This window comes from Chamaea fasciata, unplaced genomic scaffold (assembly GCF_029207755.1).
Source record: "Chamaea fasciata isolate MVZ Bird 193981 ecotype frontalis unplaced genomic scaffold, bChaFas1.0.hap1 SCAF_2, whole genome shotgun sequence".
Classification (NCBI taxonomy): domain Eukaryota; kingdom Metazoa; phylum Chordata; class Aves; order Passeriformes; family Sylviidae; genus Chamaea; species Chamaea fasciata.
Window position 1 is genome coordinate 42,657,484 of NW_027094087.1, and position 288,358 is coordinate 42,945,841.

Sequence of the window (288,358 nt, forward strand, 5' to 3'; positions counted from 1 at the left end):
TCCTTAGGAGCTGTGGTGGTAGGACAAGGAGTAATGGGTACAAATTGGAAGAGGTGAAATTTAGGTTAGATACTAGGAAGAATATTTTTTTACTGTGAGAGTGGTGAGGTACTGAAACAGGTTGCTCAGGGTGGTTGTGGATGCCCCAGTCCTGGCAGTGTTCAAGGCCAGGTTGGACAAGGCCTTGAGCCATCTCATCTAGTGGGAAGCGTCCCTGCCCATGGCTGGGAGGATTGAGACTGGACGATCTTTAAAGTCCCTTCCAAACCCTTAATATTCTCTGATTCTATGAAAGAAAACACAATTTTTATTATAGCAAAGCAAGTCAGTGGAAAAAGGCAGAGCAGTGTGCAGCAGGAGCTGGGCTGTGATGCACGCAGCCTCCTTCCCACCCGGCAGCAGGCTGACGTGGGGCTGTGGGAGAATGTTTCCCCACTAGGGAGTTGAGTGGTGCAAGCGGAAATAATGGCCTTAGAGCACAGCAGGAATAATAGGTTGCAGGAGGTTCCTTGTTTTCGCAGAGCTTCTGGCATAATTTGTCTGACCTAAAGAGAAACTTACCTGACTCCTGGTAACCAAACAACAAAAGCAAAGCTGTGAGACAATTGATGAAAACATAAAAAAGCAAACTATGAAGAATTATTATGTGGAGAGTGTGTGTCTCCAACAGGGAAAAGACAATGAATTTTTAATAGTGTATGGGAGGTACTTCTGGGCAAAGTCCAAGCATTTCTAATTTCTTTCTAAAGGTGTGAGAGCCACAGCTGTCCCTGGTGCACTAGGAGAACTTCCCTCCAAGAGTAAATGTTCTGTCCTTCGCATTCTGTTGCATTGAGCATAATAAGGGTGAGTGTTTCACCAGCAGAAGCTGAGTGTATGGAGTTCTCCTGGGGACTCTCCCAGGCAGTGAATTATACATCACTCTCCCTTTCTGACTGGCACCTGCAGGATATGGGAAGCGGTTGCTCACAGTGCTTCTGCATCATGCTGGATCTGCTCCCAGAGCTGGGGCAGAACATGGTAGCATTTTCTTCTGTACATCCATTGCAGTGAAGCTCATCAATGCCCACACTTGCCTTAAAAACAATGCTTCATCTCATTGGTGAGTTGCAGTCTTTTAACTTGTGCAAACTTACAAGATGTCTCTGCTCATTGCAGGAGATTGGACTAGATGACCTTTAAAAGTCCCTTCCAAACCAAAAGTCCCTTCCAAACCAAATAAATACATACATACAGAACATACAGGAAGGCTGTGCACTTTCTTATGGTGTTGCAAAGGAAGTTACGTATTACAGTTCTTACAAATAAAGGGTGACATTCCCTCACGGAATTGGTGACTATCTATAATTGTATCTATCCTGCATGTAAGTCAAGAATGGACTTGTATTTCTAAGTTTCTGTCATTCTTTTTCTTCATTTCTAGAAATTGGATTAATTGGTGCATTTTTCTTCCCATCATTAAAATGTTTATTGGCATATTTTTAGTGCAGGGGGAAACAGGGACAAGATGTTCATTTAATGTATAAGTAATGTATATTCTTTCAGGAAATAAGAAAGAAATTTCTTTTGTTGTGTACAAAGCAATGGAATTGTTTAGAAGAGTGACAAGTACATACAGTAATGGCTTTAGAGGGATGCTGCAAGACTTCACAATGATAATTATTTCAATGGCTTTTATCCAGAATATTTAGAGCCATTTGTATAATAAGAAGTCTTTTACACAGCATCTTTGGTACGCTACATAAGCGTTACAAAATGTGTCTTGGCCCAGGACTAGAAACAGCTCCTATCTGTGGAGTCTTTTACCAGAAATTTATTTTGTGAAAAATAACCACTTTTCCAAATGTCTTTTCATTACTCCACCTCACTTACAATTTATGTATTTTCCATATATGAGTCATGATGGCAAGAAAACACTGCCCATATTCCAGTATTTAGAGTCTTTAGCACCTTATGTGCTTTAATTTCTGCTCTACAAACCTAAGATAAGATAAATGCTTTAAATGGTTTTTAGCTAACAGCTGTTTCAGGAAGATATAGAAGTATTTCCTGTAAATAAGTAGTGTTTTCCGGTTTAAAAAACCTGAAACAGAGGGCCAAAATGGCATATGAGAGGCTGCAGACATGAGACATCATTAGTAATGTTAATTGCCGATGCCACTAAAGAGGATGCTGACACACATACCTTAATTATAGGGCAAATTCTTCAAAAATTGCATTTCACAAATACTGCTGTACTAATGGGTGTTGCTAACTCCACTTATTCTCAGTGGAGAAATTCAAAGTGCAGGGTTCTGGAAAGCCAGAAGGATTGATTCTAAAAGCAGGTCTGTACCTAGGGAATTGAGAGGAATGTGCAGAAGGGTTGGGTAAATCTTGCAGCAATTGGCCTTGAGGCTTGTATCAGCCTTGAGGCTTGAAAGAACTGTAAGGTCTTGTCTGTTCTTGTTGCACTAATTACTGTCTAAATTGTCAGCCGGAGTAGTGAAGGCTGGTTTAATTAACTCCCTGCATTAAGTGAGAATGGCTTCACGACAAGGCAAAGAATAAATATGAAGCATCATTCATTTAAAATGTACTAGATCTGCTTATTGTTTTTGAAATAAATATTTCTAACACTAGGCTAGATGAAAAATACTTGGATAATACTACTTGGAAGGACAAAAGCAGTGCCTCTCCTCTGTTTAACAAGCCCATTGCTTATACCTCTGTTTATTCTAATAGTCATTATTTGTTGATGTGTGATAACACATCAAGCCTCCATGAGTTCCAGGGACATGGAGGCTTACAGTGTATGGTTCCCACTGCCACAGCTCAGCATCTTTGCTGAGCAGTGGGTGTCCTTCAGGATCTTCCACTGGGCCCTCAACTTCCACTTCAAAAGAGCTTTGGACTTTCATTTAGGCATTTCAGTTGTGAAGTGGTATACTTTGAAGATTGCCTGGACATCAACATCCAAATGCTATTTGTGTTTTTGTAGCTGTTTGTGTGCTTCACAGCCTCTTGTGAGGCAAGGAGGGAGCCAAGACCAGGCTAAGCAGGCTGCGGGGCGCAGACCATCTCTGACCACACTGTAAATGCCACAGGCAGCAGATCTGCTCCACAGGGGCAGCCAATCTTCAAGGAACACTGTGTTCCCAAGTCACGTCTTGCAGCCTTTGTGGCTGCAGACTGCTCCTTTTCTCAATCTCTTCAAGCATCTCCTCTTGCTGAGTCTGCCGTTCACCTGCTTCTTTTTTCCTCCCCATTCCTGGAATGTGGGCTGCTCCCTTCCCTACTTTTAGACTCTCTTCTGCCCACACAGCACATTTCCTTACCTTACAAGTACTGCCTGCTGCTGCTGCCTCTTGCTCCAAGACCTTCCCACCCCATACACTGTCGGTATGGACTTCTCAATTCGTTTCCTGTGCAGGATTGTTTCTGCTGAAATAGACTTGTTGATCCCTCAGAATGACATAAGGACACCATAGCAAAATATCATCTGGTTTTTGCCTACCAGAAGAAAGGTAAGAGTGATGTCCCAAAAGCACATTAGCATTGCATAGCAGCAAGGAAAGGTGGTCATGAGAGAGATCTCTGAAATGGTGGCTGCAGTCTAACCCTGGCATTTTATGACAGTGCCCTCTGTGTATTTGACGCTGTTTTAGAAAATGAATCCATGACACCCCTTTGTGGTTTTTTTTTTCCTTATGAACATCTGTCCTTCTTCCTCCCTTATTTTTGGGATTCAGTTAATCACTTCTTTCTTCTGTAATACTCACTGGGACTGCACTTTCTCTGGACTGGAGAGAAGAGAATATTTTGAGTAGGATCCCTCACAGGGCAAGACAGATTTGGGCTTCTAGAGTATTGCTGCAGAGGGCTGCAGCCCGGAGAGGCATATGAAGCAGATTGCTACCTTTACAGATCTGGAATATAAAGCCACTGCTTGGAATGGGAGGGCGAACATGTTTGGTTGAAATTATGCAGGGTTTCTGCTTTATTATAGGTCTCATGTCTTGACTGTCAGAGCCATAGGCTGGCTAGTACTGCATATAACATCTGGTCTCTTGGCAGAAACTAGGCAACCTTCTTTTCCTCCTTAACTAATATGTGCATAAACATAATCACCAGAGGCCAATACCTGGGACACGAGAGAATTATACATTTAATATATTTAGGTCATATGCCAGTGCATACAACCTATTAAGACAGACCTGAGTAAAGGAACAAAGAACCAGGCATGACTAAACAATAAGGAAGAGATGTCATCAGAAGCGAGAAGGCAACCTTTAAAACACTGTAGTCATATCCAAATGAGGAAAATAGAAAAGTTCATAAATCCTGGCTGATAACATTAAAAAAAAAAAAAACCCAAAAAAACGCTGGGAAAAACAACTTGCTGAAGATCTCTAAATGAAGACTAAACCCTTCTTCAGCACACCAAGAAGCTCATCAGAGTCTGTAAGGCTGATCAATGACTGCAATATAAAAAAGCACTATGGAAGACTCAGCATGACTTCTAAAAACAAAACTCCTACTTGACAGTGCTCTTTTTGAAGGATGGCAGCAAATATTTGCACAAAGCCATGTTGATGTAACCTGCTTGTTCTTTTGAAGACATTTCATAGTACCATCATCAACAGCTTCCAAGGAAACTTAGTAGTTATGAGATTAAATTAAAAAGTCATTTTATGGGTCAATAACAGGTTACAACTTGAGAAATAGAGGGTAAAAGGACAGGTTACTTATTATAGTGGAAGGTCAGTGGTAACAACTGATCACAACCACTGGTAACTTCTGATTTTCCCAGAGCTCTGTGCACACCACTGGTAACTTCTGATTTTCCCAGAGCTCTGTGCACACTCTTAGGTGACCTGGAAGAGAAATAAGCAGTGAGGTGAGCAAGTTTGCTGGTATGGTGGGAAAGATATGTGAGATGAAGACATTCAGGGTAATAAGGACAAAGGCATACTGTGAAGGACCACAAAAAGCTTTTGTAAGACAGAATGACTAGGAAATACAGTGGAAAAAACCCCTGGCTTCACATACAAGCAGATTTCACCAGTAAGCAAGGGACTCTGAGCTGACTATTACCATTTGGATTCAAGGTCTTTATGGTATGCGTAACTTGTGAAAACATCAGAAAAGGAACCCAAATACTGGAATTTATAAGAAAAGAAAAAAACTCCATAGTTTCCTTACAGCTTATATATGAATATGGAATTCTGTATGGAACATAGATTATATTACATATTCCCATACCATACGAACATAGATTTCTGCATATAAATTCTGATTATATATTCATATATATTCTCCATATAAATGAGGGAATTAGAATATGGAATTCTATATATTCTGTAATTCTATGTGTTATAGAAATGGTGGAAAGGAATTTGGTGTTTCTTCAAGTACAAGAATGAGGGGCCATCATTCTGGGTTCCAGACCCATGGCTGTAATCAGGAATACATGTTTCACGTGGCTGTGGAGGGCTCCTTGTCTTAGATAAGACATTCCTGAGGATTGTTGTTTGTTGGAGTGGCTGTCCTCAAATAGTTTTTGGATATTTACTACTAGAAGTTGTAACCTTAGGAGCCAACAGATCCCCTGTTGATACCAAACTGTTCTTCATCAGAGTTTTAAAAATTTTGCATTTCACCAGCAGCAGCTAAAAGAGAGGTGTCAGAATTGAAGCAGAGTGGTGTCAAGATATGAGGGCATACAGATGGATAGATGAAGCTGCTTTGTATGATGGGACAACTTTATAGGATTGGGAATTGTCTTGGTTTGATTTGTCTCCTAGCAATTTAGGGGGGAAAATTCTGTAAGTAAAAAAGGAACAAACCTAACCCCCAACAGGTGTAGACCAATTCAAATGACCTGTGCGTTTTTGCATCCAAACTGCTTTCAGGAATCAAATTCAAACTCAAAACTTCTCGAGTTGTATCTTAATTTCTCATCAAGCCATCTTTCATGCTTATGCTAGATTCAGGTTTGTATGAACCAGCACATGAGAAACATAGGCAAGGCATGCAAATATAAGTAAAATCTCGTATGATAGTGAAGACATACTCAAATGTCCCTGTGCTTCCCTCTGCATGTGCTCTTACATAAAAGCTAGCCCAAATCTGACTGCTGCATCTGACCTGGATTTGGTTGGGATAGATAGATAGATAGATAGATAGATAGATAGATAGATAGATAGATAGATAGATAATTTTCTTCTTAGTTGCTGGTATCTTGTTGTGCTTTGGATTTAGTATGATAACACATTGATGTCTTTAGGTTTCTAAGCAGTGTTTCTATCAAGTCAAGGACTTTTCAGCTTTTCAGCTTCTTGTGCTCTGCCAGCAAGAAGGCTGGAGAGGCACAAGAAGTTGGGAGGAGACACAACCAGGGCAGCTGACCCTAAGGACCAAAGGTCTCATGTGTACCACATGACATCATGCTGCATATAAATTAGGGCAAAAGCTGGCCAAGGGCTGCTCTTGGGAAATGGCTGGGCATCACCTGGCAAGTGGTGTATCACTTGTTTTGTATATTCTAATTCCTATTATTAAGGTAATTAACACTTATTATTTACTTCCTGTTCTGCCCCATTAAACTGCTTTTATCTCAACCCACAAGTTTTCTCACTTTTACTCTTCTGATTCTGTGCCTCTGGGAGTCAACTTACTTGCTGGATGGGGTTAAAGCAGGACATCATGACATCTATAGACCCTGGAACTGTTATAGTTCTGTAGGGTGATATATTTGTTTTTTTCCACAAAAAAAGCCCCAAAACCCTAATACAATTTTAGAGCAACCAGCATGGCTTTACCACAGATACCTGGCTGCCTTCAACGATGATGGCTTTGGGGACGAAAGGCAAGCAATTGATACTGGCTATCTTGACTTGAGCAAGACTATCAAGACAATATATGTTTGTATCTTTGTAACCATGTTTGAGAGACATGGACAGGATGGATTGTCTATGAAATGGGTGAAACAAATGATTGGACCATCAGGCTCAAAGAGTTCTAGTTAGTAGCTGAAATTCTAACTGGCAGCCAGTTAGGAGTGGTAGTCTTCTACATTAGATTGTGACCCTGGTGGTATTTAACTTTTTCACTAATGACCTGAATGATGAAATGGAATGCATCCTCATTAGCAGGTGACATTAAATGGTGAGGAAAAGATGGCCTGCTGGAGGGTAGGGCAGTTATCCAGGGAGATCTCAACAGGCTAGAGAAATAGCCTGACAGAAACTTCTTGATGTTCAAAAAGGTAAATTAAAAAAAACCCAACCAAATAAACAATAAAGCCAGTTAAAAAAGGCAAGTGAAGCCTCATCTAAAGCTCTGTGGTACAATGCCACTGTACAATTTGACAGGCTAGAACAGAGTCTTTTGGGAAAGGACCTGGGGGTCATGGTGAACAACCCAAACATGAGCCAGCAATGTGCCCTTGCAGCACCAAAGCCTAACTGCATGCTGGGCTGCATCATTAAGAGTGTAGTCAGCAGGCCATGGAAAGTGACTTCCTTGTGAACTCAAGAGGCTGCATCTGGAATGTTGTGTCCAGTTTTGGACTCCCAAATACAAGAAGCATTAGCATAGGGGGACAAGTCCAGTAGAGGGGCATAAAGCTGACCAAAGGGCTGTAGCCTGTGATACATGAGTAAGGGTGAAGTAAATGGGTTTGTTCAGTCTGAAGAAAAGGTTAAGAAAATTTACTTGTGTACAACTTTTTAGTGGATGGTTACAAATCTCCTTGGAGGTCTAACACAAAAGGACAAGTAATAATGGACATAAATTTCATGAAAAAATTCAAATTCTGCATTATTAAAAAAAAATTAAAAATCCTGGATTTATTTGGGTTGAAAGGGACTTTTAAAGATCATTTAATCCATCTCCTCCAGCCATGGGCAGGGACATTATTATTCACTAAATCAAGTTGCTCAAAACCTTACCTTAGCCTGACCTTGAATACTTCCAATGATGGTTGATCCAACACTAGCTGGTTGTCTAGGAACATTGCAGATGTGTAAAACTGGGGAAGGCACTGAGCATCTACCATCAGAGTTAGCCCTGCTTTGAGAGGGGATGCAACCTGACAAGGTCCTAGAGTCCACCTAGATTACCTTATGCTTCTGTGATTCCAAGTGGTTTATAGCATATATGTCACATTTATCTCCTCAAAACAAAAATTATCAGGGACAGAAAATGCTTCTGGGTACTGACAGCAAGATGTAAATGTAACCCATCATGAGGAAGTTTGTTTCATCGTATATATGAGCTCATCTTTTACTAGATACTAATAAGCAGATGATCAGAGAGAGTCACTACCAGCAACTGTGATTAGTGTCTTTAGAATTTAATGATTTCCAGCGCTGAGTGGGGAAGAAAGGGAATAAATTTTACAAAAATTATTACTTCAATTTTCCTTTAATTAGGAAAATGAAAATAAACAGAATAAAAAAGTCTCAATCTATAATAAAGTTGTATAACAAAATCTTAATGATATTTTTAGTAAAATTGTTTCTGAGCTAAAAGCATATCATACTCTGTTTAAACCCTGAAACAAGTACAATTATTAACGCCCCAGAGAAAACTCTGGCTTTATTTACATGCTCTGTCTTGGAGAACAAGGTACAGCCACTATGATATAGCTAAATCAAAATGCCTCTGTGAATATGCCAGGGGAAATTAATATCAATTTTGGCATGAAAATGCCTTTCATTCCAGCAAAGCAGCAGATTGTCTTGAACTTAATTATATCACAGATAATTCTGTGATCATTTTTAGCACTTAACTCCAAAAGTGCTTTTATTGCAAGAGAATCACAAGAATAAGAATATCACAAGAATAAAATCTTTCCTTTATTGTGCTTGCATAAATATCCCTAACGGTGGAGAGGAAGGAGTAGCCCATTCACATCCTTCTTTTAAATAAGAGTTACTTTTGATGTTGGTCACCTACAAATACAGCAGATCAGAAGAACAAAGAGTATTATTGAGTAAAAACATTTTGCCTTTGCTTTGCATGTAGCAATCAAGTTCCATCTGAAAGATCAGGTAAAATATACATTTGTGCTTCTGTTCCACTGCCTAGCTTATCATCATCTACATACACTGATGATGAGTCTAAATACCTTCATCCGCCAAAGAAAGTAATCATTTTACTAAATGTAAACACTTGTGCTGCAGACAGCTCCCTTTAAATGAATTAGCCTAATTACTTTTATTTTCAATGAAGACCAAATGGTTATAGTGCACAATTTATCTCATTCTAAAGTAGACATTTAAATAGGTCAGGTGAATCATGCCCTAAAAGAGGCTGTTTCTCTCCATTGATTATAAAGGGAGTCTGGCATGACTAGCTCCAAATTGTAAACATCTAAAGTTGGGTGAGAGGAATCTCATCCCACCTGTTTGTGCACTTAATAAAAGAAGAATACCAATACAGTATAAAATTGAACAAACTGTCCCCAGGCTTTGAAACAAGTTGTTTTAATGTTGAAGCAATCTGGCTCTTAGTTTAGGGTTTGATTTAACTCCCACTGAAGTCCATAGCAGTATGTTTTAAGGGGAATTTAATGAGTCTTGTCAATTACTGCTGTTCACTCTCTAATCAAGTATACTTAATTAAATTCAAGGAGAAATGGATACCCAATGCTTAATGAGAAACTATATTCTATAAATACAGGTTGTATTTTGAACAGGATTTTTTTTTTAAGTTAGTTTTTTCCTCTTCCATCTTATAAATTAAATATGTAAGCAGTGTAGAGAAATCCTTAGCGATAACTGTCTTTAATAATTCTAATTCAAGTAACATCAAGAAATACATATGTTTTTCCCTTCCACAGGATTATTAGCTCTTTAATTAATACTTGGAATTTATTAAATAAAGTCCAGCAGGATGTTATTACTCTGTTTAAGTGACACCTCTGAAACTCATTTTGCACTGTCACTTTTGCAGAGCACCTCAGGGCTGGACCCCAGGTAACAATAGGCTTATTGTACTATTTATAACACAGAGTGCAATGAGTTGTGGTTGGAAAACATCTGATAGAAACTTTTGGGCCCTACTATCAGATATGGAAATGAATGGCTATCCAAATGAAACCATTGAAAATTTACTATGTAGCCAGGGTGTGGTTCCAGTCCTGGTCTTAATGTGGGGACCTGAGGAAACAGTGGGTGTGCATTACATGACTGTCACCGTGACATGTAACACAGGGGCCTTTGCTGGGAGACATGAAGCCAGAAGATTTGTGTTCTCTTTTCTCCTTGATGAATTCATGTTAAATATCTAACTGGCTTCACAGTTCATTGATTTGATGTGCAAGGGGTACAGAGGTCTTGAAGAAGGAGAGAGTGGGAACTCTGTGAAAGGAAGGAGCTAGCACCTGAGTAAGATTTACAAACCCTGGAGTTAAACACTACACATCTATTATCTAATTCAGTTCCTATTTCTACCTCTAAATCTGCTTCAGAGTAACACATGTTTGAGAAGATAGAATTACTAGGAGCTGCATGAGGGAGAGGAGGCTGCCTTGCTTTGGCTCTTTGCTGAGAACTGTGTGTTACAAGTTCCCCAGACAACCCTTGTTTGGCAACCCTGATGCAAAGGCAACAGAGGTCAGCTTGGAAGGATTTTAAACATATTAAAAACTGAAGTAGCAACTCTGCATATTAATAACAGGATTAAATTAAAAGAAATGGATCAGTACAGAGGGGCTGAAAGCAAAGGTCTCTCTTCAGTGCACCTGGCTGTAAATGAAGAGGATTTAAGTAGGTGGGGAAATACAAGCAACTTCAATACATTAGAAACAATGATGCAAAATTCAATGCTTTTTCTTTTATTTAGCCTACCCCATTCTTGTGGTATGAGATTTTCTGCTAAACAAGCAGCTCTGCTGTAAGCTAGGCCGCTGTTCCATTCCTAGCTTTCATCCACACAAAATCCTGCCTACCTTTATTGTGGCACCTAATTCAGCCACTTATGAATAGTTGGTCTGTGTAAGCCTGTAAGGGAGAACTGTGTGCTCTGCAGAGCTCTTTAGTGGGGAGCACTGGAGATGAGAGCTTGTAATGTTAGCAGGGTAACTTCAGCCCCTTTGCTACTCTCCTTCTGGGTAAATCTGTGCTTCAATTGTTCTAATTGTGTCAACCTGTACTTAAAAACGTTTGGTGCAGACTAAGTAAAACTCTGGGTCCTGAAGGGATGCAGAATTAAGAAGTTTTTCCTGTTCCAATTGAAGTAACTACATTGGTAGTTTTCTTGCAAATTATCACTTTTTTAATGGACCATACAGACTTTGTATTTCATACTGAAAAGAATGTGAAGTTTCTGTGCATTAAAAAGTTACTGTGCTATGAAATCCATTATTTTTTCATGAGGAATAATGAAAAACTGAGAAATTGTATCAATACTCCACAGGGAAGGCATTAGAGGATACACATACACAAATTATAGTTATTTTCAAATATATAGTCAAGTTATATCCATATAACTGCAGCATTTTCTGGTATTTTTTTGGTACAGTGACCAGTGACATGCTGGAAGATTTATATATGTTCTCATTTTCCTGTAATACCATACATAAATTTTGCCTTATACTGGTCTATTTCATCAGATGAAAGAATCACACACAAGTTTTATAACACTATAAAGATAGGATGAGTCTTACTCCCAAAAATGCTAGTAAAAGTAATTTTGATGGCACAAGAGATGTGAAAGTAACTTAATCAGTTTTAACTTGTTTTATTTACAAGCTTACAAGATCTACACAGAAACTTCTTTCTTAAGAGCAAAGGAAAAATACAGAACCAAGATGGCACAGCCTTAGTAATGGCTTGGGTTTAAAGGCAAAGGGATTTATGAGATGTACATGTTCAGTAAACAATCACATTTATGTACTCATCTGGGGTTGATGGTGGAAGTGTTGCCACAGGGTCGGCTTGGCAACAGACATTACCAAAACACTGGAATTGCACAATAATGATTTTGTGCCATATATAGAATCGAAATGCTATCTGCTCTCATGGGCTAATTTGCAATGACTTGCCCACCCTGCAGGCTCTTGTTTACCAGACCAACTGCAGTACAGAGATCCTTATATAGTGGTGCTAATCTTCTATTGGTTAAGGATTCTCAGTTGTTCTCTTCTCTTGAGCTGTGGGTTTTGGGAGTCAATGGGCCCCAAGTCATGGTCAGTCTCCCATTACCAGAATTTCCTTTCCCCAGCTGAGGCTGATTCAGCAGAGTTGCTGAGTTGGCTTTATTAATTTTTTCCTTATCTTGTCTGTTCTGCCAAATTTCCTTGTGGCCCACAGATTCATGCCCTCTATCAGTGGTACACTCTTCTTCCCATGCTTAATAACCTTCCCTTGGATGTGAGATCACTGAAGCTTGTCAAGCCCTAAACCTTAACAATGCAGTCCTACTGACCACTAATTTGTCCTTCTAACGGCCAGACATTCCTTAGAGCTTGTTAGCTGCTATCTGTTTCATGGATTGAATTTCCTTTCTTGTTGATTAGGCTTAAAATTACACAAAGAGCAAACATCAGAGAGCATACTTTCTTAAGAAAATTTTATATATGCCACATTTTGCAATATTGGGACACCTGACAGCTTGTTTTGGGGATCAGTTGCTGCCCTAGGAAATAGAAAATGGCACTTATAGCATTGACTACTGTATTCTGGCAGAATGGACTACCTAAGTACTGTAGCCCATTGAAAAGTGACATGTTGCATTACCTGGGTGATACACTATTACTCAACAACAGCAGCAGCTGCCAGCAGCTGGAAAAATAATTAATATGGAGGTAATTAGGAGCTGCCTATCACACTTAACTTCTCTCCCCTGTATGGACAGTCTCTGGTAACAGTATCCACATTTTGTGTGATTTTAAATTTCATGATCTTGTTAGGAGCTGGATATGCTGTCCAGGGGATGGGGATGAGAAGATTGGTAAAGTAAAAGCAGACAGTTTCCAAGGAGGAGCTGAGTTCTGCTACCCAGAACAGCAAAACATTTTCCTCTCTCCTTAATTTCCTTGGCACTGTGATGCTTGGTAGAAGATGCTCAAAAACGAGAAAAAAATAATTATTTGCCTTTGCAATTAATTCATCCATGATTAAGTCAGAGTATCAGAAATACATTTTCATTCAAACACCTCCTTATTCAAGGTGAGAGGCAAAACCAGTTCTTCCTCCGTGTCCTGATGGGGATGTGTACCTGTTTTCCATCAGCCCTGACGGCAAAGAACAGGTCTGTATTCATTCAGGACAACAAAAAGACTTTGTCAGTCAAAAGTAGTTTGTGTGCTGTAGTGGCTGACCTTGAGCCTAGACCTAGTCCCTTGCTCACTTCTCCCAAGAAGAATGGGGGAGAGACTTGGAAGTGCAAAAGCTGAAAACATGGATTGAGATAAAGAGTTTAATAGGACAAGAAAAGCTATTTGTGAAAGCAAAGGAGAATAAGAAATTAATTCACTACTTCCCATTGGCAGAAGGTGTCCAGCTATTTCCTGGGATGCAGGACCTCATGACACATAACAGTTACTTGTGATGACAAATGCTTTAACCAAAACCATCTCTCCCATTGATTTCATAGTTGAGCACAATGTTGTATGGCATGGAAAATCCCTTCAGTCGATCTGGGTCATCTATACTGGTTGTGCCCTGTCCCAGCTTCCTGTGTACCCCCAGATTATTTGCTTGAGGGGCAGAACAGAAGCATTAAAAAAAAAAGGAAAGAATAAAAAAAGATAAAAAGGTGTCCCTGGGGCTGTACAAACACTGATCAGCAACATCCAAAACTCTGGTGTGTTACTAACACTGTCTCAGTCCCAAACAGGAAACACAGTAGGCTTGGAAGAAAGTTAACACCATCCCAGCCAGACCCAGTGCAAGGGCTGAGCATGTTCTAGTGCTACAAGAGCTGTTGTTGTGAGAGGAGAGGAGCCCCTGTGCCAGCAAACCTACCTGTGGAGGAGCCTGATATGTCTGGGGGTGGTCTATCACTGTTAACCTACAAACCAGTCCATAACCTGTTGATGTCTGATTGATGCAGCCTGTGTTCTCTCCTTGACTGAAGCAGAATGAGTTATAAATGTATCTCTGTACCTTTTTTGTTTGCATTCAGAATTCAACGCATCAAGCACTAGACCTTGATGGACCCAAGCTGTGTTCCACTGCTGGGAAAATGCATGGAGGAAGCTGCAGGGAAGCACATGGCCAAGGGTGTGTGGAGGAGCCCAGTCCTGGGCATGGCTTCCCAGGCGGGGCTGGCAGAGGTGTTGTGGCCAGGACCAGGAATGGCTCCACAGCAGGGGTGTAGAGAGAGGTGCGGCCCCGGCATGGCTCCAGAGGTGAGGTAGGCAGGAACACACGAGGTCCAGGGTGGGGTGGAAGAGCAGCATGTGTGCTGGCAAAACGCCTAGGTCCTGGCTCCATGCCCAGAAAATGACAAAAGAAGGAACCAGGAAAAGACCTAATAAATGACCTTCTTACCTGGGAAACCTAATTATGGCTCCAGTGTGGGCTGTGGTGATACCTTTCTGGTGCAAGGTGAGGGTGGAAGCTACAGTGAGGGCCAAGGGTGGAATGAAACAGGCTATGAGGAAGGCAAATGTGTGGAGAGATTGAGTAAGAGATTAGGAAGATGCCAACGAAGCGTAGTCCAATGTTAAAGCAAAATTTTAAATTGGAACTTGCAGCATCCAGACCCAATAATCACTGGCATCAGTGACCAGGAGGGAGAGTTGGAGAAACTGATGAACAGGATCAGACAGCTGCAGATGTCACTCACACAGAGAGGCAATGCCTAATGTGACAAAGCCTACTAGCGTGTGGTTGACCCAGCAACATACTTGGAATAACTTTGAACTGGGAAAATACTTTTGACTAGGCCATTGATTTGTGTCATGAAGGTAAAGTATTGACCTAGTTGTGCCAGGCTTCAGCTCCACTCTAGTGGATGCTCAGTGAGAGTGACTCTTAGAATAGGGAGGGGGAATTGATTTGGTTGCATGAGAATCACACAGCGTAGGTGTACGAAAGCAATGAGGAGATTAGAAAGAGCACTGGAGACCTCTAGAACTGTGACCTGAAGGGGAACCCAAAAGAAAGAGCAAGTCTTCGTCACCGCCTAACAGCCCACTTCAGATCTTTTACTGGATTTTAAATTCGTATTACTTAATGACATATAATTCTCTGTTGTTGCTCTCTTAGATTGACATACTTCTCATTTAACAAAAAATAGTAAACATCAAATTGTTTTCATGCCTATATTCCGCTACCAGAATACACCAGTAAAAGCTATACTTGTAATTCAACATGGATCAAAAATTTTGAACTCAAACCTATCTGGAAAAAGAGCTTAGGCTTCTGAATTGGAGGTTACCCTCCTGCTGTTGTGTATTATTATTGTATTTAAAAAACAGGACTTTGGGGAGATGATTTGCATGACCAGGATATGCAGAGATAAAACAGGTGTTTTCCTTCCAGTGAAAATGATCCAACGAAATAATTCTGAATACTCTCTAACTGCCTGAATTAAGGGTTAAAAGCAGTTTATGTATACTGAGGTATTTGCAGACTGGCTGAGTAGCTTGTTAAATAGAGATCTACTTAAGCATGTGTTTACTATCAATAATTTAAATAAAGTTAGTAAGGTTATGAAAGAAGATCTTGTTCTGGTGCAAAGTGACTGTCAATTGTAAGCATTGTTAATAACAATACCACTGTATTATATTCATGTGGTGTTAACCTAAACTAATCTTCAAAGTACAAGGCAATGGAGTCATTGATGATTTTTCTTATCTTTTGTCTAGTCCTCAGTCCCATGAATATTATTGTTTCACCCACTCCTCCTAAACTCTGTTCCTGATAAAGAGATAAACCCTGTATTTCCAGTGCAACTGCATATGTTTAGTGAGTTTCTAGATGATTCCAATCTCTTTATTCAGCGTTCTTTGAGTCAAATGGCTAGTAATTTTTTTTCCATAATTTTCATGTGTATCCGTAGGAAGAGTTTGTTTCTCTGTCACCATTACACATAGAAGCCTTTGCAGAATGCTAATGAATCGAATTTATCTCACTAAATGGGACATCAAGGCAGGTATCCATTTAAACATTTGTGAATGATGGTGCTTCAACAGAAGTAGAGCTTCAATATATCAATCCTAGTAGGTAGCTGTACTATGGATATTATAAGTGGCAAATGAGATAAAAAACTACTGTGGTATCTTGGAAAACACAGCACAACTTTATTGCTCTAATCTGAAGCTCTTGGAATACAAAAATGACAAATCATTAAATAAGTGCATAAATAATCGTAAAATTATTTAGAAACAAACCAGCATATGCCACTGTGTTTGAAGGATACATTATCTAAGACAGAAAATTTTGGTTTTGTTTATTTTGGAACTCAGGAGAAGAGAGGAACGTATATATTACCCCTTCTAATCTCTTTATACATCCCAAAATCAGACCTTGAGTCAGAAGAAAGGTGTGTAAAGGCATGCAGATGTATATGACAAACACAGCTTTTATGTCTTTACTGTGCACTGAAAAACTCCTGTCATAATTTCTTCCGCCTCCTTTCTTTTTTCTTTCTTTTTCTTTTTTTCTTTATACTTTTTAATTTTTTTTCTTTTTTTCTTTCTGTATTTACATTCTGCAGAGGCAAAATGATGTGGCTAAGTGATCAGGATAATAAAACACGAACTTATGTTCAGATAATGGTCTCCTGCTTCTGAAGAAATCATGAAGTAAACCTAAAAAAATTATTTTGAAGTAAATCTGAAAATTATTGGAGCAAAATTTACACCTTGTTAAATTTAATCCTAGACCTCAGAATGTACAAGGAGATCAAGCTTCAAGGTTTCCAGGGTAGCTTCGCTCTCTTTAACAGGAAGAAGTTAACCCAACACAGGAATGTCAGATGAGACTATTGAGATACTTCAAAAGTAATACACTGTGAGTGCTACTTGCATATTTAAGCTGCTAGAGACAACAGAAATGGTCATAAATACACAGTGGAGACCTTTAAAGATCTGCAGCTCATAGTAAACTTAGCTGTTCACAAGAGTTTTAATACTCCAACTACAAGTGCTTCCTGGCAGAAGTACAGAAGAGTCTCTGTGAATCCATGTTCCTCCACACTCCCTTGTAGTGTGATGCCCCGCTGCCAAAAATCAGGGAAATGCATTGAATCCCATCATATTGTCTGCAAGCAGGGTTTGAAACCAGGTACTGCAAGGAATAATTTCCCTGAACTCCTTGGATACATGCTTTGTACAGTAGAAATGTAATTTCATAGTTCACAATGTGGCTAGCCTGTAATTCCTTTTAAAGGTGCAATTTACTATGTTTACAACAGGATTAACTGGGAGGAGCCGCTGACTCCCTCCAAGGCAGAGACCTGGACAAATGAGAGGCTGGGCAATCACCAACCAAATGAAGTTCAAGAAGGGAAAGTGCCAGATTCTGCACCTGGGATGGGGCAGCCCTGGATGTACAGACAGACTGGGGAATGAGATGCAGGAGAGCAGTGCTGCACAAAGGGACCTGGGGATCCTGGTCTGTGGCAAGTTCGACATGAGGCAGCAGTGCCCTGGCAGCCAGGAGAGCCAACCCTGTCCTAGGGGACATCAGGCACAGCATCACCAGTCGGACAAGGGAGGGATTGTCCCCTCTGCTCTGAGCTGGGGTGGCCTCACCTCCAGTGTTGGGGGCAGTTCTGGGTGCCACAATGTAAGAAAGACATTGAACTATCAGAGAGTGTCCAAAGAAGGGCTACAAAGATGGAGAAGCCATATGAGGAGTGGCTGAGGTCACTTGGTGTGTTTGGTTGAAGCCTGAAAGCTGAAGGAGGCTGAGGGAAGATCTCACAACTTCCTCATAAGGGGAAGAGGAGGAGCGGGCACTGATCTCTTCTCTGTGGTGACCTGAGGCAATGGCCTCAAGTTGTGTCAGGGAAGATTTGAGTTGGAAATTAGGAAAAAGTTCTTCACCCAGATGGTGTTTGGGCACTGGAACAGGCTCCTCAAGGCAGTGGTCACAGCACCAGCCTGACAAAGTTCAAGAAGTGTATGGACAGCACCCTGAGACATATGGTGTGACTCTTGGGAATAGTGCTGTGCAGGGCCAGAGCTGGACTTGATGCTTTGGGTCCCTTCCAACTCAGCTCATGCTGTCATTGTGTGATTCTGTGATTTACAAAGGGTTTTCTGGCTGTCTAGAAAAAGCATGTTTTTCAGTGGCTTATTTTTCACTGCATTTTTTCAAAATTTGAATTGATATTCATGTCCTTCATGAATTATAATGTATCTCCAAGGTCTTTGTTTCGCAAAGCACATTTTTCCAATCCATACTGCCTAAGAACTGACACAGAATGTTTTCATGCTGTAGAAGGATCTTGAGGGACCTTATAAAATGCAGTTACCTCCATATTTCAACATATAGCAGTTGCTTTGCCTGCCTCAGAATCTTGAGGACTCAGAACAGCTTTTAAAAATCCACCTATAACACCAAACTGCTTTTCTTGCTGCATTTGTTGCCAATTGAACCCCTCCCTGGAGCGGCAGTAATTGAATTTATTGCAGAAAGGCATCCAGCTACAGGAAGTTTCTCTTTAATATTACTGCAAGGAATGGGGTGGAGTGGTTTGAATGAAGATGCAAAATAGTTGTTATCAAGAGTGAAGATCAAAGAGAAGGTGATGAATGGGCAGTTTCGGTTGTTATTGCTTTTGAGAGGTGACTGAAGGGAAAACAAAGCAAAACAAAGCACACATATAAATTGTTGTCAGTAAGTTAAAGGTATTGGTCTGGATTTTTAGTACACCAAGTTCACTCGCTCTGCAGTTTAAAACAATTCAACATTAAGGAAAATAAACCTTTTTATTCTTTTCTGTAAGAACAGAAATAGTAACTAAAATTCCTCTTCCTTTTTCCTAAATTTGAACTGAAATCCCTCACTGTGTACCCTGCTTTTCTCCTCTGATCTCTGTTTTCTCTTCAAGCATGTCTCTTGATACCTTTGTATCTCATTCAATAGCATAATATGCCATATTATACTGATATATATTATGCCAATTTTTGTGGCCCAACAGGCAGTAAGCACAGATTTACAATGAAACAGAATAATAATAATAAATGGTAGGAAGAAACAGAAGCTTTTTGTCAACCTGTCCATACTATTCCAAGCAGAGAGGCAATGCCAGGCGGAAGAAAACATTCTTGCCAGGATGTGCTTCTATGAACACTCAGTGTGATTCAATGTGCTTGTTACAGTTTTATTTATCCCTAAATGGAGCTACCTTCTTCCCATGTCTGAAGCATTGCAATCAGAATAAAATCTAAGCCTCACGTACATCTACAGCAGAACTCCAAGGAGGACTAAATTTCAAGTTTTCACAGTATTTGCACTGCTGTATTCAAAAGGAAGCAAGTGTTCTGCGGCTTCTTCTCAGAGAGACTAAGCTACTCTGATGTTCTCTGCTTGGTTTACCCTTTCTGTGCAGTGAAAGTGCTACTGTTTTCCTGATGTCACAAGGCTGGATGCTTTGGAAACTCCAAAGTGACTGATAGAGACTGATGTGAATGAATGCGTGTAGTTTTCTTCTGTGTCAGATGAGGAAAGCCAGAGCACGGCATATTCCCTTTGAAATTTACTGGGTGACACAGCAGTATAAATTCTTCACAGACTGTTTACAGTCTGGGGCAGAAAGTTGAGCACTGTTACCATCAAATCTCTACATGCAGCCGTCCAGCTGGACAGCACTCACACACACAACAGAATGGTACACAGCAATAGCACTGGGGCTTTTGTTGCTTTTGCTTTCAGTCACTGCTCTTTGTGCCTCACAGGATAGCTTCTAGCTAGACAGATAAAGAATGCCAAAATAAGAATCTTACTTCTCATAGAAACAGTTTCATCATAACAACCAAATTTTATGAGTAGTAAAAAACCAAATAGGCAGCCATCATTGGTACATATAAAGTTGGAACAGTTTTCCTCATGTATAATTTCACCTTTAGTTACATTGAATTTTAATTGTTGTTTTATTACCTAGCTAGTTATTCTACAGTCTTCACAGAAAATCCTTTGACACAACAGAACATACTGTGGAACAGTGAGCCAGGAGGGCAGAGTGAGAGTGAGGCAGGCGAGGATATTGTCCTCCTCCCTGGCAAGGCACAATTCCACAGCACCTGAAAAAGGCAAGCAGAGCAGGTCCTGTGGTGCTCACCTAGCTGAGGCACATGCCAGTGAACCACCAGACACACAAGTTTGTGGTGATCCAAGGGCCAAGGCCAAGCCATGTCCCCTCTGGAAGCCATGAATCTGAGCTCTGCGGCCGGAAGTTTTTCTGCCAAACCCCATTGAGTGGCAGAGCCTGTTAGCTTAGACTGGGTAGCTGTGACTGTCAAGCTCCTGAATGTGGCAGGAGCCAATCCTCTGTAGACCTGTGCAGAGCTTTTATGGGTTTTGTGTTTGTTTTTATGAGTTGTTGAACCTGTCTAATTTAAGTCTGAAACAGAAATGCTAATTTCATTAAAGAATACTGAATATTTACTGAACTGGATCCAAAAAGTAGCCACTGAAAGATCTGTTAGATTTGTTTAGGCTTTAAGTTTGCATGTGAATCAACCACATTTGCTGAAACAACCTGTTTCCTGAGTGTGATTATTGACGGTGATTTAAAGGATTGCTAAATGAAGTGAAACTGGAACACTAAACTGCTGAGAAGCTCAGTGAAGCTTTTTATGTCCATAACTTCACATGCCTCTTATAGAGTCTTTACATTTGACAAACATTAAACTCTTTTGTGGAGGGAAAGGGGGCAGTCAGTTCAAGCTTGTAGGCACTTTAATGTCCTGTCTACATGTCATGTTCTGGTTATAGTGAGTGGAAATCCAGTCAACACAACTAATGGACTCTGGAAGAGGATTCAGATGTCTCTTTCAAAATAAGTCAAATAGCTCTACAGTTTCCAGTGGGATTGAACATAAGTATTCAATGTTCTAGTGTATAGAAGCACAAGGCTGGCAGATACAACGTGGGGTATATGGGAGATGTGTGCCTTTCTGGAGAAGCAGCTGGAGCTCAGGCAAGAAGCCTTACAGCACCTCAGATAGCAACTAAGCAATTGAACCAACTCCTCCATTTAGATGCCTATACATACATATATCTATGATCTGGAGCCGAATCCCACACCTGAGATTTGATTGATAAGAAATTACAAATCATTATGTTTATTTGCCAAACAAAAGTAGCCAGAAACCCCCATGAAAAATGTTATTTTTCTTAACACAGTTTCTGGTTTTGCTTTTTCCCATGTTCTTACAACCAAAGGAAGTACAGAAATGTTATTGTAAGATTTGGAAATCCAGCTATTCAGGCACACGTTTTTACGCCATCATCATAAACTGGCCTTTGGTAGGGAACTGTAGACAAATTTGTACAACTTCATCACCACACCCTGAAAAAAATCCTTCTACCCTACCCTTGCTTTTGTGATTGTGAAGATGAGGAGATTTAGCACAGCAGCTTTTCTGTCTCCAATTTTTAGAATGCTGTTATCACTCTGGAGTTTGTAGGTCATGTGGCTACTCATGCTGCAGTGACAGTATCCTTTTGACCCAAGTCTTGTCAGCACCTTCTACTTGAGAAATCTGATGCAACTGAAATAATAAAGCATGAAGATAAATTTAATTTTTATGAGACTTTGCAGTAATTTAAGGGATGAACTTGATTTGACCACTTTACAGTTCATGCAGCTGTTGTCCACGCAGGTCCACACAGGACTCCTACAAGTATAGGGACTGTCAGCAGGAATGGTTGAATGGTAGGGACATGGGCATGGGTCCAGTCTCACCTCTGGCAGCATAAATAGGAACTATCAAGGTAGTTTATCTTCAGTTTCCTTTTGCCTTCCCACATTGCCTCTCTGTGACTGACTCCCAGCCTATGTCTCTTTTCTTAAATTTGTCTCGTGACCCGTTACTATGAAATATCAGTCTAATGAGTCTAAACATTTGAAACAAATTTAACTTCTACAGCTAAAAACGTGCAGATAGATAGGACAGGCTGGGTGCTTACACTTCCCAGCCACAAAAAGAGGTGTTATTAAATCATCATAAATAGGAAGGAAATGTACACTTCAGAGTTGAGCAATACACCTGGTGAATAAACTAGAGGCTCAAAATAATAAACTATGACTCTTTCTCCAAATGCAAGAATAACCAAGCACATAAAAACAAGGATAATAAGGCATAAGTGTCTGTTGCATAAAGGTACTGTGCCTTTTTTACATATCTGACAAAGCAAATATACTATGCTAATGATCTGGGAAAAAACAATACATTAATTGTCTTCTGAAATTATTCTGAAATACAAAAAGGCCAAGAACTGTGCCAAATGAAAATGCTTTTTTTTTTTCCTACAGAGTGCCTTTATAATTAAAGGACAGCATTTAAGCAAGTCATTTTTATATTAAGCTTCAGTAGCACTACAGTGTGTACTATTCTGTTTGGGGAATGGCATTCTTCCAAAATGTGTGATCATCTGAAAGGTTAACTCATCTTTTGTAATTTAATTTGTCACGTCTGTATCTCAGCCAGGAAATCAGTTCAGTTGTGAAAGAACTGTCAAGTGTGTTCAAGATTAAATGCATATTTATGGAGTTCCTGCATTGGAATAACTGCCAGTGCCCTGGCACTGTACAGAGATCCCAGCCGGCATGAAAAGGCAGGCTTGACTATTGAGTGGTCCTTCTCAGGGTGGTGTGCTTGTCGTGATCCCAATTTATTACTCATTTTTATTTCTCCAGGTCTTTCACGGCCCCTAGTGGCTCAGGGACACCCAGACACCACCGTGGGCCGGGCACCAACAGCCCGGAGAAGGGTGAAGTGCTGCAGGGCAAACTGTGGGAAGGGGTGAAGTGATGGGGCCTGGGATACCTGGGCGTGTTTGACAGCTCTGTGAGCCAAAACAAGTTCCAGCAAATCCCATCATATATTTCTTGCAAGATTGGTCATGCTTATAATTTTCAATAAAAACATTTTTGTTGACTTAAAGGAAAAATGTTTTGATTTTGTATTTGTTTTAACATTCATCTTTTGTGTCTTTCTTAAAAGAAGTCTATGTATCATAACATCTTGAAGAGGCAGATGATTTAATGTAAAGACTGAAAGTATAACACAGTAAGCAATTAATTTTTAAAATTACTTTCTGTTTTATAGGTTGTCTTGTCTGACAATCTGAGTGAAAGCTTTTCTTCTTGTCCATGGAATTGTTCTTGTTGGTCAAAGTTTACATCACAGCTTTCCCAATGTTCAGGTGGGCTTTCATTGGCTTAAAGCTCATTCTATGGGCCCTGCAGACTAAATCATGAATATTAGCAGTCGTCTAGAAAACAAAAAGTCCTTTGGCATTCCAGGACAAATATGTTTATGCCACTCTAGTAGTGGCATCTTTAGCTTAGTTGTCTACCCTTAGGTGTCTACCTAAACCCAAATTCCTATAATTTATATGCTTGGTAAAAGCATTTTTGTTTTATCAGTTTCCCAAGAAGAAATGCATCTGCAAATTTATATTTGTTTCATTGCTGGGAAACAGCTGTTCATTACTAAGAGGAAAATACAAGCTCCCAATTACACCACACAATATTCTTCGTAACAACTGACTGTTTATCTATCACAACCAACCCATTTGCTCAGACCAGGAATTATTGAAACAGTGATTCAACTGTGCTTTCGAAAATCCAGCGTAACTCTCAACTTCGAAAATATAATTTCTTGGTGGCCTTTTATTATAGGGCTACCCAGTGCAGGAAAAAACAATTCTATGGGTTTTCTTAAGTTTTTTTTCCTCAACTCTGTTTCTTTTATTCCTTGCTCTCCATCCCAAACAGCTACTGTGACTCCTTTTTAGAGTTGCTTACCCTGGGTCTGCAGGAGAGTATTGAAATTTTTGTTTTAAACTGAGAGCATTGCTTTTTTTCTCAGCCTGCAGTACTCAGACTAATACCACTTGGCTAAGCTGAAATGGAGTCCTGAGACCATGGGCAGGAGTTGAGAGAGACCCTGGGGGAGGCTTAGCAGGGACAATAAGGTCCAATAGTGCTCTCAGGGCCCTCACATCTACTCTAACACCCATTTCTTCTCTGAACAATTCTGTCCATTACTCCTAATAATGCTCATTCTAAAATCATTTTAGAGTGATTTTTCTTTTTCCAAGAGAGATTACCATTTTTCTGTGTCTTATTGTACATCCTTTGGATGGATAAAATTTCACAATAATGTCTGATAGGAACATTACCCCTGTTAAAAATAACTTACAAATCTGACTGCCATTTCCATACTTTTTCCAAACTCTTCTGAAGCTACATTGTAGCAGTGCAAATATTACATTGAAGATCCATCCTTTCACTGTAGGTGTCTCATTCAGAGGCAGTCAGGCAGAATATTCTCACATGCTTTCCTCTCAAATCTCCCGAAGCACAGCAAGTAAGCATTGGAAGAGTTTTGAGAGCCTCTTGGTTGAAGAAATTCTCCTAGCATGTGGCGGTTCCATTGAGAAGGACTTTAGTGGTATTTCACTGACAAATGGTCCTTCTGGGGTCACTTCCTCTGTTTGCTGACTACTTCTTTAGGTGCATGATAAAAATTATATTGAAAAATGGAAAGTAAGCAGGTTAGTATAAAACAATCAAGAATTTAATACGAATGCCAAAGTTTAACTTAAACACATCCAGTGATAATTAAAAAAAAATATCATCAAATAAAATCAACATTTACTTATCCTAAATTCCTGCAGAGATTTGCAGAGAAAATGTTTAGCTGAGGTATGTGGTATGTGAATGAGAGTATGTGGCTGCATGAGGCATCAGGAGAAATGGTACAGCAGGAGTGCAGGGAGTGATGCACTTGCAACAAGTCAACAGATTACGACCCAGCACGAAATGCAGGAAAGAATATAGAAAAGAATAGGAAATTGGCAAGATTTGGGTGTTGGGCCAACTGTTCTAAATCCTTGGCATGAAGAAAACCCCATGAAACACAGAGCTACATCAGTGTGGTACAGCTCAGGTTGGCCATGAAGTTTTCTCAGGGGAGAATATGAAGGATACCAGAGATTGTGAACCATTGTCACCATTCAGGGTGAACCCAGACGAAGTGACAAGGGCTTGCTTGTTAGGGCACGGCAAGGACTGACTGCTCCGTAAGAGGCAGGATCTCAGCCTGGTAACACAGCCCCTGAGTGAGGGAGCAGGGCATGCTCACAGGTGGCAGCTGTGGTCACCAGGAGTCCAACTCATCAAACACGTCTGAGGCAGGTTCACGGTCAAGCTGGAAAAATCAATTGCCTGGTCAGGGACAGAATGAGGATGAGAATCAGAATCAGGATGAGGTCTGGTGGCCATAATCAGGGTCAGACACAGTCACTGATGACTGGGCATGTTGACCGTGACAAAGCAGGACTGAGGTCAAGCCAGGAAGTCATTCTGCAGCTCTGGGTCCCCGTCAGTGGGGTCTACGGCCACAGGAATGGCTGTGGCTCGGGACCAACATGACATATGACATAACTCAGACAGGGCCCGAAGCTGCAGGGTGGAGCTGTGCCAGGGTGTAGGAGGAGGACTGAGCTGAGGCTGGTCAGGGCCATTAAGGTCTATGAGTGCCCTGAGGGCTCTGACCTTGATACTTAGCGCCCCATGTCCTCCTCACCATAAATAACTCTTTTGAAACACACAGATGTTTGTGCTTATGAGTAGGAAAGATTGAGCATGCATGAAAGTGAAATCTATGGAGAATGAGTGTTCCTGAAATAGGTCTTGTTTAAAGTGAAAAATTGCTGCCTTCTTCTCTGTAGTCATGCATTGGGCCTTGTTGCTTTTATTATTACAGCTATATTCCCTTCATTTCTTCAAATTGCAAGAAAACAACTCTACTTGGATCATTTATTTGAATCATTTATCATCTCTCTCAATCTCAGAGGGACCTCTGGTTTTGTCACAGTTTTAGGATAGTACTCTTACAAGACAACTGAAAATTTAAATGTCTTGTTACAAATTTCACAAGGTAGAATTTGTTCCTGTTTAAAGGGAAACTTCTACAAACCCCTGCCTTTTTCTCAGGCAAGCCCCTCAGGGTGAGAGGACACCCGAGAAATTAGAAGGGCAGTTCCAGAGCCCTTGGAGGCTCCCAGACCTCCAGCCTGGAGCTCCATCCAGCATTTTACCTTGTACTGTGGGACACAGGACAAGGCCCTTTTGACTTTCTGTTTTCCTTTCCTGGTATATGGACCTCTTGGCTAATGAGCAAATTAATTATTAAAAAGCATCAGCATACTTTCATGCTTCTCAGATACTTTTCAAAGCATTCATGACAGCAGCATAAAGAGTTGTTTAGAAGCAGGACAGCAAGATACTATTTTCCTTTTTGGTTTTTTTTTTCATTGAGGATTTATGTCTGTCATGACTCACAGACCACTGCTGCTGTTCTGTTATGAAAGAGGTGAGCCCTGCAGGCAAAACACAGACCAGGTGAGCAAAGACAGCATGTCCAAACACAACACTTTTACTGTACATTTACTTAGGAAAAGAGTAAACTTAGTCCAGTGCTGCAACAGCTGGAACTCTACACAGGAGGGTTTTTTGCTCGTTTGTTTTTCTATTATGGGCAGACATAAAATGCTTAAACTGGCAGCTGAGACGTGTGACAGTCTGACTATGCTAGACTGGGACTTTGTTTTGTATGTCAAGGTAATGTGCTGTAACTGTGGGAAATATGAGCCATCCCCCAAAGCACATCCTTTGGGGTGGTTCAGCATCTCCTGCAAGCAGCTTTTTATCATGTAGTTTCGGACAAAACCATTTTTGTTTCAAGAATAAAACCTTCAGTATACTTACTTATTCATCTGCACAGCAATAAACCCCTAGAAAAAACCCATTGCATTCAAAGCTATACCTGGGAGGAGAGATCTCTCACGGGCATATTTAAAGGAGATTTTTCCATTCCCTCCTGAAATTAGTAACTTCTTGGATTTTAAAGGGAAACCAAACATTTCTATGATTATAGGTTTCCCTGATCTCAAGGAGGAGGAAAAACATCTTTCAGTGATACACTCAACATATGTATGGCAAAAGTGGAGCTAATTAAGAGACACTCCCTTTTCCCTTGGCTTTCTGGAATTCCAAACCCTCATCAGAGACAGCAATTATTTTAGGAGTCTTTCATTGTTCCCCTCATCAACGTGTTTACTTCCGTCTCATGCCATTGCATAAATATGTTAGTAATTTTCTCTTCCTGATGTGGCACAATAATTCCACAGCCTGGTTTTGTTTTTAATTCTATGTGCTGATGAAGTACTAAAACTGACTCAGCAAATTGTTTCTGACTGCTGAACAACTGCAGAGAAATGCAGACCTTCCCACTGGGAGGGGTTAAAAAGGGGTGAATGTAAAGATAGCGTAATATAAATCTGCAGGTTGGCTAAATCTAGTTTGTTGAGAGATATGTGACTCTTATGGACACCAGCCTTACACCATGCAGCGTAAAACAACTCTGCAGTTTTCCCTGTGACTTTCTGCTAACCCTTTGCATAGTTCAAGGCTCTGAGCCAAGGCCACTAAGACTGACTACCGCTGTATTATGAAGGGTCAAAGCACATGCCAGAGCTTAAACCCAGCACCTTAAACATGAGCCTCTATGTCTTTCAACTGAGTTTTGGTTTTTCTAAATTTGTCATTTTTTCCCTGTAACAAATGAGCACATAAAGCATTAACATCCTTGCCACAGAACTCTTCCTCCTGATTCCAGCTTCAGAGGACTCACTCCAGCTCTGGGGTCCTCAATACAAGAAAGACATGGACCTGTTGGAACAAGTCCAGAGGAGGCCATGATCAGAGTGATAGAGCACCTCTCCTATGAAGAGAGGCTGAGAGAGCTGTTTAGCCTGGAGAAGGCTCCAGGGAGACCTTATAACAGCCTTCCAGTATCTAAAAGGGTCTTATGACATCAAGCTGAGCAGTGTGGCTGACACACTTCAGGGATGGGATGCCATCCAGAGGGACCTGGACAAGCTTGACAACTGGGCCTGTGGGACTTTCATGAGGTTTAAGTGCACCAAGTGCAAGATGCTCCACATAGGTCTGGGCAACTCCCAGGATGAACACAGGCTGGAAACAGATGGAGAGCAGCCCTGCTGAGAAGGACTTGGGGGTGCTGGTGGGAGAGAGGCTGGACATGAGCTGTCAGTGTGCACTCACAGCCCAGAAAGCCAAACGTGTCCTGGGCTGCATCCAGAGCAGCGTGGGCAGCAGGGCCAGGGAGGGGATTCTGCCCCTCTGCTCTGCTCTGCTGAGACCCCACCTGCAGTGCAGCATCAGCTCTGGGCTCCCAGCACAGGGAGGACAGGGACCTGCTGGAGCGGGTCCAGAGAAGGGACACCAGGATGATTAGAGGGATGGAGAATCTCTCCTGTGGGGAAACGCTGAGAGAATTGGGATTGTTCAGTCTGGAAAAGAGGCAGCTTTGGGGTGAAGACCTAATTGCCGCTTTCAACTACCTGGAGGGGGGGGGCTGCAAGAAAGCTGGAGAGGGACTTTTCTCAAGAGCAGGTAGTGATAAAACAACGGGGAATTGATTCAAACTAAAAGAGGGCAGGTTTAAATTAGACATTTGGAAGAAATTCTTCACTGTCAGGGTGGTGACGCACTGGCACGTATTTCCCAGCGAAGCCGTGGATGCTGCATCCCTGGAAGCCTCCAAGGCCAGGTTGGATGGGGCTTTGAACAACCTGGTCTAGTGAACGCTGCCCCTGCGCAGGGCAGAGGGGCTGGAACTGGGTAATCCTTAAGGCCCTTTCCAACCAAATCCATTTTATGATTCTGTGATCCCCCCACACCACCACATTGCTGAGGACATAACTGACACCAGCACTAAGCAATACCCCTTTTCTATTATGGCTTTATTTTTTTTTTTCCTTTCCGTTTTACAACCTCTATCCCAGCGTATTTTCCTTGCTGCGGCACGAACTCATTTTGTTGGGCGCTACCCCACAAACCGCGACTTTCCCGCAGCACTCCCGCCGGGGCGGGGCGTGCCGGCGGCGCGGCCGGAGTGACGCGCTCCGCCTGCGCCCGCCCCGCCCCGGCCCGGCCCTGCCGAGCGCGACCCACGCGGGGCGGCGGGCAGCATGGGCCGGCCGGGCGGCGGCGCGGCCACGGCGGCCACCATGGACCCCGTGCGCAGCTTCGAGCGGTGGAAGAAGAAATACACCCGGCGGACGAAGAGGCTGCGGCTGCAGCGCAAGGAGAGGAAGCGGCCCGAGTGGCAGGTGGAGCGGGAGAACATCGGCCGCCTGATGCAGCGCTACCCCGAGGTACGGCCGCGCCGGGGAGCGAGGGGCTGTGCGGGGCGGGCGGGCACGGCGGTCTGGGAACAAGCAGCTCCTCTCCTCGTGCGGCGTGTGTGTGGATAGAACTGGGAGGAGGTGGGATGGTGTCCGTGTGTGGGTCCTGGGCAGGGCTGTCGGTGGTGCCTGTAGGCAGGAGTTTTTTTGGGTGACGGTGTCCTATGGTGGGCAGAGGGCTTTTCCTGTTCGAGGTAGAGATGTCCTGTTCGTTTTCCCCAGGCAGAGGAGGCGAGGGGGCCAGTAGCCGCAGTTCCAGTGGTTCTGGTGGAGGTGACTGGACGGGCTGTGGAGCGGGGGGCAGTGGGACCCTCGGGCGGGGGAGTTTGTGGTTAGGAGGGCAGCGAGGAGGAGGAGGAGGCTGAAGCAGGTGGTTGTAACCAGGGGCACATGGCCCCTTTCACCAAGTAGTGTGGATATCTCCGGGTTGGAGATAAGACACATTTGTCTCCATAGAAGACGCACGACAGGCAAACCATCAGTATGAATGAATGTGTTGTTTAGCCTCAAGCCAGGAAATAGGTGTTTGAATGCGACACCTGAAGTGAGTGATGTTGATTTTGTCACCCAGATCCCCTTGAATTCCTTTGGGAGACAGTCGGCTTTGGAATCGCGCTGAAAGCACTGTAATTGTGAATAACGGGTTAGATGTGTGCTGCCTGTGATGCTGCTCTGCCTCCTGCCAACTTTTGCTGAGTTTGCAGGGCAGTTGTACTTGGTTATGCGGCACTTGGCACAGCTGGTGGTATTGACTTTTTGGTGGTTGTAATTTGATTGAGCAGAAAGTAATGACAAGAGGTATAGAGGGAGCATCTGTTACCGTAAAGAGGTCATGTTAGCTCCATTAGTTAAGATTCGGCAAGTTAGTATTCTTGAGCTTCACTGGATCATTTGCACTGCTGTTTGAAAGCAAATGGCATGTTCCTCTACTCTACTCCTTGGCTATGTCAATGTCTATAGATGTTTCCATGTCACTAATGTGACTGCACATGGGTCTGGTTCTGGCCATGGGTTCTGTGTCACTGGGCAGCTTGGGGCAGCAGAGGTAGGGATTGGATAGTGTGGAAGGTTGTGTTTGTGTGTGGTTTTAGATGTTGAAGGAAAGAAGCTTGTAACATTCAGGCATGCTTTCGTCAGAGTTAAGAAAGAGTAAACATATACTTGTATTAGGATAGTTCTGAGGGTTCATGGTCTCATTTCTGCTGGAGTTTTGCTGTCCTTTTGCTCTGGGATTCTTTTGCCTGTGAGCGTATGGTTGAATGCCCGCCTAATTTTCTCTCTTCAGTCCTTCAGATACTCTTTTCTGGTCCCTGATAAGGTTTTCCACTGGGTGTCCAGTGTTTCTTCTGTATTACCCTGGATCTGGTTAAAGTGGGAGTAGGAAGTGTGAAGTGCCATGTGCTTGGATCTTCAGGGGTCTCCAGTGAGTTCTGCAAGACGCAGATCCCTTAGGGACAAGGGAAGTAGAAAGTTCTTGGGTAAGCTCCTCTCTGTGAAGAGCAGTGGCTGGGGGCTCTGGCACACAGGGTGTGCGTGGGTTAGGTTTACACGTGCATGGGATAGTGGTGGAATGGCTGATGGATGCAAGATGATCCAGCTTGGCCTCCTGTCCATAATTTCCTGTGTGAGAATGACTGCAGTGAATGAACAAGACAAAATTAATAATGAAGACTCAACCACTATGCTTTGTTACTGGATTTTTTTTTTTTTATTTGTTGACATGTGATGGCAAGTGTGTGGCAGCATAGATGAAAAATGTGAAATTTAGTTTCAGTGTTTCCATATCCTGGGAGCATTTTCTGTGTCATATGTTCATAGATAAACTGTTTGCTGTTGATTCAGTGACTTTGTTGCCTGACTACCTGGCCATTGATAGAGATGGTCTTTTCCAAACGGTTGTGCTCATGAAAAGCATTAGCAACCTAACTGATGGGCTGGGGAGCTGTTTGTGAAAAATCCTTTCTAGTCTGCTCAGTGTGAAATTAGTTGAGTTAGATAAGAATAGCATTTGAAGTATTTGAAATGAGCTGGCTGCTCTCATATGGAGGTGGTTAGAGAGAGCTCACGGTTACAGGTTCCCAGCAGATGAGCAGAGGTAGTAACTTTGGACAGGGAAACAAAGTAGAAGTTGGTGATGTTTTCAACTGATGCATGTAGATGTGGGATAAGACTATCAGAAGATCTGCCTCAGACATCAGTCCTTCTTATGCCTTCCATTTGGACATGACTTAAAAATATACCAGCACCTTCGGAGTTTAAGGGTACTACAACATAACATTATTCAGCTCCTGAAAGTATGTAAGGCAGAGAAATAATATAGGAAACTTCTTGACGTGGCCTTTCCCAACATTCCTTGCTCTTTTAATACTGTTCTCACTTTTTTTCCTTGGACATCTTTGAAAGACCTAGGCTTATGCATGTAATGATTTTTAAATTGATTTAGAGAAGTTTAAGGTAGAATGGAAAAATATTTTCCTTTTTGATTAATACATCTGTTCTCACTGAGTCAGCTAGAGTGAAAAAGAAGTTGACTACTGAAATACTTTAATTATTTAGAACTATTTCAGATTGCTGCAATAACGCATTTGATGTAGCACAAACCTTTTAAAATCTATCCCTTTAGTTGCACATAATCGATTGCATGAATTCTCTTTTGATGTTAGTAAAATACATTTCCCTCCTGTAGGCCTACTGTTTTTCTATGCAGTGTCTCTTGGCTGAAATTAACCAGAAACTGTATACATCACTGAGTTGTAAATATTTATAAGACTGGCAATTACCAACTGAATTTGGAAGTACTTGTCAAGAATTGCAATTTATGAAAGTCAAAAAAAGATCTTTTTTATGGTGATTCTGGTTAGTTTTTTTTCCTTCCTCAAACTAATGCTTGGCAAGAGTTTAATTGCTCTATTAGGACACAGTGAAAGTTTGAAATCTACCTTGCAAGAGCTTTGCCTTGAAATGTGTCAAAACCAGGTTTTAATAAGAGCGTTATTACCTTTTACCTGTTTTTACCTCTTAGTTATAGAGATTAAATTCATGTAGTAAGTTACTTGTCTTGGTTTTACTGGAGAGAGCTAGGCTGTTGTGATTTAGATGCTTTAAACAGCTATAACCTCTCAGTTTTCTATAACAGGCAGAGGCTGTAAAAGGCTTGGTACTTCAAGGAGGTACAAGGCTGATCTGACAGCTCAGTAGCTCTTTATCTGAAGCCTTCTCTGGAATTGTTAACACAAGATGTCAGGAGGGTCTGAAGACTATTCTGCTTGGTCCCTGATTTGGGAGATTTCTGTTCAGCAGTTGGTTAGAGATAAACAATACCTATTAGAAATGCATGAGTTGTAAGCTCCAAGTTTGACATTTCGAAATCTCAGTTTATGGATTTTAGTCAGCATGCATTCAAAGCTGTATAGTCTACCTTCTTTTTCAGGCTTTATAAATACAGTAGTTTCTAATTTTTTTCTTGAGTTTTGTGGGTTTTTTTGTCCTGCTACAATTAATTGTGAACTTTGCCAGTGAAAGCTCTTCACATCTGGAACAGCCTGGAAAATACTACATTTTTTCCAAGAGCTCTACTTGTCACCTCATCTTTGTTGAGCAAACTCATAGTCTCATACACATTTTATTTGGGACTTTGTGTCTGTGTATAATTAACAGCTCTCAAATATGGGTGCATACAGAGAACTAAGTTAGTAGCTTTCAGGACCATTAACAACTACTTCAGTATTTTTATTTTTAACACTGTAGGACAGCTCTAAAAATTTAAATACACCAAGTGCTAGAGGTTGGTGAGTCTGGTGAGCTTCAGGACATAGGTGAACTCTTTTCCCAGTCTGGTAGATGTAATATTGCTGCAGCTCTGGATGCCCAAATACACCCTGCAGCAAGGATGAGCATATATTCCCAGTAGATCTCTGTTGGAATCTGAAAACCCAGGTCTGAAAAGGACATCTGGGCTCTAGTAAGGTGGAGACCAGGGGCCTCCTGAGGTTCTCTTCTGTCTAAATTGCTCTGTGATTTCATGATGGTCTGCACTATTCAAGTATATTATTACTTACTGAATAGTAAGTAATAATATACTTGAATATTCAGTAATAGTACTGAATATGGTAAATCAGTGGTTTAGATTAGGTCAAACTAGGATAGATTGCCTGACTAGCTAACTTGAATCAGGTCATACTGAGCTACTACATATTTATGTTAACACCAACTTGTGGAATGCTCTTCAGTTCCTCTCTTATGGTTGGATTGTAAGCATTGATTAACTTATTTTGTTTCAGATAAATGCAAGTGAAATCCAAAGATTTTCAGATTTTCCATTGTCAAAGAAAACCCTTAAAGGTGAGTATAGAACTTATCTTTGGAAAATAATGGAGGTAAAAGGGAATACATTGTTTATCTGCATCTGAATTTTTTTTTTCTTTAAACTAAATTTTAGGTAAGTATTGCCATATACAGCATTTTCTAAACAGAGAAATGCAGTTGTGGGCCAGACAAAATTAAATAGTTTTTTTTTCTTTCTTCTTTTTTTTTTCCTCTTGCCTTCCCACTCTCTCTCTTCTCTTTCCACCCCCTGCCAATACTAGGACTGCAGGAAGCTCAGTATCGTTTGGTAACAGAGATACAGAGGCAAACCATAGGTTTGGCTTTACAAGGTAAAGATGTACTTGGAGCTGCCAAGACTGGATCAGGAAAAACGTTGGCTTTTATTGTTCCAGTAAGTAGTTTGCATCCGTCTATTTTTACTCAAACCAAGTTACCCGTGAAATATTGATGTCAGTCAGCTTACGTTAGTAGATCCTGAGAGAAAAGTTAAAATTCAACTGATCTGAGTGTTTCAGGAAAGCCAAGATACTTAGGAATTGAATAAAGCTGCTTGAGCTTCTGAAAGAAGTGTATTTTTTGTGCTAGGAATATTCCATGATTTGAAAGTTTCATTTTCATCCTTACATTAGTAGACCCTGTGTGATTTAGGAAGTGCTTTGTTTTTCTTTCAGTAATGTTTTTCTGGCGCAGCTCTAGTTGTCCAATTTTTCTGGCATTTGAAAACTAGGTGTATGAAACAGAACAGTGGATTTTCAGTTCCTTAGATTTTTTTTAGATGACTGGTTTTCACTCCTTTAAAATGTTACAATTTGGATCTTATATAACAAAGTTAACCTTAGTGCTTGTGGACTTCTGTCAGCTCCTTAGAAATCACTTCTAAGTGCAAGCAGAATAGGTGGGATGAAAAACCCCATCATGGATGTGCATATCTGACAGTTTTACTCAAAGCATCATGATCTGCATTTCATTTCTTCAGTTTGAAAGTATAATTGGGACAGGTGCCTAAAGTGCATACATAAGTGGATACAAACACCAAAGGGGATAAATATTTTTATGGGGTCTCTCTGTGTTAAACATTACTCACGTTTTTGTAAACATAAATTTCTTTGGAGCCTATTACGTCAGCAACTGTGAGAACAGTAGTAGGTGCTTTGAATACCCTCTCTAGTAAAGAAGACTTATGCTTTATGCTGCTTTAAAAAAAAAAAAAAGTCTTATTAGTAGAGAATAAAAAAAGATGTGGGTGGCTTCAAAAGTCTTGTGAATTTGAGAAACAAGTGAGGTGATTATTATTTAAGACTAGAAGTACTTTGTTTTACAAACCTTATTTTAAAACAGTTTTAGAGAAGAGGGCTAAGAGAGGAGCTGAAGAGCTGAGGAGTAGAAAAAAATTAATTGTGCAAGTATGCTTACCCGCTCTCAGTATTTCGGAAGGCTTCAGATATTCATACCTGCAAAGTCCTTGTGTTAGGATTAGCTGACTAATACAGCGTTTCTGCAGTATGAGTTCATAAGAGGAGGAATAATCCTGGTGTGAGCTATATGGCAACTTTAGTTGGAATGCTCTGTATGTAATGTGTGGATAATACTGCTTCAAGTCTATGAGCCAGAATTAAAGTTTCAATAATTAACGTTCTTCTAGGTGCTCTTTCTGTTCCTGGTTCCCACAAAACCTTGTGAGCAGGGAAATTTCTCCTATTTTTCTACACTGGTTCCTATTATCACAAAAATGGCCTAATTTCAAGAATTTAGTAGAATAGGATTAATTGTGCAGTGAAATGTTTATGATTTTTCCACCCAGTACTATCTGTCATAGGTAGGTACTGGAGAATTTTGCTCCAGCAAGTATCATTACCATTAGTTGCAATTTATATTTCATCAAACTGTGTGAAATGTGCGCTGCTTCTTCGCGTCATTATTTTAATTAATGTGTCTTCATCTTTTTTTTTTTTTTTAATGACATTTTTTGTTTCCAATTTGTTGTTGCACATTTTCCTTCTGAGATTTTTGCGGTGATAAAGTGTTGATTTCTTTCAGGCTTTGGAGCTCCTGTATCGGCAGCAGTGGACTTCAGCTGATGGCCTGGGGGTTTTGATAATATCGCCTACCCGGGAGCTGGCATATCAAACCTTCAAGGTCCTGCGTAAAGTGGGGAAGAATCATGAGTTCTCAGCTGGCCTTATCATTGGAGGAAAGGTGTGTGTCCTCTCCTGGAGTTTGCTGTGGGGAAGCATAGCTGAGTGCTGTATCAAGTGCTAGTTTAGTAAGGAAACCGTGTGTTTGAAAAGTCAAGGAGGAGAGTAGTTAATGGGAACCTGTCAGTAACCCACTAATTTTCTGGTGTGTATACTGTGTCTTTTGAAGCATATTTAAAATCTTTTGAGTGTTCATGACTGGATGGACCTTCCTGCCAAGTCTTCCAGGACTATCCTGTTAATACAGATTGCTCTGAAATACTTCTTCCTCAAGCCACACGTGTGAGCATGCTGAAGAAGTGGTGGCATGTCTGTGGGAAGAGGAAAGGCTGCTCCTTGACTATTCTTTCTAAAAGCTGTTAATGGGTTAAACTGGTCTGATTGTCTCTGGTACTGGAGTTCTAGTCTGAGCAACTAGAGCTAAGCTGGGTTAACTCCATTTCAGGATCTGAAAGAAGAATCTGAAAGAATCCACCACATAAATATGCTGATTTGCACTCCAGGACGGCTTTTACAACACATGGATGAAACTTCATATTTCTATGCATCTGATCTGCAAATGTTGAGTAAGTTTTTTTAAGTACTTGAAAGTACTCAGGAATATATTGTAGCAGCTCATAATTGTGTGCAGCACTTCCTTGCATGAAGAGTTTATTCTTGTCATGGGATGTAGATGAAATGGCATTTAAACTTGCACATGTTTAAATTAAAATAGAAAACAGCAAAAAAAACCCCAAACCCTTTCTTCTGTGTACTTTCTCTGAAGCAGTTGCTGAGCATGCCTTCCTTAGGATGATAGAACAAGCAGGGGATTTAGTAAGGAACCCACACCCCAGTGTAGTGCCCCTTATAATCTGTTACATCTGTCTTTACTAATGCTAAACTTACCTTTCTGGCTATGGCTCTTGTATCTTTCCTGACGTGATAATAAACTAGCAATATAGGATATCCACTGCAGTGTGTGTATTTTGGACCAGTTCTAGAAAACATTTTCCTTTGTGTTTAAAGACAGATTTCTGCTTCTTTTATTTTTTTGTTTGCATTGTTACCATTGTTTGTTTTCATCCTTCCAGCTTGAACAAAAAATTTCAGTGTAATGAAAAGGTTTGCCTGCTACTAAGAACTGCATAATCTTTAGCATAGCTTGAGGAACTTAGAAGCAATTAAGAGGCTAATGAAGCTGATAAAATGTGAAATTATGCTTGCTACACTTAGTACAATTCATGGCAGTTAGACAAGAATTGCATTAAATCTAGGCTCTTTTAAATCTTTGTCTCTGTGCTACTTGTTTCATATCCTATATTTCAGTGGTAAATTCAACTTAGGTACAGGAGAGTGTTTTGCTCTGTCACAAATACTACAACAGTGTTTTACATTCTGTGCTTTTATTTCAGTAATAGGGCATGGAGTCTGTTTGCAAATTTCCAAACTTTTTACTTGTGATGCTGATCTTTTTGCTTCTTCATGTGAAACTAAGGGCTGTAGTGCATACATTATGGGAAATGCTGTGATTTCTGTTGCAGGTATTTTTAAAAGCATGTTTTATGAAGTACAGGGATAGCTAAAGAGATTCCTGTCATGTACAGTAGTTAATTTAATCTCTGCATTTTAAGTATGGATAGAATTTTGTGCCATATGGATTTAATGTAGAGTTTTTTAAAAACTAAATCTAAAACGAGTTTTTTCTCAAATTTTTCTTTCACTCCAGTTCTTGATGAAGCTGACAGAATTCTGGACATGGGGTTTGCTGATACAATGAATGCAATCATAGAAAATCTACCTAAGAAACGCCAGACCTTGCTTTTTTCTGCAACACAAACAAAATCCGTGAAGGATCTTGCACGGCTGAGTCTGAAAGATCCGGAATATGTTTGGGTTCATGAAAAAGCCAAATTCAGGTACGTTGGGATTTTTTTTTTTTTTTCTGGGGAGTGTTAGATAGTGATCCTATTTAGCTGCTTCTCTGACAGTTCCCTGAATCAGAGATTGTGTTGTGCATCCATCTCTGGAAGAGTGTCTGATCCTGCTGTGTGCCTTCCTGAAAGCAAGGAATTCTCAAGTAATGGGGGACTAGTTCTCACTGAATCACTACCAGGGAGGCTGAACCTGTGCTTGTCTTGATTCCTCAGGCAGCTTCTCAGACTGGAATTTTTTTTCCTCAGGAGGATGCTGCAGAGTGGATTATAGCCAGTGTCCTGGATCTAGCAGCACTCAGTTCTGGATAACTCCTTTTTTGTTGTTTGGCTTCCTTGCCTCCCATATGTGTGTGCTTACTGTGCAAAACCACCACAAATACACTTTGTCTGTGTGCCGTTTAAAAATCTGGCTTTCCAAGGACGTGCTTTCCTCTTGGGAATGTGCAGTGTGACAGTCTTGCTTGTGCATTCAGTATTAGGTGCCCAAAAGAAAGGATGTGGTGTTAGTAACTCCTGTGGTTTTCTGATGTGCTGTGTTTTCTGTGCATGTTTAGGGCTCTGGCCCTGTGTGCACAAAATAAATTTGTCCTGCCCTACAGTTTGGAGCAGGGTGGGAGACCTTTGCTGGAAGGGACGTATGTGATGGGCCATGTTCAAAAAATTTCATGTATCACTAAATGAATGTTGCTTTTTGGCACATAGTTTTCTTTTGAAATCCAAATGGAGAATGTTATTTTGCATTTCTGTGGGTTTGATCATCTGAGTGTCAAATTACTTATGAGCATGGATGATTCTTTTTCTGCTCTTCTATGGAATATGCATATATTTCTATCGGTAAGTTGCAGGAGGAAGGTAAAGCACAGAGATAAAAATGGCTTTCCTGGGAGCAAACAAGGAATCATCAGGAAAATGCATGGCAGAACAACATTGAATCTTGAAGAAGTTTTTACTATTTGATTTGATTATCTTGATATTGTACTGCAAATACCTTTTTTAATCAGTAATACTATCAAAGGCATCTTAAATAAACATGATTGCCAGAAAGGAAAGTGTGGTTAATACCCTCTTAGCAGCAGAGAATGTACAAGCCTTGTTTGTAGTCTTCATTTTGGCGACTGTCTACTTCACAGATCTCCCATGTTCGGTGAAGTCTATTTTAAAGCACGTTTAATTTTTTTAAATATTTGGGAGAATGCAATTAGATAACAAACCAATTAAAAAAAGAGAAAGGATTAGTTTGTTTTAGAATTTAATGCCTTAGGTTATTACCTTATAAAAGCAATTTCCTCTGAAAGACTTAGAAAGCAAAAAGTGCTGTGGAGTAATTCAAATTAAATAACAGAATAAAAACTGGAGGAGTCTCTTGTAATTTTATCCTCCCTAGTGACCACCTTTAGAAAGGTAATTTTGCATACCTACTGTCTGTTTAGGGTGAAGTAGAGGGTCTGTAAGAGGATGAGCATTTAGATGTGTTTCAAGGACAAACATCCCAAAGAACTTTTTTTGTTGTTTTATTTCTGCTTTTAAGAACAGAAATGTGAGTTCAGATGACAATTCAGGGCTTTAGAAAGTCACTTTGCATCTCAGTGTAATCAGCAGAAGTACATCAATGCTCTCTTTTTGTGCGTGAATAGACTCTGCTTTGCTTTGACATTGCCTTAAGCACAAATGATGCTTTAATAGGACTAATAGACAAAATTGCATTTTAAGTCAAGGCAGTTTGAATGTCGCTGCTTAGACATGGAAAGAGTTTGCCTTGCTGGAAGTAAATGAATTTAGAAGTAATGTCAAAAGTCATCTGTCCCTCCCCACTGGCTTTTAATAAGGGAATTGATGTAGCTTTCAAATGAAGCTGCTAAGACTTGTTTCTTAAAGTGGGAGAGCTTTCCAGCCTGATTCCTTTTCTTTTCTCCTTTTTCTGAGTATGTGTAAGACACTCGTGGTTAAAAAAAGGGTGAGACATTTCTGTGATTTATCTAAATTTACTTTTTTGGTGTGGGTTTGTTTGTTTGTTTGTTTGTTTCTTCTTTAGTACCCCAGCAACTTTGGATCAGAACTATGTTCTCTGTGAGCTTCAGCAAAAAGTAAACATGTTATACTCTTTCCTGAGAACGCATTTGAAAAAGAAGAGCATTGTGTTTTTTGCTAGCTGTAAAGAGGTATGGTTTTTTTTCTCCCTCCTTCTGCCCCAGAATTTTAAAACTAATAAAATGAAGATATTCAAATAGATGTCAGTGCATCAGAGAGGTGAGATTGTGGACTAATTTGCAAGAGGAAATTGGAGGAACAAAACATCACCTATCGCTGCATGTCATTCAGGGCCTGGCATCTAGGCAGTTCAGTGACCCAGGCTCAGTGCAGAAAGGTTCTGGAGACCTTAGTGTTCTCAGCCATTTTTGTGGTCTGCTGTTAAAAATGAGTGCTAAAAGTTAATGTCAGTAAGGCCCAGCTATTTCAGTTCTGTCTTTTGACATGTTTCATAGTTAGCTTACAAAGTATTTCAGTAATTGTACTTGTTTTCCTTACAAGCTTTTAAATCTAATCTGCCTGTTTGAGAAGGTATGATTGTGAAATAGTACAGGCAAAGGTTTTTCTTTACATAGCAAGTAATCCTTCAAATACCTGCTTGTGTAAGTGCCCTGGGACCATTCTGTTGAAGTTATTTGCACATGTTTGTTTGGCACAGGTATTTGTACCTATAACGACTGCATGTATCAAGTGATTTACAGTGCAGGTGTTGCTTGCTAGTATAATACAAGGCTAGTATTTTACAATAATTGACCATTTTACAATGGCCTAGTAAATATTCATTGCAATTCTTTCACCTGTGCAAGAGGTTGCAATATTTTTGTTGTTCTGCAGTTGACTGGTGAAGTGTTTGGCTTGATTGTACAGAAATTCTTGGAGCTGCAGCTGTTCCTGCAATATACACTGTTTTTGTTATTACTTCCTTAAAAAGATGCTACGTAGCAGCCTGCTGTAAAATAATGCTGCGTCATGGGTACTGTGGCTGAGAGTAAACAGGCTGATTTTATAAGAGAACCTGTTGAAATAGTAAAGTGGGACTGTAGGCTGATTGGAGTTGCAAGCATAAAACAAAACATCCCTCCAATACTGTCAAAAAGAAGTGCTTCTGATGGACTTTCCATACTTTGGTCCTTTGCATACAGTCTAAGTACTCACGTCCCAAGTTATTCTTGCTGTTACCTACTCAAGTTTTCTTTAGGAAATGCCATTGACAGCCATGGCAATTTTTTGCCACAGTTGCTTTTGTCTTTTAGTACCTGGTTGTGTAACAAGGTCTCAGCGTCTTTTTTCTCTGATGTGGAGAAAAGTTTATTTAATTTGATGTACCGTGTCAGTTGCTATATACACTGAATGTGAACTTAAAATGTTTAACAGTGCATGGTAATTCTTTTCCCCCCTGATTTGTTGGGTAGGTTCAGTATCTGTTCAGAGTGTTCTGTAAGCTTCAGCCTGGTCTTCCTGTCCTGGCACTCCATGGCAAGCAGCAGCAGATGAAGAGAATGGAAGTCTACACTTGTTTTGTTCGGAAAAAAGCAGCAGTGCTTTTTGCTACAGATATCGCGGCTCGTGGCCTGGGTAGGTTCCCACAGAAGCAACAGCTAAACCTTTTGAGGCTTCATCAGACATTATACTCTGAAGACTGACCCAGTTTTTGAAAAATGAAGCTGTAGTTTGCTTAGGAGCTCAAAATAGAGATGCTTCTTAGAGTTCTGCTGTTTCTTTACTGAAGAGGCCCACTTCATCTGTTCTTACTTTTTCTTTTTATCCCAGAGAAATGAGTGGTATGGAAAGGGTGATGTATTTGTTTACTACATGCTGTAAGGCAAGATTCCAGCAGTTTTAAGTATTTCTGATGTACCTGTATCATGTGGGTTATTCCAAAGGAATAAATGAAAAATTGCTGATGAAACGAATAAATGAAATCAATGAAAAAGGAGTGAAAATTTGCTAACCTACTGGTTGGTATGTGGAAATGGAAACCTGAAATTTTAATGTTTGATATATGAGTGGCATTGTAGGACTGTATTGATAAGGAGACGGAAAAACTAATGAGAGTAAAAAGAGTATTTTTCTTTGAGTTCTTAGAGGCATTTAGGTGCCTCCAAGACAACACAAAAGTCCGGTCATTCTATGAGGTAGCAAACTCTGTTGTTCAAAATGTGAGGTTTTGTCACTGTGTTACAAAAAGAAAGAAGGTGCTTTAAAAACTGAAGTCAGGGATGAAAACCAGTTCTCATACCTTCCATACTGCTGAAATCTCACCAGTAACTGTCTAATTTGGGTATGGTTAGTTTGGTTTAGAGTGTGGATTTAACTCTGGAATACAGCATAGCTGCAGATTTGGTTTGGAAGTAACACTTCAGTGCAAAGGATGCTGCTGCTGAGTGAAGTGCGGCAGTTAGAAAATGCCTATTATTAATACTATGCACAGTCAAGGCTGACTTTTGTCAGGCTTGGTCACCCCCTCCCATCTTTGAGAGGGGCTGCGGTGCTTCTGTATGTGACAGCTGAAGTGATGCAGTCTCACCACAGCTAACTTCAGACCCCAGTGGGGCAGGGTATTAACAGTGAGGGTGAAAAGTGGGTCAGGTATTGTTACATAATTGTTAACCATAGGGCGTTTTATCATCTCTGTGATACAAAGCATGTCTGTTCTTGTCAAGTGTGAAATCATGTTCCATTCATTGCACTGTCATAATTTAAGAAATGAACACACAATTAATTTAACTTTCTTTGATGAAGAGAATGATTGTTTATGTATGCTAATACATGCAACTTATTTTTTTTTAATTTCGGAAGTTGCACCTATTGTCTGTAAATGGGTCCAAATGATGGTTCTTTCAGGAGTTAATGCTCTTGAATAGGAGGGTTTGAGTCCAGTGAGCTTATTTGGTGTATGTTTTTCTTTACACAGATTTTCCAGCAGTGAATTGGGTCATTCAGTTTGATTGTCCAGAAGATGCAAACACGTACATCCACAGAGTGGGAAGAACGGCCAGGTTTGTTTTCACTTTTCATTAGTATTTTAATGTTTAAAATGAGATCACTGTAGGGACAGATCATTAGCTGAAGACTCTCTTGAAAAAAATGAAGATATAAATTAGAAAGAAAAAGGCTGTTATCACTAAAAGAACCTTTAGATTAGTTAAGAGCAATGATTTAAGTTAATAATTTCTTAGTGAGCTTCAGAGACTTGTTACAGCAGATATAATATCCCTGAGTGTTCCTTCTGATTAGGAAAGATTAATAGTGAAGAAATAGAAAACCTTTTTCTCTTGGTAGGATTGCCTCAAAGGATGAGTTAAGTGTGTTTGTGGGTGGAAAAGCCTGTTTTGCCGCTGTCATTTTTAGATAAATAAGGTTTTAGGCTTCAATTTCTTTGTGTCATTGAAGACTCTTCAAAAGAATGGAAATACTTCTTCCTCTTTTTAATTTGGGAGGAAGGAATCAAATGTTAATTACAGGTTAAATTTTTAATTTTCTAAGTCTTTTGTGGACTTATATTCTTAAACATAGCTTTAGTTAAAGTATTTGTGGCTAAGCCTTTATGATGGAAGGGAGTTACCCAGATACGCTGTTGAACACCAGGTCCTTCATCTCTGAAGTAGATTTTTGTGTGAAACAGAAGCTGTTACTGCATATAATTCAGGAGATCAAAAGCCTCATGCAATTATCTGAAGGATGAAATGCAAGACCTAGCATTATATCTTGTCTCTAATTTAATTTGTTTGTAGTAGAGCTGTAGTAGAGCAACTGCAATATAGGCAGTTGTCAAACCTAATGACAGAGCAGGTGCTTAAAATAGGATTTCAACACTACAAGATTTTGAGATCTGTGTTCTTGGATGAAAAGGCTGTAAATTTTGGTGACTGCACCATGAGTGCACTTCCAGCACTCTTTCAAAACGTAGATGTTTTAGCCGTATTTTCATTGTGACTGGTAACATTTCTGCCCCATTCTGTGTCTCTGCTCTCCATTTTCTGATCCTATAGAGTAGAAGGGAATGATAAATTATTAAATGACTTTGAAAAAAACCTGTCAATGAACAAAGTCAGTGAGTGTTGTATATAATTAGATAAAATATGTAGCTATTTTGCTAATTTAAAATTTAGATGTAATCTTATGCATACCAATTGAGAGAAAAACATAAAGGCTTGGTTAGAATTCCGTACTATTTTCTTTTTTGACTTTTATTTCTAGTCCTGTGTGCCTTCCACAGAAAGCTTTTAATTTTGTCTTTATGGCATACTGTCATCATGGAAGGAAAATAATGTATTTGGCAGTGTTTAATTGACAGTGTTTAGGATACTGGTTGAGCTTTTTCTGAGCCCTGTCACTCAGTTAAAGCACCTCCCTGGAGCTGTAATCCTCAGGCCTTTTCCCAATTCTCATTAGGAGCTGAGAATAACAATTTTAAGTAAGTTTAGCATGGGGAAACAGCTCTGCAAAGGTGTAAAGACAAACAACTCCCCTTTGTCATAATGCTTTTATTCAAATGTCACTCTGAGAGGACTTTAGTCTGGCAACCTTAAGGGTCTGTCTTCAGTGGCCTCTTAAGTACAGCTTTCTGTGATTGCTCAAGGGACAGATTTAGACAGAATATTGGTGCAGCGATTCTGTCTCAGGGGCTGTAAGCTGTGCTGGATGCCTACTGGGGTGTAGATTACTTTTCATTCTGTGTGAATTTTTCAGTAGGGAGACCTTACGGAAATTTGGAGTACATCTGAGCAAGTTGGGTGAGCTGGAGGGTGTTGGCTGACAGTGAAAGCAAATTCATTCTGTAGGAAAAGCTTCATGGTATTTTCTGTTTCCTAATCTGTTACAAAGATCAGCAGTTCTGCCTATACTTGGCGTTCATTTTTAGGAAACATACAGGCTGTATCCATCCTTAAGGTAAAAGAGTCTTGGAAGGAAATTTGTTTAGGAAATTTAATAGCATGAAATAAATCTTTGAAAATAAAATAAGGGAGATGTCTAATAATTTGAAGTAAATACCGTGCAATAAGTAAATATGCTAATGCAGTATTTGATGTGGGTAATTGAGAATGTACTTCTCACTGAAATCTGAGTGTTGACTAGGAAGCATCACTCGTTTTCAATAGCTACAGTTCGCATGAGAAGCTCGTGTTTCTTCTAGAAACTTAATGAAAATGAACTGAACTGCAATTTAGTAGTCCTCATTAATGAGGTTAGAGATAATTACAAATTTTCATGCATTATGACAATATAATTGCATAGAATGAAAGCTAAATTAAATATCTCATCTAATTAAGGGGCTGTGTTAAACTGTAATTAAAACTGGGATGCCAAATACTGTTTACTTTTGAAGTCAAATTATTTTGTGATATGAAAGTAAATATGAAAGGAAAGAAATTATGTTGGGGAAGGGGCTGGAAAATCTTTGGCTAACAATCATGGATCTGTTCCCACATGTCTTACAATTTTGCAAAGCTTGATCTAAGACTAGAGGTAACAGTTTAATTTTAAGTGGATAAGGCCACTGTGTTCCCTAAGAAACATTTCATTTGCATTTTACCCTGCTGAAGAACATAAATTGCAACTCCTGCATTTTTGATTTATGGTAGAGTAAGATCAAGCAAATCTGGGTGTAGTCCAGTAATGCTTTTACTCTATAGTAGAATTGACATATATTGAGTGGGGTTTTTTTTTAATAAACTTGAAAGGTATGCTACAATTGGAGTGACTGAAAGCTGTTTCTTCCAGTTGCTTTCCAAGTCTTCAACAGTTCACTGACAGAATTTCTAAAATACTGACAATATCATGGACAGTCTGGTAAATAATTTTAGTGTTGTTTTTGCCACACAATTTCTTAGAAAAGTCAGTGGTTTAAAGCACTAGATTACTGTGTTTCCTGTGGAATTTAGTTTCAAAAACTCTAAATAAAAGCTGCTTGTAGCAATTGCCTGCAAAACTAATTTCTTCTGGGTTTTAATTTCTATTGATGTCTTCTGTTCTGTAAAATATGAAGCCTATGGTTGAAAGTATTCTTTGATGAATTTTGTGAAACAAGTTACAGTGCCACTAGGGGACAGCAGAAGATAATAATTTTTGAAGCACCCTGATGCTCATTTTTTTTCCCCAACTGTTTTTCCAAACATAATGTCGAAGTTGTATGGCATGAAAAAAGTGTATAGGGACGTTTTTCTTCCAATCATGATTGCATTGGTGAGACAAGACACCAAAAAGTTTATTTTATGTTTTTAGTCATGCATAGATACCTTCAATTTTGGATGTACCTATATCCTGGCAAGTCTCAGTAATTAATTTCTTTCTTTCCTGGCATTACATTCATCCCTCCACTTAATGTTTAATTTTTTTTTTTCTTCAGAAGTGACTATTAAAAACTGCTGCTTGGGTTTAGTGATTTTTCTGTCATGAGTCTTTTTTTAAAGACACTGACATGTTAAACAGAATAAATATTTTTGTTCTGCAGTTTTTATCTGTGATATGTTCAGGGCTATATAAGATTTAGGTCTGACCGGCTCAGACTTCTGATGGTATTTAATCCAGCCTAGCTGATTAGATTTCTTCCATGCTTACACTGACTTAGGAAAGTAATTGTAATTTTGTTGTTGTCATTAAAGGGTGTGCATACAGGTATGCTTCTTTTCTTTTAGTAAATTATGTTTCTGAAAACAAATGGAATAATAAAAACTCCATCTTCCCAAAGCAGAATACTCTGTTACCTGCCGTTTTTATGGTGGCTGGTATGATGATTAGACTGAAAGAGGTATGACTAAAGACTTTTAAGAGGAATGTGTTTTTTGATGCTTTATGAGTACTGGAGAACACACACACCTGTCAAATTATGGACAGGTGAAAAGGCCAGGTCACAGATGATCTTATTCTGTCATGTAGTATAATCTTTCAAGCTCATTAATGCTCATTGGGGCTCTACTTAAGTAATTGCACTTTATATGTGTGAAAGTGAGACTAATAAGCCTTAAGGGTAATGTGGCAGTAAAGCATTTAAACGTGCGAGTGACTTAATAGTATCTTTTTCAATGGTGGAAGCTTGATTTTTATTTCTTTTTTTTTAATTGGGAAAAATATTTCAAGGATATGTGTCTTGGGTCCTGAAGAATCAGAACAGCCAAGACGACAATTCCTTGTTTTGATTTTTTTTCTATTTTTATTTTAAGACCAACTGAAACACTTTTAATGTTGTTTAAAAATAAATGCCATATTAAGACCATCTCATTATATTGCAGTCAAGTCATCATCCTAACTCAAGTTAAGTAAAAATAGCTGCCAGTGGAGGTCACAAGACATTGTTGACAGTACATTTAACTTGGAATTCACTTTATTAAATTTCTAAAATTAAACACTGTATCCTAGCTACATTCTGATAGTGGCCTCTGATGCTGCAGTTGTACTGACTGGCACAGTGTTATGCACTGGAATTCTCTTCCTAATGGAATGGTGAGAATGTTCCTGTGTACTGGCACTGAATGATTAAGTGGCCAAGGTTATTACCTGCTGGCGTGAAGCTACGCTGTGAGCTGGAATAAAAAAATAAATAAGCACACGTATTTTAATTCAGCAGAGTGGACACAGCTGCTTAGGGGAATGGATTGCTTCCAGTGTAGGCTAGAGGAGTCAACAACCTCCTAAGGCCTTTTGAAATCGGTTTATTCTAGGACTAACTTGGTAAGATTGGTGAGCCACAAGAACCAATAATGGTTCTTGTCCATTATTTCTTGTGACTGGCAAGCAGGGACACTCATCTAGCATGACTGAATGAAGGGGATTGTGGTTCTGTGGTAAGAGTAGAACCCAGATGGTTCTCTGAACTCATCAATATATATAAGTGGGCTACTTTCTCAGGATACTTAAAGGATATTAAATGGTGAGTGGAAAAGAAAAAATAAACTCAATCAATCTCTGATTTCATATCAAAGTTTACTGATAATTTTTTGGGCATACTGAACTATGGTCTATACAATGGAGAAGTAGAAGTGAACAAAGCATTAGAAGTGATCTAAAGTAAAACTATGAAATGAAGCCAGTTCACATTTTGTTGTTTAAATGCTTTGTGTGGGATGTCAGACTGTTCAGAACTCATGGGAAGAAGCTCTTTTTCTTGGGTGAATCGAGGACTCAGCAGTGAACCTTGGCTGTCTGCTGCATTGTTGAGCTGTGAATAGTCAAGACACTTTCTGGTCTCTTGTAATTTTTATTGGGCTGCTTTGGTAGGATGTGCTTTAGATGGTGCAGCTCGGTTTCAGATTGCAGTGCACACAGACCTCTTGTTAAAGATTCGTTGTTGTAAACAGAAATGTTACAACGAGAGGCCATTGATCATGTAGATGAGATAGAAATTCCAATACGCATTTATTTTCTGTGCTCATTTGTCATTTAAACAAAACAGAGGAGCAGATCACTGTGTTATGAAAGAAACCCAGCAGTGTAGAAGTTATGATAAATGGTAGATAAAAGTCTTCCTATTCCTGCCTGGAAAAATAATGTTTTCTTGGTTTGAAGCTTAGATTTTGCCAGTTCGCATTATGTCACAAGGCCCAGAAGGTAGTATGATTGGAACTAATGTTTTGCCTGAATTGAGCCTGATATCAGACCTACACCTGATACTTTGTTTAAGATACATATTTAGAAATAGTAGCTTATACAGTCAAATTTAATGGTTGAATTTTTAAACAAAATATGAATTATTGTACTTCTATGGAAGCCCTTAGGGGTAGATACGGATATTAGTTTCTCTTTGTTAAAGGATAGTGTGTGGGTGGACAGATTTATTTGTTATGTGTATCAGATCGAAACAGATCTGCTCAGAATAAAATTATCCATTCTGATATGTTTTGGATATATTTTTATAGACGTCTTATATTGTTCCATTACACAAAAAAGTGCAACACAGACAAATACCTGCATCAATTGAATGCTTTTTCCTTCACTACTGTAGTTGTTTTATAAAAAAATTTGAAAACAGTTTAAAAATTAAATGTAAAGTATATGATAGAAATAGTAGAACTTGACTCAATCTAACTTTTTTCCCAATCCATCTTATATTAAACATGATTGTTAGGTTATTAGCTAATAATTCACTACCATTTCTTTCAGTCATTGCAGGGGCGAGTCTTTGCTCTCGAAACAGGAGTCTGTGTTGCTCTTTGTATTTCACTCACCAGTTTTTCCACCTGATGAAATTATCTTGTTCTTGATCCTTTATGGAAACCAAAATTATGTGCAAAAATTTAAAGAACATTATTTTTGCAAAGTCAAGTGGTCCAGATTATTTCTGTTCTGTAAAGAGTGTGAATGGTGTGTAGTGAATAAATGATTGCCTTACATAGTGAATAACTTGGCTTCACTTCAGTGGAAATAATTATTCAATATTTTTGTATTTATAGTTTTGTAAGTATGTATGATAAACAAACAGTCCATTAGAAGAAGAGTGAAAATACGTAACTAGAGTGTATCATCATGCACATGCAAAAACAGGCACATTTACTGGGATTGGTTTTAATGCTATTCTCAATGCTTAACTTGTTGACCTTAATGTTTTGAGGAGGGCAGTCTCTTTCTTGCTTCGGGTAAATCTCTAGCAGATTTGACCTGGGTGAAAAAGAGGCTGTTGTGCAGTTGGTCTGGCTTCCCTGGTCCCTGATTGCCTTTCTCTGAAAGGATTTACTTTGGAGAGTTTTTGCAACACTAAACTATCTGAAGGTGGCTTGTTGGCTTGGAATGCAGTACCTTTGAGAATAGGATTAGATTTAAGCTCACAAGTTTTGCAGTGTTACCTTACTTCCTTCTGTGTCTTTTGACAGATGAGATGATAGCATGTGTTGATGCTATCCATTCTGGCCCAGTTAGGCTAAAATTAGATGTTTAATCAAGCCAACCTGGTAAAGTCCCATTCAAGTTACAGATTAAAAAAAACCCCAGAAAACACTTTTTTTTGAGTATGGTGGCAAATGTGTGATGTCCAAAATATATTAAAAAAAATTATAATTACGGTTCCTGCATGTTCATGTGTGGTAAATTCCTTCAAAAACATTATCACTTCCTGTATATTGCATTTTCTGTAATGGGAAATATTCCAATTCAAGAAACTCTTACGCAATTATCTTTATATCTGCAACCCTCCTCCCCCAAAATTCATGATTATCTCATCGTCTCAGTTTTCTCCTTTGCCAGTTTTTAAAATAGATTATTTTCTCTTGCCAAACAAAGCAGAAATACTGCCTTTAACTCTGGAAATTTGGCATCAACTTATGTCTTCTGAAATACAAATGTTAGGGAAACATGTTGTAATACATCTGTTCAAGACAACCTGTATAACATTTCCTATAAGGTCTGCATATCCATGCATCTTATCCTTACAGTTCCCTTTCCATAACTTTTTTTCTACTGGGTATTTGCTTTTACAGCAGAACGCTGGTGCCTGATGACCGTCATGAGATGGTTCCCATTCCTATTTTATTCTCTTATATATCAACCACAACTCGTATGTCACTGACAATTAAAATATGATCCATTTGACTGAATCATACATGACAATGGTCATGGCAAGGATGTAGAAGTATTCTGGATGTAGTTAGAACAAGCTCAATTCTAGCTGCATGGCCGGGTGGAATTGATTAACAACCACACCATGCTTTCATTTATTGCCTTTGTGAGAAAGGTAATGTTGTTTGCTTTAATAGTATTGCCTAGGGATATATGCAGTTGTTGACTGGATCTGATCAAGGATGGGTTAAGATAGGTTAAAATTAGGCAACAACTGAGTGTCTATTTGGCCTGCATGAAAACCATTTTTTCCTCATCTTCACTGGACTATTGCCATTCTGTTTGTTCATGTGTGATACCAGCTGTTGGCTCAGGGTGATTTTTAGCAGAAGTTAAAGATAGATTTCTGTCATGTCATGTAACTATCCTCTTAATTTTAGTGGGTTTTTTTTTTGTTTGTTTGCTTTGTTTTTTTTTTTTTTTTGTTTTTTTTTGTTTTTTTTGTTTGTTTTGTTTTGTTTTGTTTTGTTTTTTAATCAAGTGAAGTTATTTGGCAACACTTCGTGTTTCTTTGCTAAGGAAATGGTGTTCTGAACATTTTAAAACCATTCTTCTCTATTCGTAATTAGCTACTACCACATTGTCCTAAGTAATTTATCCCACTTCGTTTTTGTCTGCCTTTGGCACTTGTTCTTGATTGTAGGCATCTTTCTTTTTCTTATCTGCAGTCACTGTAAATATAACTCTTTGCTTCATAGCACTAACGGTGATTTTCACAGCTTCCTGCTTGTAAGTCATAGTGGAGTTGCAGAGAAGTTGTTTGCCTTTTTCAAAAGTATGGAAGTCAGTAGACTCTAGCAAATAAGGCAGATACAAACTAGAAGACTTTCCCCCAAAGGCTTCCTGCAAATAGGATGCAATTTTCCATGGACTTGGAATAAATTGTATCTTGTACCCTTAAAGACTGTTAAGATCACAGTGCAAAGATGAGTCGCCTCTCTGGTTTCTTGATCACCTTGAGGAGATGACAGGATACGATCAGTTACTACACAATCCAAGAAAGTTTGATTGCTTTCAGGTTTTTAATTTACTTTTCTTCAGCAGAGTCAAAGTGCATACTTATTGGATAATAAATCACCAGTGTAAATTAACATTTTTGGACAGATGTTTGGTTTTGGTGATGATGGACAACTCGAAGGCTGCAGTCAGCAAGAATAGGGAGAACTTCTAATATTGTCTCATCTGCAGAAGTAGTCCTTCTGCTGAAAAATTACAGTAACCAAGGTTGTTTCTTCACTGTCATCTGTAAAAGTTTAAAGGCTTTATCTGTGTGCTGAAAATAATTACAGAGATGTTTCTTCTTTTGCTTTAGTAGAGAACTTTATTCCTGTAGGATAATAAGGGGCATTTTTTACTCCTATGTTTTAGGCATTGTAAATGGAAACAAATTTTGTGCAGCTCTGTTCTTGTTACTGTTTATGCCAGGTTTTAGTAGCTTGTTCTTTCATAAGTTTGCCAGTATGGAAGCTTTTAGTATTAAATATGCAGAGGGAACACCTTGAAGAACTTAAGTTTTCCACTGAAGCCTCTCAAGATTATCTGTAACCCCTTATTTTTCTGATTAGCACATTATGAGGTTTTTTTTTTTTTGGTGTTTTTTTTTTTTTTTTTTTTGAGAAATAGGATAATACCCTGCCCAACTAAATCTCCTTTTTTTTTAGGCTGCATTTTGCTTTCTTTAAGTAAACACCCACTAAACAGATACAAACTTTCCTAGATGGTATTTAAGATCATTTGGTTCTTAGCTTTATCCAGTCTGTGATGTTTTCGTTTTTGTATTTACCTCTGAAGAACATTGTTGTTGTTATTAAACTGTTTGTTTTAATTATTAAGTTATGATTATGGTATAAAAGGGGCAGACTGTTTCTCCTTAACTTGAATTTTTTTAAACTACTGGCATTTAAAAGAATGTTTCCAAAACATGTAAGGAAAAGGATTGCACTGTATCAATAGTTACCAAATGACTTTCAGTCCTTTAGAATTTTTGAAAGCATAGCTCTGAGAAATATTTCTATGTTGCTTTTTCATTTTCTTAGTAAGTGGCAAAAGATGAGGAAATATAGGTGCTTGAAAACCTCTCTTTTCTTTATCTATATTTTCATGTGACTGTTTCTTTACTTAGCCGTAGTACTACGTAAAGGCTTTGCGAGACTTAATGCAAACATTGAAATAGTTGATGTCCATAGATACCAGATATAATCCTTGGCTTTTTTGGTGAATTACCTATGGAATGTGCCTTTAGGATTTGTACTTTCTGAAGAAATTACTGACTCAGCATACAATGAGTTTAGCCCTAATAACACCAAATCAACTTTTAAGGGTCAGAGTCAGGGTTTATCTGATTCTGCATCCTGTTTCAGAGTGGCCTCGTGGATACTGCTGGAGAGCTATGAAAACAAAAGAAACGTAGAATGATTTTTCCTGTACTGTGTCATTGCAGATTTTGGTTTTGTGGCTTGTAGAGAGGATATCTGCACTCTCTGGCCTTTGATGAGTATTTCTTCAGTGATTTCTATGACACTGGCCTTTCACAGTGTTTTTCACACTGAATAAAAGAGATATGATAAAGAAACAATTTATAATGCCAAGTCAGGCACTCTGGAATAAGAAATACCACAAGCAACAAAACTACACAAATCCATGCCTTTAGCTAACTTTAAGGAATCTGAAAACATCATTTGTATGGGTTTATTTAGTACAATCAAGACTTTTCTTGACAAATGACAAAGATTGTTAAGAAATTTAAGAGACATCTTTTGCAGATACCAGATCATTCATGTAGCTCTTGTTGGAGCCTTTCCTTTTATGTCTTTTGCTTTGGAGAGGAAAGCAGAACTGTGTTATTCTGTACTCTAAATTGGTGAGACTGGTATTGGCAGCAATATTCTCTCTGTCTTCCTGTCTGGTACATAAAAGACGGTGTTTTCATCCTTCTTTCCAACAGTGCTCTGACAGCTCAGGTTCTTTTGATGAATAATTGGCTGTATTGATAGTATGATCATCAATTTTTACAATAAAATGCAAAGTCCTCTTAAGGTTCAGTGGCTTTCCAGGATTTCATTGCTTGTTCAGGGTGGTGCCGGTGTCTGACAGGCACCCACCTTGTGGATGTATCATTTTTAATTTGGTTGGGTTGATATATATAGAACTTTTGTGAAAGGTGCACTTGGTCTATGTAAGCAAATTGTTCCCAACCTTAATTATTGTATAAAGGGTGCAAACATTCATGGGATGTTTGGTCAGCAGTGACAACATGCTTGGTAAAGATAATAAATTGCCTTAAACTAAACATATGTATTGCATTAGAACTCTTTCTAGAAAAGATTGTACAAGCTGATATTTTTGTATTAAGAACATTTTAGGTCTGCTAATGAAATGGATTTAAATGAGTATAGTTTTTGTACAGTACCAAAGTACTCTTATCAGTCCATGTATAATCCATGTTAATTTACATGATGTTGGCATGTAACAGAGATTCTTCTCATGTCAATTTTATTTTCATGTAAAATTCCAAAATCTAGAATGGAAAGCTTAAAATTTCATGATGAAAACATTTACTAGACACGTGTAGATTATCTTTAGAAGTTGGTATCCAAACCCATCATATATAGCATTGGGGAAAAAAAAATTCCGGGCATCCAAGAGCATTTTGTTGTGATTTTTCAAATTCATCAAATGAAAGCAGAAAGCTGTAATAAAAGCTGTCAGACTGTTTTAACTGCAGATTTTGTTGCTACTTGCATTGCTTACTGTGCTGTGACAGATAGTGTTTATAGTTTTCAAACAATTCTGCAGTACTGTTTTTGCCAAGTGATAACTGTTTATCCTTGGAGAAATGTGGACTCCCTGTATTCCACCAGAAATTATTTTTGTCAGTTAATGGTATGATTCTTGTTTGGTGTGCTTGAGAGCATCCTTCTGCTGTCCCTGGCCTCCCTAAAGAAGCGATTTCAAAGCTGCTCTACAGAGCAACTTAACCAGTCTTGTTTTGCTTTGTCCTACACATTCCTCGTATCAGTTGGTTATGAGTTGAATTCTGTCCAATTTTGGCATATTTCTGAAACTCAGTTGGAATTTTTTTTTTTTTTTTGTAATGAAGGACTGTGCAGTATTTGCTCATCAATCTGTACTCTTAAGAAGTATTTGTAAATATAGACAAGGAAACAGTGCACATACTACAGTAGGTACAGACTTGGTGCATACAAGCTCATCAGCACCCACTTCTTCAGTAGAACTTAAACCCATTGTGTTGTTTGTTTATTAATGCTTTTGGGTACTTTTTCCTACATGAAGGTCCTGAAGCAAAAAGGTGCCAAAAGCAGGATCTGATGTTTTCTTGCACAAGAATAAAATGATCAAGAAGATGCTTTAAGCATAAATTAGCTGATTTTTTTAATGTCTTTGCTAGCCATGTATCTTGAGTAATTACCAGCTCATCTACATTTGATAGAGCTGTTAATGCTCTGAAGAGTGAATGCTAGATACCTTCTTATGGGATCAGTCTGATTGTATCTTTTCTTTTGCACCTGGAAACTGCTGCTGTAAATGAAAGAGCTCCTGTTTCTATGCATTTCTTTCAGTGATGTCTCTGTGACCTGTTAGCCTTTACTGAATATGTTTGGAGTTGTAATTTGAGACCGAGGCACTTACCCTTTCATAGCCCTTCCCTCTTTGCATTGCAGGATATACAAAGAGAATCAGTTTTTACCCAGTGTTCAACCTTGCCTATTGGCAAAGGGTGAATTCAAGTAGATGGATTTTCTAGTACTGTAATTGAAGTACACTTCGATCCAGTGCCATTTGTTTACCACTAATACTTCAAATCAAGGAAAGAAAAGATTCACTGATCGGAGTCCATGTCTTAGCCCCAGATGTTTAGAACTCTAGGCATAGTTTTAAAATCAGCTCAAGTAGGGGTATTGGCAAGTCACTTAATTGGTTTGCCTCTTCTTTTCCATTTGTTATGTGGGAGGTTTTGTCTGTTCTTTGGACTGCTTATAAAGAATCAAATGTAAATTCTCATTGGCTATTGAAATCATCAGCAAAACCTGTAATTTTTTCATGTTTGTTTGAGGCTTTTTTTTTCTTTCCCTCTTCTGATCAGGTACAAAGAAGGTGGTGAAGCTTTGTTAGTATTACTTCCTTCAGAAGAAAAAGGCATGGTGGAACAGCTGGCACAGAGGAAAGTACCTATCAGTGAAATCAAGTATGTAGCTAATGGCCTGTCTGTTATTCAGCCTTCTTTCTGCAAGAGTAATGTGTGATGAGTCTATGACAATCTTGATAAAGTGCTTTAATTGCCTGGAGCTGGACAAATCAGAGAAATGAATTACTTTTGGTAGTGTTGTAGAAGGAAAAGACCTTGAGAGGTTACCTATTTTATTGCTGTTCCCAAAGGCAGGATGCTGCACAAATCATTCTTATCATATGCCAATTAAAATGTTCACAATTTCCCAAAGAGACCTCATCCGTACTCAGCAGTTACTACCATTAACATTTTTTTCTTCAAGTGTCTGATAAGACTTGTACATAATTTAAATGGAGTATTTCTTTTGTCTTGTGCCAAGAATATATGGAAAGTGATGTATTCTCTCTCTGCAGCTACTTTTTATGTAATTGAACATGATAATGCTCTGTTTCTTTTTTGCAGATTAAACAATTACAATTTCTTTAATCTGTCCCTGTATGTGTTTATTGCTGTTATCATTTTTGTTTCTTTTATCTGTCTTTTTTTTAGTTCTGGACTATCTCTCCAATTTGTCATGACCTTTCTGAATCAGTTAGTTGAAGGATAGGAAGTAAAAGATGGTCATTGTACATACTTAAAAAGGGGGTTCCAAGAGAAACCTCTAAGGCGCTATGCTATCTGTACCAATAGAATTGACTTTGAAGGAGTTGCAGAATATAACAACACCAGGTAAAAATAAAAAAGCATGTTTCCATTTTCTGTGAAATGCAGAGTAATGGATATGTAGGAAACACAAAAACCCTAACTGTAAAAATATTAGGAAAAGAAAAAAGACTACCACTGAAAGAATTGATGGTAGTTTCTTATTTTGCAGCTATAGATAGGAAGGAGTTTACTGGGTTTTGAGCCTGTCAGTCTGATGTTGAATTAGAAGAGAAAAGAGAATGTGAAGGAAATATGGAAGAAGAATTGAAAACAAGCCAGAAAATGTGACTTGAGCCTGACTCAATTTTTAACACTTAGAAAGTTCAGGTCACACCATGCCAAAAATAGTACAGCAGAGGTAGAAGAAATCTGAGAAGAATGACAAGGTAGAAAATATAAGTTTCTGTATGAGTGGGTATGAGCAAAGCTAGGAACTGTTTTATTTTGAAAAGCTGTGGCTTGCATGTGAAGATACAGATACCTAAGCAAAGAAGAGAATTAACTGCACTGAAGTTCTCTGTAGAACAATGGTTTTTGAGAAGAAATCAAATTAGGATGAAACTTTAGGTGATTATTTACACTTCATTGCTTAATCTTCAGGTTTGCTCAACATTTACAGGTTGACATTTCTTCAGAGAATAGAAACAGTGCATATAGCACTTGCTGGATTTAAGGTTTCATTTTTATTTTTTAAAGTATTTTTGTTATATAGGATATGCCATTTCAAAGGCTCTTCTGAACTGTACTTGTAATTGCTATTTCTGTGTAACAAATTGAGTACACAGCAGGTGGTGAAATAAATCCACCTTTCCTGGTTAAACACATGTATCAAATCCATACAGGATGTGCCTGAACTTCAAACATGAACAATTTTTGCTAAAACAGTGAAATATGTACTAGCATGCAGTCCAACAAGTACTTAATGAGAAACTCGAACAAAACCTCACCAAATGAATGTGGATAATATCAGTAAAGAAACTGAAGTCTGATATTTCTCTTCCCTTAAGCATCACAGTGCTTTAAAAGGATCTATTGTATAACCACTGCAGTAAATCCTCTCTTTCCAAACTTCATCATTTTCCTTCTTAAAATGGTAGTTACTCAAGTAGTTTATCTTACTTTTATATTCAGTAAATAAATGTCTGATCTCATGCACATAATAAATATTTCCCCTTTCTTTGTCGGCTAAGCTTTTAACTTCGTAAGTAATGGTGTTAATTGTTTGAACAACTTATCAAAGGAAGCAGTAAAAAACCTCTTTAGGCTGTATTTATCCATGTAAATAGAAATCCATGGTTTTGTACAGGGATATTAATCCAATTTTAATAGGGCAAATATTTCACCACCAATAAATGCATATTATATTTATAATCCAAGTTAGATGGGTCTCTGGAGAGACATTCATGGCTGCATTTCTTAACGTATTGTTGTTAATTTGATGTTACTTTAATGGAAAATTCTGAGGTTTTTTTGTTGTGGTTGTGGGGTTTTTTTTGCTGGTTTGTTTTTTGGTTTTTTTTAACAGTACCCCAAAAATTCATTCTTGTACCAAGCCACTAGGACATACGTATTATAAATACATTTAAGTCATATTCTTAATTGGAATGATTATTTAAAAAGTCAAGAGTTTTGATTGATAACATATCTTAACAGCCTGCCGTAAGATCCAGTTTTTCACTCTTCAAAACAAACTTTAATAGAATTTATAACATCATAATGAAGGGGAGTGCTTTCACTTAGAATGGTCTACCTAGTGTCTTAAGATTTAAAAGACTTACATTGTCCTTGTAAGAGGCTAACTAAAATCCTTAAAAAGTTATTACTTGTGGATTGCAAACCAATTTGATTCCAGAAGGTTTTAACTACAGATTTTTTCATGCTGTTTACTTCTAGCCAGTTTCCCAATTAATACAACCCCAGTGTGTTTTGTCAGTTTATAAATTGTTTAAGAAGTTGCATGAACCCTTTGGATCATGTTCCAGGTCTTGTGGTGAAGTCTTCTCCTGTTGTTTGTGCTTATTCACCTAATTATAGATTCTTAAGAATTCTAACTTGGGAATTAGAAGATAATGAGCATTGCTTACTGCCAGCAGAGTTTAACTCTTGAGGTTTCTGAAACTCTCTCTGAAAGCTTTTTATCAAAAGCTTACTTCTAAACACTGTTGTCTATTCAAGTGTTTGTTTTGCTGTTCTTATTAATCTGTTGTCTGATATAGTGGTCATAAGAACTCTGTTATTTTTCTTATTTTGTAGTTTTTGGTTTGCAAATTATTTTTAATGTTCTTTTATTATATATGGACAGATCTTTTAAAACAGCTTCATAACTTTAAATTAGAGAAAAGAAGAACTTTTCTTTTTCCTTGATACCTGTTTGAAAGACTAGGCAAAAGAGCCTAAATTTAATTTTCTTAATTTTCAATTTTAGATCTAAGTTGCCTGTAAAGGTTTTCAGTAAACAAGTCCTTTCTAATCAGCACAAGCTGCCAATTTATAGGTAGTGCTTTTAACAGTACATAACTTCTTAATTGTTCGAACAGAGCAAGAGAAAGTGCAAAATATGAAGTAGTAAATATATCTTAGAGGATTCAAATATGGCAAAAAGGTACTCTGAAAGTATTAAGTGGTATGTACATTTTTTAAAGGAGTCTGTAATCTCAAAGTTTTCCATGCAAGCTGTAAACTTCAATTATTTTTGATAGCATTTTGAGGTTACTTTGTTGCATCCAACTTTGTAGGGTAAAAAGATAAGAGCTGCTTCCTCAGGTGTTAGATTTTGTGTCTAGAAAATTTTACCAAAAGAAGTGCAGTTATGAAGATACCCATGATGTAATACGGCTTTCTTTAATATTATGGCAAAAAAAAAGTTGTTTTTTGAGGAAAAGAGCGGTAACGGCAACAAGCCACCTCTTTTTTCCTTCTTTTTTCTTTCTCCCAGTGGGTAATACTTGGATGTGTATTCCACGCGTTGGCAGTATTAATATAGGGGATCTGTTAAACCTTGCTGCCTCCCAGTTGCCATAGTTACTGTAAGACAACACATTGATGTCACTAATCAGCGTGGTTATACACCTGTGTGTGATCTGCCGGGGTGAGCCTGCCTTAGGTGCAGCCCTTCCCCCTCCCTCCAGCCTTCCGGTTGTCCAGTGTAACCACAGCCACCTTCAGGACTGAGAGCATAGGGCAAAACCTGCTGCTTGGAAGCTGGGTGAACAAGGAAGACTGTTTTGCTACCTCGGGGCAACAGGGTCTTTTAGGTGGTTGTTGATCTTTCTTGCTTAAATTCTGTTTTGGAGGAGAGTGGGGAAAAGACAATGGCTAGTTAAAACGGTGCTTGTATCCTAGTATTAAAACCAGGGAAAATGAGAGGAAATCAAACTGTATCAACCAGGAAATTTGGAGATTGCTGTCTGGTCAGTTCATAAGGCCGAGCAAGCTAGGTTCATGTTTACATCATGGCACAGTCAAGTGTGGCCATATATGCAGCTGGTAGGCAAAACTGTAGCTTCAGAAAGCTGTGCTGCTCCTTAAAGGTAAGATATGTGATCACAAAGTAAGAAATAACCAGCCTACTTGAAATGGCAGACAATGTTATAGAATCCCCTTCTGGCCCTTGCATAGTTGGTTTCAGCTCACTGGTTCTTAGCCGTTGAGGCAAGCTTATAAATTATGATAATTCATTTCAGTGTTCTCCTAATAGTCACATGTGTACAATTTATTGTAAAGAGTTTTATTTGGTCATAAAGAAATATCATACTCATTAAAGCCAAAATCCAATTTAACAGTTGCCAGCTTTCTCATTTTTTTGAATCTCAGCATGAGAGGAAGATGATAGTGGGTGACTGTCATGATACAGTTGGAGAAAAGAGAATTCAGTACTATTTCTGTTTTTTTGATAGTCAGTGCTGTACATTTGCTTATTCATTAACAAACACATAAGCTCAAAATGTGCCTGGGGTACATGTTCTTAGTTGACATTGCTTAGATTTATACCACATTATCTAGCCATCTTTTAAATGTGAAGTGTCTTGTGGGTTTTTGTCTTTTTCGAACCCTTTTCTTGCAAATTTCAAATTACTGAAAATTTATATGCAGTCTACTAAACTGCTGTTGCTGTGTTTTGTCTAGAATTGTTGACTGTTTTGCTTGGAGCATCAATGACATATAGTCTCTTATAAATAGTGGATCATATTCCTCCAATAATCAGGTCATAGAAATAATGAGTAATAGCATGTCCAGGTGAAAATTGGAACTTTATAAGCATTTTGAGTTTGACAGTGGCAGCAGGGAGTAGTTGGCAGTCTCAGCTACTCTTTAACTAGTGCTCCAAGGCCATTTTTGCATTACTTAAAGATTTCACATAGACCATGCTTCCCTATTTTATGACAATGTACAAGTGCCAGATGCTTTCCTGACACCAACTACACCATCTGCTGTTTCTTTCCCGTTCTTGAAACCTGCTAATGCTGCTGTGGAGGATAATCAAACTGATGAATTATATTTTGCTTCTGACTAAGCTATGTTAGCTGGTAGTGCGTTTGCTTATTTTCTTAGGTCCTTACAGATTGGGTTTTTTTGGTATCAAGAAGAAGTTAATTGTTTAACTTTAACTTGCCCCTTTTGAATATGAGCACCATATTTACATGCCCTGTTTGATAGGATTTTTTTGCCTTCATCTCAGATGAGTTCTTATGATTAGATACAACTGTAACTCCAAGGTTTTTACTTTCTCTAGTTGCTGTGGAGCAAATTTCTTCTGACCCAGCTGATTTATCAGAGTACTTGGTCTCCCATGATTTGTGATTCTGGTGTGAGCTTGCACTCTGCTGTAGCTGTTGTTAGCTGACTGATTGCAGCTGCCACTTTGAGTGAAGATGCAGAAAAAAGGCACTGGCTAATATAAGGGCTTTGAGGTCATCTCTTAATAGCTTTCCCATAACTTAGCAGCAATCCAACGCTTTCCTGGACTGTCTTACTACTGGTGTTCATATTAATTTTTTTATAACTCATGCTGTCCCTTCCTTGCTTTTTGTATCATTATATTTCAAAGGTTTGTTGGTCAATTTGTTGCTCACTCAATTTTTCATGCTGCTTTTTTTCTGTCTTATGCCTTTACATTTTTAGAGCAAATTATGTGCTGTCTGAAAACCAGAACTCATGTTTTTTGATCACTAAAACTGTAGCTAATAGTGCTTGTGTACACTGTAGTTTTCCCCGGCTGTATCTGAACAGAATGAAGAAATTGAAATTGTAAGGGAATGAAGTTTGGTATTTGTTTTCATATTCAGTAAGAATAACCTCCCACAAGATTTGCTAGGTTGTATGAAACACTGGGGTGGCAGTAAGCAGCTCAAAAGTAGATGAGATCTGGGCAAATAAGTTTGCAATAATGTAGGTATCACTGGAATAAGTTTAAAAATTCAGAATCTGAGAGAGGACCTGTATGTCTTTTTAGTAGGTTCAATGCCAATTTCTATGGTGCAGTCAATATTCTTTATTTACTTGAGAAGCTCTTAAATCTGTTTAATCCCAATGTCCTTTATTATTGCTCACCTGGCTATTCTTTCTATGGAGTACTTAAATTTCAGTATTCCTGGCACAATGAATCCTGTTTAAACTTTTAAAAATGCTGACAATTTCCTTATGAAGACTTTTATTTCAGTATAAAGTGATACTATAATTCATTATGCTGTTTCTGTATTTTTGCAGTATTTCTATAAAATCTAAAAGTTCTTTTCTGCTGGTTTCTGCTTTGCTTTGGAAGAAATTTCACCACTTTCCATGAAAACTGTCTGAATAAAACAGCTGCTACTTGTCTTTTCTGCATTATTTGTGTGAGGAGGATAATCTTCATCTTTAATATGTTTCCATTCTGTGTTATTTCAGTGGTAATAGCTCTGTGCATATTAAAGCAATGCAATAGATGTGGAGGTACTCCTGAGAACCTAATAGGTGCTTATTTTGGCATGTTCTAATAATTAAAGCTTTTTTTGTTTGTTTGTTTTAAATTAGAATTAATCCTGAAAAACTTACAGACATCCAAAAGAGGATGCAAGCGTTCTTAGCTCAAGATCAGGAGTTAAAAGAGAAAGCTCAAAGGGTAAGTAAGTCATCTGCTGCTACACTGTAATTCTTGGGGCATGTTAGTTGAATAGTACTGCTGTTCAAATACCTGACCAGCTCAGATATGCCCTGGAAGCAGTGTTTGGAACTGAAGAACCACCAGAGATAATTGAGCACTTGGAGAATTTCCTATATTAGGAGAGAAACATAAATAAGAGAGAACCAGAGACTTCTGAGGGATGCCCAGTGACAGGAGAGGAGGCAACAGGCACACATTTCTGTATAAAAGGGTCTATTTAAACCCAGACAAAGCCTTTCTTGTGAGAGCGGTTGTACACCAGAAGGGCAAGGCTGTGCAGTCTCTAAATGCTGGTTATTAAAAACTGGGTTCCTTCCTGAGCAGCCTGCCCTAGCTGATCTTGGTTTGAGGAGACGCTTGGACTAGGTGGTCTCTGAAGTTTCTCCTCGACTTCAGCTAATCTGCGTTTCTTGGAAAGCTGATACAGAAAATTTCTAAATAAGGCTACTAATAAAAAAAAGTTACTTAAAAATAGCAGATCACATAGACTTGAAAAATTAGAAATATGAAACCATGCAGGCCTCAACATGCCCACCTTGATCAATATTGTCATATATCTTGAATAAATGTGACAATTTGTCCTTTCGCAGGGTAAAATCCAATGCATTGAATAAAGCATTTTAACTTTTGTTTAGATTTAACTTCAAATAGCTAAGTAGGTTCCTGGATGAGAATGAGCTTGGTTGTAAAAGATACTTTCTGTGAAAGGTAGCCTGTGAAACATTTCTGGAAACTGCACTGCCTCCTGCCATCACTAAACGTGTTTCCTGACCTTTTGCTGGTTTTATAATATTTTTAGGCCATGAATTCTTTGGAATAGAGCTTACTACTTGTTTTATTGAAGCACTGCAACATGTTGGTTTTCTGAGGCTGGTTGGTTTGTTGGGGTTTTGTTTTGGTTTTGTTTTTGAACTGTGTTTATCATTAGCCCGTGGATTCTGTAGTTGTTTAAAGTCTCTTCAAAACTATACAAAATCAAAAGCTCAAACTGAGATGCAGGGAAACATAGTTGGAAGGAGAATAGGCAAATCTTTCATGTTATTTTTTTCTTATATATGTAGGTCAAATCAGAAGAGCACAACCAAAGGCCACATGGTGAGAAATCCAGAAATGCCAAAGCCTGAGAAATATATGATTGCAGAGATTCTGCATTATTGTTAATGACTTTTTATTTGTGTGAGCTAGTGTGGTCAATAATGACACTTCAAGGTATTCTGGTAAACCTGAGTGGTCGAGTAAAATGAAAAGAGGATTGTGAAAGCTTAGAGAAACCAAGAGTTTAAAACTTTCTTTTGAACTGGGATGTGAAATGAGTCAAGTTGAAATGTTTAAAACTCTTGAGATTCATCTCACCTGGCTGTAGATGTCCTCTGTGAGTTAGTCTGCCTGAACTTTCATTTATAGCTGATGGGGTGGAATAAGCACTTCTACAATGCCTCCTGGCACAGATACCTTAAAACCCCTTTGGGATGGATGGATGAATGGTGGTTTCTTTGTGCTGCAGAGGTAAGCTATGTGATGTGACCTATCTTGGAGGGCTGCAGTATGGACACTTAGTGAGTCAGAGGAATGCTATTCTTACTTTCCTACACAAGGAGATTTAAATCAAAGTGCCTGAGGAGCTCAGTGGGAGCTTTGTGAATAAAATGTCTAAGGCAGTGTTCCAAGGGAATGCTTTTAAAAACTATTTTTGGCGTTTAGGTATTCCAGGTTTTTGTAGTGCAGAAAGCATTACTTGAAGCAGTGTGGAATGTCAGTGTCAGCTTCATCCTGGCTCTGCACAAACCAGAGGCATTGGTGATTTGTCACATTCACCTCCAGCTGCCATGGGAAGTTGCAGTTACACCAATTTATGTCAGAAGTGACAGAGCAACTGGCTGGGGGAGGACGAGAGTTAGAGGAATCCAGCATGATCTTACTTGTAATGAAAACACCAACAAACCTCTGTTTCTGCCTTTGGCTTTTTAAGATCTCTTAAAAATGGAGAGAAGGATCATTCTGAATTGAGCAGAAGAAAATAATGATAAAGTTTCAAAGGAGCCCAAGAATAAAATCAAACCTGGGCTGTCTGTCAGTATGGCAAATACAAACTTAAATTAGTTTTGAAAAAAATTAATTGCCATGTAATTACCCTTTTAGGCCATTTCTTTTGCAGTTTTTAATTATGGATAGCAGAGAAGTGTCATTCTTTCAGACAAACTGTAAACACGCTCTGTTTTTGAAAAACTTGAAGTATGGACAAGTGGTTTATTGTAGTAGTGTCCTCCTTAATAAGGATTAACTATGAATGTTCAGACGTACAATGCAAAAGTGCCCAAGTAGTCTTCCATCAATGTGATGTGAAGTCAATATGAATAAAACAATAAAATTAATGCAAATGAAATCCTGACCTTGGATCCTTATCTGAAATACTGGAATTCTCAGGGGCATGGGTGTTATGTTGTCTAGTCTGTCTGTTGCTAGCTGCCAAGTTCTTGATATTTGTAGTGTAAGAAATAAATTCCCAACTTGAATAGATGAGGTAGCAGTGAAACAGCACAGCTATGGACAGAAATTCAGTTAGGATGGCAGTCTACCATCATGTGTTGAGGGCGTGAGGCCTAAGTTACTGTGTCCTCTAAGCTTGTTGATTTACTTCAAGGTGCTTTCGCTTTGTTTGAAAATAGAAAGTTCTTGATTACTATTTGCTTCAACAAACTTCATGGTTCATGTGGTAGGACGTGGCTCCCCTGCTATTGCTTGGAAAGACAGTTTGAATCAGATTTGGGCTCCTTTGAAACCTTTGCAGTTCTTCTCATGGACTGATGCTGCCTTTTGGCATTTCTTGTAATTTTAATATTTAATATGTCAGTTCAGCCAGTTCTGGAAAACATTTTAAAAAAAAAATCTGTTTTTCTTGCTAGTTCGAATGTTTCTGTGGCACTGAAGTGATCTCTGTCCATTAATTTCTTCATCACACCCAGAGGGATGTGCAGGGTGTTACAGCCTGAGATTCCAGCCACACCCTGTTACTTTTGAATTACTGTCAAAACAGCACATCAATTGAATTGTGTACATTTTAATATTTAAAATAGTTATCCAGGAAATAGGTCAATAAATCAAAATTTAGAGGTAGTAAATTCATAGGGCATGGTACTTTTTCCTTATGTGTTTCCAGTACTTGTACAATAATCTCCAGTGCTTTTGGAGACCTGTAGCTACTATTGTAGAAGAACTGTAATATGCTAATGATGCCCAACCATAACATTTTCCATAGAAGATAATGCATATAATATTTTTGAAATGGTCAGTTACTTAAAAAAAGCCTTGAAAGTGATACCAAACAGCTGATATGGCAGGGGACAGCAGCAGTTGTAAAATAGCAGGGAAAAAGTTCAGACTGACTTAAATTTGTTCTCCCTGGGCTCCAGTGTGTGTGCCCAGGCTGAGGAAGTCTTAGAATAACTGAAAAAAATCCAATTGAGATGACGGAGTTTTAGAGAGAGGTTGAAGTGAACACACTGAAATCAAATTGAAAAATGAAAGTAAATAGCTTGGTTTCTCTTCTTGTAGAGCAGAACAATTCTTCTGTGTGTTTGTTTGGTTTCATTCTTAGTTATTGTAGGACTTGATAAGCCTGCAAAAGGTGTGTTCTTTCTGGCCTTTATAGTTTATTAATTTCTAGACCATGTGTACCAAATATATACTATTAAGGTAAGCAGATGGCTTTATCAGTTATCCAACCGACATAATGAGATTTCAGCCCTATAGCAAGTAGTGATTCATGTAGATATTCAGATCTGCAAATCTTAGATTCACAGGAAGGATGCTTCTTTCGTAACCTACTTTTTTTTACATCTGTCACTGCAGAGAAAAAAGAGGCTTTCATGGATTTTTGTCACTTGCTAGACAACAATAGATTAATGAGATCTGTCAAATTTGAAGCCTTTTCCTAAACTTTCTAATTACCTTGGTAAAATGATTATTAATTCAGTGTGAGCAAGGAAGTGTTTTATTCTACATCTCAATCTTGGTAGCAGCTGAATGAATTAAGCTCACACTTTCCACAGCTAAAATTAATTGAAGGACATAATCAGGAAGAAAACTTTACCCCAGATCCCTCAGCATTAGGGAAAACAAGCAAATGGAAATTTACTTTTATAGTGAACTGATGGGCAGCTTGCAAAGTATGTCTCTTAGCTCTACATACCTTACAATCAATAGTTTTTATTTCAGTTTACTCAGGAGAAAAGAATGAGCTTATAACATTGCTTATAATGTCTTATCTTTCATTTCACCTTTGGAAGTGTTTTTTTTCTTATAAGCATTTAAAGAATCCCCATAAGACATCAATGCTCCTGACTGTTGGGTGTTTGCTTCTCTATCTGAGGTTAACAAGAAATAGATTTTTTTTTTAAATTCCACATGAATTATTAATACAGTAGTTTTCTCCAATAGATGCCTGTACATAAAAGAACAAGGGTGTGATTATAGGATGCTTGAATATAACTCTGTGAACATAACTTGCTGTTGTTATTAGTGTTTGATGGTTTAAGCCTCATGGTAGGAGTTCTGGCATGTGTTAGAAATAAGGTTATGAACAGCAGAAATCCAAGGATCTTTTCTGATACTTGAAATATTCCAGTATTTATGTTGCTGCTGCTAGGTAGAACTAGACTATGTAAAGGAAGCATGAGAAGAATAAAAATCTTTCCTTTTGGGAAGGATGGCAGGAAAATACAATACAAGATTATGTTATTTGCTTATGCAGTGCTTCCAGTTGTTTTGGAGAAAGTCTGTGATTAATTGGTACTTCAACTTTGGACTGGTCTTGGTCGATGTTGTATAGTGAATTTGTCTTGGTCAGCTGAGTTACATTCATTGACTGTGTGCACGTGATGAGCTGATGGCAAATGCAAGGTAATATAAATCATTTTAGACCACAGCGAAAGGCAGTTATATTGAGTTGAATAACTTCCTGCTCATGGCTAAAATTAAGTCAGGACACCTCAGACAGAGAGCAACAAAGTCTGTTCTAAGTGCCACATAATTTAGATATTGGAATAGCATAACAACATTCAGAAAAGCTAGGAGAAAAAAAAACAAATTGAAACAATGATGTTTCCTTCTGATTAATCTGTCGTATTTCCTTTCTAGGAAAATATAACATTACATACTGTTGGGAAATTCAGTCAATTCAGCCAATGTGAATGAAATTAAATATTTGACTACTTGAAGTTGCATCACTCCTGTAGTAGCAATAAATTTTATCTGTTGAGTATTTTAAAAGGAATTTCAGTCTGAAATCGATGTTAGACCACTTAATAGTGAAATTCTATTTTGTGTTTGGAACAACAATATAATGTCTGTTTCTTGTGTTGGTAATTGAATGGTGTTTTTTTGTTGAATGCTTTTATTTTTCTTTCAGTGTTTTGTATCCTACTTGCGTTCAGTTTACTTAATGAAGAACAAGGAAGTATTTGATGTTTTCAAATTGCCCCTAGCAGAATATGCCCTGTAAGTATGGTCAACTTAAAATATGAAAACTGTATCGTGAGAAGTTTTGCAGTCTTTAAATAGCTGTTTTGATTATGTTAACACACAGAATTGGACTTCTAGTCTTCTCATGTATTTAGTTTCATATTCATGTTGAGCTTTTGCATATTTTCAAAAGCATTTTAAATGGAAATTATATGTAAAAGCAATATATTGCTGTACAGAGGAATAACTTAGAGCAGAAGGTACATTTGCTATATACACTAGAAGGCCTAACTTCTGAAGTAAAGGGATAGAGAATAATGTTTTGGTGTTATTCCCTCCCCCTGATTTGCTCTTCAGCCTCATAGCTAAATACCAACCTGTAAAGTGTATTATTTGAAAAGATATTGGAGTATCTAAAGATGATATATTGCAGCTTCATTTTGGGTGTGATTCGGACATTTCTCCATGGCCATCAGTTACTTTCCAGAAGATTCAGTGCATTTGGTAAAGATGAAGCATCTAGACTAGACTGAATGGCATCTATTTTGCTACATCTATTTTTGTACATGTATGTGAATCATTCCATATTTTGTATGGGAGGGAAATTAATTTTGACAGGTTGACTTTACAGATAACAGCCCCCTGAAATTGTTTTAAGATGTGAAGTTTTTGAAATCTCATGGGATATAGGGTAGTTGTAAGGGAGCCGGAAGGTGTTCTAAGGTTCATGGCAAATTAATTTGATATGTGCGGAATTTCATACAGAGAAGGCAAACTTGCCAGCAAGTGGCATAATGATCTAAAATGTGACAAATTACTAGACTGGAACACCTGGTCTTTCTGTCCCGTGCTGCCATTAACATTATTATGGTTTTTAAGATACATAAGCCTATTATAAAAGATGTTTTTAACTTCATGGACTGAGACATTTTGAAAAAGGAGAACTAGCAAAAGCTCAAAAAATTTTGCTATATGCAATGCCTGCCCCTTCTCTTGTGTGGTTTGTCAGCATCTTTAAAATCTGTCATAGGTCTTACTGTGCTATGAACGTAAAGAATAGCAGCTGAAGATTAGGGCTTAGGGGGATAAGCACACCATAATTCAACCAGTGTAAGAAACAGACTAGCAGATGGTGGTAATGCTGAATTTTCAGAATCCCAGTGCCTCTTTCTGGATTTCAGCATGGTGTGCCATCTAGTATCTGTAGATGGAGAAGTCTACAGTTCTGTTCTTCTCAGGTCTGTGTGCCAGCATTCGGACCTTCATCAAAATTCCGAGTCCTAGCTTTGGAAAGCTACCAATGTCATTCCTGTAATAAAATGCAAGAAACCAGTGAGTTGTTTGGTGAGAGTAGGAGAGATTCAGTCAAGGCCGTGAAATATGTGGTGCCATAATCAAAAAGTCAGAAGATAATAAATCTGGGAGATAATTTGGAGATTCTCTTCTAGTTTGTTGGTGCTCTTCTTCCCTGCTCTCTAGACTGCTAGTCTCCCTATATACACCCTGCAGTTCCCTAGCTTTCAGTTCAGTGCACAGCCACTGATACATGGATCAGTCATCTTCATTTATATTAATGTCCCTCAAAATCTGGTATGTTTCAGTTTTGCATCCAAAAGCAACCTTGGTTTCTGTTCTGCACATAAACTTACGGCAAAATCTGAAATGAAAATCCTTTCTTCCCTTTACCTTCTGTGTGCGTTTTCTGAAAAGTACTTCAGCCTTTCCATGGAGATTTACTGCTAGCTTGATAGATGTTACTCCACTAAAAATCCTGCAGAGAAAATAGGCTGCTTAATGCCCCTGTCAGGTTTGCATTCAGGCTGTTCCCACATTCGCTGTTGCTCTCCTGCTTGACATGTCTGTGCACTGAGATTCTCTTTAGCTCTGTGTGATTGAGTCTGCAAAAAAGCAAGTCTTTTCATTTTTATATGTTATATAAGATCATATATATATATATATATATATATATATATATATATATATATATAAAAAAAGTATATATAAAACAAAAAATATAAAAAATGTGTACACACACTCACACACACACGTACGTATCTATTCTAACAATCGATCACCTTTAAGCTGTGGTGCATTACTATTCTCTCCAGTATTCTCTCATTAATACATCGCTATCAAGAATAATTTGCTGGAGGAAAACTTGTGAAAGCCTTGTGTTAACATAGGCAGGCTTTAAGTCTGATGAAGGGGAAGCTCAATGCTTGCATTAAAAAGAGAAATTTGTCTTTTCATTGCGAAGGACAGCTTTGAAAACATAAGAAAATGTAAACAAACAACAGGGTGAAAAGGAATAATTACTTAGTCTGGTCTCCTGGAGAGGAGGCAGTGTTTTGAAGTATTTTCTTTCTCAGGCACTTTATGTTGCTAACTGCTAACACACGCACACACGCGCGCACACACACACACACACACACACACACGTGTATATATATATATATATATATACTATTCTCTAGAGGCAGATCTTCACAGGTGAATGTGCTGGATGGACAGGTTAGTCACAGTTCTAAGTGGCTGCCAGGGAAGGTAGTTTACTTTGTAACTGTCATCATGTCTTTCAGGAGAAATGCAGCATATTTTCCTGTTTCTCCCTGTATTGGTACATAGAGAATAAATAAAACAAGTTGGAGCCAAATTATTGGGTAAATGTTGGTTACACACTCCTTAGTATCGAGATGGTTTTGCAAGTGTTGCTTGCAGGTCAGTATTAAAAAGCAGTAGGTAGCTGCAGGTGCTGTCAGGACTGAAATGGGTTATAGCAGAGTACATGATCCATCTGTCCACATCTGTTTGTCCTTTCCCCAACAAGGGAAAACACCCACTGCACTCTCATCCCCACCCCTGGCCTGATCCTTACTGCATGATCAGGGCAGAAGGTTTTGTTGGTTACCTTGCTCAGGGCTGTCTGTCTCATCCTCAGGCAGTGCCCATTGCAGGCTTTGCGTGTCATCCCTTTGTTGGTTCTTGGCTCTCCTTCTGGCTTTATACTCTTCTACATGCTAATCTCCTAACTAAAAAGATGGCTCCTAATTTTTTTTCCCCTGTTGTTTCCAGTCTTCACGCATCTGTAAGCTGACTTACTGTTTCTCATGCTGTTACCTGGTTAATGTCAACCTTGTGTGTTATTGCTCATAGAGACCCCAGCGTTCCCTCCAGTCATTTGCAGAGTTTGGGTGTTCCTCATTGAGCTCTCCCTCAGCCACCTGAGATCCAGCTGTCCCTTCCGGAGCTTCTGTAACTTCTTCTGTAAACTTTTGCCATACAGCTTTCTGAAGAAGTTGCAGTCTCCCCTTTCAAAGTCCAGGGTCATTGTTCTCTTAGTCATCATCCTCATTTCTTCTAGGATCTTGAGCTATCTTTTCTCATTCTGCAGCCAAGCCAGCTGTTGACCTTCACTCACCTGAGAAGTGAATGTACTTGCATATGCATGAGTAGCAATTCCAGTAGAGTGTCTATCAGAGTTGGCTAAGCCAGCTAACTTGGAGAAAGGGTTTTTAATGCACTCTAAAAAACCTTGTTGCTTGTGCTCCACTGTGTTGCCCTCTGAGCAGGTGTCAGGGTGGCTCAGGTGCCAAGGAGCCTCCAGGGTTTGGAACTGCAATGTGGAGGTTCCTTTTCCTTTTGGAAGACTGCATTGGTCTTCTGAATTATTAGATTGCAGCCATGACATCCTCTTCGTTCTCCTTCTCCTTGGTTCTGACCCGTGAAGTCTTGAATAGCTTGGTCCTCCTTATTATTAATAGAATGCCAGGCATTTGAACTCCTAAATGGAGAGGAATAAAGCTGGCTGGTAAAGTAAATAGCACAGCAAATGCAATTTCTCTGTTCATTTTGGTTATTAATCAGATCACCTGGAAAGCCTATTAGTTCAGATTTGAATCTTTCCAGTTGATGTGATTTCTCCTGGTTTCAAATGGTAGCTCAGCCTGTCTTCTGAAAACATTTTAAATGTTAAAGGTGGATATATCATATATTGCTAGGCAAGTAATACGTATTTCTTTTCTTGAAATGGCTTCTGGGAGTATTTAACCTTTTTCAACCTATTTTAAGTCTTTGTCTGAGCCTGTTCTACAGTAAAAGTAATCTCTGTGCTGTGTTTTTATATGTTCAAATAATTCTGAAGTAGTTCGCTAATGGAATATGTCTATATTTAGTAAATGTATTAAGTTAATATCAGATTGAATCAGTAACTTGTGTGAAATTGTTGTGCAGCAGTTCAGCAGATGTGACCTCAGATTCTTTACAGATGGCTCATGTTTTAAAAAGGACTAGCAATCTTATAGGAGCAAATTAGGAGTATTTCTCACACTTTTACTTAAAAATGTAAAGATTTTAGTGGTCTTACATTTGTTTTTTGCAAGGATAGATTTTGCTTTGAGTGTCTAAGATTCGCTCTTTCTAAAGAGTTGAGAGATGTCCTGTTTTTCTCTCATCCCAGTAGAGGCAAAGTAAGGTTTGCCTCTACTGGCATGAGAGAAATGTTAATATAAACTCATGTTAATATAAACACACTCCAGGTCTTTGTATAAGCACAGTTAACAAGCCGTAGAAGAGGCAGTATTTTAAGTCTGTTATACCATTCATTTAAATTAATTTAAAATGTTAATTAATGTTTGGTCTTCATTATTCACTAGAAACAAAAGGGGTATTCCCCTTGAAGCCAAACAGTGTTATTTCTTTGCAGTTTTACTCTTTTAATTTATTTCCTGAAAGTCCTTGTGAACTTGCTACTAAATTAATGAAGGTACTTGAGCATTATAGGTCATTTGTTTAGTTACTTCTATGCATTCCTTAATCAGTGTTAGGGAATGCTGATGTCTGTTTCAGTTGAGGAATAGAACTGTCAGCTGTACTTTGATAAAACACTCCCTTGGTTTCAGTATTGCCTTTAGAAGCTGATTTCAAATGTCTTTCTAGACGAGCTTGCTCTTAAGAAGTCATTGGATTTCACACCAAAATATGAAACAGGATTGTTTGGTTTGTCAGCTGAATTGTTGTTGCCATTTAAAGGCTTCCATAGTCTGATGTCTACATTGTGGTGTTAGTGTGTTTTTAGTGTTGTCTGTTAGGATTTATGAAATCTTACTAAATAACTTACCTGCTTTTTTTCTGTCTTTATCAGAAAACCTTGCACATTTCTTATTCCAGATGAGTGTGTGAAATGGTAGCACTAGAGTAAAAAAAAAATCTGCAACTGCAGTCATAGTAGGATTGTGGTCTGAGTGGCATCTTATGAATTCCTGAGAATTAATAATGCCCTTCCTAGTTTATGAGAAGAAAGGCTGGTTCATACATTTGTTTCAGTATGACTGTAGTTCAGTATGAACTGTAGATTCAGTGAATAATTAAGAAATAGTTTGTAAAGGAGCGATCAAATCTTAAAATATGGAGAGGCTTTTAGCAGTCGTAGAATGTCCAGACCTTGTGTCCCAGATTTTTCTCCATTTGGAATATACTGTGAAAAAGAGGCATTAATGAGCCAAAAGACTGACATTTCTTTGAGAAGTTATGTAATTAAAAGTATTCGGGGATTGTTTCATACACTTTCTCTAAGTTTATCTACTATCGTTGTCTTACCAAATAAATTTGACCTTCTTTCTTCCTTCTGCCTGAGGTCTGTATTCTTTTGGAAGTAATTTGAATTCTGATAGCACTGGTCTTTTTTGGTAGGCTTGCTAAGCAGTGTAGAAAAATTTGCCAAGACTAACTGACAATTAATTTTATTCAATTATTAAAGTAAGACATCAGTGCAGTACAGCAGTCTGGCAAGTGGAATTTCATACTTGAATGAAAAAAGAAATTGTGGTGTGAAGTCTTGTCCACATCATGGGATGCTCTTTCTGTTTTGTAACTTTTGCTCAACAGAGAATAGTTTTTCCACCTTGCCAAACATTCCTGTGTGTGTTTATTCCTGATCGTTGATGCTAGCTCTGGATGTGTAAAAGAAAAGCTCTGATAAAATCAGAAATTTCAACCCTGTGTGCCATGTGCCTGTCTGCTTGAGAAAGAGAACACTGATTGTGTAGTTGCCATGCAGTATTGCTGCTTGCATGGCTTTGTCAACACTTGACAGCAATACTTTATGTAGAATAATGTGAAATCTGGAAAAGCAAAAAAGCATTTCTCTTGCAAAGGATTTGATTTTTGCTACTTCGATCCTCTTGCTGAAGAGATTGAGTGCAGCAATCTCTTGATGTATGTTTCACTGTGCCTGGTGTTAAGGCCCAATTCCAGGTTTGAATGGCTTCCAGCTGCTGCAGTGAAGCATTACATCTGCTGTTTGGTTGTTTCCATTACAGTTAGTCAATAGGCCAAACTTTAACACATCATTTCATGGCAAAGGTAATTAGTGTTTGCTGTCAAACAGTAAAACACATTTAAGATCGCTAGTTGCTCCAATTTCAGTTCCCAACGGCGTTGAGTTATCCTCTGCACTGTCAGTAAATGTGCACAATACACTGGATAAAAACTTCCTTTGATCCTTTTTCATAAAATTCTAGTTGCTTTGTTATTGCTGTTAATTGCATGTAGAACAGTGCTGAATTATCAGAAACACTAAACCAAAATTTTTACATTAAAAATAAACTTTATTAGTTGGAAGATTTTTTCTTTATCCTAACAGTGTGGATTACTGTTTGGGTTTGTGTCTACTTGTAACCTGTGGCTGGTACCAAAAGTGCCCTGTTTAACTATGAGTGTGGTTATAATTGGTTTTTGTTTGTTTGTTTGTTTAAGCAGGGCACTCCTTTTGACTACCCTTTCCCATAGACTACCATTAAAAGTTCAAGGCTCTCCAAGGCCTACAGTGCATTCTTGCTGCTCTGCAGTATCTTTTGGGTGCTTCATTGTCTGTTTATAATATTTCTGCTGGGTAGTATGGATTAGATATTTCTCCTGTGCCATAACTTGGGTTCCTTTCAGAGGCTGTGTAGTGAAAAGAAGAAATTATGCTATCTACTTGAACAGCATTGAGAGGAGAGGTGGTGTATAACTGTGCATGTTTTAAATTAAAAGAGGCTGGTCTTTTACAGGTGTGGGTGCCTGTGTATATTTGTAGCCACTGTAGTTGGTTAAATCCTTTGTTCCTTTGTTAAATGTATGTACAAGCACCAGGTACTACTTTCAGTTCTGTATCATGGGTTCTCTGCGTTCCTTGCATCAGGACCAGTGTCCCCTCACATTTTTTATTCAATGAGAAGGCTCAGGAACTCTGAAAGAGTTACCTTTTTTTTTAAAAAAAAAAAATTTGGATTTGACAAGGTCAGGTCTAATAACAGTAGACAGTTATCAAAGTTTACTGAATTCAAATGGGCTGTTGAAGTCAGAGTGTCTGTTCTCATGCAATGCTCTCCAGTATTGTTGCTAGACAGGATTTTTGCTTTTTCTGCAATTTTTGCAATTTTTTGCAATTTTTCATGTAATGCTTATTAGTATAACTTTGAATTGTCATGAATAGCTAGGTAAAATAATAGTTTTGCTGGCACTGTTAGTTACATATGCCATGGAGGTAGAGAGGTGGAAGCAGTTGAAATTGCCTTTAAGGGAGAACTGTCTCTCCCCTAGCTTATTCTGCAGTTAGTCATTCATCCATACCATCTTTGTTCTCTGACTCTCTCAGTCACTCTGAGGTCGGGGGGATAATGTTCTGAGTGTACTTCCACTCGTGAAGGACACTTGACAGATCAGTGTTATCTTAGTCCTTGACATGAAATCAGTGTGTTTTCAATGTCAAATTACATGTTTTACTACGAATCAGAGACACTTAATTGGCTCTTATCTACAACTTACCATCTTCTTTTTTGCTTTCCTCCCTGGGAGGCTTGTAATTGTTATCAAGAGTTCTCAGTTATTTTATCTCGCTTCCTCTTCCAATGTTCACTTGTATTTTTCATGTTAGATTTTTCTAAATGTTTTGATCAAAATGTATTAATATGAATGACCATAATTGAAATTGAATCACTTGAGCCATCAACAAGGGCTTGTAATTTAGTCAAATTTTGTGTATCTGCCTATTAAATTTATTTGGTTAATTCCATGTTTTAGATCACTTGGCCTTGCAATGGCACCTCGTGTGAGATTCCTTCAAAGAGTTCGGAAGCAGCTGTGTGCGAATGAGGCAGCCGGCGGGAGAGACCGCTTGGAGGAGACAGAGCAAAATGAGAATACCCTCACCTTGGTAAACCAGGAAACAGTGGAGAAATGTGGAACTAATTTCGGTGGAAAAACATCTGCTAACAAAACAAAGGTAAAGCAGAGAAGAAAAGAAACTGAGGAATGTTCTGCTTCCAGTGGAAGTGCTGAGGAGAGTGGTGAGTCTGAGGATGAATTGAAAAAGCTGTCTGAGGAGGAGGAAAAAGAAGTTCATGTACCTAACAGGGTACCAAACTCAGACTCCATGCAGTTCTTTGAAGATGATGACAACGATGATGATGACGAGGACGATACTGAAGGTCTTGATTTGCTGACAGTGAAGCAACGGGATGTGTTTGGTGTAGAAGCTAAAGATAATCCAGCACCGGTAAGTGGGCTTTATAGTAAGGCTCATGAATCTTAATCTTTTTTTATTGGACTCCCTCCAAGGAAGGAGGAGAGGAAAAGAGGAAATTCTCTTAGCAGAATACTCGTTTGAAGTCGGACGTGTTGTGCATATGTAGCAGAGGTCATAAATACTCCCAAAAGATAAGTGGTGTGACTTAGCTTTTATCATTTTATGCAGTTAGCTTAGTTTTACTTGCATAACGAATATCCTTGTACTTGCTTTAATTTATGAATAATGTGACTCGAAAACCTGGGAATTTTTGACAGTTTGAATTCTTATCCCTTCCTAATTTGCTTGTACCTCTCTAAATAGCTGCCACTTTCAGTCATAATTTTGATGCTGAACCACAGTTTATAGCGCTGGGAACCGAATTGCAATACACGATGAGCCACTTCCCGACAGAAATCATAGCAGAATGATCTTTACAAGAATGTAACCTTCAAACAGTGACTTTTACTTTCAACAGCACCATTGCTATTAAGAATTGAGCCAGAATCAGAGAGAGAAGTGCACACATTTCTTGTAAAGCATGGTTATAAAGGTTCATTGAAAGTATTCATGTAGATCTTTCATTTTCTTGGCAAGTAGCTTTATAATTTTAATTTTTTTGTCCTTGGTGTTCTGAGAAATATTTCTTTCTTTTAATCTTTAAATACAGTGTTACAGTAAGGGGAGTTTTGGTGTTTTTTTATTTTTTTGTGATTTCTGTAAAGCAAATTTGGTATATGCATATTGGGATTTTTTTTTTTTTTTTTTGTGTGTGTGTGTGTGTGTATCCTTTGCAATCTAACAACTGTATTTCTGTAGTAAAAAGATATAAACCAAATAACCATCTGGTTTGGCAAGGTGTTCTTCTGAACTTAGATGTGTTCAAGGAGAGCCTCCTGTTAAGCAAAGTAATTATTTTTTCCAATTGGTATTTTAAATCTTTCTTTTTCTGGGCTGTTACTTAACAGCATGGGGCACTTACCATGACCTTGAAGCTAATCAGCCTACTAGCTGCATTAATAAGCAGCATCTTTCCTTTGGTATGTAGTGAAGTATGAACTAGTTTTATCAGCTGTCATTGTTAGAGATGAGCAGTTGCACAGTAATCTGCTGCCTGCACTCTCCTCTCTGAGGAGGCTCACTACAGGTTGCAGTCTCATCTGTGAACTGTGGAAACAGAGTTAACTTTCTGTCCCTGTTACTCTAAGCCTGAGTGGTTCTGTCCAGGCATGGCCACTGCCCGGCAGTAGCTTATATTTATTAATAAATTTCAGTTCTGTGTAGGAAAGAACTTTGTGTTTTAAAAGCAAAGTGGAGTAAAACATCTGTGCCTTATTTAAAGAATGATCAGCTCACAGCATTCTTATTGCTTCTACAATTTTACATGCTGAAATACACAGATGATTTCATGCTGTTTTTAATATATTGGAAGGTTTTATTCAGGAAATGGTAAAAGGTGAAAGTTTGAAGTAAAAGAACAAACAGAAGAAATTTTATGAAAAGTACAAGTGATTTAGAAAGTAATTTTTAACCACACTGGGTAACCTTTTAAGAGTTTTCCAGCATTAAATATTTATAGATTAGTTTATGTTCCAGCAACTCAGACATTATATTCTCTGATACAAAGTGGAATAACTACTCTGAGGGTTAATAGTTCATATTTGGTGTATAAGTGCAGAAGACCTTGTATCACCTAAAAGCTCCTGTACATGGGGGCATGATAACAAAACATTAAGTTTCTCTTTTAAGCAGCTGAGAACAAAAACCCGAAAAGTTTTAAGATCTGTATCATTAAGAACTTAAATTATATTTAAATAAACTCCTTCAGAAATGTCTCTGGTAGTGAAATATGTGGTTTTTAGAAAATCAAAATGCAGAGCATGCTCTGCTTAACTTGATCAATGCATACAGTAATGTGGGGTTTATTACCATATTGTGAAGATTATTGATAAATTGTGGAATACTTTAAATGTAAGGATTCTATTTTTAGTAAGAGTAAGAGAATAAAGGTTTCTGTCACTAACCATATTAACTTTTAAGGTTGTTTTAGAAATGCGACATAGTAGAAATTACATAAAAAGACTTGGGCATTGTATATTTTTTATTTGATGTAACTCAGCACCTCATTTTCTGGATGTTAAGACAAAATTGATAACATGCAACAGTTTTAATATATATTTTTTCCATTTCTTTATTTTCTGTATAGATGTTCTGAAGTAATTATTATTGCATTAAGATGGATCAGTTCATATTTAATCATTAGTGTTCTGGGGTGTGAGAAGCACTGAGCAGTGTGAATGCATTTTTTCCTGGTGCTGTGTGTTGCAGTGTCCTTCTGGGAAGGACTCAGGAGTCAGTTTGCTGCATTTCTAGGATGAGGCAGTGCGTTAATTAATAGTAGGAAAGGCTGCAGAGAGTCCAGGAGTATGAGCATAGGATGTATTCTCAGCTGCATCAGTTAGGAGGGTTTTTTAGAAAATCTCTTCTGTGTGCTAAATAAGATAGGAGTCCTTTGCAAACACTGGTATGTGGTCATCTGATTGGGGGTTTATGAATATGCCCACAAAGATTGAATTCAGTTTGCATTTATGCTTTTAATGGGTGTAATTGATTGTGCAATTTCACTATTCTTACTTTAGGCTTCTCATTGACAGCAAAGCAGTCCTGCTGTGATTATGGAACTCCAGGACATTTTTTGTAAATGGAAACATTAGGTTTAGTTTCAGTTTTTGAATTGCTGTTGTTAGAGACGCCATTGCTTCTTCATCCTTGTCTCTGTCCTAGTCCCTCCAGTGGAAGAGGGGACAAGGGGAAATGTTGATTCTGAGTATCTGTGCCCTGACCTTTGGTTACAGGTGAGGTTGGCTCATCCATCTTTGTACCAAGGGAAAGGAACTGGTCTAAAAGAGCAGGGGTTATTTAAACTGATGTTGGACTAGAAGGGAATTTGTGGGATTTTTGTAGAAGGGTTTGTTTTTGATGAATGTGTGTGGTACCCAGCCTAACTGTAGATGAGGTTATGCTGTGAAGTGTGACGCATCCAGTGTTAATCCTTCTAACAGTGTGACTTGTGGCTCAGTTTCACTCTTTCCCTTTCTTGCTGTGTGTCCCTTGGCTTCACGTGTACTTTGTCATTTTGTGACAGCACATATGAAAGAAAAATCTGTTTTCTGTGTTGCTGTATAAAAGCAGAAACCTTGGATAAAGTGAAAGACCTTGGCAGATATTACAATTTTGTTGTGAGCTTCCTAGCTCATTTTTTTAAGAGATAGTCACTGGTTGCTCTGTTTATGAATTTTGCTTTGATATGTCAGGATTTTTAGCTGGTGGTCTAACTCATGGGATTTATTTAGATAAGTACAGTGTTCTTATGCATAAAAAGAAGGTCAGCTATATGCATACAGCCATTAGCAGATAGGCAGTAGTTAGCTGTTGTGTTAACATTATGGAAATTATTCTTTTAAAGTGCATTTAACAGTATTAGCAGTATTGATGTTTCAAAGACTATAAGTACTCCCTGGTTACAAACTTGGTTTCTAATGCTAATTTTATGAAATGGCTTTTTGCATTTGGCAATTCAAAGGCTATACTTGTTCAACTTATAACATTATTTATTTTGAGAACTAAGATGAAACCTATAATATTTTCGTGGTTTTGTTTATACCTTTATTTTGGTCAGCTTGTCAAACATGCTGCATTCTGTCAGACTTCTCTTCTGCTCTTGAATTTTCTGTTTTAGTGTGGAAAATACTACATTACTGTGTTCTTATGATTGCTCTGGCTTCCTCCCTGCTCCCCCATCCCTTTTTTTATGGACTCTTAAAACTTCTCAAATGTATTCAACAATCACTGCTTAGAATACTGTAACAAGCAAAAGCATATGAGGGGGCTGGCTTGAATAGTACTTGCAGGTTCCTTGGAGTTAGTCTAGCTCTTGAACAGCATGCTGTTTGAATATTGTGGCTGTGGAAGGAAATTATTTTGTATGCTGTGATTCTGTCTGAGCTGTCTGGCTTGCCTTGTAATCCATTATTATTACATACAGTGAAATTTTCTTAACTTCTCAAACACATGAAACAAACACTGTAAACTGACATATTATGACCAGGATATGTACATAATCATAAAAGCAGGAAAGAAGAGACAAAGGTAGATCTCCCTAACTAGTGATGATGAGTCCATACCAAGAACCAGAAAGTGGTAGTTCCTTGTAATGTGGACTTTGCACGTTACATAAGTCAAGGAAACGTCACTTAATATGCACCAAAATGAGGACATAGTCCTCTGGAATTTTCTTATGTGATGTTGAGAAGAAAACCTGTTACACTCCACAGAAATGGAAATTAATTTTCAGAGATGTGATTTATCTAGATTGCTTCTCTTATATTGTCTTTTCTCTCTGAATGGGATTTCCTTCCTCGTGTTACGAGAGAACTTTTCACCACTCTTATGTTTATACTGCTTTTTTTGGCATGTAACATCTTCCTGTTCTTCTCCCAACCTCTTATTAGCTATTATTCCTATACTTTCATATTAATATATTTTAAACAGTTGACTTTGTCTCCTTGAAGCTTTTCAAGGGACAGCAAGATTAAAAATACCCGAAGAATGGAAGAAGCAAGGGAGCAGCTGGCTGGCTCTGGTAGTGGCATTTCCCTTAGGGGTAGCCTGCTTTGCTCCTGCTGTAGCGGTGTGTTGTGTCCAAGGGAAGAAAGCTGCTCCAGGCAGCCTGCTGGCTCTAAAGAGAGCATTATTCCTTGGAGACATGTTGCAAAGCGAGGAGTTTGGCAGAGAAAACAGAGAAGTTACTTATTTGTAAGTTAAATAAAAGTCAATACTATGATGCATTACATACCATAAAATCTCCTTCCTAGGGAATGTAAGTGCTTTCGGTTCTCAGCCCAGTAATAGAGTGCTTCTGTATTTCTAGTTGAATTATACCAAGTAATAATTTATATGAAGAACAAAATATTTGCATATAAGTTAACTAGGCCTACATTTAGATATTAGCCGAAGTGCTTCAAGATTCCAGTGTTAGAAAAAATTATCAGCGATGAATGGAAGTGAAACCTGCTGACGGTACCTCCAGCCCCTGTATGCAGAGCAGCCATCACAGAACACATTCTGTGAAGTGAATAGAACATTTTAAAGGAATCACATTTTCTTTCAAAGCAATTTCAGTAACTTCAATGCAACTAAAACTTGTTTTTTTAAGTATGTTTACAATGTCCAACTGTAAACTGTATGTTTACAGTTCTATGTAGTTTTTAAAAGTCCTGTTATTCAGGACTGCTTTGTGAGCTACAAAAGGGACAGACCAAACCCATTTACTTGTCGTCTTGGATAAGTTTTATTTTTTAGATTAGCAGAAAAGTTTATTCTCCTGGCTCTACTATTTTTGAGTAGAACACTCATGACTTGCTTGCTAGATTAAGCTGTGCAACAGAGGCTTTTCAGGCAGAACCTTGTAAAAACCCATCACCTACATTAAACTCCAGATATGCAGATCAGTCATTGGTTTAGACTTTCTTCATTGCTTTCTCAGGTTAGCTGCTTTAGCACCATTCTGTTGGCTCCACATACATCTTCAAATTTCCCTCTAATGATTTTTTTCAGTTGGATTTTACCAGCTCACTAAGAACTTCTGTAGTTTATGAAAAAATCACTGTGAGTTTTTAGGTTTCTCGTACCTATGAGACATCACTCCAGGTATTTGTGCTAATATCTGTGATGCTTAGGTTAATTAAAGAAATCTACAATTAGAAGTCTCTTGAGTTACTGTTAAACTGTGTATTTGAAATAAATGTCTGCTGTATATCCCTTAAAGGATATCTGTTCAAGACTGTCTTCCTAAATATTTTAATCATGTTGAAAACATGAATAAAAACATGGCGGTTTTATGAATATTTATGAATTTTGTTTCATATATCTGCCCTTGTCACAGATATTATCTTCCTGGATCCATAGGCTATGGAGTACATAATTCTGATGTGCTGGGCTTTGCTTCTGTGGAAAATTTGATGTGTTGGGGTGCTTTTGAACCACTGTGAATGATGGTGCTTTTGATGCCCACAATCCATCTTCTTGGCGTTTGTTACTTTTGTAAATAGGAATTGGGTTTAGAAAGATGGCACACGAGAAGAAAACCTGCTTTGAACATTTATATTAAAGATACTTGAAAGGAGCCTGATTTGAGCCAGAAAAGGCTTCCCCAGCTCTGGTGAGAGTTCTTCACAAGTCAGTGGCACTTCCAGCTGGCTGAAATGCACTGCTTGCCTTCTAGAGCAAGGCATGTTGACAAGTTAATAGCCACTGTAGCACACTTCTGAATAGGCTGTGCCACCTTTTTGGTTCAGCTGCTGAAGCCATGAGTTAAACTCCTTAATTCCACGTGCCACCTGAAGCAGCCTCACAAGTTGCCTTCAGTCTGTGGGACCTGCTGAAGTACGACATCATTTACTGCCCTAGGAAGGGGGGGCTGTTTGGCATCGTGTTTCTTTGACTTATCTGAAGTGGCCAACTTCACTGAAGTACTTTTGAAACTTGTGTGTAACAATCTGAATTTTGAACCTGGGCTGGAAAGTATACTAAGCAAGTTCCCAGAGGGTACAAAACTGGGAGGAGCCGCTGCCTCCCTCCAAGGCAGAGAGGCCATGCAGAGAGACTTCAGCAAATGAGAGGACTGGGCAATCCAGTCCAGCTATATGAAGTTCCACAAGGGAAATTGCTGGGTTCTTCACCTGGGATGGGGCAACCCTGGATGTATGGACAGACTAGGAAATGAGATGCTGCAGAGCAGTGCTGCACAAAGGGACCTGGGGATCCTGGTCTGTGGCAAATTGAACATGAAGCAGCAGTGCCTTGGCGGCCAGGAGGGCCAACCCTGTCCTGGGGGGCATCAGACACAGCATGTGCAAGGGAGGGATTTGTCCCCTCTGCTCTGAGCTAGGGCAGCCTCACCTCCAGTGCTGGGGCAGTTCTGGGGCAGTTCTGGGTGCCACAATGTAAGAAAGACATTGAACTATCAGAGAGTGTCCAAAGGAGGGCAACAAAGGTGGAGGGCCTTGAGAAGAAGTCGTATGAGGAGTGGCTGAAATCACTTGGTACGTTCAGCCTGAAGGGGACTGAGAGGAGATGCCATTGGGATCTGCAACTTTCTAATGAGGGGAAGAGGAGGAGGAGGAGGCACTGATCTTTTCTCTGCGGTGACCAGTGAATGGCCTGAATCTGTCTCAGGGGCAGTTTAGGTTGGTTACTGGGGAAAAGGCTTTTCATCCAGACGGTGTTTGGGCACTGGAACAGGCTCCCCAGGGCAGTGGACAGCACCAGCCTGTCAGAGTTCCAGAAGTGTTTGGACAACGCTCTCCAGCACTCGGTGTGATTCTTGGCTATGGTCCTGTGCAGGGCCAGGAGTTGGACTCTGGTCCTTGAGGGTCCCTTCCAACTCAGGACATTCTGTGGTTCTGTAATCTTTCCAGATTATTGGTGATCTGTGCTGTATAGAGTGCTTTGAGCAGGCTGGGCTATTACTTACATGCTCAGGTTTCAGCATCTGGAGCAAATTTAGGCTGAAATGAGGTGTGTGCTTTATCTCTCAATTGACTAGACCCAAAATGACTGAGAGAGATGCATGGACTTCTATGTCAAGAAATATTAGAGTACAACTTGTATGACTTGAAATAATTCACTAAAATCTTATTAATTTAATGCTTCTAGTAGGTTACTCAAGCCTGCAGTAATACCCTCAGTTTTAATTGTTCTTTATTGCTGATTTATGGCCCTGTTTAATATATTTCAGCAGTTTCATAGATAAGGGTGAATGAGCAAAAAACTCTGCATTAAATCTGCCTAGTTTTAATCAATATTTTCTGAGTCTATAAGATTTATAAATTATTAAAATGTCACAGTTTGCTTTAAAATCATTAGTCCCTGAATGGTTGCTGAGAGATGACATTGGAAATATTTATAACTGTGGCATAATTTTGGATAAGTGTTCTAGAAGTTGAATGCTGAAATTGTGAAATACTACTAGAAATTATGCAACATGAATTTTTAAAGGAAATGCTGCTTTCTGAAATGGTAATAATGCAGACCAACTAGCAAGTATGTATCTGGAGTCTTCCAACTATTTGTCACCAAAGTTAAAATTTTGAGAATTATTCTTTATTGTATAGTGGCTTCTCTGATACAGACATCTGCTACTGTAAACATTGCTTAATAAACTACCCATGCAAATTTTAAACAATATTTTGAGGCACATTTCTAAATTTGTGTCTGAGCTGTGTAATTTTCAGATGTAATAGTTTGATAATTTGAAAATAAAATTTGTGGGTGATGACTCATCAGCTATTAACCAAAGTGAGTCCTGGGGTAATTCATTACAGTATCACTAACATTCTGCAGATTGTAATTTAATGGCTATTTTAAAAAGGAAAAATGTGTATGCTGTTTTGCAATAGCAACCTGCTGACTGACCAGGAGCTAGGAAATCTGCTTGGTTGCATGGAGCAGATACTCCATGTTTCCAAATGTCTGGTTTGTCCCAGCTGTGAGGAGTTGTACTGCTGGCCTCCCAGCTGGGATGGAGTCTCTCACTTTCTGCAGTCTGGTCTCTCTGCTCCCCATCTTGGATAAAGCAACAGCTGTATCCTCCGGGGATAAAATTCTCTGAAAGGAGCATTACTTTGAATGAGTGAAAGGAAATTAAACCAATTAAGACTGCAGCCTCTAGCTTTATTTCAATAAAAAACAAAATTAAGTGTAAATGTCTTAGAGCTAGCCTGATGGGGAAGTCTTAAAGGTCTTCTCATTCTTCATTACCATTCATTCCTGAGCTAGTTTTCTATGTATTTCAGTGCAAGGTGGTTTCTCTCCTTTCCCTGAGCTATGTGTGTGTTTGTTTCACTTGCTAGAAATCTTCATCTAGATGATGCTCACTGGATCAAGATAAACTGCTTTGCCTGCTCCTTATGGCCCATATGTTCTGTATGGACCTCTGTGAAGTAATAGGGTTGTGCTTGAAAAGAGAGATGTCTGGAAAACATGCCTGAAGAAAATGAAGTGCATTTTTCCCTCAGAAAAGCATACAAATGGGTGCCCTTGAGTGGAAAAACAAAATGACACAGGTAGCTTTTTGAGGAGCTAAATGGCAGTATAATTTCACTCAGATTTGTCCCCTATGTGACCAAGATCACAAAGCATTTTTTTAAACTGCCTTTCAGGGTATTTTTCTGTGGGAATATTGACTATGCTTCTTGCAGAGAGGCTGTGCTTGTGGGCCACTGGAGAAGAAAAGCCAATATCAAGCCATGAAATCACTGGTATTGTGGTTTTTGAAATTAGTTTTACCTGCTAGCAAAGTAGGAGTGTGTTTGAGGTACTTGTGCAATGCAGATCTTGCTGTAAGTCCTCTGGGAAGATATACCTGTTTCAAATAGTAGCTATTTTAAACTCCAGTTCATTTTAAACTGGAGTTGCTGAAAGTGCCTTTCTTGTTTCCATAGTCTCCACATTGAGCAAAATTGATATTAGTCATGTTTTATTTTTGTTGACTCTTACCTGAGTCAGAGGGAGGGACAGAGACCACACCTTGCAGAGCATAAAATGACAGTATGTGTTTCTTTCTTCATAGATCTGTATGCATATACATGTAATGCATATACTTCTTACTGTTTTTGCAGTCACTATACCTCCCCTGTAAATATATACAGTTCTCGTCTGAGTTTTGTGTCTATACTTCTGGGTGATATTCTTGCATTTGGCTACTTCAGATTGTATTAATGCAAAGCAGGGGTCCTTCTGGTGAGGTCACAAACCCCAGTGTTAGTCCCAAGTTTTTGTTGGTGTTGGGTTTTTTTTTGTTTGGTTTGGTTTGGTTTTTTTTTTAATGGAAGGGAAGAGAAGAACAAGCTGATAACACTAAAATGTATATTAGCAGCTGCATCTGAGGCTTGTTTGCATTGAGATGCACTAAATACCAGAATGTACTTCAGCCACAGTTTCTTACATGCTTGGAAAGCAATAAGCACATGTTCTGCTGGATTCTGTTATATTCCAGCCACAGGAACTCACTGATGTGGGCTTGCAGAAATGGGTAATTCCTCATTTTCTGTATTTGGAAAATAGCCTGCTGACCTAGAATCACATAATTTCTGCTGAAGAACTCTGTGTGAACTGTTCCTGTCATTCCCTGTGATGTCTGCTTGGTGTGAGATTGAGCGTGGGAAGAGAGCTACTTCCAGGGAGTTCCATGAAAGTTCACGTGTACTGTCTCACAGATGAGTACTGTATTTGCAACACAGGTCTTCACTGTGTTTTCTCATGTCCTGTTTCTTGAGGTTTCTGCTTCAGGTTCAAATTTTAGACTCACTTGGCGCATAGATGGGAAGCATAATTGCAGAATAAAGTTAAAATTTTGTGGCATTGTTTTCATGGTGTTTTAATTGGCATTTGTGGAAGAAAGTTATAGTCTCAGATAAAATACTAGGGGGCTTGTTATTTAACAGCTATGAGCTAAAATAATTTGTTACTTTCTCTAGCTGTTATGCCAATAGTTTCCTCAACAACGTTGTCTGAAAAGTACAGATAGGTTCTTGTTCATCTATTCATTTTTATGTTGGTCACAAAAAGATGAAACTTTTTAAAAATAAGTATACCACTGGGAATACATTGGGATGTGTCCTGTGTGCTGGAATGATGTGGTAACAGGAAAAGAAAGACCACTAGCAGGAATCAGAAGGTGCTATCAATGATAAGCAGTAGTATGTTAGTGAGTGTTGATGCAAAGTGTATTTTGATCAGTGGATTGGAAAGAAATACCCATCTCCAGCTTTGGGACACAAATTTTGAGTGGGAGTTTCTAGCACATGTAGCTCTTACACCAGTTTAAAAACAGTTTTTGAAGAGGCACATGGCGAAGGCAAACTTTGTAAGTAGCTGTCACAGAAGCTATTGGAATTAACGTCAAGCGGGGATTGAAGGGAGGAAGGAGAATAAGGTGAGAAACCTTATTCTCAGCTGAAAGGCAGTAGTTTTGTATGGGTGTGACAAATCCATGAGGCGTCTTTATAACCTGACCCTTGGGGAGCCCATGGGATACTGCCTGCAAGTTCCTGTCTCTCTTGACATCATGTTTCATGAAAACTTATACCACCCCTTTTGCAGAGATATTTGAATATATGTTAGTGTGTTGCTCACTACCACAGTTTTGAATATTGACTATTCTACTAATAAGTGGTTTATTTTTCTACAGCTTTTTAGTGGTGTGGTAGTTGCATTTTATAGATGTAAAAGGAAGTGGTCATCTGGTCTGACTTCCCTGGATATTATAACCGTGTTGTGTTACTCAGTCACTCTTGTATTGAATTAAATTTTGCATAAGTGTACGTTTCTAAAGGCATCCTTTTTTAGATATGGAGAGATGAAGAGATTAAAAATCTGCCACAACTAATTACTTTTTCCAGTGGTTTAACTCATTTGTTCATGTTGCATTGAAGAGGTGGGTATGGGATTGAACAATAAAGACGACAGGGAACATAATGAGAGGACAGCAGTGGAGAGTAAAGATATTCTAGCAAATATTCCTTTGGCCTGCAAGAGAGACTTTATTTTAGTACAGAGAAGAATGTGAGCAGAAAATGTGATAATGTTATGGAGGAGGTGAATGACATGATATAAATTGAAAATGCAGTGTGCAAATGCAAATTAAGGCAGCTTCTAGCCTATGGACAATTTGTTACTGAATGTTAGCGAAAGTAGTTTGGAAGGCCTCCAATGGTTCCTCAGGTGTGGAAAGGACAGTGTGGGAGTTGAAGGTTCTGTGTTTCAACTGAGTGAACTTGAGTCAAATTTCTGCTCCTTGTTGGTTCAAGTATTATAATTATCTCAGCAAGGCAAGCCTTAAAAGAAAGAGAAAAAATTTATGTACCACATCTGCAGGTAATTTTTCTCTCTTTGGTTGCAAGATCAGCATTTACTGTAAGCCAAGGAAATGTTATGTTTTCATTAACTAGTTTTGTTCTTGTGGCTCTACTTTCACAATCTCTTTTTAACATGGGAAATTCAAAACATAAATTACTTTGACTTCTCTACATTTTCAAAAAGTTTTTTATTATTTTTAGTAGAGATTAATTTTTCAGTGGGTCATTGAAGATAATCAATCTTGAAATTTCTCTGTTACTGCTAATCTTTAACGCTTGGAAAAATAACATCCATATTTTATTTTTATTTTGAACACTTTTGAAGCATTTATGAGCAATAATACTCTTCTAAAACATTTAATGATGTAGTATAGAATACCTGCTAGTGATTAAAATCAAGATGGTGACAATGGAATATTTACTGGGTAAATCGAAAATAGACTAAGCAGTAAATAGTGATATGAGATACATTAAATTCTTCTAGTGGAAAAACATCAGAGAATTGGAATGTAGTTTTAGCTTGAGTCTTTTATCAAGCCCAAGCATCTCATTGAAATGTGTTGGCATGTTGTTTTCAGTTTTTTCTTTAGTTAGTGAAATAATAGTTAAAATGTGTTTCAAATTACGCTGTTGTTACACATTCTACTTAATGTAGCATGGGTGCTGTGGTCCCCAAAATGGATAGATCTGTCTTGGCATACACACTGTGCTGGTGTTGGGACGGGAGGTAATTGATGTAGTTGAAAACTGGTTGCACTTGTGCTGCTTCTGTGGGTCTTCAGCTAAATTAATTCCTTGCTTGTGTGTCAGTTCAGGAATCTCTGATTTCCTTTGCCTCGCACTGTATTCTCTGGTATTGGTACTTCTGGACTGTAATATCTACAGAGCAGTTCCTCAGATATTTTCTTGAAGAAAGGATGTGAAGGACATCGGAAGAGATTTTATTTTATGTTATGATTTTCTGCATGTCTGGACCTTAGGAGGGAATCTAGAAAAGGGCTCTTTTCCTGCTCGTGCAAGATGCTGGCTATCAAGCTGATGCAGCAAGTGGTGGGAGGCAGGAGGGGGATGGGCTGCAGGAGCTGTGCTGTCCTGGCTGCAGGCTCCTGCTGCTGTGAGAGGCTCCAGTGGGCAGGGCTGGGGCTTGGGGTCGACCTACCCTGACAGGAGACATCTCTGCTTCCTCCTGTCTCATCTGTTCTTTTAGCTTTTTTTCAGGAACAAAATGCTGCAGCATTCCTTCCCTCCTGAAGAGGTGACTGTTACCTAATTCCTGATGGGTTAAATGGTAACTCTGAAGGTAGGCACCCAGTGAGATAAAGGGGCATTAATGGCAAGGAATTAAGCATTTAAAGTAGAAGACTAGTACTTGTACTGCTGCTTCCTCTCTCTCAAGTCTGAAGGTAGTAAGGAAACCAGATGAAATAAAAAAAAAAATTAGCAAATCCAATTTTTCTGCACATATAACTGTGTCTGAAGATTCTGCAACTAAAGAATCCTTAGCTCTTCTTTTCAGTTAATCATCTGAGCAATGCAGTGCTTCTAAATGACATACTCCCAACTAAATTTGTTCTCATTTTTGCAGCAGAAAGGCTCAAATCTACATTAAAGTATTTTTAGCGAGATTAAATATATGTTCATATGGATGTTCAGTACATAATTTGGGAGGTTGTATTAATGCTTGTATTAACTATTCTAACTTTTAAAACTGAGATACTGATTTTGTGGTTTAACCCCAGCTGGCAACTAAACTCCTCATAGCCATTTGCTTACTCCACCTCAGTGGAATAGGGGAGAGAATCAAAAGAGTAAAAGTGAAAAAACTTCCTCTGTTGAGATAGAAGATAGTTTAACAGGTGAAGCAAAAGCTGTTCTTGCAAGTAGAGCAGACCAGGGAATTCATTTACTACTCCCCTCAGGCAGGCAGGTGTTCAGCCATCTCCAGGAGAGCAGGGCTCCATAATGCATACCAGTGACTTGGGAAGACAAAGACTGTCACTGCAAATGGTCCCCTCTTCCTTCTTGGTCCCTCACCTTTATATGCTGCGCATGATGCCTTCTGGTTTGGAACATGTCTTTGGTCACTTGGGGTCAGCTGTCCTGGCTGTTTCCCCTCCCAGATCCTTCTGCACTCCCAACCCAGTCACTGGTGGAGTGGGGTGAGAGGCAGGAAAGGCCTTAACTCTGCAAACTGTGCTCAGCAGCAACTAAAACATCCCTGTGTTACCAACACAGTTTCTAGTACAGATCCAAAAAATAACCCCATACTACCTACTGTGGAAAAAATTAATTCTACTTCAGTCAAAAGCAGCAAACTAGGCTAAAAATGTTGCCACAAAATCAGTGAAATAGTGAGTATTTAATTTCTGAAAGCCACAACTACTAAATCTGTTTCAGGAGTGAACCCAAAATTCATATTCTTAATTCTCTATCAATTCCCTTAGAATTTCATCCTCCTTGAAATGTGGTGGGCAGGCATTTGTGATTCACACAAAAAGTGCCATATGTTGCTGAAAGCCGTAAATACATTTGGAAAGAGGTGCGAAGCTCTCAGAGCTCAATACTGCCTTTATAGATTTCACTGGCCAGGGTTTACCTTGAGAATGTTTAATGAGGTGGCTCAACATAAGAACAAACCAGCTGTTAAGATAGGGGTGACTTGAAGTTTTTCACAAGTATAGCTCTGTGTTTGAGCATGGTGATATTCATGGATGGTGACTCAAGTTCTTCAGTCATGAGAGCTTATATAGTGGTTAAGGACATTTAGGGTGATGGGAGAAACCAGGTTATTTGTAACTATAAAGCTGTAACTTGTTTGTTTTCCTCTGTTTGGTTTGTTTACTCTGAGCAAATTCCATGAGCTCAACTTCTGTGCTGTGTAAAAGTAATTTTTTTTTGTTTACACATAGGTTACTTAAAATTCATTGAGAAGTTCTGTGTACTTTGATGTCTGGTATTTGTGAGCTGGATCTTTGCATTTATAAAATGACAGAAAACTGTTGAAGGTGAAAGCTTAGGTCTCATGGTAACCTATAATGTGAGTTTGAACAGTGCATTCAGGCTTTTTAAACTTACCATTTTATTTACTACTTTTGTATGTAACAAGAGCTTTAGCTTTTGTCTTTGGAGTTCTCTGAAATACTTATGTCCTGCGTAAATCAATGATTTATGACTGAGATTCACGGTCCTGACACAAACTTCTGCTGTTCTCGTATGTTCAGACAAGGGGCTGATAGATAGCTCTGAATTGCTCTTGTTGATGGTTATAGAATAAACTTACTTTTGTACATGAGCTGTGCCTCAATTCGTGTTCCCTTCTCTCATACTTCCTTTATGTTATTTTTCTTAGTGCTGACTCTGTCACGAGTGCAGGAATTAGCTGACATAGGAGAGAGAATTTCTCACCAGTCAGTCTTTGTGCAGAAGGATAAATATGTGGATTTTGCCAGTCTTGTATTTCGTTCATTGTCAGCTTTTCAGGAAAGAGAGTGAGTTGATTACATATTGAGCTTATTTTTATACATAAGCAAGGCTGAATGCCAAGGTTTCCTATTCATTCCGAACAGTGGTAGGAGTCCCTGAACCACTCCGCAGAAATTAGTGTAACATAAGCAATCCACCTTACCTTCAGGTGTGCATTTAGAAGTGGAGGATATGGCTGTATGTATTAGTGAGTAGCTAGACTTGAAGAAATCCAAGTCATCCCTTTTGGGTTATTCAACCAACGGGATTTCTGTCAGTGTATGTGGTAATCGTTAGCAGCTGGAACTTCTGCAGATGCCCACTGGGCACTAGGAGCAGCAGAAGTCACTTAACTGTTGCTAAACGTTAGCTCTAATTACTGACAGGGAGGGAAGGGATTAGAGTTTTCGGTTTGGTTTTGTTCTAGGCAAATTCCAGAGAAAGTATTGCTCAACCCAGAGGCATATACAGTAATGGTATAAGAAGTAGTATGTAGGGATAATAGACTTCAAGAGAGAAGGCAAAACCACACTGATACTTAAACAGAAATAGGAGATTACCAGTGGTAATTAGAACTCTTTAGTTCTTCGGGAATATGAGCTAATTTAAAATGTGTGAATTGTTAATACTTCACCTTTTTACTGTATTCTTTACTTTGTGTTGGAAATGCTAATGGAAGTTAACCCAGTGAAAACCTACTTTCTGTTCTATCAGAAAACTGCTGCAGTTGTTAGACGTTACTTTATGAACATCTGTCACTTTTAATATTGAGTTGGCAACCCCCCAAATTGTTAATGAATAAATGAATTCTAAGATGTGAATGGGTTGTGTTTGTATTGGAAAGCTTTGGTGGCTAGCTGCATGCACAACAGGCATCACTTCTAAATACTGGGTCTAGACTAATTAGGTTATTCTAATTGATGGGTTGTTGATGAAAGCACTTAAAACTTTAGTTGAAAGAATCTTCAAACAAACAACCAACAACAACAACAAAACCCTCTCCAAGAACTCCCTCTTGAGCTTCAAATCAAGAAGTGTTGCTAATCCCAGCTGTGTAGTCAGAGTAATGTGCCAGCTGTCCCAGACCTGGATTTGACAGCTGACTACTGTAGGCAGTGACAAGTTGTAGACAACTGTAGAGATAATTTTTGATAATGTCTGGGGTGGGGGGGGAAGGTGCATAAAATACATATATTTTTAAATGGTTATTCAGCACAGAATGAGGAAACACTGAGACAACAACAGCATCCCTTACTCTCCACTCAGGCATTGGCAAACTGAGTGCATCCAAGTGCTGCACTGAGTAAGTGTCATTTTTTGGGAGATGAATTGTTCAGCTCTTGAAGCTACAAAAAGGGTTATTTTTTCCAGTGTTTTTAAGGACACTGTGATATACAGGTTAAGATGTATGAAATTTTTTGGGTACACACAGAGGTGAAAAAGGTAGAGGAGAGAAAATTTTCTCTCTCCTGCTTGAGAAGGAGAGAAAATTTCCTTTAAGGAGTGTTAGAGGCCTTTCTGCGTGGCCTAGAGCAGGTCAGCAAATCCTTCTGGTCCTTTAGCAAAGTATTTAATGTATGTGCTAATGCTTGGATGGTTATTTCTCTGAGTGCATTCACAGATGATTAGAGGGGTGAAGTACCTTTCCTGTGAGGAAAGGCTGAGAGACCTGGGTTTACTCAACTTGGAGAAGAGAAGGAATGGGGTGCCCTAGCTGTGGCCTTCTGGTACGTAAAGGGGGCCTACAGGAAAGCTGGAGAGAGACTATTTACAAGAGCATGTAGTGACAGGACAAGGGGGAATGGATTCAAACTGAAAGAAGGTAGGTTTAGATTAGATATTGGGATACAAATCTTACCATCAGGGTGGTGAGACAGTGGAACACATTTTCCAGAGAAGTTGTGGCTGCCTCATCCCTGGATAGGTTCAAGGCTGAGTGGGGCTCTGAGCAGCCTGGTGTAGTGAAAGGTGTCCTGCCCATGGACAAGAGGAAATGGCCTCAAATTGCACCAGTGGAGGATTAGATTAGATATTAGGAAGAAATTCTTCCTGGAAAGGATTGTTAAGCATTGGAACAGGCTGCTCAAAGAAATGGTGGAGTTACCATCCCTGGAGGTATTTAAAACATAGCACAGTGTGGCACTTGGGGACATGGTTTAGTGGTGGACCTGGCAGTATTGGGTTAAAGGTTGTACTCGATGTTCAAGGTCTTTTCCAACCTAAATGATTCTGTGGTTCTATAAATCAGGTTCATAAATCAGCTCCGTGACAAAGGCTGCAGTACTGCAACTTATATAGCAAATAAAAAATAACACCTTGGTCTTGGCAACTGGAATACTCATAAATTGGAAACTCAGTCTGATCTTACATGCTTAAATGGTGAGGCTGACAGACTGCTGCATGTGCACAGACTTTTGCTAGAATCTTTAGCACTCAAACAAAGTATGCTCGTTTGTGAGCAGCTTGAAATTTGAAAGCTCCTCTCTCTCTCTCTAAAGTGTCAACTGCCCAAACAGGACTCAGGACTTTCTCAGAAGGTGTTTATTCTTGGTGCATGAACTTGCGTCTTAGCCTTGTTCAGCTCATTTGACCTGTGCCCCGTGATTTTGAAACAGAATTGGTACTTGCATTTGAAACAGGAAAGTTTAAAGGTGATATCTAAATATAATGATACCAAAAGTGTGATTATTCTCACTTAGAAGTGCTTCTCAATGGCTATGGTAGCAGCCAGCGTGAAGCAGCTATGGGTGCATTTCCTTGCATTCGCTTGAATGTGAAGATGTACTTTAAATAACCCGAAAGTTTAAAAGCACTTTGCTTGTTCAGATTTGTAGGAAATAATTCAGTTTGTAATTTTGTAGTTTATGAAGACTCCATGAGTATACTTGTCTTGGCAGTGTGTCCCAAGAGATCCTTTATTATTTCTTGAATGACAATCTAAGTGCAGCGCTCAGCCACCCCTAATGAGTGGGCTGAGTGTGTGACTGGGGAACAAAGCTGTTACTGACAACCTGTTCCCTTTAGGTTTGTCTAGGGCAGTAAATAAAAGGTACATAATTTGCATAAGCCTATTAAGTGGTATTCTCAAGGGGAATAGCAATAATTTCTAATGCTGTTTTCAGTGCTGACAGTTGATCCATTTAAAAATTAGATCTTGAGAAGGATTCCAGTGAAAGGAAAAGGTGGAATGATTTGTGGCTGTGCCACAGCAGGGTCAGGAAGATGCAGGAAATGTGAGTCCTTCTGTGAGCAGTGAGTGCCCAGTCTTACATGTTGTCTGGAGTGAGTGGAAAAAACAAGCTGTACCAGTACAGTTGTTTGAAGGATAAGGTAATTTCAGAGATTTAAATGCAGGCGGAAAGAGATTAATGAGCGCAGTATAAATTCCATGTGGCTATCTGTTTTAAGCTAAAAGTATACAGATGCTTGTTTTTCTGCATGAAAGAGCCAGAATGAATCACAATGAAATTGAACATACGTTATTTGCTTATTTGCGCTGGCTTGTTTAGATCTGTTTCAACAACAAACATTTATTGGAGCCACTCAGACTTGTGTGGGGGAAAAAATGCTTTTGTGATGTCTATGATGTTTCTTGGAGTGGCAGATTGATAAAGTTCACTGCAGCACGCTTGTAAAATAGAAAGCTTCTGTATGCTGTCTATTTAAAAAAGAGCTTGTAGAGTAACTTGATTTGGTAAAAGTGTATGAAAAGATAAAAGTAAACTTTTAAAAAAATCTTTATAGCATTGTTTATGGTTTCTCATTTAGGTTTTCCCTATACAAGTCCTCATATTGTGTTACCTTACCATTCAAGAGGGTAACACAGTGGTATGGTTGGCCAAAGTTTCAGTGTGATTCTGTCTCCCAAAAGTAAAAATTGTTTGTTGATAAGCCTAGTTAGGGAATAAGTATATCAAACTCCTCCCTCTTTGTTCTGAGATGAAAACATGGAAAATAAGTGTATCCTGGATAATGGGAATGCCAATATGTGCTCCAAATACAAATGTTTAATGTTTGTCTAGGACATTTCAGGAATAAATGTTCAATTTTTGTTGTCTTACACAAATGGGTAAAAGTGTTTTTGGTACAAATAGTTTTTAAAAATGTTGACTGGTGTAGAAAAGTGAGTTCTAAAGAAGAAAAGAGAGAAGATTTGTACTGTATTAAGCCGCTTCATTATTCTAAAAAAATATTTGTCATAGCTTAAAAAGCAGATTTTAATTTGCAGAATAGTCAGTGTTATTCAAAGTCAACACTGGATTGTGTTCCTAGGGTTTGAGACTATTATTTTATTAATGCTGTGTAATTAAAATGGCAAATGGAAAATTAGAACTCAGCATTTGGGGGTAGTTTTGTTGATATATTCCATTATATATTTTATGTGCTTATCCAGCCTGCAAGTGTGCATAACTACTTAGACTTTTGACTATTTCTTGAAACTTAAATTAGTGAAAGCTTTCTTGAAAGATATTTTGGAACAGTATTAGTAGGTATTGACTTTGTGATAATGGTTCAAACTATAGTTATCTTTGGTCTTTTCACACATTGTGAAATATTTGCATAAGGGTCACAGAAATCTTTAGCAAGTACAATGTATATTTGTTGAGTACTTTCTGGTTTTAAAATGTGGTGCTTTCATGCCCAGAATTAACACATCAGGTTATTGTTATAGCAGGTTTTCAGTTCCATGCCAGTAAAGCTGGCAGCTTTGATTAGATGTTGCAATGCAGTCAGTAGGATTTTAGTTTGTCATTTGAGACTGCTCTGGTTTCAGCATGGAAATTCTTGCAGCAGGAGGAGCTCTAGACTCTGCCAGAGTGCCAGCCTAGCTAAGGTTTGCGTGCTGTCTTAAGTGAAAGCATTGTTAGGATAAAGGCTGTCATTCTTTTAAGCACTTGCTTGAACTCTGCTGAAGTTCTCAGGGCTGTACAGTATCACTTTTTTTTTTTTTAGAAGAGTATTTTGAGAACAATCAATTCGGTGGTCAAGCAGTCCCTGGAACAATGTCCCCCACTGCTGGATATTTTCAAAATGTGACTGGACAGTGTGGTAGATCTCAGGTTGGCTCCTTTCCCCATGAGAGGTTGGACTAGATGATCTTTTGAAGTCCTTCCTGATTGTCTTTTGATGTGGTTATATAGCAGATTGGTAATGCTCCTGATGGACAGGAATGTACACTGAGGAGCATCAGGAGTATCCAGAAATGTAGTGAGGGCACCCAGGCATCTGCTGTTCAGTGCAATGACTTCAGGTTGCAGCACAGCCATCACTGCTGGATGCCTCACATGCTCGACAGTCAGCTTCTGAGTTCTGGTCTGGCACCAGGATAAAGCAGTACGCTTTGATAAGCCCAAACCCATATGCTTACACTTTGCAAAAATTCTCAAGCTGATGATAGAAGTGCTGTGTATGTTACTGTGGCATGAACATGGCAGGCAGCACAGCCAACCTCAAAGTGTTCTGTAGCTGAGACACCACTGTCCCCAGTCATTAGGGGTCTGATAAGAAAGAGTGAGCAAGCCTGACACACAGGCTTGCTCTGGAGTTGTTCAATCCTTCATCTCCTCTGTTGCAGTGGTGCAGGCAAAAAGCAAATATCTGCTGTTTTTAGAAGGGTTCTGGGGTGGGTTTTAGGATTACAGAGTTGCTCTTTTTTTCTTGACTTAGTGTCCAGTTTCTAGTAGAAATTCAAACTGGTGCAGACAACTCTGCATACTGGTTTAGATGTAGATGCAAATGCTGAAGTTGAAATTGTAGAGTTAAAAGTTAGGGACCAGAGTTTTGATTATTCAGGTTGTCATTTTTCCCATGGCTTAATACTGTACTGTCTTCAGGGGACTGGGGGGAGGTGGGGACTATATTTAAAAAAAAAAGAAGTCTCCCCAAAGCCTTCAGAATTATTGGGCTGCCCCTAAAATAGAGTAGAAAATGCTGTATTTTTTAATAAAAACACCAAAAGAAATTACTCCTGCTCTTTCAAGGAGGTTAAGGAAGGATATGAGTAGTTAAATTTCAAAGTTGTTTTGAAGCTGGTTAATTAAAAGGACCTGTAAGGTTAACGTTGACTCTTTTTTAAAAGAGTCTTCATACCTCTGCATACTTTATTCTTTTTTAATGCAGTACTTTGAAATATTTTTGTGCAAATGAAGTTTTTTAAAAAGAAGGGATTTTCTTAGGATTTCCTGAGATTGCATGGATTTCAGCACCAAGCTGGAATGATTTGCTTATTCTGTACAGTGACACACATGACAGTAAAAGGGTGGTTGGAAAAACCTGAAGTACTCATGATCAAATCTGTGAGGTTAATTTTGCTTACTGATTTACTTGAAGGAGTGGTATACCATTAAAACATGGGGCTGAAGATATTTTTCATTCTGCTTATGGTGAGTCTTCCCTTTGTTGGTCTTAAACAGTGTAACTTAGTCTGCTTCGATTTCCTTTACTCCATGGAACAATTAGAACAAAGCCTTTTGCTGGGTCAGTGGTGTGTTGATCCTGTAGAACACTTACCTGTCCCTGTGTTGAGTCAACAAACTTAAGAGCCAAGTCAAGAGCCTTATACTGTACTTAACTTTGAAGGTAAATTGTGCTTTCTAAGTGCTGCTGTGTTTGTTCTGAGGAGTTTTTCAAGTGGTACTTCAATGTTTCAGAGAGATACTTTGAGCTACTGTAGAATCACACAGGTTTGATTATATTTTCAGAGCACCTAGTGAAATCTCTGTTCCTGTAAATAAATGATGCCTGTATTTTAATAGAAATTAAATGGTAGAGCCAGGGTGGGTCCTTAGAGAAATTCCCAGACCCTCAAGTTCATGTCAGACCAAGAACTACTGTGTTAAAATGGCATTCTCATTTTTAAACCTTCTCCTCTACTCAGTAATGAACCTACAGACACGAATGGGAACAGTTTATTTAAATTGCCTTTAGCTGTATCTATTTAAGATGTAGCAGAAAAACCTTTTGCCTAAATGAAAGCAAATACTAGTTTGCATCCCCTGAACCTGTGTCATTGTAAACAAGTTGGTGCCTGAGTAGTGAAATATGTGTTTAATTTGGGACCTTTTCTACTCATAAATATTGAAAACATAGCTGATATTAAATTAAATGCTTGGAAGTTTAACTGTACAAAATTAAACTTAAAACTAGTTGTTATGTTTTCTTAATTAGATGAAAATGTGCTTTCATTACCAGGAAATAGTTTTGAATAGAAGTTATTGGTACTTAAAAAGACTATAAGCTGAAAGAAAAACTGTGGACCTTCTGATATACATTCTTGATTCTCTTCAGTCTAGAGCTTTTAATGAATTTAAAAGAAAAGTGAGTTCGTTACCTTCTTCTTGCTGTTTATTTTGTCAAGAGTAGATGATTAGTACTGAAATACATACATGTGTGTGAGTGTATATATATATATATACATGTATATATATATATATATATATATATATATATATATATGTTATGAAAGCTAAGGGATCTTTCTGAGATATTGATTGCATAAATAGATTCTGGAGGCCAGTGCTTTCCTGGCTGTTCTCCATCTCCATTACAGGATGCTCATGTGTAATCTGATTAAGCTTCAAAACACTTAATTTTTTTTTCTGACTATGTGACATGTTTAATATAGGCAAAATATAAATGGAAGAGTAGGAGTCTGACAAAGCACACTGTGCCTGTAAAAAACACACCACGAATTTTAATAACCTGAAATGCTCTTCTCACTTTGTATTAGGAAAAATGTCATCTTTAAACATCCAGCCCGTAAGAGCGTTTCTGAGCCTTCATGCTTGGTCTCTACTTATTTCAGGATTGCTTTATTTTCTTGGAAATTATCTACTGTGTCAGGAACCTGCTTAATTGAGATTGAAATCTAATAAGGTCATGTCCTAACATAGTCCGGTTAATTCTACATATATCACTATCAACCTTTCTGGCAGGGCACTCCAGTAACACCATTGTGTTTCATTCATCACGGAATTGTTAGGGCTGGAAGAGACCTCTGGAGATCATCTAGTTCATTTCCTGTGCCAAGGCAGGGTCGTCTAGAGCAGGTAACACAGGAAAACATCCAGGTGGGTTTGGAATGTCTTCTGTCTCTTGAGAGGGACACTCCATGACCTCCCTGGGCAGCCTATTGACGTGTGAATAAATTCCATCTCTAGTGTATTGTCTTTGGTTTTCCAAAATCCTCTTTTATTTTGTATCCAATATTGGATACTCCAGGAGTCCTGATTTGTGTGCATGGGTTGGATTTTGTGATGAGCCAAGTGATTATGGATTGTTTTAATGGGAACTAGTGTTACAGTAGGAAAAATAAACTTTGTCAGCAGGTTGCAAGGCTTTTTTTGGTGTATGCGTGAATTTATCTAACAAATACTGTATGATGCTTTCTGTGGTCTCCAGCCCTTAAATGATTGTTTCCACTAAAATATAGATCACTATGTTAACACTTTCTCCCATATGTGACAGCATGTAGGCAGGCTGTGTTCTGCCAAAGACTGTATACCAAGCTGGCACTGTGAGGGGTCAACTGGGGACATATGAACTGGCAAGACATTAAAAATCTGTGAAATCTGTTGTCTTATTTCTTCCTGATAGAGTGGAAGAACAGAATAATCTGTGTCTGTGGCTGCAGAGGCAAGCAGTGTAATTTAGTGAGAGTGGATCTGCAGAGTGAGCCCCATGTTTACACCACACTCACGTGGGGTTTAACACTGGGGCTGATCCAGTCTATTCCATGGGCAGGCAGAGCATGTAAGGTGCACTCCTAAGGGCGTCTGAAGGTCTTGTTTCATCCTAATTAAACCCATTTCATGTGCTCTGTGACTGTTTTAGTGTGCCCACCAAAACTTAAGAGATAGGAATGATCAGACATACTCTGCAATGCTGATGGTCTATTTTTTGGTGTACTTTAGATGATTATGAGTAGCGTATGTGTATATGGATGCCCACAAGTATGTATGCACATACTTAGAGTGAACAGTTTGTATGTCAATAGTCTGATACACTTATGGGCTGTGACCTGTAGAGTCCTGGCATTGATTAGGAAGGTATACAGGATGGAGGGGTGTCCCAGTATCAGTGATTGACAGTGCACAGTTGATAATCTCTTTCTTGCACTGACACCAATTCTGAATGTTGTCCCCTTCAGCTCTGTGTTGTAACTGTGTTCCCCAGGACCAGGTTGTCTTCCTTTCCATGCAAACAAAGGAATGCACTGTACTTAGGCTTTAGGGGAATTTCTTCATTAGTCCTTGCCTTATGAGATTATTTCAAGCAGTGGAATATACTGTCTTTTAAGCATACTCTTTTCTCTCTTACAAGGTCAGTGTCTTTGCACTGCACGTTTATGCAGTTAGTAGTGCAGTTCTCATTTTCGATATTGAGATGCTACTAAAATGTGACTTGTACTTTGAAGGAGACAAGGATTTATAGTTGTTCACTCTAATTTGCTTATAAGTCTTCAAATGTATAATTTGAATACCCAAAGCTCCTATTAGATATTCAGTTGAAGTTCTGTTCTTCAAGGCTCTTAAAACAAAACCTGGGATCACGAATGAAAAATGATTTCACAGCATGCCCAGCAACAATCAGTGCATCCAGAAGTGGGGCTCACAATATAGAGTCAGCTTTGAACAATCCACACCAGTGTATTTAATGGAATTTAAGCATCCACAGCAATATGAAATGATGATACTTCTCCAGCTGTGTGTGTGACTTACCAAGAGTGAAGCTGACACTGTCTGGTGGTATCAGTCAAATGGCAATCATCTGCAAGGTTGGCCAGTAATGGAATTCTGAGAGCTAAGCAGTTGGTTTTCAGTATCTTACTTGAGGATTTGTTAGGATCAAATAAAACTATCAGGTCAGGTCAAGCATTTGATCTTCTACGCAGGACTATTTGTCATTGCTGGTAATTGGGAAAAAACCAGGATGAGTTTCTGCAGCCAGTAACTCCAGGCAGCACAACAGTTACAGTAATAAGAATCTGGAGAACTCCTTAAGGTCTTCTTTAGCACTAAATTCTGCTACAGTATTTCCAGGGAAGATAGAGTAGATGATGTCACTTTTCTCCTTCTTGAAATATAAGTACATCACCGAAGGGAAGAGAGAAATCAAATGTCTTGTTCCAGACAGCAACACAACATTTTAAATGTTACTAGCTATCTGATGCAGTTTTGAAAATAGCATTATTTGAATTTAATAGCTCTACAAATTAAATTTACTGTACAAAAAAGGTATATTTCTGGAATACAGCTAGAAGGCAGGAAGATTCTAGTGTCAGATCCGTGTTGAAACAATACTGGGCCTGTCAAGTCTTCATATCCTTATCTCTCTTCCTGAATGTAACTGTTATTTCTACTCTGCAAGGTCACACTGAATTCTCTGTCACCTTATTCGTCAAACAGTCCTTCAAACTTTTTTTCTTCATGTCACTTCTTCTTTTAACTTCTTCCTGTGCTTTGTTTCAAGTGAAGTTCATGTATTTACAGCAAGTTTGTTTTGGGCTGTTGCAATCTAAAATAGTTTTATCATCTTGGAAATTTATTTTAGGAATACAGTCTTGGAATGGACTCAGCTTTCAGGATTCAGGTTTCTATGTTTCCATATGGAAGCTACATCATCTCTTTTTTTCTGCTTTACAACATAATTTATAAAATTTTATGTGTAAATTATATCTACCTGTTCCTGTGCAGGCTTTATTTTCAAATCTAAGTAACTTAAATTTCTTACTTACTCTTTGAAGTTTGGGGGCGTATTGTTTGATTCTATGTTGTGTGAGGGTTTTTTAGAGGATTTAATAATCTTACCCTGATCCCTGTGGTCTGTTTAATATGTAGGGTTTGTTTATGATTGCTCTGTACTTAAGTTGCTCCGTACTTCTGATTATCTGTGTTGCCTTATTCTGTATCTCTTGCAAAGTGTCCATGTCTGAGGCAAGATGATCGGAGCAGATATAGCTACCAGAATGCAGTGTATCATGAATAAAGATATTGAATAGTTTTTGTAGTGGTTTGAAAGCAAAACAAATGAGAGGCTCCAAGTCAGAGATACAATTTAATAGGAAAAAAAAAAAAGGAAAGAAAGTAAAATAAAATAGATGCAATAATACAAAAGACCACTGACAGGGTCAGAATACAACCTGAGCAGAGTGATGGAAGCAGTCCAGATGAGGTGGTCTTCCTGAAGCAGTGATCCTGTAGAAAGGTTTGGTAGCTCGGGTCCTCTGGGAATTCAGTGGGTAAGCGCCCCTCTGGTGTTCAGAGTCTCAGTTTATATCCAGGCTGGAATGCTTGGTTCCTCCCTCTGGGCGGAGCATCTCACAATGGGATGGTGAGTCATGTGATAAGGCCTGATGGGCCCATTAACAGGAGATAGTCCAGGAGGGGGTTATCTGTGAGTCATGTGGCAAAGGTGCTGATGGGCCCATTAACAGAAGATAATCCAGAGTGGAGGAGGCAGGGAGCACTGCCTCACCTGGTTTCAACAGTTCATGAAGATAGTGATAGAATATACTTCAACCCAGGACAGTTTTCTGTTTTGTTCTTGATTTATTTTCCTTTTTGATTGCACATAAGTGGTTAGCTCATGTTGGAAAAATTATGCACAGTAATTTGAGATCTTTAAGCGGTGATACAGGTAGTGTGAAGTTCATTTGTGCTATATAGCCATTTTTCTACATTAATTTGTGTTTCCTGTTATTTAGTACATCATTCTGTTTTCAAGTTCAGTGGCACTGTGACTCTTCTATGTAAGTTTGTTATTCACAGATTTTTCTAACCCAGTTATTCACCCTTGCTTCAAAATTTCTTGGGAATGTGTAGAACATTTATAAATCTTAGCTGAAATTCTTGGCAGTTCCTGTTAACAACCCTCCCACTTCGTGAAAAGTGTCTTTCACTCTTATATAAATTAACACTTTATCAGGTTATAAGGGGGTCTGCCCTCTTATACTGCAGTTTTTCATCCTATAATGGTTTTTCCCGGTCTTTCCAGCTGCTGCTGCCTCTCTGATCTTGTTCCTCATCAAATACAGTTATATCACAGTCTTTGTGCAGAAGCAAGTGATTTGAATTTTAAAGAGTAGTGCCAAGACTAATATTTCAGTTGCTGGAGTGATGGATGTGGGTAGTGGGCAGTTGAGTGTGAGCCAGTGGCATGCAGATGCTGACTCCTCCTAGGGAAGCAGCTGCAAGAGGATGCTTGGCTGTGCCAGGAAAAGCCAGGCTGTGCAGAGCCTCTTGGCAGGAGTTCACTGAGCAAGACTGGAGGCAAGTAATCCTACCTGGAGGCAGGTAGTCGCCAGGTGAAGGCCTGAAGATGGGCATCAACCTACCAGGCAGGTTCAGCTCCTCACCTTGTAAAATTGTCCACTTTTTTGTGCGTTTCTACTACAAACAAGCCGGTAGGACTTCATTTTATCAGCAGTTCATTGCTCCCTCCAGCTTTTCAGGTTTCCATACCTTTCCACAGATGATTTTTGACTTTTTCTTTTTTCTCTTACATTATGTTTAGGGAGTCTCAAATCACACAGTGGCAGCTGCTGGTGTTGTTTCAGGAGGTTCAGTCGTAGACTACTTATGCTGTCATTTGCTTGTGCCGCCTACAGGCCTTTGTAGGCTGTGCTTAAGGGATGTGTAACCTCCTCTACAGTACTGCTCTTAAGCTTGCAGTAACACCTCTGTGTTAACTTCAGTACAGCTAGATGACTTGTGGCTAAATTGCACCAGTGTCTCTTCAATTTAAGTAGTGATTTTCCATGTGGTGTTGTATCAAAAGCTTTATTGAACAAAAGTATTTTATGCATTTCTGTTCCTAAAACAAATTCTTTGATAGCTGAAGAGTTGTCCTGTTTTGTATTTTTATGTCTTTTGTTTCTGTTTCACCAAATGTTGTTTCAGATCCTTTCCATCCCACTAAATCAGCTGGTGATAATTGCTCTGTTTTTCCTGGGCTCTGGTTGTGACTATGCTGTATTGTTCTGAAGGCTCATTCTGATATTCTGTAATCTTATATTCTTCCTGCATAACAACTCTACTATTATTGTTTTTGCTATATGCACAGTCATAAAAATCAGTTTGATTTCAGTCCTATCAGTATGATGTTGTATGATGTTATTGTGTGGTGTTCTTTGCTATAGTAAAAAACTTTTAAAATATTATGGGAAGCTGGACTGGAGCGAACACACGTTCGTTCGTTCATTCGAGCCAATATGATTCTCATATGTTCTCTGTTTATTCTGCCTCAAATGGCAGCTTATATAGACTTAGAAAGAGTTTACAGTTACAAGTATTTCTCATTGGTACACAGAATAGGAAAAAATGCAAACAAACACTATTTATCTTATTCTTAAGGTGGCTAAAAGATTCACACTGCAAACTGCACTTATTAATACCTAAAAACCCTTTGTCCCTTGTGAACACCTTAATGAGGAATTTCTAACTGCGCCACAGGCTTCAAAGGCCTTGAATGTGAGGCCCAGTCTGGAATAGCTCAAATCTCACTCATCTCACTCTAAAAAACTCTGCAACAATTTTCTCACTTGGATCCCTGTTTCTGCCACTTGCAGGGTTCCCAGTAAGTTGTCTTGTTTATTCAGGAAACTCTTACAGTCCTACAGGCTTGGTTTTGCTTAAATTTATATTTTTAAGAATTTCATACTTACTGGTTAACCGTCTTTTCTAATGAAGCTGATCTGTCCTCCAGCTGGTCTTCAGTTGCTTAATTTCTCAGCAGGCCCTTTTAGGGCTTGAGTTTTTCATGCTCAGAGTATTCAAACCAGGAGGTGCTGGAGTTTGTGACTGTGTAGGTAGGAAAGTGTAGGTAGGAAAGTGTAGGTAGGAAAGTGTAGGTAGATCCAGAGAGGCTTGTTCTTGAAGAGAAAGGAATGCCATCTCCCGGGACTTCAGGCCATATTTAACTCTGTGGGTAGTATTTGCAATTCCCAAAAATCTGCTTTCCTTTAGTGCAAACTTACAGATTTTAATTATGTTTTTATTTGGGTCTTATGTCTTAGTATGTTTCAACAGGAGTATGCCTTGTTTTTCCTTTGAGCTTTCTGTAGCACCTGGGGAACAGAAAATGAGATTTTTTCAGGGCTGTTTAATATCAGACAATATTAATTGTCAATATATTATTGACCATTAATGGCCAAGGATGGCAATAAAAGCCCCCAAATAACCAGAGAAGCACATTCAGTAGGAAAATTATAATCTCTTAGTTGTTGTGATAAATAAATAAATCAATCTTTATTTCACATAACCATGAAATAGCATAATAGACTTAATCCCAAACTCTGTAGGAGTTTTGGGCTGGTTTTGTTTATTATTTACTCATTAAAAAGTTTATTTGATCTCATAGACCTATTTTCTGTCCTTGAATTTTACTTCGCTCTCCTGAAAATTGTTCCTTTTAGTAGTTTACTAATGGGAAACCAAGTTTTGTTAAAAAATTGTGTAGACAATAATTTTGTTTACTTTAGTGTTCCTTCTTTTGTTCAGAGTTTGTTTTTTTGATTAATCTGAATGACTATGACAGTTATATTAAAATGGTCCTGGAAGCATTTCTCAGACTATGCATATAAAACCATGGGAAATTACCATTGTAGCTGCCAAAAACAAGCAAGCATCTTTATCATTGGTGGTACACACAGAAGCAAACATTCAAATCTTCTTTTAACGGATTATAAATCTCTGTGTTGCAAATGACTGAAGAAATGTTTAACTTTCTGTTTATCTCCTCTGGTGTGTCTCCTTATATTCTGTATTTCTGTCTCAAGTGATGTGTCTTTAACCTTTTGGGTGCCTCTCACATTTGTTTGCCCATTTGTCTACCTCCAGCCTAGCTTTTTTTTTAATAACCTTCCTGTATATAAAACTGGAAAGTCTTTCAGTAAAGACTGCATTACAGTTTAGCTCTGTACTACTGGGTTGCTTTTGAAAAACCAGGATTTTCTCTTTTTTCTCTTCTTGCCACATTTCCTGCCTTTGGAAGTTGGTTTGATATCTTCTGCGCTGCTCGACTGCTCTATGGTGCTACATCTTAATTTTGTTCCCTTTCTGATTCGACTTTATTCAATTGATTTTATTTCCTTTTATTTTTCATCTCTCCTATCACTTTGTATCTTTTCCCTGTTTCACTGGGGTAAACTGCTTAAAAGAATTTTAGCAGTCATGATTCTGAGAAATAATAACTATAAGTAGTATATATAGAAGTAGCAAACAAGCAAATGCATGAAATGTTTTAGGGTAAATTGATTTTTAGAGAATTAAAAGGAGTTTTAGAAGATGCTTGTTTAGATTAATGCTTTTTAATTGGGGTTTTGTTTTTTTCAGATGGCTTTTATTCTCAGAAGTTGCTATTTCTCTGCTGTGCTTTTTATTGACTGTGTTATGTAACCTCCATTTGCTGAAATTTGCATTTCTGCCTTCATGGATATATTATTTTTCAGAAACATTTTGGGTCAATGAAAAACATTATTAAAATTTCTATTTATTTAGGAAATACATTGCTGGAGGCTCCAGAAGAAACAATATCCTAGAATTTTTAAGCTTCGGTATTTCTGAAGTATTTATTGCTTTAACAGAAATTTACAGAGAAGGAGAATAATAGGTTATTAAATTTGCAGTCAGAATAAACATAGCTTTGCAGATATAATTTGAAAGAAATCTAAGGTATTAGAGTAAATAACCCCACTATCTCAACTTTGATTAAATGATGTACAGCCAAAGACAGTAATGAATTTTTAAGCATTGACTTTGCCTCAGTCGGGGGTTAGCAGTTTGCATTTGAAAAAAAGAGTTTGATATAAAGGCTTAACGCTTGCAGTTTCCTTTTTAACTGCTTATTAAAAGAACTGATCAAATGCTTTCCATGAGATTTATTGCTTGCTTTCATCTGTTTTAGCCATGCATTTCACTGATGTAGAGTGGTATTTTAGCAGAGTGATTTGGTAATGGCTCAGCAATAAGGCAGTGTCTGATCTGGACATAAAGGTTCGGCATTTGATGTTATGTTTCCTTATATATACACAGCATCCAGGACACAACTAATGAGGGCTTGTAAACAGTAAAGAAGGTTGGGACACAAAGGAGATGTGCTGCGCTACAGAGGTGCTCACCCAGTGGCACAGAAAATGAGCATTTTCTCTGCAGACTGCAACTACTGCCGAGTAACAGTGGAGAAACTGTGGGCGAATTGCACTTACTCTAATTGCAACACTGACAACCAGGAAGCAGCAGGATAAAAATAAACCCCTTTTACTTTGCTGGGCCTTCCATTACTGTAGCATTGGAGATTTTTCTATCTTATGAGCTAAGGGAATCTTCTGTCCACACATACTTAGGGCTGAGTACAGCAGAATCTAGTCAAACATTTCAGCTCCAAAATACATTCAAGTTACTGGTTCCTGAGTTCTGTTTGTGAACCAGCACTAATCCCTGATGTTTATGGAATGAGGCAAGCTGAACACTAAGTGGTGTTGAAGGAAGTGAAGAGGCAAGATAATGAAAACAATAGTCTATCTTGAATTCTTTAGATTAGTAGTTCCTCTTCTCCAATGTAAAAGACTTGCATTTGAAGGCAAGGGAGCACTAAATACCTATTTCCTTTACTAACTAATTAAAAAAACCCACATGATTTGTGGATGTTAATAATGTACATTTTAAATGCTCTATGCACAGTCCTGATTAAATGTGATCTATATTTTGTTTAGCACAGATTATAAAATCTCTTATTAAAGGCTGGGACTTTGTTGCACTAGACGCTTATACTACATATGGACTGTAGCAGAGCTGCTGGTTTAAGGTGAGAAAACAGGTGGGCACAAAAGACAGATGCGGAAACACAACGTGATGGAGACAATTACAGGAGTTGTAATAAGCTGCTGTTGCCGTTTACCATCTGCCCAGCTACAGAGAGAAATTTTGTAATACCATTTTTTTGTTGAAGTGCACTATTTTTTCATTTTGCCTGAACGATGTTAGCAGTGCAGTTCCATATATAGTTATATACCTGATCAGTATTGGTTGGTAAACATTATTATTATTATTATTATTGTTATTGTTATTATTACTATTATGGTGACAGAGAATTGTTCCTCAGCTTTCATCTGCATTCAGCGCCCTGGTTTGTGGATGCTTGAGATCTTACTGGAATTACAGTAGGTAAGGGGATATCAGTGAATGTTGATCTCTAGTAATAATCAAGTACTATTTTTTCCAATCTTGCAATGGAGTATTAGGGACATAAACAAGAGCACTTTTCTCTTATATGTGGTGTTCCCAAATTTTGCCCAAATTGGAGTATTCGTGTGAATTTATTTTAAATCTATCCAGTGTTTAGTTTTTCTTGCCTAAATCATACTTTAAGCCCTGATAAGCTAACTTGTCTCGATTCACCTGAGGAATACTTGATTTTCAATCTGAAAGGTACAAAAGTATTAAGGAATCAAGACAGTTGTGTGGAAAGACTGCTGCAGGTAAGTTCTGCTGTTTGAAATACAACTGGTCTTGCAGTCCAGCATCACACCACCTTGTTGTGGTGAGGATACACCAGCAGAAGGCATGTAAAGTGTATGAAGGTTTCTAGGGAAGAGGGTGTTTAACAAGGAGCTGGTGTATTTTGAGGGAGTCAAAATTGATAGAGCACATCTTGAAGGGTGGGTAAGTCTGACCATAAGGATAATTACAATTTTCTCTTATGTAGGCCAGTCATCCAGGGTTACTCCTGTAGTGGAGAACGAAGATAATGGTTTAGGTTAAATACAAAGAAGAACATTTTTACGATGAATGTGGTGAAAGACTCAAATAGGTTGCCTGGAGCCTCATTCCTGTAAACTTTCAAGGTCAGGCTGGCTGGGGTTCTGAGCATCCTGATGTAGTGGAAAGTTCCTGCTTATTTCAGGGAGATTGGACTAGATGACCTTTAAAGGTCCTTCCAACTCAAACTGTTTTGTGATTCAAGGATTCAGTGATTTCAGGAGTTGATTCAAAGGTGCTGGTGTTTTACCTCCTGCTTAAAATCACCCCCTTGGTTTGCAGAGGTAGTAAGAAGAAAATAGTTTTTGTTTTTTTCCCTTTGTGCTTCTGTGCTCTTCCTGTTTGCTTTGTTTGAGAGTCTCTCTTATTCTGCACTTAGTTAAGAAAAGCACTGAAGTCTGTAAAGTAGAGCTCCGCTCTCTGCAGAATTCCTGCTCCTTGCTCCATAGAATGTTTGGAGGAAGAAGGAGATCTATGTAATATGTTTGCCGTGTTGATATTTGTACTGCATTACAAATTGTACCAGTACCTTCTAAGTAAAAACAGCTCCTTAGCAGCTGAAAACTAACATGGAACAGTGACTGTCTGCTGGATTATGTGGAGTGAATGGGCCAACCCACTAATGAAGCAGTTTGCTGTATAGCTGTTAAACTTAAGCTACAGAAAACATTGAGCCAAAAGGATTGGTGAATCAGTGTCTCCTTAGATGTGGAAGGGACGTGATTGCAGTTTTTTGCAAAATCTCATCTGAAATCTCTTGGCAATGTTTTGGACTAAACTGACCTCATAATAAATAATCTAGATGGCAGAATTCATAACTATCATGTAGGGACCTGCTGGTCAGGTCACTGCTCACCCCTGTGGTTTTGTCTTGGATTATGTCAGTAAGAGTTGTTAATAGCTGGAGGTACAGTGTGACCTGAAGCTGGAATGTAGTAATAATGAAAATCATTTTGTGTTGCAGATGTTAAAATTCAAAGTAGGATTTTTTTTGCAAGTTGACCTTTGGAAGAAAAATTAATAATTTTATTTCATTCTATTTCCTATTTTTTTAGAAATGTGGTTGTTTTCCAGATAAGATTTTCAAAAGGTTTGAAAGTCTCATGGTCTGATTCCTGTAGGAGAAGACGATACAGGTGACCTCACCCCTGATAAGTAGTAACAGCTTTGTTAATTAACTAATACAGCCTTGCCCCTGATGAGTATCAGCTACATCCAATAAGGATGAGAGAGATAAAAGAGGAGGTGAGCTGGTAAGGGGAGGATCATCATGGAGGAGGAACTTTGAGGTGTATGAAGGAGACAATCATGAAGCAGAGTCCTGGGGTGAGAATCACTGTTGTGAGGTAAGTCTGGGTCTGTAGTTGCAGCCTGTTGTTGGAACCTGCAGTCATAGTCTAGCTAGGTAAAAGCCTGCAGGCAGAGTCTGCAAACTAGTATATACAGTCCTAGTTTAGCAGGAAATGGCCTGCAGTCAGAGGTTGTAAGGGAAACCTGCAGGAGGAGGTTGCTGCAGCCAGAGTCAGTGAATAGTGGAGTTAAGGTGACTAAGCTGTGAAAAGAAATAAACCAGGACCCTTTTTATGCTGTGTTTAACAAGAAATCTGTGCCTTGGCTCAGTTTTACTCTCTAATAAGAGGGCTCCTGCAACAGATTCCTATGAAAATTGAGTTTATTTCTCAAACCACCCAAACAGTTGAAGAGTATACTATCCTTACAGAATTTTAATATCCTTGTGATGATTTTTGTAAATCACATACCAGAAAGCAAACTCATCATGGCTCCTTTGAAAAAACTTGAGTGCTACAATTTTGCAAGTGAAGGACTTAATAGCCCCAAATTTCAAAAAGATAAAAAAATGAGATCTGTCTGGACCAGAGTCCTTGCAAATGAGCAATCCATGAAAATATGAAGAAGTATAGCCTGGCTAAGCAAATGTTCATGGAAAAGGAGTTTATCTGTGCTCTGGGAAGTGTGCTTGCATTTTTAGTTGGAATATTCCAAGTCAAGATGTTTTTAATGGGAAATAACTCCTGCCATTTTTTTCTCAGGAGGAAATGTTCCCCCTCCCCCTTTTTTTTTTTTTTAAAGCAGCTTACTGAGTTGTTTTTTTTTTTTAATGAAAGTATGACTTTTTGTTGCATGTGTTCTATTTTAAGCAGTGAGAGTGGAAATTATCAGAAGACAAATTTTATTAAAGCAGTGTAAATAAATAAGCAGATGGCTTCAACTATTAATTTGTTTTGCATGTATTAAATGTAGGTATAAAATTTATTGAGAAGAAATACTTGCTGTTGGACAGGCTCTGTGTAATAGGTAGTTTTGATTACTAAACATTCCAGTTTTATCTTAGCTAAGATATTGATCTCTTTGCACTGATGGCCCATAGCTGACTCATTATTTTTCCCATAGCTCTACTAAATACTGAAACCTACTGATGTTCTAAACAATAAAGTAGACAAATGAGATAATAAATTATGGCAGTTATCTTCTGCAAACTGCTAAACTGATAGAAAGTGTATTATGGTTATGTCCTTGGAAGAAACTGCCTGTTTCAATGTAGCATGAACTTCTTACCAGGCTTCTAGTCTTCTCCTGGTTATTGGCCACTGAATAACCCTCAGCAGCTTTTTTTCACTTATTAGCAAATCAGTCAAATACCCTTAGTGTAAGGGAACCTCCATGTTAGATAAAGCATAAGAGAGAGTTCCATGCTAGACTGAAACAGAAGACATTTTATCCATATGGTCTCTCATATTCTACCTGTGTTAGCCTAAACTTGGATATGCTTTTTTATGTTTCCTCCTCAGAGCAGTTGAAAATGGTAGATAAAAAGAATCTTACCCACATTTCTGTAAATGGCTACAGGAATAAAATCTATTGAACGCATGATAAAAAAGTTACTGCAACATAAAAAGCTGTATTGTTCAGGCATGGAAGCACTATAAAAAGTGCTTGCAGAGGCATTTCAGAAGTTTTTCCCCTACCAGTGTTATGAGTTAATCATATCCTCTCAGTATCTTGTCTCTGTTGAGAAAAATCAAAGCAATCAAATGCAGCAATACAAAGGGATAGCCTCTGTTTCTGTAGATTTAGTAGGAAAATTACTTCCATATATATCTATATATACGTGAACTTTTATCATCTTGGAAATCAATCTATGCATGAAATGCATATGAAAAGTAGCATAATCTGAAAGTAATGTGTTTTGTAGTTTTAAATTGAGTAGCTTGTGCAGAAGGTACATTTGTGAATTCTCACAAACTGGTCTGTTGGCAACAATCATATTCCATTACATTATCACTGTTGCAGAGTTTGAGAAAATACTTGCTTTGGAGAAAAGGGATCAAAATTGCTCTGTCCTGTCTTTATTTGGTTCCATTTTGGATTACTGTTTTGAATACAAAAAGATCACTAGCAATGTGAAGTACATGGTTATCTTCCCATTCTATAGTCTTTCTTAGGTAGAATCTTTTTTCTGCTGAAAGGTTTGAAGAGGATGTTTTTGTTTAATCTAGAATAAGATGTGTCAGTGTGAATGCACATTTAAAATCCAGTTTCCACACTGGCAGTCAATCTGCTCTTCTTCATTTTCCTGCTTTGCTTAACTTTTGTTATGCTGTTAAAATTCTCTCCAGCTGCTTTGACATTCTGGGTAAGTGAAGAGGTGTTTGGGTTTCTTCCAGCTGTGGTCACTGGGTGGCTCTTGGCACAAGGTGAAAACACTTGCAATTAAAATGGGAAATATTTCTCACCATTCTAGAAATCTTTTAGACAGATTATTCTTAACTGAACGAATGTCATCTGCCACACATGACCCATGCATTCTGTGAAACTCCTTCAGAAACTGTTGTTTTTTGAAAAAGATGAGTGTTTCCCTTATTTCTTAAGCTAGCTATCTTAATTTATTTTTAATGGAGACCTGTCAGCAGCTACCCCATATTTTTTTAAGTAGCGATGACAGATTCATAGTCATAAACATACTGTTTTCTTCCTTTTCTTGTGTCCATTTCAATTTACTTTTTCAAACTCGTGGGTTTTTTTGCTACACCAGTTGGCTTGGAGTAGTGTGTGTGAAGTTGTTCCAGATGAGCTTTTCCATCTTGCTGGAGTGAGAATGAGCATAGGGCCGGCTGGGGTGGGGTTCATGACTTCTTTGCAGTGGCCCAGTTGTGCTAACATAAGCTGCTGTGTCCCCACTCTATTGCTGGCTTCAGGCTGTTTCCTTTGGTGTGCCTGGTGGCTCCAGCTTACTTCTTCACTTAAGGCAATGTAGAAATTTGTGTGTGCGCCTAGGAGCTTAGCTAAGGCTCAAATGGGATAATTCTTTGGTGGTACAGAAGTGATGTCCAGCCAAGAGATAATCTTTCAACAGAGATTTCTTAATTTAGAGAAATTCCTCAGGAGACCATGTTCTGTGAATTGCAAGGATGGGAATTAAGCCTGAAAATTAGCAACTCTCAGCTTATTTGTCAGTGGTCATAAAAACGCTTCAGGAATGGGAATGTGTTGTTTAGTTTGTGTTACTTAAATTGGATAGGCCCAGCTCTTGACCTTGGTACACAGTGTGTCCTGCAACAGACTTCACAACAGTTCACTGCACTCTCAGTGGGAAGACTAAAGACATCTCTTTGGATGGCAGAAATATCTTCCATCTCCAGCTGTTGAACCTTTTCATGTGAATGTTCTGGTGCTTAGCGCTCCAGTCATAATGCCATTCATGTTCTCTTTGCTTTTGCTTTCCTGCAGTGCTGGCCTTGGTATTACAATGAAGAAGAGATAGGGATGACTGATCAGTGCCATGTGTTTTTCTTCGGTGGGTTCAGAGCATTTTTTGCTAAAATCAGTCATGCATTTCCATTGACTCTGGTTTGTGAAACTTCATTGTTAAATTTTTATGGATTTTCAGTAAGCACAAGAAGTGTCTAGGTCTAAGCTATGTATTGTGGTGAATAGCTAAGAAGGCATTTGTTCATGTGTTATCCCTGTAGACTTCTTTTTCTGTCTGTGCAGAATATAAAATCCACATTTATTCACAACTAGTGCAGTTAAATTTAAGGGAGAGGAGCAGTGTATGTTATGTTATAGGAAGTTAATTTATGATGATGAAATAACTATAACAAGTAGATTGTTAATTTCCTAACATCTCAAAAGTCCAGTGTGTTTCTCTATAAATATATAGTAATTTGATTTCAAGCTTGACTTTCTTCCAAGGATCTTTAAAATATGAATATTATGGCTCAGATAAGATAACCACAACATAAGTTTTCCTAAAAGATGGTGGCAAAGTTTTCATGCAACTCAGGAGGAGAGATTCAGTGTTAGCGTGCAATTAATTAACTGCCATAAACTTTTAAGACATTGTGTATTATTAATGACAGATGTCTGTTCCGCTTTCAGAACAGCTGTCATGAACTAATTGATCTTGACTTGGCCTGAGAATCTAGGGGTGCACACAGAGCAGCAAATGTGGGCCTGATCGAGAAGAATCAGTAGCACCCTGGTAATTTGTCTTTCAACACAGGTCATTGTAGTCACTGTAGTTGTTCTAATCCTTGACCTCTCTTAACTCTCCTTGACCTTTTTTTAAACTTTAGCTCTTACTTTTTAGCATGTATTCTGTTAAATGTTCCACAGAAAGTTAAATTAGTTACTCCTGTTATATTGCCTTTGTCCGAAGAGCCAAGAAACTTTATTTTTTATTTTTTTGCAAATGTGCCTTTGGCATTCTTGTGCTGTAAGGTATTTCTTATTCCAATTTCCATTTCATTTTTGTAATCCATCATTCCTCTATAACTTGCTTCTCTGCTTTGCATCCTTTTGAATGCAGTCTGAGGGCCTGTCATGGTCTGGAGTAGCCTGATTTCCTTGCCCTTCACTGTTTCTTGCAAGTATTGCTGTTTCCACTTCTAAATCATCTGTTATTTCCAGGAAGAAAGATTAATTAAAAAAAAAATCACACAACTGACAGAAGATTCTGTGTTAATGGGGATTACCTGATCATTTAATGCCTGAATTGGGAGGAAAATTGCTTACCTTTTTCTTCCAAATGAGCTTTGCTGGAAGCTCAGTTGCCTGTGCCCTTCTAGTCTTAGTGCCAGCTTTCTGCCAGTTCTAAATCCTTGGAGCAGCACCATTTCTCTTTGGGCAGGGACCAGTGCTAGTGAAGAGCAGCCGTGGAGTCGTGTAAAAGAACTGCAGGACCACTTCTGGCAGCTTTTAAAGTCTGTATTGAATACCTGGAAAAAAGAAGTCAAAATAATCAACCTTTTTTAAAGAAGAGAAATAATAGATGTGAAATATCTTTCCTGGTTATTATTGTGGTTTCTGCGTCAGCCTTTAGTTGTGAAGAACTTCTATCTTTTCAGGTTATCCTTGATTGACATTTGGTTGGAAAAAACAGCTCCCTTCTTCTGAGGTCTGTTGGCAGCAGTGGGCAACTGCTCCAGTTGATCTCCTTCTTCAAGGTCCCTGGAGGCACCTTGTTTGGGAGCAAAATTCAACCAAGCCTCCTCTCAAAGATAAACTCTCAGACCACCAACCAGTTGGCTCTTCTTGCTCTCTGTAGTAGTGCCATGTCTGGGTGGAGGCAGGGGAACGGCTTCATTGTGTCTGCTCCTGCGCACAGAGAGGAGCATCACCTTCAGAGGCCTCTGAAGGGGAAGGAGAGGAGAATGTGCCATCTGGGTCAATCAGAAGAGGAAATAAAGTTCTCCTAAAGATGGTAGTTATCACACTAATTACTGCTGAAAAGTACACAGAGGTCAAATGAACAAAACTCAAGGTTGTTTTTCAAAACATCTGCAGTCTTCGCGATTTGCGGTCACAGCCTGTGGAAAATATTTTTGTGGGTGGCAATTAAATGGGCATAGGTTGTGGTTTTAGCTTGTGCAAAAGGAAAGAGAGAGAGAGGGAGTTGAGATAATATATTTCTCTTTGCGAAGTAATGTTTTTGCTACTTTCTGATGATAGATCCAGAGAATGTAGCTAACAAAATGTTTTGAGAAGTTTCAGCCTTGGCTGGCACTGTGTTCCTGGGGCCAGGCCTGTGGCTTTTCAGGGAGAAGGGAAGGTCACACTCACACACAATAAAATATATTTAGGCTGAAAGAAAAACAGCAGGAAAATTTGGTCTTCTTGTCCCACCTTTTGATCTAAGTTTCTTCTGCAGAGTATTTTTAAGCCATAATTTTAACTATGTTTTGACATTTATTTAAGCCTTGGCTGCCTTAATGATTATGCAGAAAAGTTTTTTTTTCCTCTTTTTCCTTAGAATAGCTGTCCCAACTCCTTGAAAAGAGTCATATTAAACGCAACGATCTTTATTTAACTAAAAAAGCCCCAAATTAATCAGTTCATTAAATGTCAGCTTAGCATTGCCTTCTGGCTCTATCACCCAGTGATTACGTTTCTCAGAAAATTTCAATTTCACTGTCTTGCAGTAAGCTATTAAGTGCAACTTTTGAGAGAAGGAGCAATTTTCAGCAGAACTGAAAGTTCATGAGGTCCAGAATATAGTGTGTACTCAGCACACCTCAGGACTTAAGGATTCTTCTCCTCTTTAAGGGAAGAGCAGCCTTCCCTTTCCCTTCCTACTTGTCTCCCCTCACTCCCATTTTGAGTGTGGGCCTTTCATGTGGAATATTAATGGGGGATGAATAAGCAGAATCTTTCACCTGCTGAAAACTGAGAAAATATCTCAACATCATCATTGTTGGAGATCATAATAAAGCAAAAGTTGCAAAGAAGGTGCAGATTTTTTTAGCTCCTCAACTCCACTTTTATGCGGTATGGGGTTTGGGTTGAGTGTAGTTTTGTTTGATTTAGGGCTTGTTTTAGAAGTTACAGACAACAGTTGCCTAGGTTTGAAGTAATTTGTAATTTGGGCCAATATCAAATACATGATCATGCTTTTCTAGTTTGCCAGGTTAGGCAGGAAATAGCATCCTCATGATAGCCTTTTCTTGCTTGCAAAAATGGAAGTTCTGGAACAGGGAGGATAAATAGCAGTCAACAAAACAATAGGATTTGCTTGTTAATTGATGTTGCATCTACTTCTCTTGGCTGTAGAGGTCCTGGAGAATTTGTTGGTTCTGTGTTTCTGTTGGATTTTTTCAAAAGAAGATTTTGTTGTAAGGGTGCACACCTTGTAATGGCAAAGAGGAATGGAATGAAGGCATTTTGTGCCTTGATTTGGCGCTGCAGTTGCTAGTGGGATTAATCTTTGTTGTATACTTCCTTGATATTTACAGTCTGAGGCAGTCTGAGTTATTAGAATATCTTGACTTGTACATGTTTCTTTGGAAATGCATTTTTCTATCAACCCAGATGCTGAAAATTAAGAAAAGCTGTGTTAATGTGTTTGGTTTTGAATTACAACATTCTGGAAGGTCATGCATACTTGATTATAACTTAATTAAGTTTTTGCCTAGAAATATGGGAATAGTTCTGTGTTCTCTATTACACCTCACTTAAATAAGCTGCATGAGATGTGATGGCCTTGTGTTGCTAAAGGCCTACTGCTTAAGAAAGGGATGTTGTTGCAGGTTATGCTCCCAGATAATGGAGGCTTTCAGCCTAATGTGGTAGCTTTTCTGAAAAATTCTGTGTTCTGGTGCATTAAATAGAGATATCTTTCAGAGTGAGATACTATCTAAGTATTTTAACTCACAAATGTCTCAAGTAGCAGATATTTTCATGTTAGATCATAGAATCATAAATGTCGGGGAGTTTTTTTATCCTGTATTTCTTGTATAATAGTCTTATACTTAAAGATTTGGAAAATTAACTCCAGTGGTTTTGCAGATGAATGACAAAAACTGTTTGTTGGTGTATACAGATAGAATTGTGTTTACAATTACATAATTTATAGTCTGTGAATCAAATGTTTGTTTTGTGGGCTGGGGGGAGCTTGGCTCTTCACCAAAGCATTTCCTATTCTGTCGAGGAATTGGAAATAAGTAATACAAAAATGAAAAGAAAAAAGCAGAGGGGGAGTGTAAGATAGGGAAGAAAAAAAGCATCAAAAATTGATTGTGCAATGCTGCTTATTCATGGTTCCTTCTGATATTCTGGAATTTTATATCAGGGTGAAACATTAACACTCTATTATTCCGTATAGAACATGAAAGCATGAAAGTTTTCTCATGAATGTAGGGATGAAAATGCACTTTAAAATACATTTTCAGGATTTGGTTTAAATTTTGCAGCTGTTAATGCTGCTATGAGGATGCAGGAATTGTATTTTAGGATTAGGAACTGTACCCAGGCATTTCTAAAGTACCTGTAAAGAAATAAGAGGAAATTATTAAAGCCAAATTAAACTTTTTAAAATGCATTCAGAGGTATGGGGGTGTGTGGATTAAAAAAAATCCTTTGTCTCATTCAAATTCATTGTTGGAAGTGCAGAGCTACTGATGGAATCCCCAATATCCTGAAAGAATAGTTTTTTGTTGAAAATGTGTCTCTACCATTGTTTAAATAGTTACGATTTTGAGTTGTAATTGAAAAAAAATTAGTAAATTACAGTACATGTTGCAATGTCAACATATTTTTCTTAATATTTGGTCTTTTTACCTACTTGTTAGAGAAACATCATCCTCCATCTCTGTTTATCCTTTGCCAAAACTCCCATTTTCAAGTCTTGATACCAGCTGTTGAAATGAACAGTCCTGAATCACATGGAATATGCATTCATTCCTAGGAAATGTGTGACAATGGGGAAATTATTTTAGTTGTTTTCAGTATTTTAGAAGTATTCAAGAGAAATGCTGCTATGTGGTGTCAGAAATGGGAGTAAGATTTATCGCTGAAGAACTGTTTAATAAAGATTTCTGCACTTAAGCTTGGCTCTTGTCTGTGGTTAGAGATAAATACTGGACAGGGACTCATTTACTGCTGCCTATTTCTCCTTTTCTGTTGTCAAGTCTATATACAAGTAAAAGCAATCTCCTAAATAAATACCTTTTTAAAATAGAAGGAATTGTAGCAAATCCCTCTGTAAACACAGTGCCAAGCTCATAATGTAAATACATTGCAGAATATTCCAGTTGTTTTAGCAAATGACAGGGTTTTCTGATCCTACATCCTGCATTTTATGTTGAACACTGAAATTTTAAATTTAGTTATTTTCAACTTTCCTGCCTTTATTTAATCTGTTTTTTACTATTATAATATAGTCTGTAATAAGAAATCTATTCTCATTAACTCTTGCACCCAAACACAAAACTGTAATGAAACTTGGATTCAGATCTCTTGTGCTAACAGTAATCAAAACCATTGTATAAGAGTGAGGTTGCCATAGTACAGGTCTGTCTTTGCTGTGGTTTATTTCTCTGTCTCTTTCTTTGGTCTGAAAGGCAGTTGTAACTGCAACACAGCAGTGTGGTTAGCTGCTGCCCTTGTGGACTTTGTCCCTAATGTGATGTGTGGGTTTTGGCTGGGTTTGACTTAATTTTCTTCATAATATTGAGTATGGGGACTGTGTTTTGGATTTACGCTGGAAACTGTTGACAACACAGGGATGTTTTCCTTACTGCTGAGCAGCGCTTACACGAAGCCAAGGCTTTTCTGCTCCTCACCCCACCTAACCAGTGAGGAGGCTGAGGGTGCACAAGGGATTGGAAGGGGACACAGCCAGAACGGCTGGCCCCAGGTGATCCTGGGTGACATTCCAGACCATCTGACACCATGCTCAGCATATAAAGCTAGAGGAAGAAGAAGGAAGGGAGTTGGTTGGGGTGTTTGGAGTGATGGTGTTTCATCTTCCCAAGTCACCATTGTGTGTGGTGGAGCCCTGCTTTCCTGGAGATGGCTGAACACTTGCCTGCCCATGGAAAGTGGTGAATGAATTCTTCTGTTTGCTTTGCTTGCATGCACAACTTTTGCGTTAGCTATTAAATTGTCTTTATCTCAACCCAGGAGCTTTTTTTGCACTTCTTGATTTTCTCCCCCATCTTGATGCGAGGGGAGTGAGTGAAGCTGCATTATAGTTTGTTGCTGGCTGAGGTTAAGTCATGACATGCAGTTTGCAATTTTGAATGGTGGTTATTAGAATGTTTTGTTATTCACGCTACTTTTGTTTCTCCTGTTGCTATGATTTTGAAATTATTCGTGTCTGTGCTATTCTTTACGCTAGAAGTGCTGTTTTTGAATACTGACCTGATCTTTCCTTTGTAGCTGTTACTGTAAAAGCGATATGCAGTTCTTGTAAGTTTTTCTCTCCCATAAATTGGTCTCTTTTTAAAATCAGCATCATTTCTGTAGGTTTAGAAAGGAAATAATAAATAGATGTAGTAAGTAATTTAGTTGTTTAGGATTTCCCTGATCAAACTGTGATATTATGTAAAAAATTACCAACAAATAACTTCATCTTCTTGCTTTTTCAGTATCTTGCTTGAAATATTGCATACTAGTTGAAAAAAACCAAAATAACACACACACTAACACCCTGAAGTAAAAACACCCCTAACCAAAAAGACCCCCATCAATCCAGCCTTTTAATTTGAGCCACTGCTTGAAAAATTGAAGATCATGTTGAGCTTCATGCTTGTTTAATGTGCTGTAAGAGTTTGTAGAGAAGCAAATAGAAAACATATAAGGAGTGTTGTTTATTTGAGTATGTCTAGCTATTTCCAGATTTCCACAACTGCTGTGGTAAAAGCTGTCCTCAGTGACATATACCAATGCTATGCAAGTTGTTTGGATAGTGTCTGTGATTTTAAGCTTCCTGATTTTTAACATTCAATTAAAAAGTAAAAACCTAGAATACTTCACCAAAGCAAAATTAGCTGCACTTGTATTACATAAAAAGTAGAACAACAACACAGGCTAACTAAAGAAGCTTGTTTTCCTAGGCAAGATTGAGAGAGTTCTTTTGTGGAAGCAGCTTTGCCCTGATGCTTCTCAGTGGCTTTGACTTTGGCTTGTTCTGATGTTCTTAACAAAGCAAAGTGGGCCATGATTCATGAACAGTCAGCAGAAATGAGGAAGGACAGAAATAGCTGTCATTTAGAAAAGTGGACTGGAAATTAGAATAAAGACTACTTAGCTACCACAGATCATGAAGAAAAACAGCATCCTTGCATCCCTTTGTGGTCATGCCCCATCCCAGGATTTTTGCCTCTTTGGTCCTCTATACTCAATAGGAATCAAATTGTATTATCAAGATGAAGCTTTTTGGTGTTTAGTATTTTGTAGCTGCTTGAGGTAAAATGGACAGGACTTCAGAGTCTGACTATTTTGCTTCTCTTGATGTTTCCTGTCTTATCTTTAGTAATTATGTGTGAGGAGTGAAATTTGTTACTCACTGCTGCTTCTGTGATATTTTAGATATCTTTCAGGAGAAGTGGAAACTCCTCTCTCTTCATCGTAGGTAATCAAAGCCTTGTAGTCTGAATTTGGGAAGTTTATGGGGTTGGGAGGTAATGCGTTAGGCTGCTTTAGATTAGTGACTGGAGGATAGTTAGTATTTTCAAAGTTCTGTGGTGACTGCTGGATGAAAACCATCTCTGCTTTCCATGGTTTGAAGAGGAACACAGTCCTCTATTTTGTCTAAGGCTTGGTAGTTTCAGTCTGCAAGCCTTCTGTGGGGAGTGACATCCAAGTCGGAACATGATGGTTTGACAGAGGGAGCAATGTTTTTGGTGATACTGGAAATGTGATAATACTTGCGCCTCTTGTGGGCAGTTTCTTGAAGAAATACAAAACAAGTCTGTGAAATTGATTTTTGTTTCTCAGAGGGAGTTGCTGTTAAATTCTTGATAAAGTAATGCAGTGATGTTGGGAGAGACTGGAAAATATTTCCAGGTACAGCACCATTCTTCCTAGGAATTGTATGATACAAGCAGGAGAGAGAAGAAAAGCCCACAAACCCTCTAGAAATGCAGCAATGCTTGTTTGAGCTTATGGGACTGGAGAATTGATTCTAACTTTTTTTTTCCGACTGATATTTTATCCTGCCACGATAATGTAGGCCTGTCTTTAGACAACTTTTGTAGCGAGTGTTCTGTGCTTGCTTTCAAAGGTGTGTTGAGTTGAAATTGAAAAGAAAATTATAGGTAGAAACAAAGTAACTTGAAGTTGATGATGAGTAATACTCCAAAGGTCAAAGCACATGTGTTTTGTCTTGGTTATGGTAAGATACTGCTGTTTGATCCTGAGTTACTGATGCTCAAGTCTATCTATTGACTTTAAAATTGTATTAATAGGAAAAAAATATTACGTATTACAATAGCAAAATTTACTGACAGCTGTGTTTCTGTGCTGTCTCTTCAGAAAAATATTATAATTGGAAAAATAGTAACTCTTATTTCTTAAACTTGTCAATCTTCATTTAGAAAAGATTTTGTCATTGATTCAGCTTAAGAATATCAGATGTTTTAAGCCAGAAATCAAAAGCCCACTCCTTCTTGAGAAAAATAGAAAAGGAGTTGTGCATTAGCTGTATTATTACTGACTATATCAAAATGTTCACATTTTCTGTGTCTAAGAGCTAGTTTTTATTGTTACTCATTAAATAATCCAGCAAGCCATCTGGCATGTACAAAAGCAAAAAGAAATTTCAACTTTAGAATAGTAACAGTAGAAAATCCCCCAACTCTGCAGCTAATCTTACATTTTATGCATTTTTTAGAAATTTGAGAGACTCTTAACTTATGTTTAAGTGTTATATATAATTTTAAAGAGGCTAATTATTGCTCTAGTCTTGTTTGATCAGTTTAACCGTTGCCACATCTTTATTGAAGAAAAGATGAGATTTGAAGGCCTGTTGTGTTAAGCATAGGCAAAATGTACCTGCTGACGAGCAGCAGGTAGTCACTTCTCATTGACAGAGAGGGGTGTGTGCACCAGCTGGTTTTTAAACTGCTGTTAGCAACTTGAGTTCAAATACAGAATTCCTTTGGTATCTTAACAGCAACATGAAAACCTGTGCCCAGATCACCCATGCTGTTTTGTTTGGATCAATGGCTTGTCTGATGGAATAATTCGGCTTTAGAAAGGGATTTACTGAGGTAAATAGTAGTTGAGCAGGACCTGCAATAAGCTGATCAGTGTGGACAGCAGCTGTGCCCTCTGCTCACTGTAGAATGCCCAGGCTCATGGCTTGCTCTGGCTCTGGGAACAGGGTCCAGTTGTCAGCAGAAGCCCTCCATTCACTTGTATCTGCTGGTGTGATCGTACTTCTGCCTGTAAAGCCTGTTATCCTGGATTCCAGCTGTTTAGTGGGCAGAGAGGAGTCATAACTCCTGCTGCCTTTGTATTCTCTACACAGCTTAAGGTTAACAGATGGCAGATATCTTCTGGCAACCTCCAGCAGCTGGTGTTGCTTGCTGTTGTGGTGAACTCTTTGTGAAGAAAAGAGATGAAACCGTAGAGAATGTCAGCCTGCTGCTTGTCCATGCTCAGGTGTTTCCTAGTAGAAAGATCAAAATGGGAAATGAGTAAGCAGAATGACTTGAAAACACAGGGGGCCAAGGGTGAGTACTTTAGGTGAAGGAAGCCTGAGGTCTCATATCCATGATGTTTCACTTTTAAAATGGATGAATCAGACTCCTGCTAGATGGGAAATGGATATTTCAACGTAGCTGTTCAATTGTGAGGTCAAAGCAAAAACAGGCAGTGGCATTAGAAATCTGGGTGAGGGGGTCACAGGGTGTCATGGATCATGGAGGAGGCCATGAGCTGAGATGGATTAAACAACCCATCCTGAATGAAGACTTAAGCCACTTGGAGAAACATCTGGCACAGGTATGTTCAATATAAAGCAGCAATCACTGAGGCAGGAAGTAGGGCAAGAGGCTCTTGGAATGTGGGGAATAGATCCTCTGAAAGATGCTACTGGAGATACATGAAGGGAGAGGATTAAGTGACAGAAGAAAGACACTTCAGGATTATGTAGGAACTCTAGAAAAATGTGAGAGAGATCTCCAGAAGCAGCATCTATGGGACCCCATGGTAGCCCCAGGACTCTACACTCCATGGCTGATGTGCCTGACTCTTAGCCTGGACTATGTAGCCTCCCCTTTGGAACAGGGAATTGTGTCAGAAACCACTGCCCTAGCACACCAAAGATTCCTTCTTCTACTGCTGAATACTGAAGTCATGTAGTTTGGAAAATTGTGCCTACATCTGTGATGAGAATGTTTTGATATCTGAGCCCGTCTGGTCTTAAACTATGAGTCAGTCAGGGCACTGTCTCTGAATCTGAAGGAGCCTTGATAGCCATCAACTTTGAAGTGTGCTCAGAAAGCGAAACTAGCAGTGTAGTGGGTTGCCCCTGACTGGATGCCTGGCACCCACCAAAGCCTCTCTGTCACGCCCTTCTACAGCTGGACAGGGGAGAGAAAATATAACAAAGGGTTCATGGGTTGAGATAAGGACCAGGAGAGATCACTCAACAAATATCATCACAGGCAAAACAGACTTAAGATAAAAATTAAATTGAAGTTATTGTTAACAAAATCAGAGCAGGATAATGAATAGTAAAACCAGACCTTTTAACAGCTTCCCTGCGCCGCTCCTTCTCAGCTCTACCTCCTCCTCGCCAGTGGCACAGGGAGATGGGGAATGGGGATTGTGATCAGTTCATCACATGTTGTTCCTGCCACTGGTTAAGGAAAGGAGTCCTTCCCTTGCTGTAGTATGGGGTCCCTCCCATGGGAGACAGTTCTCCGTGAACTTGTCTGATGTGGGTCCATCCCATGGGCAACTGTTCTCTGTGAACTGCTGCTATGTGGATCAGTCCTTCAAGGACAGGCTGCTCCCGCATGGGTCACAGGTCCTACCAGGAAACCTGCTCCAGTTTGGGCTTCTCTCTCCATGGCTCTGCAGGTCTCTGCCAGGAGCCTGTTCCAGCACAGGCCTCCCATTGGTTCACAGCCCTCTGTCAGGCTTCCACCTGCTCTAGTGTGGATCTCCTCCATGGGCTCCAGGTGGATTTCTGCATCCCCATGGTCCTCCAAGGGCTGCAGGGGCACAGCTGCCTCACCATGGTCTGCACCAGGGGCTGCAGGGGAATCTCAGCTCTGGCACCTGGAGCACCTCCTGCCCTTCTTTCTGCACTCACCTTGGTGTCTGCAGGGCTGTTCCTCTCACATGTTCTCACTGCACTCTTCTCTGGCTGCAGTTAAATTTGTGCCATAATTTTTTTTTCCCTTCTTCCTAAATATGTTATCACAGAGGCTTTACCATCACTTCTGATGGCCCCAACCTTGGCCAGCAACATGTTCATCTTGGAGCCAGCTGGCATTGACCCTGCTGGACATGAGGAAAGCTTCTGGCAGCTTCTCACAGAAGCCACCCTTGTAGCTCCCCTCATACCAAAAGCTGGCCATGCAAACCCAATGCAGTGTCCTAATAAAAACCACAGTTTAATTATCTAGAGAGCGTGTTGTGTTTTATACTCAAGCTTTTTTTATGCAGGTTTTTTAAAATTTTGATCCCTATGTGTAATGCTACGCAAGCAATATTATAAATCTGCCAGATTTATTAAAATGATCTTACACTATATTTTTTGAGTCTATAGTGAGAGAGTTTAGCTTCCTGTTTTTTTCTTCTCCTCCTCTTGTTCCTTCTATTTGTTTGGAAATTTTGTACTATCCCATTTTTTCCCATGCAACTCGGTACTATCAAACTCAGAGGAAGGACGGGGAACAAGGTACAAGTGGAAATGTTGCCTTTGTGTGCATGTAAAGACAGCTCATTGGATATTTGTGCTCCTTAGCTGGGAAAAGCCTTTTTAAACCAAGAAATGTAAACAGCTGAAATTCACAGTTAAATACAATTTTGCAAAATAACTGGTGTACCAATTTCAATCTTACAGTAATATTTTTTTTAATAGTAGCATATTATGCTGGTACAAATAATATTGGCAGTGCAGAAATAAAGGACTGTTCAATAAAGAAAACCGAAAGCAGCTGCTGAAATAGTGAATAGTGAAATAGTGGTAGTGAATAATATTGTCCCACCACCTTGAAGTATATCTCTGTTTAGATGCTTCCTCTGGACAGCTCCCATTGTTCTACTATGTAGCCTGTATTTTGAGGTAAGGGTTTAATGCTAATGCGGGTTCTGAAACAATTTGTGTTTGTAGGATAAGCAGCAGTCATGAGGGAGTAGCGCAGCTTTCTGAGCTGTTACAGATGTACCTAACCAGTGGTAGCTGCACAGTGCAGCAAAAAAATGTTTGACAATACTGAGGACAAAAGTGCTGCTACAGGTACTATTTTCTATAATAGATATGGTCATTACTTGATATCACAGTGTAGTAGCTGTCACAAGCCATTTTTCCTGTTAGGAGGACTGTAATTTTTCTCTTTTATAGTTCATATTTCAGTGCATTAGTGTGCTGACCATAGTGACAGTGACTTTGAGTTAATGTTTTTTTGCTTCCTTTTATAGTGGATTTTGTATAGAACATGAAAACTGATTAAAATGACCAAAATAAAAAATGAAAGTGGAAAAAAGTTCAGTTTTTCCTTTTTCTTTCTGGTTGCTTTGACTGCTTTCTGTTATTTATTGGAAGTTTAGACAGTTTAGTGACTGTTTTTCAGGCACTTTTTCCGGAGGAGTGGAGAGATTGCGGTCTTTACAGGATGATGAATGAGTCATGGGCCTTCTCTTATGGAGTCTCCATGTATTCCTTCAGAGTATCTTTTGCTATAAAATAGTTTTTGCAATGTCAGTTACTGTTTAAATAGTCCTCTCTGTATTGTGCCCTGGTTGATCTTGGAACACATTCAGCCTTTGTCCTTGGAAGAAGAGTTGGGGGTGGTGAATCTCCACATTCTTTAGTTATGTGATGTTACCACCAGATGAGTGCCTTGGTAAACTTATAAAGGCCATCTGTAGATTTCACAGTTTCTGTGGGTTCATTCATTAGTTGCCCTGGTATCTTCACCACTTTTTTCCACTACTTTCTTTTATGATGGTAGTAACTTTTGTGATATTCAAATGATACTTAATTCCAAGTTTGGTAAACACCTTCTGGATATTCTGCAAGAGACAAAAGTTACAAAGTAGGAATATTCTTGCATGGCCACTTGTGGCATTTATTGACGCACAGATAGCTCAAACGGGTTTACGGCGGTGCCTGGGGACAGTGTGATGACAAGTGAGATGAAATTGGTAATTGATCAGTTGTCGTTAATGTCTTCAACTCAGTTACACTGTATTTATTATCTCATGGGACTTGCTAGCAGCATAAGCTGGTGAATCTAGTGTCCTTGTCCCTGAAAGGTTAGTGAAATTTGTATGAGCCAGGTGTTCTGGCGCTGGAAGGATGTAAATTTTGCTAAATTTTTATCAGAGTGAATGAATTTCTGATGATACGGCCTGCTTAAAATGCTTCTATGAAAAGGTTTTCTGGGTGATTTTTACTGGAAATTAGTCTTACTCATGTTTTAGGAATTAAATTTTAATACATCTAATTACTTTTAAGGAAATTTGAAGTCTACACTCTATGACTAGTAAAAACCTCATAAGAAAACTTGCTTTCTTTTATGCAGACCACATCAAAATCAAAGATGAAGAAAAAAATAACTAAGACCCAAGAAGCCAAAAAAATCTTGAAGAAGAAATTTAAAGTTAACACAAAAGTAGTTTTTACTGAAGATGGAGAGGTAAGATCACTTAAAAGTAATTGTATTTTGATGGGAATTGAAGTTGTTGTTTCTATAAAGTCAAAAATGTACTTTATAGCTGCATAAATAGTCACGCTTCTAAAAATGTGTGATATTTGTAATTGGCTTACATTTTGCAAAAGTGTTCAGCTTCCATTTAGAATTCAGTTCCGTTGGGGAAAAGAGAAATGTTGAGCACTGACCTCTTTTCATCCTTGTATGTGTAATATACTTGTATGAGAGCTGTAAGTGGATATACAGAACTGTATCTCTTTTCTGCCTATGATCTTCAATTTCAGGTGGAATCAAGAGCATGTTTTTTTTTTTCTTACAGAAATGTAAATCAATTTTCCTGCAGCTGTTTGCCAAAGCTCCCCTAAGTCTTGAGTTAATGTACTGGAATTAAAAGAAGACCCTGGTTTTCTTCCTGGCATTCACTATTTCTAGATTAAAAGTTTTGTTAGAAAAGCTAAGGAAGTACCAAATTTTGGCCTAGTGGTGCTGATGTAGCAGTGCATGGACATTTGCCTGTTATTTGATTTGTTCTTTTAATAGAACAATGGAAAAATTTATTGGCTTTACACTGAAAGGAACTATTGTGAATGTTAAGCACTGTAGGGTTTCCCTGTGGAAATAACCTCACTAGCAAGTGTCCACATTCCATAAACTTTTCTGTCATTTGATTTCAGAGCTTCAGATGCTGTGTATATTGTTTTTCCATTTCCAGCACCAAGATAAAAAGTAGGGTGGTTTTTTTTTCCTCCTTATAATAATTTCAGTAAGGCATAAACTGAAAGAGGGGTCACCTTTACAAGTATATAATTACCTTTTTTTCAGACTAAATAAAATAAAGCATTTTATAATGCAAGTGGAGGGAGTGTAGCCATATACATAATTACTAACATTAGACAGAATGTAAAAGGTTTTAGAGGTTGCCCCATTGACCAAAAACTTCAATGTCAGATATTTTTAGATACTCAGAAGCTGTTGTCTCAACTTAAAATTCACATGCTAATGTTTTAGGTATCTGTGCAATGAAGCAAAAAGCAGCAAGGATGGGAAGAAAAATAATCACAAAGATTGTAGTTTGAAAAGCAATACAATAGAAAAGGGGTGACATCTAAGGAAACACAAAATTTGCATCTATGGATGTTGCTCTTGCTTTTTTTTCCCCCCCCCGAGCTATGTAAAATTGTGCTTGGAAATTTTACTGTTTTATTCCATATGCTTCTCTTTGATAAAGTGCTCTAAAAAATTATCTTTCTCGAAAATACAACTACACAAACTCAATTTTATAAAAGGATGTGGAAACAATGGGTTGGATTTATCTGTACCCATTAAATAAACACCCTGTGTACATTAAAGAGTCCTAAATATGTTTGGTTTTGCATTTGTACTGAAAGGCATTCTTTATTTTCTGCCATCTGCTTTCCTTTCAAGAGTTAGTAGTGTACCAGTCTGTGAGCAAGAGTGATTTTGCAAAAGACTTTCCCTTGAAGGTGTGTGCTCATACCATGAGGTATAAGCTACTAGGTCACAAGATAGATGGGGATATTTTTTGGTGAATGTGTAGTCTTTGTCTTCAATTTAGAGTGTCAGATATTTCAGGAAGCTGTATGTGTTCAGTGTGTCATCCACCAAACATTTAATCAGCATGAATCATCAAACATTTCCAATACAGTCTTAGTACAATAATCAAAAAACCCTTCCATGTCTGTTATCCTTGCTTCCCTCAAAACATGAACCTGCAGTCATGCTTTTTTTTTTGTGTACTCTGGAATAAAGGCTTGTCTAATTTTTGTCTTGGTTAATGTGTTGCAGTGTTGACGGTTTACATGAAAGGTATTGCTTAGATCTATTCACATTTTTTTTCTGAGAGTCATTTTTTGAGAGCAAGTAGTGTTTTTCTCCCCAGATGACTAGCAGGTTTAGAAATTACTTGTTCTAATCAGGAAAGAGGACAAAATAAGGATAGAGATTCAAGTGAATTCACCAAACAGTAATGTGATATAATGGAGACAGTACTTTAAAATAGTAATTTTTAACTGAATATGGGGTTAAATAAGGTTTGTTAATTTGGTTCCTTTGCAGATGACCTTTTTATTTAGTCTGGAAAAAAATGTATTGGAATATTTAAGGCACCAATAGTGTGATGTGGAAAAAATTATTCTAACCATTATTTTTCTTGCTGGCATCTCTAATTCAGTTAGTGCAGCAGTGGCCACCTGTGCAAAAATCCAGTTTGGCGCAAGCAGATGAGGAAGATGATGCCAGTGGTATCAACCTAGATAAAGCGAAAGAAATACTGCGTGAAGAAGACAAATTTGACAAAGAAGAATACAGGAAGAAAGTAAAGGAAAAACATAGGGTAAGTTGATTTCTACCTCAATTACTGAAGTACAGAAATGCTGTGCTGTGGATTGCTCAGTGAGGAAAAATACTTAAATGCCTTGTGAAATAAGTGTAGTACAAGGTCATTTAAATTCTTCGGTTTTCTTCAGGGCAACACTGTTGACAGGAAAACTGTTTTAATTAAGTAGCTAGATAGCACAAAGCTGTATTCAGCATTAAATGTTGGTAACAGTGGAGTTCTATTTACAACTTTAAAATTCAGTGAATTCAGTAGGAGTATGGGGGTTTTTTTTAAGCAGTGTTCAGTGGAAGGGTTTGTTTTACCAGAAGAAAGTACTATTAGGCACATGTGCTCTAAAACCTGCTGGCAGTGAAAGAGTATCTCTGAAATGTCTTCAGACTACCATTTGCTCAACATTTAGTATTGCATTTCAGCTAGGCTAAAGTGTTACCTTTTTGTATCAGTGTTGTTAGGGCTCTCAGAATTTACTTAATGAATTACTCAAACTACATGGTATGATTTTGGCTGTGACTTGAAAAGATCAGTATCTGCAGTCTGACTTCTCTGGTTTAAAAACCTTTAAGTTGCAGACCACAAGTTTTCCAACTACTTTTCTAGTGTTTGTTATGGACCAAAGCAGGGTTTTCCAACCTTGCTGTGTACCTGTCACTTAGAACACAGCTATATGTCTATGACTTCAGGGGTCATTCTGTTAGTGATTGTGAGATGGAAATGGCATTCTCCAGATAATGAAGATCCCAGGACTATGTGTTGTTAAAGGCCTGATTTATACTTAAAGCTTAAAATTTCCGGAGCGTTGGAAAGCACTGTTTTATTGTCCTGCTCTGTAAATGCTGACTTAATTCAGTTTAACTGAATTAACACTGATCGTTAGTAGATAGTGCAAGATCTTCCAGTGTTTGTGAGGGTTTGAATTTGAACAAAATAATTTGGAAGGAATTTGTAAAAGCTTCAAGTTATGTTTCAGCTATGAAGTATCCTAGCTAATGCCAAAGCATACTTCACACTTTTAATTTGAAAATCTACTCCTCTAATCCTGTTGTAGTCATTTGACAAATACAAAAAAATCTCACCTCATCTTTAGCAAAGGGTTGCAATTGATAGGAGGTGAAAAGAAGTCATGTTTGCTATGCTTTAATTGAAATAATAGTCAAGTTTGCAGAAAACAGTGCAATCAGATTTCAAGACTGCACTTAATGAACAAGGAAGGAGAGACTGATTCTATCACTTCATGATCTGTTATTCACTAGCAGATTCATATACTTTGGGTAACACCATTGTGGGTTTGACATTAGATTTCAATGGAAAAGTACTTCATCTCTTGGTCTGATAATGCAGGTTCATTGTTATAGTGCTGAGGAGAACAAGTGATGTTGACCAAATATTTACCTGCATTGAAGAAAAAATATTTCAGCTGCGGAGATACTATGAAAAGAGAACGCCTCTTTTCAAAACTGAGTCAGACAAAATTATCAGACTGGCCAAATCCATGTCATGAGGGTTTTTTTTTTGTAATTATGGAAACTGTCATATGTGAAGCTTCTTGGAGATTAGTGCATGAGTGTTTTTCACATTCCACCTATTATCCTTTATGAAATGAAATTTAAAAAAAAGATAGTATATAAAGGAAAAGGAAATAGATTTTAAAAAACACCTCTGTTTGACATCCTGTAAAATGACTGTCTAGTATTAAGGGCTGTCATTCAGTCACTGCATTACTGACTCACATCTGACATTGTTCAGATTTGTTATTTGAAACTTAACAGTTTGAGGTGAAAAATACTTCTTATGTAAATTCTCTGTACATAAGGAAGTATTCAGTTACCTGATTGTCATTTAATTATTGAAATAGTCTTGTAACAGTTTAGAATCCTAACATCCTATTTTAAATGAGATGAAACTTGCAAAGAAAGAAGGGGCAGGAAGGCAACAGGTTTTACTCTGGTGGAACCTCATTTGCCTTCCTGTTGTCTCACTAACCTTGTGGTTAAGGATGAACCTCTCTTCTCACTACAAAAGGCATTCAGGATACCAATTCATTTCATGTATTAATTAATACAGGCTATAATAAGGTAAGGCTGACATACAGATTGATTCTCCTGCTCTTCCTTATTACTAAGTCATCCCTTTATGTTTGGGATTCTTGGCAGTCAGCTATTGCTGCTTAGGAAACAGCTGTAGTAGTAATTATAGGGAAAATACGCTGAGCCCTGCTCTTTTGTCTCATCCAAGGAGAGACAGGCATGCCTCCTTTCTCTTGGGTCATCTTAAGCTGATCCAGTGATCAGAAAATGCCTTCTTCCAGTGATTCATGAAGAAGCTACATGGTTACTAGGTGGAGAAGATACTACTCAATTTTTTTGTTACCAGAAAATGTGTAATTTTTAAAATTCACACTATGGGGCAAAGTTCTATGGCATAATTCAGAAATCATAAAGTGTCATAGCTAAACATCATTTCAGCCATTGTTTTTTCACTTTTAATGTTTTTGGAATTTATTGCGTTGTTGATGGGACAAGTCATCTGTCCTTCATTAACTAAAGAATGCCAGGGGAAAATTTGAACTGCCTCATAGTAAAAGGAAGCTAGATGGCCATTTTCACATTGACTTCCCAATGGTATTTAAAAATTCTCCCACCTCATAAGGTTTCCCTTCCCAAAAGATAATTGCTCGGCAGCAGATACTAGTTGAGTTTGAATATTTGGCTTACACCTCAGTGATATAAAAGAAGAACTATGCCAGTCATGACTGTGTTGCAGAAGCCTGAACAGGTGCTTGATGATTGTTGAAATTTGCTGTTACAAGTTTGGTTGTTTATGTAAGCCTGACAGGCAAGTGGTGTAAGTTTTCTTACCCTCATTTGGAGGGTGTGGGTGAAACCTAAAAAATGAATATTCAAGTGTGTTACCAGTAAAAGATATGAGAACAGTAAGAACACTAGCAGACTTCATTTTCATGACTTTGGATTTTGTGTAACTGTGGATGTCTTAGTGCCCTTTCTTGTGTCATTGAAAGAAGAGCTTTTTAAAGTCACATACTTTAATCCCATCTTATATATCCCTTTGCTGGCATTCAGCAGAACCCTTTATACAAAGTCTTAAATCTGTCACTTGTGACTATCACTGCTTCTTTTTAAATCCTCTGTGCCTCACTGTGAGCCAAAATACATCATGTTGTAACATGAACTCTGTTATCTGACCTATCCTTTCTGCAGTAATGCTAATGATTTAATTCCCATCTTTGTTTACGTTTCCTTCCTGCAAGCCGACTGATGAAGATCCTTGTCCATTTGACATGATCCAGTGTCAGATGTGACAACTCTGTTTCTTGGTTTTCTTCCTCTGCTGAATTCTTGTACAACTCTTTTTCCCAGCTTTTCGAAAAAGCCATGGCTGAATCTTTTCTTTCTGCTTTTGCTTCATTTTTCATCTTTGCTTAACGTTTTAATCAACTTAACTTTCTTCTGTTCCTTCACTTACATCAAGTTTCAAATATGTCTTGATTTGTATTTCTTCTTCCTAATTCCTTCTCTTCCCTACTGCAGCTGATACCTGGTGTAGTTTCCTGGCATGTGTCGCAGTCGTTTGGGTTTTTTTTCCCCTTTAAATCATTTTTGAAACATGTTAAATCTATTAAAGTGAAGATTAGCGGACCACTAGAGACAAAGGCATTTTCATTCTGTATAAATCAAATGTAGCAGTCTGATACGTGATTATGTATGTGTAATCATAAAGTCCCTCAAACTGAATGTGTGTTAATACCTGAAGCCTCTATATTGGCTTTGAAATGGTGACTTAAAATAACGAAAAAATTTACAGATGGCTATAAATGCAGATGTTATTTAATCCACTTTTTTTTTTTTTAGCTGGCAAGTGGGTTTCAGGTTTTGATTTAGATAATGAGTAGATATAGAAAAAACAGTGTTTTCATAAGGCTTGTACTTTTATAGGTCATCTGCAATTGAGAATCCCTTTCTTACGGTTTCCATAGTATAATCGTGAAGATTAGTGGTGTGTGGGAAAAAGAAAGTGAACTTCGTAAAATCAAAACATCCCCAAAATAGATTTTTTTTTTTTAGGGGATCATGGCACGTAAGCTTCTTATGAACTTTCCTTGCAAAGCTGTTTCTGATAAAGAACAAAACTATTCAGAAAGTATCCACAGGCCATTGCTTGTCAAACCATTTGTAAATGTAATTTAAATGAGCACAGTTTCCTGTAGGATCAGAAAAATGTTTTGATGCATTCATGAGATGCTTGGATTAGAAGAGTTGTATGTTGCAGCGCCTTAAGGCTTGTGGCAACTTGCAAAGCATCCACACTATAATTGAGTTTCCTTCATGAGTCTCACATTTTTTTATCCTCTCCTTCCTCTGCAAATATGGAAGAATTGAAAATCAGATGGATAAAAGTAAATAAACTCTGAGGTATAATTGTAGTGTAAGTAATGCTTACTGAGGTTTTGGAAACAGTAAATTTTAGTGATTGAGCATGATGGAAGGACAGTAACACTGATCGAGATGATGTGAAAAGAATTCTGCATAAATGGCTATTTGATGAAAACCATTTGAAATGTGTAAAATGTTATAAACAACAATAATGGGAAAGTGAATAAACTATTCAGAACATGTTTTGGCACATCAGTTTTCAAGTTTTCAGCTGAAAATACAGTGTTGTTAGGAGGAAAATAGTGGCAGAGAGGGATTAATCTCACTTCTTAATAACCTCTCTTTCCCTATGCTAACTCAAGCTCAGAAAAATGCCCATTGGTGCTGAAGGAAAAATGAATAGGAGCCTTATTTCTTACCTCTCTTTCCCACGAGTAAGATATGCTGTGAATTTTGAATGATCAATGTGAGAAGAAGGCTAGAAATAATTTTTTAAATATAATTTTATTTAGGCAGTAATAGTAGAAATGTAGCTGAGACTGTCTTTAGGGGTCTGATTCTGCAAGGTGCGGTAGTTCTGTACCTCCCTGGAAGACCTTAAACAAATATATTTATAGAGAGATGACTCAGTTAGACTGCAGGTGACAGGCAGCTTTCGGAAGGTACTGCGCTGTACCACAAGTCTGTATTTTAAATGTAATGTATACTTTGTATTTTTGAACTCCTTGCACAATCTTCCAGGGATACTGATGTTGCTTGGAGGAATCTGGTGATACTGTTCTGTGGCCCTTGTGCCACTGAAGTGATTTTGGTTTGTACCACTTGATGTTTTGGGCTGTATGTTCTCAAAGTTTTGCTTATGCTGTTCTTAATTCCATAGAAAATGCAGAATTATTTTAAAAACTGTACTGAAACAGAATACCTCTCTTTGGTTTGTCTCCTGCACCCTAAATGCATTTGTTAGTGGCATAGTGCATAATTTTAATGAGGAGGAAACACTGATGTTTCACTCTTTGTGTGTTTGGTTTCCCAAATATTATTACTCTATTAACTGTTTCCAAGGCTAAAAGAGAAAATTCTTTGTACCAGACTTTGTGTAAGAACTATCACAAAATAAATAGCTTTCAGTTTCACTGAGAGAACATTGAATTCTGATTAAAATTAACTTTTGAAAATGGGAGATTGCAGACTGGTAAGGGAAGCCAAATCCCTTGGGTTTGAACTCAGGCAGTTTCATCTGCAGGCATTTTTGATGAAGCCTGCTGCTGTTTCAGGCTGCAGAATGAGCCCCCTGGACGTGAATTTCACAGAGAGGCACACACAGGACACACTCTGTGGATGTCCACAGGGACAGGAGAGGCTGCACTCACATAAACATGCACAGACAGGCAGCACAAGCTTATTTCTTCTTGCTGGCTGATAAGAGCTGATGTTTACCAGCAGGACTAAGAAGATCTCACTCCTTTGATTGATAAGCACACTCGCCAGTACATTAAGCAGTAGAGTGGACCCTAAATATGTCTAATTTCGTACCTACATCATAGGACCCTTTTGTTGTCACTGGCGTTGGGTTTTTCCATGTGCTGGTCTTTCTGCTCAGTCTCATAGTGCCTTTCAAATATTCCATTTTCAGTTTGCTCTTTCCTGTGAGACTGATAAACATAGATAACCTGTTCTTTTTCTTACCAGCTACAAAGTTTTGTGTGAACCTTCCCAAGGTTGTGCTTGTGTGGTTCCTTTAGTGTTCATCTGTTAGTGACTTACAAGTTCACATCTTTTGCTACTGTCTGCCTTACTGCTCATTAGGGTTAGTGTATTTCATATTCATTTTATTAATTTATTACTTTTTCACCTTCTTGTCTTTGTCTCAGTCATTACAGGTATTGTTACAAAGCACATTTTTACCTTCAGAGTATCCTTACCTCCTATGTATCTCACGCTGCATTGCATTCCTTGGGGTTTGCTTCCTGGTGTAATGCTGTAGCCTTTCTCTCTCTCTGACCTCTGGCCCCTGCCAAGATCCTCGCCCCATGCCTTGGCTGAGCCATGGCCCAGGTGGGAAAGCTCTCAGGGGAGGGCCCCCTCGGACTTAGTCCTTCATTTGGCAGCCCCATTCCAAATGGAACTCTAGGCTGCACCTCCCTGCTTTTGAAATCTGATTTTTGTTGATGACAGAGTAGTTATGATTTAAACATGTTTTGTTTATAGTTTTATAAAATAATTCTAAAAGTTGTAGTGTGTTGTAGTGAATATTGAATACCATATATCATGCTCAAGAAATGGAAAAGACTCGCTAGGGATTTTCTTTATTTTATGAAATAGATGTTACATAATACAAGCCATTCAATATGGTTGAAGATAAATGCTCCCATGAAAAACAGTATTTTTAGTTTGAAATCAGTCATTGGATTAATTCTGAGGAAAGGCTGCATCATATTTCCAAGGAAGTAATCTGAAGGGATAAAAAATTGCAAGTGCAAGATTAATTAAAGCACCTGAATAGTCCTGCACTTCGAGGTGGAATTTGTCAGATTACTATGTGTACAGTTGGTTTAATGGGTGCTGGGTGAGAATGATAAAATTCTCTCACATGTAAAGAGTATGCTGGCGTAGGAGCAAAATATTAAGGGAAGGAGGTTACTGCTGAGAGGAGTGCTCAGCTGAACAGCAAAAGTGTTGATGAAGAGATGTGTAAAATAACTCAGGGAGTATTACTTTGTTAGAGAGCCTATCTGAGCCCTTCCATAGCTTTTGTGTGCAGGCAGTGCTGCTGTTATACTCCAGATGCAGAGCTATTAAGATAAGGGGGATGGACGCTGAGAAATGGGTTGACAAGCATCCTGTTTGAGCCTTAGCAACAGCATCCATCTGGTCTCCCTGTGCTGCCAGTGGAGGCAAGGGCTTGCTTGTTTATATTTCACTTCAACAGCTGAATGGGCTACACTTAGAGCTTTCTAAGAGTCTTGTGGCAAAATCAGAGTTCCTGACCTCATCTTATTGATGTGAAAAACAAGAAAATGAGATGATAGATGACATAGTGTTCTGTGTTGAAAGGGACCCACAAGGACTATTGAATGCAGCTCTGAAGTGAATGGCCCATATGGCAATTGAACCCAACACCTTGGTTTGAACCACACCAGGCTCGAAGCAACTGGTTTGTTGTACACACTGTTCAGATAAATGCCAGGAAGACACAGCTGTGGGTGGAGGCTGAAGTAGTTCGGGCATAACCTTAAAGTAGGCCTTTATCAGTCCTAATGCATAATGGAGCTTCCATGCCAGGCTGCTTGTCCTACTGTACTGGAACAACTGCCCAAAATGCTGACCTCTGTCTGTCAGGCTCTGTGAGGCAGCCATGCAGCTTCTGACAGGAGCTGCACCCTTTGCTTGCTGAAGATACGGGTACTGCTGGGTGTCTGCATGAGCAGGCAGAGATTCCTGTAGGGTTTTTCTGCCTTCTCTCAGACCTGGTGTTTGAGCTGTGTGTTTCTTTATGGGTGGTTGCATTAAGACAGCTCAAGAGTCTGTGACCTCTATAGATTGTGAATTTTCCACTTTTAAATGGCATCATCCCTTCAAAACCTAAAGCAGCCACAAAATAAAATGAAGGGCATCATTGTCCATTTTCCTCTACTTTTCTCTAGAAGAAATTAGCATGGTTTGCAGTAGAACTTCCTTTGATTTGTTAAGATTTTAGTTTGCAGCTTTAAACATTACTTTTAAATATTGTTGACTGACTTCATTCATCATATAATTCTGTTGAAACTGTGTTTTGAATTAGTGTTACTTTTATCTCTTACTGTATGTGTATGTGTAAGTTCAGTTTCACCGTGGTCACAGTGAAGAATTTCTTTGTAATATTTAATCTAAACCTAGTCTCTTTCGATTTAAAACCTTTACCCCTTGTCCCACCCAATACATGCCATCATGAAAAGTTCCTTTCCAGCAGACTTACTGGAAAGCCACAATTAGATCTCCCCACAGCTTTCTCTTCTCCAGGCTGAACAATTTGAACTCTCTCAGCCTGTCTTCATAGGAGAGGTGTTCCAGCCCTCAAATCATCTTCACTGCCCTCCTCTGTCCACACCTTTGCTGTTCTGAAGACTAGAGAGCTGGATGCAGCACTGCAGGTGGGGTCTCAGCAGAGCAGAGGGGCAGAATCCCCTCCCTGGCCCTGCTGCCCACGCTGCTTTGGATGCAGCCCAGGACACGTTTGGCTTTCTGGGCTGTGAGTGCACACTGACAGCTCATGTCCAGCCTCTCATCCGTATACATGTTTAAACCAACTCACGCAAAAGCTTTAGAGGAACTTTTCTATCCTTAAAACATACTCGGTGTGTTCAGGTCTTAGTGGGAAAGGAATTGTTTTGATCTTTGTCCACTGGTTTCCTGTGTTGGTTTTGTTCCAAGAACGTCCTTTTAAGGGTAAGTTTCTGCTAGCTTCTGTTTTTCTTCTTTTTAATGAGAATGCCTTTTTTTCACTGCCTCTAAGACTTTTTCATGTTTCATGTTTAAGATTGTCCCTGTGCTGTTTTTCACATGCCTTTGATGCCTACTGTGTGTTGCTGTAAATTGGTGATTACTAGGTGTTTCAGTTTCCCTGCCTTTAAAGTAAATGTCAGCTTTACAGATGAGGCTTACATCATTGTGTTTATATAGTTCGTTGCTCAAAGAGATTATTTAATAGATTTCTAAAACCAAACATTGAGATTCAAAAAAACTCACAACAAAACAAACACAAGACAATAAAGAAGCTTTTGCTTTTTTTTCTGAGGGTATTAAGATTTGTTTATTTAATAGTAACCAATTTTATACTTACTTTCCAGATTTTTTAAAAAAATAATATTCAAAGAAATACTAATAAGTTGATTCAGTTTTATCTTTGAGTTAGGAATGTTAGTTTGTTGTGGTGGTTTGAGAAATGCTTGCATGTAGATGGTCTTCTAGTCTCTGTAAGGAGAAATATTAACCTGTGTTGCTTAATTTATAAATAAATAATATAAATGTAGCAATGGCCATAGCATGTAAACCATTCAAACTTGGTGTGAAATCTTGGAAAAGAAAAATGTGCAAGACGTGTTTATTAAGTCAGTTTTCAGAGCATATTTCTGCTTCAGAATTTTGTTGGAAGCCAGGTCTTGGCTACGGCAGTGCCACTATATGAGAGCTGCTCTGAACTTTTGAACAACTGTGTGTTTTCTGCAGCACAACTGATTGAATTCACCTGTGTTCCACTAAAATAACAAGAGATAGTTGGATACCAAGACATGGTATCAGGTTCCAGTATTGACCAACATGTTTTGCAAATGACAGCCAGATTTTTCCAGGCAATGGGGTGATTTGTTCCAGAACTTGGTCACCTGTAAAGATCTGTTGTGTAGTAGACCATTACCTCAGCTGTTAAATAGAATGGGTTGGTAGCTCCAAATGATGGCATCAGTACATAAAGGAATAGTTACTAAAAATCTTGTGTTAAAATGATGGATCAAAACCTGAGGGAATTCTTGAGTATTTCAATAAAAAGACTTCAGAGGACTCAGATGAGCATGAAATTTTTACAGGAAATAGATTTGCCACAGGCTCTTTTTAATGCTCTCAGAGCTAAATATGCCATAATACGCATTAGTTGTGTAGAGTGAAACTTTTATTTGCCTTCAGGTAAGGTAATATAAGAGGTCAGTGAAATTTTAGGGAAGAAAAACTGCAGCTTATCGCCAGCTAAAGGAATTTATTGAATGTAAATCTGACCGATGCATAAATTCTTTAAAAGAAAGAAACAAGACTTTTGTTGTACAGATCTTTTACACATTAAAAAAGCTGAAAGAAAAATTAATGTATGAAACAAAACTTCATAATAGAAATAACCGAAATGAATGCCTTTTTTTTTAGTATTGCACTAAACCCTCTGTACAATGTAAAATGAACTCTTAAATGTAGAAAGAAGAGAGTCCACAGAAGAGGGGATTTTCTTTGGGAGGGAAGAACTCTCAAAATTGCTGGACTTAATTTTCTTATAAGTAAACTTGGGGTTTAAGCTCTCTATTTACGTGTCTTTCACATATTCCTGACTTCACCAGCTAGAGAGAGCTGCCATGCTACTATTCATTATTTTTTGTCTCCAGTTGAGAACATGGAATGTAAATGTTAGAATATTTATTTGTGTTGGGGTTAAATGGAGTATGAGTTTTTGTTTTAAAACCCAAGAGTAGAAGGAGGGGGAAATTAAAGGTGTAAAGAAGCCAGTGGCAGACTTCTTAACTTCACACTTAAGAACAGCGAGTAGTTCTTCCATATATTAGACATGGCTTTATCTGTGGTTTGGGATCCTTTTAAGCGGAGCTGTTTCTTTTGTCAGTTCTAGTGCAGAAAAGGTAGAAGGTTTGCAGCTCTTCTTTAAGCCAAGAGATCTGGCCATCTTACATGATGATGACGAAAAATTTTCATCCCTTTGATTCCTGAGGTTGTAGCCCTCCGTTTTAAGTAGCTTTATGAGTGTGAAGAAAGAAAGATTATTTGGAGTATATTTTAAAGGCTGACTAGGAGGGTCTCAGAGCTATATAATACTATTAATGAAAAATTAAATGAAAATAATATAATACTAGCTGGTTTGGGTTTGTGGAAAACAGATGCATAGTGAGTTGTATGTATTTATTTTTATCAGAGCAGAACCTGGTTTGTAAATATGTCTGTGGAATACACTGAAATTTCTAGATGGCTTTTCACTTGAGTGTTCCAATTGGTAAATTACCATGTCGCAGATTAAATGGACCAAAACCTCTGACAATGTCTTTAAGTTAGAACAAGATGGATTGTTAAAACAGCATGGATTTAGGGGGAATTTTTCTGTGTGAGACCAATCAGGTTGTGGCACAGGCTGACCAGAGATGATGTGCAGTCTCCAGCCTTGGGATTTTGAAATGGCTGGATGAGGCCCTATGCAGACTGACCTCACCTCAGAGCTCTCTCTTCTCCTGTAAGCAGGAGGTTGGACCAGAGACCTCCTGATGCTCTCTTTCCAGTTGGAATGATCCTGTGTCCCTGTGAATGCCCGGTGTTGTTTAGAGTGTGTTAGTGTGAAGCAGCAGAAACTGGCCTGATTTTAGGACATTGGATTCTGAAATGCACTCCCTAACTGCAGCTCAGTGCCAACATACATGCACTCTGCAAAATCTGCTTTTGTTTTTTGTTGACAAAGATCCAAACTCTCTCTCTCCCCTGCTTGAGAAAAAAAAAAAAAGCAGGTCTTGACAGCATCTCCTGGTGATTGCTTCTCTGTCTTGTTTTTCTCTTGTGCTCCGTATTTCAGTCTCTGGACCTATTAACATTAGAAATTTTTGTGTCTTCACCATTCTTTAGAGACTAAAGTACATAATGCTGTCTGTGTACTCTCCTACTGTGTCCTTATGTCAATCTTCTGCTTTCATAGCTGTCTTCTCAGTGCTCTGTTATAAATCCCTTGAGCAGGAACTTTGCTGCCAAATTTGCTGTAGCTGTAGTTAAAACACTGACATTTCATACACCATAGAATTTTTCTATCCAAAATTTTCTAGACTGTCTAAGTCAAAAGCTGCTTTGTAACATGATGTATTACTTTCTTGCTCTGTTCTCTCTGGTTTTGAGGGGTAAAGATTGAATATTACCACAGTTTTAGCAGAAAAATTAGAGAACCCCAATGGTTACCCCAAAGAGTGGAGAATGTGCCGCTCAACCATTTAAAGTGGAGGAAATGGAGAACTTAAGTAAATAATTAGAAAAGCATAAGTAAAAGTGATCAGAAACTTACATAAAGTTGACTTTGGAGAGAAGGAATTGTAACACAGATGATCATGTTATGACCATGATGCATAGGTCAACTTTGCTGGAGGAACTGCATGTAGACCAGACAGTACTTGGTCCTGGTGGCTTTTGTTGTCCCACATGATGCACTTGTGGCCATAAATGTAATTTTTTCCCCTTTTTTCTTTTTCATACTTTAACATATCTGAAATAATAAGACAGCTGTATTGTATCTGTCTACAGTGGTGTGGTTGTTGTTGTGGTTTTTATGTTTTTTTCCACAGCATTCCTTAAAGTCCCTGGCATGTAACTGTGAGTGTATTGAGTTGTTTGAGTCAGACAGCTTTGCACAAAGCATTGGGGAATTGTTTCATTTTGATTTGGAGAGAAGAGGTTGACTTACGCAGAAAGGGGCTTTGAAAATAAGCTAACACTTCGGTAATTTGGGCAATTGGGAGAATAGAAAATGGCATGTACCAGATAAATGTCTCAAAAGCCCCCAAATTTAGACACCAGCTTTGAAAATCTTGGTGGCTGTGTTCTCCTTTTCCCATGTCTGCAGTCAAATGGTGCTTTTCCAAACAACTTTGTGTGATACCTACGAACGTATTTTGGCAGCATCATTGTGGTGAAATGACACCAGGGCTGCTGAAGCTGTAGCTTTTTCCTTACTCCCATGAGTGAGCTGATGTGTAACTGCTCTTCAGCCTCCTCTGTGTTGATGTGCTGACCCTGGACTGATGTTAATGTCTCCTTTTATGAGGATGTGACTCTAAATGTGCTGATGCCAGAATGGCTTATATTGCTCAGAGAAACTGAGTTGTATTTCAGAAACATTTTTATGCTAGCATAAAAGAGTTTCAATACCAATGTCATCAGCATCACTAAGACAAGAAGAGGGAGCTCTGTGCTTTCCCAGAGGTTGTGCTTTCACCTGGATTTCTGTCCTTTCCTCATGAAATAAAGAATTTAAAGGGTGTTCGATTGCAAGGACCTGACAGTATAAATTAGAGATAATACATCACTTGGTGTAAGAATAAACAAAACAAGTAGCAATAAATGTCATTTTATTTAAATATATTGGGCACTTCTTTATGCTGACAGATCTAGCAGGCAGCTTTGGATGGGTTTTATCATGCATTTACGTAATTTTCTTGTGGCGGAATCTTTTTGGTTTAGAGACCTTTGTTATGATTTCTGAATCAGTGCAATTACTAAGCAAATGCTTATGTAAAGTATTTCCTGGTAATGGAGATATGAAAGGGAAAAGATGCTTTAGCTTTCACTCCCCAGTTACTTTAGCATTTCTGAAGTTAGGAAAATTTTCATTTTAGTTTGTTAAGTGGATTTGATTTCATTTTAAGTCACTGAGAAATAAGAAAAAATTGATCTCTTAATACCATTTTAACTACCTTATTTTAAAGACAAATCCTAACTCTGTTAAATTACTCCTTATTCCTTTAAGAGTAATAAGTCTAGATAAAAGATGAGCTTCAATCATTCTTGTAGTTTTATGATTTCCTTTAAGAGCAAGAAGAATGAGTAGTATCTCATTCAGATCTTTCATTTATTGTTTTCAATAACATGTAGGGTGAATACCACCAGTCTAACATGTATGCATTAAAAATATATAGAGGGCTCAACATTAATCTTAAAATATTAAAAAAGAAAAAAATGCAGGAGTTTGCTTTAAAACTGTACATCTTGTTTTTTTCAGGAGAAGAGGCTAAAAGAAAAAGCAGCAAGGAGAGAAGCCAGGAATAAGAATGCACAGGTAAGGGGTTTTGTTGTTTTGATCAAGCCACTGGTTGAAGTTTGAAATGGTTTTTAGATTGTTTCTTTCCTTTCTTTAATGAGCAGTGTTGTGATTAATGGCTCTTTAAAGGCCTTTTCTGTGCACTGGTCTTTTCTTACGCCCTTGCTCTGATGTGATTGTAATGACTTGATGTAGAAGGATTCTGAGAAAGCATGAATATGTATGTTTGTGTGCGTATAAATACATAAAATGTATGGAAGCCATTTGGAATTTCAGCCTCTTCATTATGTATATCAAGTGAGTTGCAATTTCAGCTGAAGTACTGACATCATATTTTTCTCTGAATACTTGAGTCATGTTTATAATTTGCAGGCAGTGAGATTTTTTTTTTTTGTGTGTGTGTGCCAAGTCTTGCTCCAACCTTTTTTGGCTGAACTTTTTTTTGAAATAGCAAGTATTTACGTTGAAGTTCATTCCCGCCCCTCATCACCCCAAACAAAACCTTTGTTATCCTTTTCTTCATTTGTATGCCTCTAACTTTGTAGAGCTGTTCTAGTTTTTCATGTTGCTTGGTTTTCAATAAACTGAGGCTTCATTCAGCTGCAGTGATTTTCTGGAATATGGACATAGCGATGTGTGTCCTTTCTCACGCTGTATCTACTTTTGCTACACATAAATAGTTACAGTTTCTTCTTGGCAGTGGGCAAATATCTTAACTCTCTTGAGAAAATCGATAATGCTCTTTGTCCGATTTTTGCGAGCTGGCTGTGCTGTGGGAGGCTTAAGTATAGAAAGATGCTTCATTGTGTACCTCTGAAGTGGAAAGTAATTACAGTTTCAGATGAAAAGCCTAGTTACACTAAGTTTTAAGTATGATTCTGCCTTCAAAGATGGCAAGCTATGAGAGCTGTTGGCATCATGACTCCCCAATCAAGCAATAGAAATTTTCTGCCTGTAATTGAATGTATAAAGATGCATACTTTTTAAAGTATTTAGCAAGCATTTTAGGAAAATTATGGAATGAATAATTAACAAACATCTTAATAAAGAGAGAAAACATTGATCAAATCAGGCTGTATCACATTTTTGAATGCTGCTTGTTAATTTTGCCTCTTTAAGGAATAAAATGTTATTCAGCAGCTGTGGAAATAAATCTATTTTTTTCTAAATGATCTGCTTGCTGATGTACATCTCCTATCCTGTTCTTGGCCAAACAGATGAACCTGTCAATGCTATTGGAAAATGAATGAAGTTGATTCCAGTTGGTGAATTATTTGTGTGGTGGAGGGTTGTATGTCTGTGGGCATGGTATGGGTTAAATATGGATCCTTAGCCCCAAGCCTACAATTTTATGCACCTCTGCCAGTCTTCTGTGCAGCAATTACACTTGGAAAGCTGATTTACTAGTGCTGGTCTGGTGTGAGATTGGCACATGCTCTCGTTGAGGGTACCAGCTGTGCAAACCTGCTATTGCGTTGACTTCGTTTTATTCCTGAAGCACTTAGCTCACTCTCTGCAAGAAGGTGCAAGCCTCAGGAGCTGACATGTCTCCTTGATGAAAATTGTTGGGCTTTTTCTGTTGTTTAGAGGCTATTCTTACTAGAACTGTGTGCAGCCGAGTCCTGTCATTTTCAGTGTGGCTCATTTCAGGGAAAATGCTTCCACTGGGAAAGGCTGCCAGCTTGGACCTGGACTGTTCACGCCTGGAAGGGAGCAGTAGACAGTAGATAAAGGTGCCAGTTTCTGTCTGCTGAGTGTCTGAGGAATTAATTAAGAGCACTGTCTGCTTCACAGGATCTTAGACATGAAGCTGTAGTAGTTGAAGCTCTCCATAGTCTGTGTGGGATATGACTCAAGCAGCTCCTACAAGATACCCAGGGGAATAAAGAAGGAAGGAACAGTAAAACACAGAAACTATTGGAACATAAACCAGTTTAGAAAATATATGCTCCCTAAATCAAGAGTTCAAAAAACGTTAACATTTTCTCTAGTGTTTTCATAATGTGGCTTGTGACCCGCTTACTTGGCCATACACTACTCCTTTGGTAATTAATAGTGTTTTCTTGAAAGGGAAAGAAATAAGGAGAGCCAAAAAAGTAGAAAAGGTATTTTTAGCCATGTTAATGCAGTTTAGGAGCTGGAGAAAGGGACTAGATCAACAATAACGAGTAGCCAGTCACTTCATAGCTGCTGTGGTCATAATTTGTTTTCCACATCTATCTATCTGCTTTATCCCCTTATTTGTGTTATTACCTGTCTCCCTCAGGTAAAAACTCCTTGGGTTACAAAGTATTATTTTGTTGTCTTTCACTAGTACACAGCCCACCCACTCTGACATGACCAAAACAGAAATTTGCTTTTGCATTCTTATTATTAAATAATAATTCTTTGTGAATTTAGGGAAAAAAAAGAAAAATCATAGGAGAGAAGGACATCTTCCCTTTTCTTCTGGTGCTGCAGGAGCGATTGCAGGGAAGATTTTGCTCAGCCTTTGTCCTGCTGGGACAGACCAGTCTTGCTGCAACTGGAATTGACTAACCAAATTCTGGCACGCTCTGCTGAGTGTGCCTGAGCAGGAGATTAGATGAGTGGATAGCTGCAGTGTTATTGACTCCACCTTGGATAAATCTCCATGCAATAAATAAACTGAGTAGGAAGTGAAGACTCTTAAAGGATGCTTTGGAGAAAGTATTTCTAGGTATTTATGACCATTAATTAAACTTTCATGCAAAAGGCTGTGAAAGCAGATAAAAGAAGTCTTCTCATATATTCTTATTAAAGAAAAGCTGGAAATTTAGGGGTTTGGTATCTTTTTTATCATAAGATGTTTAATTGTCGTGCATTTTATGAAAATCTGATGCGATATGCACAAATGCCGTGTTTTAAGATGAAAGAAGCACATACTTGGTCCTCACTCAGTACTGATTAAATTATAGTCCTCAAGCAAATTTTGATACTCTTTACTTGAACATAGTCTGGGGAAAATTAGGCAAGAAGTAGTCTTTTGAGCAAGAAGTAAAGCACTGAGCAGCAGCAGCCCTGACAGCTGCCCTGGGACAGGAGCTGGGTGTTACTTGGTGAAGCCAGCCCCTGACCCCAAGCAGGACATCCCTGTGCTCATGGCTTTCTTTTTTTTTTCTTCTAGAATCTACACACACTGCTTTCTTAATCTGCATAAAGGACTTTCAGGTTTCAACCAGTATTTAAAGGTCCTTGCCCTCCTACCAACTGCTAGCTGCAGTGAAGCTAAACAGGACTGTATTTGTCCTTTAGTGATTTTAATCTTTTGCTACCCTGATGCCTTAGAGCACTACTGATGTGTTGAGAATTATGAAGTGAGAAAGATTTTGATTTCTTTTAAAAAAAAGTGTTTTTGTAGGAAAGGAATTTTCTGGCAGCAGCTAATCAGGTCTGTGCTTCAAGGTTGGAGAGCAGAGCAGGAGTCAGGAGAAGGTGCTGTTCCCTGCCCAGCATGGATGTGCTAGGTGATCCTCAACTATCAGCTCCCAGCATTGTGCAAGAAGTGATAACTAGTCCCTAAAAGAAGGCATTGATTACTATCTGCTAGAAATAGTTTGGACATCATCTGTAAGCAGTGTCTGGAGGTAAAACTTGCTCAGTCGTGACAGTTTGGTGCAGTTCGATTCAGGTTTTGGCAGTCCTATAGCAGTTTATACCATGCTGGTGTCCAAAGCAAAACAAAACCTGAAAAAGCTCTGACTAGCAGAGCAAAAGCTATTTATCCAAGGCCCATAAGAAAAATGTAGCGTGCTGAAAACTTAGAGAAATCCATCTTGAACACATACTCCTTACTGAGATGTTTTTTCCTATTTTCACTGGACAAAATTGTGGATGGGAGGTTCTTATCCAGCTGGAAGACTGACTTGTGGAAGAAATCCAAGAGCTTGGTTGTCAGGGGTGCTTTTTGTCGGGAATGAATGCTTACTGAATAATTGTAGAACATTAAAAGATCAGCAGCAACAGCAGGATAATAAATATGCTTTAGCTTCTCCCTTTCTCTCCTGTTCTCTCCCTAATATATTTTGCTATTCCCACAGGAATTAGTGCTTGGCATGAGATTTTACAAAATACATACTATATATATAATTTAAGATTTTTCAGAGTCACAATGAATCTTTCCCCTGTTATGAAAGGATTTATGTGAACACATCTACAAAATACGTGTGGGTGAGCAGGGGGCACATACTTTTAGATAGAGCAGATTCAGGCATTGATACCTGCCTATATCACATCACTGCAAGCTCTAATGCTCAATATAGCATTCTCTTTTCTGTACCTTCTACCATACTCTGTTGAGGTTTTAACCAGCAAAAATTCTTAAACCACCATTTTGTTTTAATTTCCAGCACCCCATGGAATTTGAGGTACACTTGCCAAATATAGCTCAAGAAATCTTTGCACCATGTGGGAAAACTTAAACATGAAAGGGGAAGTCAAATCCCTTGGGTAGGTGTGGCTGATAATCCACTCAGAAATGTACACTTCAGAATATTGTGAAAATTCTTCATCCATTGTCGATAATTCCTGTAGTTGCTGGGTTTATATTACCTCTGCTTCAGCTTTGAATTTCCTTTTTCTTGGGATCTAGCCCATGGCTTGTGCTTAGGCTAGAGACAGTGGATTCACTGTGAATGTGAGCAGTAATTTCAGTGTGGAAAAGTGGTTTACAGGAGTGAAGGAGGAACTTGGTCTGTGTCTCCTGTGAATCCAGATTCCCAAATCCCCTTGATCACTGGGGTCACTGAGTATTCTTGTGTAAGTCTCATGGGATGCCTGGTAACTGGTGGTTAGTGGTGATGATGCACTGTTCTGGATCACTTCACATGACCTGCTCATAGATGGTGTTGAGGAGACATTGCTTTAGCTCCCTGGGATTTCTGGAGCTGGAGCAGGGTTTCAGGGCCAGATCATTCTGATGGTCTGGAGAACGTTGAGACTGTGGAGTTTGTTGTTCTTAAGGAGGGGAAAGTTGTCTTGTGCTGGTGTAGCTTCAGGACAGGCGATGTCTTGTCACTGCTATTAGACAATCACTGCAAAGGACTTCAAATTATTCTTCATCAATAATTATTTTTGATTCTGAAAACCACAAAGAACAGCAAAAAAAGGAGGTAATGTTCATCTACAAAAACTTCCAGTATGTTTAGTGTGTGGAGCGGAGCTAATAACTGAAATTACCATGTCAATTTGATGCCTTTTAAGAAATCAAACTTCTTTCTTAAAACAATCTCATTAACCTTAGTTTAGAAGTAGTTCTGGTCTGTTAACTCTTGCGTTCTGTGTGCATATCCAAAAGCTGCAAGTAGCTTTATTTATTCAATACAAGGTTTGAGTGTTTTGAAGTTCCTTGAGAAGCTCTGTGAATAAACAGAGTAATTTGGGAAATCAACATCTTAACCTACTAATTTAGTAATTTCATTTCAAAGTCAAGTAGTGAAATGGAAAATGCATTCCTGATTCTGAACTACTTGTATGCTGAAACATTTTTTAAAATCAAAATATTCTACAATATTTTAAATTAATATTTGAAAATGAGTATAATGTGCCTGTATGGAAATGTTACCTGTATTTTGCTTTTTGAAAATAACATTTATTCCGATTAATATAACAATTGAATTGCTTTAAGTAAAGCTGTAATAAGTCCTGTCTTTTCTGCAATTAAGAATTTATATAATTAAACCAATATTTCAGTGTTGTGACCCTGAACAAGTTTCTAGTAAGGATTCTGATGGATTGATTTGCCAATTACCCATGCTTCTGTAAACCTTTTCATTGCAGTCAACAGCACACTCAGGATTTCAAACATATTTATCAGATTGACCGTTTAAACTAATTGACCATGGCTATAGCAATTGGATTTTCTGAGTATTATGTTCACAACTGTTATTTTTAATCGTACGTGGTATGTGATGAGAGTTTGCTGCTCTACATGCCAAAAGCTGATGGTGATTTCTTCATAGGTCTGGAACAGACGCATAGTAGTGGGACTGTGGACTTTGCAAATACTCTTATTCCCTGAAGATCTGCTGGGATGAGGTGGATGCACAGTGGATCAACCTAGGTGCATCTTCATTACCATGTCTAATATACCTATTCCTTATTCTTTGGTTTGTCTTCGCTTGCACCATTATGGTGAAGAGAGGAAGCTTTTTTCTTCAATCTTTTGGTTTTTTTTTTTAATACTGGTGGGTTGCAGTTCTAGGGGAGCTTTTAATGAAAGATGTAATAGGGATTTTCAAGAACAGAACAACGGGATTTCTGGCATTTTGGGGAGCACAAAGGTTATTGTCTTGATTGTGATTGTTTAAAATTTCTAGGGCAATACCAATGAAATTTCCCCAGCAGACTCCATGAATATTGTACTGTTTAATTAGTTGTTCTTCTGAAAAACCTTTGACTTCTGCTGAGCTTCAGAGCTTTCAATGTGTTAAAGACTGCACAATTTTATTTATTTCAGAGTCAACAATATTTAGGCATTTTAAGGGGAAAAGAAACACTCAAGTTTTCTTACTGGAAGTTTAGGCTATGAAAATTGCAAAGTGAATAAGTATGCATTTCCCTTTTCCTCATGACTTATGTGGGTTTGTAATCATTTGTTTGTATCACACAGTTACTAATAACTCTTGGTAGTTGTAGAATTGACAAATACTTTGGCACCGTTCCACCCAGGCTCTTGGATGGGGCTCAGCAAAGAGCTCAGCGTTTACTTGAATCGCTGCTTCAAATCCATCCCTCTTTAGAACACAGGAGGTATATGTTACTCTGCTTCATTTTTACTCTTTGCCTGTCTCTGTGAATATTAGCAGCAGGATTCCACCATCAGGTTCCTGCCTGCATATGGCAGTGTGGTGAAGCACAGGGAAAGCAATTCAAGAGCTCTGCTAGTCTTGCACAGTGTCATCATTTCTTCCTCGCATCCAAAATTTCTTGTTCAGTTTCTTCACTGATTTTAAACCCTCCTCAATAGTCTCTGAGCGGAACATGGAAGATTGCTGTGCCCCTCTCTGACTCTGGCCAAGGAATAAGAGGCAATAGACAGTGCTGGAGCAGCAGACCCACCACTATGAAAAGAAGAAAAAAAAATAAAGCTGCTTCAAAATGTTATAAACCTTTCTTTAAGCATTTTCATCTTGGTAAATAGACCACTGTATGAAATTAATTTTAATGATACTTCATTTGTTTATCTGTTCTATGTTACTCATTAATAGTGTTGACTAATCCTGAAGAAGTAGGAAACTCCAGTCAAGGCAGACATAATGACCTTAGGCTTACAGCAGCTTTCACACAAAGCTTTTATTTAGGAAGTGGGTATTCTCTCTGGATTGAGAGGTCTTTTCCTGTTCTATTGGGAAAAGCCAGGTGTATTCACATTCCTCAATTCTGTCTGTATAAATACTGTGGAGATGATTGCATTTCCCAAGTAAGCTGTACCAGATTGTTCAAACTTGTGTATTTTGCATCTTGGTTTGTTCTGGTAGTACTCTGGGCTGCTTTGCAGCTTTCCTTGTGTGTTTGAAACTTCCTTAGATTATGGACTTCAGATTCAGGAGTTCTCCTTTGCTCCATATCTCAGATGTGAACTTAAGAATTAGTTAATTGGCTGATGAGCAGGGGTAATCTTTTAGATGTGTTTTGATAGCATCCTCATGCAGCAAGCAGTGGTATTTAGTTTTAAATGAAGCAGTTCTGTTTTCTCAGCATATTCCCCTGTTTATATTCTTGAAATGTGTTGCTTGCAGTATTGTACATAGTCTGCTGTAGCAGTTGTAATTGCTACTAGTGATGAAAATTGATTTGTGCAATCAGAAAACCATTATCTGCATTCCAATTGATAATGTTGCAGTTACCAACATCTTAAAATTCTTCTGATGGCTGTTTTTCCAGAATGCTCTGGGGTCATGCAGTCACCAGAATTCCAGTTACTTTATGTTGAATCTTATGTGAGTTTTAAAAGAGAAAGAAAAAGCTCTTGGCTCTCTTGGCTGTTCTCTCAAATACATTTTTTCCAAAATTTTTAAAGATTTAGTGTTTTGTCAGTCCTCCCTTGCCTAATACACTAGATCAAGAGTAGTGCAATATCCCTTGTTTTACCACAATGTGCAGAGATTTTAAGAGGCTTTCTCTTCTTTCACACTATTAGCTGCATTGATAAACCAAGCAGTTTGTTAATAAGAGATGCCAAGCTAGTAACTAACATGTGGTTATTTAACACATCATGGGAAATCTGGTAAGCCCATACTTCCCTCAAATGAGGCTGCATCTTGTATATGGAGCCCACTAGTACCTGGATCTTTCTTTATTGGTTCCTTCAATGTTTCTTTTCTTTAAGGTCTAATGTTTCCTTTTACTCTTTTGTTTTGTTTTGTTTTCCCTCTGGTCTTTCATGATTTTTTTTTTTTGTGGACTTACAGGGTTTTTATCACTTGCTGTTTCCTTATCCTGTTTTCTGTTTCTTTTGAAGGAGCTAAATTCAAGCTGCTGTTGCTTCTATTTGGTTACTTTCTGCTGTGGGGACACCAAGAGCAGAAGCAAAGGGAAATAACAGGAAGAAAGATAATAGCATCATCTAGCAGCAAAGCCTTAGGAGACGTGCCCAGTATTTTTAGAGAAGTTTAGGGGGAGGGGTTTTTTTGTTTGTTTTATTTTCTCCATTCTGTAGGGTCTCATATTTTTCTGACATTCCTTCAAATGAATATATAGTGGTAATATTTTGCTGGGCTCTTGCTAGGATTCAAGTTCTAAAAGACGCCTCTGTCCACATGAAGGTGCAAATGAGACCATATTCCAAAGTCAAGAGTGCAGATTTTATTTAACAGTAAATGTGAGGTACAGGGAGGAGTGCAGGGTGAAGAGAAAGAGAGAGAGATAAGTAGGAGAGGCACCACCATATGAGTCCTGCAGCATCCTGCTGGCCCTTTTTCTTCTGGTCTTCTCTGTGGGCGGGTCCTGGAGTGTTGTTGTGGAGGCACCACTTTTATAGTGTCCTGGTCCCAGGTTTGCACAGAGTGTTGATGTGTTCCTACAGCTGGAGCTGCGTGGGTATGAGGAATTGCTTCCTTTCTAACAGTTTGCCATGGTGGGAATTTTGGTAGATTGACAACTGATCCTTCCTCATACTTCAAGGAAAATACTGACAAATAAGTAGAATTTTATTATAAGCAGTTTCGCAAAGCAAACAGTTATGACTGATACTAAGGTAAGTTGATCATGTGTCAGTAAGGCAGTCAGCAGCATGTAGTAGGATTAGACCTGGTTTATACAAGTATATTACTCTCTTTTCTTCATTTGTTTTGAACAATCTGCCAAGGCTTTGAAATTTTCAGCAAGAAAAATTCTGGGTGGACAAGGGAAGGTGACTGATTACAGTCACAGTAAGTGTACATTTACATGACGTACATGAGCGGCTATTTAAGGTGAAGGCTCATAAAGATCATGAAGTTTCATAATAAATGGCAGCCTCAGTCCATTTTCTTCGCTAATTCATATGCTGTTAAAAATGCCAAGTTATTAGCATTTTTAATTTCCCATCACCTAATATTCTAGCAGACTATGTATCTACAAAAATAGTATTAAGGGTCATTATAACTATTCACGGTATTTACTAACTTAAGAAATGCATAGAATTTACGAAATTCATCCTTCATAGGTAGCTGTGCAGCATAACTGTATGACTAAAATCAAAGCTATTTGTTTATGAATTAATTTAATTTCTAGCCAACCAAATCAGAGTAGGATCAGTAGAAAATTAAAACATCTGTGTAAACACCTTCTCCCCACCCTTCCCAACTTCCTGGCCTTAACTGCAATCCCGAGTTCTCTACCCCAAGCAGGACAAGTGGGCTGTTAATGTCGCTGTGGTCAGTCATCACACGTTGACTCTGCTGCTCCTTCCTCCTTGGCAGAATGACTCCTCACACTCTTCCCCTGCCTCCAGCATGGGTTTCCTACCAGGGGAAACAATCCTCCATGGACTTCTCCAGCGTGGGTGTCTCCCCCAAGCTGCAGTTCTTCACAAAGTGCTCCAATGTGGGTCCCTTCCACGGGGTGCAATCCTTCAGGAACAGGATGCTGCAGCGTGGATCCCCCACAGAGTCTGAAGTCCTGCCAGCAAAACTGCTCCAGTGTGGGCTCCTCTCTCCATGAGGCCAGATGTCCTGTTGTCATGGGTGACAGGGGGAGCTTCAGACAAAGTTCATTAAAGAAGCCATCCCACTGAGTCACGAGCTGCTGAGAGGAACCCCGTCTTTTCTGAGCTCCTTTGTAGACAGAAGCCTCAGTGAAGCTGGATCTGGTCTTAGCTCCATATCTCAGATGTGAACTTAAGAATGAGTTAATTGACTGATGAGCAGGGATAGTCTGTCAATGCTTTAAGTAACTTTGTCCTACAGGATTAAAGATGGCAAAGATATATTTATATAAAATGAATTATTTATTATGAAAAATTGCTACATAAAAGATTTTAATCAGAAATATTTACTACACAGTATAAAAGCTAAAACTACTAGTACCATTTAGTGTAGTATGTGCTCCATGTCAAAGCAATTTATATTAAAGCTAGCAAAAAGAAACAGTTGTTAGAGATTGATTTAACTCACCATACCAACAGTTGTGGACAGATTTCTTTCACTCAGCCTTGAGGAGTATCTTTGAAGGGACATTCCCACCTCAAAGAAGGGAAGTTCATACAGACAAGAAGGAATATGTTAAAAGAACCAAATGTATGAAAGTGGATTGGACTATTACAGTGTAAAGTGATTGACTGCCAGTATATGTCTTCCAATTTTAGGGGCTTATCTGCCAAGTCTTTGGCTCACTATCGGGGTTTAAGTTCGGGAGTGATGAAGACAGACTAGTTTTAGCATAATTCAATACCAAACCCAGCACATGATGCCCCCTCTCAGCCCTCCACTGATAGCTTGCAAAACAGGGCATTGTTTGAGTTGCTTGACCACATTCCAGGGGCGAAGAGCCCTGCTACATCTGCCAGGAGCCTACTGGAGTGTGGGCTTCCCATAGGGTTTACAGCCTCCTTCAGGCATCCATCTGCTGTCACCTGATGTTCTCTACAGGCTACAGGTGGGTCTCTGCTCCCCCACGGGGCTCCATGGGCTGCAGATGGACTTGCCACGGTCTGCATCATGGAGGAATGGAGGAAAATCTCTGTTCCGGCATCAGGGCACTTCCTCCCCATCCTTCAGTGCTCACTGTCTGCAGGGCTGTTTCTCTCACGTTTTCTCGCTCCTCTTCAGCTGCAGCTGTGCAGTTTTTCTTCCTTCCTTTAACTATGTTTTACCAGAGGCACTCCCACCATTGCTGAGGGGCTTGATTTTTTCCAGTGATGGATCTGTCTTGGAGCTGGCTGGCATGGGCTCTGTTGAATGGGGGGGAGCTTCTGCTGGCTTCTCTCAGAAGCCCCCTCTGTAGCTCCCCCCGCTACCAAAACCTTGTAATGCAGTCCCAAGACAGGGCTCCAGATGACAGATGTAAAGCAAAGAAGGAGCTAAAATTAGAAGAGGTAAAAATAGAGGTTGGGAAACTGTCTGATTGATCTTACAAGCAACACATTTATGCTGAATTCTGACAGTTAGGTTTGCTATATTTGTTAGGTCAGACAGTAGCTCAGACAGAGTTCACAGAAAAGCAAAAGGTGTCATGCTGAAAAACATTAATTTAGAATTTGTTTTGAAGTCTATAAAAAATTGACACATCTTTAAAACTGGTTGATGTGGCCAGGCTGTTTGGATTTGTCCTGTGACGGAAGGACCAGATCACTGTTTCAGTCTCAAGAAAAAATATTTATTAACTTTGAAGGTAGTTTACTTAGAAGCTTATCAGAAATATTCAACTGTATGATGCAGTTGGTGAAAGGACTTTTGATGTCATAGTATCGCATCACAAAAAGGAATTTTCTACTGATTGTATTTGTGGGGGAATTCCAGTTCCCTCTGTTGCCAATAAATGCAGAGTTTACCTGTGCCATGGCAGAAAGACAGGTCCTGTATTTGATTTCCCTTTTTCAGAGTTGCCATGTGGACATAGGTGAGGAGTAAGCTTGGGGCTGTACTTTGCGGGGTGCTGGCTTCACTGTATGAAGTGTTTATTCATTAAAAGCTAGGCAGCCATTGCTCCTCTGAGACTGGGTTGGCTCTGACTGCCATGGGTTGAAAGCACTTTCTGGGTAGTAGTGAGGGATCATTGCGAGTTCCTGCTCTAGTTCATCCTGAACTGTTTTTTAATGTCTACGTTCTCATAGTTAATAATGCCAATGATACTGAAAAAATTCAGAAAACACCTAAATGCAGACAAAGAGCAAGACATTAGTGCAGGTATCTGATTCACCAACTAAAATATGAATTCTGTTAATCTGCTCTGCTTAAAATGAGTTGACATATTTAATTCATTACTACAAATTGATGAGATTAGTTTTTCAGGTGCTACAGAAAATCTGTATTGTTTGTTCTGAAAGGCATTTGAAAGACAATTCCCTGTGTAATTCATTAGGCATTGCATTTCAAACCCAGTCTTCAGCTGAAATTGTTTTCAGATTTTTACAGATTGTGTAATTTTACAAATTGCTAACTGCATTTGTGTGTCAGACATTGAGTGAATTAAACTCGTAGAAGTCTTCTTGGTAGGAACATAAAAAAAATTAATACAGCCTGCATATATAGAAGTGCTTGGGGTTTTTTTTTCTGTCACTAAGAGCATTCACAGTAGCATCAAAGTATTCTAGACTTCTGGAAAGATATCCCTTTGTAAAACTGCCTAAAAGATGTATAAATATCACTGCACCTGTTAAAAGATGGTTAAAAGAATATTAGATACATAAATTACTATATAATCCAAGGCTCTGATCTGTTTCAATAAGCAGATATTAACTTAATGTAAGGATCATTTTGTGGCCATCTGAGACCTGTATTATTCTAGAGGCTTTACATGTTAAAATCTATGAATATAAAGATGGAATTCTGTGTTAAAGGATTCTGTTTCTGATTTTTAGCTTTTTATCATAGCAAGAGGAGTCAGAAAAATCTTGTTCAGTTCTGGTTCTCAATAGCCAGAACAAGGATAATGGCTGACTCAGTAGCCCTTTGTTCATGGATAGTATCTAGTGAAGCCATTTCCAGACTGTGAATGGTATGCCAGTTTTGGAGCAGGTCTGTAAGTCCCTCTGGAGAAATGAGGTTGACCAAAGTGACTTCACAAGTGTGCAGAGAGTGCCCCTGGCTGGGGTAGAAGATAAGCGTCTTTGGTCTGAATGGATCTGATGAAGCATTTCAAATTGACAAGTAGAAACTAGGAGAGTGATTCATTTAATCCTTGTTGATACTCTCTTTTAGTAACTTTCAGAGAAAAGCAAGGTACAGTGTAAGCTTTCTAGCCATCTTGAGTTGTTGTATAGTGAGTTTTAGTTCCTTCTCTAATCTGGTACAGTGACTCCTACTGATCATGCTGTTGTTTGCTGTCTCATTTTAAGCCTGAAGTTAAAATATTAATAATAGTATTAATAAAATATCAATTCTCATAAACATTGCACTTTTGCTGGGTGTGAGAAATGCTGCCATAGTCTTTTGGTTTCATGAATTCTGTGCGTCTTCTGGCTACAGCCTGAGCAGCAGGGTCCCAGGTGGAAGAGCAAGCTATTTCTTCAGTAGGTAGTGGCAGTAAGACTTTCCCTGGTTGCTCAAGTCGTGGAATGAATGAATGGTTTGGGTTGGAAGGGACCTTAGAAATCATCTGGTCCTAACTCTACTGCCATGGGCACAGACACCTGCCACTAGACCAGGTTTCTCAGAGCCCCATCCAACCTTGCCTTGAACACTTCCAGCCAGGGGGAATGTACAACTTCTCTATAAAACCTCTTCTAGTAAGTCTGGAAGTATCCCAAAAAAGGAGAGTATTTTTTAATTACGTGTGCTATTGGAGAACGATGATTTGGCCATAGTGAAAAATCTATGTTGTACATAAATTGTTCTGCAGTTCTATAATTTTTTTAGTGTATGTCGTGTAGACCTCCAAGCAAACTGCAGCTATTTTCAATATTATCTCCAGCCTGCAGCTATTTTCAATATTATCTCCAGAATATGCACAGGAGAAAACCTCCAAACAGACAGTGAGAAATAGAAATTTTCAAGTTTGGCTTTGTTTGTTTGTTTATTCTGCTTTGTGGTGATGTTGAGTAGGACTTGTGCTTTGTCCCTCTGCATACAAATGTCTAAAATTACATTTGGCAGCAAGATGCTAGCATGTTTGAAGTTGTCTTAAAATAGTACTATCCTCAGAAAGACACTTCTAGCTCAAGCATTTTTCAGATATTTGAATCACAAGCTCAATACTAGAATGAAATAATGTCATAACCAGTATTGAAAAGAATGAGCTACTTGCCCTGATATTTTTGCTCTGATGTGTTTCACTATAAAAGAAAATCACACAGCATCTTTCCAGAACCTTTTACTCTCTTCCTGGCTCTTAATTGGTAGCTTGAAACATCAGGTAGATCGATATCTGCTAGAGCTATTCATCTGTTACTCTCACCATTCAGTGGAAATATTTTCCATCTGGTTTTACTTTTAGGCAGCTATAAAATGCTGAAGATGTCAGCACTGAAGTCTCTTTGGCCATCAACCACTACAGATGTAATTTTACTGTAATTAAAATACATACACTTTATGTATGGTATTTGTAGGCAAAGATAACAAGTTGCCTGTTGGAAAATTGTGTCAAAGGCTGGTGATGAACTACTTCAGTACTGCAATACCAACAACCATCTAACTTAGTGAAGGAGCAGGAAATGTCCTCTGTAATTCTAGCCATATTTTCCAAGCTGGCCTTAGAACAGCTTTCGTACTGCAAGGAGATTCTAAACCGAATGAGTCTTCCATAAGTCTAAATGAAAGTATTTCTAGGACACTCATTGCTGGTGATTGCAAGTGTTCTTTAAAATAGTGCTATGTAAGTCTTTGTGGACTGCATTTTTAAATTGCCATTTAGCTTTGAGTTCTGAAAAGCTTCTCCTTGCATGCTACCTTGATAAGTTAATAAACTGTTATCCAGCATGTTAGACTGTCTAAATTTTGCTGACCTTGCAACTAGTGCTAACTGCCTTGTGATCTTTCAGTGTGTTTTTCATTACAGGAGTCTGTAATCAGGATTTACTTCTGTTCACATGTGCAGGCAAGAGCAGTGGGATATGCTGAGTGAATTCTTTAGACTTTTTTTTTTTGACTTGGGGCTGGAGCAGAGATTTGAGCAGGTTTTCCCACCTTCCATGCTAGTTGCTTGCTTGCTTGGCAGTCCTTCCTCTCTCTTATCTGAAGGGCTTTTAAACAGAGAAACAATAGAAAGATGGAGTTAAAAAGAAATTGCAATGTATACATGATGTGATGATGGTACAAGCTTTCCGTCCAGTAACTGTAGGCTAGTCAGGTTTCCACTGCTCTCTGTATTCCTTGCTGGTAATATCATCTTCTTGTTGAGAGCTATTTTCAAAGGTGTTTTCCAGGCCATGCTGTTACACAGAGGGCATCTGAATTTCAACAGTATTGTCAATTATTTGGTAATGACCCATACAGACTGTCAGATGTGTGCAGATTACAACTAAAAGCGTAGATATGGATTATGGTGGCTCCTTGAAAACAAGAAGTGTTGTTGTAAATGTGTTAATCTTTTCCAGTTAGAATACTGTATAGCCTTCTTAGCTTTTCATTAATTGACTGCCAGTGTTTTTATGACATTAGTCCCTGAATTAAGGCAGTAATGTTTGCCCATCACAGTGTCAGTCCAGCAAAACAGAAAAAACACGGTACTCAAGCTCAGTAATAGATTTTACTCTCATTTGGAGCGTCAAATTGCAAAGGTATAGAAAATGCTCCTGCAATGCTTGAAAAAATCTCAAGGCTCTGGGTACACAAGGCTGTCTCCTGCAGTACATATGAAGGAGAGGATAGAGGCTGTAACTTTCATTTTAACATTTCGCCTGAGATGTTCTGAACTCTTCCTTTGGAAGAGGATTCTTTGAAACTGTTCAGGGAAATCAGACCACTTGAAATTTTGGTGCTTTCTCGTTGTTTGTGAAGCATCCTCATGAGTCATCTTTTCTGAGAATCGTTTTTAAAAGGCAGTGGGATAGATTACATAGGAGTATTCTTTATAGTCATCAGGCAATATCTAGTAGTTTGAGGAACAACTTAATTTTTTTTTTTAATTTTTGACCATTGCATATCTATTTTGTAAGTTTATTCATCTGTCCTGTCTTGTAACTTTGAAAGCTATTTAAAATGAAAACTTCTGTCCTAATGCACTATTGGAGCTAAGGCCTTGACTTTATGGTAGCTCTTTTAAAATGCATTTTTGAAAGGAGAACTTGAATATAGTTTTACATTTTTTTATATCTGATGATAAGCTTTAATTTTACAGAAAGAAGTAAAAAGTATTAATTTGGACAGTAGCAAGGCTGGGTTTTTTCCAAATCAAAATCTTCTTGTGCAAAGAATATTTTAAAGTAGCTTAATACAGTTGCAATACAGCTGTCTCTGAACAAAAATACTGACTTAATAGCTGAAAATGGTCTTAAAAAGTAATTGAAATGATTCATACCAATGGCATGTGTTTCCATGGTCAAGTGGTTAGAGAGGCTATCAAAAACTGTATCAGTAAACTGCATTTAAAAGAATCAGGATGAGATACATTGGTTTGACTTCTGTGATCAGGTCATAAAGTTAGAACTAAAGTTAAAAGCAGGTTATTTGTTTATCTTTCACATTAATATAGTGGTGATACATTGCAGTGTTAGATTTTGCTTGTGACTTTCTGCTTCCTCTGGAAACTGAAGTTGAGATATATTGCAGAGGAGAACTTAAAGTCTTTTAGACACCCCTCAGGGATACATTTTGCTCTTGAGTTCAGGATTCAACCTGTCACCAGATAGTTTATATATCTGTTTCTTTCCATCTGAATCATGAGGATTGGAGGTTTCTTTTTGTTTTGCTCTGTAATTAGAGGAACAGCATCCTCTGAAAATGTCCCTTTACAAATTCCTAGCTGTCATGAGAACTTCGAAGTATTTCATAGTTGTGTTTTTTTGGTACTTGTGCAGGATCTGAGGTTTCCCTTGTGAAGTTTTGTGAAGTGTTTCAGTGTGGCAGCGAGGTTGTTATGGAGTGCCTGCCTGCACCTTCCAGTCCTGTGTTAGTTGAATTTTGATGCTATCTAGATTTTGTTTCAAGCAATTGAATTGTTTCTACCTAGTAAAAGATAAAGATGGTGTTTATGTAAATGGCACTTCTGACGTGGTACTGTTTATAAATATTCTTGCTCTGGATGTGATACTCACTGTTTCAGTGATATCAGAGTTTAACTAAATTTATGACCAATTGTGTCAGATATTCTGTACTTTAATCTCAATTACCTGAAATCATGCTTGGAGTAGGTGTTATAATTTCTCACTTTTCCCATTATGTTTATATATATGTATGTTTTTATGTGTATATATATATATGAAAGTTTTTTAAATATATACACATATAACTTATATATATATACACACACCCATTATAGTATATGTATATGTATAATCAGACAAGAAAAAAGCTGAAATGGTTAATCCTGATATTATTTTTGTGTACTGGGAGGTGATTTCTTGTTGATGTGAAAAGCCCTAGCACTCTGAAATGGTTTATTTCTTCTGTGGTTGTGACCTTGCCTATTTAAATTCAGCTCCAGTTGAAAAAAAAATGCACAGCCATCAGTCTACAGGGCAGCACTTCGTAGAAATAAAGAGAAAACGTAGTTGTCAAGCAAGTGGCTTGATGCAAATGCATTTAGGTGAAGGTGTTGCTCTGGCCTTCAGTCATCCAAATGTTGTCCTGAATAATTTTTTAACAAATTATACTGGCTTTTGCATATGCCCTAGTGGCAGCTTCATTAATTATAACTGCTCTAAAATAATTGTATGCTGGTAACGGTTTTTAATTTATTTTTCACATATGAGGTTTTCATAAAAAACCTGCTGTCTAGTATATTTCTTGGAGTGTTGCAACATTATAAATTAAATAATAGTTAAGCTGATTCTTTTAGCTACCTCTTTAGTGAGACACAGTCGACTTTCTAGCAGAGATGCTTGAACCTGACTAGGTCATGTGGTGGCTGACTAAGGATTAAGATTTCTTAAGATAAAGTAAAATATCCTTATATTTTAAATATATTTTTTGAGTCTTAAATCGCAGACAATTTAATAGGAGTGATTTAATTTAAATTTAATTTTAATTAGTGTGCAGTCAGAAATATTTAAACAATGAAAGAGCACAGGTCTCCCCTGTCCAAGGTACTTTCAAAGAAAGAATGGTTGGAAGCACAGCCTGTCTTAGATATTTCAGATGGGTTTTGTAATTTGAATTTATAGGTTTCTTCCCATCTCTCAGGAAGGAGATTAAATGAAGAAAAAGAAGCCTTGTGGTGTTTTTTTTATTTGTTGTTGGTTTTTGGTTTTGTTTGTCTGGTTTTTTGTTTGTTGTTGTTGGGTTTGTTTGTTTTTTTTTTAAATTCGGCGCATTTGTAGTAGCCCGTCATATTTGTCAGATTGCACATTGATTTCTAGGACTATAGCTGACTGTTTTCTTTCAACAAATCTGTGTAAATATTGTTTCCATTGAAGTGGCACCTTTTATTTTATGGAACTAGCCTATCTGATTAGAAAAAATATGCTAAACTTAGAACAGCTTGTGACAAAGCCATGAGAAATTTATTTGATGCTGAAGATGCCTACAACTGTTCAAGTGAATAAGTGCACACTCTATGAATTAACATTTTGAATTAGGATTTATTGTAAAAGCCAATTATTATTCAGGTAAGAACAATTGAGCCTAGTCTTCTTTGAGCATCATCTAAGCAAGGATTAAAGGTAGGGCTCTACAGACAAGAATTTTTTTGAATTTTACACACAAAATAACACTGCCTGAATAATCATGGAGCAAAAAGAAGTACATTCTAGGCTTCTTTGTGACCAATAACCTGGTCAGTTTGATATATCCACAAATATGAGTACTTTGTCTTAACTTGGTTTTAGAAGTTTCTTTGATTGGTAATTTGATCCGCTGTGTATAGTATGTGATAGGTTATATGCCCATTTTAGCACTTAAAACCAGCAGATTAAAGCAAATATGCCTGTTTCCCCTGAACCAATCCTAACTGGAAATTGGCTGCTTTCTGGTCATGACTTACATTGTGAATGTTGATTACTGATGGAGAAATGTCAGTTCATTTAATTAAGAATGAGTTGGTAGATATTGAGCTATTATTCTGACTTAAGAGATGCTGCTGACCATCTCCATACTGGGCCTTGCTGTAGTGTCAAGAAAGCTCACCTGTTTCTGAAGGTGACTTAAGCAGTTGCATATTCTGCACTGGTCCATAGGGGATCCCTTTCTACTGTGGTTCTGGGCAGCCTCAGAAAAGATAAAACTCTCTATGGAAAGGTATTTTGTTTGTTGAAAATTATGCTGATCTCTGATTGAAAGTACTCTTGGAGAAGTAGGCATGCTGATTCAAATTGGAATGGATAATAAACCTAGTTTTGTTTCTTTGTGAGTTAATTGATATAATCAGTGTAGTGTACTGGATTTTCTTTTGTATACTTTCATTAAATACAACTACCTGACTGCAGGAAAACATCTAATTGGTGTAGCTATGCAGATGTTCTTTAAATACCTCAAATAGGGTGTAGTAAATCACTGCTCTTATTAAACAGATTAAACAGAAAGTAGTTGAGTTTATTACTGTTGAATGGGCAAGCAAATTAGCAATGGTAATTTGGAAGAAGTCAGTGAAATTTCTGTTAAAGCCGCAAAAGCCTGAAAGGGGTCAGTTTATATGCAGCTCACTCTTTTTTAGCCAGTTATTTTTCTTTAACATTGTAGTGGTTTGAAAGCAAAACAAATGAGAGGCTCCAAGTCAGAGATACAATTTAATAGAAAAAAAAAAGGAAAGAAAGTAAAATAAAATAGATGCAATAATACAAAAGACCACTGACAGGGTCAGAATACAACCTGAGTGGAGTGATGGAAGCAGTCCAGATGAGGTGGTCTTCCTGAAGCAGTGATCCTGGAGAAAGATCTGGTAGCTCGGGTCCTCTGGGAATCCAGTGGGTAAGCGCCCCCCTGGTGTTCAGAGTCTCAGCTTATATCCAGGCTGGAATGCTTGGTTCCTCCCTCTGGGCGGAGCATCTCACAATGGGATGGTGAGTCATGTGATAAGGCCTGATGGGCCCATTAACAGGAGATAGTCCAGGAGGGGGTTATCTGTGAGTCATGTGGCAAAGGTGCTGATGGGCCCATTAACAGAAGATAATCCAGAGTGGAGGAGGCAGGGAGCACTGCCTCACCTGGTTTCAACAGTTCATGAAGATGGTGATAGAATACACTTCAACCCAGGACAAACATCAGAAAAATTCTTCAGGTCAGTGTGCAGAGGGAAGGTCAGGCTTCCGTATGGCGTCTATGAGGAACTAGTCTGCTGTTCATAGGCTGTCATTTTTGGAATAGTGTGAACCTCTCTTGAGCCTTTCTCTAATGTCTGGTGCAATTCTAGCAATCCCAGCTTGTGCATGCATACCTGCATTGGGCAATTCCATTTAATTCTCTGGTTTTGAAAATGAGAAAAACAATGAGCATTAAGTCTCTTTCACAAATATGAATGACCTACTGAAAAAGTATATTGTAGAATGGCTTAAATAGGTTGAGCCCTTCAAGATCATCCAGTTCCAGCCCCACCTTGCCATGAGCAAGCAGGACACCATTCAATAGACAGGTTGCTCAAAGCCCCACCCAGCCTGGCCTTGAACACTTCCAGAGGTGAGGCATCCACAACTTCTCTGGGAAATCTGTTCCGGTGCATCACCAGTCTCACAGTTAGGAATTTTTTCCTAATGTGTGCTCTAAATCTGCCCTCTTTCAGTTTGAAGCCATTCTTCCCTGTCCTGCATGCTCTTGTCAAAAATTCCTCTTCAGCTTTTGTAGACCCCCTTCAGGTGCTGAAAGGCTGCAAAGGTTTCCCAAATCCTTCTCTTTTCCAGGCTGAACAGTCCCAATTCTCTCAGCCTTTCATCACAGGAGCGGAGGTCCGTCCCTCTAAACATCCTGGTGTCGCTCCTCTGGACTTGTTCCAGCAGGTCCCTGTCCTCCCTGTGCTGGGAGCCCAGAGCTGATGCAGCACTGCAGGTGGGGTCTCAGCAGAGCAGAGCAGAGGGGCAGAATCCCCTCCCTGGCCCTGCTGCCCACGCTGCTTTGGATGCAGCCCAGGACACCTTTGGCTTTCTGAGCTGTGAGTGCACAATGTGATGGAATGCAAATTCATATATAATATTCTTCTCTGAAATATGAATATGTATATGTATACACACACACACATATATATATGAGTCACAATATGAATAGTGTACAAGGAATTGAACATATACACAGGACAGCACTATTCCTGTGCTCAAATCACCAGAAAAGGTCAGCATCCTCTCAGTGTTGGAAAGGTTCCAGAATTAACTGCTGTCAACTACATTTTGTACAAATGTGCCATGATGACTCTTATTTTTTCCTCTAAAATGGCAGTATTACCCATCTGTGTAATTATTCTCTTTAAGCTATTAATTTAACTCTTCTACACCTTTTGGAGAAAGCAGGGCATTAAGACTGAGACCTCTTCAGACTTATTACAGCATATGCAATACATCGATTCTTGCCATTCTACCTATTTTGGAAAGAAAGTAAGAGTCATAAATAAGGTACCTTCAAGTGAAACACTTTGGGAAACTTCCATTTCAGGTTTGTCTTTATTCTGCCTCATCTTAATGAGCCACATTTGTTCAAATTCAGAGGTGTCAGTGGAGCAACAGCAAGAATGTTTTGGTGCAGCAGTTCTTGTACATTGTGTAAGCAGACCGTATTTACCATGCAGGAGGTGTATTGTTTTTCACTGCTCATTCTTTCCAAAAGCTATGGTATATAATTTGGTGCATCTTCATTTCCAAATAAGTGTTCTTTAACACAGGGAAAGTGACTGCAGCCATGCATTCTGCAATCCATATCAAAAGCATTGAGCAGATGGAAAAGATGAGGGGGAATAGGAAAATAACAATTTTGATGAACTGCTTGTCCAAAATTCTTCCCAGGAAAATTCTATATTAAAATTCTAAGTATTTCACATTTCCAAACTAAAATTAATTGATCTTGAAAATACTGTAAATCCCATGTCTGTGATAAAATGGATTTAACACTTTAGCAATGAAACAGAAACAGCAAAGCTAAAACTAAAATAGCTTTCCAATATTTGCATTTATTCTTATGTTAATCATTTTGTGGTAGTTCTCAATTTAACAGAATGCATCTTTAAAGCATTTTACTTGCTTTGTGCTGTTTATGTATATCCAGCATTTTGTCAGCATGGGCTCACAGTCTGTTACAGTCAATATATAATCAAAAAATACTATGAGAAGTTTGACTTATCCTTCAGATTATTTTATGCACAAAATCTTGGCTTCTTGAGAGGTTTTAATAAGTGCTGTGTATTTGTCTGTGACTGTCATCTGTTCAAGATGTTCGTTTACCCAACTTGAAATACACAAAAAAATTTGGAATTTCTTTGTACCAATACATGAATATGCCCAGCAAACTGGTCTGAAAAGCAAGAGATGTTTACTTGTGTTGAAAAGCACAATCAAATATAGAATTTCCTGCTAGTACAGGTTACTTCAGAATTATTAAAAAAACCACAGTTTAAAAGCACCATTTGTGCAGAATTAGTACCAAAACTTTCACACATATTTGAATTTCAGGAAATGCAGCAAAATTGTTCACATAAATCTGAAGTTCTTAGTTTCTTCCCTTGAATAACTAAGTAGGTTTCTCTCCAGCAGGAAAACAGCTTTCTGCTCTTCCAATAAAACTGTTTTTCCAAGAGACAGTTACTTTCAGCTTTTACTTAATACATTAGCCAGTAAATCTGTGCTTGTGCGTTTGATTGATATCAAAGGAGTAATGTAGAATTTGTAAATACAAATGTGCTCATTCCAAGGACTTTCTTGAAAAGGTATTTATTCAGGTCAAAATGCCAATGCTGTAGTACAGGGCTCTGTTAATAAGAACTACTTCCTGGAAATGTAAAAGGAGGACCCTTTGAAGAGAAGTATTACAATGGTAAAAAAAACAGAACAAACCAACCAAAACCCCGCCCCTCTTTTGTGTCACAGTGTCAGTAGATCATTCTCATAGGTTTCCTGAAACACAAAATACTGAATTCTTTGAGCTGTCCTTCCCTTGTTAGAGAAGTATTTGGTTTTGGTAATGTGTCGTCCAAGCTAATTCTGTTTTTATTTCTTGCTTGAGACTAATTTGAAGCTGTTCATAATATGAGTGGAATATTTAGAGGGACAATACTGGATAAATTTGCTGCAAACCCCAGTGGTTTTTTTGTTGGATGAGTGGTTAGTCTGGTGTATCAGATGTCCAAGAATGTTTTTGGGTTCAGTTTTTGATAATTGATTTCCTGTGGAAAAAAATTTACAAATAATCAGTGCCCTCTCTTACCCATTGATCTCGTTTATCAGCTTGTTGTCACTGGAAGTAGTATTTGGGGTGCTAAAATGGATTGCCAGCAAGGTGCTGAAGCTCTCAAAGAAACTGATCACCTTCAGCATTGGTACCTCTTTGTCACAGCTGTGAAAAGAAGTTAGGGAAGAGTGACTTGAATTATGCCTTTAAGAAAAGGCATCTACAAATTACTTTTTAATCTTTTTTTTTTTTTTTTACTGATACATGATGTATAAGGCAGAATTCTGTACTTATTTAATAAAAATAGACTTAATACAAAAGCAAGTTTAATTAAAACTTACAACTGGAAGATGTCAGAATGCTGATCATAGGTCTGAATATACTTTTTTTCTAAATTTAGTTACATATTCTGAATTTCATGATGGATATTATGTACTCAGTGCTTTGGGAAGTCATGCATAATGTAACAAGGATATTCAGTTAACAGTACCTCTAGCAAATGTTCTCTGTGCTAATGTATGCCAAGTACAATGTGATATAACAAATTATTTATTTCTTTTCAAAAGATCATTAAATTTTATCCTCAAAATTTTGTGAATTTGCAAGAACTTCAAAAGGAAGCCATTTAAGATACATATGTGAAGAGATACGTTTGTGAATGCAATCAAATCATAATTGGATTTTGTAATCAGGTTGCTCTTCTGAAGCAGAAATAATTTTAGTGACTCCATTATGCTGAAATCCTACACTTGTCTGTGGCAAAGACTTACAGTCCTGAAGAATGCAAAAATCCTTCTTTAAAAATAAAATGTTCCCCTTGCAAAGATGTGTGACTGTGCAAAGAGAACCAGACACTTAGAGCCCACCATTTCTCAGTGTAGAAATACTGAATGTCTTTGAAATCAGTTTAAAAGTCATAGTTCGTTTGTTTGACTGTCTTTATTTAACATAACAGATGCAAAAGGTTTCTAAGAAAAAAAACCTGCTGGTTTTCATATTAGGTCAAGAATTGAAGAATTATGCAAATCTAAATCATCCAGCACAGGTAGTGGAGAAAGTAACATTTGAATACATTTTCTATGTTTGGGGTGTGTTATGGTTGCTCCCTTCAGATTTTTGTCAAAATTGAAATACGAAGGACCAGTGACTGCTAATTGATCCTTGAGGACGGGTCTCAAGGAAGAATTAATGTGGCCACAGGAAACCCTGTCTGACCCCTCAGCAGTTGAGGAAATACTAAGCATAACAAGTTTAAGCGTTTGTTTCTGGCAGAGGTGAAACACCCCAGCAGGGCAATTTGTGGCAGGGTGTCTGTCTATACTCAAGCCAGTGGCTGCTATTGCAGTTGGCTGTTCCTATCCCTAGTGTCACATTTGACTCTGCTGTTCCTGTCCCCAGTACTTACTGATGGGTGGCAAATGGTAATTGCAAGCAGATTGTGTAACACCAGAAAGTCAGTAGGGCAACTGAGCTGTTTGCAATGCAGTTCAGAATGAGCAGTAAAGTTAGGCTAAAATTACTTCTCCTGACAGCTTTCTAAGCATGTTATGATCTATTTTCAAATCAGAGAGATTAATATTTATCCTTCTTGTCTCCCTTTCCTTCACATACTCTATATATGTTGCAAGTATTTGGGGGAATGGGGAAAAACCATCTTATATTTAGTAATAACATGATAGATAAAAATTTTCAGCTCAATAACAATAAAAAAAAGGGTTACTAAAATGCATATTTTAATTTGTTAGATACATTCTTTTACTTTTGGGAACTTAAAATTGTGGCTAAAATGAAGGTATTAAGGAATGACCTATGAAAAAATTTACTAGAAAAATCTAAAAAATTCAAGAAATAAAATTGCTGATTAAGTTTCAGATAGAGGTGTGATTTAGAGAACAGCCATTAACAGGGAAAATTAACTGCTTTTTCATAACAACATGTATCCTTTCCTGTTCTGAAATACTTTATTTATTTGATATATTTGATAAGTTTAATTCAAGGTGCCGTTAAAAGTTGAAAAACGTATTAGGATTTGAGGAACCGGTTATCTTTGTTTATTCTAACCATCCTCTTTCAGCCGGTGAATGTAAATTAGGTTTGAGTCTTTTAGCCATACCACAATCACATAAGATATGATGCTTAGAAGTAGCAAATTTTGCTAGCAGCAGAGAATGTATACATAAATGTTAAACTTACCATACAGCAGGTGCTTGGATCAACTTAATTTTGCCTGCATGTATTTGCTGTATTTCAGATGGTCCTATTTAACTTTTAAATAATGTGCATGTAATATATGTATTTTAGTAAATAATTAAAATTCTGGTTGAAATCGGTTTCAGTTTCAGATGGAATAGGAGTCAGCTTGACACTAACCGTGATTAAAAAATGAGTAATAATCACGTGGCAAAAAAGTGATGGCTCTTTTTATCATTTGCTATTGCAAAAGGAAAATCTAGGACTTTAAATAATAAGCCTAAAATAGCGTGTACACATTTTTTGTTAAGCCCAGTGTAAACCAACTGTGCTCCTGAATACTGGCATAAAAAAAAAAAAAAAGGTAGCAGTGATTACATGAGTAACATACTGTGGGAATTAAAAGTTTCCTGATTTAATGGGAATTTATAATTAGTGATTCAAATCACTGATTTAAATTGATCCCTCCGATGTTGCTCTCTCTGATTCCTTGAGAAAGAGTTGTAAATTAGCATTGCTTTAGTACAGTATGAAGGGTGAAAGTTTGTACCTGCCTGTGCCATGTTAATAACACTATGTCTAACCATACCTAAGTTTGATCATTCAGACAGATTTACCATAATGTAATTTTCAGGGAGTTGGATAGAGCCATGTTTCACAAAAGCTGTCCTCACAGGAGCTAAATGCCAAAGTAATCAATCATACAGTGTACTGCCTCCTGTTGTTATGGAAATAATACATTATTTATGCAGTATAAAGATTTTTTTAGACATTGTTGAAATGAACAGGCAAGCACATGAGAACTCTAGATCGTAATAAGTTACATGAGCTGCAAATTGCCAATTGCTAGGTTAAAATTTGTATAGATGCCTTCAATGCTTGCCGCAAGTTAGAAACTGGTTAGGTGCAAGTGTGGACTTCGGAGGAGCTGCAAGAATTCCGTTAGAAGTCTGTAGTACGTTAATTACATCTACAGATGAGTTTTTGTATACCACTTGTATTTCTTACTAAATCCAAGAGGTAAAATACCCAGAATAGGGTAAAACTTTTTGGCAGCAGTACAAAACCCAAGGACTGTTTAGGATAGCACATTTTAGGTTCTTCAGTGAGCCATTGCATAGGATGTAATTAGGCACAGGCTTTTGATGGATAATTGTCTCAGCTTTCAGTTTTCCCCTCACTGCATTGTTCCAAACATTTTGGTTTTGCTGAGAATCGGATAGTCATCTTCACCAGATTTGTTTAATTAGCTGTTGTATTTATATGAGAAGCGGTAAAAGACATAGGAAACAGAACAGCGGTGGGAAAAATAATGGCTTCCATGGAATGAGGGTGACCTGCTTCCCTTCTCCCTGTCAGATCTTTTGGCTGGTTTGAAGGGAAATTTGCAATCATACCTTTAGAGTGGTTTTCAAATTATGATCATTACTCCTCTGTGGCTGAAGAGTTCTGAAGTGGAGAGATTGAAATAACCCTGAGATCCAGGTTATTGTCACTGTGCTGCTGTTTCTTATCATGCCTTGATATATTTTATTACTTTTACCTACATACATTTTCAGCCCATGTTAACTCCTCTATACTTTGGCAAAACATTAATGGCTTTGGCAAAGAGAAGAGGTGCCTTTGTGTATTCCACCATGCATTCTCTAGTTCTGTTGCTGTTGATTTCATTCTTCGATACCTGGGACTATTCTTCCTCTTGGATGTTTTTCTACATCCTTTGTAGTCAGCTCTTGTGCCATTCTCATGCTTTCTTACTCTCCCAGTTTCCTACTCTCTTCCATTTTTAAAACAGGTTTAGGCAGCTCTTCTCTCCTCATTGGCTCCATTTGTCTTCACTGTGATCTCCATCAGATCTTGTCTTGGTAGTCCTCCTTTCTTAAGCCATCTCACTTTTTCCTTACAATTCTTCCCTGTTTGTCTTTGATTTTTCACTTCCACACTGGTCTTTTGTACTTTTTGAGGTGCCACATTTCTTCATGCCTTTCTGTTCATTTGCAATGTAGACGTATTTCAGTTCTACTCAATAAACATTAATCAGCCTTCCTCTCACTTGTTGCTCATTTACTTGGCCTTTCCATATCCACTCCAGTTTTAGGAGGTTTGCAAATGTGACCACACTCTGTTTTCATGTCTCTCTTCTCTACTAACTCCTCTATATTTTCTGAAATCTTAGAATCTTCAGTCTCCTTCTGTGATGTTTTGCACAGCCTTTTGCTTTTTTCCCTTCTCTTATTCATGGAGAAAAATACAAATTCTTGTCTGTACTGAGAAGTCTTATTTCAGTCTCTCTACTCCAGCTGTACCTTTCTGCCTGAATTAAAATCTCAGCTGATGGATTTCATGGAATCATACTCAAGAAAAAAGTTCGAGCTTCTTTGCTACCTTCTTTTACAGTCACTCTGTGTATCACCACTTTCTCTCACTTCAGCCTATGCCTTAGCATTGCCATGGTCACTTTCTGATGCTTATCTAAATTCTTCCTAATTCTCCATTTGGCCTTTCATTCACCACGGATGACAAATGTGTTCTCTCCTTCCTGAAGGTTTGCCTGTAAGTTCTCCCTGTACTAGCACTCCCCAAGACGGCTGCACATTACATTTTACTCAGTTCCTCAAGTAACACTAACTCAGCAATTATTCTTAATTTGAGTTGGACTTTTTGCTTTGAAGTTGCTTTACATTATTTTAGACCTGAAAAATTTGTTTCATTCAATTAGTTGGCCTAAAAGATCTTGCCTCACATAAATCTTTCGTGTTCTTCATACTTGTCATTTCTTATACATGCTCTTCATAGTCTTTCATGTAGATAAAATTGTTATCAGGATATTATAATTTTCTGTCTCCTGGTGGATGGCTCCCAGTCTACCTCAGAATCTTTTTCAGTTTCCTCATTCAGGTTCCCCTTTGCAGCAATGCTTGCTGGAAATACCAGAGGGCAGGTCTCTCTGCTGTGTCATGCCCATTGCTGAGACCTTCACCAGGCAGCTTGCTTCCTTGTCATTCATCAGTCTGGATTCATCTGTTCTCTTGTGGCTTCTACTTAGCCTTTATGTTTTTTGTGCCAGCAGTTGTCTTTTGCAAAATTTTGTAGAAAGAGATTCATGGTTTAAGAAGGTGAATTCAACAAAACCAAAACCAATTAATAATGAATGACCCTGCAATTCTGCAGCATCAGCCAGTGCCTTCTGATTTACTGGTTTTTTGTTTTGAAATTTGAACCAATATGAAACTGTTGCAGCTGCTACATAGGTCTGGAACAAAGGCACACAAGGTTCTTGCAGCAAGCAATTGAGTCAGTGCCATGAGCAGCGATGTCTTTTCTATGTTTCTTTTCCTCTCAGTTCATGTTGAACCACCAGAAGGAGTTAAAATAACTTTCACTGCCTGGAATTAATTAGATTCTTTTTTTTTCTCCCTGTAAGTATGCTGTTTTATGTGTATTTTGTACAAGCATTTAGAATACGTGACTTAAGCAGTACAGCGAAAACATAAAAATCGTGTCGTTGGACAAGCACTTAACGCCAGTGTAGCTCTTTGTTGTGTACTGAATACAAATCAGTCATTCCAAGAAAAGAGCAGAACTAACCAGTTTACAGAATTACGTGACTTAAAAGGCTTCCCTTCTGATTATTTCTTGTCAGTGCTGCTGTTGATCTGTTCCTTTTTGAAAAATACCCATCACTAAGCAGAGAGTGGTCTCTGCTGTGAGTAGTGGTGGCGATGGGACACCGCTGTGTCACGGCAGGGATGAAGCTCCCTCAGGCTTGTGCAAAAGTGCTGGAAAGTGATATAGAGGAGATTCTCTCATGTAGGTACCTTCTCTGTGGATATATGCCGAGGTTCCCTGGAGAAGACGGATGTGTTGAAATGTTTGAACATGGACACTACTTTGGGGAATTACTTTCTGTATTTGAGTTGACAGCCATGACTGCTGTGAACCTGAAAGTGGAGAGAAAGGAGGAGCGTGTGAAGACAGTCCAAGAGTTATGTGTTCAGAATACAAGTTCAAAAACATTGTTCTGCACTGTAGTTTTCTAGTTGGGTTTTTGCTGTATTTTTTGCTACCTACCTAGTAACTTAGTTTCTTTTCTGTTGTCTTTTCATGTCTGTAACATGAATTACATTTAAGGTAGCAGCGTAGTTGTTTTATCCAGATACTAGTCTTCCCTATTGCAAAAATCACCTTGATAATTGTGGCTAATAGCAACTTGAAGAAACTTGTCTTTTCAATAAGTATTCTACATGGGTCGTAGAAGAACAAATTAGAAAAGGAGAAGTGTAAGGTCTATTTTTGGGGCATATCCATTATAATTGAAATTCACATAAATAAAACAAAAGATCTTTGAGCAGACTTAATACTTCTCACCAGTTTCTATAAGTTTTGTGTTTTCAGTGTTTCTGAACTGTGCTTGCGGCAGGAGCCATTTCCAGCACAAATTGCTTTGCTATAGTTACACAGAAATTTGAATGTCAGTATATATGCTTCAATGTCCGCTAGTTTGGAACACAGGCTTACCCATTCACTGACCATAAAATTTGGGGCACTTAGGAAAGCCAAGAAAGAAAATTAAGTATTCTCATGTGCTTTATGTGAGAGTGGTGGTAAAAGTAAGGTTCTGCTGGGTAAACGAGGCATACTGTATTGTTTGAGATCTCGTATGGCTTAAAAGAAATAAAAAATGACTGCATGAAATTGAACCTTGATGTGACTGCTAGTGATTGGAAATAGTGAATGATTAAAGATGAAGTTAAGAGTTTTCTGTCCCTTCTAGCGAAAACCAAGAATTAAATTCTCTGAAGTGGTTTAAAAACCAGGAGCTATGACTGACTCCTTCCAGAGCCCAAAGATCAGTGCGCTCATCTTAGTGTAAGGACCATGTCTGCCTGACTAACTTGGAACCCTGGTTTCCCCAGTTTTTGGCTACTGGCCTTTCTGGCCAGAGCCACAGAACTCTGATGCACCTTAGATGGTATTAGAGGGGAGCTGTGAGTTTTGGCACAGCTTGGACAGCTCTGTGTGTGTCAGACCATGCGTAGTTTGCTCCACTGGGTCCCAATCAGTTTTCAGTTTAGGCAAAGGCTTTTGTCTTGATCCTTAAAGCAACTGTTGGATCGAACACCCTAGCAGCACCAAAGTCTGTATTTCATTTTCGAACTGTCAGAATAGCTGTGTTCCTCTGGGACAATGTAATGATGAAATATCAGAGCAATCGTTCATCAGCTGGGGACAGTGTGTTGGGTTGGGGTACAGGCTATGAACGAAACCCAAACCTGCGAGGTGACCAGGTGAATCCAGAGTAAGACGTTTTAAAGGAATTGCTGTAAAACCTCTCTGTATAAATAAATGGCTTCCATCATAAACATAATGCAAAAGCAACTTTTGTTTTCATCTAAAAAATTATTGTCAAAAAGAAGAAAATTAAGAAAATTTGTAATACTGTGAGGTCTTACAAGGTGTTTTATTTTTAAATATCCTCTTTTATGAGCCATAATATGCTAAACTTTTAAAAGTTTTGTACCCGTTTTGGGTAACTTCTTAGCACTGTTCAGAACTTACCTCTTCTTGGCGTTGAAATCACAGGCACCACTTATTGGGAGAGGCCGTGGTATCAAAATCTAAAGGGTGGCATAGCTCAAAAAGGATTGAGTATTGTGTGATGGACTCAAATTAAGTGTGATCAAATTCTAAACAAACGTTAAGAGGTTTTTTTCCAGCTAATTGGAAATATTCTCCCACTGTGATTTGTAAAGTACTATGGACACAACTGATAGTGCTTAAGCAATTATTTCTCCCCTCTTAACCTGGCTGCTAGAAACTAATAAATTAGTTGAAAGGATTGGACATCAAAAGTGCAACGTTAGACAATTTAATTGGAGAGAAAATAACCTTACTAAATTTGTTATAAATTAAATACCATAATAAATAGATATTTTAGAAATGAAATCTTGGTGAATGTGATATTTTTCTATATAGAGGTTTTCATGGGGGTTTTTCAGTTCTCATTTTTTTTTTCCTTATGATGATAGTCAGATTATTGCCACCTGAGTGCCTATTGCCTGATAGAAATGAGGCATCATTCTGGTTTTTTTCAATATTCGAGTCTCTTGGGTATCTGAGGTACATCAGTTTCTTCATTTTAAGTTTCTCTTAGCCTCCCTCTAACTCATTTACCTGAGCTCCATCAGCCATTCAGGCCTCTTTAGGAGGAGAAGAAGTCATTATGTCTTGTAACAAAGAAGTTGAATTGGAGGTATTCTGTTGATAAACATGGCGAAAGCTCTAGAGGAGCCTGTCCTGTCTTTGTCAGGGTGTATATGTTTTCAAAGTCATTGCAGTAAGGTCAAATGTGATTGTTGACTTGGTACAATGTGGAATGTTGAAGGCCACAAGGTTTCCGAAACTTCCAGCACAGAAATTTTTTGATTTTTTCTAAAAAGTTGAATTTGCATAAGAAGAACCTCTTCCTCAGAGGGAGACTGTGCAAATGCAAAAATGTTTGCATGCATCTGTGTCATATTCAAACTGTAAGTCTTTGTGCAGGTTTTAGTCAAACTAGAATTAAAAAAATACATGGGCTGGTGTGGTACAAAGAGAGAGCTTGTCATCCCTGAGCAGAGTGAGAAGATGATTGCGACCACATTCACTTCTCCTGGCCAGCCTGATTTGATGTCTTTGATGTCAAGCATGGCAGGTTCCCTTCCACAGTTGAGCTTCACAATAAATACACACTCCAAAGTGTGTGTTAGATTGTAGCCAGCCTTACACATAATGTACAGGCCATCAAAATCTCTTCTTCGAATCTCTTTTGATGGCAATTGCCTTAGGGCAGGTCTAGTCCTGAGTCTGTAAATTGCATCCTAGTTGTGTCTGAAGAACTTTTACATGTGTCATTTTGAACTATGATTTTACTTCTTTTCTCCAGCTCTTGCGGTGGGTAATGTGAAGTCACAAGATTTCTTCTTCCTGACTGGCTGATATAAATTTGAAGGGAGAGGGGAAAAATAATGAGTTTCTGTTGTTCAGCTGTGGATGATGAATGTTCCTGCTCAGGTTCTTAACATTTTCAGGGTCTTAGAAATATTCTAATGAATATGTAAGTAGTGATAAGAAATACAACCTCATGATTCCTGATGAGTGAAAGTGGCATCTTTGCCAATCATTTCTTATGCTGTAGCAAACATTATGTTTAACACTTCTGCGCATATTTTCTCCTGGACAAAATTAACATGAATGTGTAATTAAAGAGAGGGTTTGGTCGGTGTGTCATAATGGATAGTGTGAGTGAACAGCCCAAGTTTTGAAAGGTGATTGCCAATAAATGTTAGTGTCAGAGAACTCTGTTGTACGGTGTCACACATACATATTAAAAAATACATTGTTCCATACAATAGCTTTAGATGCTACTTCTCTTTTTCTTTTCTTTTTCAATATGAGATTGGTATGCACCAGCTGTATTGAAAGAATAGGTGCAATTGGAAGGACAAGTAAAGAGCAAATATTTAATGTTGTAAGAAATTAAAATAAGCTATAATTTAATGCAGAACGATTTTCAAATAAGAAAATTCATTAGCAAAAAGGTGACCTTCAAAATAGTTTTCTGTGGAGTTAGTAATGCTCTGTAATATTGTACTAAGAGATGAGCTCAAAGACTTTTTTTTGTAAGCAAAAACACTGCAAAACCAAAACCAGCTTTCTTGTGAAGTGGTACATGAAGTTCCTGAGAATCAGCATGCTTTTCTGTTAGTGGTTGTTCCCTTAGGAAGCTTACAGTGCTGAAGATTCTGATAATGCTTTTAGTCATTTTATATACGCCCAGCTATATAATTACTTCTACTGATATTTTAAGTAGTAAAGAACAAAATGTGCGTTCAGTATGTTTTTCCTCTGCCTTCTGATTGCAAATCTGGCTTTTGTCCCTTTCTTCTACTTGCTTTCAGTACACTGCAGAAGTGTCACTGGTCAAGCAAGAATGGACTCTTGCAGTGGTGACTAATCTTCGCCTTCACCATCTCATTGCCTTTCACTCACTGTATATGCAGATATAAAAGAGACCATTGGTATGGTTTCTGTTTGGCTTTTAAATTTATTTTTATTGCAGGAAGCTCTGTGCACATAAAGACTGTTCTTTAAAAACTTGCTGATAGAAATGGTAAAAAAATCAAAACAAAAATTAACTTTAAATATATAATGATGTGAAGTTATTCATAGAATGAAAGATCATTTAAATGAGTACTGTTTTAGAAACTCAGCTGTGTGCATGTTGATTAGATGTATAAACAAAAGGTAGCAATGCCTTTAATTTTAATTTCTTGGAATTTGTTTTTGTTCTCCATCATAAATATGCATGGATCTAGGGTTCCCATTGCTTAGAAATGCCTTTAAGCTTTCTGTCTGCATTTCTGCATGCATATACAATTGCATGTGCCCTCCAGTCTATCTGGTTTCTTTGTGGCTACTAGCAAAAATATACAGAAGTGGTGCCATCAGTTCAGGATTAAGTGGAGCAGAACCTGTATCTGCAAAATTATTCAGTTTTTTTATAGTATCCAGTATTTTTATGGAGCATCATCTTTTCTCTTTGTTAAGGAATTAGTGAGGCACTTCAGCACCCTGGGGAAACTTGCCAATGCAATCAGCCCATCCTGAGATGTGCTGTGGGGGCAGAGGGGAGCTGAGTCCCAGAGAAGGAGGCATGAGGGGATCTGAGAAGATGCTTGAAGAACATGTGTGTCTTGCAGAGAACGGTTGAAACTCCCTTAGAGCAGTTAATTCAGCTTAAGCAGCTTTTTGGTTTTTAACTGCAAGGACACCCAGATGAGTTTTAAATTAGACTATTGCATTAAATTCACCTAACAACAATGATTTATGTGCCCACATGTGAGTATCTCTTTGCCAGTGTGTTCCTGAGGGACAGTAAACCTGCATATTACTTAGACACTTACTCTCAGATGGCTGTTGATTAGTTGCTGCCCAAATCTCTCCTAGATTTTGTAGATGTAAGATTACAATGTTGGAAAGTAGAATTTGAACATAAATCCTTGTGCTTCCTTATCTAATAATGTTTCTTCAACCTTTAACAAACAGCCTTGGATGAGAGTACTGGTGATGACAGACGTGATTCTCTTTTCCTGGCTTATAATACTGGTGGTGTTTGACTACATTTGGGGGCACTGGTTTTTGTTACAGCCTTCGTATTAATGGGGTTGTGACAAGTAACATGGACTTGTTTGCTTGTCTTGTAACTCTCCATTTGTCACCTCACAGGCTGAAGAGGAAACAGTGGCCTTTCTTGCTCACAGTGGAAGTGAAGATGAGTTTGATCCAAGCACTCTCCCAGATCCTGATAAATACAAAGATTCTGATGCAGAGCAGGATTCAGAAAGTGAAGAGAGCTATAGGTATGCACCATCTCCATGTTCATTTTAAAATGATGGGTTTTTTTATAAACTGCTTTGTTTACATGTTAGGAGTTCATCTTACAGTCCTCCTCTTTCTTATGGGACCTAGTATTTGACTTTTAAAAGTTTGTGTGTAAGGTGCTAGAAAGAAATCTGAACTAAAGGCTGTTATTTTCTTTCGGGAAGTTGTATAAGAATGATTTTTGAGTCAGTATTGAAGGGATCTCGGTGAGACTGTTTCACATGCAAAAATCTTGACTAATTGACCTGGAGGTTTCATGTGTTTCTGTGGTGGGTTTACCCTCTCTGGATGCCCACTGCCCACCAAAGCCACTCTATCACTGAGCTTCTCAGCTGGGCAGGGGAGAGAAAATGTAATGAACAGCTCAGGGGTTGAGATAACACCAGGAGAGATTCCTCACCAGATACTGTCACGGGTGAAGCAGACTTGACTTGTGAAAAAATGAATTTATTTATTACCAATCACATGACAGGGTAATGAGAAATAAACCCAAATCTTCAAACACCTTCTCCCAACATCTCTTTTCTTCCCAGGATTAACTTACAATTTTTTCTACATCATCCTCATCCTCAGCAGCACAGACGGATGGGAAATGGAGATTGCAGTGTCAGTTCATCACGTGTTGTTTCTGCCTCTCCTTTCTTCTCAGGGGAGGATTCTTTTCCCTGCAGCCATGTAGGCTCTCTCCCGCAGGGGACTTCTTCCGCAATCTTCTTCAGCTTTCCTGTGGGCTGCAATTCTTCATTAACTATTCCAGTGTGGGTGCCTTCCATGGCACACAGGAGGCTGCTCCAGCATGGGCTTCCCAAGGGATCACAGCCTTCTGGGGCTTCAGGGGCTGCAGGGGCACAGCTTCCTCACCATGGGCTGTGGGGGAATCTCTGCTCTGGCACCTGGAGCACCTCAGGATTTGATGATCCCTTTGCACCTGTGCTGTATTAAATAAATTTGTGCATGGTAAACTTGAGAAGTTCCATGATTCGGTGTTGCTCAGACTCTTCAAGACTCATGTGAAGTGGACTCTTGAGTAGAAGTAAATATATAATAATAAATTAAATTAATTCAACACAGTGTTTAAAATTGTATGAACCAGAAGCCTTTTTTTCATGCAGTTTAATAGAAAAGCACAGGGTGGGAATGAGGATCTGTAGTTGGTGCCAACATACTGGGAAAATGAAGGGATATTGCATGAAGTCCTGTGTGGTTCACTGCAACAAGAAGGCCACTTGTGTTTCTGACAAGCAATGTATCCTGTAACATTTGGAGAAGGATGATCTTGACACTTAAATGGTAGCATAGATGTCTAAGTTCATAAAGGTCTTGCTTTTTATATCTTAATCAAGTGAATCCTAGGGGCTAAATTGTCCCTAACCCTGTGTCACTGTGTGTGGTGGAGTCAGTATGCAGGACTGGGTGTGGGACATGGATTTAAGGACTAGATAGCCCTAAGTTAACAGGCTGGTGGCTGTGTCCCCTGGAGCCTGTTCACCAGTGAATGTCAACAGAACTGACAAAGATGGGGAAAAGCATTGCTTTTTCTGAGCAGCAGTAAATCGCTCCTTCGTTGTGCAAGGGCGAGTATGTATTCATACATCACGTTTTGTATTGATCCTTTCCTCAGAATGTCAGCCAGACTCAAGATTAGCTGCACTTTAGGAATAAAAGTTGACCGAGGTGGGCAGATTTTTGGCCGTGATAGTAAGTCCAGACTTGTTGGATCAGTGGTTGATCTGGCCCCCCTAGAGTGAGGTCACACGCTCTTAAGGAGAGCAAGGACTCAAAGAAAGTCAAGGTCCTTGGTCATTTTCCCCTTCCTGTGGAGCAGATTAAGAGAGAAAGAACATACATCAAAAGAAACTGGGGAGGTTTCCTTTAGTGTATCTCTAGGCATACCTACACTGAGCATTAAAGCTGCCTTTGGAGCTGGAGAACAGACCACTACACATGTTGAAGAAATGTAGTTTGATCAACACTGCTAACTGGAAACAGTCCTTGGCCTGTCCTACTGCAGCAAAGTACTGAGACATTGCCCAGAGGAGCTTTAGTTGGCACTATCCGAAGTCGCAGCAGTTGTGGACAATCACACGCCAATACTTGTGCCCTCACTGTGGCCAAATCCATTTAGCCTGTTACAACATGACTGATATTCCCTGGGAAAGCCATGGCCAGCACAGGATTATCCATCACATGCTGCACTGTCACCAGAGTCATCAATGGTGCTGCCTCCCTACACACCCCACTCAGGCACCCCTAGAAATATAAAGGCTGTTTGCAGCTGCTCCAAAGTCAGCTTTGATGCTCAGTGTAGGTATGTCTGGTGAGGTTCTCTGAGGACTCTGTTGAAGGCTTTTGAGAAAGAGCAAGATACAGTGAAGGAAATAATTTGAGGCTGTTAAATCAACACTCATGCCTCATGCAACTCTCTTAGAATTGCTATTGAATTGTATGATGACTTGCTTTTGGGGCTGGGAAATAACGACCTAATGATTTTAACAAAAACAAATTAGCTGAGTAGCAGACAGTAAAATTGGGCTTTGAGATTAGGAAACACAACTCTATTCTGTTTTATATTTCCAAAATCCAGGGATTTTGCTCAAAGAGTTGGATTAAAATAGAAATATGTTTGGCTACATTAGCTGCTCCTTGCTTTAAGGGGGAAAAAGTGATTCTAAAAGGAATAATTGATAGTAAGTATGAGACCTAGGGTGTCTTCCTTCAAGAGTCTTTAAAAATAGACCATCTGTCCATAGGTTCAGAAGCCAAAACTACTATTAATCTTCTCTCTATCCTCCCACAGATTTTTTTTTTTAAGTGGGGGAGCTGTACAAATCATGAGTTAAATTTGCCTTTGCATAAAAATTCCCTTCCAGCCATACCTCTACAAGCAGAGTAATTAATGACTTCAAGCATGTAATATGAGATTAATTTTTGTATATCTAGTAACATTCATCATATTTGGTTTAAGGCTATCAAATGTAAATTGTTAATGAGGTGAAAAATCTAAGAATATAGAACAGGGTGAAAGAAAAGCAGCTGGATTTCTTAAATATTCATTTTGCAGTCAGATTGAGTTTTTGGTATTTCTAATTCCTCAACCTCTTTAAATAAAAATGTTGAGGACGAACAAAGTTCTGATTGACCTCATTATTATCTTCTTTAAATCTTTAATGGGCATGACTGATCACATTAACTCCTAGATAAGCATGGAGAAGATCTTGGACATGAGGGGAAATATCTTAGTTCTGGTGCTGTTTTGTTTGTGACTTAATGGACAGTCACCAGGTGACAAGTGTGCAACTTAGTAGTCAGTGCTACTTTATTGTGTGCTTTCCTTTATTTATGAAAACTGTGGGGAAATTGCAGTTTCTTACAGAATTATGGTGATATTGACCTGCTAAGTTTTAGGTCATTCTTGATGAGGTTGACATTGCATTGTCTTTTGTGATTATTTATCCGCAAATCATGGTGCTCCTTCTGAAATGAATTATTCAGGTCATATCTGTGACTGTGAAGGCCAGAACTTAATGTTGTGATGGCCAGAAAAGTATCATAGGAGAGACATTTTAAAAGGTCTCAGTTTAAAAGCCTTGGTCATTCTGATTAGCTGCGAAATTGGACATTGAGAGATTGAATTGCTCCTGATAGAGGCTTATATATTCAGTTTTAGAGGTGTTTTGATTTATATCAGTGGAATGGCCAGTAAGGGAATCATAGTATCATTTAGAGTGAAAAGGACCTTTAAGATCAAACCATTAACCCAGCTTTGCCAAGTCCCACTAAACCATGTCCTTGAGTGCCATATCTACAAATCTTTTAAATACCTCCAGGGATGGTGACTTCACCACCTCCCTGGGCAGCCTGTTCCAGGGCTTGACAGTAACCTTTTTGGTGAAGAAATATTTCCTGTTATCCAACATAAACCTCTACTGGTGCAACTTGAGGCCACTTCGTCTTGTCCCTATCACTTGTGACTTGGGAGAAGAGGCCGACCCCCACCTGGCTACAGCCTCCTTTCAGGCACTTACAGAGAGTAATGAGGTCTCCCCTGAGCCTCCTTTTCTCCAGGATAAACACCCCCAGCTCCCTCAGCTGCTCCTCACAGCACTTGTGCTCCAGACCCTTCCCCAGCTCCGCTGCCCTTCTCTGGACACGTTCCAGCCCCTCAGTGTCTTTCCTGCAGTGAGGGGCCCAGAACTGACCACAGGATTTGAGGTGTGGCCTCAGCAGTGCCCAGTACAGGGGGACGGTCACTGCCCTGCTCCTGATGGCCACACCATGGCTGATCCAGGCCAGAATGCCATCGGCCTTCTTTGCCGCACGTTGGATCATGCTTAGCCACTGTTGACCAGCACTCTCAGGCCCTTTTCTGCTGGGCAGCTTCCCAGCCACTGCCCCCAGCCTGTAGCACTGACTGGGGTTGCTGTGACTCAAGTGCAGGACCTGACCTTGGCCTTGTTGGACATCCTAGAGGTGGCCTCAGCCCATTGATCCAGCCTGTCCAGATCTAGAAAGTAACAAAACACAATATATTTTAATTACCATTTTTATGTGCTGTAGCATTCTGACAGCAAGTAAGGAAGAAGCTGCACTGGGCTTTATGGAAGGGACTGCAGTAATTAATCTTCATTAGGATTGCTGCCATGGCCTTGTGAATTAAAATTTATTACATGGAAGAAGTTTTGGGCACAGCATGTTTGATTAGCAAAATGCCAATATTTATGGGATAAATTATTCCTAACTTTTCTGAACTGTATTTTACTAGCAGATTCATTCACTATTCCTGGACATTTCTTTGGGAAAGAGCTTGTGTGCTTTATTGCAGCCTGGAAACTTGACTCATGGCCTGTAGTTCAGTGGCAAGGGCGGTTTGTTTCCAGAGGAATGCCGGTAAACCTATGCTCCAAAGCATTCTCTGATAAATGTTAAGTGAAGCAGAGCCTGTCTAGAGATCTTGCCAGGACCACGTTTAAACAACAGCAACTTGGCTGTGTGACAGCACATTTCAAATGGCTGATTCTCAAGCATTTAAAATCTAAACCTTGCAGCTTGATATGACATTGTTTAAAGCCCAGAAGTGAGTTAAATCCTAACAATTAATGCTTTCTATTTTTCCCTGGTATTACCTGAAAACATGCTTGTGAGTTTATTTTGTAGTAGTTTAAAATTAGAGTTTCTTGGTGTATAGCTATTAGGATCATAGCTTGATCCCTTTTCCCAGATGCCATTCAGATATGCTGGCATTTGTTTTAGGGACAGGATTCGTAAACTCTACTTTAATATTTGAGTTATAAATATATTCTACCAAATGATAGCGTCATACTTAGGTATTACAGGTGTGCAAATGGTGGCCACAGAAATTACTGTGCCTGTTGATAAATTGGCTGTTGGTAGCTCCTCACCTGTGTAAACACAAAGTAAATCCTTTCATCAGGCAGCCTCAGACTGCATGGATTGTTCAGGCAGCTGAACAGCTAAACTTCAGATGGTACAAGGAAGGAATTGTAAACCAGATGCACATGCCACTTTTGAAATGAGGAGGAATTCATTCGACAGTAAGTGTAGAAGTTATTCCCATATAACTGCTTTTGCACACTCAGTCCTTTCGCAAGTGGAGCTTAGAGTTATGCCTGTTAAAACTTCTCCAAAGAGCTTTCTGTCCATATAGCTGAGGAAAAGCACCCTGAAGGAGCACAGGATGTATCTCTTGAACATCATGGTGCCACGCATTTTTCATCTCCCTTTTAAAATTTCCACTATCACCTTTTGTAAAAGGTACAACTCCGACTGCTCCTTCAAAATAGTACAGCCCCTTTCCACACCACCCAAACCAGTGCTGGTAAAAATCCATCCTGGAAGAGCAGGGATGGGTGTTGGACTTGCTGTTCTTCGAAGGTCCCGTTCAACCCAAATCATTCTGTGGACAGTCAGTCTGTCTTTCCTCTGCATCTCAAACTTAGGGACATATTATTTGCATGTTTCACGTGATTTTTCTGTTTACCTTCCGAAGCTGTCGTTACCAAATGCTACTTTGCATCTACTTTTTGTGCATCACAAAAACTCAGCTCTTTGGCTCTCTTCATTTCTTGTTGGTTTTGCTGCTGCTTCCTGTGTTATACCTTCCTCTTTCTTCACCTCTCCAGTTCACAGCCCAGCTGAGGTCAAATTAATATAAAAATACACTTGCCTATGTGTACATGCATCTTCTGTTTTCACTGCTAATCAACACGTACAGTCCCTCAGTAATAGTAAGAAGTAGCTTGACTCAACAGAATCATCCCACAAAACTTATGATGAAGATTAATCATAGTTGTGTTGATGTGCTTTTGTGTGTGAAAAAAATTGAGGAATCTCACAGTTCCTTCTGGATGTGTTTTATATTTAAATGTTTTACCTTATAGATATCTAGGCCTAAGGGTCTCTGAAACTCCAGAAGTGATTATCATTTTTGGTGTTTAAAGTCTGCTGTTTCATAGCTTGTAGGTACAGATGCATAGCTTGTGAGGTTTCTGCAGTGTTTTAATTGCTAAGATGTTTTTAACTAATGTCCTAGATGAAGCATTAGTCAATTATGAATGCAAACTGGGCTTCAGAGTCCGTTCAAAGACTGGAAATAATTGGCTCTTTTGCAAACAAGCTAAAATACTTCTACTTAATGAGGCCTTTCTTGAGCATTTAATGTGAACCCCTACAGTCTGTCCTGATCAAAGTGAACACCATGAAACTCCAGCCCAGATCCACACTGTCCCCTTGGAAAAGTGAGAATTCTTTAATGCTTCAGTATATTTTCATATACTGTCACTATAGCTTCAGCGATTATGGAATAATATCTTAACCACTACAGAGAGAAATATTGGAGTCCTTTCCCCGTAAAAGGAATAAAATGTTGGTACCAAGCCATGAAAAGCCATCCCCGTGCAAATGACAACTCAAAGCCAGCAAAGTTGCTGTATCCTGTGAATTATAGGAAGAGTGAGTATTTGGAGCAGTCATCATCTATTCATGGAATCACTGAATGTTTTCAGTTGGAAGGGACCTTCTGGATCATCTAGGTCCGACATGGCCATGGGCAGGGACACCTTTCCCTAGACCACGTTTCTTTACACTGTTTCTCTTGGGTAGGCAGGGAAGAACATATAAAGGCAGGGTATTTCATTTGCCTTAATTGTGAAAATGCAAGGTGTTTCTTAGAGGATTTTCCTTCTCCTTCTGGGCCGTAATGAGTAGGCAGGAGGTGGCACCGTTCTTCTGTGGAAGGTGGGATGGACAAGGGAGGGAGGCGGGTCATCCTTGTGCAGCTCACCACCACAAGGCTGTCAGATCTCCTGTAATAATTCCTTCATCTCTGTGGAGGGGCAGCCAGAAAACACAGTGTACAAGCTGTATTGTGCTGCTGGTCCCTCTCATAGAGTATTTGGGAACTTGCTGAAAACTGCCATGTTAGGCGTTAATGTTTGGGTTAGGCTGGCTTCCAGTGAGTGGTGAAACAAGCGTTTCACAGGCTCTTAATTAGTCCTATTAATGGAAAAAAATAAGGTGAGCAGCTGAAGGTGGGTTGAACTGGGCATTGGGTTCCTTTGCTGTGTTGATTCTAAGGACAGTGTTCCCCAATTAGAGCTGTTTATTGTAACTGCTCTTTCTATCTGTTAAGTGTCTAAACAGTAATTCTGAATGGAACATTTCACAAGCATTACATTTACACTCAAACTATTGTAAAAATACGGACATGAAAAAATTCGTGTTGAAACTTTTTTTGGAAGTAAACTGAATTTTCTGAGTAGAAATTTGATGAATTTTAATTGAAAATCTGGATTTAACCAACTTTTTTAGAAAAGCCTTTAACTCTGTTTTTGAAGTACCATTTCTATTTTTGTTATATTTTAAAAATACAAACATGAAAAGCTGAGAAGGCTGTTTTGTTCCAGTTAGCTGATTTGGATTGGAACAGTTTGGGGTGTGGGGGTTTGCATTTTACTGGTTTTGGGGTATGAATTCTACCCTACAGCATACAACAACCAGCTCTTCGTGATCTGGTTCACAGATATATCTTAGAATAAATTTAATTAGATTGTTTTAAACTTAGATGAGAAGATTTATAGCATTTTTTCAATGTTCTGGACAAAAAACACATGAAGATACATGAAAGCTGTGCCTTTCCTCCCATTGTTGTTACGTGGCTATGTGGGAGAAGCCAGGGTGATAAAGGAGATTGGCAGCTTTTTCATCCAGATCGAGGGCTGCAAAAAGCAATTATTTCAAGTCTTAAGGAAAACGGCAAAATAAATAGGAATTCACCAGGAAAAATTACTAGGTTTGGACTTTTCCTCTTCCTCTCATGGCGAAGAGGTGTTCAGTAGCTTCCAAGGGAAATGTCTGAAAGACGGGGGAAAGAATGATTGAATGAGATAGTCCCAGATCAAAACTGTATCAAGTGTAGGGTTTGCCAGTGAAAGGGCAGTTCTTTTATTTTTATTTTTGGTGCATATTTTGTTGTAGGCAAGATCTTGAATGCCTGTCAAGGTCCACTGACACATCACTAAATCAATTTTGTCAAGTTGTCTGTTGCTGTATTAGGCAGCAAATATTAGATAAGACTTATAGCAATATCCTGATACACCGTAATCAATTAAGACAGCAGAACATCCACCACCACCTCGGTCTGAGAGCAGCTCTAATTTAGACATTCAGAGTTCATCAGCTTCCATTGCTTCACCCTTCTGAATTGTAATTTTGTTTGCCCTTATCTTGACACAAATTTGCCGTGTTGAAAAGGAATTGTTAGATTACATGATGATATTGATTACCACAGTTGTTAAAAAGACTAATTGATTTTTTTCTGCAGTGAACTTGAGGAGGAGACTGGAAGAAAGAAGAGAAGCTATAGCAACACTGCCACAGCAGAAGAAAAGCCACTGAAAAGAAAGAAGATGCAATTCAGCCAAGAGGAAGACTCCTATTTACCATTAGATACTGGGCTTTCTCTGGCAGAGGATGAAGAACTTGTACTGCGTCTGCTCAACAGTCACAACTAATTATTTTTCTGCAGGTTTTCTTCTCTGGGACATTTCCACAATTTTGTCAGTTTACACAAAATGAATTTAGCATCTGGGCAGCTGGGTACCAGCAAATGTAGATAAATGAGTTCTACGTGCAGTGGGATTGCCTTAGATTGGCTCATAGGTTATAGACAATATTTAGTTTGATTTATAAGGCTTTCTAAATGAACTTTTCAACCTAAATCCCCAGGTGTCATTTTGCAGTAGCGTGTTCACAAGTTTAAATCTCCAAGTTTTGAAATAATTACCTTCCTCTATTTTCATCTTGCTTTAAATGGAAACAGGATGTTGCTTTCTTGACTAAGCCAGGTTTGTTATTTTGGAAGATACATGCGTACTAAAATTTTTAAGGAAGAAATACTGTTGGCAGCTCAGACCATATTAATGAAAAATAAAGTATGTACTTTCTTCTGTGTATAGGGCACATCTTTTAAGAATATTTTAATAAAATTTCTAGAGCCTTGATGTAAACTTAATGGTGTCTTTCAGCTTTGTTATGAAAGCGTATTTTTATCCTTCAGGGATCATTTCTGTTATGATTCTGTCACTGGTGTTAGGCAATTCAGAAAGCAACTTTTAGATGCTAAAACTGAGTCTTGTATTTAAATCCCATATGAATGGAACACATTGTCTCTTAGTTGTATCTGTTTGGTCTTTCCATATGAACATACTAAATACTCCTTTTTTGTCTGTATCACATTTTTTTTGTCACAGGAATCTATCATCACTTATTCAGTACAACCCTTTCCTCTTTTCCCTATACTCTGTGCTATCTTTTTAGCTCAGTTACCCAAAACTGAAAATATACTGCAAATTCTTGCCTCCAAATGTTTCTTCCACTGTTCTGCCAGCAGGCAGGGTATCATAAAAACAATATTATAGGCAAAGCACATCTGCCATCTGCTCCTTCCTGACAATGTGGAATGAGAAGAAATGACTGAGTTTCACAAACAGCTAAACATGAAAGATGGGACCTGCTTGGCAGCTGATGTACAGTGTTTGTTTAGTCTACAGTGCCACAGTGGGACTGGAAAATGTTGTGATCTGGGACCAGCATCACTGATGAATCTGTTAATGAAGAAGGATCTGCTGTGGTGCTGCTGTGACTGGTGCACATGTCCCATGTGCCATCGTGCGAATGGCTGCAGTGAATGTAATGAGCAGCCTCAGCAAATCTTTATCTGTGCTGGGTTAGCAGAGCTCCTGCTCCTGTAGCTGTGGATGGAGGCAGAAAACTGCAGTGCAGAGAGCTCCACCAGCAGAAAGCTGCTCAAAGATGATTTGGATGACAATACATACAGTAGTGTGTGCTTCTTAGAGACATTCACAGATCCATAGTGTACTTGGTGGTGGTCAGTTGTCTTGTACATCACTGATGTCTCTCAAATCAAAGCTTTGCTCTAAGAAGCATGAACAGGTGTTGCGGCAAGCAAGTAAAAACCAAAAGACTTACTGTTTCTGACTAGAATATTCTTATTTGTGTGCTGAAGTGGGAGAGGAATATTCTTATCTACTGAACATTAAGACTACAAATTAAACTATACACATGGGAAGAACTGTGGTGCAGTTTTTATCTTGTGATGATTTTTAAAGTGTCTGCATCAAAATTTTTCAAGTGCTTTTACTTTTGTATTTTTGAATAATGAAACTTCTAATGTATTTGTGTTGTTTGATATAGAGCCAGTGTTTCTTGAATCCTTGTGAAGTTTGCCCATCTGCTTCAAGTGTGTCCATCCTTGAGGGTATGGTGTGTATATAAAGAATGAAGCCATGTGAAAAAGAAGAGGGAAGGGCTTAAGGCAAATGCTCCATGCCATGCGTGTATGTAAGAACAGGTAACTGCTGCATTTGCTAGAAATAGTAAGACAAAAAGTCCAGCATTCAGCATTTTTGGGAAGCAGCTGTGGTTTTGCGTTATCATTCCTGTCAGATGTAGATCTTTAACTGCTTTAAGGGGCTCCTCACCAGCCGTGCTTTTAGCAGTGTTTTTCTGGTCTAAGAAAAGAAGCACAAATAGACAAAGCAAATAGCAGTCCCAGGACTGACTTGACTGAAGGGTGTTTTCCAGGGAGCTTGTTTCAATTCACACCAGGGGACCGCTCAATCTGATCCCAAAAGACTTGGCATGTGTGTCCAGGGCTAATGGGGAGGTGGAGCAGGGCCAGCTGGTCATGCCACCCATCATCTGTCTCCTTTTCTCCTGGTCCCAGGCATGCCACTGTAGCATCTGAATAAATTCCAAGCTTCTGCAGGGTTGTACTTCATAAGCATTTCAGCCCCAGCTTTACACAGGAGAAATGGAAGCGGGGAAATCATAGCCAAAGACTTCCTTGATGACTTTATGTAGCTGATCTGCAATTCCTAAATCACTTGTGGTTTACCAAGAGCAGCCTCCCACTTGGCATCTGAACTGCTTTCTGTGCAGAATCTTAACCTTCAGGTGTTGCACTGTCTGCTGGAATGGTTTTCAGGCCTCTTCACCCCTGTAAGTTGCAGCATATGGAAAATCCACTTTGGAGACTCCTTCAGGAGGGCTGGAAAAGTCTGAGTAAGGTGCTGAGTATTTTCCAAGGCCGTTGGCCAAGAGACATTCCTAAACTGCCAAGCAGGAAGTCTGGTTTTAAATAATGCATTTTCAGATCAGTTTGCCTTTGTATATTAAATTAATAGTGGTTGATTTCCTTCTGCTGCTAGAATGGTTCTAGTGTGTTGATTTATAGGTGGGTATAGCATTGAGATCTATTGCATGTAGCTAATTCTCAAGATACACATTAGGCATTTATGTAATTGCATAGTTTAGTGGGCTTTTATTCAGAATCAATTTTTCTCTGTTGTGTACAAAATAACGAAGACATTTGTTTGCCAGATAATTTATTACAATTTGTTTGAAGCCTCTTTGGATGAAAACTGGAAGTCAGGTGTAAGTCAGGAGAGTGGGTTTTTTAGATCAATTAAATATGCTGACACTAGATGTGCTAGCTACTGAAGATACCCAGCTTGCAGTATTTTCATGAGGCTCATAAAATGTATCATAGCAGAGGTAGTGTTAATCTCAGCATCACAGAACTTTCTGTTCAGTGTTCACTTTGTAAAGACCTTATTGATGCTGCACATTTAATTGTGTGAAGGGTATAAGAAATTTAGGCTCTAACATAAGGGATTGCAAATTATTATTAAACATTTAAATGGGTATTTTTCCTTAAATATTATATGAATAGAAATGAAAAATGATTCCTCCTGCAACTGACTGAGTTCAGCTGGAGCATTGATTGGTGTGTCCTGCCGTCTGGCCATACTCATAAAGAGAGAGAAATGCCTGAAGCAAAACATTAAAAAACAGAGAACTGTGGTAGAGAACATTCAACTCAGACTATAAAACATAGTATAAGATCTGAAGATACTGAAGTGACCCTGTGAGTTCCTGTAATCCTGGATATATATGACTAAACTGATACCAAATACAAGAAGAAAATGTCTCTTAGTAAAGGCTGCTAATGGGTATTTTTCTTTATCGTGCTGCTCCCTAGTTTGACCTGATTGATGCTTATATCCTGTGAGAAATGGAGTGTGCCTTGCAGCAGGGATGCTGAGCTGTGGTAGGCTGCAGCTGCTGCAGAAATGGCCACTGTGGCTCAGGGAGTTACTGCTTATATGCTGCTGGTCACTGCCCCAGCTGTAACCTTCCTGTGGCAAATAACCTGAGGTTTAAAATCAGGTTGGTTCTGTCCTGGAAGAGATGACTCCTTATGCTGCCCATTTTGGGAATTGGGCAGAAGGCTGGTGACAGGCAGCTGAAGGACAGTAACACTTGTGCAGCAGCCGCTTCTGTTGTTAATTTGATAGAGAACCCGTGCAGAGCGGAGCCAAACCTTGCACCCAGCATGCTTCAAGCTACAAGATCAGAACGCAGCAAAGGTAACTCCAAGAGACATACAACTTGCAACAAACAGTTCTAGTGAGAAAAGACTATTACCTTCACCTTTGGACCACATTTCATTAGATTTGTTAGTTATATTGCTCTCTTCTCTGGTGTTTGTGGCTCCTCTGAATTTAGTCTTATCCTTCCAAATTGATGGTTTATTCTCAGAAGGATCTGCAAATTTTATCTTTAAAGGTGGAACTAGGTGCCAGAAAAATGCATTGCCATCATCTTTGTAAGTCATGAAAATTGTTATCAAGGCATTAGTTTATACCATGCGGACATTTTATAATAAAGTAGTGCACATTTTATAATGAAATGCTCCCCGAACTTCAAAGGCAAATCAGTCAGTCAAAACCATCAAGGAATTAGAAAGCCTAATGCAGAAGAACATTCTTTTCAGGTCTGTTAGGAGGTATATGCTATGATTAAATCAGTAGAGAGAAGTTGATCTGTTCCAAGAATGCCTTGTTCATTGCCTATTTTTGTCCGTGTCTGGCCAGAAGCCATTTTTCACAAAGAAAACTATTCATCTGATTCAGTCATGTAAAAATGATTGCTTAAATTACACTGGGCTATCAGCTAGCAGCTTTACCCAGGAGTGGAATCTCTTGGGTCAATGCTATCTGTAAGTTTTGCACATTATCTGAGATGTGCTTTGTCTATAAAATGTGGATAAGTTTAATTAAACTAAATTAGTTTTGTTGAGCAGTTCTTGAAATCCTTTCGAGCTGAGAAGTAGCTGTGCTGAGATTTCAGCTGCATTAAGAGGAAACTGATGAGCATTGTTCTCCTAATCACGTATGGGGTCCTGGAGGAAGATGATATTCCTGGCTGTGGCCTCTCTGGGACTGCAGGAGTCCTGTGTGTCATGCACAGCTTGTCCCTCTGATGCTAAACCTAAGCTTCTATTAAAAATGCAATGTGTAAGTACAGGCTGTAAATTGAACTTGCTGTAAATTGAACTTGCTGTTAAGTGTGTTGATGTTGATGTGCTTGAGCTTATCACACTTAAGGTGAAATGGAATATAGCTCAGTTTTTTGCAAGTCCATCATATATACATTGTGCTGTACTTCCTAAGAAGTGAAACAGTTCCTCTGGTCTGGATGGTTTATGGCCATACTCATGTGATCCTTCCCACCAAATGCATTTGATTGTACTGAAATGCAACTTGTTTTTAATCCCATCAGCTCAGTGAAAGCTAATGAGTATGGCTTAGGAACTAATCTGAGCCTGCTAGTCATCACAAATGTCTTAACAAATCACACTTAAGCAGGTGACAGAATTTTTATGCCATTACCCTGAGTACAGTTCTTACCTGTTTGAAGAGGCTACCAGTCCTTTGTGGAATTTGGTTTTGAGAGGACTTTTGCACTTTTAAAAATAAATACTAATGTGAATTCTTTCCCCTAGCAATGAGGAGAGTCTACTCCAGTACACTGTCAGTTGCACTCAGAATCTTGCCAGTGGTCTTGAAACTGGTGCCTTGGCTTGCCAATAAAAGCTCCTTTTGGGTGGGAAGAGGCTGCCATGAGGACCCTTGCAATGGAGACACTTGTTGCTGCCAGAAACCAGATAATCATCCAGTTGGGAGATGTGATTCTCCATGTGAGTGTTACCCTGTGCCCATTTCCCAAAAATTTAGGGGTCATTTTCTTGAAGCAAAGACCTAGAGTGTCTGTGCAAACCTAACCTGATTTATTTGACTGAAATGCTCTTCAGGGTGTGCAGAGAAAGCAGAGAGATGCTTGAATTAAGTAAATGATTTGTTGTGTCCCACTCAGTATCACACACTCAAATGATGGCAGATGGACTCTTATTTCCAAAGGGAAACCAGATGTCATGCTCTCAAATCCCAGGTCATGGTAAATGGCACAGTCTCTGCATAGATGCTGCTAAGCTTGTCCTCGGTAGTCCTGACCTGTGGGAATGGTTGGTTGGTGAAGACCTGGGACACGGTTGAGAATCAGAGTATTGAATTAGCAGTGAGGTTACAGGGAGCAGCAATCATCCTGTTTCATTCTAGCACTGTCTGGAATGCACAAGACAGTGCACACGAGCCCTTTTTTGTCCTCTGAGTGATAAAGAATTTTATTTATCTGACTATTTTTGAACTTTCCCTTTGTAAATTTCTCCATTCTTCATCAGGAAAATAAGAACATTCAGAAAAACACTGTAGGGAGCTACCAAGCTTGACTTTGGCATTCTCTTGCCAAAACTTTTCCTTGCCTATCACAGGGGAGAAGCATCGCAGGCAGAAGCACAGCTCTGGCTGATGTCCCTTGGCAAACCTGTGTGCTGCTGCGTAAGGCAGTGATGAGGTGACATGAAGATGTCAGCTGTCAGGGGTTGGCCCAGGAGCTTTTTTTCCAAGCCTCTCACTGACAGCTTTTTTTTTTTTTTTTACCTCTATAAATTTGTTTTCCTATTGCAATGTCTAGCAGAGAGAGAGTGGAGTGGATTGCAAGGGACTGGCATGCAGGGGAAACTTGGTGTGCAGGGCCAAGTTCCACTGCTGCCTTCCTCAGGCTAAGCTTATGTCCAGCATCTGCTCAGTGGCTGTGCCTGCTAGGAGAGATGGTCCTTGACCCACACAGCTGTTCAAAGTCCTCTTTATAAAGATGAGTTATCCAGCACAGGGAGTAAAGTGCACTGGGTAGGATTAAGAGTTTGTATTTCTTAAATGTATGTAAGAACACGCTAATCCAGTTCCTTGTCTAATGACTAATTAAGCCCATTTACTCTTTCTGTTGTTTCCTGTCGATGCTGATACATTTTTTTGCAAACTGATTTGCTTCTTCAGCACCCAATTTCAGCATAAACCATGCCAATCTGTTAGTGATGCAGAATTCCCTTGGCTAAAAGAACAGCTCTCCTCCATAAACTTGCTAAATAGAATCAAGGGAGGGTAAAATTCTGCATTCAGCTCTCTTTTTCCTGCCAAGCATCTGAGGTTGTAGTTTCTATGCTCTGATGTGGAAGCAAAGGAGTGCAGGAGTGACTTAAATACAGTCATTTAGTCTTTTCCAAAATTCAATCAAATCCTCTCTGGTTTTGGTTGTTTTTTGGTTTGTGTTTGTTTTTGGTTTTTTTTTTTTTTTTTTTTTTTTTTTTTTGGTGGTTTTTTTTTTTTAAATGAGTGTGATTGGCCAGCTATGCCATTTTATCAAGATTGTACTTATTTAAAGCTCTTTCATTGCATTAGCTATTCAGAATTATTTTGAATTTTCAAAATACAACTCCCTCTGTGGTAACAGAAGATTTTGTACATTTAACAACAGTTCCACTCACATTTCTGTTGGATAATATTCAATATCTCACCTAAATAGTCTCCTCTGTATTGTAAATATTCATCATTTCCCCCATCTATTCCTGTCTGCCTGCACAGACACTGAAATTTCCTTTCTGTCAGTCAAGTCATAAAGCATTAAGAGGGGCAGTTTTTCTCCACTAAGTGAAAATATGAGCTTGTCTATTTAGCTCTGCAGAGATGTTAGCATTCATTCTGTGTGCAGTTAATGTATGTGGCTGCAGCAGCCACAGATTCTGCAGGAGCAAGCAGTACCACAAAATCACATGCTGAGTGTTTTATTAGAGAAATGCAAAGCCCAGTGTTTGAGCCCCTATGTTAAGTCATCTAAAATACCCCCTCCCCTCTTCTCAACCCCCTACCTCCCCATTTTCCAATCTGCTATGTGACATTGAGCATTACTGCACGTTTGACAGGAAATAGCTGCTCAGTGACAGCCCAAAAAATTGCCTATGATCCTCCCTGGTGAGGGGCTGGTGTCTGTCTGTCCACCCTCTCCAGCATGTTTGCCGCTGCCCTGACTCCTCTTGGCTGTCCGGATTTGTTCCCTGAGCAAGGGCTGTGTCCCTGTACAAGTGCAAATCAAAGCCAGGCTGAGGGGTCCCTCTGAGGATGACTGGAGCTATGCAGGGCAGAGGACGATGCTGCAAACCTCTGCAGTGCTCCTGTATATGTGTGCCTGTGCAAGGATGGCCTTTTCTGAAATGTGGGGGTGCTGCCTCCCAGGTCAGGGTTGTGAATTCTCCTTTCACCAGAGGCAAACCTTCCCCCACCTTAGTCCTTGCATGCTTCAGTGACAGGATCAGTCTCTGGGCAGCTCATGGTCTGTCTACAAAGGGTTAATTGGCTATCTGTGGAGAGTGGCTTTGGTCATCTGTGTGTTCAACTTATAACTGCATAAAACTTCGCAGGCTTATCTATCATGGTTCATGTGTGCTTGAAGTGAGAAACATGTCACCTCTTCACTGCCAGCTCTCACTGCTGCCCATCATATGTCATCTGAAAAGTGTGTAAGATTCAGTGAAGCAGCAGCTAATGAGCAGAGGAGCAGATGTGCTCCCTAACACGCATGTGTCCCCTCCAGCAGGACCACTGTCCTTGGGTGATCTCTGGTCCACTGTGAAAACTGTTAAAAGAACATCCTGGTTTTATTTTGCAACTCCACAGTGTACCCCTGGTGCAACAGGTGCTCTCAAACAAGTGGTGCCCTACATGGATGCTGAGACTCCTGGACAAGCCTCAAGAAAATGACTGCCTTCTTAAGAGGCTGATGTCATGCACCGTGTAAGAAAGATTACAGAGAATGGAAATTAGCAGAAACTCACTTGAAGAAAGAAGAGAGAGTTTTCACTTTTTGAAATATATTTGAGTTGCCACATCATTAAGAAAACCATGATCATGATCAGATTAATGGACGATTGCCCTAAGAAGAGCAACTTTAGTATGAACACTAATGAATATCTGTCTGTCATGACTCATTTCAATTAAAAATAGGTTTTTCAGCTGCTATTTGCCAATCTGGGATTCAGCTGTGGCTAATGAAAGTGCAGTCTCTGCTGAGGGTTTTAAGGATCATATGAGCAGGGCTGTTGTCCCCGAGTGAATGCTGAGCTAGCGACAGAGCTGGGAAGAGAACACCAGTCTTTTAGGTGCATCCTGCAGGTGCCTCTGGCTTTTGTTCCAAAAGAAGACATCACGTTTGGTGCCTTGAGAGAGTCTGCTGGTAATTTCCTCTTGGGCACATCGGTGCCTGGAGAAGTGCTGGCATCAGCCTACTACCGTTGTTTGAAACTGCAGGATGAAGGAGGAACTCTCTGTGTATTTAAATAGTGCTTTAACTACTGCTTGGAGCATCTGAAAGGGACTGAGTTGTCTCTGAAATGTTCGGTACTTTCTGTGCCTCAAGGTCGGTGATAAAATTCCTGCTGATTTTTAAGAGCAGAGGTGGCCTCAGGGCTGATGTTACTGAAAAAAACGCCTCACTTTTGACCCCAGCTCCGTAGAACCTGAGCTCTGATGTGAAAAACCCATCCTAATCCCCATTCTGCTGCTGGTCTTAATTTTTATCTATTAAACACAAGAGAGGCTCTGCCAAACAGAAGACATGCATCCGGTCAGGCTGTTTCTGGGCTCATTCTCCACCCAGATAAAAGTTGCAGGGCAGGTGGCACTGGTGGCCATGTCCCCAGGGGGTTATTTAGAACCTCTGTGGAATGGGGTACAAATAAGGGCTTTTGAAAAGATTGACAAGGGAATAAACACTGTTTGCCCAGGCCAAGAAACTTCTGTGTTGTTTCTTCTTCATCCAGAGGTGTCGCTGGTGTTTACCATCATCACACCAAATGGAGCTGTGTCACTTTAGGCCAGACATGGGTTTTTCTGCTCAATATATTAATGTGAAATATGAGGAGAACCTGGACTTTTCCATGCAGGAGATGAAGGGACTGAAATCAAAACAGATTGGCAGGAGAACAGATGACCAGGGAGCAAGGAGAGATGGGGAAAGGGATGCCCTGTAGTGGATGCTGGGATTTGCACACTCTAAAGCACTCTGATTCCTGTGATCTGTGATGTTACTGCCCTGCCTGTGCACTTGCTGCTGTTTCTCAGCATGTATTCAAACACTTCACACTAATGATCCTTCATTGCTAGCAGTAATGCAAATGTGTTCTTACCAGAAATATGAGAAATCTGCTGTTGTCTCAGCTTTTCTTTTGGTTTGACAAGTACTTCATAGCAGGTGATAACAGGCCCTGACACAGCCAACTCACTGCTGTAGTGTTTTGAGTCAGTTTAGCTGAGCTGACTCGTGATCCATTTTTGGGGCTGATGAAAGGTTTTTCCAGGATTTTCCTTTAGTGGTAGAAACATTTCTGTGAGATATTTTTATGGGGCAACAACCTCTTGGCTGATCCCTTATTGTGTGTCCTGGACACTGTCACTCTGAGAGCAAGGCTCTTCTGTGCTGGAACTCACACCTACTCTGACAGGAACAGACCCAAGTGAGCTTCAAAATGAAGTGCAAATGCTGCAAACCTGGCTTCAAGGAGTTTCAGATGCTGCTCAGATGGCAACAAAATACATGGAATTCTAAACAAGTGAACTTTTATAGCCACTCTCTTATCCAAAGTATGATTCCTTCTGAAGGGAAGTGGGACAGATGCAAAGGGATTGTGGGCAGATGCAAACTTTTGTCATTTTCTTTTTTTTCCCCTTGTATTACATACAGGTCTCTTTGGCACCAAAGTAGCCCTGGAAGAGAGGTTCTCAGAAAAATAGAGAGATTTGCTATTTACTGCATAGATTGAAGCTCAGGACAGTGATTATCTACATAATTGCTTTTGCTGCTGCTAAGACAATTGTAATTTTTCTTCAATAATAAGTACCAGAAAGAAAAATACTGCTTGAATGTACACAACTGATGTTGTTCAGTTTTGGGACTTCTTCAGGACTGATAATATTTATTTGATGACTGGTCCCATTAAAATTGCCATATTGATTCATTTGCCATGAAAATAAATTGGTAGATATTTCATATAATACTGTTGTATTGATCTTCTAGAAGCTGGTGAGACAGAGGCTTTCATCACTGGACAGCACATTATACTTTAATTGATATATTCTGAAAGCTAATTAGAGGCCAGCTGGATTCCTTGGGGGAATAATTTTTTTTTTTTGATGTTGACAAAGTGCTCCAAAGCACAAGTCATATGGTGTGATTTAACAGTGATTAAAACTTGGCTACAGACAAAGACAACTTGAGGGAACTGCCAAGAAGCTGAGACCAGAAAGAGTGAAGACCTAGATGTGTGTACTCACTTTGTGCTCTGTCACATACACACACCTCTCTGTCTATCTATCAGCCAGTGAAGTGTCTGAAGAGAGGTTGCAGCACTTTAATTATTCAGTGTCAATCACCCTCTAAGCAGCACAGACACGTGTGTGTGCATGTGCCATGTGCAGCCTTGTCTGGAAACTCTGCAGAAGGGGTTATTAAAGTCCCACAAATAAGTACAAGTAAATCGGGAAACCTAAACTCTTCTACTCATGATATCTTAGAGTGCAGCTTCTCTGAGATGATCATGTTTCTCACCTTATAAAATACATCATCTATTTTTTTCCTGTAACTCGTATATGTAATCTCCTCTATGCATATGCTTTGCACTACTCACAGGGAAGGGAAAGAAGGAATGACACGAAGAACCTGTTGCCATGAAAACTCACCAGTGAACACACAGAGCACCTGGGATGATTAGCTCAGGTGTAGACATCTGCATCTCATCACATAGATCCAAACACTAATTTTGTGCTGTCTGATCTTTTATATATCTGCCTCCCAATTTGTCTTATGAAGACTTATCTTTCCAAATTTCCTCCAGTGCTTTGGATGACTCTGGCAAAGCATTCCCTGTGTTTTCAGTTTATTATGTTGCAGCTTTTATTTGATTTCTCTAGAAGGGAAGTGTTCTTGATGACAAGGTTAGAGGATTTCATGGAAAATTGCAGGTGAGCTTTACCCACAGCATGTCCGTTCTCCTGCAAGGAGCAAAGCCAAGCAGCCCTGCCTTATCCTTGTGTGCTTCTGCAAGGTCTGCTCTCAGCCTCTCATCCAGAGACCAAACCATTTTCTTTTTATTACTATTGAAGGCTGTGACTGTTTTTCAATTTTCTTTCATTTGTGGCAGGTATGAGCTCTATCTGTTTTTCTGTAATTGATTCCTGTTCTCATTTCTCTCCACCTGCCTTTCGGAGGAGCTTTGTGCTCTGCAGAGCTCTGTCAATGTCTGCAGTCGCTGGAGCTGTGCCTGTGCAGCAGCTGCCTCTGCCCAGCTGCCAGGGGCTGCCTGCAGCATCCTGGCCACTGCCCGAGCCCCCTCTGCTCCCAGGGACGCTCTGCTGCTGTAAGCCACACCAGCTCTGCTGGCATTCCTTCATTCCATCCTGTGCTGTCCTGCCTTTCTCCTGCGCTGTGGGCAAACACACTGGAGTGCCTGCAAGTGTCTCTGTCACAGGATGAGCGTCTGAGTTTCCAGTCAGCTCACCTGCAGCAGGTAATTCCAGGCTCCCAAGGTGATCTTTTGCACCTCTTACTGCTCTAATAGGGTCACACCCTGGTGCTCAGCAGGCACCAAAGGAAGTGTTCGCTGCCTCCTGCAAGCTTGGTTACCTTCCTAGGAGCTGAGCTTATCTTCATTTCAGGGTTGCTTCTGTTGTAGCCCTCTTGATTTGGATAGACTCCAGTTGTGCTTCCAGGAGTTACTGTTGGAGAGAGAGTATGAAAGAGCAGAACTGTCTTGCATGGGACATCACCAGCCACTGGCATCAGTCCTATACTCTGACAGGTAGCTGCAGCATCCTCAGATATTCCTCCTTCGTTGCTAATATTTAACCTCTTCTCCCTCTCACATGTAATCTCATCACCCTGACAATTGAGCAGCTGCAAGAGGAGAGAGAATCTCCTCAATATTTACAGAAAGATTTTCTGCTTCTGCCCAACAGTAAAAAGCCATTAAGAAAAGATTTTGGTCCTGTTAGTTTGGGCAAGGAATTTGTTTGTGAAACTAAATTTATGTTTTTTCCTGGCAATGCTCTCTTTTGCTAAATCTTCATGCAGCCAACATTATCATTCCTTTCCCAGTGGCTTCCCATGTTACCATGAGCATAGACTCAGAGCCATCCAGCTTTGACAAATTCCTGGTGTGAGTAACCTATGGGTTTTCCTCCTTTTCAGCCTGGAGCTGAAAAGCTTTTCAGCTTCTCAGCCTCAGCATGGGGGTGACAGCTCTCAGTGCCTTTCCAAGTCCTCTGAGACCTGGGGCTCCTCTTACACTTGTAGTTCCTGAGCTGGAACAATTTCCCAGCGGCACTCCTAAATGGCTCCATCCTCCTTGGCTGATGGGACTCACAGGAAACCTCTGCCAGAGGAGAGCCTGGAGGTGAGCAGGGTCCCCCAGCCAGTCCCCGTGAGGTGTCTTGGGTGCTGTGGGGCTCTGTCTCTGGGATGGGGGCGGGTGTGACTAAATCATGCCTCCATCTTCCTTGCTGGAAATGTCTTGAGGGATTTCTGTCCCTCCAGCGCTGTCAGGCACCAACTAGCACTGTTCCCTGGCACAGCCTGAAGAGTGAAGCTTCGCAGATCAGAGGCCTATGTTTTGGAATGGGCCACGGATACACTGAGCCTGCTTAAGGCAGTCACGTCTGTGAAAGCCACTTGCAGTGGGTAGTGGGGCAGGCAGGCCACACTGTAATCAATCCTGGGGCAGGTCTGCTGGTGTGACTGAAAGTCTGCAGAGGGTGCTTGCCAGGGAGCAGCTTCAGGCTCACCAGGCTGGCTTCTTGCACTGGGTAATGAGATCCCATGAAGATGAAATGACTGCTAGAAACCCCAGGGAAGAGCCAGACTTAAATTCTTCACCTCGCAACAGGTAAAACACGTAGGACAGCAGCTGTGCTTGGTAAAGCTGTAATATGCAAGCTGCCTTCTTTTGTGCATGTGGAAGAAGCTTCCCTGTGCTGCTCTCCACCTCACCTGGGCCGTGGTTTAAGGACAAATGTGCTACGATATGGGTGACATAGAAAACATGAGCCTTGCTGGGCCATGGGAGCCTGCATTTACCTACAGGTTGTTGTTTCTGGTGAGAGGTAGGAGCTAAAAACCTTTCTGGATCTGGGCCTGTCTCCTTAGCCAGGAAGGATGTATTTCTCCTATCTGATAAAGGCCTGGTATATGATTAAAGTGATAGCATATCACCTATGATAATTCCAGTTACCAGCTGTGTTAAAGGCATGGGAATGATGGACAGAATCACAAGCTCCTCCAGTTTGGTCTCTGCAGTGCTGTAAATTGGAGGGAGGTGAGAGGGTCTGGCACGTGCAGGTACAAACTTCAATGGGGAATGACTTTTTTTCCCTTTGAAATGGCATGTTCAGCTCGTACCTGTTTTCTGTTAGGAGAGGGAGGGAAGTATGTTTACTCTTTTTTTTCTCTCCTCCTTGAAGTTTTCCAGGAGAAATGGTGCTGGGGCAGGTTTGTAGGCAGGAGTGCCAACACACGTAGGAGTCCTGTGATGCAGAACACAGTTGTTTTGATGCAACATCACAGTTGTTTTTTTTTCTCCCTCCCACTGGTTATTTTCAGACATGTGTATGAGAGTTTGAAAGTAGCTTTTTTTGGGAGTTACTGCCATGAAAGAACCCAGAGTCAGCGACCATGGTGTTGGTATTCATTACCAGTTGCCAGTGCTCTTTAAATAACAGACACTATAGCTACTTTGGCATATCCTCAATTAAAACAGCGGATTAATAAAAACATTAGAAACCCCATCACATCATGGATATGTTTGGGTTTTTCAGAGAAACAGAACAGTTAAGGCAATTCAATACTAATTTGGCTTTAAAAATACTTTGCACATTTTTATGTTCTGTTTGAATAAGAACAATAAATATGTATTTCCATGAAAATCCATTTTCTTACCCAGGGTATAAATGTCCAGTATGAAATCCCAGAGAGAGCAATATGGTTTCCCTTGGACAGAGTGTCTCAGTTTAAGTGTTGTATAACTCACACTCTGCTCCTGGTATGGTGGCATAGAAACTGTTCCTTGTATATAGCTTTATATAACTGCTGTATATAACCTGCTATAGCTAAACTGCAGCAATTTAAAAGCAATGACAATTTATTCCCAAGTGTGGTCCCTGATCAAAGTTGGAGTCCCCATTTTAGGTGTTAAATATTTATTCAAAGTGCAGATCACACATTTCTGGTACTGTGCAGGGAATTTATGATAAAGCACCATTTCAGGCTGAACAGCAAAATATCTTCTACTCCAGCGTTTTTTTTTTTTTTAAGAGCAAAGTAATTGAACATAAAATAGAATTAGACCAGTCCTTTTGCTAGCAAAGCTTTAGCTAGCTCTCATTTCTACAGCATTAGTGTGCAGGTCCAGAAGCTGTGGGATGCTGGGTGTTTGCCTCCTCACCTCGCTGGGTCTGCTGTCCTGGCGCCTCTCCTGGTGCCTCTCCTGCTGTTGGCTGACAGAGCTGACAGTGCTGTGGGTCTGGTCACTGCTCATGGTCATGATACTGCTGTGCACCTGCTCTGACCAGCCAAGGAAAAACACCCCTTTGTGTGCCAGACAGAAACTGGAAAAGAAGTGATCAGCACAGGGGGCTGCAAACATGATGGGCAAGGTGAGCACACACCTTCTGTACCCAGTGCAGAAATAAGGAGGGTGAAGGGTGAGAGGTAGGCACCATCAATGGGAAACTTCAGCCAAACTGAGGGAGGAATCTGAAGGTGCTTCACTCTCCTTTTCATACAGGTAGAGCCTGGACAAGCAGGTGACTAAATATAGATATCTGAAGTTAGCCGAGGTAAATCAATCTGAGTACAAGGACACACAGGATAGCTCTGCAAAGGTGGAAACAATAATGCAGGACTCCTAGCATTCCATCATTTGTAGCTCAGCATTCACCTGGAGGGAGATTGCCCTTTACTGATTGACCCATGGTACTTTCCACAGTGCTGACCCAGTGTTCTGGCTCAGGTGAAATTTCGCCTTTTGGCAAAACTGGGAACAGTGTCTACTGCTGCAGGTAATGTGTCCAAGAAAATTATTGGGTTTGGCAGATGAAATCCGTTTTCATAGTCCATTGTTTTCTTTCTTCTATGAGCCTGATTGTTTCTAATTTCAGTAATACTGATATGTATTGTTTGCTTTATGTACTGTGCAGTGTGTCTTCCCTGAAAAAACTCTTTGATTTACCTTTTTGTTCTGACACCCATGACATTGAGTCAGGGAAAGAAAACTACCTGACTTTGAGGCCAATAAATGACCAGTTAGCTGAGTGTTGACGAATTAAAAAACTGGTAACTCTTGTTCCACATGCTTGTGAACAAATCACAGAATAATTTAAAAGGGGCCTCTGGAGATCATCCAGTCCTAGCCCTTTCTTCAAGTGGCTTCAGTTAGGTTAGGTTGCTTAGTCCACTTGAGTTTCAGACATCTCCAGGGATGGAGATGGCCCAGCCTCACTGTTCAAGGAATGGCAGCAGGCAAAAGCATACACAAAGAGAGGGGGAAAACACCTCACAGCAACAGTGAGGTCACAGCAGTGACCTCAGCTCTCCAGGGTAACAGTCACCATAAATATTTCACTTACGTAGTTCCGAGTGACACAAGCCACTCCCTTTAACCCAGGAGCATTTCCATATGCTATTGAACTAACAGGAAGGCATGGCAATTTTTAAGCTTTAGGCAGCCTTATTTAGAAGTGAATTTCAAATATCTAATCACTGCATTGTCTCTACTAAATAGAGGTCTCATGTTTGCACAACAAAGGGTGAGGGTCATGCTCTGTATCTGTGGAAATTAATGACAGCTCTGACTCAAAGGATCAAACCCTGAATGACTCTGTATGAACAATTTATCACCACAGGACTGAAGCATCATCTTCTTTCTTATGTAGAAGAGGTTAGGACAGAAACACATTGACCTTCTCCAGGAGGAGAACTGGGACACATTGAGATTCTGATCACTGTCATGTTGTTGGAAATTGAGAGAAAATCCTTTGAAATGACATTGGAGCAGAGCAGCAATGAGCAGCTTGAGAATGAAGCCCATAATCTCTTTGTCCCTATGATGTACATGTTCTTCTCATAGCCTAGTTTAAGAACAAAATCCTAATTTGTTTGAGAAAACCAAATGCCACGACAGTGGCTGCTGTAGTTAATTTATCTGGGGACACACTGGTGCTGATGAGCTGAAGGAGGATGTTATCTCTGTCCTTTTACAAGGAGACAGATAACACCATGATGTATGCAAGAGCCAAGGTGTGGCACACAGGTTAAGAACGAGATAGCTCTTTTGATTCCTGCAAAGCACAGAGCAGGGCAGCTCTTTGAGGATTACTGAGGCATGGGGAGCAACAGGAAATGGAGGTTATGTTTACTTTAATCCTCTTGCTCCCACTGCATCTGCCTGTGACAGTAATGACCACTCTGCATCTTCAGAGCAGAGCTGCCAGGAGCAGACCCCCTCCTGATTATTATAGATGGTCAACAGGGTGGCTGTAGTTCACTTAACCATTTCATCCTATAGTTGACTTTATGCACAAGGAAGTAACAGGTTTCTTTCCCCACTTTTTGGACACAGCAGTGCCCAGTTTTTAGAGCATGACTGCAAAGGTGTAAGGGTGACCTGTTCTGGTGAGCCAGACTGCCTGTGTAATGGCACAAAGGGGATGGATGAGGAAGAGTTTGCTTGGTTTCTCCTACAGAAGCAGGGAAAAGGACTCCAGGGATATTCAGGTTGTGTCTTGTCAGCTTCTGTTTGCCCTGCTTGGATCCTTTTGTTTTGTGTTGGTGCTCTGTCCTGATATCTTTTGGGCATTAAAAGAGTAGAAGGGTGCAAGGCCATAAGCATATTGCACTGAAAAAATGCATTAGGCAATGGGGCTTAATACAGCTCTTTACTGTGCTGGTAGGTAAACAGGAGTAATCAGGTATTTAAGAAAAATAGTGCCAAAGACTCTTTCAGAGGAGGTATTGTCTGAGAAGTGTTGTCCCCAGGTGAGAGGAGCCCTGCTCCAGTAAGCCAAGGGAAGGTCAGCAAGAACCTGAGCTGTCTGAGCATCACTTCTGGTTTTGCTGCAGACCTCCACACTCTGGGTTACCACCAACCCTTGAGGCCCCAGGCAGGGTTAGAATGCTCTCTCCTCTGTGCTAAATAGCATCTGAGCTGGACTTCTCTGTGGTACTTGTGGTGCTGTGCACCTGAGCCTGGTCTTCTCTGGTCAAAACCTGGGGGCCAGTGGTAGGGTGAAGTAGAGGAAGGCTACAATGTCAGTGTGGCACCTCAGGTTACGTAAGTGTCTGGGTAAAAATGTTCAAAGTGTCTCAGTGCCCTGGGAAAACAGCTGTCTGCCACAAATATCTCCAAAATCCCCTTTATAAATGGGTCTTGGGAACCTTAGATCAAGGAACATGTTTGAAAATTATATCCTTCATGTATAATGAGCGAGAAATCAATATGACAGGACCAATCAGAGAGTTTGATGGAAGTATAACAAAACAGAGAGTATTTGCCATCCCCTTTCTGGTCCCAGTCTACCTTCTGTTCCCTGTCCAGGCTGTCTAAGCTGTGCATACTTGAAGACTGGAGTTTATTTATTTGTTTGGTGAGGACCTCGCTCAGAGGCACATGCACTTTGGCTGAGGTTTCCAGGTACTAGCGAAGTAAAGATCTGCCTTCAGCTTTTGGTTACCAACTCTTATTTTGGTGCATAAGGACCAGAAGAGATGGCAGTGGTTACATTTATTCTCTGGTTTACACAGAGAGAAAACCCGTTGCCTGTTCATTGAACTGGATTTACTATAGCCCAAAGACTGTGCATGTGGAAGAAGTGACAATTGTTTGACAAAAGGCCCTGCAATTAAATTCCCCACTTTGCACTCTCTGCTCCAGATAAAATGACGTTAGCCTGACAGGAAGCATAAAACAGCCAACTGCATAACTACACAGTTAATTATAGCTAATGACCAGAGAAATGGGTAACCCTTCGTAGCATGGAATCAACCAATGGCTTCCTTGTCTATTTTACTGCTGATGGAAAAAGAAAAAGTAGGAAAAATGACCTCTGACCTGCGGTCCAGTGTTTGCTCTCAGTCCATTGGAAAGCATATTGTGTCATATCAAAAGAGCAGTGGGTTGTGACTGGATGTGACACACTCTGGGTTTCAATAGAAAATAGTCCTGCAAGGCTCCCTTTGTTCTTGCCTTGCTACCTATCAGAAGAAAAGAAAATTTCCACAAAATTTCTGTTTTCCCCTTCCCAATTATTTTAAAACACCTCAACACTAGACCAAGTCTGGAGCACATGGGAAAAGGAATTGCCCCAGAAGATACCCTCCTTAAAATCAAAAATTCCAGCAGAAGAGGGTGGCAAGTTCTCCATGTGATAAAAAATATGTTGGAGAGTGGAGCTGCAGAAATATGTAAAGTCTATTGTACTGTAATATCTCCTTATCTATTAATGCACCTCAAATGTATCCTGTCAGCTTGCTTTAGCTCTGAAGTGAATCTTTTTTGTCATTCTGAAATCTGTAAATAATGGAGGCCATCTATTAGGAAATTATCAAAGGCCTTTTTTAACCCACTTCATAAAAGAGTCCTGCGGGCTATGATTTGGAAGGGTCTGGGCTGCTGTAACTTGTTTGAGCCCTAATGTGATAAAATAGGAGTTATGAGATGTGAAACTTAAGTTCAATCTCAATGTTGGCACAAATCAGACAATGAAAGTATCTGTCTGATTAGGCAATTAAACAAGGAGAGATGACTCAAAATATCCTTTCCATTTCAGTAACTCCTGTGAGATTAGGGGCCCTTTGAAAATCGGGTCAAACTCCCTTTTTCTTTAATACACCTGCATTTAATTGAAAGGCTATGAAAGAGGATGAAGGCAGTTGTAACCTGAGGAGCCTTGGGTGAGTTCCAGTGTCACACCAAGACTTTAAAATGAGGAATTAGGAGTGACAGACTAGTCCCCTGAGCAATTGGTTTTTATACCCCATCTTTCTGCTTTCCAGGTCCCGGTGTGTTTCTCCTGTCTGGTGCAACGTGTTACGTGGATTGGCAAATCCTCTGGATAAATCAGAAGTGCTGATCAGACAGAGTAGGGAAGTGAAGCTCAGGGTCTTATCCTGAAGTTCTGGGCAGGGGATGCAAGATAAACTCAACTCAGATTTCTCCTACTCCACCCTTTTAGTGCAATCAGATGTGCTGCTGTGATTGCCTTAATCAGATCCCTCAGTCTTCAGGGGAGGATACAGGCAAGCCTTCTCCTGCCTCCCACAGGCATTCCTGCTGTGGCTACAGGAAGCATGCTCTCTGCCCCACTGTGCCCTGTGCCTCCAGGGCTGCAGGGTGAGTGCCAGGTATGTGAAGTGGGAATGCAAAGGGGGATGATGGTCCCCAGCTCTCTGTTAGTGACGGTGCTCCACGCACACAGGTGGCAGGACAAGCCTGGCTGCCCCTCAGGAAGGGTGACAGGCTGGTAGCAGGCAGAGTAAACACAGACGGGGCTTTGCAAAGGAGATTCCCAGGCTACTTATAAATGTGTCTCTCCTTATTCCTCCATGTTACAGTGAATTATTTGTCCCGGTTTAGATATGGAATAAATTGCTCTTGTTCTCCTGCCTTATACACTGTGTCCTGAACATCTTGTTCTGAGAGCTTTAGGCCGCCTATAGTTTCTGGCAGGCTGAACAAATAAAATGGGTAAAAAATGCCATAAAAATACCAAACAAATTTTTCAACTAGCTCCATTATGTCGTTTGTACTTGGCTGGGTTATGTTACTGTGTTGGGTTATATTGTTGTGCAAGTATATTGTGCTCTTTGGATGAGGTTGAGTCAGTGCCACTCCATGGCAGAGCTTTGCACAGGATTGACAGAGGCTCCTGTGCCAGGGCAGAGTCAATTCTATTGTCCAGTTTGAGTCCTGCTTTACTGAATTTCCTGGCCATGCAGCCAGCGTATCCCAGGAAGATCTAGAGAACATCTGCAGCTCTTGAGAGAGGTCTCCAGTAGGCTCAGCTGTAGACACTCAGCTGCAGCTGAATGAAATAGAGTAGATCAGGCAGGATGAAGAGAAAATAGAGATTCACTGAATGCAAGTGAATAAATACATGATGGAACCTCTCAGAGACAAAGGTCCTTAGTGGATGGACAGCAAAATAAACTTAGAGCAGCTGGGGGATTCACAGTCAATGAAAGAGTGCATTTTGTCCCAGTTAGATCCTAAATAAACAAGTATTGGAATAATGCTATGTAAAATGAATTTAAAATCTGTCTAATGAGTTTTGTGCCCAGTGAAGTTCTCTCTTTAATCCACAAGCCTCCCATAGGAGACTATCTGCTGATTTTTTTCCCTTCAGACCTTTAGGAATTCCCACAAGGTACATAATGTATTCACATTGTATTTTTGTATTGAATATTGATCAAAGCTTTGTTTCTATAAATGCAAATGTTCATGATTTTGGTATAAAACCTAGCATTTCAGTGAGAGCAGTTTTTTGTACTGCCTTAAAAATAACCAGTTGGCATGTTTTCAGTGTGCTTGATTATTGCAGAATGTCCAAGGATAGAAATAAAGAGGATGCTAGAGTAATCTACAGACAATAATAATTAAGGATTTGTTACCACAAATTGATTGAATAAATTTGAATGAATACCTCCACAAACTCAGCTTAAATTCATTAGTCAAACTAGTATTTTCACTACTGTTTTGATCCAGATACTGTAATGCTTACTCTGTAGACTGTCTTTGTAAAGTCATCTGGAGTTTCATCAAAGTTAGGACATATGAGGTGAAGTTTATCGTCTGTCATTTATTTATAAAGAAACAAAAATGTGCTAGTCCCTTCAGAGTGCAAACAAGCAAGCAAACAAACAATAGCTCTTCCCTGTCCTAGAGACCTTATACTCCAATCTAGACGTGTGAAGAGGGGTGAGAACATTACACACTACGTAAAAAAAAGACAAAGAAAGACAAGTTTTATAATGAGAAGTAGGTAAGGCTCTGTGGTTCTGTTACGTGTACACTTTTATAGACTCAAGATCTTGAGGTGATGCAGAAGGCAGTGAGTTTTGAAAAGAATTGTGACTAAGGAGAGGTTATTAAGACTCTTCCTCTTTTGATTCTTCCAATGTCACTTCCTGGTATTGTGACTGGAATACTGATCTGTTTGTAGAAGAGGCCTTGACTGAAGAATCAGTGCCACACTTTGTAGAAGCTAAAGCCCAAGGGGAAGAATCACAAAGTGTAGGCTGATGCTCTGAAGTGTGGTGTGTGTGATCCTTAAGGCAAGAATCACTGTCCAAAAAAGGACTTGTGTGCCATGATGTGGAACGGTTTGTGCTTTTCCTCGCTGTGTCTTGGCAGTTCATTCCAGAGCCCTAGGTCACAGTCCTGTCTCTCTGCAAGGCACAGGGGAAGACTGAAGCATGGATGGGCAGGAGCAGGAGGCAGCACGCTGAACAGGCAGTAGCTTTACCACTGTTCCTTCACATGGGGATGTGTTTTAAATTGTTACCTTCTCTGGGGCTTAGATCTTTTCTCACAGCTAAGGGAAGCACATTTATCAGTCTGGATTTACAGTTGATAGCTTTTCCTGAAGGCTAGTACTGCAAAAATAAAAGGAGAAACGATTAATTTTAAACTTTATTTTGCAACCCTGTACGTGGGATGAGAGAAGATGCTCTTTCTGTTCGGCAGAGGACCAAGGTCAAACTTATCCTTGCCTGATGAAATTCAGCCTATTTATCTTCATCATCAATGAGGGATTTTTGTCACGTGCATGAAAAACTCACAGGAGGAGAGAGCACACGAGTGAATGCCAGTGACACTCGTGTTTTCACTTGAAAGATTCGGGTTCCCGTGTTGGCTATTGTAGTGGTTTGAAAGCAAAACAAATGAGAGGCTCCAAGTCAGAGATACAATTTAATAGGAAAAAAAGGAAAGAAAGTAAAATAAAATAGATGCAATAATACAAAAGACCACTGACAGAGTCAGAATACAACCTGAGCGTAGTGATGGAAGCAGTCCAGATGAGGTGGTCTTCCTGAAGCAGTGATCCTGGAGAAAGGTCTGGTAGCTCGGGTCCTCTGGGAAACCAGTGGGTAAGTGCCCCTCTGGTGTTCAGAGTCTCAGCTTATATCCAGGCTGGAATGCTTGGTTCCTCCCTCTGGGCGGAGCATCCCACAATGGGATGGTGAGTCATGTGATAAGGCCTGATGGGCCCATTAACAGGAGGTAGTCCAGGAGGGGGTTATCTGTGAGTCGTGTGGCAAAGGTGCTGATGGGCCCATTAACAGAAGATAAGCCAGAGTGGAGGAGGCAGGGAGCACTGCCTCACCTGGTTTCAACAGTTCATGAAGATGATAGAATATACTTCAACCCAGGACAGCTATATGTAAGGTTTATACATTAATGCAATGTCTGCTTGACATGAACCACCGTGAGATGCCCCTCTCAAGCCTGGCAGCTGGGGCCTTGTAGATAAGGCTTCTCCACTGGGAGATGGGGAATAGATTTGAATTAGGCTTAATTAAATTTTACTTCCCCTTCTTTGGAATAGCTTCACAGATAGAAAAAGGATAGTGATGTTTTCTGTTTAAAATACCCTTATGCAATTAAATATGTTTCTGTATTATGGCACTTATACAGTGTATCATTAGGGCACATGCATTCATGCAGGGCAGCAAGGACAGTGGGGGCAGCCCACCAGAATGTGGCAGTTAATGTGTTATAGCAGCCATTGAACGGGCAGCTGGCATGGATTTCAATAATTTCATTTTTTTTGGTGTAGCATGCTTTTTAATTTCTCTTCTAGCATAGGTAGATTCATCATGGAAGGTACAATTGCAATATATTTTGTTTTACAACCACCTAAATAGATGGCTACTTCCTTCAGTGAAGTTTTAGGTATAACAGTTTCAACATTTTTATTTTTGTTTACTCACCCTTAAAACAATGTGTCTTTTAAGTCCTTTGAAACCATCTCTTTAGTTAGATTCTAAAAAATAAATGTTTCTGCTTAGCAGAATTGTACAATGCATCAAGCACAATTAAAGTGTTCAAGTCTAAAGAGAAGCAGTTTCCTGATAACTTAAAAAAATAAGTTGAGAACTTAGTCAATTGTTCTTTCTTTTATTTTTGTTTTTATTTCAGTTTTGATCTCAAATCTCTTTTACTTACTGATGACCGGTGACTTGACTTTGCTGTCACTTTGTGAAGTCTTACTTTTACATTTTATTCACTCTTTACTATTACCCTTATTTCCCTTCAGAGTGAAAAGACACCTAATCTCTCCTTTGTCCCTCTCCTTTGACTGCAGGAAGGTATTTCTAGTAGTAGAAATACCTTCTTACAGGGGCCTTCAGTAGGGGCCCAAACTGAATCCTTTCTTCTTCCATCTGGCATTGCTGCTGGTGATGGTCCATGGTCAAGGGTCAGGATATTGGGTTTTTATTCCTAAACTCTGGATTTCACACACATTTTTCCCACTGCAGAGTGCTTGGATTTTGGGCTACAGCCATTTTTTCATCTGTTCTCCCTTCATCCTGGAGACTCTTCCACTTTCCCAGCCCCAGAGCAGCTGTCAGTGCTGTGTCTTGAATGTTGAAACCACAATTTGGTCCAACCTATGCAATCAGGTCTCTGGGTTATTTTCTGAACCTGGTCCCTGCTGCTCTTAAGCCCTTGCTTGCCCCTGGCAGGAGCACTTTCCCCTCTCCTCTTTACCTTGCTCTGAAATTGATGTTGCACTGTATGGCTGACCTTGACATACTGTTGTTAAATTTTAGAAAAACAGCAATGGTCCCAGCTCCTGTTTTAAGGGTGCACCAAATGCCTAAACTAGTATCTTCTACAGGCACAGATGCTGAGGAAAAATATTTTCTGCTTGTCTGTATTTATTGTCTCAAATGCAAGGAAAGAGTACTGCAGTCCTTCACTATATTGCCAGCAATATGAGTTTTGCAGTAAGCTCCTCAATTTTCTCATAAACTACCCCTCATAAGTCTTCTTCATCGCCAGTTTTTTAAAGGGCTCATTAAGTTTCTCCTAGATAGACTCTTCTGACGTTGTAGGATGGGACCCTTCTGCTTTATTGCACTGCTTCATGATGTATGGGCAGACATACTGCTTACCAAATAGGAGGTGAAGTGAAGCACTGAAGTGAAGCACCGTGCTGTCATATGTTGTAGAATACACTGAACACTCCTTAACACTGTTTTAATGCAGGGGAAAAAAAAAAAAACCCAAACCAAAAACAACCCAAATGTATTTTGGTGGTTTGAAATCAGTCCAAACAGAGGGAAAAATCAGAGCTGTGATGAAGCCCACCAAATGCCAAGCACTCCAGGTCCTGGGACTGTCCCTACAGGGGCCAAGCAGCCGCTTCCACCATCTGAACCCCATGGTTCCTGTGGACAATGGTAGGCATTGCTCATTAGCCGATGCATATTTCACCTGAAGGGGAAAAAACCAGAAAGAAAGCACGCTCTGAATTTGAAGATCAGAGCCACTATTGGAGAGGTTTTTACATTTTTGTCTCAAGGGCCTCAGATTGGGGTCCTGATAGGAGTTATGTGTGAGATGCATTGAGCTGTTCTGATATTCAGGTGCAATTGTTTAGACAAGTCTAGAAATATGTGGGTGAGGAAAGTTAATGAAACAAAATCTCCCTCAATGAGATTAAGAAACTTATTAACTCAGCAGCTTTGGGAAAATGCTTTCAATCTAGATGGACATCTGACAAGAGCCCTATTGAATTTTCATAGATACAATTAATTCCTTCCATTTAGAAGCACTCAATTAGAAGCTTCCAATTAGGTTGCACCGTACATCATTAAAGTGCTATTAACCCTCCAAACCACTGCTACTGACACTAAAGATCTGAGAAGGAATGATTAAACAGCTTGATCTGAAATGAAAGTAGCTTACCTAAGGCAAGACCCATGCTGATGTGAACATTTTTCTTTTTTCTTTCCAAAGTAGATCATTTGCACAGTGGCACAGGAAAGTGCTTTGCATTGCAAGCAGGACCACCCATGCACAGGCCCGGGCTGCTGAGCTGTTTGGGAGTCCCACAAATGCCTGGCTGGTGGGACGCCTGTTTCAGACCTGGTCTGGGCTTCCTTGCACAGTGCCACATCCCGCAGCACCGTGTTGCCCTTCCGGCCTTGCCAGCACTGTCCTTCCCAAGCCTCCCATCTTTTTACAAATGCTTGAAGCCTCAGACACTTCCTATGAGCCCACTTTTAAAAATACATAAGTGACTCCTCTGATTTAATGCCACTCCTTTGGGCAGAGATTTTCCTCACTGTTGGCTTGAGCTTCACCTGGTACATATTTGGTTTTTAATGGATTCCTGCACTTTTCTTTGCTTATAAGCTAGGTAAAAACAAAGACCTCAGCGAAAGACCAGCTGAAAGGTGTGTCTTATAGAAGTTGGTGGAAGTGGTCTTTACTAAAGCAGAGAAAGTCTGTGCTTATGGAACTGAAAATGCACTATTAACAAATGGCTTGAATGCTTATTATTAAACAGCTGCAGTGAAATGAGGGGAAGGAGAAGGGAGTAAGAGTCCAGGTAAGTGGTGGCTAGAGCAAGAGACCCCCTTGGGATGTATTCTGCTGTTTCACATCTAGGAGGCACTGACCATGTTTAAATCACTGATTATCCACCTGAGTGTGTCTTGTCAAACCTGCTGGTTTTGACTGGAGTAGAGTTACTCTCCTTCACAGTGGCTGGTATGGGGCTGTGTTTTGCATTTGTGCTGAGCACAGTGCTGATAATACAGAGAGGTTTTTGCTATTGCTGAGCTGTTAGGGCTTACACAGAGCTGAGGCCTTTTCTGCTTTTGTACTGCCACTCTGGGGAGGGGGCTGGGGGTGCACCAGAGGTTGGGAGGGAACAGAGCCAGGACAGGTGACCCCAACTGACCAAAGGGATATTCCAGACCATCTGACATCATGCTCTGTGTATAAAGTGGGGGGAAGAAGGAGGAAGGGGAGGACATTTGGAGTGATGATGTTTGTCTTCTCAGGTAACCATTGTGTGTGATGGGTCCCTGCTCTCCTGAGGATGGCTGAACACCTGCCTGCCCACACGGAATGGTGAATTAATCCCTTGTTTTGTTTTTCTGGCATGCATGGCTTCTGCTTTTCCTTTTAAACTGTCTTTATTTCAACCCATGAGGTTTTTTTTGCTTTTACTCTCCTGATCTTCTCCCTGATCCTGCTGGTGGGGGAACAAGTGAGTGGCTGCTTGGGGCTTGGTTCCTGGCTGGGGTTACACCCCAGTATCAAGTTACAAAGAAAGATTGGGGGTCACAGGAAGCTTCTGGTGCAGCCGAAGTTTGGCACATGAATGTACCTGAGCTGACTTGTGAAGTCTGGATTTTTTTGCCTGCCTCTGTGGGATCCATCCTAGTGCCAACAGGATGACTTTGCCAAATGTCCTTGGAGGCAGCTCCACACTTGATATGTGGTGTCATTAGTAGCTTAGAAATTGATGGAAGCTCTTCAGTTAATGCCAATGTAGAAATTTGGTATTCCGAATGTCAAAACTTATAGTGAAACTTTGAAAAAGTTGCTGAATGTGCCTCCTAGTAGATATTTCAGGGTAACAGATCAAGTGTTTTCAATTAACTGTATTTCCATACACCTAGAGATAGCATTCTCCGTTCTGAATTAATGACCTATGAAATCCTGAGTTTAAATACGGAGGTCATTTGTAATTTACTGGAGGGCAGAAGAGAATCAAATCTACCTTAATGATTCTACTGTTTTTTTATTTCCCTTGACCTCAAACATCCAGAAGGATTTTTCTCTAAAAAACCTTTTGCTTCCAGTGATGAGACTCTGTATGTTGAGTTCTGGCTGTGATTGAATTTATACTACAGCCAAGTTATAAACCCTCGAAAATAGGATTTATAATGGAAATTCCAAGTGCAATCTTAACTGTAACAGCCAGCTTTATACTCAATAGTACTATTAACATTCTTCAAACCCAATGTTCAGGATGAGTCATACTGATCTAATTCTTTACATAACCATTTTCTTTTCTGCAGCACAGGCCTACTCTTGTAATTTCTAGTCATATGCCAATGGATACATTTCTTTAATTTGGGCGCACAGAGGACACAGCTGATATCCAGTGCTATGGAAAGAGACACTCTTTCCAGCGGGGGCATGCCTTCTACATGTGTTTATTCAGTTAAAGGACAAGTTTTCAACAACTTTCCCTAGTCTGAATCATTAATATGTTTGTTACATGTATAATGCCTATGTAACCTTCTAGTTCTGGTTTTCTAGTGCTTAGATAATCATGCAACATTTAAAATTGCAACAATAAACAAAACGTTTCAGGAAGCTGTGAAAGTGAAGATAGGAGAATTGTAACTCCTTTTACTTCCCACCTGATCTTTGTAAGAGAGGTGAAGAATAATTGGAATGATGTCCTGTCTCAGTGATGAATATGACATGCACTGTCCTCAGTGGTGCTGTGCTGCTATAAATGCATTAGGTGATCCTAAAAAGAGAAGGTGAATATCAGGGATGAGAACAATGGTGATGAAGTCACTTTGTTTGTCCTGGTCCCTGCAGCAGAAGATTTGGATGATTTTGCTGGCCAGAAAGTAAAAATTTTGGTTTGTGAGTATTATGGATGTTTTGGAATTTCACAACTAAATAAAATTTAGACTTTGTGTAAAAACTCATAAAGGCAGCATCTATAACAACTAGCAGTTTGGGAGGAGAAAGGCCAAACTGACACTGTGTCAGAGAGTGGAATTAGTGGATGAAAGAAGGGCTTGAGTCCCACAATTCCCCCATGGCAGGCCCTTGCCTCCCCCTTGTCTCTGCTACCTTGTGCCAGGGAGAGAATGAAATATTCAGCTGCTTATGTGAAGTGGAACTAATTACTCAGGTGAGATTAAAAGGCGGCCTGAGGCTGTTGGCTCTGCTCTCCTTGCCCCATCCATCAGCAGAGGGTGAAGGGAAAGAGGAGGTGCCAATGATGGGCCAAGCTGTCAGGAGCAGAGCACAAACCACAGGGCAGCTGGACATCCCTCTCCAAAGAAACACTGATTTTTGGGAACTTGAATGAGTGTCTAGAGAAAATCTGGCAGTATGGGCATTCAGTTCAGTCCTGCTATAGCATAGGCAGGTTCATTCCCTTTTACTGCATTTGTCCTCTCTTTGGATGGCAAGTGCTGCCTTATCCTGCCATTAAGCTGTTGATATGGGTGAGGCATTCTGCTAATTGCATCTAATCAGAGGAGCTTCTCCTCCCACCCACGGGCTCACCAGAACCTGTGCCTGAATGTGAGCACAAATCCAAATACAGGTGACACTTTGGGCATGCCAAGAGCTGACAGCAGGGGTGCTTCAGCATCAAAGCAGCATCTGTCCTCAGCAGGAGTGGACTACTGCTCCTTAAAGCCTTAATTCCCATAAACTGTTTCTGACAGATCAGCACAACTAAATAGGCAAAGCAAGCCTCTTGTGAGCAGCTTTGTGTTTTCTTTAATGGGACACTCTGCTGTAAATTTTGGTTGTCTGAACATCGGAGAAGGTTGATAGCCACAGGACCACTTCTGTAAATAGCCAGAGAATACTCGGGGGAAAAAATGTCCATATTCTCTCCACCTCTTCAAAACTGAGACATATCTGGTGTTTCAAGTCCTGGTGGAATTGAGCTTCTTTTAACATAATCAATTGGGAAATTGTAATTTCTTTCTTTAATAGGTCATATTATCATAATTTAAATTGCCGTTCTTCCACAGTTTAAATATATTTCCAGATTTATCCTGTGATCTTTTCATCAACATTTTCAAATCTGAAGTGCCAGGCCCGCTGGGAAAAAGAGGGTTACTAGCACTAATACTTGATTGATGCACTAAGACTGCTACCTGAATTTCTATTATACTCTGGTTTCACAGGGTTTTGAGGACACATTATTAACTGGTTGTTAGTTAGTTTAAACTATGTCTCTCTGGGTGTATAAACTGTTGGTTTTGAAATTATAAGCATAAGAAAAGCTTTACCTTCTACTTTAAAAAATAGTCTTTCAGACTGTTGAAATGGTTTGTGATGTTGTTATGATTTGGCAGAGAAGAAGGCACCACTGAGAAAAAGTACTTTTACATATTTTTGGAATATCTTTGAAAAGTGTATGATTAATAAAGATTTGAAAGTCGTATTTTAAGTCTCTTGGGTATTTTAGGAAAGGCTTAAACCCCTTCTAAACAAGCCTTCTGCGCTGGGGGACAAAATTGCTGCAGCTAGCCTACTTACCATGATACTTGCCTCTTCACGTATCTTTGAAAAAATTTTAACCTCTTGGTTGCTCTTAGACAAACTCAGAAGAGGGAGAGGCAGCTCATGGGCCCCTGAGGAACTCTGCAGAGATGGAGGATTCCGTAGCCAGGGAACCCCAGGTGAGGTGTAGGCCAGGGGAAGCTGCCAGCATCCCATGGACTAGTGGGTGGCACATGGGGTCTGTGTAGGAGGAGAGTGGTGGCTGCTGTGCTTTGGGAAAAGACCTTGTGGACCAAAGCAAAGCACACCGGACTGGGGCTGGTCTAATGCAGGAGATAAGGGGAATCAGAACTCTCTGTTGTAGGTGGTGTCAAATCAGCCTCTGGCAGGGACCAAAGACTCCTGCCTGAGCCACATCTATAGACGTCTCCTGACTGAACATTACCAAATGAAGAAAAAAACAAACCAGTCTTTAGGAGCCCTTGCCTGGCTGGATGTAGGTTTTGAATTGAAACATTTTTTTGTTTGTGATGAGACTACAAAATGTCGTTTTCCTAGAAGCAGGACAACAGGTACATATTTTCGCAATGAGTTTTGGAGGGTTAAAAGAAAGGGCTTGAATATGAAAATTGCATAAAGCTATGTCTTCAACAGAAGGGCAACCAGAAGACTTCAGCATACAGAAGGACCACATATCCCACCTTTCCCCTCTCTCTGTGAATGCTTGGTGAGACGAGCCAAGTGTGGGTGTATTTACTGCACTTCTACTCCCTAAGTGATTTGTTTTGGCTTACCACTCCAGTTCAGCCAGAAGCTGTCATGTGTTTGGGAGGAAAAGGTCTTTGCTCTATTTGCAGTAGACTCTGTATGACTGGAAATGGGGCTTAGATAGGAGCAGGCATGTTTTGCTGCATATGTTTGTTGTTTGACGGATGTCCAAGCGATTTGGAGTTCATAGTAGGTTTTTGCACAGTCACACTCTGGACAAACTGCTGTTTTGGCCTTTTTCAGGAGAAGCCGTTTTTCTGAGTCAGGTTGCATGCTGACAAGCTGTCCTCTTGGCATTAGTCCCCTGGAGCCTGACACAGTGTTGGGGGTCACTTTGACACAGTGTAGGGGTGCAGAGGAGGAGCAATGAAGATTTATTCTCCTTGAGCCAGTGGCTCTGTGCCCTCTTCCCTGGCTCCTCTTTGCCTGTGACTGTCACAGTGGTGGCACCAGAGTCACTGCTGCTTATACTTTCTCATAAATCCTCCTTCAAGATCCCTGATAATAGGTACTTAAACTTAATTACTGTGGATTTTATAGCACTCTGGGACAAGATAAAGGAGAATGAAAACTAGTGAGGCAAGTGGCCCTTCCTCTGCTGTTCAGGGAAGACTTTAAGGTATTTTTTTAACAGGCAATTTATGAAAACTCTGATCAGGTTATGTAGCTGTTTCTTGCTATCTCAACATCATCCTCATGAGAACACTACCAATAGGGCTTGGCAGTAAATTTCTGGAGATCTCTTAATAGTATTAGTCTTTCTGCATCTGGGAAAAAGTTTTCTGACATTACTGAATTTATATTTGTCCTGATGAACATTATTAATTTTAGACTGTTTCTTCAATTTATCAAAATTATAACATACAGTAACACCGTTCTGCTAAACATCTCTGGTTACTTCCAGCTTTTCTATCACCACCTCTTTGTGGTTTCCAGCTGGAAGGTGCCTGATTGAACTACACTTTGCTTACTGCATTGAGAATTTTATCAGGTAAGATTTACAACTTAAATTTGTATTACTGAGAGAAGAAAAAGAGAAGAAAAAAGAAATCACATGTCCAAACAGCAAATTCCTGGCAGTTTGCCTGGAGGAAGAGGGAAGGCACAAAGGTATCCAGCTGCAGCCGCTGTGGGCTGAAAGAGGACTCTGCATCTTATTCAATGCTGGCTGAGATGAAATAGAAACTTCCACTCACCTTATCATGGAATGAATCTGGATCCTTTGGTAAGGAACCTTTTTCAATACAGGAAAGCTCAGAGAGAAGGAAAAGAAATCTCTGCTGTTCTGTGATCTTAAAGCTCTTATTTAACATGCTTCTGGTGTGTTCCCTAGAAAATGTTTATAATTTATAAGAAGAAAATTTGATTAATTTATTTGTGATTCCCAGCCTCATCAAATAACTTGCTCTGCACTTGTTTCTGAATAACACTAGGTCATTTAGAAATTCAACTTATTGTTTTATTTATTTTAATGGGAAGAACCACTAATAATTAAAAAAAAAAAGTTCCATTTCTGACAGAAGTCTTTTAGTGGGAGTTCAAGTAAATTATTCAAAAATCAAACGATGATTTTATTCCAGTGGGAAGGTGAGAGATTGCATTATTCATTATTAATTCCATAATGCCATAATACTGCACAGCACTTTATGCAAAGAAATGAAACCATCAGTTGCAAAGAACAAATGCGTCTGGAAGCAACATGCTCATGGAGATGAGCAGAAAGGGGCTGGGATGAGCCTCAAGTCTTGTGCGTATTCTTCCTTTTCTTTTTCTTTCTCCCACTTTCTTTCTCTGTTCCTTCCTGATTTCAAGTCCCCACCATTTTGGAATGGACAATTTAGATTAATAACTGATCTAAAAGAAAAGGCTTTGGAAGCCAATGGAGAGATGCAGATGTAAGAGTGAAGCTGAGCCTCGGGACGTGCAGGTAGCAGTACAGAATACGACCTGAGGCACCTGCTCAGGAGGGAAGGAAACACAAATTAAACAAGCAGGAGAAAAAGCATGAGGACTGGAGATGTAGGTCATGACCACTAATTTTTGTTGTCTTTGATGCATAAATAGGATCTGTGTGGGACACAGAGCCACATAGGAGAGGGGAGTCACTCTAACAGCCTCTAACAAACAAGGTGCATGTGACCACCTCACAGACAAGAATAATACCAGATCCCTTCCCACAGTTATGCCCTTATTCATGGATCCATACTCTATACTGGTCAAGTAGCATGTTTCTCTGAAGGGAAGGCTGATCCCCACTGGGATACCTGCAGCTTCTTCCTTGAAGAGCAAAGTGGAGTAATGGTCCCAGCTCTTCTTCATCCAAGGAAGCTCTGGCAGTGGGAAGGAGAAGGGTGTTAGTATCCAGACTGTGACAGCAAATATTATTTCAACATGAAAGTGCAGTGGTTTTTCTGTTTCGACTTTGGTTCCAAATAGGATAACTTAATAGTCCTTCTGTATTAACCCATCTTCCTGGATTTATTTGTTTTGTGACCTTTGGGTTAAAACATTTCCTCTCTAAAGGAGAATACTGAGTTTTTGATGAAGTTATAATAAGTGATGAAAGCCAGGGTCATGGTGCCTGTTGTGCTCTGTTCTCTGTAGGTTCTGGTATTTCTCTGGCTTCCTAGAGCACCTGGAAATAACGACAGCAGCACATGATGAGGCCTCATTAATATCTGGTGGATGAAGTTTGCTCAGTCTCTCAGTCAGTTTGCAGTGTAGAAATTAGGGCTTTGGGGAATGGGGGAGGAACTAATTTGTCTTATTATATGTCTTGCTGTACACTAGAAAAGGCAAAAACAAGGGTGCGTGTTTTGCCACATTTTGCAGTGCTGTGGTGTGTAATGGCTCCTGCTTCCCATGGGAGCTCATCCACAGCCTCAGCTCTGCCTGACCAATGTTCCATCTCTTGCCCAGATATGAATTTTTTTGACTGAGGGCCACAGTAGGAACTCTGTCCTGGAAGAACCTCTGGGGACCAGCACAGACCTAAGCAGATGCTCAGGCCCTACAGGCAACTGGCTGGACACCTGAGTATTATTTATTTATTGACTTGCCTATGTAGTTCTGCCAATGATGACAGGCATTTGGGCAGCTCAGCAACATGGCATGTTCTTGCAACTTACCCAACAAGGACAGAAAAGAGAATAATCCACCACAGATGTTCCCTGATTTTTTTGTTTTGTTTTGTTTTTGCTGGGTAAGCTTTTTTATTGTTGTTGTTGCTGATTAATTTTGTGGTTACCCGACTCCTCAAATACAAGACCAGTCCCACCTGCTCTGTTTGGTTATTTGTGGCATCACCTCCTTAGTAAAGCAAGACATTTTGCCCATGTCAGAACTTGCCAGGAATGCAAGGAAATATTCAAACCTCTCTGCAGTTTTCATAAATCAGCCACCATTGCTCATGATGAAATATGGCATGGAAAGTCATATTCAACAAATACAAAGGAAAAAGCTTCAGCAGGCACCTCTTTCTTATTAAACTTCATGATTTTTCTTTTAGCACAGGAATTGAAGAGAACCTTCATGGGCTTTTTTTTTCCACTGCAATGGTTGTAATTAGGATTTCTGAGCTATTTTCAGGACAATAAATTATGTGTTACTACAGGTCTCTGCAGAAAACCTGGGATGTATAGACCTGCAGAGACAACAGTGCCGGGGCCTTGAGAGCCTAGAGACAGCAAGGCTTGTTTGCTTCAACCTGCTGCCATTCATTGAGAAGATGCAATTATGTAGGGGCAAATTACCCTCTGAGAAAACAACCAGCCCAGGAGTTTTAAAACTGATTTTATTTGAAAACATGGCTATGCACATACATAGGCTCACTGAAACCAAAAAGATTTCTGTTTAATTTCTGTCACTACTGGCAAAGCCTTCTGGAAGGAAAGTGGTGCCTAGAAATAAACCCACACCAGATTATTCCTAGGTCTTGTTTTTTGAGGAGATTGAACTGTTTCTGATGTGCACCCAGTCATAAGATCTAGAAACAGTTAAGAGACTCCAGGTGGCTGCTCCTCTGGGCTCGGCAAGTCATGATAAATAAGAAGTGATGTTGGCCAGGGAGAAACTGCTGATCTCAAAAACGATTTACTGACATTATGGGGTTGACCCAATCTCCACAGACCTGTCTCTGGACTCTGTGCTGGCTATTGTCCTCTTTGTTGCCATTACGTGGTGATGACTTCAACTAACTTTCTCAGAACAAAAATGCCAATGCACTGGAGGATATCACCAGGGTGGAAAACTCTAGTTATGACATCAATGAAGGACAGACATGTCTGCATGACTTTGGGTTGGTTGTGCTTCCCATGAGGAAATGAAGAATGGTCATAGCTTTCCAAGAAAGTGACCATTTCTCTTGCGGGTAAGGATTGGTTAAGGATACTTACAGGTTGCTACAGTGGCATGAAAATTCATCATCTTATGGGGAAAGCTAATGGAATTACCCTGCTCATGTTCAGCTGAAGTAAAAGGACCAGTGAGAAGGCAAATCTGGAAACATAAGGCTGCAGTGGCTGGCACTGGAACTAAGGTAAGTGATCTTGGCTTTGATGTTACAAGATATGACTGGGACCAGGGGAAAAACCCCACATCTGGTTACAGGGCCGGTGTATCAAAACACATGATGCTTCCTGAGTTATTTTTGATGGCCAGTCCCAGGGAAGTTGCTGCTCCTTGATTTGTGTTTGTCAGAAACACACCTTGAGCACAAAAGCAGGATACGGAGTGCGTTCCAGTCATGCATCACACCAGAGGATAATGTCTCTGCTGTAAGGTGCTGTAGAGTGCTTTAGGGTTCTCAGCCTAGCAGAACACCTGGTTGTCTGTCCTGGAACAGCTTTGGCATGGTCCTTGCTGTGTGAAAATCCTACAATGCCCCTTCCATGAATGAAAAGAGAGAGGTTGTGGTCAGTAATGTTAAACGCTGACAAAAGCACCATAGAAATGAAAGGGAAATCTAACTCTTCTGCTCTTAATACATTATTTAGGAACCTTGAGATGTGTTGTCTCAGCCTATGATGACTACAGAAAAGCTGTATTTTTCTGTGGAACTGAGTTAAATGAGTTTGAGTTTGCAGGGATATTGCAGCTCATTCCTTCACTGATGTGTCAACATTTGGTGACTCTTTTAAAGGGACTTAGAGGAATTCCCAGTAGGCCAGTGGAGTGCTGCAGGGAGAGAGCACTGTTGTTTGTATGTCATGGCTACTGGGAGAGGCACAGAGCAACACCATCCACCTGCCATGTGCCTGTGGAGCAGCTCTGGGCCTTGGACCATTGATCTCACAGGCCTTCTTTTCAGCAAAAGCATATTCTCCCCTAAGAGACCAATTTGCTTAGTGGGATTGAAATAATTGTTTAAGAAAGTTTATATTCAATGGAGGGCTGCCTCATTTAATAGTCTCCTGTCATTAGGCTTGTGCCATTATTGTAGAGGCTTTTCAGTGCAATGTGAAGATGAAAATACAGCTGAGGAGATGTACAAATTAACACTTATAATGACATTTTTAAGGAGTAAACAGAATTAATTTTCTCTGTGGAAATTAACAACTCCAAAGAAAATATCCAAGTGGTTGCCTAGGGGTATATCCAGCAGTTTTGTCAGTCAAGGGCAGAAGGGTTGCATCTTCCTTTTTAGTTAACAGCGTCCTTGTTCTTTGCTTCTGATGTGGAGTATATATTGAAATTTTTCTCTGTCATAGACTGAACTTTGTTGCTATGTTTCACATCATTAGTGCCAGATCAGCTTTCTGTCACAGTGAAACCTTGCCCATAGCCCTGAAGCCCTCTTGAGGCTGTGGGATCATGGTAGTAATGCCAACACAGTCATTGTTTGTGTCCTGGAGGAAATATGGCAAGTTCCTTGCCTGCTTCCTTATGAGGCTGGCTTCTCCTTCAGAGCATCAGGGGAAAGATCATATCAGATGAAGCCAACTTTTTTTTAATTAGACGGTTTATTATTTCAAAGTGAGAGTACCTGCATTTAGTCCAGTGCAGATGTATTGGAGAACTGGTTAGTTAGCATTAGGAAAGTGGAGGCTCTTTTGCATCCCATTCCCCTCTCGCTTCTGAACAGGCTTTTGCAAAAATGTTAGTGGGGTTTCTTTGTCATTTCACATCTGTGCTTTGCTCTGTGGTGCTCTTCTTTTGAGCTGTTTTTGGAAGGGAATGGTCAGAGACCTGCTGTTCTCTATATCTGCAGCAATGACCTGGCTGTCTCATCTGCAGTTTCCCTCACATTTGTCACAAAATGAGTTAATCCCCTGGGATTTGACAAGCACATCAATCATCCATTTTGTCCAAATTGATACCATACTGATCTATCATTTCCAAATATATTCTGGTAGAAAGTTACCTTGCTAAGAGCAAAGGGGGAAAAAAAGAAGAGGGAGAGGAGAAAGAGGAACATACTGGATTTTCCAAGACCTTGTCTGATCTGCTGGGGATGGGCCAGGTCAGGCAAAGCTCTGTTCAGATCAAGACCTATATCTGACATTGATCAACAACAAGAGCATGAGAAGAGGTCAGACATGTAATGATACTCTCCCTAAGTCCCTGCATACATTTTTCTTCTGCACTTATTTCGCCAGTTTTGAATATATCTATATTTTTGATCTCCACAGTTTGCTGGTGAAGAAAGGGCTCAAATTGGACCATATGAACAGTTTTCTCAATCATAAAGAATAGGGTGACTTCTCTCATTGTGTTTTCTACTGTCTCTAACCTGTAGACATTTTATGGTGTTCTTTCTGTGATCTAAAAAAAATCCAGATGTTAAAAATCCCTTATTCCTACTTGGTCCACTTGAATGTGCTCCTCTTAGGCTCAGAAATCTTCTCTATTTGTGTTTTTCCTCCCTCAGTTTTCTTTCTCTCTCATTCCTCAGGCTGTGGAGACAGATGGCCTGTTCATGCATAGCAAGAGGGAGAAGTTAAAGAGAGCATTTTCTCCTCCATCTCTTCCATGTGCTTCCATCAAGCACAACCTCAAAGAAGATCTTCCTCTTCCTCCCTCACTTCCTGCCACACACATGTATGGCAGAACTCTCTTCTTGAAAATGTTTTCTTGTAGAAGCATGCTCATGGACACCTCAGGCATTGCTTGGGCTGCAGGGCTTTTGCAGGGCAGGGCAAAGCCAGGGCTGAGCCTGGGGAGCAGAGTTTGCACAAGGGTGCAGAGGGCTGTATGGAAGGCCTGGGAGCTCTGCTGTTGGGGTGTGAGAAGTGGGAGTGTTTTATTCACTGTAGGTAGAAGCACAGATGAAGATATTATTTGCCCTTTGTCTTCTTTGTTGTTCTAACTAATAACTTCAGATGCAGTTGTCATGTCTTCCGCCATACACATTTTTCCATGTACAGACATTGTATTTCTGGCGGGCTGCTGTCTTCCCAGCTCTTCAAGCACTGCCCTCATAAATCTCCTCAGCCCACACACCTCCCTCTGACTCAACACTCCCACAATGAGAAGAATGAACTGAACGAGTCCTCCTTTTCTAACAGGTGTATTCAGCCAGGTCCCTGAAATGAGCCATCTCAGCTATTTCTCCTTTCCTCTCCTACCTGAAACTCACCACAGTGCTCAGGGCTGCCTTCATTTACTTTTTCCAGAGTCTGGAGAGGGAAGAGGGCAGAGGGCAGAGGTTCATTTGGGAAAAGACATGGCAGAGTCCCATGGAAATTTGGTTTCTTGTTAGTCGCAGGCAGAAGCCAGTAAGCTGCAGAGCCATGATGTCTGGCATCTGCACATAGTATGCAAGAAGCAATGTGATTTGCCCTGTTGCAGTAGCTGCCTGTTCTCCCTGCAATTCCCATTCTTTGGCTCTTCCTACACCATGTCTGTCCTGCAGCTGAGCTGGGCAGTGAGGCCTGGTGCCTTTCCCTTCCACGGGGTGCAATGCTGTCTTGGGGCAGTGCCTCTCTGGCAAGCTTCTGGTTGTCCTCAGCCCTCACTGATTCCTGTTCTAGAGAAGAAAAACACTTGAAAGCTCATAGGTATAAAATAAAAGATATTTCACACCTTTAAATATAAAGTGATCCACCTGCTTATAAAGGTGAAAAAAAGCGGGTCATTACATCTACATTGAAATATTGCATCTAAGGAGCCCCATGTGTGAGTGAGGAGTTGGCATCTGCTGCCCAGCACCAAGACTGGCAGGCAGGCCCTTCTCAACTCTAAATAATCTGGGCACAAGCAGTCGTGCCTGTGTTGCTGGCTCACTGAAATTGCCTGTCTCTAAGTGAATGTCAGAGCCTTGCTGCTTTTCAAGTGACTGATGGTTCCCTCATGTATAGGTCTGAGACTGACCCTGTGCCAGAGCCTGCAGACACAAGTATAGAAGGAGCATGGGAGCCTGGCAGTCACTGGGGGCAATTAGAGCAGGAAGCTGACAGCTGGAGCTGATGTATGGTCCTGCTGCCCACCTGATGCATTTAGTGAATTATTGAGTAAATGACCGTGGCTGTCGGTGAAGTCAGCAGATTCTGCAGGATGTTTTAGTGCTTGGAAGCTCACAAGCTTCCTTCCTCACCACAGTTTGTAATGGTGAGAGAGAAGGGAGGTGGGCAGTGCTTGTGTGACCAGTGTCAACACAGTGGATTCCCCTGGGGACCATGGGGCTGCAGTAGGGAACACCACAGGTGAGTGATGAGGGGAATCATGGGTCTTCAGGTACAAGACAAAAATGAAAGGTTGTATGACATTTGGTTTTCTCCTCCTTCCACATTTACAAACAGCTAGCTCTGTTCAATGGAGTATTTCCACTGGGAAATGAAGAAGCCTCCTGGTGCTGACCGAATTGACTACACAAGAAATAAAAAGTGATAGTAAGGTGCTAGGGCAATGGTTGGTCCAAGAGATGGGACCCTGACTCTTTGCTTTACAAAGGAGGGTCCAAGCAAGGATCTGCATGGTTTGTGTGGGTGGTTCAGGTATGGCAGAAGGATTCCTGCACTGAGATCACTACCAGCAGGCAGTAATCTTTCTGTCTCTTTATTTCTTAATCAGTAAATGCAAAATAATTTCTTCTTTTTTTAACCCAAAACTTACTTGCTAATTTGGAGGTGTTTTTTTTCTATAGGTATGGAAAATAGCAATTCTTTGTAGCTGATTCCTGAGAAACATGCACATCTTACAGGTAGCTTGATATGTTGCAAGTATTTACTGTAAAGGCAGGCAACAAATCAGGTTTTGATCAGCTATGAGATAACTCCTACTTGATGCTTGTGATGTTGAGGTTTTCTGGTAACTGGAGCTGATTCCTGAATGTAATTTTAAAAACTCTCCTCCCTACTTGATGATCAAAGACAGCAGAGTGCATAATTCATGGCCTTTCATATTCATGTTTGTATTTTTGGTTTATGGTAGGCGAAAGGCTTTGCCATTTTAATGAAATATATGCCCACCCACTGCTCAGTTATTGAAAGGGGATTAACCTGATAAACACATGTAGTTATCACTATTCACCTTCAGCAAGGAGGTTCTTTTTGAGACAGTCTCCCTGCTGGCAGTTATACAAGGTTTTTGGCTTCAGCATCTTTGGGCCATCTCTCTTCCTTTTGGAGCAATTCTCCTTCCCCCACTGATTATGCTGCTGTGTCTATAGGCTTAAAAGCAGGCCTAGCTTTAGAAACTGAGCACTCTGTGAGGTTGTTTTTAAAGGCTTGTGTGACACCTTACATCTGCTCTGGGGTGACTTGAAGGTATTTAATTTTTTTTTCCATTCAGTGAAAAATGGTGCCATAGTCCTTGTAATAGCTGGTTTGGCTCTGACAATGTGAAGCTCAATGATTATATGACAAAGCTGAACATGAGCTGTCAGTGTGCACTCACAGCCCAGAAGGCCAAACATGTCCTGGGCTGCATCCAGAGCAGCGTGGGCAGCAGGGCCAGGGAGGGGATTCTGCCTCTCTGCTCTGCTCTGCTGAGACCCCACCTGCAGTGCTGCATCAGCTCTGGGCTCCCAGCACAGGAAAGATGTGGATCTCCTGAAGTGAGTCCAGAGGAGGCTGCAATGACCATCAGAGGGCTGGAGCATCTTTCCAGTGAAGACAGGCTGAGTGTCTTGGGGCTGTTCAGCCTGGAGAAGAGGTGGCTCTGAGGAGATCCCATAGCAGCCTTCCAGGCTTATAAAAATAAATAACAATCAATCAATCAATCAATAAATAATAAATGAAAATATATAAAAGAGGCTTGTAAGAAAGATGGGGACAGGCTTTTTAGCTGGGCCTGCAGTGGTAGGACAAAGAATTTTAAATTAAAGGAGGATAGATTCAGACTAGATCTTATGAAGAAACTTTTTTACAATGAGAGTGGTGGAATATTAGAACAGGTTGCCCAGAGAGATGGTGAGTGCCCCATCACTGGAAACATTCAAGGTTGGGTTGGACGGGGCTCTGAGAAACCTTCTAGTGGAATGTGTCCCTGCACATTGCAGTGGGCCTGGACCAGAGGATCTTAAAAAGTCCCATGCAACTCAAACAGTCCAGATTCTATGACAGATCCATGATGTACAAATTCACTGGAGTTTGTACTTGGGTTAGTAGTCAAAATGTATGTAGGGGTAGGATACCCTTTTGGGGAGCTTTGAGAGATAGCCCTTTCCCATAGTTAATTTTTATTTTCTTTGTCTTTTCTAGTCTTTATTCACACATTTAGAATAACATAATTTTTGATCCTGATTCTCCTGGAAGAACTGAGGGCTTGTTACTAGAAACACAGAATCATAGAATATTCTGAGTTGGAAGGGAGCTACAAGGATCATGGAGCCCAACTCTTGAGTGAATTCCACATGTGGAGATCAAACCCACAACCTTTGCGTTAATAACATTGTGCTCTAACCAACTGAGCTAATCTCTTTTCATAGCTATGTAACCAAAATAAAGCAAGCTGCTTGCTCTGCTTTCACACCACATCTGGTGCAGAGCGAGTAGGGCAGAAAATGACTGACTTCTGGTGCTTCTTCTGTTAAAGAAAGTAGACAAAATACTGACAAATGCCAGCATTTCCCTTGTGCTAGGCATTTCTCAATAACACTTACCTGTGCATTAATATGCTCACATGCTGAGCTGTGGGAAAGGCCTGATCGAGGGGTGATCAGTCCTTGCATGGATGCTCATCTGGTAATGGGGGGTCTTCTCTTTGCTGGCTGTTAAGCCTGCTCGCTCTTATGCCTTCGCTTTGGCCTTGATACGGCCAAATTTCAAGGGCAAACACTATCTTCCAACCCACATCAGCTTCATGTAGAATTAATTTTGCACATACAGCACAGTCCATGAAACCATATGGTAACTAAAATATTATTCTTTAAAGTGGTTTTAACTTTGCAGCTTCATTTGCAAAACAGAAGGCTTCAGGGTGACCTAACTGTGGCCTTCCAGTACCTGAAGAGAAGCTACAAGAAAGACTGAGAGAGGCTATTTACAAGAGCATGTAGTTTTAGGACAAGGGGGAATGGCTTTAAACTGAAAGAAGGTAGGGTTAGATTAGAAATTAGGAAAAAATTCTTTACTGGGAGGGTGGTGAGGCACTAGAACAGGTTATCCAGAGAAGCTATGGATGCCCCGTCTCTGGAAGTATCCAAGGCCAGGTTGGATGGGGCTCTGAACAACCTGGTCTAGTGGAAAGTGTTGGGGAGTTGGAACTAGATGACTTTTAAGGTTCCTTCCAACTCAAACCATTCTATGATTCTGTGGTTTTCAACTTGTGCAATTAATATTGCAGTTGTGCTCACTGACCTGTTCAGTTAATGGGAGGTGGCAGAGGGTGATTTCTATGATTAAGACTTGTCTGGTCAGAGGGGAGGCATGAAATTTTCAGCATATGAATGTGGCTGAGTGATCTCCAAGCTGACATTGGCCAGAAGCTCTGTAGGACTGGAATTTGGGCCTGAAACATTTAAGTGTTTCTGATGGACCTTGGAAAACTGAAAGGGGCTGTACCCACCACAGCCTTAGTGTGGCTGTACCACACTCAGCTAGTTCCATTGAAGATGAAAACAGTTCAAAATCCTCTTCATGATGCATGTTTGAAGATTTTGAAGCCTGTGACTGGCACTTTTGGGACTCTTGTTCTTGGCTTTTTATATCTGGTTTTGCTTAGGCGTGCATACATTTGATATAGATTGCAACTTCTTTATGAAGCATGATCCTCTGCAGTCTTGGAAGCATCTTGTGTCTTGTTCTGTGTTCAAAACAAGCCCATAAGAGGTTTTGCAAATATTGTATTATGCCATTCACTACTGTGCTGGATAATGTGAAGCTTAACTGAATTGCTTGGTAAAAAATGACAGTAATAATCAGCTATCATTGCACAGGGCTTTGCTGTGCTCAAAGAAATCAGTTGCCAATTTCTGCTAGATTCCACAAGGAGTACCACAAATTATCAGCAGCTCCTTGTAGTTCTGCCTCTTACACTTTGAAATGCAGCAAATTCTAAACATGTGTCCTGTTTTCTGAATTCAAGTAGGGCCAGAAAAGTATGTGTCTTCTTGGGGTTTTTTGTTTATTTGATTGTTGTCTTTTATTGCTGTTGGATTGGGGTTTTTTGCATAAAAATCTCCTATAATCTTTTCTGCCCATTGTTTCCTTAAAAATTAAAATTTCTTGAAGAAAATTAATCAATTTTAGCTATGCTCATTATTCACATGGACTGCTTGTCCATCCCCAAATTAATAAACTTTGTAGGGAGCTTGTTGTTCTTACGCAGACTGGCCTGATGACACCTATTTTCTTAGAAGTTTCACCTGTATCATAATTTCATCTTTCTCTCATGACTTTTGCTGACTGTTATAATATCATGTGTTTCTGTTCTCAAGTCTCTCTCCTCTTCATCATTGAGAAAGGATCTGTTACAAGACACTTTTTCCTTTTTAGTGGTGTTTTGTAACTATGAGATGATGTACTGAAATCTTGCCGGTAAAAGATCCAGGCTTCACCAAAGGACACTCCCAGGAGATTTGATACCTGTTGCAGTCATTATTACTGTGGTGTTGTGCACATGTTGATCAAATTTGTGGCTTCCAGGGTCAAAGGAAAATAGTTTCTCTTTGGTCCAAGCATGATATGCTTTGTTTTGTTTGGATTTGTTTCCCACTGGAACAATTTTGCTTCAGCAGCTCTTTGTGAAGCCAGTCATGGAAGTTCTGGTTTTGTGATAAAGTAGATTTGCTGTGAGGGTCACTGCCTCTTCTGTATTTGTCACTGCTACCCCAGTAGTGTCCTTTTTCAGCTCACTCTGGGAGTTGGTATTTTTGTCACTTTCACGTGAGTTGGATCTGTCCCAATTCCTTCATTTCCTAAAAAGTGACCAAGACTGCTTTCTACGTAATGAGCTGCTCTCTGTTGTAGTCTTCTCCAAGCTCACACTGTCTGCAGTTTGGGACGAGTGCTTCCAGGCTTTACTGTGCTTCTTTTTTGTGCTTCTAGCTGCTAGATCATCACCTCACCTCTTGTCAGCTTGTCTGGAGTGCTGTGTCCAGTTCTGGGCTCCTCAGGACAAGAGAGTCATGGAGCTCCTGGAGCAGGTCCAGCAGAGGGCTGCAAAGATGATGAAAGGACTGGAGCATCTCTCTAGTAAGGAAAAGCTGAGGGTGCTGGGCATGTTCAGCCTTGAGAAGAGATGTCTGAGAGGGGACCTTGTCAATATCTAGAAGTATCTAAAGGGTGGGTGTCAAGAGATGGAGCCAGGCTCTTCTCAGTGGTGCCAAGCAATAGGGCAACAGGCAGAAACTGATGTACAGAAGTTCCATTTGAACATGAGGAAGAACTACTTTACTGGAACAGGTTGCCCAGAGAAGTTGTGGAGTCTCCCTCCATGACGGTATTCAAGAGGTGTTTGGATGCAATCCTGTGCAATCCTGCACTTTTGGATGACCTTGCTTGAACAGGGTGACTGGACCAGATAACCCCACTATCACCCCTTCCAGCCTTACCCATTCTGTGATCCTGTGTGTACCAAGAAAAAATCTGAAAAACAGATCTGTCAGCTGCCGGATGGTAGCAACCCATAAGTACATTCTCATGACATGTCAAGGTAAATGCCAGGCTTTCCCCTTTCTTAGCAATCAACCTCCCACACCCCCCCTTTGCTGAGAATGGGACTATCTGCAATGTTCCTGGTCCTGGGGCAGTGCAGGTGTGGATATTGACAGAGGTGACCCGATAATTTCAAGTTCATTTATTCTTTTCTCCTTTGGTTTGGTTTTGTTTGCTTTGTTGTTTTTTCCCCAAAAGTGGTGTTTCTAGAGATTCTCCAGGGAGGTATTCCTCCAGACCAGGAGGGTCTCTGAGCACCCTTCCTCCCTTACTTTCCCTCACTTAGCTTCCTATGCTCTCTTCATTCTCTTCACCTATAGTTTGCTCCTCATTTCACCACGTCTTGCATATTTAATCACTTTCCTAGTGTAGAAGTTAATGGAGGGTCTCTGGTGGCCAGTCCCTGTGCTGCAGAGACAATTGCCAGTCAGTCCTTCACCTCCGCCCCTTGGCCACCTGGTAACTGCTGATAGTGTTTAGTGCTTACAGGCTGCTTGGCTGTGTAGGGTTCCCTCTAAAATAATTAACAGGGCCACATCTTTCTTCTGCTTTTATTCTTTGAGTACTCATAAAATCAGAAATGTAACCCAAAAGGCAAAGTATTAATGGTTTTCACTTGGGGGAAACAGAGGTGTTGTTTACAGTGTGAACAGACTGTAAGGTTCCCAAGTGGTTGAATGTGTGTCTGTATTCAGATTTCATAGAACTAAGCAAATGTTCCCTTTCATGCTTTTTTTTTTTTTTCCCTACAAAGGCTCTCAAATTAATACCTTTCAATTTTAATTTAGAAGTCTTGATTTACTTCCTGGTTATAGATAAATATTCAAAACTCAAAGGTATTTTCATGCATTGATACTTCAATGTGTTTTTGAGTTAAAGGCTTTTGAATTTTTCAAAAAAAAAGTCTAAAGATGGAAAATTGGAGGAAAAAAATGCATCTATCAACTACTTCACAAAGGATGACCTCGTCATGTTGACCACAGAGCTACAAATAACTTTAAGGAGACAAAACCATACTGTAATGCTTTAAACCTCACATGCAAACTATGTAGACCAAAGTCATGCCATTTTCTTCTCAATTTCTAAAAATGTATAGCTTTTAACAATTCTTCCTGCATTTGGCCCCACTCCCAAAGAGCATATATGGTGTTTATCATATTATCCAATGTTTAGTCATGTCATCTCGGGTTTGGTTTTCTTTTCCCGAGATTCAGGTGGTGGTTTGAGTGAGTCTTTTTTGCCCTCTGAAGGCCCCGAGCCAGACCCGAGAAAAAAGCGGAGTCTTCAAGGTCTTTTTCTCTTTGGTTTCTCGTGTTGTTTATTGTTTTCTTATCTTACAATTTTCTCTGTGCCTGGCCTAGATGTTCACAGCTGCTTGGACACAGGACGACTCCCCTTATGATGGGAGGTCGCTGCCTTTATACAGACAACTGTGTACACCTTATTTACAATTATGTGCCAATGCCTATTACCTATACTAAAGGGGTCAACTCTACTCTGACCCAATCTCCTTTAACTACTTTGTGCCACCGTCACCAGAAGATGAAGGCCAGGGGAGAAGAAGGAAGAACTCAGGGCAACACCCTAAATCCTCCATCTTGTTCCCCATGCACCTACATACTAAGAATCCTAAACCTACAAGATTTTCCACCCTGTGACACACTACACTACTGTCTGTCACATCTTTGTGACTTGTAATTCTTCTGTCAGTGTTAGAAGCTTTTTTCCATGGACTTAAGTCAAAGACGGTGTCTCTCTGGGCTCTGTGCCAGGGTCTACAACCCCCCTGTACAGATTCCAGACTCCCCTGTACAGATCTCAAACCCTCTTGCTCGGGTCCCAGACTTCTCTTCTGAGGTCTGTGGCCTCCCAGGGCACCCAAAGGAATAGCCTGGACTCCAACAATGTTATTGCCCGAGGCCAAGAATTCAATTGTAAATAATAAAGATATTAAAAGGTTTTGAATTGGCTTTAAGCTTGGTAAATAATCTAATCAGCACTTTGTTAAGAACGTTCAATTTTTGTTTTAATTTGGCCTGTACATGACCTACATACTAATGTCTAAATCATTTGAAGAGGTTCTCAAAGGGAGTAAAGAAATCACAGCTCCAATTCCATTAGCAAGAATATATCCATGGCAGACAACATTTTCAGTATATAGAGGGTTTAGGCTCTGATTTATTTGCGAGACCTTAGGAAGTCACTCAGTCATCATTTGTAGCTCAGTGAAGATCTCTGGCTAGCACAGCATGTAGCTTAAATATGACATCTTACATTGATAGAACCACACTAGCATTTCAGATGTAAAGAGAAGTTACCTGCCTTAGTTTTGAATTTACAGTACACCATAAGCACAAGAATGATTCTTAAGTGGATTTAACAGCCCAGACTGAAAGTTTAGTTTGATCTAGATTGGTAATTTTGGAAGTACCTGCAGTACCTACCTAGGTTATTCCTGCTGCAAGGTACATACACCTCATTCTTAGTGAATGGAAAATTAATGGGTGGTGCCAAGCATTCCTCTTGATATCAGAGGATGATGGAGGGCTTTGTTGGGGTGCATAACTGCAGGTAAGATAAAAGACAAAGGAGAAATAATAAAAGTTTAAAAAAGGGCAGGAAAATGAATAAAGGGTGTAATACTTCAGAGGTTTTCCAACTAGAGAGACTTTTAAAAGGTAATGAGAATTACAAAGAGAAAGGTTATGAGTTGGACAAATGTAAGATATTCAAACCATCTGCAGAAAGAACTGGGTGATCTTGAGGACCACAGTAATTGAAAAGGACTGAAATTTAACAGTACAAAATGAAAGGTATTGCTATCTAATAATGAAATATAAGGTGCTTGCTATCTAATAATGAAACCTTCATTACAAATTGGGATCTTAGCAGCTGTAAATGACAGAGGAGGAAAAGCTTCTGGAGGAATTGGCAGGTCAGAGTTGCTGTAAGTATCCAAAACTATGTATCTGGGAAAAGCCTGTTCAACTAGGTTAGCTGTCAGCAGCAGTAGTGGGAGAATATCAGTGCCATTCCACGAGGTATGCCAGAAACACTGATCCCAGTTCTAGCACCCCAGGCTGCATTAAGCAAAGCATTGATTCTTCCCTCCTGCTCAGGCTTAGAAGACACTGTGTTGTGCTGTGCCCAGTTCTGGGCTCCCCAGTTGTCACGGGTTTTGTAAAGAGCATATTATTCTATTCCATCGGGGTGGAGCAGAATTGCTTATCTTTGCCCAAATGGGTCAGTGTCACTTATCAGATGGTGGAGTGCTACTTATCTCTCTTCATTGTTTCACTACTTCCATGGGAATGTCTTCTGCTAATGGACCATTAAGAGCTCATCAATGACATTACACATTACACTGCACTATTGCAAGCTGCTCCACACAGGGAGGAGGAGCCAAACCATCTTAACCTAGATAAAAAGGAGCCACAGTCCCACTAGGTATCCAGTTTTTCCACCAGATCCCTGGAGGAAGACCAGACCCATCTCACCCTTACTGGACCCTTTTTTCAACAGGACCATCTCTATTCCAACAGAACCACATCTGCCACTCCAGGAGGGCTTACTTTGGACTGCTTCCAACACCCTGACCAACAGGGTGTCAGATTGTATTTCTGACTCTGTCAGGGTTTTTCTAGGATTTCTTGTTTGTTTATTTGTTTGCTTATTCTTCTGTACTACAACATCTGTATTTTTATATCCCTAGTAAAGAACTGCTATACCTATTCCCAAAATCTTTGCCTGACAGCCTTTTAATTGCAAATTTATGATAATTTGGAAAGGGGGGGGAGGGGCTCACATTTCAAGGGAGACTCCAACCCTCCCTGGCAGATACCTGTCTATCTAAACCAAGACACCAGTACAAGAGAGACATACTGGACATGCTGGAGCAAGTCTATTGAAGGACCATGAAGATTATTAAATGCTTGGAGTGTCTGATATATGGGGAAAGGCAGAGAGAACTGGGACTGTTCAGCCTGAGGGTGAGAAAGCTCAGGGGGATTTATGTATATATGATGAGAGGAGTAAAGAAGATGGATCCAGGCTTTTCTCAGTGGTGTCCTAGTGATGGGGCAAGAGGCAATGGACACAAACTGAAGCATGATATTCCATCTAAATGTGAGAAGGAACGTTTTTTATGGTGATAGTGACTGAACACTGAAACAGGTTTTCCAGAGAGATTGTGGAGTCTCCATCCTTGGAGATATTAAAAAAAACCGCAGGCATGATTCTAAGTAACCCAGTCTAGGTGACCCTACTTTGAGCAGGGGATTGGACTTGCTGATCTCTGTAAAGGCTTTCGCACCTCTGCTGATCTGTGCTTGAGTGATTCATATGAGATGGATTCAGAGTGCAGAGAGGGGTCACAGGGATGAGAGGGGTCCTAGAGTGTCAATCCTGCATGGTAGGCTGAAAGTTCTATCTAAAAAAATGTATGCAGATTATGAAGGGGAGGTTTAAGCACCACAGAGAAAGAGGAAATATTTATTGCAAGAGGCCATGGTCACACAATAATAGCTGGGTTTATGCTTGCCATAAATAACTGAAAAGTTGAAGTTAAAAGGTATTATTTATCCATCAGAGCAATCACATTTGCTATCAACTTTCCAGGCAGCGGCAACAAAAGAAAAAATAGCAAATTCTAACCTTTTTTAAACAGCTGCTAGAAATCATTGGAAAAGAAATGCTATAATTCAATATGTTAAGGAAGTGGGGTCCTTCAGTCCTCAGTGAGGAGCACTCAAGTATAGAAGTCTTATTTGTGTTCTTCCAGTTTTTGTTTCCTTAAGGAACAAGTGAATGCTAAGAAGTCAAATTGTTGATCTCTGAACTCACATCTGTATGACATTACTAAAAAGGAATTGTGAGGACATAGAGAAAATGAGGAATCCAAATGCATAAGAACATACAGATCTTCTGTATTTTAACTGGCTTAGCCACTGTAGAAACTTGAGCAAAATCAGTTATAGGTATTGTAACATTGCTGCTCTCGTGAGACTCAATGGGGTGAGAGGCCTGAAGACAGTGCTTTAAAAATATAAAATGTGTTTAATTTAGCTTTAAACTGAGCCTTTCTTATCTTTCTTTAGAGTCCCATTTAATGCATTAGAATGGGAGATGAATGGTTTAGGTTCTTTTCCAAATGCCTTGCTGAAAATCTCTAACTCCAGCTCCAGAAAGTTGTGTTGGCAAGTGCTCTTGGACACCTTAGAAAGAAAATTTCAGCTAAAATTTTTCTTGTCCTGTCATTTTTGTTAAAGAAAGAAATTGGCTGTGGCATTTTTGGCCTCTGTTGATTGTCTATTATGTGAGAATGTTATGAGGATAAGCGATAGGGTTTTTTTCTCTCTATTGTTGCCTGCCTCTAGGAAGTATTTTCTAGCACCTCTCCTTTCTGATTCTCCCAGAAAATTCAGTTTGGTTCCAAAGCTCCAAGTCAAATGGAATAAAATGCATATGGAAAATTTATCCCTTGAGCATAATCTCTACATCCAGACTTCCATGATGAACAGATCATTCAAACTATATGGACAATTGGACAGGACAGAAATCTCATGAAACTGGTAACAATTACACTTCACACAATTGTTAAAGCAAATTACTCTCTTCACCATACATAATTACTATAATTTATATTGAAACATCTGTGGGAAAATAGAAGCACTTTTGAACAATTTTGTACAGCTGTAAAATAAATAAGTAGATAAATAGCTCCAGTCCCAGGTGCTTAAGTATTGATCAATGCCCAGGGAGTATGAAGCCTCTAGGGCTCCCTCTTCATGGAAGTGGTTGCTTATAGCCCTTGCTTCACAGTTCTCATGATGAGTACAAGTTTGATGAGTACAATTGCTCCTGGCTGATCATTTGGCTTTGGCTCCCATACTGCCGCTTGTGCATTTCTCTTTTCAGAACAAGAAAATGCCTTACATGTCAGGGTTGTCTATTGTACAGCATTTTGGGTACCTGCTGATGAAATATCCTCTGTCACCTGAGACTGGCTTGGCATTGCTGAAATCCCTGTGAAGTAAAGCTGCTGGAGAGCTGCTGAGACTGGCTCAGTGTTCCTTCTGGGAGCAGCTCTCCTCACTCACCCTCATGCATGCACAGTTCAGTCCCAGGCACTTTCTAGCCTAGCTACTGATGACAGGTTCCTCAGCTGAGTGCGCTTGGGACACACCAGGGCTTTCTTCCTTGTTCTTTTGATGCATTCAGATTCATCCCTTGGCCAAAACCAGTGGCTTTGGCCTCCTCTTGAATAGTCTGCGAAGAGCTTTGCACATCTGCAAGATCTGCAGCTGTTTACTGCAGCACGTTTTTGCAGGCAGCACAGGGAGTTTAATGGGATGTCTGACATTGAGCCTCATCTCCCTTCCAGTTCATTTGCCCTGTTATGTCTACCAGAGTGTGGTGGTGTTCCTGCCCAGGGAACACTTGATTCCCACTGCAGACAAGCTTCAGTCTTCCCTATATCTTTGTGACTCAAACTTCTGCCAACAAGTTCTATTAGGTTCTCCATCACGCTGCAAAAGGAAGGACATGTGCAGTGTTATAAAATTTTCATCAGCTTGTAGGCAAGTGCTGAGGAGTTTCTGTGGATGTGCAGTGACTCACATTATCTGGGATGCTGATGTCTTCTAGGTATATTAGCAGGCTCACCCAGACATCGATGCTTTGTCATAGTTTTGTTCTCTACTGTCAGAACCATTGCACTGCAAATCTTTCAGCATACCTGGCATGTAAATCTTCACCCGTGTGGCTTCCGATTTAATCAGTATCTCCAATATTGCTCAGTAGCTCATGCTGGGAGAGAAACACCAGCAGGTTTGAGTGTGCATCAAACCATGGGTTGAATAGAGAGGGAATCAGAAAAAATTGGCAATGAGGATTTTGCTGCAGGTAGAAAACACAGGCCTGATGTCCAGCCATCAATTTTAGCTTACTATATAGCATTAAAATGCAGGCTGCATCTTAATTCCTCTTACAGAATGGTTTTCCTCTGTGTGTCCTGCTTGAGTCCCTTCAATAGGCAGCACTCCAGGAAGGAGGAATCACCTGAGCCAGCTGTTCTGTGAGCTGAGGATTTGGCTTCTTTTCCAGAGGAAACTTCTTGGTGTATTGACTGATCCAAGTGTGATGGTAGCAGTACTGCAAGGCATGTAAAAGGGAATACTCCCCTATTTCCAGTGAAGTGATTCATTGCAAGGTCTTGTCCTGAGTGTGTCTGGGACCATTTGTGTCTTCGGACTGGAAAAGGTCAGGAGAAGAATTACTGTGTGTAACTAGAGAAGGAAGAGCTTGTCATATCAGAAAAAACTACAGGAGCTTCTCTTGTTCAGCTTAGCTATGTGGAGGCTGGAAGTGATGCAGCTGCTGTCTATGAAAGTGCTGGTGGGAAGAACAAGGATGTTCTGAAAACAGACAAAATCATGTGAGAACCTAAGATATATAAATGGGCCAGGAGCAAAATCAAGCTGAAATAGGAAAGGTGTCTCCCCATCATTACAGCAGACAAGGAAGAGCCTTTCAAACAATACATAGTTCTTGCTTCCAAAATAAAGCTTATTGTGGCTAAGAAACAGTTTCAGACAGTGTGATGCCAGTGGCAGACATCTATCACAAGGAATTCTACTCCTTTTTATATCTGGTTGCTAAAATTGCTTCAAGTTTCAGCTATTTTCCTCTCCAAGGGAAGATAGCCACCATGAGAAGACATGGCACACATGCAAAGTGTGCATCAGCAAAGTGTCAAGGGGTCCGTCCGTTAGCCTTTTTTGCAAGTGTGTTCAGTGGCTTGCTGAAGTCTCTGTTGTTCTGGCCACTTCGTTGGAATATGTACGCAGATTACAGGCAGAATTAAAATGACAAAGGGAAGCAAAAACAAGCTAGCAGGCAACCAACAGAAAACCAGTGCATTGAAATCCAGTCCCTTCTACTTGGGGACTGGTGCTGTCAGTCTCCAGGGCCCCATGTTGCGCTTCCTCTTGGGAAGTGCAACAGTGAAGAGGCATCCTGAGAATCATGACATGCTGTGAAATATGGGTTTAAATTTCACAGAACAGAGATCTGTTGCAAAACTCTTGTTTGTTCAAGGTTTGCTCTTCATTTCTTCCCTTGTCTAGAGGAACTTAGATACGGGACTATTAATATTTTATGTCCATTCCCAGATAGGTCTTTTTTCACTCAGGTCCCAGTTAGCAGATGTTCCTTATCTCGTCTTTTAGAGGATTGCTATTACCCTCCAGCTGCCCCTGTTCTCCTTCAGTTAGGGATCCAGTTGCAGACCTTAATAAGGAGAATTTTCTTTCATATCTTGTTGTACTTTTAAAAATAATTTGATTATCCCTCAGACCTCAAGGACTCTCCACATGTTTCATTTGGATGGACTTGTGACTAACGGTCAATTCTAACGAAAGTGACCTTTCCTGTTCCCGGGAAACATACTTCTGTCCCCTATCATTTCCTATTTTCTCAAACTACAATGGAGGCCTGTCTGCCATCTTTAGCTTCTCTCTGAGACTATTTTCAGCATTCCTGCTCAGATTATTAACCTAGCAAGATATCATCAGTGCTGTTTTAACTGTGGTACGTTATGTATTCTGATGGTACCATGGGTGAAAAGGAAGTTTCTGCTTCTTCCAGGTTAATGTTGGAACAATGATGACTGTTTTCTTTTGTTTTGTTTGTTTGTAAGCAGCTGGGACTTTAATGTGCCAAAAACCTTCAGATATTCTGCTTTTTTATTCTGATAAATGCACTTCAAAAACTATTTATATGTAAGAGAAAACACTCCAGAGTTCAGAGCTCATAGAGCCCTGCACAGTTCTCTCAGTTCTCAAGACTTTTTCTGTAGCCCTTCTCCTCCCCAGAGGATCCATATTTTTTGAGTAAGAACATTACCTTCTGCCTGAAGTCTGCCTGAAGTCAAGGAAAGGTCATAAACTGACTACAGTGGGTACTCACTCTAGGTGTCTCTCACAGTCCTCTGGAAGATTAAGCAAGCTTAGGTAACTAGAAAGTATTTTTCTTGGTAGAGTATTTTATTCTGAGAAATATTTTATTTTGCACCTTTTGGGTTAAGAGGGAACTAGAAAATGGCCTGGAAATAGGAGATTACGTGAAGACAGCTCACTGTCCAGCTTAGATGCAGACATGGTTTTCCTTAATTTCCCTACTTACATGAATTTGTCAAGCTTTGTTAGTAAGAAGGTAATGAAATCATTTGTGCATCACAAGAGGTTAAGTGCATGTAATTTCAGCAAATCAAACCAGAGCCTGAAGTGTTAACATGCAGTAACTGGGCCCATTCTGTAAAAATGATTAATTCTTCATTTTAGCTGCAATATTCTGGTCCCCTTTCAGACTTTTTTCTTTACATTCCTTGCTGTAATTGTCAAAATTAGGTGTCATAAAATATGATGTTCTAGAATTGGATGGGTAATCATCTTTAACTGTTAGTGACCACTGGTCTGTATCAAGCTTACTTCTGTGACAAGGCTTACTTCTTCATTTCTCAATTTTTTGTCCTGTCGTAATTAGTCATATCAATGGTGCCCTTTACCAAATGTGTGAGACCTGTGTGCTCTCTGGCAGCCTGTGTCCACATGCCCCTCCTTCTGTTGCTGGGGTAAGCTGGGTGCAGATGGATGCTCTGGTATGTGCAAGGCTGCTGGAGCCTGGAGTTTCCCGAGGGGAAGACACAAACAAGTCAGCAGAGCAGGCTGTTGAGCAGACTGTGCTCACAGAGGATTATGAGTCAGAAGGCTGGAATCAAAGGGCATTTCCTTCATGAAGCACCTTCTAGCTGTTTATCTCACTGAGAAAACTCAAGCTCTGTACAGTCCTGTACCATTCCATAGCCCTTATCTCTTACTCTTTGGAGCAGGAAAGAGGACTGAATTTGTTGCAGTGCTAACAATGTTTCAACATAGAGCAAATTTCATCTTGTGAATGCACATTAACACATCCCCAGTCAAAGGAAGACCATCTCTGAATAGTTTCTTGGCTGTACCTATTGACTGCTTTTGCTATTACTTAGCAAAGGACCTGACATCTGGATGCCTTTCAAAGGGTCAAGGAAAGAAAGTTGCTCTCTTTCTCAAACAACTAATGGAAAAATGTTTGGGTGACACTGTAATCCTTAGTGCTTCCTGTGGGCATTCTCAGTCCTCCTTTGCACCAGACCTTTTCTGTGCACACAGCGGCCCATCTCAGATGTTACCAAAGCAATGGCTTTGCTGCCTCAGGACCATCTTTCCCAGGACACTGTCTCCACCAACGGCCAGCAGTGCATGCTTGGATGAAGCATGTAAGAATAATCACTGCCCTTGAGTAACACCCCTGATCCCAGCAGTTTGCTTTAGGACTTTCTGGATATGGTCCTGTCCACGTGGTATGGTAAGGTGCCATGCATACTGCTGAGTTTCATGGCCACAAATGACTGATCATCCTGGAATTCTCAAACTTGCTCAATCCTTCAGCTTTCTCAGTGTTCTGTGCTGGTAAGTTCCACAGTGACATCGTGAATATTGCAGAAAAAAGGTTTGATTTTGCTTCTTTAGGTAGTAAGGTGATGTGGGTTATGTGGTTTGTTCTTCAGGATGATGAGGATACCACGGCTGCAGAGTTTGCTGGGTTAAGGCAGAATTACTGCTTGCCAGCTAAGCCTCCAACCACGGCAGCACAAAGCTGGGGGCCTACTAGCACTGCATTTGGGGACCCAGCTTGATGCAGTCTATTTTCACACCTCTCCAATGACCATCACTGTAGTCACTCATCCAGCATGAGCTCTGACCAGCAAGCTGGGAACAGATATACCCCCTCTCTTCCTTGAGGAAGGGATAGAACCACCAGACAGGCTTCCCTATGGAGAAAGAGTGACCAGATTGATACTTAGCCTGAGTTAGGTGAAATTAAAATTTCTTGTGGACAAAAATAGAGAACAAATTATATAAGTGAGGCAACAACTGAGAGTCAGTTCCTTTATTAAAGCCAAAATCACTAAATGGAAGGCAAGATGAGTCCTTGGTTCTTCTTGATGTAGAACTGAACAGGCCACGTCCATTTTTCTACCTTGTTCTTGTACGTAAAATTATCACTTTTTTTAGGTGCAAGCAATGCTGCAGTGATCCAGGTTGTGCCCTTTGGGTTCCAATCCTTGTAATATGCAGTGCCTGGGGAATGAAGCAGCTGCTTCCCGACTCAGCTGTGCTTTCCTCAGGGGACTTGGTAGCATTTATGCTCTTGGCTTTCAGTTTGGTTCTGGATGAAGTTCAAGGTGTTGATTTTCAACTTAAGATAGTTTGCATCTTAGTGATGAACTTGATTCTCACAGTATGATGCTGAGGGATCTCAGGTAAATGTTTTTGTAGATGGAAAAAGGATGGTATTTCTGGTGAAGATCTCATCACCAACATTTTCTCTCTCTTTTGTTTTACCCCAAATGACTTCTATTATGGTTATTTTGAATCCCATCCATTTTTCTGTGGAAGAACCTGGGGTAACTTCTGTGTAAGGAAATGAAACATGCTTGGAACTTGTCCCAGTATGGGGTGGTCCATGTCCATGGCATTAAATTCTCACCCTTCCAGCACAGGGTGGCCAGTTGCTGACTGTACTTCTTAGGGATGATATTTCCTGTACCAGGGAATATTTGGAAAGTTTCTAGATGATGTGGAGCAAAACTGTCTCAAGGAGCACTGTAACAAATTAACAGTCCGAGTGATTCAGTTCCACTAGTTGGGAATATTTCCTGGCACTACTTAACTGATTGCCAACAATTAGGGTAAGGTTTGCAGAAGAACTAATGATTTTGAGTTCCTGGTAAGGTATTGCTGAAAAGGATAATATTTCTAATTATTGGCTTGGAGACATCTGGGGAGAACTTTGGCACAAATAGACAGCCTCAAGTAAGAGAAGTGTGATCCAGAGCAAGAACTGTGGTCCTCGGGCATTTGGTCTGGGTCACAACAAAAGAGGTGGGAGAGGATTATTTCAGGGTGCAGATACATCTGTGACACCCCACAGTTTGTCTGGCTGCACCCTGTGGGGTCCAGCAAGGAATGCTGGATCACCATGAGCAATGGCAAGCTCAGAAAGGCTGGGAAGTCACTGGAGCAAGATGAACCATGTGATTTAGAGGACCTATTTCTGAAAAAGCAGTGAGGTGGAACCAGGCTGTGTCTCCGTAGCATATGGTTAGTGCTCTTTCTGAGAGCTTAAGTCAGGTAAGTCCAATACCTATGCTGTCTGATCAGCACTGGATTTGACTCTAGGATTGAAAGTTCAGGAGCAACATGACAAATATAAAATATTAGAGGTCAGGATAGACACCATTTCAATTTATTTCAGGCATCCATCAGGAGTTCTTGTTGGTGCTGTTGTTATTCTTTCATAAAGCTTACCTGGGATTTTGTACCCCAATCAGCTCCATTTAGGTTTAGAAGGGCAAGGCTGAGGGAACTGTGGCTGTAGAGGAAATGGGGGAAGATGATATAAAGGTGGTCATTTGGATGTGCAGGTGTTTGGCAAAAGAGAGCTTTAAGGATTAAATTCTACTGGGAAATAAACCAGCAGCCAGCACAACTCAATGCCTCGTGCTCCTGACAGAGGTCTCTGCCTCCAGCAGCAGATTCCCAGCAGCTTTGCACACAGCCAATAGTTGTATGGTAATAATTCCAAAGTTTCTTTAAAAAGAAAAGTTTTCTTCTTGCCTAAGGGCAAGGACTGACTTTTCTTGTGGGTTTCGTTAGTAACTATTACATTTTGGTTCTACTGTAACATAAAGTAAATCCCAGAAATTTAGGTTAAAGCCTGACTTTCATTAGTCCAGATGTTATAAAAAATATTGAGTACCAAACAGCTTCCTCTTCCCCAGCCTTGTGGAAGGCTGGGATATGTCCTATTTTAGGTAACGTGGGATGTCTCTCAAGATTTCATTAATGTGAGGTTTACTCCATAAAAAAATATGATACTGTCTTAGGATCTTAAACATGGTCATACTGAGCTTTCCTGAACACCTCTGCATCTTGCAATTCAAATATGTATTTGGGTGACACTTCCTAAAACCACTTCAGATTCTTAAGCTGGGAAAAAGAGAGTTAAGTTGAGCATCATCTTACTTTTGTTGGTTAAAGGTCAGAGGGAAAATGTTAGGAGGAGCTCAGAAGGGTCATTCATCTGTATTTTGCAGCAGGATAAAAAATACTTGAAAATCTCTGGACACAGCTCTAGGAATTCCAGAGCATTTTGGCAGTTGGGATAATAACAATCATATTCTGTGACTGACGGCAGATTAGGGAAAGTCTTGACTGGGAATTGACGGGCCCCCACTTGTCAGGGTTCTTTTTTGTGCCATACCTGGACCAGCCTCTGGGAGTCAATCTGGCAGCTGGTTTGTGAGTTAGGAGAGTCAAATGCAGCATTAACTTTTTTACTCTCTGAAACTGACATGTTGTTCAGGGTGATACGGGGATTTTTTATTTGTTCATGGGTGGTTTTGGTTTCTTTTTTTATTGTAGTAGGGATTACAGACTTTGATTGTAGTGTCCTGAAAATGTTTGGGAAATGATTTCTTTTTCCTTTTCTTTTTTCTCTCCTTGGTTGGATCAGCTAGTAAAAAAAAACCCCATAATACTTATCATTGAATCCCTGAGTAAATAGAAATTGTTTATATTCAGGGGTGTTCAATAGTGTTTTAGGGCTGGGGATGTTCCTGATGCACCTGTGTATTTATTGCAGGCTGTGTGGATCATCAGAAGGTGCACAAGTGTTTTGCAAAGATACGGAGAGAGTAGTGACACACAGCCAGTTCCTGAATTACAAACTAGGGTTTTTTAGAAGCCTAAACACAGTTTAAAAAGATCCAAAGGGAAAGCTTTATTAGGCAGAATTCATGTACAGAATTCCTTTTGGACTCTGAGCAGTGCAACTACCACAGAATGATACAGGAGACTTTAATTAGAACCTGCTTTTATCTCTCCTTTTGGAAAAAGGCGCAGCTCATGCCATGATGTTACAACCACTGTACTTTTTAAAGAAACTGGGTTTTAATTGCAGGTCTCAACCCGAATACATCTACTGCTGCTTAATTTATCACATGCTGCAAGTGTATAGCCTATGGGAGTGGAACAGCAGGACTTGCATTGATTTGAAAGCTTCTCTGCATTGGAGTTATAAACTTTGTAGGGCAATTTGGGTATTTGCCTATCAAAAATCACATTTGACATTAAGTCTCTGAGCAGCACAACCAGAACTCAAGGGATGAGGGAGCTGAAACAGATCACTTTGTGCCAGGTTACTGCCTGCTTGGTCATTTAGATGCTTTTCTTTTTTCATGCATTTTGTAATAGAATGGGAAATTAGGTAAATATCACATGGCATTTCAGTGTATGTGGAGATTTGTATTCAAACTGTAAAAGTGGTAGGTCAGAGACTGCTGTTTACAGCATTGCGTGATTAGAGGGGAAGACTTTTTTTTCAGAAATCATCCAACAAAATGTAGCTCTGTGGTACTGTCATCACTTGGAGCGAGGAATCAGCCCTAATCCTTTCCAACAAAACTGACAGCAATTTCCAAAATGCAGCCCTGTTAGTGTGATACTTGAAAAGTTTTCTTCCTTTCATCTATTCAGTAGGCTTTAGATTTTCATTTTTCTGTAACTTGCATTTGATTCTGGGGCTTCAGCTTACATCAGTCACAGACTTTCAAACTCTGCGTCTTTCGTCCCCTTTTGATGACTTTTACTGCAGGCCAACAGCCTGGATCAACCATGGTGTGGCCAGCAGGACCAGGGCAGTGACCGTCCCCCTGTACTGGGCACTGCTGAGGCCACACCTCAAATCCTGAGTTCAGTTCTGGGCCCCTCCCTGCAAGAAAGACATTGAGGGGCTGGAGCGTGTCCAGAGAAGGGCAGCGGAGCTGGGGAAGGGTCTGGAGCACAAGTGCTGTGAGGAGCAGCTGAGGGAGCTGGGGGTGTTTATCCTGGAGAAAAGGAGGTTCAGGGGGACCTCATCACTCTCTGTAAGTGCCTGAAAGGAGGATGTAGCCAAGGGGGGGATAGGTCTCTTCTTCCGGCAACAAGATGAGAGGAAATGACCTCAAATTGTGCTCGGAGAGGTTAAGATTGGACATCAGGAAAAATTTCTTTATGGAAAAGGTTGTCAAGATCAGGAACAGGCTGCCCAAGGAAGTGGTGTGGTCACATCCCTGGAGGTATATAAAAGATGTGTAGATGCTGCACCTGGCAGTATCAGATTTATGGTTGGACTCAATGATCTTAGGGGTCTTTTCCAAGCTAAATCATTCTATGATTCTATGATCACTTGAAAACGTGATAGGAACCAGTCCCTTTTCTCAGCTGGATGAGATTAATGAGGCAGCGTTAATTAGCTATGGTCCATATTCTGCAGCACTCTGTGAGAGCTGTTTTTTCTATATGCACAGAAGTGGAAGAATACAGCCCTGCCTTGAGGGCAATTTTTGAAGCCCGGTGTGGAAATTTAACTACACAGCTGCAGTTCAAGCCAGTAAGAGTTGCACCTCTAAGCATTCAAACCCTGCCCATTGCTCTGAAAAACACCATCTAGACACATCTGACATTGAAGTGAATAACAACAGAAATGTTTGGCACTTCTGAAGCAGTTAACATCTGCTCATATATTAGTTAATTAACAGAGAAATATTAAGCTTTGGAGAAGCCTTGTCTTTCATCGTATGTAAAAAATAAAAGGAGATAGCTCTACTGACACAAGACTTGCTCAGGCTGCACACCAATGCTCACTAAACTGCATTTTGAAGCCTCCCATTGACTTACTCCATCTGGCTAAGGGCCCAAGTGTGACTTGTCCACATTAGTCACACTCCGTCTGTTTTTAGATAAGATTCAGCTTCTCTTGACCCTTTCTAAATGACATCGTGGAAGTAGCATTACAGCTGTTCCATCTCACACCAAAACTTGCATATGTTGGCTTTGCATATGTGTATTGATGAAGTGTTCACCCTCAATTGTTCGGAATTAGCTGCAAATGATGGGACTTCAGCTAATAGTCATTGTAAGGTAAATGTCATGATCTTCTTTGGCAGTGGTACAGCCCTTCCAATACTAAACACTTTTCTCTAACAGCACTTCTGTCAGAAAGGGACCATGTATTGTCACCATCTCACTGACACAGAACTGAGGTACATGAGTTGGATTTCAACTCCAGATTCAAACACATACATTCAGACATTGCTGACTCAGTGCCAGGAGAGTATCAAGGCTCTTGTTACTATTGATAGAGATATGGTTCATCAACACCTAGTACCCCATAGAGCCCGGAGAGGAGTTATGTTCATGCTAAAGTAGATAACTATTAGCTCCTCGATGAATCACAGAATTTTTGAGGTTGAATGGACCTACAAAGGTCATCTAGTCCAATTCCCCCCGCTCCAGAAGGGACATCTAAAGCTGGTTGCCCAAGATCAGGTCATCTAGCTTTTGTGTGTTCTCAAGGATGGAGACTCTACAACCTCCCTGGACAGCCTGTGCTGGTGCTTGCTCACCATCACAATAAAAATGTGTTTCCCTACTCGTGAATAAGAACCTGTGTGAAAATGGGAATCACTCAGAGAAAGTGTGACAGGACACTTCAGCCACACCTTCAGCTGCTCAGCACAGCATGCTGCAGCAAGAGAGGTCTGGGAGAGAGGACAATTGTTATTCTGGGCCAGCTCTGGAGGTTTGCTTTAGGAATTAGCTTGATCAAGGACCTGTGACTCAAGAACCTCTGCATCATATGCTCTTGGGCAGGGCAGATAAAGCCACAGAATTGTTTTGGCAGTGCCAATAATTGAACTCACTTCCGCAAAAGACCACTTTTCTTACTGCTGTAGTCTGTGAACTATTCCTCCTCTTTATTCAACTAGAAATGAAATGCAAAAGAACAGCAAAAATGTCTGTACACGTTCATTCTGTAATCCCAAAGTTATGTCACTTGGTTGGTGACGGAGAATAAAACATTCCTAAGGCACAGAAGCCTAACTTGTGCAATTGGTATCAAATTGTTCAATAAAACACACACCGATAGAGAAGATTGCAAATATCACTATTGACATAACATACCCACTGGGCACTGTGATTGAAATGGTAACCAAGCTGTAGAGAACATACCTAAATGGAGTTTAGAGAGAGAAATGAATGGAGAGACAACTGTGAGCGACTAATACTCAATAAAGATAAATATTAGAGAGGCTATTTAGATAAAAAGAAAAAGTGTCTCCTTTCCTGAAAGAGAGATGTCTTTATTACATTAGATCTGGAAGGGGACTATATGATCATTAAGGAGTCTCTTGTTTTCAGATAAGCGAGGAAATATAGAAATAAGAAATAGATCTCTGAATCTTCCTGCAAAAATTACCACAGCTCTTACAGAGGTTAGATAGTTTTAAAGAAAATAAATCCAACCACCCCAGAATTCTGAAATTAGGCCGGATATAGAAATACTCGAGAAAAAGAAAAGAATGTACATTTACGTCAGCGGTTTTCAGTTCTGCATCTAGGCACCAACATAATTTAGAATCATAGAATTGTTAATGTTGGAAGACACATTCAAGATCATCAAGTCCAGTCATTAATCGAGCACCACCACCATATTCACCATTAAACCATGGCCTCAAGTGCCATATCCACACATCTCCATCCAGGGATGGAGACTCCACCAATTCCCTGGGAAGTCACAATGATTCACAATCCTTTCCATGAGAAAAAAATCTAATATCTAATCTAAACCTACCCTGGCATACCTTGAGGCCATCTCCTCTTGTCCTGTCAAATCTGATGTACTAAAATAGAGAGGAAAACCAGTCAAATTATCTCTGTCTCAACTGGACTTAGATAAATTTTTCAACAATAGGTGTTGCTGATAAACCAGTTGGCAAATATGTACTCTGTTTTGTATCCTCTTTTTGAGAGTGATCAGTAAAAATCTGACCATATATCTAAATTAAAAATTAATAAATTAAGGTTTATCTGTTTCCCTACCGTTGCTTGATAGAGTTAACCTAAATTGTGTTGCTACCTAAATCCAGCTAAGAAGCTGGAATTCCTGTGATCGGTTCCAGTCATAAGCAAGTCACGTACTGTAAACACGATTCTGTGCAGTGTTTTGGAGGATTTGCAAATAGATGGGGTTTTTTTCCTTTTTTTTTTCTTCTGTGCTGGGGCAGTATGAGTGAGTGAGCTCAGCAAAACCACGCTCAGTTATTTTTATGCTTACTCTGTGATATTTCTCTGGAGCAGCAATTTACAGGGGTAACGAGCTGTGGCTCTTGCACTGGTATTTTGGCTGTTTATTTACTGATGACAATATTTAGCTAGTTTTGCTTTCTGCAGTACTAGACCCTATAGCTGCAAGGATCCACAGAGTGATTTGTACATAGCCCATGGTTCTTTTTCTGGGTCATGCAACTTCGTGCCACCTTGGTCTTTGAACAGCCCAGGCAATAGTGAAAATGCTACAGAAGATCTACTTATTTGGAGCCATCTCTATTTTTTCGGTACAGCTGGACTGCTGAAGTTAATGCTAAGGTTAAGTGGCTACAGATGCTTTACGCCACCACGAGGCCCCATTGGTTTAATTTATTGGGAAGCTGAGCAAACCTCTGGCCTGTAACAGTAATATCTGTCTAGTGAGTAGCAAATGCATGACATTGTACCTCATCACATGATCAATGCACAACACACCTATTCCAGCTCTCTCCTTTCATGACACAGAGCCAGGCAATTCTCCCTCAACTCATCCCAGAGTTGCAGTCTTATGTGTATCAACCCATGATTACCTCACTAAGTCAAACTCACATTCAAATGTGCAATTCTTTTCCAACACAGGCAACAGTAGTAGTTATGTGACCAAATAACATCTTTAAAGCATAGCATTTGTTGTTTAGGATAAACGCATTTTCAGAAAAGAGTATCTTCAGGAAGATAAAGTGCTCTGAATGCATATCACATCCCTTCCTGATTATTCCTGTTCCTTATACTGTGGGAAGTTCTCAATTGCTCAATCCTGGCTGCCTGTCCAACTTCCCAAGATCTCTGCTAGCTTTTGAACTTCTATTCTCTTTTGATGTACAGTTCCTGTGTTTACCAGAAGGAAGAATAGAGATCTATGGGGAATGACAGAAATGTTTGCCCTAGCCAAGTGTCACAACTATATTAAAGCAAATATATGAAACGATTTTTATATGGTGTATAAATAGAGTGTATTACTTCATTAACAGAACATACAATTTACCATGTAAAAAGTTATTTCTCTGACACCAAAGTTATTTCTCTTACCATGACAAATTATTTCTCTCCCTCTCCTCCCCTCTTTTGCCTCAGCCAGACTTTCAGACCCCAAGCATGTGCTGCCCCAGCTGCCGCCTCCACTTCTCCTGCCCCAGCAGGGCTGTGGAGGTGCCACTGGAGTGGATGCTTCTCTTGCCACCTTGGTGGGGCAGTGAGGAGGTGCCACAGATAGCAAAAGAAATGGGGTGCCTCTGGGGATGAAATGAGAGGGACTGAGAAGACCCTTAGGTGGCCCTTGTGAAGTGCATAGGGAACACCTCTGAGTGATGGACACTTGCATAATACGTCAGAGTGCCTGCATGCTTCCAATTTTGCCATAAATGAAGATTTCCACCATATGTTCTGCAACACTACATTGGCTGTTGATTAAGTTTGTTTGCCATTAGGTTTCTAATGACTTTTTCTTCCCTTTTTTGTTTTTGTCATTTGCAGCAGGTACTTGTTTTTTTATGACACTATTGCACATGTGCTTGAGTGTTCTGGCTTGTGCAGAGGCTTTTTCTGCAGTTGCTCATTCTGTGATTTTTCTTTACAGAGCTGCAAGTTCACATTAACATCAGTGAGTATCCTGACATATTTGCATTTTGTGATTTAAACGTGAATGAACAGATCCTTTTACTGATGTGCTCAGAGACATCGGAGAGGGGTGTGGTATAGCAATCTGGCTGATGAAGATTTGTTATGACATTCTTCCTAAATTATTGAATCTGTCTTGCTCTATGCTAATTAGATCTCTCTGTTTGGTGATAAAACCAGACCTGGCAGAAAATGGAAACTTAATTGCTTTCATGAAACATTTAGACAATAATAGACTTAAGAACAAGTAGTTACCTGGATTTATAATGCAGAAGTCTTACAATCTCCTTTATTTTTAAGCAGTTGTAAAATTAGTTAATAAATGACCAATAATTGCTATATATTTGGATTTAAACAATTTCATGCAGTATGTTCTGGATTTTTGCAGTTAAAAAGTAGTTTGGATTAACTTTATTATGAAGATAATGGCAAAATATGGAAATAAAAAATGTGTGCTCTAATGAATCAAAATGGATTAAATTATTGAGAAGCTTGTATGGGATTTTATTTGATCCAATTTCATTGAATATTTTGCTTAATGATCTTAAAAAGAGAGGAAACTGCGTGATAATGAAAGTAGCAGTGTTATTGAGACCAGAGAATAAATGGAGATAATAAATGCTACAAAGGGATCTAGACCTACTAGAAATTTAAGCAGAGAATAATAAGCTGAAATAAAACATTAGAGATGCTAAGTAGTAAATACAAAGCCCAGGGATCTGCAAGAGTAGAAACTCTGTATAAATTGAAGAGAATTTAGAAAATAATGAGAAAACATATTTGATTTCTGTAGAGATGGGTGCACAGAAAAGATTAAAAGGCCAATTCCCCCTGTTGTATACTTATGTGTTGGTTCATGTGAAATCTGTATCACAGTTCAGAAATCAGCTTTACCAGGATAACGTGGGAGCTGTGAATCTTGCCTGCTGACACATTTCTGCAAACAGGTTCTGCTCAAATGCTCCAGAGGCACTACACTTTGGTACAAGCCTTGCATGCAAGGTGTCTTGGGAGGGAGAGCAGGCATTTGTCTGTGAAGCTTTGAAAGGTATGAGCTGAAAGAATCAAATGCACCACTAGTAAGACCAAATTCCAGCATGTCAGATTCAGCTCAATAGTTTCAAGAGCATTTTAAGGAGAAAATGAAGAAGAGATCCAAACTAAAACGTCAAATCCAAATGCTCCACATCTGTTTGGGTTCATGTATAGACCATGTGCTCAGTTTCTCGGTAAGGAAAGAAGCTACACACTGGATATGAACACCTCCCAAGTGGTGGCAAAGACCTCTTCTTGATTTTTCCCCCATTATATTGTCCCTGGGTCTCTTTAACTGAATAGTGTTGGGTTTTAGCCTCTTTTTTTTGCACTGACATCATAAGTCCCATTCTCTTCCACCCCTACAGTTGGCCAAGGTCATCTCAGCAGAAAGGCAAACCCACTCCTCAGAGGAATATGGATGAGCACACTGGTAATGTGCCATTGTAGGGTATTAGGTCTGCGTCCAACCTGGACCACAAAGGAGCATTAGCAGAGGAGAAGCTCTTTTTCTACCCTGTATCAACAAAATGTCATGGCGTGATTTTTGACTTTGATTTCTAAATCAATTAAGAAGGACATTTCTGACATTACTTCAATGAAGATATGGTGTTAAACTGGTATTTTTTTGTCTGCATCTCCTTTTACCCATCACTTTGCAGGCATGGTACTGCATCTGCTTAGTCTCCACATGCTGAATTTCAGCTCCAGAAGGTACCAGGTGGGGAGAGCCTCAGAGCTGTTCCAAGTTCCCACTAGTGCAGTGGGGATGTCTGTTTGCTCTGCACAAAAATGCAAGGATTTACATAAATCCTTAAAACCTTTTCTTTAAATAAAGTTAAAAGGCAATTGCAACACGATTCACCACAGTGTCTGGCCACCTTGTTCTTGTGTGAGGAAAAAGGAGTGGACATAAGGAATAGTTGTCAGATTTTCTGTCTGTGGCCTGGTACTCAAGTGTGGCAGATAATGTGTGAGAACTGTCAGTGCCTGGTAGGGGCTTGAATATGATACCAGAGTGGAGTGCTTCAGCTTTCTGTGTAGCAAGGGCTGCCCTTAGTAGCTGGTGGTCACCTGTGGTCCAAGCATGGGCAGTGAATGTCCCCAGTGTCCCAAGGCAGAACCAGGGCCTGGCTGCACTGGCTGATGCACAGATGCAACTGCTCATCATTCTTTTGAACTCAGATGCCAGTGTCTATTTTAGCTGCTATAATGATTGGACCGAATCTTTATTTCTGTGTCTCTGACAAATCAAGGTGATATTCTTGCTTGCTTCCAGGGTGAGGGTTGTCCTCTGCTGCTTCCCAGAGTGAGGCCCTGTACTTATTAGGAACAGTATATATAATAGTAATAAAAAAGTGTAATAAAGAAACTTGCAGCATGCCCTACATAAAAGACCTTTTTGCATTATTTTACTTTATCTTGGGAGAGCAGTGTCTCCCAGAAAGCAGCTCAGAGATTGACTGTGCCCTCCTGCCCTGCTGTCATTGCACATATATCTAATTAAATTAAAGGCTGAGATTAACGAACACAAAGGTCTCGTCCGTAGGGCTCAGTCCCACTCTTCCTGTTGTATCTCATTCCATCAATTTATTCAGTGTCATGTCTCATTACTCTGCAGCACCCGTTACACCCTGAACAATGAGATGCAAGTGGTTCCCGCCATGCCCTGGCACTGCCACAGCCAGCAGCACTCGGGGGCATCAGCAGCTCACTGCCAGGGCTGTAACAGCACCTCTGCAAAAAATTCACAGCAGGAATGTTTGCTGGGATTACACAACAGAATTTGCTAACACAAATCCCTAGGACGACATTTATTACAGAACAGAACTGGAAGTGTGAGAACATTGCCTAATGCCTTTTTTTTTTTTTTTTGTCTATAATAAGCTGACTGAGCTAAAATTTTACTACCCTGGAAAATGCACTGTGCATTCACTTTTTGTTTTACCTTGTCTGAAAATTGCCATTTTAGGGAATGGACATTGGCTATGCATGCTTTTTCACTTAAAATAATTACTGGTTATTTTCAAATAGCAATTTATACTATTATTGAGCTGGATTGAGAGGATAATAAGAGCAGGATGGTTCCTGTCCTTTCACCAGCTTACGAGATTTCACCAACATATTATCTGTAATTTTTTGTTCCATTTTTTACTCACTAGTGTATTATGCTGTCAGTTGTAGGCCAGTCGGAATCTTCCATTCCTTAAGCAGACTTCCAGTTCTTTCAGTGAGCAGTGTTTCAGTAGCTCTTGTACACAAGGATTATGCATGCAGATTTCTGCAACTAGTTAACCTGAATATTTCAGTTCTTCTGATTGCCTGTGATAAGAGTTCCTTTAATGGTGTCAGCTGAGGTGTATCTAATAAGAAAGTTCTATAATATCACTTCGTGCATTGAGGGAGGGAGGCTGGGCTATATATTCTTAGGTATATACATCTGGATTTCTATCCAAAAACAGATTAGAACGATCCTGTGCAAAAGCAAGTTGTGAAGAATGCTGATTAGCTGCATTCCTGCAATCAATCAATATTAATTTAAACTTAAACGAGTCAAGAAATATTATATTGCTGAAACTACAGAAAACAGCTCACACCAAACAATGACATACAAACAGAGTGCCATAGGCCATATGAAGAAAAACTTTGCTCAGCTCCATTGAAATGTCTGGCACAGCACTGTGTCCTGTTTCAAGTACCATTCTACAAGTTCAGAGTGGAGCAGCTGCAAAGATGGCAAGGGAGAGTAATAAAATGCCTGAAATCTAAACCCATGAATTCTGATGGAAGGCTGGAGGAACTGGTTGGACAAAAAGAATTAGAGAACTTAATGAAGGGAGACCAAATAATCTTCAAATATGTAAGTCAGAACCGCACTGAAGGTAGTCTAGTGTAATCCATATCCATTTACAAAGATGAACAAATTACCTAAAATCCCAACAAGGGACATTTAAATGAAAGTTAGACTGCATTTGGTACCCATGTGGCTTGCTGCACTCTGGAGAAGGCTGCTGTGGGGCCTGGGCTTCTTCATCACTGGAGGCTTTCAAGAGGCAGAGACAGAGCCAATCCTGCTTGGTGCATTGGGATGAGCTGGGTGACCTCTAAACCTCTTCTGGTCTGATTTATTTCAGTCCCAAGGAAAATTCTGAAAATGTTCACAGCTAATGTTCACACTGTCTAATAAGGACAGCAGCACAAACCATTCCTCAGTGGTTTGCCCAGGATGCCTTTACTGCAAAAGTTAGCAACTTTTACTTGTACTTTCAGGTTTGTACTTTTGTACTTTTATGGGTGAGAAAGTGGGCACACTTTAGAGCATGGACTACAGTTTACTCAGTTGTGCAGTCTCTGAGTTACCTTGTCTAGCTAACACTGTAAAAATGTCAATTCAGGTTTCAACTCTGTCATTTTTCTCAATCAGAAATTAAACCTGTTTCTGCCAGCTGCATGCCTTCCTTTGACTGATAAAACACTACTGAGCTGTTCATCATTTTTGTTTGCTGGCCAGCCCAGAGATGAAGCTCATTGAAATTCTCTGTGGTGGTTATTTTGTGAGAAATGCTATAGAATTGCAAATCATTGTTGCTGGTTAATCAAATACCTTTCAGCAAGTGACAATATCTTTTGGCTACCAAATGTCTCTTTGGTTGCTTCATCTTATTTCCAGTTTTTTAAAAAAAGAAAAAAAAAGTAAAAAGAAAGAGTTTTTTACAGTTCTTTTTTTTTTTCTGACTTTTTAGTACTCTCTTCTGTTGTTTCCAGATGCTAAAGCTGAATAAATTATTTACTAGGAATATAAAATCTGATGATTGTGCCAGCCCCTATTTGAAAATAGTTTTGAATCAGCAGGGATTTCTGCAAATGTGGTTGGTATTTATAAATGGTTGATAGTCTGGAGGAACCTGCTGATGTCTGGTAAACCTCAACGATTCATTATTCATATGGTGTAACTGAGCTGTTATGCCACAGTGCTTCTATTGCCTGACTGAAAGTTTTTAAATGGGTAAATGGTGAATAACAAGTAAAGAGTAATAGTCTTGTGTGCAGAAGAACCTTTTGTCTTAAAAGGAAACACAACAGCTTTCATCCTACATGCAAAATCCCATATGTGTGCACAGTTACAGACATCCATACACATTCATCCTATAGCAGCTGTTTTGCATTCATGTGCCAGCTGCCCTGATTCTGAGCCAGAGGCAACAGCCAGATTCCCTCCTACTCCCTCTTGGCCTTGGGGGGGCTGATGAAGCTGAGATGCCTATGGCAGGCTTTGGAGCATGTTAGACCCTCTTCTACCATGGGTGAATGTATCAGGGCTATAGCAAGGCTGCTTCAGAGCCGACAAAAAGTGCATGTTGGTTTCCAGCCATTCAGAGTAATTTCCCTCTGTTTGCTCAAAACATCTGCACAGGCTCAGCAGATGTCATGGATGTCGACCCCTGGAAGTGTTCAAGGCCAGATTGGAGGGAGATTTGAGCAACCTGGTCTAGTGGAAGGCGCCCCCTGTACATGGCAGGGGAGTTTAAAACTGATGAGCTTTAAGGTCCCTTCCAACCAGTGCCTGCAGTGATGGAAATGCTGCGACTGGACTATTGAAGCATGGTTTCGGTGTCTGGGGGGCTGTAGGGTGTGCATCCTACAGTATGTCTTGGCAATTCACAAGCTCAGAGCTTGCTTGAGTGATCCTTGCCAGCTTCTGCAACAAAGCAGACAGCAAAACTTAGGTCAGAACATGCTAGTCAAATTCCATTTACCCACAACTAAGTACCAGTGCCATCTCAGCTAAAGTTTTTGAAATCTCCTTGTCTCATTGGTAACTCTGCATGCTGGTGCTGCTGCACTCAGCATCTGTTACATCCTTCTGGCAACTTTGCTTCCTCATCACCTTCTGGTTTCCTCATGTTTAGATTTTTGTCTTTGATTGAGATAACCAGAAATGTGGATCTTTTTATAGTGATTTCTTATACAGTCTGCATTCTATACTAGTATTTATAATATTTTTATCCCAAGCAATCATTGTCCTTTCCCTCTAGGAGATGCAGGATTCTTTGCCAGCCACAGTGCAAAAACTTCAATTTTCTAACTGTCTGCACCATTGATTTCCCACAATTCATATCCTCTAGTTGTTATGGAAAAAATGAGGCTTTCAGTATCTTTGCATATTTTGGGATACTGCAAGATTTTACAGATTTTCATGAAGGAGGACAGGGTTCCCTCATCTTTTCCTAGTTTCCTTCGGTTAGCTTAATTTCTGAAAGAAATATAACTGCGGTTTCTGAGTCATTGGCTAAAACTGTAGCCTTTACCCTTTGTCTATTATTGTATTTGCTTGCATCTTGTTTTTAATTACTGAGTTATTTAATTTGCTACATTTGGAAATAGCTTATATTTCTCAGTAAATTTTTGTACTGATTATTGCACTCTTTGAAGAAGTAATCAGAGCCAAGAATGATCTGCCATTAGTGAACTGAAGGTCACTTAGGATGTTCTGCCACAGAAAATCAAATCCTCCCCTGGCAAGCTTTACAAGATTATGAAAACACTGGGAGATGTTTTGGTCTTTTTTTGTCCTAGGATTGGTGAAATGAAGAGTTGGCCATGTTCTAGCTTATCCTGGCCATCAGAAAGTGCAAGCATCAGCACTGTTGGCCTTAGTTTTTAATCTTGGCTGTGTAGGAAGTCCTTGATTTTTATTTTTGCAAACCTGCATTTTTTCCCACATGACCAGAGATGTATCACACATGGAACAACAGCTCCTGGGCACTGTGGTGGACTTTTACACCATTGTACTCCAAATGAGCTATCCCAGAACAATGTCTGGAACTGTCCCTGTGATGGGATGTGAGGGTTTGAATATCTCAGACTAAAGAGGACATTGTCCCTGGTCTCCAGTGCCCCAGTTGTTGAGCTGTTTTCCCATAGGGAATACCATAGCCACGGTTTAGTTTTGGTCTAAGGTTGTGATACCTGATCTCCCATACATCACTCAGGGTGCAAAGATGGAGTCTCACCTCTGAAGTGAAATACCATAACTTGTGCTCTGCAATATTCCCCTTTGGTGGATTTACCCATCCAGAATGTCAGGTGCTGGCTCATGGTAGCTCCTTGGAGTCTCCTCCACCTCCTCAGCTGGTGCTTGAGAGCTCAGGGCTGTGTTTGCCACTCCTGAGTGCAGATGCCTCCTGCTTAGATGTGGCAAACAGGAATGTGGCAGTGAAAAAGACCTTCGGTGGAAATAGCCCTTAGCACTTCTGTGGGTTTGGTTAATTATTGAGGGTTTGGGGTTTTTTTCAAATGCAGATTATTTAAAATATAGTATAGTTTTTATGTTTGTGTCCATGTTAATCTGTCCATGTTCAGTTTTTATTTTGCACCCACTTCCCACAAACGTAGTAGAAAGTGGAGGCAGCTTTTCCCCAGCCATAATGAATGTCAAATGTTTCCATATAATTTGTCACTGCTCATCAGAATGATTCAGATTTTTTAAAAAAATGTTGATTTATGGCTATTTTCTGCAAGTGGCCTTGATGAACTTGAATGGAAGGAAGCTCTTAAATCTTGTATTTGACTCTCAGAAATAAAATAGTGATTATCACATTGGGAAAGAAATGGCAAATTGCTCTCACTGGTGACACACTCTCAGCATAAAATAACTGGCTCTCAGGGAACCTTCAGCCCTGCTGAAACAGAGCTCCTCTGGTGAACTGGGCCTCCAACATCCAACACATGGGGAGACGTGGAAAAAAATGGGACTAAATGAATGGTAGATGTCCTTGGTTTCAGACTTAGGTGCTGTTATATCACCTGATCTCATAATGAAACAAATGGCCTTGTAATAAGATGCCTCATCCAAGGATCAACACTCACCACTGACAAACCTTGATTTCCATCCTTAACCTTGCCATATGAGTACTTTGTTAGATTAAAACACTATTTCTTTTAGGTAAAGTAAGGGAAAAAGCTCATGTTATGACAAGATTGTAAGTAAAAAGGCAAAGGTGAAGTGACATCTGCAGCAGGAATGCTGTGTTTATTAACACTGCCTCTCTGAGTGTAACCTGTAAATACAAAATTGGGGCTCCAATGTCAGTCCACAGTGACTATACTGTGCTCTCTTTTTCCTTTATTTTTTGATAGAACATGGTAAAAATGCAAGCAAACAGCTTAAATCATAGGAGCAGGCAGCTGAATATGAATAAACTGATTCCTGTAGGTGAATTTGATGGGCTCTAACTAATGCCTTCAGCTTGTCACTATTCCCTGTCTGTAGATAAAAGACACAGAGCTGACGTTCCAGGATGATTTCTGTCATTAGTAGGGAATTTGATCTATTTTACCGCTGCCAATTAGGATTTTAACTTCCATGTGCTGGGCAATCCTGTCTTCACTTATTTCCTAGAAATGATTCCCGGCTTTGGGTTGTAACATAATTCTTAACACCTGGGGGAATTGTAGCACTCTGTAAGCTGTAAGACTTACATTTCCCTCTGTAAAGTGCTAAACAATAGCGAAAAAACCCCAGAATCAGTGTTTTTTCTTTCATGCTTTTAGTTTCTTAGCTATCCAGGCTTTGCCCAGCTCAGTGCACACAGCTGTATTTAATTTAAATACAGTGCAGATGCACATAAAAGATCAGCAGAATTAATTATGTTCAGAGTGCTGGGAGAGCCACTGGGAAGCTTCTTGTCAGCATCTCCTACCCACTCTGCTTGGTTTGTAAGCTCTGGATGACATCTGACTCAAGCACTCCTTTAATTTATAACACTGACAATTAAATGGCAGTTCTCCAGCCTCTGCCCTAGGGAATAGAGCTATAATAGGCTTTAGAGGTAAAGCTACTGTATTGCAGGATGAATTTAGTGTAAAACGCTAATGTTATCATGTTGGTGCCCTTCAGCAAATACAGTTATTCAATAAATTAAACATTTTTATGATATTCTCCTTGACATTTAAATAGCACACTTTAATAAGTTAATGTATCTCTGCAAATTTTTTTCTGCTGTCACCTAGCAATCCAGAGTAGCTCTAATTTGCAGGTGTTATTTGCTGTGCTTGAGATGAACTAATAAAATAATTTGATCAAAGTCTGCCAACACATTGGATTTTTGAATACTTCTTTAATTTCTCTAATAATTTATTTTAATTGCTGATAAACCAGAGCTGAAATAACATTTGGTTTTAGTGTAGAAAGAAGTGATTATACTTCTTGTATCACTATATACTTCTTATTTTGTTGGTGCTTTGGTCACTGCTGATCTTTATGCATCTGTAGTTTAGCTAGGTCACAGGGGCCAAATCACGCATTACTCCTTCAAAATTTATTGGACTGAAACATGCAGCAGAACTGTTACATGATTCTGTACCTGATAATGGAAGGAGAAGAATGTAAGACAGAGGGATATGCCTACAAGAGTATTTCAAGTTCTGCCAAGGTGTTTAACAGAAAGGGAGCCTTGATTCAAGTGTGTATATATTTGGAAGGAAAGTTGGAGGTGTGAAAGGAAAGTAGCAGCTGGGACCTTATTTTTCATTTCTTCATTAAGATAAGAGTGTGAGCAAATAGTGATGTTGGGTGGCAAATGGCAAGGTGGAAGGGAAAAAAACTGCTGCTGCTGCCACATGGTTCTGTTCAGGAGAGAAGGGGTTTAGGTTCTCCATGTGAAGCCCACTGATGGTGTTTGCATCAGGCAAGTTTTGCAAATTACTTCACTGTTTTATTTTAAGCTGTTTCTGCCTTGCAGTCAGAGTGTAACTTGTTTCGGATTGCACTGCAGTGGTGGGGTTTATGCTGATTTCTTTTGAAAGATACCAGCTCTAAAATGGTTATTTGTCACTTAACTCATGCAGTTCAGAGCCACCTGTCACTGCACAGCTTCTGGGTGTCCACAGGTTTGGTAAGCTGTTCCCAGGGTGCTCTGTCCCCCAGCACTCCTGTGATTGCAACAAGGAATATCAGTAAGATTGAATCGTACTTCATAATGGCTAAAGGCAAGAACCAGAAGGAAGAGGGTTAAGGATTTTACCTTTGTGCTTTTCCTGTCCTTTGATCTGGCACATAACTGACTGAAGGTTCTTGACACAGTCAGTGGGGCTACTATTTAAGACACTGGACTCCTGCAGTCTGGATCTGTTTGCAGCTGGAACCGGGGCCTGTGTGTGTCTGACTGACATTTCTTTGGCACCTTTCCATTTAATTGCCGCACACTTTGACCACACCACATGTTTCCTGTTCAAGTTTTAATGCATTGAAAACATCTCTTGTGCCAGACCTGAGCCACACCTGCATAAAACTACTGCTGTGTTAGGGGGCCAATGCCTTTAATAAAGATTTCCTGTTCTAGGGGTCTGAAGAGAAGTCTACTTCATCCTGAGGTCCAGTCTTCCTTGCTGGATTTAAGAAACAGATCTTTGCAGAGCTACGCAAATGGGCCAAATGATTGTTCTGAGGATTTATCAATTTCTGTTTTATTTTTAACTATTGATTTCTGCATTCAAATCTCATATGTTGTCTTTTGCCCAGTCAGCACTGCCCCACAATTAAGTCTTTCAAGAAAATTCATTGTTGCAATGCCAAAAAATGAATTACATAGTTTTTAAATCTGAAGTCAAGCATTTTTGTGATATAACCATCCTGGTCAAATTAATTCATACTATTGGAGACAGCAGGAATGGGTGCCAACATTTTGAGTCTATTTCAATTTGCTTTAATTGGGTGTATAATTATTTTTCTACAACTAATCAATCCCCATACTATAATTGCAATTATCAAATAATGGAAAGACTCTTTAGAAATTTTGTAAAGCAAGATCTTATTAAGATTCTGTTAAAGAAAAATCTGTGAACTATTTCAAATTATTTTCATTTCACCCCAGAGGATTCACTTTCCCACCATCGTAAGTCAAATGGCAAAATGCACAAAGGCAATTGGCAAAGATAAATGTCTTCAGGGTGATCATAACATCCAGGGAAAGGCATATTCTTGTCTAATTCAAAATATTCCCCAGTGTCTTTTTGTTCTGCAGTAAGTGCAGGCTTGTAAACTGCAACTGCATCTGCCATAGCATGAGGAGGGGAAACTTGCTGACTTTATCAGCAGTGGATAGAGGAGAAGGTGCACAAGTCAGAGGGAAATAGGCACCTGAGACCAGTTTCAGAGTACATGAGGAGATGCAAATGTAAGTAATTTCCATGGGGACATTAAATCTGATGGACAGTGTGATACTCTCATTCCTTGAACCATTGCTCTCACGTCCAGCCAAATTTGAGCCCAGACCTCAGACTTTAATGTCCTGACCAAGAAAACATTGTCAGTGAGAACCAAAAGAGGTGGTGCTCAGCCTTCTACTTGATGCAGTGAGATCCCACACAGACAAACAGGTGTGCTGACTCTCTCGGGCCTGCTGGGGTAGAGGGGCTCAGAATAAAGGCCTTGCATCCTTCACACTTGCTTTGTTACCAGGAATTGTCACACACACACCAACACGACAGCAGAGCTTGTGGGAGATCATGTCCCACCAGGAACTTCCCAGAGATGGGTGTGACCAAGAGGGAACGGGACAGGTACAGATGAGATAAGGGATAAGACAGCAGAGGATTAGCTGGGCATTACCATGCTCCCACAGAAGTGCTGCATAAAAGAGCTGACAACTCATTTCTGACCATAGACTGGGCATCATGTGGTTAGAGCTTCTACATATCTTTGGTGTGAAGTTGTAGAGTGTATCAATCGATCTTCTTGTGAAATGACCCCACCTGACTGAATAGGAGGATGTTAAAATGTTTTGTCTGCTGCTGTCAGAGTATAAGAAAGGAAAAGTAAAGAAAAAAATCAGCTGATACAAAGTGTGATAATGCTGGTGTTTTCTGTGCAACAATAATAACAGTCTAGATCATAATCCTGCCAGCACCAATCTCTATTTGAAGTGGAATATTTAAGATATAGAGAAAAATTTTGTCCATACAATTAGTGTCACAGCCAACAACTCAGCTCAGAACTTCTGCCTCCATGGTGTGATCACCCTGCCATATATTTGTTAAAAACTAGATCCCAGTTTGCATTTTTTGCCACTACAAAAAGACATTATTTTTCCTATTTCCCCATGGATGCTGTACTTCCAAACATATCCCAACAAAACAGCAATTAACATCAGCATAGATTGACTAACATGTGCCAAGAATTGCCAGGATAACCTGAAACCAAATGGGTAGGTAAAAAAGCTGTCACCATGGTAAAGAGTTTTCTCATTCACAGTCATAAAGTCTAGAAGGACAGTCTTAAAAACCATGTCATCTGCATGGCAGAACAGAAAGAGAAAAGAGCAGTTAAATGAAGTTCCGCCTGTGGAGCAGCAAATACAGTTATCCATAACAATCTCTTTGCCTGCAAGATGCAAATGCAGGATTTGTGATGGTGTGAAATAATGACAAACAAGATGGGAGTGAAGGCAGAGAAAAGACAAATCCTGCCAGACTGTGATTATGAAGTGGAACTAGGGAAAAAGATGAATGGGAGAAAAAAAAATCATCTGTGAAGCCAGAAGCAAACAATGGCCACAAAAAACTGCAAATGCTGGAAATTAACATCAGTGCAAATACTGAAGTAAATTAAGTGATAGTTGTCAATGGACTGAGAGCTTTTCCAGAGAGGCAAAGGGAGGAAAAAAACTTAGAAATAGGATTGAACTTCTAATTTGCATGTTTTCAAGTACAAGGTTTGGCTGTTTCTTTACAGCTTTGCATCAGGATTTGTCTGAATTTGGCCCCTTCCCTGGGCACTGGCCAGCCCTGCTGCTCAGTGGAGTGGTGATGTATTTGGGCTGGGGAGCTGTACAGATGTTTCACATCTCTATCAATCCTCTTTGCAGGGGGATTAAATGCAAATGTGCAAACGCTAGAGATGCTCCTAAACAGCATGGTCTTGTGGCAGTGTGGTGCCCCAGTGGCTACCTTCAAGTGCTGCTGATGATGGAAATTCCAGGGATTTTGCCAGGCTAGCAGGAACCCCAGAAACCTCTGCTAGTCATCGCCCATGTCTAAGCACCTTCACATAATGCCAGTTCCTTCTGGTTCCAGCAAGATTTGAAATATCATGAAAATATTTATTAAAAAAAATGCTTCGTACTTTGGGTGGATGTCTACTATACCAAGGGAATTAGTTTTCTTGCCTTAAACTGTTTACCCTCCCCATCTAATATGTACATTAGGCCTCCCTACCCCTTCCACGGCTCAGCTTGCTGTGTCCCCTGGGATGTGATGGGGATGTCTGCCAGCTGTGTGGTGGGGAGAAGGATCCCACTGGTTGTCAGCAGTGATCCAGCTCTGGGACACGACACAGACCCTTGCCTGATTATATAGAATGAGTACCCACGGAGGCTGCAGCCTCTGAGTCTGTGCTTTGCTTACACCTCTTTTGCTTTGGGACACATGCCTTTTCCCTGCGATCAAAATCTTTTCTTCACGTTCCCACCTGAAGGAAAAAAGTGGTTCAAAACAGGAGACCACATACTGAGGAATTAATCTAATCAAAACCAAGACACCAGCGCTGCACAGACATAAGCTGTCTCCCTATTAGTCTCCTGGTGTTTACAGTTTGGTTTGACCTATACAATAAATCCTAAGTGGCCTGCGGGCTGCCTCCCAGCAGTGCCTCTTTCCATGTGTTGCCTGTTGGAGAAGCACTGCCCAGAAGGTCCTGATTATTAATCTCTCCTCAAGAGAAATTAAAAAGTCCTAAAACCTTTCCTTAATTCTAATCCTTTTGTTGTCTTTCTGTCATTCAGTTCACATTCTGTGTGATTTTCAAGCTAGAGCTGACTAGAGTTGAAAGTAGTTTATAACAAAAATATGCTCCACTGGTTTATTTAATGGCATTAGGTTACAGAGACCATAGAGTGTGCATCTTATTTTCACTGATGATCAGAACTGCAAAACCAAATAAAAAAAAGTCTACTTGAAAAAATCATAACATTTTTTCCCCTTGTGTTGCAGCTAGGCTATTAACAACCTAGACATCTGCCCTGTCCTGTATCTCAATTGATTTGAAATATGGTGGGAAACAAGCTTCCAGAATTGCTAATTGTGCATAGCATTTTAACAGCTGCTGTGTTTCATCATAAATCTGTGTATTTGGGGGAAGAAGCTAAGGGTTGGTGTGTGCAGTGAAATCACAAAAGCTCTGGGTTTTAAAAATATTGTTAGGGTTACAGGGGTGAAATTTGCCAAGAAATAATAGTAATACTAACAATAATAATAATAAGAAGAAGAATAAAAATAAAAATATTGTGGCTTTAAAAAGTTAATTTTCAAATCAGTTTTTCAGTTTTGCTTTCAAGAAGTTGCTGTGCAAACTATAGAGAGGAAGATCTGCTTCTGCCAGACCTGTTCATCCAAACTGAGCAGCCATCAATCTGTCAGAGCCAAGGTGGAAATGTTCAAGCCCCACGGCAGTGGCCAGGTAAGGGAAAGGGTTAGGGACAGCCAGGCTGTACTGGGAGGGAGCACCAGTCCCCAGCTTGGCCTGACTTGAGAGGGTTTCTGCTTTCCTTCTCTAGCCTTGCTGACTACAATGGGACGGTGCCGGCCTTCACATTGCACATCTGCTGCACACGGACAGTGATATTTACCTGCCATGGATATTTTATGAAGACAAAACACTGATTCTTGTCCTTCCTGAGTCAGTCAGTAGACCTTCTATGATGAATCCTGAGCAGCCTGTGTGTGAGGTGCATGCTGAAAAGGAAAACAAGAATTCTTCAAGTTTATTTGCTCTTGTTGTATTACCCCAAGGCAGTATAGCAGAGAACCAGTCCCTTTCCAAACCATGCTGGAGGTAGGAATGTAATTATCGTTGCCTTCAGTGCTGAAAAGCTTCTACAAGCTCTTCCAGTTTTGGGAACAATGGTCTGTGAATCTCTCTAGACTGAAGATTAATGCACCTCCTTCTTCATCCCTGTCACTTGATTCAGTCCTCTCCCTCTCCTGGAATGTGTGTGCTTGCCACTGGAAGCACACCAGAATTCCAGGAGCAGGCAGCCCTTGCACAGACCAGGCCCAGGCTGCAGAGGCACCTCCAGTATGTGTAAACTCCTGGAGAGGAGTTGCTCAAAACTGCTCACCTTGGGGATAAAGCTAAGATTTTTCTTAGAAATTTGACTGAGTGATATATATTACACTTCTCTGAGGAAATCTCAGAGTTAAGCAGGGTTTGAGCTTTGTGGTGGCTGCAAAATTACAGGTTTTAATGCATAAGAAACCTGATTTTTCTTGCTGACTGATTTCCTCAGAAAAATTCAATGCAAAATCCATTAAATCCGCAGTATTTTGTGCATCTGATCACATTATCACACTGCTCATCTGCAAATCTCATTTTGATCAGCTTATATTGTCTTTTTCAGTATCTTGCTGATGACATCTGCTTCACACGGATTTGCTAGATGTCTAGTAGCCTTCTTGTGCTGTCCTCCAGAGTTTTTATTTCATAGAATCATGGCACAGCTTGCATTTGAAGGGACCTTAAAGATCACCTATTTCCAACCCCACTACCATGGACAGCAACACCTTCCACTAGCTCAGACGTTGCTCAGAGCTCCATCCAACTTGGCCTTGAACACTTCCAGGGATGGGGAATCCCCAGCTTCTCTGGACAACCTGTGCCAGTGCCTCACCACCCTCACAGTAAAGAGTTTATTCCTAATATTTAATCTAAACCTACCCTCCTTGTTCTGTCACTATATGCCCTTGGAAATAATCTCTCTCCATCTTTCTTGTAGGCTCTCTTCAGGCACTGGAAGGTCAAATAAAGTCACCCCAAAGCCTTCTCTTCTCCAGGCTGAACAATCCAATTCTCTTATCCTTTCCCCACAGAAGAGATGCCAAATTGTTTATTAACATAATTGCCTTCTGTCTGAGCAGTTATGATTTGTGAATAGAGAATAAAATTAATATTATTTTCTTGAAACATTACTTATTACATGTTAATGAAGGTTGTGACCATGTGGGAAGTGTGATATTTCTGAACATAATGGCTGCAGCTCTGTGCTTGGGTCCAAAAGCTTGGGAACAGACAGGCACTGAAAGCTTCACAGCCTTCCTGGGCACCCCACAGGTGTCTGACATGCAAACAACAGTATAATTCTGTCCACAAGAGACAGAGGAAATTATGCTACTGCTAATTTCCTCTACATGAATCCAGTAATTGACTGGATTAAAAAAAAATTTGTGCACAACATAGTAAAGGCAATTTGCTGTGTAACTGATACTTATTTTACAGGGCACCTCATACATACAAGAGAAACTAGGGGGATTTGGATTTTGTTTTATGTATAAAATGGTCTCTTAGGAAGAGGCCCACAAAGTGAAATCTGTCTCAGAATTAAATGAAATATCTCACATGGAAAATCTGACCATCTCACGTAGTGCTTTTTTCTGCCCCACCACACTCTGTGATCTGCAGTGTCTTCTCGAAGGCATTGCTCCCAGGGATGGAAACCTACACAGCAGAGTGGTAAATAAGTGAGTTTTTGAATTTTCAAGCATGATAACCTGCTTTCACGCTGCTTTACCTAACAGAGAGAAAGGAAAATGCAGAGTGGAAAATTCATCACCCCAGAACTGCTTCTTACCTACTTTTTCACACTCTTCCTCTGTGTGCAAATAAAACACAGCAGTCCTGCAACCAGCAGAAGTCTGCAGATACCTGCTGTTCCTGCTCAAGGCAGTGGACCGTTATCATGAGCTGTATGTTCATTAGGTGGAATCCTCCCTCTCAGATGAATTAAGCATTCCACATAAGCAGAGGCATAGTACAGCATCACCACCTCACACTTGTGCTGGTGTGGGTGGTATCCTGCTGGTTCTGATCACCACTGGGAACAAAGGGATTGTTTTGCAAGCTGTCCCAGCACCCCAAAACTGAGAGACCCACACAGCTCCCAAACCCATGTGGCTCCTAGACTCCTAAGTACTACCTTAACTAATTTTCTCCAACTATTTTCCTTTTGCTTTGCCCACAGTCAACTGCTTTTCAAAATCACAGACAGCACCAGGAAGCTGTTTGGTTTGTGCAGGGTGCCTTGATCTTAACATTTTTCTTAGAAATGTCACTTTGTTGTCACTCTAATAAATTCTGCAGGTTTTGTCTTTTGGCAAACATTAGCAATTGTTCTATCTCATACTCTTGTTTCTCCATGTCTTCCACGAGAAAGGATCTGTTACAGGAATATTCTCACCCCAAAGAATTGTACCCTTGTAAGAACAAGCAGTAAACAAGCATGGTGCAGAATTTTGCCTAGGATATTCCCAGGAGATTTGAGGCCTGCTTTGCTTATTACCATGTGATTGCATATGTGCTGATCAAACATATCTTTTTCATTTTTGAAAAGAAAATATTACATTTTTACTCTGAGCATTATTTTCCAGTGTATTGGTTTGTTCCACAGCAGGTCTGCTTCTTACATCAAGTTTGCTCCAAACGCAGTGGAAGAAGATTGTGGAAGTATCTTTAGCTCTACTGTTTCTCAGATTTCAGTGTAACCTTTTACTCTCCTTTTGCAAGTCACGGTGTCTTTCACATTTTCAAAGCACTGATTCTGATCAAAACTTTGGAATCATCCACAATGCTTTTGCTCAGTCCTTGGAGAAATTCTGTGATTTTTTTCTTTTGGTAATATGAACATAGATCTTGACAGGTAGGTCACCAACCAATTTTTCAGAGGTTTATACTTCTATTTTATTAAGTACACTTACAGTGACAGTTTGGTCTGACGATTTATTTTCTGAGATGTGATTAAACCCAGTGGGTTTTGCATTTGAATTTTGCATTTTGTTTGCTTGCATTTTACATTGCTCAGTTGTACCTTTTATCTTGTTTCTTCTGAGAACTGACCTGACTTGAAAATAGCTTATGGGTGGTCATAAATTGCAATTCTTAGAAGATTTTCTATTTGACACAAAACTGTCTCCTCACTCTTTTGAAAATCACTTCTTTGCCTCAGGTCTTGCAAACTATCAACTCTATTAATGCCTTGTACTTGTCTGTGTCTCTGCCTGTCTCTCGTTCTGAGACACTGTGTATCACTTATTCCAAAACTCAGTATGTTTACAGTGCCCACGGGAATGAAAAAGCAGAAGACCTCATAAACTAAATAGTCTCCTTATTAACACATTTTAATCTAAAACACCCCATCAACTTAGCTTGAGGGGGAGAAAGAAGGAGGAGAAACGTGCTATCCTTTAGAATGCTCTTCCTGTGCTTATCTTGAAGGCACAATTACACACCTCTGGAAGGTTGCTCTAACCTACACCTCTAGCCCTCTGCAGCAGCTGGAAGAATGTCTTACTGTACTCATATCCCTTTCAGCCACAGCTCCTTCCCTTTTACACTGAGCTTTGTTGCTTTCTTTTCAGCCATTTAAGACCAAGTGCTATTGTCCTCTGCTGCTGCTGCTGCTGAAGCACGGCAAGACTTTGAAACAGTCTCCATGACAATCAGAGATATGCAGTCTGGATCCTGATGGGGGTGATACACGGCTGTGATTGTATCCTGCCGAGCAAGGTACGTGCATGCAGCTGCTGGAAGACGTGGGTTAAAAACTGCTGGTTCCTCCCTCCTTTTACGACCATGCATGGTGCTATGGGGAAGCCTCTTTGCTCTGTGCTGCCACAATATCTCCTTTTCTGGAGATGTTCCCCAGGGGCTGATTCTATCTGGTGTGAGGTTTAGAAAGGGATGAGAAATATTAATGGCTGAATGATTATAATGCCTTAGAAAATGGAGCTGAAAGTGCAGTGCATAGAGATCAAAATGAAACACAGTAACTGGCTGTGAGATTTTGAACTGTATCAAAAGGGAATTTATTCCTGCTTTTTAACTTCTTGTTACCTGCAGAGCTGAATTCTTAAAACATCAGTTCCTGCCTATTATGTCAGTATGCCGTGTTCTGTCCAGTGTCTTCATGTAAAATGAAGTTTTAAAATACAAAAGGATGTGCTAGTTTTAGGTACATCAGCCATTCATACAGAACAAAATATTCAAATGCTATGATTTATAAAGTACTGGATGGCAGTCGACCATTTTTTTCCCTTGGCCTTATGATGTAAAAATGAGGACAAATGCTGTGGAATGAAAATGAACATGAATTCCCTCTGATGAGCAGGATGTAACCTGTTTTCTGATTGTCTATGCTGATGTCTTTGCCCATTGTTTAAATGTGATAAAACAGCTTTATGCTGATGCTGCTTTAGTTATCATAAAATTCCCTCTTCTGGGCAAACTTCAGTCACATTAGTTTGATATTCCTTTATTACCAGGTTCTTTGTATCACATTTGAGCCAGGAAACATAATCAAAAAGTATCCTGAATACTGAGATACTTGATATTTGCATGTGTTTTTAATGGACCATGTGCAAGCAGCCACATAAAGTCAGTGAAGGTGAGAACTGTATAGCATGACATATGGTGAAAAAAAATTGATAATATTGGAACAGTAATGAGAGCTGTGTGATGCTTATGTATCTATTAATACCTGTAGCCACATACACCCCCATGTATTCTAAATATATGTACAGTAGCTCAACTTTCAGCAAGTGAAATGAGAATTCATAACGCAGTAGAAGGAAAGAGCATGAAAATGAAAACAAAGGCAAAGCCACAATAAAACTGAAGCAGTCAGGAGGAACAAAAGAAAAAAGATACATATTAAAATTCATTCTATAAAAGGAGGGCTGTGGCTGTAGGGAGCTATTTCCAGTGGAAAAAAATGTTTGAGAGAAGCTTCTTGAGGTTTTTTGCAACAGAAGTCTTTGACCTTTTGTGTGTACTGTGACCATAAAGGCTGTGTCTTGAGACAGAGGGAGTAAGATAAGACAATGTTTGGATATTTTAGGATGAACAGAAAGCATTTTCTTCATCTTTCTTCACATGACCTACCAATGATAGACCTAACCCTATAGAAAATTCTCTATGTCTGCTTTAACCTTGGCTCCATCTAGATGCTTTGATCATCTTCTCTAGTGTGTCAGCCTTTATGTTTGCTGACTCGTGCCAAACACTCCAGAGGCCTCTTCTTTATGGACAATTTCTTTTTTAACCCAGCATATTCCCTGACAGATTTTAGTATCATTGTGAGGTTTCACCCTTTTCTTTTTACCAGACTCCCGTTCCTTATTTCATTAGGAACACAATTTTACCTGCAAATTCTGCATCTTCTTTCATGCCGGAAATAGGCTTGGAGAGAATATCAATTAGGACTGCATGGGAAATATCCAGGCAAATCTCTTGAGGTCTTGAAATAATACCAATGCAGAAACCATTCTTAGTGCTATGTAGCTAGGAGGGAACTGTGGAAATAAGTCTTGATGGGAGTGAGGTCTGACCTCCATGTTACAGGATAGTATCTCCAACAAAGAATATGCACATCTGGCTCAATGCCAAGAGAGACCTGATTGGGAACAAGGCCAGGGCAATCAGGGCAAGAGCCAGGACACTGAGAACTGAGCCCAAGGTACAACCAAAAGAGCAAGGGAAATAAGGAGACTCAGCACACAGAGTCTGGCATGGATCTCTAGCCAAGCCCAGGCTGTGCAGCTGTTATGTCTGTTACACCGATCGTGAGATCAGTCCAGAGATAAAAGTCCTCTGGGTCTCTCTTGCAAACGTCTGCTTGCTGACTTTTTGTTCCTATTGCTGCCTCTATTTCTATTCTTTTCTTGCTCACTAATTGCACCTTTTTGATGTTAATATCACATACTTGGTCACTGCTCAATCTATGTATTTCTAATTTAATCACTCCTTGGGCACCAGCTCCTCTCAGTGCTCCTATTTGTGCTGTGGTTCCTTAAGCAGCCCTGTAGTCTGTGAAAATCTCACTAGAAATGAAGCAATATTCCCCACACATTTCATGTCAGTCTTGCTGAGAATGATTCTTGCTTCTCTTAACTGCTGCATCTTTGCATACAAACTACATTGACCTTTTCTACTACCATATTTCTTTGACGCTTGAAAGAAACTTGTTGGGTTTTGTCTTCTTAGTCCTCATGACGTTTCTGTCATCAAAGAACCTTCCTCTAATAGAAATCATCTTCCAAGCTAATTTTCCTTTCTCTAATGCTTGTCCTTTATGGTATTTTCCCATGGTGATTCTCGATCTATTACTTTTGGCCTGTGTTACTAATTAATCCCTCTGTCCCATGTTGTTGTCCTTTCTGTTTTTCTTGTCTCTTCTCAATTTAGCATAACACCTATGAATTTTATTAATATATTGCTGATGCCTCTTTCTACCTTATTCCAACTCAGATTATTCTGTAATTCTATGATTACTGGAAGTATTACATCAGGCAAGACCAAAGACTGATCCGTAAATATTTACCAGTCCTCCCTATAAACTGATGTTCTTCTATTTGTTAACCTTGTTTTGGTCCTTCATTCCAGACTTCAGACCAAATGAGACATTTTTTTGCACAAGCATGTTCAATCAAGCTTTTTAAGGATGTTTTTGGGAAACGTTGGAGGCAATCTTCCATTCTCGTGCTCTCCAGTTTTATGCCAGTGTAGCTGCCTGGCTTTGAGGCAGAGGATGATCAAATCAATTGTTTAAAAAAATGGCTTAAATCCAAGAGTATTACATTTATTCTGTTCCACTCATCCATTGATTTGGTAATTCCATAAAAAAGTATTACCTTTGTCAGGCAAGATCTATTCTTTATAAATCCTGCCTCTTATTGCTCATCATTGCATTATTCCATGCAAATGAAATGACTACTTCTTAAGAAGACTTTTTCTATTGTTTTTGTCTTTTTCCAGGGCTAGAAGCTAAACAAATATCATTGTAATTAGTAAGAACTTTCCTCATTCTTTTATGAATGCTGAGACAGTGCCACATTTGCTCTTCTGTTCAGCATTGGCAGAAGGAGGACAGATAAAGGCATAGCTGTCTCCTTCCCCTCTTAGCACCTCCACACACTTGTGGTGTGTGATTCTAACTACTTGATAGCACAGGGGATGTGGTGGAATGTGGCCATCACTGCTGCTTTTAAATCTCAAGATTTTGCAAGATAATTTATGATGAATGTTATAGTAGCTTTAAGAGAATCCAGGAAGAATGAGTTGTATCATATATTTGTTTTCTTAGTTTTGTTGGGTCTTTTTTTCTAGTTTCTCATGGCCAATGGATTTTTGTCAGGAAGTATTAAAGGTCCCCAAAGGATGTTCTACCAGAGTGTGCTATCTTATACCTATGTGCCTGTATCAGAAGATGATCAGGGTATACTTGGTTTAAAGACTACTAGAATTGCCCCATAATTTCTTCCTGACTCATTGCCTAAGGTTGAAAGGCACATTAAGAAATGCTTCCGAAATTACTTTGAGTTTTATTTCCACAAGGGCAATACCACTGAGCATTCAGTTCCTCTGCTGTCCTGTGCATTTGGCGACTACCAAACATCAGCAAAAACAACCTCATTTCTGGTGTAAGATATTAGCCAGACATTTAAGAAAGTAAAGTTAGGTTACCTTGAGGTAGGGAGGTGAAGTTACCTACGGGGCACAGTTGACTCCTTTGACTGCTTTGAACTTCAGTGCATGAAGAAGTACACCCTTCTCCTCTCCTAAGAGAAAGAAACACTAGAAGGCCTGGAGAGCAAGTTCATCCAGAGCTACATGTCCTAGAATCCTAGTGTGAGACTCGTCTGTGTACTCACCTGAAAAATCAAGGTTTACTTTGAAAAACTAGGTTTTTATTTAATTCACTGACTTGCAGCATAAGTAACTTAGACATCTATTTTGTTGCTGTTCTTCCTCCATAGTGCTGAGCAGAGCTTTGCACTGGTGTCCCCAGCTGTGCAAGCTGCAGCTGGGAAAGGATAAGAGCTTTGCTGGGGTTCTGTGCCTGCGGATATGTTGTGTTTTGGTTTGGGTTCTAGACATGGCAGATGTTTTCTGAAGCATGGCTTCTCATCTACCTCACCATTCAACCAGGAAAACACTGTTGTATTCCTAAAATATTCCTTCTTTCTAGTGTTCCACAAAATAAGAACTATAACAGAAAAAAATGCAGTTAGCCACTGCTGAGCTGACTCACAACTCCAGGCTGAGAAGAGAAGCCACATTTAACAATGGCTTGATCTAGGATGGAGAAGGGGAGGGCTTTATTTCATATTACAAAGTTTGATCATCCATGAGTGAATTTAAATCTTGCTCAGTTGTACCCTCGTGGGAAAGATGTGGTGCACAACTATGGAAAGAACCCACTGCAACAATATTCTCTAAATATACCACTGTCTGTGAATCAAAGCAGAGCAGAACATTGTATTTCAAAAATATTGGAAAATTATCCCTTTTTTGTGTCCATGGTCTTTCAAATTATGTATGTTTATTTCCACTTACACCTGTATGTGTATATATACATTTATACATACATATTTATATTTATCTGAACTGAACTGCTTACTAATCAGAATCAATACAATGTGTTGTCTGCCTCCTGTTCATTGTATTTGCTTCCTTGTTCCGCAGTCAATCCCTAAATGCAAGCAAGTTCCTTTTTCCTGGGAAGTGTATGATCAAAGCAAGATCAAAGCAGAATCTGAGTTCAGAGTGTGTAATTTTTGGCTTATCAAACACAGATGCATTCCCCCCTGCATTGAAACGAAGGCTGGAGGAAGTTAACTAACTGGCTATACCATTTCCTTTGTATTATCATTTGGCAGGTCAAAGGGCTCCTCCCAAATCAGAAATAAACTCTCTTTGCAACCATAGGGCATATTAACCACAGACATCCTTGCAAAATAATCTTACAAGCGAAATACAGAGTCATACACAGACCCTACTTCAGTCTGAAAGTCTGCTTGGGAGTTGTTTCTGGCCCCTATTTGTTCACTTAGCAGACATTCAGCTAAGTGGATTGTACTGCAGAGTAGAGGGCCAAATGAAACAAGAGCAGAAGTTGCTCTCACTGTTTCTGTGTTTTTTCATGTATTGTATTCTCCAGAGAGGCAGCTGGATCCTAACAAAAGCTGGAAAGATGTGATTCAGATATCAGTGCTATCAGTGGGCAGATTAAATGGCTCACACTTTTGATATCAGTCTAATCTCTGAAAGCTAGATTGTTTTAAGACATGACATTTAAGATACCCCCTCCTAATGTTGTTAGCATTAACTGTTAGAGCCCTGGATATACCTGTTGTGCAAATAAGAATCTAATTCTTCCTTTGATCTTGCTAAATTGCCTAGAGCCCAACAGATGGCAGTAAACCTAGCATAATTAAACAATATGTATTTTACCATCAGAAAGAAATGCATTTTGGTCAGCAAATACACTGAAGTTTCAGCTTCCAAAGAGGTTATAAACAACAGTGCATAAAACAGGATATCTTTTAAGGCGAGTGTATAACAGCACCTCATAAAACAAACATTTGGAAGTAACTTCCAAATTATATTCAGAGTTGAAAACAAAAGTGGTAAAAGTATTTCAGGCTCCACAAATATGGACACTGATTCAAACAATTAAGCAAACAGCTAGAGGACTGTGAATAAATACAGAGCCTCCAGAAGTTGCTTTACATGTAGATAACTGAGATCACACGTGTACATCTGTAGGGGAAGATACCAAAAATTCCTCAGGGAAAATCAGGTAGCATGGTCTCCTGACATGATTGTATTTCCTAGTAAATCACATCAAACCTCTGCAATCTAATAGAGGTTTTTTGTTCTAGCTGGTGACTAGAACAAGGACAAGGTTTCTGGTAAAATTACTATCAGAACATTGACGAGAGTATTACCAGGTGAGCTAACATTACTACCAGAACAAGGAAGGTGAAAATCCTGTAGCAGGGTATACAGTAAATAGTCCACAGCTTAAGCTTGCTGGAAATGCCGACCTGAGCAGAGCAGCTGGTGCTTGTTCAACTACTTGTCCCTCTGCTGTATCTGGAGCTGGTGCTCCGGCTCTGCTCTGTGTGGACAGATCTCACATGGAGAAGCATGAAACCAAGTTTGCAAGTTTGTCTCCAGAAGGGTCAGACTTGGGGATGCCAAAAAAAGTGTCCCCCTGCCTCACTCTCCCTGGGGTATGGTCTGACTTGCCTCTCCACCATGAAGAAGATCCTGTTTCCAGAACAATCTCTGGGCATCCAAAATGTGTTCCCTCAAAATGTTTCCCAAGCAGTTTCCTCCAGACTTGCTGGGGAGCAGGTGCAGAGAAGGAGGGATGTAGTAGTGTGGTTTTGGTTTTATCAGTTCTATGTATGTATTTGTTCCTTGTTTTTATGCTGTTTTATATAAGTTATAATGGTTTGTTCCTTGTACCCCCATGTTAACCCCTTTATGGTTTACCCCAGTTATGGTTATCAATCAATCTCAATTATGGGTCCAGTCCATCACTTTGAAGCCTCACCCTGAGCCTTGAAAGTTCCAGCGAGGGTGTCGAGTGATTGGGCAGGGTCCCTGTTATTCCCTCCCTTGCTTTATTGATTTGTTATACTATTTGTCATTTATGTACAGGGTCACTCTCTTCACCCCACAGATTGGTCCCAAGCTGTAACCTTCCCCCGCTCCTCCCCTGTTTATAAGGTGTTGTACAGAGACGATCCCTGCTCTTGTGGGCAGACTCTCTGGTGGTGAAGAGGTCCTGCGTGGACATCAGTAATCCCCAGCTGAAGTTAACCCATTAGAGTCCTTCCTTTTCTTCCTCGTCACTGCTCACGCTTCTGTGGGACAAAGACCCACAGGATCGGGGAAGTATCTCAGGATGCTAAACTGTACCTATTCTGCAGCTGGTGCCAGGGCTGGCCAGGCAATGCAGGACAAGGGTCCCGAGACACGGTGACCACCGCAGAGGGTTCCTGTGCTATCCTGTTCTCTCTTACTGGGAGAAAGTAAGTGCTCACCTACAATAAGCAAAACCTACGTAATTTAAGTAAATGTGTTTATTGACACACAGTGGATGTGTTTTGTAATTCCATTGTAGACAATCACCTGTGGAATCTCTGACATTTGCTGACAGAAAAGGAAACAAATCTGTCCTGTTCCTCTCACCTCAGCAACACAGTCAAGCATAGACATTGACACTTCAGAGAGAGGTGTTCCTTTGTATCTTCCAGTACCCACAGGTAAAAGGTTTTACTAAGAAAGAGGTATGAGAGGAGTACATTTAAACCAAAGCAGAACAGAAGATTTATGCTGTCTGCTATGTGAGCTTCAAGCAGCCTGCGGTAGTAAAAGTCTGTGAAGACTGAAGGATCAGAAACAGAGTCAAACAAAACTCCAAGAGGGCACTTTGGTACAAACCTTAAACTTCCCAATGGAAATAGAAGAGACAGAATAGTTTGCTTATAAAATAGGCACTAACTGAAAGTGATTGGGTCCTGCCACTTAATAAATTACCATTCATATGCTGAGGCTTCGTAAGTGTGTGGGTGCATGCTCTTAGCCCTTCCTGGCTGTAAGATAAAAAATGTGTTAACTTAAGCCACCTTCACAGAACTGAAGCTGGTGCATGTTGGATTTCAGCTCAGCAGTGAGCATGTGTATGCTCAGTAACAAGTGGTACCTGTTAAAGTGACACGAACTGCTCACAGATCTCAGATTATGCAGTGATAGGTGTACTAGAAGCCGAAGACACAGAAAACTTCTACTGGGCTAAAAACTCTACAGCTCTATTGGTCTGATGCCAGCTGAAGATTGAGCCTATTGCACTTAGAGAACAGATATCTACTTCTAAAAAAAAAAAAAAATCAAAAAAAATTGTAACTACAGAACCTTTTTTTGGCTTTTGTTCGAACACTCAGAAAAGCTGGTGAGGGGCAAATATCGAACATTTGGACAGCCGCAGTTTAGTTAGAGACTCTTAGCACAGGCAGAAAAAAAGAGGTTCAAAATTGGCCATGTTGGCTTATCTCGCCCAAGTGAAGAAAATGGGAATGAAACAGGGTATCCTTCACAAGGACTTCTGGATAGCTTTCAGTGCCCACTGAGAGAGTAATCTGTAGGGTTAACAAAGGAACACTGGTGATGAAATGCTCAGTTGGTTTGCTAACAGAAATCAGAGATGGCAAATGGGACAGAGGGGTAGAGAGAGACAGTGGGATAAGAGTGACAAGTGGCAATATGTTGAGCCTGTTCTGTTTCTGCTATATATAGGAGGTAGTGGTTATCTTTACAGAAGGAAATGTAGAACAAGATGTGCAGATTTGGAGATGATGTGGAACTGACAACCTGAGAAATACCATCCATAAAGGAAGTAAGTCAAAGATGCTGAGAAATCTGCCTTATGCGTAGGACATGAGGGATGAGCAGGCAGTGCAAACCAAAGACGGAGAAACCAGAATATGGTGGTGTGAACTGTGTTCATTTGCTCATTTGAAATCTTGATATTGTTGCAGGGCAATGACTCAGAAGCCAGAGGGGGTCACTGACGGAAGAAAGCCCAGGCCAGGATAGATCTCCAGGACACACTTGAAAAGAGCTAAAAATAGGAGAAATACCTCAGTTTTCACACAATAAAGAAAGATGCTAGATTTGAAGAATAAATGTGTGAATGTTCTTGGAGTCCTCAGTCACTTATGCAGTAATATGCCAAACAGTTTTTCCATGGTAGCAATGGTAATTAAAAGTGCAAGAGCAGCACTGGAGGCTCAGCAGCCCCCCAGGCAGCTGGCATTGATACCCGACAAGAAGCTAAGAATGCATTTCGGCCAGCCACCATGGGAATCTGAAATTGTGTAGCTAATGCTTTTAGTGCTTCTTCTTGAATTTTAGGACATTTTTCACCAACACCAAACCACATATAAAATACCATGTATGGATTGTTCAGCTGTAGAAATTCTCTTGAGCATATATGCCATTTATATGTGTGTTCCCCACATCCTGACTCCACTGTCTTGAAACCAGACCTTATTCCTCTACAGCTGAAATCTGAAGTGTGTCCCAGGCTTCAGATACAAAATTTCCAGAATGGAGAGATTACCACTGAAGTGTGTGCGAGATCCAGTGATGGACACATGACACATCCAGTCTACAAAGCTCTCTCATTCACATTACAGGGACTTGGGATCAGACACAGGGCCTGGAAATTCCTGGGGAGACTTATCAGTGACACTCAAAAAGAGGATGGAAGCAGTCAGGCCAGCTGAGTGCCGAGGACTCTAGGAAGAATGTGAATGAAGCTTGAAGCAAAACAAATGAGAAGAAAGTGAATCAAGCTTGAAACACGACAAGTATTCATGACTGAACTGTGGTAAGGCAAAAGGAGAGCACCAGCCTGGACAGAAAGAAGAGGCAGTGAATCTTCTGTAAGGCTTTTTTTCATAAAATATTGACTATTTTTATTAAAATATTATAAAAATATTACAAAATATTTTAAATAAAAATTATAAACTATCATAAAATATTGCTCATTTGGATGCTGCCCAGCCATCCTCACGAATGAACACTCTCCATTGACACTCACTTCTGTGCCTCCTACTCAGCTTTCCTCAGAAGGGTCATGGCAAAATGAGCCTGAAAAATAGGAAATATACCATTTTCTAAGCTGAGAAGAAAAGTGCCAGGATCAATACAGCATGAAACAACCACTGGACACGGACTAACCACAGTCTCTAAAGCCTTCATTGCAACTCTTCTTTGTGGTTTTGGAACATCTCTGAAAGAAAAGAAACAATTTCCTTCTTATTGTAAGCAACGCTCATCAAAGTAATTTTAATGTAGAAAAACAAAAGTGGCAAAGGGGTTCTGAGGGGCAAATGATATGAACCCTTATCACGGGTACAAGTAAGGGAATTGTTGCTCTTATCAGTGTGGATTTGGGGTCCTCACATGTTTCCATAGTACTCGGTGTTCCATGGGCAAAAATCCTGGCAAGCATTGTGTTTAGTACAACAGCACAAATGTCTCTTTTCCATGCAGAGAAGTTTTATGTTTTACATTTCATGTTTTATGTCAGCTCTGTCTGGGTTTATCCCACTTGCAGTCCTCAGAAATCTCTCCCAAGATCCTGCTCCCCAGTAATGTGACTAACAAATCAGAGATGCACCACACTTTCTGCTCAGTTAAGAACAGAAAAACAACCCTCACTTATGCATTATCTAGGCTATTGCTGAGAACGGTGCTGAGCATTTCAGATAGTTGTACAAGAAAGACTAAAAGGCAGCTACAGAATAGAATCTTCATTAAATGCATTTCCTCCCAATATTTCTTACTCAGTGACACATGATCATTCATTCAATTTTATTTTTTTTTTTTTAAGAGGAAAGCTCCTGGATTCTATGGTTTTTTGCTTCCACAGAAATGCAAGTGTTTTTTGGACTCTGTCACAAAATGAACTCTCTCAGCAGTAAGAAATCTTGCAACACTAAGTGACATACTTTGTGTCCGTCCTGTTCTTTCTTCCCAGTAACTCTTCTTGGGACCCTGTGGTTATTCCTGTCCCCAGCTAACTGTTCTCCAACTCTGAAATGGTAAACAGCAAAACAGAGATATGAAATAAGGAGGATGCCACTCCAGAGACGTGGCTAAACAGAGGTAAGTGGGGCAATGAAAGCTAACATGACAGGGCAGTTAGATTGGATGCAAGGTATCTACAGCTTTACAAACTCTTCTCAGTTTGCAGTGGCCTACCAAGTTATGCTGGAAGCATTGTCTTTATGCTCCCTGTGTACGTTGCAAATCCTGCAATCCAGGGGCTGCTCTTCTTCTTCCATTGATCCTTTCTGTGGCCTTAGCTAAATCACTTCACCTTGCTGGCTCTTCAATCAAATTGTGCTCTTGTAAAGTATGATCCCTCTTTAATGTCTCAGTATCATGGCATTGACTTGGTGGGGACTTCTAATGTTGCAATCTAATTAACGAAAATAAAACATAACTAGCTGAGAAGAATCAAACCATTTTCTTCTAGTCTTTACTTAGAAGATTTTCCATTTCATGATGGTCTGAGAGATTTCCATGTTTTGGGGGGAAATAGAAATGGATTTTTAATGTTATGCACTGGAATATCTTTCAGGAAAATGTATACCTAAAATATCCCTTTAGTAACACTTCATATTCCTGCAGTCTGCCAGCCTTACACAAATCTAGTCCTGTACAATTTCTTTCCTACAAAACAAGCTACTAAAAGATATTTTTGCTGCTCCTCTGCACTAAACATTTGCACACAAAGATTACTTACAGACTGTTCTTTCTTTTAGCTGATTTAGTTTGTAAAAAATATCTGATTGATTATACAAGAAAAAGAGACAAATGTACCTTTGCAGATGCCTTTGACTTGTTTTACAGAGTGATATTGTGCTGTGCTCTACAAAGTTCTATAATCTATACATCTGCTTCTCGTTATTATTCTAATTTTTGTTGAGTATATTATCTTTCCAAAGCTACTCTTTGATTTGCCTTTCAGCAAGGGAGACTTCACCTTTCCAAAGTATCTTATTCATATTTTTACTAGGTTTCTGTTCTGATGTAACCCATAATTTTCAAAGGCTTTCAACAAAGAAGAATATCACTGTGCTCAGAGCAGATGTCTGAACTGGTCAGCAGAATGATTGTTGGGGTTGTGTTTGACCATTTTCAGAGACTTCGGCAGCATGGATTTACGGTATAAGAAAATCTCCAAGCTCACCTATGCCTCAGGCACTTAGCATTCACTAAGGCACTGAACCTCTTCTCCTTGTTCATATGCTTGTGTTCTCCTGTCTTTCACACAAATGCATTGTTACACATATCTACTAAGAAGAGAACACAATAAGACAAGCTGTAGCCAGTAGTCACAGTGATGAGATTATTTTGAACTGCATTTAAAGTTTCTTGTGTTAATGACTGGCAAATAGTTAGGTCCTCTTAAAAGCCTGGTTCCAATACAGTGTAATGGCAGCTGTGAAACATAATTTCCCAAATAAGCTCTTAAAACAGAAGACTTGTGGTATCTCAGATATACAGAGCTCACCTATCTTTACTTCTGAAAGCCCAAAGAACGTACCAATCGTGCAAGCTTGCAGTCCCTTGTTAATTATAATCTGTGTTTATATAACAGCTCTATCTCAAAGCTCTTTTCAAACATTAAGACTCCTAGCACTTCTTTTATGTAGGCATTATTATCTCTGTCATTATCATTATCACATCTTCCATTTCATAGGTGGTAAATGAGCAAAATCACACTGTGAGTCAGTAGCTGAATTGGGAATAGAATATTGTAGTCCTGACTCTGTCCCTTGCTTTAATTACTCACTAACATGATTGTTATTTGTGGGTTGAAGTGATTTTGTTCAGTGTAAGATCTCAGCAAATAAGCATGATGCTTTTGATTTGCAAGGTTTTTGTTTGTATAGCTTTCATGCTGATATTTTTCAACCATTGGTCTCAGTTTAAGTAGACAATAAGAGATCTGTCATCTTCCAATTAAATACATATCAATAAATTTCAATATTATACAATTTACATAATAGACTGGAACAACTCAAATGAAGCTTAGTCTATCAAGCAATGAAGTATTTAGGTATTGACGTTGTGTCCTACTCTAGTCATAGTAAAAACCATGATGGAAATCTATGGAGAAATACACTTCTGTAAAGTAGCTGGGTTTTAAATGACAGTTGTTATTAATTAGTCTTTTGTTTTAATGCGAAAATACCATATGTTATTACTAAATTAAGTTCAAGCCACTTGCCTATTTTTTTTAGTCAGAACATTTTAGTTGGTATGAAATACAAAAATGTGTTCAGTTGAAACTTGACAGTTAACCTCATTTTCTCCTTTTCCAGGACTGTTTTAATCTGGAGAGGCAATCTAACCATTTCATTGGCTCAAACATAGGTAGCTTAGCTTCAAAACATCCCACTGACAGCACCCCACTCCTTTGTTTCTCTGTCATCAAATGTTGTATAAAAATAGAATTTAAAAAAAAAAAAATTCATGTGTGGTTACTCAGAAGACCACAAGGTACAGTCCTGTGAGAAACTGAAGATGCCCTGAGAAGAGAAAGCATGGTCCTCCCATGAAAGAACTGTAAGACACTCAATATTACAACATGATTGTTTCTAATTAGTGGATTGCCCTTTTTCTTCCTTGTTCATTATCCTTTTCCTCCACCTTCTTCTTTTAAATAACAAGTTTCAGGATATCTTTGTCATTCCTTTAACTACATTGTAAAAGTCTTGTCTTCTGTCAGTGGTCTGCTTACCGACAGGTGCAAAACTTGGTGAATTATCATAGAAATACATACTGCCTTATGTACTCCCTATCTTTCCAAGGGAATAGACTCCTCAAATAAAAATACAAATCCCACTTTGCTCCCTTCTACTTGCCCCAATTATAGAACAAGAAATGCTTGTTAATTTCAAGAAACAAGATCTCTTTCAAGGTGATTTGAATGCTATAATTTGTGGATGCAGCAGTCATGTACACAGTCTTTATAAACCTAACAACCGTGGGGAAGAAAATCTAGTTGTGCAATTTGTTTCATAGTTTTCTGTACTCACATGGTTACAGTTCCCAACATTTGTTCTGTGCCATGTCGGCACTTTACACTCTGATCTTTAACTCATTCTTCTTTAAAGACCTATTCATTTGCTCATCAACCAGACCTCCATGTCTCCCAAAAACTTTATTAGATAAGTTACAGCATATCCCTTCCCTTCCCTTCCCTTCCCTTCCCTTCCCTTCCCTTCCCTTCCCTTCCCTTCCCTTCCCTTCCCTTCCCTTCCCTTCCCTTCCCTTCCCTTCCCTTCCCTTCCCTTCCCTTCCCTTCCCTTCCCTTCCCTTCCCTTCCCTTCCCTTCCCTTCCCTTCCCTTCCCTTCCCTTCCCTTCCCTTCCCTTCCCTTCCCTTCCCTTCCCTTCCCTTCCCTTCTTCTTTTCCTAAAAGACTTCATGTAACACAGCTTTTTATCCTATCTCAGCTGGGCTTCTACATTTCCCCTCATTAGGAAGACATCCTATTCTCCAAGTTCCTGAGAGTTTATGCCCAACTTTTACACACGCTTTGTGGTAAATGTCCATCTCTTCCTCAGACTTGTGGAGTAAATATGACAGACATAGGATTGAAAGTGGCAGGTGATACCTGCCTACCTATCCAGGAAATACTATAACATTTCTCTGTTTTTTCATGCTATCACAGTTTACGGAATTTTTAAACGTGTATTCTTGTAAGCATTATTATATATTTCTCTAACTAGAGCAGCTGAAACCACATCTAGCACTATGTCTGTATAGGCCTGTGATTGAAATGGCAAATGATATTTTTATGTTGTATAATTTTCAGTTATGTAAGTCCAATTTCTTGAAATCTCTCTTCTCACTGTTATATGTTGCTCCTCAAATCACAGCTATTTATGATTGTCACTTCTACACTGTACCTCCTATGTTCCACCTGCACTTCTGAGTTTTACAAAACGCATTCTTCTATAAAAATGTTAATTTTTGCCAATTTTTCCCTCATTCTGTAAACTCAGTTTTCCCTTTGCTCTCCAAGCTTTTCCTTTTTACACTGATGCCACTCCAGCGTGACCCACAAAGGTGGTGAGAGGTAGACTAGCTAAACTTTACTCCTGGGTTCCTCAAGGCAAGAAAAAATATTTGTATCATAGCAATGATTTAGAGACCTAATTTTAGGTCAGAAAAAGCAGGAAACAGGATTCCGTGGCGTAGTCTTACCGAAGCACACAGAGGAAAGTTATGGTATCAATACTTCCTTTGAGTACAAAACAGCTAATCAGCCTCCTGCTATCATGCAAGGGCATTACTACATCCAAACATGTTCCTGTAGAGCATTAAAAAAACTGGCCAACTTTGTTGAGTGTTTATTGCATTGATATTTTCTCCTTATTTCCAGATGCTGCAGTTGGTTTTATTTTATTTTGGAGAGAGGTTTATGTTCTCTCAGAGCACCTCTTGATTAAAATCAGATCATTCAGTTGCTTTCCCAATGTGTTTTCAGTCTAATTTCAGACATGTCATGGCCGAGAGTATAATAAAACTTAGCAGAAAGATACAGAGAGAAAACCGAAGAGCCCAGTAATAAGAGATTTCATGGTTCTCCAGCAGAGTCTAATACACACAGTGGTGAAGCAAGTTTAAAATGAAATCACAGTAAACAACTGCCTTCTTGCTGATTACCACTGGTAAAATAAGCACTTCTGAAACAATGCTATTTTTGTACAAAAGGATTATTCACAAGAACATTGTACATGATATCAGGTTAATGCCAGGAACAATGAAGGGAAAACCTTGAGCTCATTTGTCTGTCAGAGCCTTTTCTGTTTTAAAAGGTGATGATGCAGCTCATAAGATGGAGGGCTCTTGCCATGGAAGAGACCATCCATTGGCTTTGCAGCTTGGACAGCTCCATTTACCACATGGGTTTTTGGGAAGGAGGGAAAGAAGCCCCTGAGAGGGGCTGTTGCTGCAAGGTTCTTGATCCAATTCAACAGGCAATTAATGACACACTTAATTTTACCTTTCCTGTGAGCAGGTGCTGGTACCCTGGGTTGGATTTGACTACAGGGCACAGCACCCCATAGAATAAGACCTTCACATTTCTGGTCCTAGTTTAGAAAATATGGACATGAAGAAATTTTGTGCTTATGAAGTTTTGGGGTGATAGTCTAATTAAAAATTAATATTCTTGTTCCCCACCTCAAACTACAGCCTCAGAAGAAAAAAAGCTGAAGTGCTACAAAGCTAGCAAAAATTAGTTATATTTTAAAATAAATTTTCTAAACTTTATTCATGTTCCTATAACAGAAGTAGCTAAAATCCTGGCTACAAGCAGGGTGACAGACAAATTGAAAGAACAAGGCTGTCCACAAAGACTTTCAGCTATGCAACAATGCAAGAAAAATGCATTTCCAGCAGCTGGTA

General features: G+C 39.6%; 1 protein-coding gene across 3 annotated transcripts; it reads left to right on the forward strand.

The window, feature by feature from the left end:
* Window positions 1-29,149: 29,149 nt before the first annotated feature.
* DDX10 (DEAD-box helicase 10) lies at window positions 29,150-190,275 on the forward strand. 3 transcript variants are annotated; one of them, XM_066175800.1, is made up of 18 exons: window positions 29,150-29,372; window positions 33,683-33,743; window positions 33,989-34,119; window positions 35,766-35,924; window positions 36,369-36,489; window positions 37,632-37,821; window positions 39,872-39,998; window positions 41,280-41,442; window positions 42,782-42,866; window positions 55,520-55,621; window positions 62,318-62,405; window positions 67,855-67,943; window positions 75,969-76,443; window positions 128,095-128,208; window positions 130,415-130,576; window positions 144,464-144,520; window positions 179,512-179,645; window positions 188,507-190,275. In XM_066175800.1, the coding sequence occupies exons 1-18, from the start codon at window positions 29,187-29,189 to the stop codon at window positions 188,694-188,696; spliced, it is 2,634 nt and encodes an 877-aa protein (XP_066031897.1). In that variant the 5' UTR covers window positions 29,150-29,186; the 3' UTR covers window positions 188,697-190,275. The 3 variants fall into 3 exon arrangements, with proteins under 3 accessions (XP_066031897.1, XP_066031896.1, XP_066031898.1); XM_066175799.1 differs by lacking the exon at window positions 188,507-190,275 and adding an exon at window positions 180,201-180,732; XM_066175801.1 differs by lacking the exons at window positions 179,512-179,645; window positions 188,507-190,275 and adding an exon at window positions 154,423-155,096.
* The last annotated feature ends 98,083 nt before the right edge of the window (window positions 190,276-288,358 follow it).

What these genes read in the sequence shown, in the direction of transcription:
- DDX10 (XM_066175799.1), top strand. Translation starts at nt 29,187, where the DNA reads ATGGGCCGGCCGGGCGGCGGCGCGGCCACGGCGGCCACCATGGACCCC. An exon ending in TGATGCAGCGCTACCCCGAG is followed by an intron (nt 29,373 to 33,682) that starts GTACGGCCGCGC and finishes ATTTTGTTTCAG; the next exon opens with ATAAATGCAAGTGAAATCCA. An exon ending in GTACCTATCAGTGAAATCAA is followed by an intron (nt 55,622 to 62,317) that starts GTATGTAGCTAA and finishes GTTTTAAATTAG; the next exon opens with AATTAATCCTGAAAAACTTA.